We start from the raw sequence: 288,358 nt of genomic DNA, 5'->3' as shown, positions 1-288,358 counted from the left end.
GGAGTAACGTTAAGAGACAGGAAGAGAGCGGTGTGGATCAGAGAACAAACGGGGGTTGACGATATTCTAGTTGACATTAAGCGGAAGAAATGGAGCTGGGCAGGCCATGTAATGCGTAGGATGGATAACCGGTGGACCATTAGGGTTACAGAATGGATACCAAGAGAAGGGAAGCGCAGTCGAGGACGGCAGAAAGTCAGGTGGGATGATGAGGTTATGAAATTCGCAGGCGCAAGTTGGAATACGCTAGCGCAAGACAGGGGTAATTGGAGATCGCAGGGAGAGGCCTTCGTCCTGCAGTGGACATAAATATAGGCTGATGATGATGATGATGATGATGATGCACGAGAAATATGCGCCAGACACACGCAACCGTAGCGTGCCTATACATGTGCGCCTACTCCAGGCAAAAGCTTTCCTACGTCCGAGGCAACTGTTCCAAATTGGCTGAAATTCTGTGTTTCGTATACTATCGCCCGCGAATTTTCGGGTGCTGCCATTCGGCCGTCTCCGATTGCCAATTGGCGGATTGTGGCGCTGAGTCAGTGCTGTTCATATCATTTGCTATAACCGAACCATCATGACCTATATGACATTTAAAGGGGCAGATTTATGAGGATGCTTTGCAAGAATTACTGAATTATATCAAGTGACCGCAGTAAACAAGAGTTAACTTGCAAGAGTAAGCAAGTGCAGCCCTTGCAATTGATCTGGACTGTATACGGTAACAACACAGCAGAGAGGTAAATAAATCCTAGGAAATAAACCTTAGATAAATCTTCAATGTCACCATTCTCTCAAGCCATTCCCTTTGTTGCTTCTGGGTTCTCATCTGCCACGGATGCCAAATACGCAGTGGTTATATGTATTATGAACACGAATCTATTATTTGCCGGAGGCCTTATCATATGAACATATTCAGCTTGTCACGCTATCATACGCATGGTGTTGCTCCCTGGTTACTCTTTCCTGTTTAAATGCTTTATGTTATTTTCCTAGGGCAGGAAGATTGGGGATCGCCGCGGTGGTAGCTATATATATTGTCATGCTACATTTAATGTATTGTTTGCTTCAATCATGCAGTTTCTGGCAGGTAGTTATCTAGCATTACACTGTCTTTGCAATCAGCTCAATTTACCCATGGAACAATCCTGCAGGATCAACTTAAGCTGTAATGAAACATGTTGTAACATTTCTTTTTCTGAGCTCGATCAATTACCCGAGTACTACGATTTAAATGGGGTACGCCGTACAATTCACGCACAACGTCGCGCAAGGTAACCAACATGTGAAATTGGGAAGTGATGTATTATACTTTAGCAAACATAGTCTGCTATTCTTAGTTAGTAGTAGATTTTTATGGCGCAAGGGCAACTGCTGGCCAAAGAGCGCCAATAGTCTCCTATTCAATGTCGTCGATACTAAGGCATCTACGGAGCGAGGTATTCTATGCATCGATACTGCACTTTGCGGGCAGCCGTCTCGCTTTCCTCTATTCCTAGAGCACCACTTTTTGATTTGGCGACCGTCACGCTGCTGTCATCATGCCGTACGTAGTATTGTCGTTGCTTTTGTCATCAAAGTCGTCATCCAGGTTTCATCACTGTCGTGAGTTCGCTGTCATGTGGTCGTCAGCGTGCCGTCTTCTTGTCGTAAAACACACGCTCGTGTCATACACGCACAATTGATTGCCTTACGCGGACAAGATGCGCCCCCTAGCAGCACTTTGCGGAACCCCAAACGAGGCTAGATATATGGCTACCCGCAAAATGCTTCGCATAACATTGATTTCGCAGTGCACGAGATCTGCATTAATTTTTGCGCACGTGGCATCCGTCGAAAATGGCCGTGCATGTTTCTACGTTAAATCCGTTATAACCGGGTATCCGTCAACCTGGCTACCCGGTTCAATCGGAGGGAACTTAATCTGACCTTCAGATCAGGTTATGTTGTTATCCGGATTTATAGAAATGAATGCACAGGATATCCGGTTTAAGTAACCGGATAGCCAGATAATCGGATATTTGAACGTGAACGGTACCAGTAACATTTCATTCGAATATTCGGTTCCGTCGCACGTATTCTGATATCGCATGTATTCCGATGCAAAGCGCTGTAATTCACAGCGTGTAGAATACGTTGTTTCATAGACGGCTTAAAATATGGCGCTGATGTTATTTAGGCTTCAGTTAATGCTTTATGGATCCCTTAGTATCGAGAAAAGGGCTACTATTATTAATGCGTTAACATCCTTAAGGTAAATCGCAGAATTTCTGGGGGCTACCTATTTACCTATCTATGTATGTTTGTTTCTCTGCATCTAACCGTTTTCCCGCCTACCTGGCTCACTGGGTAGTCTATGGTCGAATGCTGGCGTATCGGACTACTGTTCTGAGGGAACAGGGGTTCGAAACCAACTACTGGATCTACTTGTGTGGCTGAGTATGTCTTAATGAGTACATATGTGATGCTCTTCAACAAACCTCTTTCAAGCCGACATGGGTCACTGTAGATGCGGAACTGGGTGTGTACCCCCTCTGTCAAAAGTTTTGGGAACACGGGATCCGAGTAAAATCGAAATTTCATGGCAGCCTAGGCACAGGTCCTTCAACCGAATACTAGGGTTGATACTTCTCCAACACTCGTCACATTTCTTACATACATTTCACACTCTGTGGTGAAGTCGCGAGAAAATTTACCTTATTCTCAATTTCCGTGCTCCGAAATATTCTGAAGGAGGCTTACCACTGTCGAATGAATCTCTTTGATGCCGACTGGGAGCACTGGGTAAATGCGACTCGGTCGGTGCGGGTCTTCAATGAACCTCTTTAATGCAAACTTGGATCACTGGGAATGCACTCGTAGGTGAGTGCCACTGTACAGTGACGATAAGGATACCTTAAATTTCTCCGAGGCTGAGTGGAATTTCAGCAACGTCACATGGGTTCCTCAAGGACAGCGATCAGACACCTTAGCAGGCTGCGCCATAAATGTCCTGGGTATGTGCCACTTCTCAATGAACGTCTTTCACGCCAACGCGGCGCTGTCTATAGTCTATGTCTCTATACCCAGTGCATTCATTGCGAGCTACACAATGAATGCACTGGGTATGTGCCGCTCTTCATTGAAGTGCACTCCGCAGCCATCTACCCCACATAACATCAGGCTATGCCCTTCCATATGACCCCGTCAAACCACCGTGGGCGATGATTCAACATTCGGTATGCGTGAAGGTACCCGACATACTAAAGAAATGATTGGTTTCCGTTAGCGGACTACAACAACTTGCTTTGGCATACATCTGGTCAGAATACCAGACCTATGTTCATGTTTACACAGACGGGTCCGCGTCACCAACGGCATCGACAGCAGCTGTGGTGATACCAGCCCAGCAGATGACTCGAGGTTTATTCTAGATCATAATTCAACTTCAACCACTGCAGAGCTTGTGGCTATACGGGAAGCGATTCGCCACACCGGGGGGGAAAGACCTCAAGAGTGGTGCATTTTCACGGACTCAAAACCCGCGCTGCAAATTTTGAGATGCTTCCTGCACCACACCGCATATCAGGTTCTGGCACTGCAGATGGCCGAGCTACTTTCGTGCGCTCAAGAAAAACACCACCGCATAGTGTTCCAATGGATCCCGGGACACTGTGGGCTCAATGGTATTGAGACGGCCGATGCTGAAGCAAAGCGCGCCCTCAGCAACGGCCTATGAACTGTAGTACCGTTCTCTAGACCAGACATCACATGCCTCCTGTCGAAATTAATGAGGACTACGACGAAAACATACTGGGCCCAGCCAGACGCTCGTCACGTCCGCCTTAAAAGGCTGGATCCCGATATGCAATTTCCTGTTCTGCGTGGAATTCCACGCCCTCATAAATGCTTGATACACAGACTGCGACTAGGCGTCCCTTTCACGCGCAAATATTGGCACATCATTGTACGGACTGACTCCCCGGAATGTTCAGTGTGTGGTGTTATAGAGACTATAGACCATGTGCTCGTGGTGTGCCCTGAGTATGCACGCGAAAGACTCACACTGGCAGCCACCTTGAGACATTTATATAATAGACCACTGTCGGAGGACCTCTTGCTAGGCGCAGGGCCACAGAGTTGTCAGACAACAGAGGCAATGCGTGCTTTTTCACGTTTCTGAGGCGACACAGGCCTGGACTCACGCTTGTGATAATCATTTATGCAATGTGTCATTTCACGTAGTTCCTCTCATTATCATCCCCCATTGTGACCCTCTTTCTTCCCCTCTTCCCCTTCCCTTACGTAGAGTAGCAGGTCAGATGCTCCATATTCCGGCCGACCTCTCTACATTTTCACATGAATAAACTACTTCTTCTCTTCATTGAACCTATCGCCAACTTAGCTTGCTGTGTATGTCCCACTGGGTGTGCGGCATGCGCGGGAAAAATTCTCAGCGTTCGCAAGCGCCGCCGCGCCATACTTATCGTCTAGGAGGCCACGCGTTAAATTCTCGGCAGTGCTACTAGATGGCGCAGCGTGTCCAGAAAAAAGCGGGCGAGAGGTGCCCGGTTACTGCGTTACGCATTTCTCAGCGTTCGCACGCACCGGCGCGCCGTGCATATCGGAGGCCATGCGCAGGCTTTGCGTTGGCGCCGCTAGTAGACGCCGACTGCTCTTCGGGAAGCGCGAAAGAGAAGTGCCGCTGCAGTACAGACCTCATACATAACTCGTTTCGACGGTGACAATACGTTGTGCCGTTGCATTGATTCAAGCTAAACGCATTACCGTCGACAGTCATCGGGGGATGGGTTCTGGCGAATTTCTTTTCTGTGTGGACGTCTGCGTCATTTGGCGTCCAATAGGTATGTGGAGCAAGAAATCTGAGTACTTTCCCATGAAGGTCGTAGGACATAGTAAGAACAACATATCAAAGTTGAAGAGCTTAAAGGATTTATCTCATGTTTCCACTTAACCACTAAGGTTAAGCGGAAATGTTTAAAGTTGTCTTTAAATTCATTGGTGACCTCTTCTGTAGAAAGACTATGCAGATGTCTATGAGAATGATTGTGGCAGCAGTCACGCATATTAAAGGGCGTTCAGTAATTCACGGAAAAGATTAGAGGGCCACATTAGTGCGAGTAGAGTTCTAAGGATACTCTACGCACTTTTCGGGTACCTATCTATCGGTATCTCTACCTGTTTTCCCGCCAACTTGGGTCATTGCGTAATGGTACAATGCGTCTATGGTGTAATGGGTAGACTATCGGGCTACTGTGCCGAGGAAACCGGGTTCGAAAGCAACCGTTGCACCAGCTTTGGTCACTAGGCATGTTACAATGGGTATCTGCCGCTCTTTAATGTACTTCTTTTACAGAATTCACATGTGAGCGAGTTCGAGTAACTATCTTAAAAGGACTGACAAACCAAGTTTTATGGTACCCATTTCTTTAGTGCAACAGAAAACTTACGAGTCACAGTGTCTAGTCATGAAGTGATAACGTGGAAAATGCCGTGGAAGATTTTTACAGCGAAGCTTTATATGGCTAGCTTCCCGCGAATCGATGTCCGTAGACCAAAAATCCCGGCGATAGTGCAGTACCGGGCCTATTCGCAGTGGTGGAGAAGCAGGCTTCAAGCACTCCACCAACTTGCAAAAGTAAGTTTAATATCTTGGGTCCAAATACAACCAGTATCAGATATTAAGCTGATAAGAACAAATACTACACTTTGACTCGCGTCGGCCATGGCTACGTTCGCACCATACACGTGTACGCCATCTCGTGTATTCAAACTAGTACCTACTAATCTGAGTGTCTCCTGTCTCCTGACGTCATCCTCTATGTAGGCTCCTTTCCTCAGTTCTGCTCTAACAGAGAAATGGAAGGGCGCGTGTTGTACGGTCTGAAGAAGAACAGCGTGTTTACCAAGAACAGCGGCGTGAACATAAAATGGAATGGGCGCGACGGTGGCAGAAGGAGACCACCGGCGATAAGCGGGCCGCGCACGCCAAGCGTAAGGGCCTATGCTCGCTCAATCCGCCCGTCCACTCCACACGCGTCCGCCCTCATGCGGACCGGGGCGGACGCCCAAAAGCAGGATGGTGTTGCAAAACTCGGTGTACACTGAATCCGCACGAGCGGATTGCGCGCGCACTCCGATTGGACGACGCAGTCTGTTGAAAGCTGGCAACCATTCGGCGGAGCAAAGTGTTCAAGGTTGCCGACTACCTTTGACAGCAGGCGATGCTGGCATATTTTTGCAGATGCGACTACAAGTTGTTGCGTCACGGCGAAAATGCGACTCTAGGCTGTCACATTCTGTTCTGCAGCCGCATGTGTTGCATTGGTGCCGTCATCCTTGTTCTAAACACCGCACAGTCATCTTATCTGCGCCACCTTTTAAAAATGTATTGCAATCGCACCATGTCGCACCAGTCCGCTGTAGACTTTTCAGCGCACTATCAACAAGGTCACGCGAGGTCTCGACTTCGTGTTCGCCTACCTTGGTGATCTCCCCGTCGCAAGCTCATCCGGCGCCGAGCATGAAGCTCACTGTCGTGCCCTTTTCCATCGATTTGATGATTAAAGCCTCGTCATTAATTCGAACAAGTGGCTCTTCAGCGTCGCTACAATCGAGTTCTTAGGCCACCTTATCCTGCCTCATGGTATTCTGCCTCTGGCCAGCAAAGTGAAGGCAATTCAAGACTTTGCACTCCAGACTTCACTAAAAAGATTCAGAGAATTCCCGGGCCTACTGAACTTTCATCGCCGCTTTCTTCCGAAGTTTGCCACTTTCCTGAAGCCTCTGACCGACCTATAGGCTATCAAAAAAGATCCGGCTACGCCACTTGAGTGGACTGAGGACGCTGCAGTAGCCTTCGCTACTGCCAAGAAGGCGCTGGCAGACGCCACCATGCTCATACACCCCGTTGCTGATGGCCCAATTCAACTGATCACCGATGCATCTAGCGTGGCCGTCTGGGCAGTTCTCGAGCAGCAGGTATCTGGTTGGCAGCCTCTTTGTTTTTTCTCGCAAAAGCTTAAGCCACCTGAAGCTATATACAACGCATTCGGTCGAGGTCTCCTTGCGGTGTACCTCACCATCAAACACCTTTGCCACTTTCTGGAGGGCCGGGACTTTCAGTTCGTCACAAACCATAAGTACCTGACATTTGCCTTCCATCAGAATCACATGCAGCAATTCCACTACACGGGAGATCCGCGAACTGTGCTTTATCTCCGAGTTCACAGTGAATTTCCGTCACGTGCATGGGCCGAAAAATACTGCCGCTGATGCAGTCTTCCGCCTCGATGGCTGGCGGCCGAACCACCAGTAGACATGAATGAGCTAGGAGCCGCCCAGCGCAATGACCCATAGCTGCATCGCCTTCGTTCCTCATCCACGTCCCTGTCCTTCACTGAGTGTCCGCTTCCGTTTTCTTCCTCGTTGATAGCGTGCGAGACATCCACTGGTATTCCTTGGCCCTTCATGCCTTTGGCTTTTCGTCGCGCAATTTTTGATTAACTGCACAACATGAGGCACCCTGGTATTCGTGCGTCCCAGAAGCTAGTCACCGCTTGCTTTGTTTCGTCAAGCGTCAATGCAGACATCCATCACTGGGCGCGAACATGCCTTCAATGCCAGCGTGTTGAAGTTCACCGCCGTACCGTCACGTCCAACTCCGCATTTCGGCTGCAGACGCGAGGTTTTCCCACGTCCACCTCGACATTGTCGGCCCTCTTCCGTCATCACGTGGGGCTTGTTACCTGCTCACATGTGTGGATCAATCGGTTCACCCGTTGACCTGAGGCGTTTCCCCATTACTGACCCTACGGCAGAGACAGTGGCTACGGCTTTCATGAGCGGCTGGGTGTCGCGTTTCGGATGCCCTTCTGTCTTCACCACCGCCCGAGGCCTCCACTTTCAATCTTCCCTATTCACCACGCTTGCCAACATCCTGGGCGTTCCACACATCCATACGACCGCCTACCACCCGTCCGCTAATGGCATGGTGGAACGACTTCATCGACAACTGAAGGCAGCCCTCACCACTTATCAGCCAAGCGAACGTTGGATCGTCCACCTTCCCTTCGTCCTTCTGGGCATCCGATCAGCACTGAAGGCTGACCGAGGTTGCTCTTCAGGTGAACTCGTCTACTGCGTTCCTCTGCGCCTTCCCAGAGAATGCTCTTGGCCGTCGTCGCCACCTTGCACCCATGAGGTTTCCACCTACATCCGGGAGCTCCGCACCACGTTTCGTGACCTTGTTCCTGTAATTCCTGCTGAGCGACAACGCCGGTCTGTATTTGTCAGCTAGGATATGGATTCCTGCAGCCATGTCTTGGTCCAGCGTGACCACGTGCGTGCACCCATCACTCCGGCCTGCGATGGACCATTCCGCGTACTCCATCGCACGCCTAAGACGGTCATGCTGGACATTAACGGCCGCGAAGACGTCGTGGCTGCCAATCGACTCAAAGCGGCCTATATACCAGACGCAACCCGGCCTAAAGGCGCCCGCGGGAACTCCACTTAACATGGCATCCTTCCCTTCATCACTCTGGGCGGTCAGTGAACGTGCATCTAAGCACGGGGGTTGGAGGGGGAGCCCTGTAGCACCCCTTGCCTCGGGCACAGGCCGCAGGCCACAACTCGGTCCGCGTGCAGCGCCCGTCAAGGAAGAGGAAGTTAGCTGCCGGCCGCGTAGTGTCTGCAGCGTGATATTAAACAAAAGGAAGAGTTAGAAACCCAACGATGTCGGAGCTGGGTCGTCCTCGCATTAGCTCCGACACACCCATGTCACTCGATGACCTCACATACTCGCTGTCAGAACGCTGGCATGATGAAGAGCGGGAGCAGCGGCGAGCGGGTTCCCGCTCGTGCTGTCTCGCTTCAACACGTGTGTTATGAGGCTTGACGACTCTGCTGTGGTTTATTCTCTGGCTACGATTTGCAGGGAAGTGGGCGTATTTTCCCATTTTTATCTTCAATATAGCCTTTGAAGTGTCTGAAAAAAAAATCTTAAGTCTGGCTTTTTTCCTTCGGGTATCCAGTAACTCAAGCCTACACGAACGCAGAATTGTTGTTACCGAGTCCGTCCTTCGGTACCTTGAAGCAATGAAACGAGCAGCCATTCCCTGAATTCTTTCTAGTTTGTCTATTAAAACTTTTTAGTGGGGGATCCAGACAACACAAGCGTATTCTAAAGATGGACGTATGAGAGTTTTATAAGCAATATTTTGGCATCCTTCGTTGTATCTTCCAGTTTTTTCTTCAGTGAATACAGTTTTTGTGAAGCCGTCGAACACAGGTTATCGATATGTTTACGCCAGTCTAAATTATGTGAAATTGTGACCCCTAAATACTTGAATGTATCGACCTTTCTTAATGTGTTACTTTCAATGTTATAAAAGAATGGCGCCACACTTTTTTTGTTAGTAACATGAGTAAAAGTCGATTTGTTGTAATTGATTTCCATGTCCCATTTTTCACGCCAAAGTTGAAGGGAATGATGGACCCGGTTTATTCTAATTTGGTCGTCAATGTGTGTTACCGTAGAATAAATTGAACAATCGTCAGCAAAAAGCTTCAATTCCACAGGAAACTGGACAATCTGTTTTTTTCGGTGGCATTCGGGATAGTTATGGCGTGGTCGAATGTGACTGCAGCCGGCGGTGGCGGGCACAGTTCGTAACATTGATCCAAAGCTCATTGTCTTCTTCGGTCTTCTCAGCGGCCGGAGGAAGTCCTTGCGATTCACGAATTTCCGTGTCCTCGTCGGCCGAGGCCCCCGTGGACGATAGGTTGGCTTCGTCGGCGGCGTCATTGAGCGCCGCGTTCACCATCTGCAGCGTCGCGGCGGCCGGAGTCCTTGCTAGGTCTCGCCGCTAGCTTGATGTGTTTATCGGGGTGGCCCGCTTCGAAACTTGATGTGGCTGTAAAATGCTAAATATAGAACTAGGTGATTTCGCCGAAAACTAGCCTTATGTGCGGAGCAGATGTGGAGTCTACACGACCTGTCACCGCACTTCGTGGTCTTCTTTACAGCACAAATAGGCGATTAGGTGGATAACAAACCGGTGCATTTTTATTGTTGTACTACTTTTCTAGGTTATATTTAAAAAAAAATTAAGTAAGGGTAAGGGCATAAGACATTGTCTTTGTTGCATAGCCCTTTATAAATTCCAGAAAATGTCCGGCAACGCCTAAGATCACTCAAAGAGAGTGCAGATCAAAGGGCTTGTCAAGGCTCTTGATACGCTGAACACTTTCTTCTTTAGCACTCTGTCTTCCCATCGAATACCCGCCGAGAAAAACCACCTTCTGACAGAAGAATTGCCTCTTTCTGATGTTGTTCTTAAGTTGTGCCTTGCTCAATTCACCATGAACCACTGATAGATGACTAATGCGGTCATCTCTTGGTCATGAATAGACGTCTATATCGTTCACATACACACAACAAAATTTGCCAATAAATTTTTTGAGCGCGGAGTTCATCATTTTCTTGGAGCATGTGCCTGAGCTTTCCCATGCAGATAACAGCCCTTTATATTCCTAAATGCGAAAGCTGTAATAAACGCAATGAACATCTTGGTTTCCTCTTTGAGTGGTACTTGCCGAGGTCTATCCTGGAAAACCATTGGCAGCCACAGGACTCGTGAAATATTTCGTCAAATCAAGGCATCGGGTAAGGGCACAACTCTGTTTGACGGTTGATAAGTCGGTAATCTGTGCACAGGCGATAGGATCTGTCTTTCAGCACTATGGTATTAGGTTAATCAAATGGAGAAGTCGAAGGTCTGATACCAGAATCCAACATTGCCTGTAGCTCCTGTTTAAGCCATACTTTCTATTCATGGTTTAGTCCATAGGCTTTCTTTCTCACGACACTTTTGTCTCGAAGTTCAAAAGGCACTTCCATTGCAGTGATTGCTGGGGATAGGTGCCGACACACAAGAGTTCAGGAAATTTCAACAAAACCTGGTCGGAGCATGTGATTACCCTATCTTCGGATTGAATGAGTTTGGAATGCTCGGTGGTGATAATGTCGTTCCAAATAATGTTCATCTTGAATTGTTTCATTTCAGGCCGGGATAAAGGAAAATCGAACTCCACTCTTGACATGACAAGGCTCCTCACGGTGAGTTCTAGATATCTGAATTTCACTTTTGCATCAGTCCATTTTGCTAGCTCTCGACAGTTTCCGTGGTGACCTTGAACTTGGACAGCTTTTCCGGCAAAGATGTCATCTTTGTCAACTCTTTTCTCATTAATTAGACTGACCAATGCACCTGTATCTATGACCGCGGGCATCTCAATATTATTCACGATCATTGGGACAAACAAAATGTTTGATTTCACAAGTAATATTTTCTCCTGCATCTCAGATGTCCTGACGTTCGCGGATTTTCCGAACATGTTTTTAGCAGATTCTCCTTGACTAGTGATGTGACAAATAATTTTGGAAGAGTAATCTTCTCTTCTGTGTCCATTCCCTTTTTGTTTTGTGTTGCGCCGCGTGTTATGGATGTTGAGGCCACCACTGAGGCTACAAAACCTTTAACTTCAGTTCATACCAACTCTGGCAAACAAACAACCTACTTCGCCGGAATCCGTCTCTGGAATACCATACCGTGCACCATCAATCAAAATCTCTCAATCAATAGGCAAATTGAAAAAAGAACTGAAAACTTTCCTAACATCCATGTCATATTCTGCGTAATTGTGATTACTTCTTTTTACTTCCTTTCGTTGTCCCGCTCCCAATCGTACCAACCTGTTCACAACCTTTTGTTGATGAAACATCTCAACAGGGGTTGTTTTACATTGCTGAAAATAGATCTGACTTCTTTTTGTTTTCTTTTTTTGTTTATTTTTGCTACTTTTCACCCTGTAACCCCCGACAACTATTTAGATGTGTTGAATTACTTTTTTTTTCTTATCCTGTCTTATTATTGCGTTTGTTTTGTTTTCTTTTTTTGCTGATCTTTTTTTTGTCGAATTCTTTGTTTTGCCTGCGATGTATATTATTGCTTGTTTCCGCTACTGCTGCTTGCTGCCTTAATTAATTTTTCTACATTAACTACTGTAGGAGGTCCAGATTCAGTCTCTGACTATGGGACGTACATCCTTCTGTATACACAAATTTTGTAATTCATTTAATGCCCAAATAAAACGACTTTTGACTTCTGACTTCTAAGCATACAGAAGCTTCCCGGAAGTGGACAGTGCTTTAACCTGGACTTTTCTCTGGCAATCACTAGTGGCATGACACATGAATAGCGAAGCGTCGGATCTGCCAAACGCAGTAGGCGCTTCTTCTCAAAGTAATAGTCCAGGAAATTGCTGTCTCTGCTTCTAAAAAAATGCTTTGTGCCACAACTCGACTAGGTTCAAGTGAAATGCCTGAATAAAACTTTTTTTCACGTTTCCCATGATTCTTTCATATGGAGGTAAGGTCGCCGGGCAGTCTGTGTCTCTGCGAAATACTCCTCTGCCTATTATGATGGTGAAGTAAAGATGGCGTCCAGAAGCTGCGCCAGCTAACGTCTTTGTCCTCTTCTCCTTGCTCGGCTCATGCCGTAGCAATCCCCGGTTGCCAGACGAATCCCGCTGGACAAGTCCAAATCACTCGGAAAGCGTAGGGTGAAACAGCTTAAGACGAGCAACATGTACTAACTAGGTCCGACTATACCGACGACCGGCTGACGTGAAGCGTCCCAACACGTACGTCAAGTCACTTAAGCGATCTACAATGACGAATGGGCCCGTGTACTGGGGTAAAAATTTTCGCAGACGCCATGTCTACGTTGCGGGGTCCACAACCACACAAAGTCTCCTTTAGCGTACGAGACAGACTGCTGTAGGCGGTCATAGCGCTCTTTCGATCAGTGTAGCGATGCCACAGCACAAAGACGAGCCATACGCTGGGCTTCTTCGGCAAGACAAAGCGTCTTCGCAACAGAGTATTCGCTGTGAAAGTCAAACGGTAGTATACTGTCAATGCAGCTTAGCTGTGGACGTGCGTAAAGGAGATAAAAAGGACTGTAATTGGCAATATCATGCTTTGCAGTATTATAAGCATAGGTTATGAAGGGGAGTACTTCATCCCAATCTCTGTGATCGGAAGATACGTACATAGCCAGCATGTTAGTTAGAGTTCTGTTCGTAAGTTCTACAAGCCCAATTTGTCTGAGGGTGATAAGGCGTTGAATGGCGGAACTGCGAACTGCAGAGACGAAACAGTTCTACGGCGTCCGCAACGAACTGACGACCGCGATCGCTAATGATGACACGAAGCGACGAAAATACGAACACAGACCCAAGAAACTCCTGAACTCCCGCACTGGCTTCGGTGCTTCGAAGGAGCTGACTGCCTTAATCTTCCGTGGTTCTGGCCTCACACCGTTTTTGTCGACCAGATGCCCGAGTACTAACGTCTCGGTTTCCCCGAAACGACATTTCTTGGAATTTAGGATCAAGACGGCTTTTTCGACACAATCCAGAACAAGACTGAGACGGCTGTTATGCTCACTCAATGTGCTACCAAAAATCACCACATCATCGAGGTAGCACAAACAAATTTCCCATTTAAGTCCTCGGAAGATAGTGTCCATAAATCGTTCGAATACTGCTGGCGCGATACAAAGGCCGAACGGCATAACGATTAATTCATAAAGACCGTCTGGTGTCACGAAGGCCGTTTTCTCCTTATCGTTTAGGTGCATGATCGCAAATCCAGTGCTGAAAAGTAGGCAGCGGAATGTAGACAATCGATGACATCGTCAATTCTAGGAAGCGGATACACATCCTTTTTGGTGACCGCGTTCAATATGTTCTGTGAAGCTCAGATCATACCACTTTTTAGCATCGCTGCATTGGTACGGGCGCAAGTTAAGTATGTGATCGGAGTCACTTAATTGACCAGTGGTTATGCTCGCAGGCGTACTTGAACAAATCCATCCAGAGAGCAGCACCAGCTGTGATACCATCAAGCACCAGCGGCATGTATACTCAAAATTTCTTGCTGTTGTTGCATGTGCGGCATTTGCGTTTGCGTTTATTGTGCTATCGCATTTACATGTAATATGCCTTGCAGAGGTGGCAGTGCGTTCCGATCTCCCCCCCCTTTGAGCGTCACACTTATTTTCTATTTCTTTCCTTATAAATTTAAGTTCTGCCAGTTTCATGTCGATTTTCACAATACCTATTTCGGTGACGTCGCTAGTCGGTTCCTTGGCTCTGTTGGTGATGGTTTCGGGTCGTCCCGTCTTGCGAGATAAAATGTCACCCACATCCGGCTGCTGTGATTGACTGCGCCAAATACAAATTCCAACGCGCGGTAAAAGCCTTAAGGACTTTAATTATACAAATCAGTTACCGTTACGGTAATCCATGTCTTCATTCTTCTCTTCTTTTCCATCGTTGTCTTCTTCGTTATCTGTCCATCCAGGATCACCGCAATCATTTTTTATCCGAAGAACGTTAGAAATGTTCAAATGTTGTGTTTTGACAGAGTGGTTCATAGTGCGGAAATGAGCATTTCTTGCGAAAACATAATACAAGGACACGTTTACTTCTTTCCTGAGCCTTGCTCCATGGCAAGAATGGGGTATCTGTGGTCGGTGGAAAATGTTGTCGAAAAGAAAAAACAAAACGTTTGAACAAAACGCACTCGCGTAGTTCGTGACATCAGTTCAGCGGCCGATATTCCTCGTCAACAGGCAACGAGCACATTTGCAGCCTTCCATTGTTTTTCTTTTTTTTTCAGCAAAGTGCCAAAATGAAAATAGGCAGTGGGCTAAGGATGTTTTCCTTCTGCAGTGTGTCTGTGTGCCCGTTCAGACGGCTTCGGCACGTAAGCATTTCAATGTCGTCTGCGCTTCGACGTCGTCTGAACGGGCACCCAGACAGACTGCACAAGGCAAACATCGTTAGCCCACTGCCTATTTTCATAGCTTTCATTTTGGCACCTTGCTGAAAAAATGAATGGAGGGCTGTAAATGCGCTCGTTGCCTGTTGGCGAGGAATATCGGCCTCTGTACTGAAGTGACGAACTACGCGAGTGCATTTCGTTCAAACATTTCTTTCTTACCGAAAAAATTTTGCGCCAACTGAAATACTTTATTCTTGCAGTTGAGCAGGACTCAGAAGAGGAGGCGTGTCCGTGTATTACGTTTTCGCGAGAAATTCTCATTTCCGCACTATGGGCCACTCTCTCAAAACATAGTATTCGGGCATTTGTAACATTGGTTCAATAAAAATGCTGCAACATGTTTTTCATAATATTATTCCGAAGTAGTGAAAGAACAAATTGGGTAACACTGAAAGAGATTGAGAGGGGGGGGGGGGGGTTATATACATTTTCACTAAAGTAACACTTTTCGAATCTTGGTGTTTTGATTAACAAACTATTATTTAAAAATTGGTAGAAAACTAACAATGCACAGGATTGTTATCCACCTAAAGGATTATGTCTGCTGTCAATCACTAAAAGCTGGGATATACAGAGAAGTAGGAACAGAGTCCTAAAAATGAGCAAGTTTGAAAGATGTTGCGTTTTGGAGAGCTTTTTTATATTTATTTATTTATTTATTTATTGAAAATACTTTCAGGGCCCGAAGGCACTACAGAAAGGAGTGGGGAGAAAATGACAAGACGTGCAACTAACAAAAATAATACAAGGCATTTTGTAAAGCGATCTTGAACTCGTGATCATCAGTTATGCTTGCGATTGTGAAGGGAAGGTGGTTCCATGCGACGCTTGTCCTAGGAACAAAAGAGTCATTACACAATTTTATGCGACAAGACGGTAGACGAACCTTGAAGCGATGATCGGTCCTTGAAGAAATATAAGGAGGTGGATGAAACAGGATGTCCTTTAAATCGTTGTTATAATAATAGGTTTTGTGAAAAAGATTAAGGCGAGATGACTTTCGACGCAACGAAAGGTCAGGCAAGTTTATGGTTTTCTTCATAGACGTGACACTGGAATGACGTGAATAATTCGATAAGATGAAACGTGCTGCGCGATTCTGAATAGCTTCAAGAGTTTGAATGAGGGTGGTCTGAGTAGGATCCCATATGGCGCATGCGTACTCTAACTTAGAACGTACCAGGGTTTTGTAAAGTGTTAACTTTAAAGTGTTATATGGGTACTTTGTTCAGAAATCCAGGAAATGTCGGGAACTACTACCTTTTTACTTATATTTGCACTGAAAATAAAGATATTTGCTCTAATATACTTGCGTGGCATTATGCATTGTCCCGAATTTAAGAAAAAACATTTGATAAAATTGTCGTCGTCGCCCAACCACCTTTGATAATTCTTTTTTTCCGTTGACTAATAGCTTTATTTAAAAACAAGCAGCAGTTTATCGCCATTCAGTCACGTGTGCATAATGCGTAAACTTATCAGAAAAATAAAAAAATGTAAAATATACCACCCGTTTCGATCTCTTGTGGAATTGACCTCCTAAATTTTTTCCACTGAATAATTCTTGGTCATTTGGCATTTAGCTACAGAGTTCATTAAAACTTAGGTGCAAACTTATTAACAAAATGTTAAGGAGTTAACGCTATACGGTAAATGTCGGTATGTACAGTCAACCACAAAAGTTTGCGGACCACGCGAGCGCGTGGCCAAGAGCCTCTTCGCGACACTTCCGCTACGTCACCAGCGATCGACAGCAGCGCTACGTTGAAGACGCATCCCTCCTTAAATCTATGGCCTGTCTATTTTTGCACTGTGCGCAAATATTTTCTACCTATCTCTTTCAACGTGACGCGCTCTTTGTTAGCCAGGGCTACTTGCTTATAATTTGAGAGCAGAATATCAGTACAAGTAATCAGACAGCGTATTCTTCGGCTGTTATCAGTTCTATTTTCGCGTAGCCACGCTGTTTTTTTTTTCGTGAGTGCGTGAGTGAGCGGTGAGGCAGCCATGGGACACAGATGCTTAGTCAGTAGGCAGAATTTTTTCGTTCCTCCCCCATCGCTAAGTGACAGTAGCGGCCGGGATTTGATCGCCTGCGCCCAGGTTTTGCTGCGCAAAGCCCGAACCACCGCGCTGCTATAGTGGTTACATTTAGAAAAATAAGAAATAATCGGGTGCGATGACTCTTTTTATAACCCTTTGCGACACGGCGTCCTCGTTTGGGGACTCGAACTTCGGAGGCGCGTCCCACGCCACGTGTTTCTTCAAATGACCTAAAACTCAGTGTGCACATGCGTGTCCGCTTCCTGATGGGACAACTAGCGGTCAGTTAACTTCATTGTCCTGCGTATTGCTGCAGATGATCACTTTGCTAGAGACACTACCATGTTAGACAATCGTTCGACGTGCCGCGTTCCAAGACCAACGTCAAGAGTATTTTTTTTCTCCGGTCGACACGAATACAACCGAAAAAGCAAGTGTGCATGCGTTTCGGGCCTAATAGTTGATTCTTTTTATGCAAGCATTGAAGCTGACGGATTTCAGAATAATTAGATAATGAGTTATACGCTAATTAATTTTTTTACTGAAACTCGCACAAAACAGCACATTGCTTCGTCTTCTTTCTTGGAATGTAATAGTGAGCGTCTTGAAATGATGCCATGCGCATTTGACGCATTTGCAGACAGTGCATCATAATTCGTGTCTGAAGGGGATGAATTTATTCACAAGACATTTACAGAAGTGTCATGAAACATAGGTCTCTCAATGATCTAGTAGGAAGTGAAATGTCCGCCGTTTTCTAGCACCTTATTGATGCGTGTGGGCATCGACTCGTACAAAGATTCAGTAATCTCCGGTCGACCGCGCAGGCTTTCCCATTCTTGTGCGATCGCTTGCCACAGCGTATCGGCCGTGCGGCCGCGGTTGGCTCGTGTGGACAGCCGTTTCTTCAACATGCCCCAGACATTTTCTACGGGATTCAAGTCGGCGCCACATGGAGGCCACTCAAGCTGGCAAACAGCATGTTCTTCTAGCAATGACTGGACGATACGTGCTTTATGGATCGGGCTGCGGTCGTGTTGAAAAAAATAGCAGCCGTCGCTGAAGGGACCGTCCAGCGCATACGGAACGAGGTGTCTAGTGATGACGTCGCAGTACCGTGACGCAGTGAAGGGCCCTTCCAGACGCACAAGGGGACCAAGGCCATCTTTGCTGATTGCTCCCCACACGCTCACGGAACACCGTCCACTGGATAGAACACTCTGTGTGTAATTAGGCAGATATTTGCAAGAAATAGCATACAATTGGGTTCCAGCGGCGCGTCTAAAAATGTTGTGATTCCTCTTGCGTATGAACTTTATAATGCTGTTATAGAGTTGCAATAGAAAACGTGCAAACATCATTAGATAGTACTGAAAGACCCACTGGCAGCTTTTAATTAGCTTCAGAGTAAGTAGTACTATGAAACAATCGTTAATGTTTTCAACATAATACCACTACAGAAAAATCTCGTAATGTCCAAAAGCTCATTTTACGTGAAACATGTTGTGATGCAGAATTAGCTTCGTGAATTAACTGCCAATACACTGTAAACACACCTGCAGTTTAGTGGACGCCAAACCCGCTTCCGTTGGTCCCAGCGCGTGGAAAAAGTTGACTCGTCGCTAAAGATGACATCGCCCCATTTCTCTGTTGTCCAATCTTTCATTGCTGTAGCGAACATGAGTCGTTCTTGTAGCTGGCTGTCTGAGAGGCAGGGCTTCTGTGCTGCTACGAAAGACTGCAGGCCAAGCTCACTCAGCCTTCTTCTTACTGTCTCAGACGATACCGTGAGCGAGAGCGCTTCTCGGATATCCTCTGCACTTTGAAAAGGATCAGCCACGATGGCGGCCGTAATCACGCGGTCCTCTTCCTCAGTCGTGGCCCTAGGACGCCCACTGCGCTCCATATCTGTGAATCTGTCATCGTCGCGGAAAGCTTGAATAATCCTATTCACGGCAGTCCGGCTCCTGTTGGTTCGGCGGCAGATTTCGCGCTGAGGTATTCCCTCTATAAATAAACGCACAATGTGCCTTCTTTCGTCAAGTGGAACACGCAGCGGCATCTTTCCAAATAGGCAATCACCACGTGGCCTGAAGCAAGTCTACTACGTTTTCAGCGACTCATGCGAAGATGCGCCTATGTGTGAAAGAAAATTTTCTATGCATCCGCGTTTTCTTTATTTTTGATGACAGTGAAACACCTCCCTACCCTTTCTCTCAAGACGCAGAAGCAGCAACACTCATTGGACCAAGATGCTGCCAACCAAAGTGCGCCAGTAAACGTCGCGTAAAAAAATCGTCGCAGCGCTTCGTGAAACTTATCTACCCACTGGCACACCAGTCGACAAAGGTTGCAGTGATTGCTCCGATACTGCTATCAAGCCAGATATGTGGCGGTCTTATCGCAGACAGCGCTCTGCGTCAACACAACGAACTAACAATGTCATGCACGGGAATAAAAAATTAACAGGCAGGCGAGTACCAAGAGGGCTCATATCCGGGAGAGCGCCCCTGTCGCCGCTAGGTGGCGTACCGCTAGGTGGCGCGGATAGGCAGTCTGGCACGCGCTCGCGTGGTCCGCAAACTTTTGTGGTTGACTGTACGGTAAATGTCGAAATATCACACTATTTCTCTACCATTTAGTAGCATGCAGCGCTTCCAGAGGGAATTTTAAACGCTTCTACGAGGCATCTGTAAGGTTCGAAAAGGAAGGTGCCACTTGGACTCTATAGGCTGCCTATCGTGCGATTGAACGAGTAACGCCGCCTGCGTTCAGTTTTGTCTCACGCATTGCGTCTTCGGCCCGGTTGGTCGTTTGCCTCGCAGCTCTTCTCTCGCTTAGTGTGACATCTTCAAGCATTGTGCCTCTCGTTCCACGCATCATCATTCACAGGCACATCACTTTTCACGCTTCACTATGGCGACGCTTTGGTTCCCTCGTCCTGCCTTCACTGCATGCGCCTTATGCAATCACTTTAGTGGCATGACTTTGCCGTGACTGTCGTTTATTGATTACTGTACCGACGCTGCTTTTCAGATAATGCGTTCGTCGTCGTTTGTAACGTACAAGATATTAAACGACAGAGAGAGAGGCAGAAGAAAGGGGAAAGGCATGCAGGGAGGTTTACCAGGGGGGAAGGTCCGGTTTGCTACCCTGTGCTGGGGAGAGAGGGGAGGTAAAGGGACAGGAAAGTAGACACAGTGATTAAAACGAAAGGCGTTAAAGTAAATATGGCTTCTATTCCCAAGTTTTGCTACACACGTACCGTATATTAATATTTCTTGCACTGAAAAACAATTTGCAGAAATGTGAATAAATACCAGTCACTTCTCGCACTATGTTTTAAAACACCTGCGGCTTTTATGAACGCTTGATGGCACTTGAATCACGTCTTCACAGGAGTGAATATCGAAAATATACATTTTCTAAAGCTGATCGAAAGCTGTGACACGCTTTCTTTTGCTTACGATTACAAATTTGCTCGGTAAGCAACGCGTTCTGCCTTAATTTCTTGAACTCCCTGGTGTAATGAAATAACGGGGAGATGCTTAAGGAAAGACGTAGTAACGCCTACCAAATTGACTTAAGGAAAGACTTAGTAACGCCTAGCTACCAAACTGACTTAGTTGTCGTGAATATTTGTGGGCGTCGCTAGAGTCCAGGAGAGTTTCCCCAAACTCTAAGCTTACTATTTTGCCGTGGCCAAGCACCAACTGCCAATGACTGGGGTACGCAGCTATTCAGATAGACACCCGACGCGCACCACGGGCACGTACCCGGGAGAGGCCGATCGCCATGACTACTGTGCTCCCAGCCACCCTCTCGCATGCTAGATATTCAGGTACCGGGAACGCAATTCTCGCTACCTGAACAAGGGCACCGTATCACATGTACCGTAAAGTAATCCAGTAGGGAGTTGAAGTCCGCTGCGCTGATTTGGACACACCAGTCTGGTCTATTCCGCGTAGAGATATTAACGCAACAAGCATTTTCGATCTGCCAGCGGAACAGGAGGTTGTTGCTTCCGATATGCCAATGCTACATGTCTTTCCAGACTAAAATCCTGTCGCGTTGACAGCAGGGTTGATCATAACGAAACTATCGTAGCCGCAAATAGCTGGTAAACTGATTGCGTAATTTCCAAGAACTGTCTGTGGGGAAGCTTAACGATCGCTAATTAATATTTCTACGCAACAATATTTAATTCCTTGGATGCGATCAGAAGTTCTAGGCAGCGATGCTTCAATATACGCCGTATATACGGTAATCTGCGAGTTGAAACATCGTCCACATTATTTTCCTATTCGCCTGCACGATCGCCAAGCCTCTCTTGCGCCTTTATTATTATTTTTTTTGTCTTAGAATCTGGATTCGTGAAAATGAACTGCGGTGACGAAAATTACATGAATGTATGTGACTAGAACATATATAGGCACTCCACCTGAGGTTTCCAGCTTCAACAGACGTGCTAACATATGCATGTACACATCCCTCCGCTTTTAGACTTAAGCGCTTCAAAAGATGTTCGGTTTAGCACAATTGTCGTAATACATTACAATGGCAATGAAAACGTTGAAAAAATAAACAGAAACACAACTATACTAAATATGGAGCCTCTGCCTTCGCTTTATTGTTCGTGTACCTCTGCAAAGTGGGTGTCTTGTTCGAGTCTACAATAATTTTATGCTCAGATGATCATCCGCCTCAATACCTTAGTTCAAGAGACGTGTAAGGGCGCCTTAGCAGCTCTGTATTCGCCAGATTGTTTGCATGTGCGTCTTGAGCTCTATAGAACGGTGCTCGAAAATTCTGCTTCAATTGGTGTGATGCTGTTGCGACTTTTCAATAAAGACACTCAAACGTACAATACCAAAAGCGAATGGTATGCGCAAGCGAAATCTGGCTAATAGACAGTCGTTTGTTCCGCAATTGCATTTTTTTTGTCCGCGGTAAACTGCAGCGATATAAAGCTCTTGGAAATTCTGACCCTGATGTTTCCTAGTCGGTCGTAGGGCTTATCGACATTAGTACTTCTTAGCTGAGCGATGTCTGGTAGCGCTTTTTCAAGCGAATCTTGTTATAAGGCACATATTTCGGTGGCGTCCGTGTACGCAAAAAGCTATCATCATTAGTATTTGCTCGAGCGTCGTCGCCTTCCTCCGCAGCTGGCTCGTGGGATCCCCTCGGTTTGCGCTCGTGCTCGGCACGCGCTCATGCCACTGCTCCCGCGTTTGTTGTTGTCGTCGTCTGCTTCCACAGCTGGCTGCGTTGCCCCTAATCATTCTAGCTTAACATTTCACTTCTCTTCTGTCGTCGTTGCCATACCTCCTTGAGCCATTACTTAAGAGGGTATGAACGTTTTTTGTCTTACCGTAACTGACATATTAAATTTTGAAGCAATTTAATTTCAAATAATCACAAGCGCCAATAGTGGGCGAATGCTGCTAACCACGCCGCCGAGCAAACTTGGGACATCGAATGCAAGCGACAACGGCGGACTGGGGGCATACCGTCAGTGACGTCGTTCTCTCCGTCGCAGACATCGCGTCATGGTTAGTTCAGGTGCACCCCGGACAAGCTTCACTAACCCGCATTTTCCGGTAGGGGAAGGGTTGGTTTTTTGGATAGATAAGTCGGGCATGCCATTGAGAACATTCTGTTTTATTTTTCTCTATCGCTAGAGACATGAATAACATTACACAAGGGAATGTTACGCATAAAAAAATCGCAGTGTCTCCAAGCTTTTCCAGGCAATCTTTCCAAGTGTACAACACACAAGAAGGACTAAAGAATGAACGGGCACAGCTCTCCAATTTGGACGTAGGAATAAAAGTCGCACGAATTAAGAGCCCAACAGGAAGCAGACATTCGATTCCTAGCTGGTTTCTCTGCTGATGACATCCTCTTTTTTCGCCCTTGAAATTGGTTTTGGGGAAGAAAACGAAGATAAAGACTGCATACGGACGACGATATGAAAGACGGCGACGTGATGAAACTTCCTCTATAGACGGAATGAAAGGACGCAACACAGTCTGTCACCGTCGTTACAGCAGAGAACGCTGATAATCCTCTGTTGTCATGATTGCACACACAGGCGGCCCCTTCAGAGGGTTCCGGTAATTGCTTCCAACAAACCAGAAGTTTTTGCGCAAGACAAGGTTTTGGCATTTCTGCTCTATGCTGGAGTTCACAGAGCGAAATTGTTCGTTCATAAAGAACTTAGCTGGTATAGCCATCCGGTGGCAGTCGGTTACACAATATAAGAACGTCTATGCTGTGCTTTTATCAAACTCCCTGCTGCTGTTGACATCTTTGCATTAATCGCAATAAATATTTCGTCGATCTCGCGGTTTTATTATTCTAAAACATTTCGCACCCTTTGGGGCTTATCTTGCCACCCTTATAATATTCATCTTCAATCTTGCGTACACTGCCGTTATTTAACTTTCCACTCGCTACCCTCCTATCAGGAACGTATTGTCAAGCTGACACGCGCATTCCGTTCGTGACATGCAATGACGGGGTGCGCAGTGTTAAAAAATGAATGCACGCGATATAGATGAGATTTATTATTGGAGAACAAGATAAACACAAACGTGTGTAACTTTTTTTTATTAAAAGCATGAATGAGGCCGAAGAATTGAATTTGTCCTCGCGCCAATCTGCCTAAGTGTTTCGACTTTATTAATTTGTTTCAGGTGACAACTTTATTCTGACCACTTGGTAAACATAATTAACGTCAATCATTAGGAGGAGCAATGGCAGTGACTTGGCTCTGAAGTGATATGCGATAGCTATGCTCGTACTTTATGCCGAGTGGTCCGGTCCGTTACCTATGCGTGATAGAATGTCGGAGCCGAGAGGTGGTGGAGACCGCAGAGAACGGCGCTATGTAAAACAGTCACAGCGCCACAGTATTCATACTCTTCTTTTCCAAGACGCGTCACGAGGCGCTTTTTGCCCGCTTCTTTCAAGGCAGAAATTTTTCTCTGACGTCGACTACCGCTCCGCCGCTTTCTTCCTGGGCGCTGCTTCGACGTTGATCTTACACCAGATCTGTACGAAGGCAATTCTCCACTTCTGAAGGCTGCCGTGGGCATCCATTAACGTATTTCTTCATTATCTGATATCTGATATGGCCGCGCAGTGAAAACGTACAAATGCGCATTCGTGATCGTAGTGCTACGGCTAAAATCTAGCTGTTTAGAAATACGTAAATATTTTATTGTGCACAACGACCCACTTCTCACATTTAATGAAAGTACTAAACATTACCAACTTAGCAGGAGAGTTTATCCTCTTCCTCAACCGAAGCTCAGCAAAGGTCAGTCAACTACTCTTAGAATGTTGCAGACGGGATCTTGCCCGTCGCGGGGCTTCCTTAGTAGGATATACTCAGACGTAGACCCTGGTTGTCCCCACTGTAATGAAACCTTTTGCTCTATGGCTCACATGCTCTGGCGATGTCCCGCGTTACCTAACGACCTACTCTTCAGCGAAGCCGAATGGGAGGAGGCCATCAGAAGCACGGTACTCCGAAAGCAAGTCCTGGCTATCCAGAGGGCCCAGGAAAGGGCGCAGCGTCACGGCGTTCTGTCCTCTATACGTGGGCGCGGCCAGCGGTTACAATGGCCTCCCGTTAGGGGGTCCTGACAGTAGCTCCTCAGCATCAAATAAAGTTGGTTGTCTGTCTGTCTTCACGTCTGAAAGGGTGCCAACTCTAACTAATACATGCATGCTTGTGGAGAGCGGGCGTTCAAGGCAAGGTATCATGGTGATATATCAGCCTGTTTATACGGCGGTGACACTACCATCTCCTCTTCAGTGTGCGCAATCTATCGAAGTAGCTTCCGCTGGCTTATTAAACGAGGTGAAAACGTGGCATAAGCAAATAAGAAGTGTCACAACAGAAGAACATTGGCGCAACATCTTGTATCTTCTATTTTGTCGCTGCGATCGCAACTGTGCCCAAAAGCGGTATACTATGGACTTCTTCCATCCCCGTCTGCAGAGTCATTGGAAATGAAAGGAGCGTGTAATCACTCGCCCGTTCGGCTCGTTCACTGCGACAAGAGAATGCGGAGTTCGGCAATCGATAGTGTCGTTCCGAAGTGATCAGTAGTCGGGGCCTCGAATCTTTTGTAACACAACGCGCGTACGTCGATGTGTACGTCTTAAGGCATGAGCAGTGGGCAGCCGGGGCGCAGTCAGAATTTTTTTTCGGGGGCAGGGCACGCACTCCATGGGTGACGGGGTGGACGTGGGTGGAACGGGGGCTGACTACCATATAAATTGGGGGAATGGGGGACGTGTCCGATGTGCCACACCCTGTTTACACCCCTGGTGGACAGGACTTGCACATAGAGAGAGGCTCGCGCAGAGCATTCTGCGTGTGGCGTGATGACACGTCGCGGAAAGTATGAAGGCAGGCTGAGGCGCATGCGTGGTGCATTTCCACCGATGGCTCCTCTAGCAGTTTGAAAGCGATGAGACTGAGGCCCATCATGGAAACCGAGATCGAGCAAGACATTTGCAGACGTTACCAGAAGACTGGGTGCGTTTGGCAGCGGCGAGAAAAGCCCAGCTGTCCCAGGGGAGCGACGAGCAAAAGGCCCGAGATCTTACAGCGAGACGGCTGAAGGGTTCATCATGAAATTAAAAGTGGCGGCGTAGTCATCTGCTCACATTGGGCGGAACCGCCGGGTTTTCGTTCGTTCGCTTCAGCGCTGAATTCGTGAACGCGTAACATGGTGCTCTTATACCGTCTATTCTTTTTGTATGTTAGTTTTAGTAAAGCAAGCGTAATTATTAGCCAAGTGAACATTATTACTACTATTATTATCATGCCTATGATATTAAAGTGGGAATCAATGATAAGCAAAGCTGTGATGCTTACGAAAATTAGATGGAAAGATAAAGCTAATGACGCAAATGCAGTGCAATGCTTAGGCCAATGTACCGCAGAGAGCCTAGAAAAAGACCCTATATATGTATATATATATATATATATATATATATATATATATATAAAGCACTTACACATTCCCGATTTCTTCCCTGCAAAAATCTTTAAAAGATGACCGATACCTGTCAACAGCTTTTCCACGATACATGCGGGCTCCACGAGAGGTCTCTATGCATAATGATGCCTAAAATTGGCGGATCCACGCGTACGTGTGCATCTGTGATAAGCGAGCCTTTTTCTTGATATTTGCAGATATGTCTTCAATTCTCCTTCCCTTCTATGTAGCTCAATGCTCCTCGCCTAATGCCCGCTCTGGTCCCATTTCCTCTCTGGTGCCGACTTCTTCGTTTCCTTGCAGACGACCTCTTCAATTTTTCGTTGCTGACTTATTCACTTCGTGGCTCTTGTTCTGATTGCCTATATTCTTTGGTTTCTCATTTAATAGGAGAAGAGCAAGCAGCGGCGTTTATGTTTCACGCTGTTTCTGCACTTACTAACCCTTCGTTTTATAATTTTTCACCAAAGCGCGGTGTGGCTGCAAAAGGACAAAAGCTTACTCTTGGTTCGAGTTAAACATCCAATGGGCCGGAGATAAATCCATCGAGTGTGGGCTCAGTGCTCTCAGATATACTGTCTGAAGCTTCTTTACTCGGCATGCTACATGGCGTCCTTTATGCTAGCACTACTCATTTATGTGATGCGCAGAAGTAGACTGGTTCATCCCTATTTGCCTCGAGTGCGATTCTGAGGCAGAATGTCTGTTATATGCCATAAAACGCTATTTAGCGGCTAATACACACTCCTAATACACCACTAAAATCGTTATTATGCTCTCAAAAGACTGAGCTTTTTAAAATCGAATTGCTTTATTTGACAATTTCGATCGTTTTCGTAGTAGGTCAGTGGTAAGTACGTCGGTGGACGGTGGCTGAACTCCGCAAGGAAAGCATTCGTTCACTCTCTGGCTCTAGCTCACTCGCTCACGCTCTATCATTCTCTCTCTACCGCTCTTTCGTTCGCTTGCTCGTGCGTTAGTTCGTTCGTGCTATACGCTTACATTGGGAATCATTGTCGATTACTTCCGCACATTTTTTTTTTTCATTTTGGAGCGCAGTTCTTAGGCGCCTGTTCCTGCGGCGAGAGTCGGCGTAACTGAGCGAACGAGCACAGCGAAAGATGAGAGCGGACGCGAAGCGCAGCGAGGGATGAAAAAAGCAGAAACCGCGAACAGAGCGCGAAGAGGAGGAGGGTGCAGCTGAACCATGAGGCGGAAAGCGCGTGAGAGTATGGCGAAAGCGTGAGAAGAAAAGCGTATTGCCACGCAAGACGGGCTCGGCGGCGACGATCGCTACGAGATGGCGCCAGAGTAGCGCGCGTCGTCTGTATGGAAACAAAGAGCTGCATGAGCGGAGGCTGTCGGCGGCGGCTGCTGTGAATCGCGCCCGCGCGTCACGCACGCACTTCCTCTCGCGATTTACCGATTAGCGAGGCAGTCGCCGCGCACTTCGCTCCGTTTGCAATGTGCTGCACGAGACAGATTGCCCGCGCCAGCCAATATATCGCGATATTGAAAACATGTACAGATCTGCCCTCAAATTTCGTATTAGGGAGTATCGTAATTGTCGGTGACTTTTTAATGCGACAGCGTTAAGGGCCCGTGTCGCAGAAAATCCGGCGTCGACGTCGGTGCCGGCTTGCATGTCGGCGTCCGTGGCGGAGAAAATCATCCGCAAGCACCCCGACCGCGCATGCCCTTCGTTGTGGTGCAAGGTGTTAGTGAACAAAATTGAATTTCTCACCGTAAAATCCGCCAGAAAAATAGTAAAGTACAATTTAACCACAACCTACAGACATGGTGGCGTCGAACTGTTACTTGAATGTACAAAACGTAACTCTGTTACGAGGAAACTTAAACAGAAATCTTTTTGCCAGCATTTCTACCATAACAACACTGGCTCATTTGGGGAGCCTACTTGCGAAAATCTTATCCAGATGGCGCTGGCATCTTCGGCAAGTCTAATTGGGACTTGGCCTGAGAAAAGCGTTCCGTACACGCGCGCACGTCAGAGCAATAGCAAACAATAAAAAAAATCCACGCATCTCCACGAAGTGAATCATGACGAGTGGGAGAAGCTTACCGTTCTTACCGTAAATCACTCGTGACATTGGCCTCTCGCGCATGTAAATGAGTGAAAACGCGTGTGTACAGTATATACAATGTTTTATTTGTCATAACTCGTATGTCGTGCTGAGTTCTGGATTCCGTTTTCTCTTCATTATCACAGCTTTGTGGTCCGTGAAATGTAGAGCCAAGGGTTCTTCGATCGGATCTAGCCTGAAGTTGGTGAAGACAAGGTCTATGCACGTTCCCCTGGTAGTTGTTGGTTGTTTCCAGTTATACGAAATGCATCGTAGAGCGTATCGAGACGTCATATACTGCACAAGCGAGTTGCTGTCCGTGATGTATACGTTGAAGTCTCCGACAAGTACGAAGGGGTTGTTCTTGTACTTTGTTTCATATTCGCGCATGGCTTGATCGATGTACTTTTCTACGTTGCCTTGGGAGAGATTCGGGGCCAAGTACACTGTCATGATGATGGTTCCGTCGGATAGTTTTATTGCAGCGTGTTCGCCGTTGTGAGATTGGCTCGTTATTGGTAGGTCGAGATCCACCGCGGTCTCTGGCAATTCCACGTACATCCCAACATCACCCGCCGAACGCTCTGCTTCTTCTGTGCAGACGACGGGGAAGAATCCATTGATGTGCGGTCTCGCGTTCCACGTTTCGGTAAAGCAAAAGACGTCTGCTTTCGTTAGTATGGGATCTCGTTCGACGTGTTTTGCGTGGGCATTGAGGAAGCGCGCCGCGGAGAGAAGAGAAGCGGGGGTCGGGAAGTGACCTAGGAGCTCGCGAGGAGGAGACCGCGTGCGCATGCGCCGCGCCGCCCTCCTCCGCCCTCCTGGTTGCTATGGCTACGGCGCGGCCAACGTTGGCCGTGAGCACGGACAACGTGGACGGACGGACAAGCCTCGACTCTAAGGTGCTTCGCCCCTAAAATAATGGAAAAAGGTCCTAGGGCCTTTACATTTTAATATAAGACGACTTATCTTGCCCCTGGAAAAATGTCTTCCCAGCAATGCATTTCTGTTTAAAAGTGAAACCGACTTTAAGGGGATCGGTGTAAGCTTGCTCTTTGTAAGCTGGCTTTCCCACGTTCTGTGTTGCAGTTAATGAAGCCTACTTGCCGGATGCGAACGATGCGATGCGAACGGGTCCCGATAGCGCTATCGCGTTCTACTCTTGAAGGCGAAGCTTAAGCGTCCTCAATTTTTTTCAAATTCACGAATACAAAGAACCTTGGGGTTTGGTACAGGAAAAAACTATGTTTGAGTAAAATTTACTAAGCTGCATTATTACCAAAATTTACTGTCTCCACATTAAAAACAACTTTCGCGATCACAAACAAGAATACTAGTCTATAGAAATATTCGGGGAGCTTGCTTTGCATATTCGCTTTAAAATTATAACAAATCTCAGGGTAGCAAGAATTCCTTAATGCAAATATTTCTTCAGGTTACTCTTTTTCGCGTTGAGGCGTCGTTTTGTTCCTCTTCTTAGTCGGTGAAACACGTGATATGCTTAAATCACGGCTCTGCGTAACTGTGTAACTGTGTTAATTATTGTTCCCGACAAACATGCGGGATCCACTTCTATACTACTTTTTTGCATACTTGCGCTGAAGGTCACCATGTGATAATCATTCGTCCGTTCCTCCTTTATTGCTTTGAATATTATAAAACATAACACAACTTTGGCAGGTAGCATCTTGCTTGTGTCGAAACCGCTTATACCCCTACATGTCAACGTCCTCTCCTCTACAGATTTCCGTGCGCTCGAGTGTGACCGCGCCTGCTCTTCATTCAACGCTCCGGTACATCGCGAGATGAAACCGTGAAGCGCGTACTCTGCGCTGTATTTTTTTTCTCACGATGCTAGCAGAAAATTACGTGTAAACACGCCAGCTTCATTACTGGCGGGTTCATCATGGCATGTTGCTTCTTTGGATATGAGCCTCCTGTATTACGTGCTCGTACCAGAAGCCAGGGATCTCAAGCGTATAAAACCCGTCACCCCCCGCCCTCCACCCTCCTTACCCCAAGCTTTAATGAAGCCAAATATTGGCCTTCACATCGACATGCTTAGGCTGTGTGAGAGCTCTTTTATAGCCACCTCTACACGATGTGTTTTATCGAACGTTAGCTGATCTTTACGAAATACTGATGCTATTCCACGCGGATAAAACAATAACGGTGTTGTTCCGAGTCACCTTGAAAAACTAAGCGTAATTTCTGCATTCTCCGTCATTCGTTAATTACCTAAGAGTAGTGAACCTTCTACTATTGATGTTCTGCATAAGCTTACATAAGGCTTTAGACCATCTTAGCGCCGAGCGCGGCCTATAGTGGCACTGCGATCCCCTGATGCTAGAGAAACGGTGGAACATGTTTTATTAGAATGCGAAGAAATCTACCCAATCTACCCAGCTGCAAGTCTAGGCTCCTCTGACCAAACCCTTGGGTTTAGGAATAGCAGGGGCAAAGTAAACATGTCCGCTATAGAGATTAGTAAGAGGCGGTTGGAGGTTTGGTGGCAGAAAAGTAGGGAGACCATAAACAACGGAGACGTACAGAAACAGAGGTCCGAGTAATGGTTCAAAAAGGTTGATGCCTGGAATTCATTGTATTTGTGTGTTTCTCAAAAATAAAATTAGGACATTAGGCAAAATAATAAGAGCTTGGTGGCGCAATCCACCACCCCGTTTCAAAGGGGACGCTCATAGCATCCATCAATCCATCCGTGAGGGTTGGTGCTGGCATCTGTTGGCTACTCCAGTACAGGCGCCGCCCCCAGCGGTTTGGTTCATTCGCTCTTGTTATCTAGGCTATTGCACTTATCACGCCCTCGTATTCTTTAGTTTTCACTTCTTTTGAGCATACAAATTGATACGAAGGGTTTATTTCGGTAGAATATTGTATATCTGAAATATAACGTCAGCTGTGCCGACTGATAAAGCTCAATCCAAAGCAATATGGGGGGTTGAGATGGAGGTCTACACGCTGCAACAGTTGTTCACATGAATAAAGAAGGCGTAATAAGTGATACTTAATAAATCATCCGAATGAGGCCAATGCAATTTTTGTTATGCTGGAACAAGCATGTAACTTGGGTTGATATGCGCTCCTGTATCAGCAATGGAACCCGGACCAGCGACTACACGTGCTGAATCTTATGTCACCGCATGATGGCGCCTCGACTGCATCGACCGTTGCTATAAAAAGACTGTTACACCAGCATCCGCTCAGTGGGCACGTCTGCTGGCATCAGAACGGCATCGTGACAAACCCATTACCATTCTTTGTACAGGTTGGTGACGATTATTCTACAGTTAAAACAAGTGATCGTTGTTTTATTCAGCTGGCGTGCCCAAACTGCCTGCATGCACTCTTGATTAATGCGCGGCTTCTTGTTTTGTCTTTGTTGATGCTGTGCGGGGACATTGAGCCCAATCCCGGACCAAGTACCCAAGAACTTCTCAAGCAGTTACTTGACGGCCAAAAATGCATACAAGAAAGGCTAGACGCTATTGAATCTAAGTGGAAGAAAGTAGACAGCATAGAAAAAAGCGTACAGTGCCTCGAAAGAAGGCTTGTGGATTTAGAAGATCGAAGCCTACGCAATAACCTTTTTGTTTTCCGTATTCCAGAAAACGAGAACGAAACAATCGAGGCTCTTAATGGCAAGGTCGTCATTGAACTTTTTCAAAACACCTTGGGCGTTAATGTGGGCTCAGTCGAAAGATTACAAAGAATGGGGCGTCGCCAGCCGAAAAAACCGCGCCCTGTGATACTAAAATTGTTGGGCCATCGTGAAAAAAATAAGCCTACTTAAAAACTGCTTCAAATTAAAAGGAAAGCGCATATCTGTGCCTGAAGACTTTTCCGCTGCCACTAGGCAACTAAGAAAACAGCTCTGGGAGAGTACAGCTAAAGCTACGCGAATCAGGAAGGAAAGTCAGGCTCGTGTACGATTAAATTAGGGTTGATAACGAATTGTTCGAATGGGATGACGCACAAATGGCAAGAGTTCCAGTCTCGAGGAACCACGGTAAGACGAGGCGGAGAGATGAATGACCAAACAGAAGCACAGGAAGTTTCACTTGCCTAAATATAAACTGTGGCAGCATTGTTAAAAAAACCACTGACTTAGAGAGTATAGTCATCGCGCATAATCCAGAAATTATAGTGCTCACCGAAACATGGTTAAATAGTGACATTAATGACTTTGAAATTGTGCACCCGGGTTACAGCATCCACAGAAATGACAGATTCGCGCGGTGCTGGAGTTGCGATTATGTTCAAAGACTCGTTACAGGTATTGAGACTGCCTGACATTGTAGGAATAGAATGTGTGGTCGTCAAAATCATCTTGAAAGAATGTGTCTTGATAACTGGATGTTTCTATAGGCCTCCGAGTCCCGACAAAAGCTTCTACAAAGAACTTAATAACTTCTTATTGTCTTATAGAAATCACTCCTGTAATTTAATGCTTGTCGGAGACTTTAATGTTCCCCATGTTGCCTGGGACAACGATTTTCCTTATGCGCTCTCAAGTGATGCTGTACCTCTTCTAGACGTTGTGCTGTTTCATGATTTAACGCAACTGGTTAAAGTACCCACTCGTGTTCAAAGTACTAAACAATCGATCCTAGATCTTTTATTAGTCAACCACAAGGTGTTACAGCGTAATCCTACTATCCATATCCTCGAGGGCATATCGGACCATAAGATTGTATGCCTCAGAATGCAATTAAATTATGTCTTTAAAATCATAAAACGGGAATCATATGTGCCTGTATTTTTTAGTGCAAGCGATGTTGACGTACTAGATGTACTAGACAGTTCATTCTTGCACTTTGTCTCCCTCTATGAGTCAGATAGGCATTCAGTTGATCACTTGTGGAATTTTTTTAGAACCTTGTGATAAAATGTATTGAAGACTTTGTGCCACATAAGTGGAAAGTAACTCGGAACATAAACCCCTGGATGACCAAAGAAATATTACGCATGGGACGAAGACTAACAAAAAAGCAAAACAAAAATTCAAGTGACTTAAAGTAGCATCCACAAGCAGTCAGATTTGCGCACTGAGATTACAGGCGAAAAATTGTATGGCTGGCGCCAAAGCTTACTACCAAAATGTGCAACTAAAGAATTTTCTTTCTTCATACCCGGCGAAATTTTGGAGGTATCTTTCAACAAACAAAGAAAAAATCAGTACCTAACCTTGCTATAAACAATACTGCTGTGACTGACAGCTCTGAAATTGCATGCGTACTTAATGAATACTTCCACTCGGTGTTTACTAGCGATAATGGTTCAGACCCTGAGTTTTTTTCATTCAGTGAATTGCCGCCAATTGACGATATACACATAGAAGAGGAGGGCGTGTTTTCCCTTTTGCTTAAGTTAGATGATAAGAAATCCTGTGGAATCGACAACATACCAACCGCCTTTTTAGTAAGATACGCAGAATGGTGTTCTAAGTACCTGAATCTAATATCTCATAAATCCCTTGCTGAAGCAGAACTCCCCCATGACTGGCGTCACGCCAAAATAATTCCCATACCAAAAAAGGCAAACCAGTCTATGCCATCCGCGTACAGACCTATATCGCTGGTATACGCATGTGTTGAAGTACTGGGACACATAATATTCAAGCACATTTCTGTGTTTATAGAAAGCAATGGCTTAATGGATAGTCGACGCGGTTTGTCGACAGTCACGCAACTGCTCGAAATGGTCCACGACCTTGCCATCAGTTTAGACAATCAGCACCAAATTTATATCTTATTCTTAGATTTCGAAAAAGCATTTGACCGCGTTTCACACCGTAAGCTACTTATCAAACTAAAACCAATTCTGAAAAACGACTCTTTATTAGCCTGGGTCGAAGCATATCTAAACTGCAGGTATCAGTGCGTCACGGTTAATGGCAGCAGTTCACCGTCTGCGCCGGTTGAATCCGGCATACCACAGGGATCTATCCTCGGGCCTCTCTTTTTCTTGGTCTTTATTAACGATATCGTTCGTGATATCCCGGTGAAGATATGGCTTTTCGCCGACGACTGCGTACTTTATGTGGAAGTTAACGCCTACAGTAACCAAGTTCTTCTAAATAACTCTGTCTAAAATTCAGAATTGGTGCTCTACATGGAAAATGTAGAGCACCAATTCTGTAGAATGTAGAAAAACTGTGGCTATGACTATAACCCGCAAGAAGGACCCTTTAAAATTCCAATACAGTCTGGGAAACCATTGCTTGTCTTTTGTTTCAACATATACGTACCTTGGCCTTGTCATTACATCTGATTTAAGATGGAATGAACATGTATCATACATTGAAAAAAAAAGGCTTTGAGAAAACTGGGATACTTAAGACGGGCACTAGCTCAGCCCACTCACGAAATTAAACTACTTTCCCATAAAACATACGTGATACCAGTACTAGAGTATGCGTCGGCTGTCTGGGACCCGCACACACAAGTTAACATAGATAAACTAGAATCAGTACAGAGGAAAGCTGTAAGATTTATATTTAATGCCTAGCAATGCGAAACATCTCCAACAGCTCTCTTGGAAAGCGCAAGATTAGACACTTTAGAATTGAGACGGTATCGTGAAAGAATGAGGCTATTTTATCTTATATATAATGAAAAGTTAGCATTTGAGAAAAGTAAATACGTCCAACCAATCTTGCGCCGCGAAACGCGCTCATCTCACCCTAAAAAGTTACTGAACACCTCTGCCATACCAATATCTACAGGTACTCTTTTTTTCCTCGTTCGATTAACGACTGGAATAATTTGCCAACCCAGGTTCTCGATAGCGCCGATCTGAAATCGTTCGTTCGCGCGTTGTCTGCACTGTCTTACTGACAATTTTATTTGAATTATTTTTACAGTGTACTTTGTTCTGACCCCCCCATGCAGTCAGAGTGACTACTTTATTGCTATTTAACTTGTTCACCTGTTTTATTTAAACATGTTCGTCTTTACTTATATCATTGCTGCCGGCATTATTTGTATTGTGTGTGACATCTCTCTTTGTTTTGTTTGCGAGCATAACTGCCGAAGTTGTTTACTTGTTGTTAGATATTAGGTTCTTGAGCGGCGTACGTATCTGCTCCAGCCATTTTCACTGCGTTATATAAGTGGTAATTGCTACTGCTTTGGCGCTAATGTGGTGTTAGTTGATGTTGTGATATTACATAACTGTTTTGATTTGTGTGAGCTTTCATTCTATAGGATTTATACTTTTTATTTTACTGCAGTAGGATGGGCTCTGCATTTCACTTTGTTGCTTTTCAGTTTTGTATTTTCTGTGTCGTGATATTCTCAATGTATTGCTCACCCCTGCCTAATGTCTGGCATTCAGACTGGAAGTATTTTCTTAAGTAAATAAATAAAATAAATAACTGTTAAAGCCCTAAGCATGTAACTGTTCTTGCATGAGTCGTGTTCTTTGCCTGTGTCCTTGTCTATCCAGCACTTTTATTTTCCTAAGCATGAATTCCCACCAATTTGCCCAAGTTCCCCTTCTAGTACTAATAAAGCCCTGCTTTATTCCATTATGAAACAAACACTATCCAGATGAGGCGAACCATCCGCAGGAAATCTTGCTGTCGTTACGTTTTCATAACCCCTTTGTGTGGTGCTGGTACACCACAATCCCCCTCTAGTGAGAACGATAGAACGAAGTCATTTAGCATGTTTTGGCACTTGCAGTCTGCCTTGTAGTTCAAGGCCGAGCCGACTGTGGTTTCAATCATCGGTTTCTTCATGAATGCACTGGTCTGTCACCAACACTGATCTTATACTTTAGGTGCTGGATAGCGCATCGAGCGCCCTCTACTGAATTCACATGAAGTAAGCTGTTGTCCCGGAAGTCAGCGCTATGTTATATTGCAGCGACAATTCGCCAGCACGGGAGCTCGGCATTTCTTTTTTATTTCCCCTAAAATAGTTGCCTGTGATGCTGTAAACTACCCAAGCAGGCTGAAGAAGTATTTTGGGTAGGCATCACCGCACCGATAGTGTCGCTAACCCGAGTGGCGGTGCTGTCGAAACACTAGCGATTTAGAAAACGCTTTATGTAATAAAAACTATTACATACATGTTTAGATTATTTAAAAGCACTTGGAAGACAGGAAGAGCCAACAACACCCTCGAAGAAGCGGAAAAAGCGCGAATAAATATAGTTACGCCCTCAATGTTATCCGACCAGGCTCACTAGTGAGTGGAACATACGCCCTACTCCCAGGACAAGCCACCAAACGATGCCGCGCTTCCACTGGCTTCACCTAGGTCGGGCTCGGCGAGCGGCGAATCAGCATCCACCAAAACATAATAAAGGGCAGTGGTGATCAATGCAGGAGCTTGCACAGAATGTGGTGGTCGGTCCATTGGAGGCTGTGCCGTAGCTGAACTAGAAGTAGCAGACTCTTGTTGTCTCGTGTCACTTTGAAAAGCCGGCAGTTATGTCGATTGACTTCCTGTGAGACTGTAAGAAAGGTTTCCAGCAGAAAACACTAACACGGGAAGAAAGGAAGAAGACGCATGACACAGCGCTTCTGTCCACGTACGTGTTTTTTGCTGGAAACCTTTCTTGCAACGTGCATCCAATGATCTAGCTCAGGGAAACACTATTCCTGCGGTACTTCTTTCAGCTCAAATGAACTACAATTCGTAAATTACAATATGAGATGAAAAACAATTATTTAAAGAGTGAATTTTTATGAATTAGTGGGTTATGCATTCAAGTTTCTCGTGCAAGTAATGTCCCCTCTTTGAGTAATCTAGCTCAATGACTAGAATTGGGCTATCGGCCATGGGCCATATTTTAAAATTCTCTATGGTCTAAAAAACAAAGAAACACCTGGTATATCATTGTCAGTTTAAGTCATTTCGGGACGCATATCATTCGTTCTGTCCGAAATTATTAACCCAATATCCAAAAGGCGCTTTTCGTCCAGAACACAAACGAGGCAGGACTACATCAGTATTTAAGAAATAAGACCCTTCCTTACTAGCCAACTACAGGCCGATTCCAGTAATGTTCAGTAAGACAATCTAGAAACTAATAGAAATACGATTAACAAAATATCTTAATAAATCTGAAATGTTTTCTTCGAGACAATTTCGATTCAGACCAGGACACTCAACTGATCCTGCACTGTAACTCTCACTGACCAACTTTTAAGGAGGTTATTGAGGACGGCAGATTTGAAGGATCAATTTTTGTAGATCTCTCAAAGGGGTTTCCACAGCATTAACCACAATTTCTTTTTACAGTAGGCTAGATCCGATGGGCATAACAGGTCCACCTTCACTACTCCTTCACAGTTAATTAAAAGATAGGTGTCAATTTAGCATTTCAGGCGCTTACTCTAAATTCAGAATGACTAACATATGAGTGGCACATGAATCCATCTTGGGCCCATCACTATCCCTAATCTATGTTAGTGACTTGCCCAATAGCCTTACCACATTCAAATGTATACAGTATGCGAACGATACAATAAAATTTAATTATGGTAGCCGCTTACAACACTAGTAAATGAATCGTAATTATGATCTTCGTAATTTATTAGATTAGTGTGGAATAAATAAACTAATCATTATACTATTAAAACAAAATTTATTGTATTTTTTCTCAACAAAAGTCAACTTGGCATCCCGCTCATTTCGATCGATCATTTTTCAATCTCGACAAGAGAGGAATGCCCAATTTTAGGTGTAATTATAGATAGTATTGAAAATTTAACAGCCATTTCGCTAACACTAAAATTTATTGATGTATGGCATTCCAAATCAGGCGATCAGAATGATAACGTTAAGCCCGCTTACTGACAAGGCTAAAGAACTGCTACAAACCAATAACATTCATGTAGTGACAGATCTCGTAAAATACAATTTTGGAATTTTTTGTTCAAACTGATTAACAATCAAATGTCACTGCCCTTTTTCCTAAATTATCGTTAGCAAATACTAACTTAACAAGGTTCACACTGAACAATAACCTAATTTTACCAAAAGCTCACACAGACTTCGGTAAAAATACCTTCCACTTTTCAGCCATTTCATTCTGGAGCACCCGACGTTTCATGATTAAACTTCAAAAAGCATACATATATAATCATGAACTAAAATAATTTCCGTTATGAGCATCGAAATAGGATTAATAATGTGATCCACTACCTTTTTTTAACTACATGTACCAGGAATGTAAATATGCGTCTAAATTCCTTACTTATGCGAACTTCTTTTTGTGTATGGAGGCTCCTGCGTGTATGTCATTGTTAAACGTGTTGTATTTTCATTTTATTTCTGGTGTTCTTTATTCATAATTTTCCTAATGTTGCATTCAAGTTTAGTATTGTATAGCATACATTTTTGTGTTTTGATGGCAATGTATATCTTTTCCATTTCCAAACATGCCTAGTTTTTTGCTCTATTTCTGCTACTAAAAACATGAGAACTGCTTTAAGGTTTACAATCTACGTTTCGGTCCCGATTCAGGCTATGACTGTGGGACCTCCTTCTGTATTTACCAACTTGTAATAGCAATATCTGACAAATATAAAATTTGATTCTGATTCTGATTTTGTGCCAGTAAAGATGGAGGGGTCTCATTGACGCAAGGCACGGGTACATAGAAAAGTGAGCGACGCCATTGCAGGAGTGGTATTTGTGCTGTCGGGCATGGTGGGGGAAAGCGTGCGACACCGGAGTTCCAGAGTGGACGACGACCGGCAGCTCCACCAAATGTAATGAGGTTTAATGCAGTGGAACACGGGCGAGCGGTTAGCGCTCACAGAGGAACGCCTAATCACAGTAACCACAAGCTCATACTGCAGTAGCAACGCTACTCAGCTACAGGCCCCTCTTCGTGCTACATTGTATATGTAGTGAGGAACAGAGGACCACAACTGAAAACCAATGCGAGAATGCTTTGTTCATTACTCGTCCATGCAACACTGCGGAAACTAGATGGCCATAGCCACCGCTGTCCAATCACTAATTAATGCCACTTTGCTAACTTTTTAACTACTCGTATAGAAGATTTGCATAAAGGGTGTTGAGGGGAAGTGCCGCAGGAAGCTAGAACAATTTACGCAACTTGAAAAGCACCGCCCGCTGTTTTGATTTGAGGTCTGACCCTTAAGTTCATGCAGTGATTCAGCAAAAAAGTTAAAAAGGGGTAGCAGAGCTGAGCTCTCGCTCTCTCCGCTCAAAAGGACACGGTACGAGCCGGGTGGATTTATGACAAGGCAGAATTTTAAGCCTGCAAATTTTGTGCAACCTATTTTAGCATTTTTCGATATGGAAATCGACGAAGGGACGGAGCAAAGGATCAATATCAAATGTCTTATAAAATTTGGCAAGACTAGTGCAAAAGTTCATCAAATGTTTTAAAAAGCCTATGGAAAGCATGCCCTAAAGGAAAGAACTGAGTTCAGGTGGGTCCAGCGTTTTCGGGAAGGCCATGAAGACACCAACAACCATGCAAGATCAGGACGCCCCTCCATCTGGTCAGATGAAAAGATCGACTGTGTGCGTTCTCTTGTGCTTAGTGACTACCGAGTGCCTGTTAGAATGATATCAGAAGCACTTGGTTTTGGAAAAAAACTTTGTTCACCAGATGTTTACGGAAATTTTGGAAATTAAAAAGGTTTGTGCAAAGGTGTTGATGACAATGCTGATTCTTGCGTAAAACTTGCGATGGAATGAATATTGCATTGATTGGAAAACTACACATGACAGCGATGACTTCTTGCAAAGGGCGACTAAATTTGGACCAGCCATGACGGCGGTCATCGCACAACGGAACAAAATGGACAAAAAACTTAGCGCCTTCCCACTCTGGGAAGAAGGACGACAAGCGAAGCTGTTGTGTTCTTTTAAAATCAGAAAATTATATATATTGTAATGCGGCGTAAAAGGGATTTGGAAGAAGACTCTGGACGACGACGGTCTTTGCAGCGAGCAGCAGCAGTTACACGCCTGTCTTCTCGATCGATCATCTCTACCAGCCTTCATCTGTAAATAAACGCACCAGCATCCGTAATAGTTTTGGTGGAGGTGCTGGTATGACTATATAATGTTACGGGAAGGAAGGAGCGTACTGGTATTTACAGATGGGTTTTAATGGCTGCGTAGAGAAGCGAAACCCAGAATCTGCTTTTTCGTCTCTCAGGGCACCAACCATGTCCTCTTCTTTCCACATTACATACTGTGACATTACCCCCATCGGAAGAAGCACCTTAATGGTGCGACTCACTGGTTCCAGAAAGGAACGTTTTGAGGCGCCTGACGTGAATGATGTCAGATAGAGGTGAAGGCACGGTAGCATCCAGTGGAGACACTTCATATGTGACAGGCGTCACCTGGCGGAGGATGCGATAAGGGCCGTAGTATCGCGAAAGGAGTTTCTACGAAAGGCCGACACGTCGAGATGGAGACCAAACTAGCACAAGAGCACCTGGTTCGTATTCGACGTCGTGGTGGCGCTGATCGTAACGGCACTTCTGACGTGTCTGTGACGTAGGGAGACGAAGACGGGCAATCTGGCGTGCCTAGGTCACTGTGGTTATGACATCACGAGCGTACTCTGTCGGCGAGTCGAGTGTGGTCGAAGGAAGAGTCTCGAAAGGCAAGGTCGGTTCACGGCCATATAGAAGGTAGAAGGGCGAAAAGCCAGCTGTGTCGTGGCGAGAGGAATTGTACGCAAACGTGAGAAATGGTAAAGCACTGTCTCAGTCGCGATGATCGCAGGAAACATACATCGCGAGCATGTCAGTTACTGTCCGACTCAGGCGTTCAGTAAGACCGTTAGTTTGAGGATGGTAGGCTGTAGTAAGCTTGTGTTTAGTAGCACAAGATCGAAGTAAGTCGTCGATGACTTTGGCAAGAAAGTATCGTCCGCGATCGGTGAGATTTGACGAGGTGCGCCGTGGTGTAAGATAGCGTCGTGAAACAAGAAGTCAGCGACGTCTATAGCGCAACTGGTGGGAAGGGCTCTTGTAATGGCATAACGGGTCGTATAGTCCGTTGCGACGGCAATCCACTTATTTCCGTCGTTCATTATAGGGAATGGTCCGAGAAGATCAACGCCAAGGCGAACAAAAAGGGTCTGTCGGTATATCCAGAGGCCGCAGCAGACCAGCAGGATGTACAGCTGGTCGTTTTCGGCGTTGACACGACTCACACGCGGCGACATAGCGATGGACGGAGCGGTTGAGACGTGGCCAGAAAAATCGTCGCCGAATTCGGTCATAGGTCCGAGAGATGCCAAGGTGTCCAGCATTGGGAACGTCGTGCAGTTGCTGGAGTACAGTCTGCTGAAGAGCAGGCGTTCGATAAGCTGCCGTAACGATTCATCGCGTTGTTGTTCAGCCCCAATGTCTTTCAAGGCGGAAAGCGAGAAAACGCAGATTGGTGCGGCATGCACTAAATAGTTCGGTGCATCGACGGGGTGACGAGACAGGCAATTGGCGTCCTGATGTAAACGAACCGACTTGTAGACTACGGTGTATGTGTATTCCTAAAGGCGTAGGGCCCAGCGACCGAGGCGTCCGATGGGATCCTTGAGGGAAGAAAGCCAAGAAAGGGCGTGGTGATCGGTTGTAACCGTAAATGGTCGACCCTATATGTAAGGTCGGAAGTTGCCCAGAGCCCAAATGAGGGCGAGATATTCCCGCTCAGTAATCGAATAATTGCGCTCGGACGGGGAGAGGAGACGGCTGGCGTAGGCGATAACGCGGTTGCGGCCACGTTGGCGTTGGGCTAAAATTGCGCCGATGCCATATCCACTGGCATTAGGGCGAATTTCTGTCGGAGCGGAGGCGTCAAAATGGGCGAGAACAGGAGGTGTGGTGAGGAGCGTGATGAGGCGCGAGAAAGAAGTCGCTTGTTCAGAGCCCCAGCAGAAAGGAACGTCTTTCTTGAGGAGGTCAGTCAGGGGACGAGCAACATTCGCGAAATTTTTCACAAACCGGCGGAAGTAAGAACAAAGGCCGATAAAGCTGCGAACATCTTTGGCAGAGGGTGGTACAGGAAAATTCTGCACTGCACGAACTTTAGCGGGGTCGGGGCGAATGCCTGACGAATGGACGAGATGTCCGAGCATGGTTATTTGTCGGTGGCCGAAGTGGCACTTGGACGAGTTGAGCTGCAGGCCAGAGGCGCGAAAAACAGAAAGCACAGATGAAAGTCGTTCAAGATGGGCCGCAAAAGTTGGAGAGAATACGATGACATCATCCAAGTAACAAAGGCAGATGGACCATTTCAATCCACGCAAGAGCATGTCCATCTTACGTTCAAATATCGTTGGGGCATTGCACAAGCCGAAAGGCATTACCCTAAACTGATAGAGGCCATCAGGTGTAACGAATGCGGTCTTCTCACGGTCCATTTCATCCACGGCAATTTGCCAATATCCGGAGCGAAGGTATATTGATGAAAAATAAGTGGCACCATGAAGACAATCCAGAGCGTCGTCGATCCGTGGAAGCGGGTAAACATCTTTCATGGTGATCTGGTTTAGAGGACGATAGTCCACGCAGAATCGCCAACTGTTGTCCTTCTTTTTGACGAGAACAACAGGGGAAGCCCACGGGCTGGAAGAGTGTTCAATAATCCCTTTGGCAAGCATTTTGTCAACTTCGCTCTGGATAACTTGTCTCTCACAGGGCGACACCCGGTATGGGCGACGGCGAACAGGTGCCGCATCGCCGGTATTTATACGATGCTTCACAACCGTTGTTTTACCCAAAGAGCGATCGTTCAGGTCGAAAATGTCGGCGTAGGACTCGAGGAGGTCACGGAGCTCTGCGGCGGATTGGGGGTCGAGATGCGGTGCAATCATCTTTGCAATGTCGTAGGCCGGGGCAGATGCAGAAGGCACAGAACGAGCAGTGGTCGAAGATGTCGCAACCGATAGAGCTGAAATATGGCACTCGCGGGACGGTGACAACGTGGCAAGCGACATCCCTCGAGGGATGTCGCTCGAGGGATGTCTGAGGGCACTGGCCGAAATTTAGGATGGGAAGAGAGGTCTGATTGGCCGCTACAGAAATGACGGTGTGTGGGAAGGAGACATTGTGGGAAAGCAGGACTGAATTCGTGGGAGTGAGGACATAGTCTCCGTCAGGAACAGGTGGAGAGGCGAAAACGTGATGCAGGTTGCTGCTTGGGGAAGAAGACGAATGAAATCCGCAGAACAAAGCTGAGTTGGGGCTTGAGCAGGAAGGTCAATGGAAAGGAGTACGTCAAGTTCGACAACGCCGGCTGAACAGTCAATCACAGCAGAATAGGTGGTCAAAAAGTCGAGGCCGAGGATCACATCGTGGGGGCAGCGTTCGAGCACACTAAACAAAACGGACGTGTGGCGACCGGCGACACTGACACGTGCAGCACACATTCCGAGCACAGCCGGAGTTCCACCGTCGGTAACCTGTAGCAGTCGAGTCGGAGCAGGAGTAAGGACTTTCTTCAGGAGCGTTCGCAGGTCAGCACTCATGATGGAAACTTGCGCCCCAGTGTCAATGAGTGCTGTAACAGGCAAACCATCCACATCCACGTCCAGAAGGTTCCGATCAGTAGGCAGGGTCAACAGAGGAATTTCAGGCTGGGGTTCTAGAGCAGCGTCACCTCCCGGAGCTGCCCCAGTCAGTTTCCCGTCGGAGATCGGCGATGGTAAGCAGGGGATGGGGAACGACGCAGCTGAGGTGAACGGGAGCGGCTACGGTGCGGTGATGGTGAGCGGTTAGTCGCAGTGACTGGAGCGTTGTAAGGTGCATCTTCGAACTCGGTGGAGGGCGCCGGCGGGCGAGGATTCAGTGGAGAGCGGAGGTAGGCGGGAAAGCTTGGTCGAGAGAGGGCCGGTCAGGAACTTCGGCAGTGGCGAGAGATGTGGCCCACACGTCCACAATAGAAGCAGATGGGTTGATCATCGTGTGTGCGCCATTCGGCCGGGCTGCGATAGCTCGGGTAAGCACCGCACTGGTTCCGGTGAACAGGGGCAGAGGCAGCAGACGAAGCGAAGTCAGGACGGTTGGCGGAGAAGATGGATTGCAGACCCACATCAGAAATTCTTGGCGAACGACCGATTGATTGAGGGACACGAGCGGCCGGGAATCGTCAAAGCACTGCGTCACTTGTGTGGCAGGAGACGCTGCTTCAATTTCTCGCCGGACTATACGTACGACGTTCTCGGAGGAAGTGGGCTCACGCGGAAGACAAAGGTCTTCACACGTCGATGAAGCAGCGGTGTTGGTAGACGCGTGAAATGCTGAACTATGCGGCGGCTTTTCGCTTCTTCAAAGCGGCGACATTCGTTAATGGTCCCATTGACTGTTGTGATGTTCTTATACACGAGAAGGTTAAACGCGTCGTCCGCTATGCCTTTTAAAACGTGACTGACCTTGCCTGCCTCTGTCATGTTTTTATCCACCTGGCGGCAAAGAGCCAAGACGTCCTGGATGTACGCCACGTAAGATTCAGTGGACGTCTGTGCGCGGGTCCCAAGGTGCTTCTGAGCAGCCCGTTGGCGGCCGATGGGCTTGCCGAACAAATCACGAAGCTTCTGTTTGCATTGCTCCCAACTTGTAATATCTTCTTCATGTGTCTCGAACCGGACCCGTGCCGTTTTTTGAGGTAGTATATTACGTTGACCAGCATAAGCGTGTTATCCCACCTGTTGTTTGCGCAGACCCGTTCGTAATTTACCAACCAGTCATCGACGTCAACGTTGTCAATCTGAGAAAACATGCCAGGGTCGCGGAGATTGGTTAGGATGACCGTCGGTGGCGTCGACGGGGCCGCGGTTGAAGACTCCCCTTCGGATGACATGGCGGCCAGGTTACGTTCGCTGCGGAGCTCCGTCTTGCGCAAGTGACTACCCCGCACCTCCACCAATAATGTTACGGGAAAGAAGAAGCGTACTGGTATTCACAGATGGGTTTTAATGGCTGCGTAGACAAGCGAAACCCAGAATCTTCTTTTTCGTCTCTCAGGGCACCAACCATGTTCTCTTATTTCCACATTACATACTATGACATTATTGTGATATTTCGGTTGGGACGACGTTTATTAGCTCCGGGAGCTCCGTCAGCGAACCAGCGCAGCACATAGGCGATGATGATAATCACATATACAGGCGACGAGGAGGATAAGTACAAGTGTGAGGATGATGATAACATACAGATGAGGCAGATGTGCGTAATAAACGCCCACGCTAATCCCCCCCCCCCCCCCTCACGTGAAAGCGGCCATCCTGGCCGGCCGTCAAGGTGTCGAGGCACGCCGGGCGAAGGGCTTCATGCGGGAAACGCGGACAACCTTGGTGTTGCGGCAACGCCGGTCTGTGGGGGCGTCAAGAGGAGTTACACAATAGTTGACAGGCGAAGTCTGTCCAAGGACTATGTACGGCCCGATGAACCGTGGCTGGAATTTTTCACACAAACCAGGGGTGCGAACAGGAGTCAGGAGCAGGACCTCGTCACCAGGTCGAAAAGATACAACGCGATGGCATCCATTGTAAATCATTTTCTGGTCTTGTTGTCTGGCCTCTCTGTTCAGGCGAGCACGCTGGCGACAGTGGTCGAGTCGAGAAACGTACTCTTCCCACGATGATAGAGATGAATTAGCCTTGGAGTTGAATGAAACGCCCAGAAAGAAAGTTGGGGAGCGTCCATAAACTAGGTAAAATGGCGAGTAGCCAGTTGTGCGTTGCACGGCCGTGTTATAGGCGAAAGTGACGAATGGTAAAAGGACATCCCAGTTTTTGTGGCCTGGTTGAATATAATCGGTGATCATGTCGGCAAGTGTGCGGTCAGGCCGTTAGTCAGGGGGTGATAGCTAGAAGCTGTCTTGTGGGCCGTGCCGGAGGCTCGAATACCTTCGTTTAGCAGTTGTGAAAGGAATGCCTTTCCACGGTCACTGAGCAGTTCACGAGGAGCACCATGGCGTAGAATAATGGCGTCAAGAACGAAGTGCGCAACTTCCGAAGCAGAGCCAGTAAGCACAGAAGCTGTCTCAGCGTAGCGCGTCAGATGGTCGACGGCAGTCACTATCCATCGATTGCCAGCAGTAGTGACCGGAAGGGGCCCGTAAGGGTTGATCTCAACCTCAAACGCGGCTGCGGGGCACGGAATGGGCTGTAATTGGGAGTTTGCGATGTTGGGAGTTTGCGACGTTGGCAGGGAGAGCAGGAACCGACGTATCTGGCGACGCTAGCAAAAAGGCCAGGCCAATAGAAATGACTTTGAATGCGGTCATAGGTTTTATGGAACCCAAGGTGGCCAGCTGTCAAATCATCGTGAAAGGCGTTGAGGACACGAAGTCGAAGAGAGCGTGCTAGAACTGGCACCCAGCGTTGCCTGTCAGGATGGTAAATATGGCGATGCAGCACGCCATCGTCCAGCTTAACGTGCGCGAGTTGGCGACGGAGGCGCGCGTTAGGTGGACGAGAAGCCCCAGAGAGGTGATTTATGAAGCGTTGACAGTACGGGTCAGCCAGCTGACGAGAGGCGAGTGGCTGATCATCGTCGAAAGGCAGTTGGTAGCAGTGTCAGTCGAACTGGTGACGTGCGAAGCGATTGCAGAGGCGTCGAGCGTGGCCGTAGGAAGCGGGCAGCGAGAAAGAGCGTCGACGACTTGGTGTTTCTTTGCAGACTTGTAAATGATTTCGAAATAATACTCAGGAGGTGTAAAATCCAGCGACCCAGGTGTCCAGACAAGTTCTTGAGCGTGGAAAGCCTGAATAAGGCGTGGTGGTCCGTAACGATGGTGAAATGACGGCCCTGGAGATAAGGGCGAAACTTTTGTATCGACCAAACAACAGCCAGGCACTCTTCCTCAGTGATCGTGTAGCTCTTTTCGGAAGCGCTGAGTACACGACTGGCGTATGCAATGACTCTCTCTCGCGAACAGTTGTCGCGTTGCAGAAGAACAGCACCTATACCACGGCCGCTATTGTCTGTGTGTAGGAGAGTCGGTGCGGTCTCATCAAAATGGCAAAGCACAGGTGCGCACGTGAGGGCGTCCTTCAAGCGTGCAAACGCCAATTCGCATTCCTGGGACCACAGAAAGGGTACACCGGAAGCTAGTAGCTTGTGTAATGGAGCTGCGGTGGAGCCAGAGTTCTGGATAAAGCGACGGAAATAAGACGCGAGGCCAAGGAAACTGCGCAAGTCTTTTGCTCTGTCAGGACGAGGAAAGCGAAGGACTGCAGCAGTCTTGTCAGCGTCCGGCTGAATGCCATCCCTGCTCACGACATGACCCAGGATCTTAATGGCTTTGCTGGCGAAACGGCATTTCTTGGTGTTCAGCTGAAGACCAGCGTGGGCGAGGCACGTCAGAACTTCATCCAAGCGTTGCAGGTGCTGAGGAAATGTGGATGAAAAAAATGAAAATATCGTCCAGATAACAAAGGCAGGTCTTCCATTTCAGACCATGCAGCACGGTGTCAATCATGCGCTTAAAAGTCGCGGGCGCGCTGCAGAGCGCGAAAGGCATTACATTGAACTCCTACAGTCCATCGGGGGTTGCGAACGCCGTTTTTTATTTATCGTCTTCGTGCGTGGGGATTGGCCAATAGCCGGAACGCAGATCCAGGCTGGAAAAGTATTCCGCACCTGGGAGGGAATCAAGGGCGTCGTCAATGCATAGGGTAGACGTCTTTTCGAGTTATCTTATTGAGCGCCCGGTAATCGACGCAAAAGCGCATGGAGCCAACTTTTTTGCGAACCAAGAAAACAGGAGACGACCAAGAACTAGCCGAGGGGCGAATTACCTTGCGTTCCAGCATGTCGGCGACGTTGTATTCGATGATTTTCCGCCCGGCTAGAGACACACGGTATGGGCGGCGCCGCACGATAGATGTGTCGTCTATCAGAATGCGATGCTCTGTAACGGTTGTTTGGCCCAACGTCGACGAATAGACGTCGAAATAATTACCGTGCTTTTTTAACAAAGTCAGAAGCTGTTGTGTCTGCGCGGGCTTCAAGTCAGTGCTGATGACTGCTGTAAGGGCGGCGGCCGAAGAAGACTCACCAGAAGACGGGTCCTCAGAAGAGACTGGTGTAAGTGGCAAGAGGCCGACAGGCTCCAGATCGGCGACATATGCAACGGTTGTGCTTTGCGGAAGTAGGATTTCTTTCTGGTGTTTCGTTCGTGGCAGTGACCAGTGCAGATCCATGGTGGAATCGACCAACTCCTGATGTAGATGCTATGCCTTTAGTAAGGCAACGGGAAGAAGGGAACACCAAGACGTCACCATGATCAATGTCGTTGGATAGCAGGGTAACAACTTGGTTTTGTCCTGGGAGTAGTTCCGTATCTCCGTATCTTCCGCAGCGGTCAGGTGAAATGGCGTGTGGGTTTCTTCACCAAGCAAGTGTTCAGTGTCGGTAAGGTGTACCACACGCTGCCCACAACAAATAGCAGCAGACGCAGAAGATAGAAAATCCCATCCCAAAATCATCTGGTGAGAGCACGGGTATAGCACAGCAAACTGTATGTAATAGAGAATGTCATTGATAAGTACATGCGCAGTACAGAATGCAGAAGGTCAAATAGTATTCCTTTCGGCTGCAACCAACGTGGGACCATCGTAAGGCGTCATAACTTTCTTTAGCCGGGAACACAAATGAGCATTCATAACAGACAAAACCGCACCATTATCCACTAAAGCATCCACGCGCACCCCTAAGACAATACACACGAATCATATTGGATGGGAGCGCTGGAGGAATTTCAGTCTTGTTTGAGTATGCAATTTTTCCTCCGGCAACTGCATCACTTAGTTTTACGCGCGAACGGTAGAGGTAAGTGAGGCAGGCCGAAGTCGTGACGATGAGCGGCGGAAGGGCGATGGGGAACGGCGTCTGGCTGAACGGTAAGGGCCTCGTGCTTCAGGTGATGCAGGCGGAGATGGAGAGCGCTGCGAAGGTGAAGAGTAACGCCGCCCTTGGTAAGAGGCCTCACTATAAAAATCGCACTCACACATATCGTAGCCCCGACGCTCGTCTTGCTGGCGCTTGCGGCAAAAACGTAATACAATTAAAGTATCAAGACAAAGACACCCTAATCCACCTTAATACACATTCATACATCTTAATCCACCTTAATCAACTCTAATCCTCCTTAATACACCCCTTGATTGACCTTAATCCAATCTAATCCATCTTATTCTACACTAATGTACCTTAATCAACCTTAGTTGGCCTTAATCCACCCTAGCCTTTCTTAATCCACCTTAGTCGACCTTAATCCACCTTATTATCTTTAATTCATCTTCATCGTCGTCATCATCATCAGCCTATATTTATGTCCACTGTAGGTTGAAGGCCTCTCCCTGTGATCATTAATTACACTTGTCTTGCGCTAGCTGATTCCCACTTGCGCCTGCAAACTTCCGAACCCCACCTAGTTTTCTGCCGCCCTCGACTGCGCTTCCCTTCCACATTAGTCTACCTTAATCCTCCTTCAACCACCTTAAGGAACCTTAATTCACCTCAATTCGCCTTAGTCCTTCCTAATCCACCTTAGTGCACCCTAAACCGCCTTAATCAACCCCAATCCACCTTAATCAACCCCAATCCAAATTAATCAACCTTAATCAAATCTAATCTACCGTAATCCACCTTAATCCTCCTTCATCCACCTTATTTGGTGGATTGGTGGGTAGACTGTGACGTAATGGTTATCCATCACTGGTTTTGACACTTATCTTAAGGAACCTACATGCATGCTACTGTGGATTCAATTTTGTCGATGCGACTTTTTACAGCGAAGCTGTATATGCCTATAGCCGAAGGAACCACAGTAACCCTCCTGCGGAAATAAACCTATCGAAAACGCGCGTCTCGTTCACTTGGTATATACCAAAACTGGTATGGAAGGATACGAATGTATGACTAACATGACTGATAGGTCATGACATCAATAACATCCCATGCTTGCCTGTTACGTCAAGATTAAGGATAATAAAATCACGTGTCGCGCATACCGCATTGGACATTCGGGAATGAGTCAGGGACAATAAATAAATAAATAAATAAATAAATAAATAAATAAATAAATAAATAAATAAATAAATAAATAAATAAATAAACAAATAAATAATTCATCTGTGGCTCATACCCGCATTGGATGTGTGGGTATGAGCTGCCGAGAGCAGGAGCGGGAGAGATCTCGTCGGCGTCGCGCCAGCGCCTCGGCAATAGATCAAGCCCGCCATGCGGAGCGCAAGCGGCAGTGGCGGGCCGATCCAGCGGCTATTGCGGCCGAGCTAGACAAAGACGTAACCAAAAATTGAGAAAGACTTTAAGGAACCTTCGGGATTAACCCAGTCATAAACACCGGGGCTGCACATTTCAATTTCGCTGATTTACCATGTTTAGGGGGTGCATGGGCGGTGTAATTTTTGTCTACGCACCCTGTAGACGCACGCACTTTTGGTCAGAGCCTAGCTATATACATTTTCGCTGTGAAATCCAAGATTGTAAGGAGTACACAGCGCGGTCTAGAGAGGAAAGTGTTCACATGTTTGCCTGGGTGACGCCACCTTTTTTGGATTTTCTTCCCACACATGTTTCTCATCACCTTGTCACGATTTAAGAGCTGTGTCGTTTTTTTTTTGTTTTTTTTGTTCTCGTTTTCACCTACGGTTACCTACGGTAGTCCAATCAAATTTGGTTGGACGACAGCGCTGTGTCCTCGTTACGTTCTTGGTTTTTTTTTTTTTTTCTCAGTTCTTCTGCGCCTGTACGCTGACTGCCATCGCGACTTAACTCTTCCAACTCACCCAGCTCACCACTCTGTGAAACTTCGTTCTACGAATACGAGATCTAACCGAAGTCGCAGAGCAACGACTCGCAAGAGAAAGATGAGCCAAAGTAAAAAAATAGCGCGGAAGATAGACGCCAAGATCAGTCGTGTTGATCGTGTTTCTGACTTCCATAGAATTGTGGGTTAATAATTTGTACCTGAAGGTCTAACTGTCAATGTTGCGTTTTATGTGGAGGTCCTTAAGCCTCTGCGAGATCGTGTGTGCCACGTGCGACCAAATTTGTCGAAAGAGGAGCGCTGGATTTGGTGCCACGATAATGCCCCTGCGTACTCTGCATTCAGTGCGTGAGTTTTTGGCACGCAATTCCATCACGGTGTTTGCAGCGTGATGGAATTGCATGCCAAAAACTCTCTCCATGCTCTGCACTCGCCGGATTTAGCTCCGTGCGACTGCATTGTGTTCTCGGAAAGGGGGGGGGGGGGGGGGGCAAACTAGTGCTCCTGCTGTGGCACTCCGGGGACGTGATAATTCGAAGGTAAACGACATCGCTGCTAAAGCGCTTATCAGAAGATGACTTCGAAGGATGCTTCCAGCAACGGAAGCAGAGTTGGAACCTGTGTATTGTCTCTATAATGAGTATTTTGAAGGTGGCCGATAAGTTCGTGAAGTTATTTTTTTAAACATACCACACGATCTTTTGGGACAGGGCTCGCATATGTAAAAAAAATTTCGCCTGTGATACTCCGATTCCAAAGCTGAGTGCCAAAATGGCCACATACCTTTTTCTTTAAAGTTCTGTCCACTACCTTTTCCGTATGTAATGTCGGGGGCGAAACAACAGAGACAGCCAGAAGTCCACGTCTTCACCGGAACTAGAGGTAGAGGTAGAGCCTTGGAGTTACTGGAACTAGACCAAAAGAAAAACGTTCTCTTCTTCTTCCAACCGCCAAGCGTGTACGTGCCACAGCAGATGGCTCATGGCTCACATGTGCCCGCATGTGCCATTACCCCCTCTCCTAAAGAAGCATTGTCTCGATGCTGTAATGAGGGTAAAAAATATATAAAAAATGAGGTTACAATATAAACAAAAGAAAAGTGCCGTAACTGGCACTTTTTATATGCTGTTGTGAAAGAAGGAACAAAAGTAAAAAAAAACACAGGACACAACGAAAACGAACAAAAAACAAAAACAAAAAGAACGACTTACCCCTACATGTATCTTGCAAGATACGAATTTTCGCTGATGACTGTGTGATTTACCATCCAGTTTCTAATGCTACCGACGAAAACACCTTACAACAAAGTCTTATCAACGTGCAGTCTTAGAGTGAACAATGGCTAATGACAATTAATCACAACAAATGTAAACATATATCTTTTACCCGCCGCCGTAACCCTTTCCTGTCCTCTTATACAATGGTAAACGTTCCCATAGAATCAGTAGAATCATTTAAGTACTTGGGCGTAACACTTTCTCATGATCTCAGTTGAGGTACGCATATTTCCAACATACTTTCATCAGCTAACAGAACTTTTGGCTTCTTGAGATCACACTTGCGTGACGCCCCGCTGAACGTAAAACTCCTAGCTTTCTAATCCCTTATCAGACCGAAAGCTGAATACGCATCACCCATCTGGAATCTATATCAAGTCTATCTTGTTAACGCGCTCGAGTCCTTTCAAAACCACGTCGTCAGATAAACCCATTCATCATACTCATATGACGTAAGCGTATCATCCTTAAGAGCAAAATCAAAGAGCAAACAGCCCCTTGCACGTCGTCGCGCTACAGCCAGCCTTTGCCTTTTTGATAAATTCTTTTACAGTTCCCTAATTCACGAGCGATATATCACACCACCCGCACGCATATCGTTACGAACTGGGCACCCATTACAAGTCTTCCGGCAACGCTCCCATACAACTACTTTTTCTTCTTTTTTTTCCCCGCACAGCATCAGACTAGAACGCCCTTCCCCCCCACGTTGCTGAAATCACTTGCCTGACATCGTTCTTCAAAAATGTGTGTTTATTGGCGGAAAAACAATCAGCTTTTTTCACGCGTCATTTATTTCCCTTCTTTCTGTTTTTATGAACTTGCGAAATGTAGCTTTCTTGTAGTTTTCTGAATACCTGTGTTTCTGTTGCATTATCAACTGTACCCACCCCTTATGTAATACCTCTAGCAAATGGGTCTTTAAGGAAATAAAACTGAACTGAACTGAACGACGCTAAGTCCTCAATGTAGTATAGTAACTCGACGGTCCAGTCACGACGCGAAAAATATATCGTTTTAGTCTCGAAACATGAACAACTTCAGTTTGAGGAAGCCGACGAGTTTCTTGGGTGCCTTCTGGGAGAACCGCGTAGGTAACGTCACTGAGTCGCCGTACAATCTTGTAGGGACCAAAGTAGCGACGCAGCAACTTTTCTCACCGGCCACGCTGTCGGATGGGGTTCCATGTGCACGCCCACACTTCATCGCCAGGATTGTAGGCAACCTCTCGGTGGCGAAGGTTGTAGCGGCGTGCGTCTGCGGTTTGGCGACACTGAATACGGCATCGCGCGAGTTGACGGGCCTCCTCAGCGCGCTGGGCGAACATGGCCGCATCCGTGTGAAACATTCCCAAGTTGTTGGGAACGAGCATGGCGTCGAGCATCCTGGTGACCTCTCGACCGTACACTAAGCGAAAAGGTGTGAAGCCTGTACTTTCTTGAATTGCGGTATTGTACGCAAAAGTGGCGTAAGGAAGGATATCGTCCCAGTTCTTGTGGTCAATGGCCACATACTTTGACAGCATATCCACGATTGTCTTGTTCAAGCGTTCAGTCAGTCCATTTGTTTGGGGGTGATAAGCCGTCGGTTTGCGATGTGCAGTACGACTTAGCCTCAAGACTTCCTGTAGCATCTCGGCGGTGAAAGCTGTCCCACGATCAGTAATGACGACCGCTGGCGCTCTGTGACGGAGGACAATGCTGTGCACGAAAAAAATGGGCGATGTCTGCTACGGTAGCTTTTTGGGAGTGCCTTTGTTTCGCAGTACCATGTTAGGTAATCAGTAGCGACCAGAATCCACCGATTACCGGACGAAGACGTGGGGAATGATCCCAGCAAGTCCATACCAATCTGATGAAATGGCCTCTGCGGTATTGCTCTTGGTTGTAGCAGTCCTGCTGGTCGCACAGGTGGAGTCTTACGTCGTTGGCAGTCGCGACATGTGTGAACGTACTGCTTCACAGTATTTGCGAGACGTGGTCAGTAGTAAAAGCGGCGAATTCGTTCCAACATGCGTGTGTACCCCAGGGGTCCGGACGATGGTTCGTCGTGACAGGCACGTAAAATATCGTCACGAAGCGAGGTCGGCGCAACTAGCGGGTATGTAGCTTGCGTATCGTCAAAGTTCTTGTAAAGGGCGCGCCATCCCGGAAACAAAAGGAGGCTAGCGCGCGTGGGAATCTTCGAGGAAGACTTGACGTGCGCCCTTCCAGGTAGTCAATGAGAGGGCTGAGCTCCAAGTCGTCGCGCTGTTGTTGAGCCATGTCTGTTACTGATACGGCAGAAAGAAAACTGTCGTCCTTTTCAAGGTCAGCGGGGGCACTTCCGACTGGTGCACGTGAGAGACAGTCAGTGTCGGTGTGTTTGCGTCCTGACTTGTGAACGATGGTGACGTCAAATTCTTGCTTTCGAAGGCTTCGTCGCGCCAGGCGACCTGAGGGATCTTTGAGATTCGCGAGCCAGCAAAGCGAATTGGTGGTCGCTGACTACTCTGAAAGGGTGACCGTACAAGTATGGCCGAAACTTTGTTATGGCCCAGACAACGGCTAAGCATTCTTTTTCTGTGGCAGAGTAGTTTTTCTCGGCAGCGGATAACGTTCGTCTCGCATAGGCAATCACACGCTCTACGTCATTTTGCCACTGAAGCAAGACAGCTCCAAGGACGACGTTGCTGGCGTCTGTGTGCAACTCCGTGTCAGCGTTTTCGTCAAAGTGACCGAGTACAGGTGGGCATAGTGGCATCGTGGGTTTGGGTCACCTGGTTTGTAGTGGTCGTTGACATTGTGATTTCCAGTCTCGATGACAAGGGAACGAATTCGGGTGGCAGTCCTTGCAGGCGGCGGCTGCTTCTTGCTGTGGGAGCTGTGGCTGTCTGTAAGGTACTAGCAGTGACGGCGGAAACTTGGGAGCGAATGTGCATTTACCCAGCACATCCACCAGTAATGTCGCGGGTGAAACAACAGAGACAGCCAGAAGTCCCCGTCTTTACCGGAACCAGATGATGATGATGATGATGACCTCAAGCACATGGCTCGTACCCACTTCGGGGGATTGGCCAAGAATTGAGCACCTGAACTTCCAGATATGGATTCTGAAACTACATGTTAATGTGCAATTTAGTAATCATAACAGACAGATTAATTTTCCTGAACTGCATAATTTATAATAATAATGCCATGAATTGAAACTGAAATATCTCTGAGAGAATATTAAAAGTAGGGGTTTAAAAAGTTATTCGTTTTGTTTATTGAATGAAAGCACAAACGGCATCAAACACGTCCCTGTGGCTAAAGCCAAATACCGAGGCACCGAAAGTGAGTACTGTTTCTAATGTTAAATTTACCCCTAATTTAATCAAATCAAATCAAATTTATTTCACATCCGATACATGATGTAGGCGGCACAGACAAAAGCCAAAATCAATTCGGCTTGACAGGGGTCTGCGTCCCTTTCGAAATTGCGTAAAAAACAATAATTAGCAACAGCAATCGGACATTGTTAGGTAGCATTGTACAGTGGCAGGAGAGTGGCATTGTACAGTGGCAGAAGCAATGCAATACAGGGAAAATCATCGTTGTCGCATAACTGTACGGAATTAAGTAATCAGAAACCAAGTGAATTTAACAAGGACGGTAATGAGTAGGGAGAGTAACTGTGTTCCATAATTTGTGCGTGCGCGGGGTATGAACCAGGTCGCATTATGACGAGTGTTGTACTTTTTAATGTTCTGGCGTAGGCTAGATAGGTGCTCAATAAAGTGACTCCCTTGCTTTCTTTCTGTGAGGTACCGTTGCAAGAGCAGCTCACTGAATAGCAAATTTACAGGACAAACTTGAAGTTTCTTAAAAAGGGGTTCAGTGTGTGCGTCATAAGCCGAGTTGGTAATGGCACGCACAGCTTTTTTCTGTAGTAGAGAAAGTTTAGTAATGTTTGACTCTGTTGTGTTTCTCCAGACAAGGTGACAGTATTTAAGGTGTGAAAAAAGAGAGAGTTATACACTAATAGTTTGACGGAAGTGGGCAGAAAAGAGCGTACCTTTGCAAGGGCACCCACGACGCCTGCAAGTTTACCGCTGAGCGAATCGACATGTTTATTCCAGGTTAAATGTTCATCAAAAATGACGCCAAGGCATTTAACTGAGGAGGTTACATCCACAGTTGAGTTTCCAATAAATATACGGCAAGCGGTATTTCAAGAAGTCTTTTTCTTTGTAATTTATACCGACGACATATTAAGAAATAGTGTTCTACGGTTTCTATTTCTAGGCAGAATTGACACAGTGGCGATATGGGCAGACCAGCCCTGTGTAAATATAGGTTTAATGGTGGGACACGGCAACGTAATTTTGTTAGGATGACTTCCGATTGTCTTGATCATCATGATGGTGAACAAATTGGTTAGCGAAGTGGGCCGGCCTATAAGAAACACTATTTACGAGCCAAGAGCCGTGCGGCTTCACTGTGAGTATCATTCGCAAAGAATCACCCAGCAAAGCAACAGGTATCGCTTATGTAAGGATGAGTGTGCAGTGCATGACCTGCAGTTCATATCTGTACATCTTCCTAACAGAAATAAATATGGCTCGCATTTTGTCTAGGCCCTTTTGTGTAATATATTGCTTTTATTATTTTCTTATGGAAGCTTTACGTGCGGTGTTTCTGGACTATATCAACTGCTCTTCTCATTTCTCCACCGGAAGTACTTCGAGCCTCACAAGTTGTTGCGATTCGGTGATGTACCCTACTCTCGGCCGTAAATGACACCGACTGCCGGCTTCCATGGTATTCAGAGCAGACCTTACAGCCCAACGAGGACCATGGACGGGCTAACGAAATCGGAATGATCTTGCTCTGTCGGAACTGCCTGATATATGCTTGTCCTTTCTACCAAGGAAGTGCGAGCCGGTCGCATTCATTATTGATGTGGCGCACTTGGCTGCTGCCGGATCCGATTACTTCTGCGATAGCCGGTGAAGGAAATGTGGTTGTTCTGTCCCGAGGTAAGCGCAAGAGTGAATTCAATTGATTGCATGTGGGTTGTAACCAAAGCTAGCGAGAGGGAAAGGGAAAGGGAAAGCTAGCGAAACAATTTCGAAAGGGGAAGAATAATACTTTCATTAAGTCTGATATTATCATAAGAACAAGTATAGCAATGTTTAGTAAGAGTGATGCTTCCGACAATAAACAGAAAAACAGGAGGAAGCACAAACGAAGTACTAGGCGGGTAACAGGTCGGCTGATGTAATGGCACTTGTGCCTACTTATTTTATCCACTTTTCTAATTCACTGTTCAAAATAAACGTTTCGGAGCTATTCCCTGTTTCTCTGCAACGTAAAATATTTGTTGCACAAGACAATGCAAATCTGACGGCTCAAAAGGCCGAGAATTTACGTAGGTAAGTTACGCGAAGCAAGACCACTGCCAATGGGCGCTGGCATTTGTCTATCTTTCGTTGTGCTGACCCACCACGGTGGCTCTGTCAGCTAAGGTGTTGCACTGCTGAGAACGAGATCGCGGGATCAAATCCCGGCCGCAGTGGCCGCATGTCGATGGAGGCGAAATGCAAAAACGGCTGTGTGCTTGCGTTGTAGTGCCCGTTAAAGAACCCCAGGTGGTCAAAATTAATTCGAAGCCCTCCACTACGGCGTGCCTCACAATCAGAGCTGTTATTGGCACGTAAAACTCCAGAAAGAAGAACAAGTAACTCGAGAGCTACTTATTCACCCGGCTCATACCGAAAAGTGTAGTATACGTTCGTAAGGCACTGGGTGACCCAAGCCAAATCTTGTTTACGTTGAGACGGCACAAGGGTTTACTTTTCTTTAAGAAGAATTTGCGCAGAAAAATGCAATTATAAGCGTTGTTCAAACCCTCAAACTGGCGAAACATTGTCGGGGAAAGATCCAACTTATTTTATACAGCACTATTTCTTCTATCCTTACTGATATCTCAATTCACGAGTGTTTTATCGGCGATAGCGAGTTAAAGAGAATAATTTGGACCACTTGGGGTGCTTTAACGTGCATCTAAATCTAAGTACACGGGCGTTTTCGCATTTCGCCCCCATTGAAATGCCCCCACCGGGGCCGGGATTTGATCCCGCGATTATGTGGTTAGCAACCCAACACCATAGCCACCAAGCAACCACGGCGGGTCAGATATATTATCATGCAAAGAATAAATAGCTAAATAAAATATTAAACAATAAAAACCCCTGTATCTGGAATCGAACCAGCTTCCTACTTTCGAAACTTGCCGAGTTCGCACCAAGGACATTGAAAAAGCGCACGCACGAAGATGAGCGATGTTTCGTGAGGAAATCGTCGAGGCGCACGCTATGTTGCACGAAGCAGACATACATCAGCGCTAATGTTCAAGACGAGAAGTCGAAGGCGCACATCGGAGGACAAAATGAGAAGAAAAAAAACTTGCAGCTCAGCGGCGGTAAAAGACTGGAGCAAGCAAACACGCTAGAACATTGAAAGGGGATGTTTCACTTTTAACAGTGAAGCTGTTGTTGGTCGAGGCTGCGCCGTGCGTCCGTCCGTCCGCCACTGTCACGCAGGTCACGTTACCAGCAGAGGAGGACATGCGCGCTGGGATAAGAGGCGATCAATGAGAGGGCGCGCGGTGCGGGGAGGAGGTGACCGATGAGAGGCTGCACTGGGCGCGAGGAGGAGAGGCGATGGGTATAAGAGAAGGTGTTTCTGTGCAGCGTGCCCTTTCGGATAACGCAAAGAGCGGCTGCCGACGCCATCCGCGTTTCACCGCGTTCGCCCCGAACGTGCGCGGTGTCCGTGACTGCAGCCGATGCCTCTGCCGGTGGCTAGGCAGGTTTCGACCAGAGAACGGGACACTCGTTCAGTAGCGTCAGAAGTCGCGGCCTCTTCTCGTCTCGCAACGTTTCAATAAATTATAAGGTCGTGTTGTAGATCTGTGTTTACTTGTGTTTAAGCAATTGCATCCCGTGCAACACATGCACATGTAATACTCAGTGTAACTAACACAGCTTCGCTGTTTGACCATCTTCACGGAGTGGAAGGGAGGTGTAATTTTTTCGTTCTGATTTGCACACATCACGAACAGGCTCTGAATGACCCGAAAGGCAATACGCGACTTGACCAATGGTCTGGGTGCTTACTACACGATTCTCCTTTCTCTAGAAACTGGTCGTGAACAAGGCACCGATGCATCACACGGGCGGGCAGCACGCAATGGTAGGATTCATGCGGCAAGTGATGGACAGATTACGTTTACTGCAGCTTTTCTTGCGCGAGACACAGGGCCCCTTTCTGCGCCATAATGTTGCGCGAGATATCTCTGTCACTGCTTAGCATTTTGCAAGAAACAGCGAATTTGAATTACTCCACCTGGTGGTGTATAGTAGACTCCTTAGCATTATTAGAGTAATACAGCCCCAGCCTATGCAGAGATGGCACTACAGGTGCCATGCTTAGCACTTCTGAAAGCGAGGCAGTAGAGGGTCAAGGCTCTCGTAAAGTAGCGAAGGGATGAGTTGGAAGACAGCACATAGCCATCCGTAGAATTAGGACAATGGCTTCTGTAATTCAGCAGTTCGGGCAAGTAGTGATTGTGAACGAGCTCTAGGTAAAGGTCCCCCCGACTCGAACGACGGACCGAATATACCTGCTTGGATTCAAGTGGATCAGCCAGAAACGTTACAGGAGCAATAAAAACGAACATGGACAAGTGCTTGTCCTCATGTGTTTGTAGGATGCTACTAAATATAAAGATTCCTGAATGCGTCGTACACCAGTTAAGAGCTGAGACAACAAAAAACGTCGTAACAATCAACTGTTAGCGGCAAATCACCCAGTTGGCGAAGCACGATACCATTTGGGGAGGCGTCATGCAATCAGCCAAGTTCTAAACCGAAGACTTTGCCTCTTCCGCTCACTTTGTGCAAGCTAGCCGCTATCTTGCACGATGAGTCATGAAGCGTAAGGGTTCGAACTATTCTCATTGGCAACGTGGTATAGTGTTAGTCGATTGTAGGAGCTCCGTTCAATAGAATCCTATATTTTAAAGCGATACACTAACTTCATAAAATACTTAGTGGAAGAAGGCTTTCATTCGATGTACCAGGTGTGTGCGATAGACTGTGGTTTGAGCCGGACGTGTCTGCGGTGTTGTAACGCCACAAGTTTATGTCGAGCGAGGCGTTTCCCGGTATAAACGAGTCCAGTCTTCGTAATGGGCTTTAAAACTTTAAATGTTCGCTATACAGGAACAACATTTCTCATAAACACCAAACAAATATATGTAGGGCTTTCGGGCTAATGGGCCAATAGCCCTACAATATACGGGGTCAATGATAAACACCACAAGAAGTCTCGCATGCGCATACCCGGACTGACTCGCAGAGTCATTGTCTCGTCATCGCATGTGTTTCAAGGCACCAAGTTCTAACACCAAAGTTGTAACCCTTTTCTATTTAAAAGAAGTAATCTCTGAAGAAAATGAAAATTTCGAATAAATTTATGAACCAACTGGATATTTGTACATGCTTCGTTTGCGGAAGGGGACGGAAATTACAGGCATGATGTGTCTCATAAACTGGACGTTTTAGCTTTATTTCTACTAAACTTTAAAAATGGTGTGCTACACCTTAGGCGATTGAGAGTAATGACATTGTTTGTAGTCATCTAGATTTGCCGAGTGTTTTATTGCGATAGCAATTACATGGATACTCCAGGCACATTTCCGTCATCGGTATCGCCGATGCGCGCTCACGATGTTATCGCACTTGAACGTAATAAGAAATATTTCCGCCATCGGCGCTGCCGATAGCGGAAATGTTTCTTATCAAGTTCAAGTGCGATAACATCGTGACCACGCCCCGTATGCTGTGTGTGCGAGTGAAAGCGTGCGAGTGTGAGTCGAGGATGGTGGCTTGATCTCGCGCGCGCATGGGTGGAAGACGGGGAGGACGCGTGCCGTCTTCCTTCGCGCAAGGCACCGGGGGTGGGCGTTCTACACTGGCGGCAGATGGGTATGGCCCTAGCGCGCGGACCTATCTTGAAAGCGATCTGCAATGGGGACAGAGTGCGCCGAGGGCTCATAGCTTCATGTGTGCTGCGTTCTCACTGCTTAGTTAGCCTTGAAGCGACAGGCAGCACGTAGGTCGATTCGGTCGCGGCTCCTTCGTGCTTCCTGACGCCAGCATTTTGACACCGAGTGTCCGCGGTCACCGAGTGAGATGTGTTCATGTTTGCCTATGCGCGTGACACTATGCTTGTTAATGTAGTTGGTAAGCGAATGTTTACAAGTTTATACGGCCGATAAAACGACTATCCTTACTTCGTATAGCTGGCTAATAATTTGTTACGGCAAACGATGTTGCGTCTTTTGGGCCAAACTGCGACTTTTTAAGTGTCATTATTTAGATAATTAGTCAAGTTTCATCATTCAAAACAGTAAATATTCATTTTAGGGCAAAATTATTTATAAAGCTCTAAAGCGGGTTCACAATGACCCAATAAAGTTCTTTCCATGACGATACTATTTAATTTTTAAAATAAAATTATGGGAGTTTACGTGCCAAACCACTATCTGATTATGACGCACGCCATAGTGGGGGACTCCGCAATTATTCGGACCACCTGGGGTTCTTTAACGTGCCCCTAAATCTGTACATGGGTGTTTCCGCATTTCGCGCCCATAGAAATGCGGCCACTGTGGCCGGGATTTGATCCCGCGACCTCGTGCTTAGCAGCCCGACACCATAGCCACTTAGCAACCAGCGCGGGTCACGTTAGTATTTACGTTGATCTTTTTCGCGAGTTTTTTTTTTCATATTTTGGGGGCTGTCAACAGAGCCTGGAAAAAGGACCCACGTAAAAGCTAACGTCATGGAAACAGCTTTATTGGCTGTTTTTAGCACGCTCTGCAAATTTTCATGTAGCATGCTGCTTCCCTAAAGCAAATATTTAAAATTTAGCAAAAGTAAACGTATCTGATAGCTAATTAATTGCACTTAAATATAGTCTGAGTAACTCGAGAGGACCACGAACAATTTTCCGTTGGGCTTTTTTGTCTAAGGTATACCACTCTACTTTTAAAGTTTCGTTCACGTTAAAGTAAACACCCGCTATAATAAAGGAGCCGATAATGGATCAAAATGTATTGTTTTATTGTTGTTTTTGTTGAAAATGTCTGTGGAAATGAAAATTGAATACGCACGTGTTGAATCTTGGTTAGCTTTGTCACCTGCCGGTATTAGGGCTCCATGACGCAACTGAAAAGAATGTATTTTATACTGACGACGTCGAAAAAGCTGCTATCAGTTTGGGCACCGAGAACAGACTGTCTGTTATGACCGATTAGCTATTGCATGTCTCGTCGCACTGCCACCCACCTGATGCGCGAAGTGGTGACCACATATATAGCAAAGGCGTATGATAATGTTTTAACGGAAGACAATGCCTCGAAAAATGGAATATATCGGTATCTCTATTCACATATACGAGCTCTAGAACATTTTCAGTACTGGTTGACTGACATCAAGCTTTATGGCTCACGTCAAAGAACGGAGTCCCACAATATTTTGTCTTTGCGTCCTAGGTTATTTAGCGTTTCGTCTATGCAACTCGGAGACGGGAAAAGAGTCCAAACAACCGCTTTCTTAATTTATCGGCGCGAGGGTACACTCTGGTCACCACACAAAGACTACAATACACAACAGCAGCAGCTACAAAAACATTCTGATATCTTTACACTTATGCACTGAACATCGCATTCGAATTTTAATCGCCAATGTCCTGTTAAATACACGTGGTAAACAAGCATAGAAAAAGTTAGCCGCTTAAGGCAAACGTTCAAATTTACATACGCGTATCACAGACCGAAAGGCTGCGAATAAACCGGGGCCTTTCTCATTTATACGGCCCACGCTCTAACGGCATCAAAAGACAGCGAAAAAGTCGACTATAATCATGCATTTATGGCATATATGGGTAGACGTTTCAGAGCGCTCTGTCAGCGCTGCAAAGTTCACGAAAAAGAGCGAATAAGCGTTACTGTTAGCATACGTACGTTCAACTGATGAAAAGGAAGCAGGATCATCACTTCTTTGCTCGACTGTTTTCGTTACACAGCTGTAACGCTGTTTTTCACCGCTTTCGTAGCGCGGCCAGCGCTGTCTCAAATGACTACCAGAATTGCCACCATTAGAATGCAGAATTGCGTCAAGGCCTGATAAATATCTTAAGTTGCTCGCCGACTTGTGCGCTCTGTCATTCAATCATGTCTTATATACCAAGCATAGTTTGACAGCACAGCAGTAAGCACCACGCGAAGCTGCGAACAGAGTTGCCATGAAACCAATTACTGCAGTGCCTTATCCCCCCCCCCCCCCCCCCCCCAATTTCTGCATTACAAGAGCGCGCGCCCAGCTTAGTATAATCTGGAAACTTGTCTATTAGCGTACGTGAACAAACCAGGCAACTGAAAAGAGAACATATTCTGTCAGTGGCTCCTTTTGATTCCTGTTCTACGGCGACCTTCTCCTGGCTGCCACGTTAGATTAGCTCCCGCTCTTGTTGCTGCACTTTATAACCACTGATAAAACAATCAAGCTTCGCCGACGGGATGAGCCACTCGAAGCAACAGCTGTCCTTTGACAACTCCGCGTGGTGTGCATAGATGCAGGCTGACTCACGGGAAGGTTGAGTTTTTTTTTTTTAAATTTATTTCGTGATACTGTCAATTCCATCAGGGATTTTTACAGGAGGAAGTTAGAAGGGTCTGTAGACATAGTGGTACATACATACGTGTCATCATCATTATCATCCTCATCATCAGCCTATATTTATGTACAGCGATCTGCAATTACCCCTGTGTTGCGCTAGCTGATTCCAACTGGCGCCTGCGAATTTCCTAACTTCATCACTCCACCTAGTTTTCTGCCGTTCTCGACTGCGCTTCCCTTCTCTTGGTATCCATTCTGTAACTCTAATGTTCCATCGGTTATCCATCCCACGCATTACATGGCCTGCCTAGCTCCACTTTTTCCACTTAATGTCAACTAGAACATAGGGGTAAGAAACTTGGAGGTTAACAAAGAAGTTCGAGAACAAGTGCCGCAGAAAGAGCAATGGAACGAAAAATGTTAGGCCTAACGTTAAGGGACTGGAAGAGAGCATTGTGGATCACATAAGTGTATAACAGGATAACTAGAAAATGTTAAACATAATGAACCTATGTTAACAGCATTGAGTAAGGCAAAAATATAACGCATAATCAACTTGTTTCAGTTACATACTATGTACTACAACAGAAAAAAAAAGAAAGGCAAGCACATGAGATATAAAACTGATAACATCATCTACAATTTCACATCACAGATTTACAATTAACCTGGTAAGTAAAACAGTGATAAACACAATAATGATTGCATCACTTACTCGTTGCTGACAGCACAGTTTGCCTAGCAAGTTCAACGAATCTGTCAACAGTAGGCTGTGCGACCGCCATCTGCGCTAAAGCATTCCAGTGACGAACAGCTCGCTGGAAGAGCAAATAACTAAATCTATTGTCAGTGCAGAAATATTCTTGGAGTATAAGGTGATGCTTATGACGGGTTTCACTGGACGTGTTATAGGAAATGTAAGTGTCAGGGTCCACCAAGGTAGGTATACCTGGTAGCGCGAAGCTTCTATAGAAGCCCATACGTTCAAAACATGGCGGTTCATTGGCTGTTCATGGGGCTTAGTGCCATCTGTGTGAGGAGGGAACACTTCCGGTGGAAAAAATATAATGTGACGTGATATCCGTTGAAACGGAAGTGACGTCATTTTGTTCTCAAAGGCGCGAAATTTTCTGTCGGAGGCCTGCGAAAACAGCTGTATATTCAAATGCCCCGTCATACGACTTGATGGGCGTTCCGAGCTTTCAGCACAGAAAGCGATGCAGGAAAAGGTCAGCGGGTATCGAAATCGCATCCCTGCACCGAACATACTTGACTTGGAGGCTGACGAACGCTTTGGGCGTAGAGTGCTCGTCCTTTCGTCGGATGCCAAGCCTGTCGACCAGCGCTGTCGCACGAGAACAACTAAATTAAACAATTATCTGGCGGTCGCAACTTACTGCTTTTGACTGAACAGGTTAAGAAACAATGAAACTACCCGCGTCACCAAATTTAGACAAGCGTCGGCAAGCAAAACAACACATGTGTGAGGGGCGTACTGTAACAGATGAACTTTGCGAGCGCGCCTTCCTACACACTTCAAGAGCTGCATTGCGGCATCTCCTCAAGTGATAGCGGCGTGAACGCGCGCCGCTATCGATGGGAGCTTTTATGGTGGGCGCTGAAAAAAGCTATTTATTGATATTAATAAAGTAAAACAGAATTATTTCTTCTTTTGATTGAATAAAATTGATTAGGAACATTATTTTCGTTTAATGAATCTAAATGTGTCTCTCTTTAATTTTAAAACGCTTTTTTATTTCCCAATGTTTGTTCCCTCTAAACATAGTCACGGTTCAATCGCTGCTCCCATAACCACCCTTGCTGATGCCGGTGACAATTCGTTCTCAACAGCTTTTCGCCCGAAGCTTCACGACCTATGTGAATCGACCTTGGATCCACTTTAACCTTATTATGCAGGAAGAGATACAAAATTTTGAGTCGGCACAGCACCACACGACTGCTTAGTGTATGGAGGCCGATCTGGGAGAGCATCTGCGTATTCGAGTCGGTGCGTCTATATGTGTTGCTGATAAAATGCGCGGCTTTTCGCTGGACAGTCTGAAGCGTAGCTGTTTGATTTTGCCCTAACGGAAACCATGCCACGTTCGCATATTCTCAGATAGGACGTATGGACGTCACATAGTCCAAGAGCTTGGTTTCTTTCGTAGAGTATCGCAGGGCCCGCTTTAAAAACATTAGCTTTCGCATCGCTTTGCTTGCCCCGTGCTTACATGAGCCGACCATCCTAGATCTCGTGATATCATGACGCCCAAGTATTTACACTGAGTGACATTGTTAAGGATGGTAGAATCATAGCCGTACGGAAAACTAAGTTTGGATTTCTTTTTGGTTACCGATATTGAAACTGTTTTATCGAAGTTGTTAGCCATTTGCCAGTTTTCACACCATTGGGCTATCAAAGCAAAACCCCTGCTAAGATTAATTTGATCGTGTTGGTTTAGTACTTCTGCGTACAGGACGCAGTCATTTGCAAATTACCTAATCTTGGAATAAACCTGACTAGGGGGTTATGACGTTTATGAACAAAAGGAACAGGATAGGGGCCGAAACGGAACCCGGGGTACACCAGAAAGGACTGGCATAATTTCATAAGTGTGGGTGCCTAACTGAACGAACTGGTGGCGGTTAGATAAGTAACAGCTAATCCAACGAAAAATTGGCCTATCTCCTAGTATATGTTTAAGCTTTAGAAGTAGCTTAGCATGGCAGACACTTTCAAAGGTCTTTGAAAAGTCTAAGTAAATTACAGCTATATGTGTTTGGTCGTTAATTGCTTTGGCGAAATCGTGTAAGATCTCAACAAGTTGGGTAACTGTAGACAGACCAGTCCTGAAGCCATGCTGTTAGGGATGGAGAACATTATTTGCCTCAACGAACTCTGTAACGCATCGTAAGATAATATGTTCCAAGGTTTTAGAGCAAGTAAATGTCAGAGAATTAGGCCTATAATTCGACTGACAAGAGTTATCACCCGATTTGAAGACTGGCACTATTTTGGCAATCTTCCATTCTGCTGGAAGGCATTGTTCGGAGATTGATTTAATGTACACGAGGCATAAGTATTTGCTTACAGGCTCGGCATAGCGTTTCAGGAAGCAGTTCAGTATTCCGTCTTAACCGTTGTGCTTTTTATCGTCTTAATTTAATAATAGTGAGAGCACGCCTGCTTCCGTTACGACTCGTGCGCTCAGCGCCTCGTTTTGCTTTTATTTTCTGGCCTGTAAGCATGCGTAATACCATTGTCAGGGGCAAATACGGAATGAAAAAATGCGTTAAACTTTTCAGCTTGTTTCTTTTCTTCGGTTGGCGACGGCGGTTTGAGAGGGTTATTTTTGTGCCTGACATAACGCCAGAATTTCTGGGGTGAGTCTTTGATAAAATTGCTCAGCGTTGTACTGCAGAAGCACTGTTCTTCTACTTTTTTTAGCAGTCTGCTTAATGAATTTGTTTTTGGCAGAAGTCTGAAACTGGGAATAATTTGTTAGATTTCCTCAACCGTTTTATTCTGCATTTTAAATTAAACACATCACGTGTTATCCAAGGGTTGCGCTTATTAGTGTTCTTTTGTATTTGTGGGACAAATTGCCTGAAACATTGCATAACATATGCCTTGAACAGCTACCAAATTTCATCAATGCCGGCCGATCCCTCAGTGACTAGCTCGTGGAAGTCGTAGTACTCGTGGGCAAGGTAGGTCATAATAGCGTCATGGTTTGCTTTATTAAATGCATACACGTGCTTTCTAGTACTACTTTGGCGGATTCGATTTGGAACAGTTAGCGTGCAAAGAACCATGTCATGATCAGACTATCCTTCAAGAATATCGACGTTATCCTTTCCTTTCAAAAAGAAACCATTTAAAAAATTAGGTCTAAGATAGAGTTTGAAGCGACCTGCACATGGGTAGACTTGAAAACAATTAGAGTCAGGTTGAAGGTAAACAGAAACTCAGCAAGATATTGCTTGTTACATTGGATGGGCTCAAAGAGCTCCAGTTAATATCTGGTAGATTAAAGTCCCTCCCATTATTATGGCGTTCCCCACCATGTGTTCATGCATGTACTCTAGAAGCTGCTCAAGATACGACACTTCGGCTTGAGGGGGTCTGTACACTGCGCCAACACAGACGTGGCTCTGGCCTAACTGAATCCTACACCAGACCGCCTCCACACCTGGGACATCTGGTAGCACTGAGTAATGTATGCCTTGGCTTAGGACCAAAGCAACACCACAACCTCTAGTTGTCGTATCTTTTCGGACGATGGAGTAGTAGAGCACTGCACGGGCCGATTTTTTTAAGCCCGGGCCCGGCCGGGGCCCGTTTTTAAGTTGGGCTGCCCACCCGAGCCTGATCAAAACTGTTATGGCGAGACCCGGGCCCGGCCCGGGGCCGGAAATAATCTACGTTAACCGCCCGGCCCGGCTCGCCAACCCTTTACTTTAGGCCCGAGCCCGGCCCGAGCCCGGCTCGAAACCGGCCACAACCCGGCCCGAGACCGAAAAATATGTTTTTCAGAGTTGAGACGCCCGAGAATAACTCGCTGCACGTTACATGCAAACCACCAGAAAGCCCGAGCCCGGCCCGGGCCCGGGTCAAAAAGCACACGTCGTGCCCGAGCCCGGCCAAAGCCCGAGAAAAAAACTGCTCTACCCGGCCCGGGCTTTCGGGTAAGCCCGAGCCCGTGCAGTGCTCTATGGAGTAGCCCGGTGGAGCCGCTTCATGTTTCCAATGTCAGCATGTAGCCGTGTCTCGGTCACGCAGATAATGTCAGGTTCAAGAGCGATCAGAATCGCCTCCAGCTGTTCGATTTTGTTCTAAAGGCTGCGTGCATTAACATTGAGAACAACTAGGGCCGCCGGCGGTTTCGTGTTCGCTTCGCTGGTCCATTATCCATGCTTTCGTTTTTTGAAACTCCCACTATGTCTTCTGTTTGATCATCCCAGGTGTACAGGCGGTTATTTATTTTGACTGTATCGTAAGACAGAAAAACTTTGTCTTTATGGTCTCGATGCACTTTCGTTCTTTCCTATAGCTTCTTTCTAACTTCTCTTACTGTGTATGAAAGGTCCTCTCTAATTGAGTATTCCGTTCCCTTTAGCTTTTTGCAGTTACTAAGTATCTTGGCTTTATACCGGTAGTGAAATAACTTAAAATGACAGGCCTGTGCTTGGTACCGTTAGTCGCTTGCTTTCGCCCAAGCCGGTGGATTCTTTCGAATCCAGCCGTTTTTATTCCTATCTTATCTTCAATGATTGCTTTCTCAACAGCATCGAGCAGATCTTGGTGCCTCTCATTTTCGAGTTCCTTAACACCGTACACGACAAAATTACACCTGCGGCCTCTGTTATCTAATTCATCGATTTTTTTGTCAAGGACAGAACCAGGTGATCGAGTTTGTCAACCCTTTCCACGCATTAGAAGACCTGCTTTTCCATTTTGCCTATTTTTTCCAGCTTTTTATCTATGGCGCCTAGCTTTTGGTTGGTCACTATTTTTTCATTCTTTATCTCCTGAATGTCTTTTGCAATCATTTTGAGCTGCTCTTCAATCGTAACGTCGCCTAGCCATGGATTAGTCTCGACATCCCCTGCTAGCAGCAACAGGAACCGCAAGGAAGCCGAGAGATCACAGAACCATTCAAGCAAGGACGTGAGCACGGCAGCAAAACCAGGCAGACATTACTGCTACGAAAGGTTTTGCCGAAGCGCTTCCTCACGTGGATGGCGAATAAGAACGGGTTTGAGCGATGCATCTTGGCATTGCTGCCGTGCCCACTGAAGGGTCCCTCGCCGAAACAGTTGCTTAAATAGCAGTTCCATGATGTCATGGTCCATACCATGTCATGGTCTGATAGAGTTGGACTGGTTTGGGGAAAGTAGGCGCTGGCATCATGTGGTGCCCGATGATAAGGCCGGTCTTGTCCCGGGATTGCAGGTACGTAGGCTGAACAATTCCGTCGATGAATTCCCTGAGGAAGGCCCAGTTGAAGTCAGCTGCGAACCAAGCGTAACCTGGATGGCGAAGAAGAACGGGTTTGAGCGATGTATCTTGGCATTGCTGCTGCGTTTACTCAGTCCTTGCCTTTATGCCGAAAGCATATGTGCTGATCCTCCTTCGTGTCTCCATAGCCCTTTCCAACTCGTTTGTGTTACTGTGTTGTATGTCCTGCTTATTAGGTAAATTTTGTCCGCTTGATATGGTTCATTCTTCAGCACCATATTAAGCGACCACCGATTGTAGCACATGCCACCTGCTCAAGCGCCACATCTATCACGTCCCAGTAAACACAGAGACATTCTTCTGTGGTATTCTCTATGTTTCATTTACTGTGCTTTAAGCTCACTAAAATGCCACGCGTTCTTCGGGAGTCTCGTTTTCTATGTGCTTACGATTCGCTTTCCTTCGGGCGCTTTTGAATGAGCAGTGCTTCACTGGGGAATTTCGGCAGCGCGGCATCTTCGTGCCCCTTCGGCCGTGCGACGACGTCTATCGGCTTCATTGGTATAGCGGCACAAAACATGTGCGAATCGTAGTCAAACACACCACCCACTACTTGCGAGTTCCAGCCACGCGATGAGCCCCATCGGCCCTACAGCGGCGTCCTACGGTGACCCCCACGTCGGTCACATTCTTCGTAGGATGGGTCATTCCGGTATTAGATTTTGTTTTGCAGAGGCCGAGAGAGAGAAATAACATCTATGGGTACCATAGGAACTAAGAGGGTCGATGACCGCACCCTCCACAACGAACGAAGGTAACACGGGCATTACAGTGGTGCCAGCATCCTGTACCAAGATATCCCTAGAAAAACCCCTAAAAATCCCTAGTTTGCAAGACAAATATCTAGATTGTATATTTATGGGTATTCTTCCTTAGTCCACAGACCGCTGTATTACAGCGCGCTTAATAATGGTGGCGCAAGCACGAAAAACAATGAGAAATGCCCCAGCACTCGAGGTACGAACTAATAATTTGTACCTTAACTCTTTCACAACGAATACATCACGTCTTGAACGCGAAAGAAGTGATGTGCATATACCCACGTCTAGTACAGGTGGTTAGTACCATATAGGCACTAAATGGTAAAAAGCGTGCGCTTAAATTACCACACGCAGTCGTTAAGACACACCTTGCCTTCACATTTATATAAGTGCGAGAAAGAAAATGTTATTACAAGTACCTTAACCTGAAAACAAATTAGAGCGCATTTGTTTCAACAAGAATATGTAGACATTCCATATGGGGAAAAACTTATTTTTTTCATTCCACATTTATTACTGTGTGTCACATCCATTTGCACTCAGTGTTCTTCTGATCTCATAGAACATGATAATATGCTTCTTAGGTATGTTGAAGCAAGTGTTAATTTTTTAATTATATATACATTGTAGGATGTGCGCTGTTATATCCACAGTAGCTGTGTTGTCTCTTTTATTGCAATAGCAATTATATGGACACTTCAACCGGATTTCTGCTGTCGGCGTCGCCATCGCCTTGAGGTTCCGTATAAAGTCCAAGGGCGATAAAACCGTCGCCGCGCTCCGTATGCGCGAGCGAAAGCGCGCGGGGGACGCGCGCTATCACGCAGAGTGAACGCACGGCGGAAAGCAAACGCGACCGTCGCGCGAAAAGCCGTGGGGGTATGGGAGGGAGGGAAGCGGGGCGACGCTGTGCTCCGGCACCAAAAGCGTATCCTGCAACCGGGCGTAAGGGGAACTTGCCACTCAATCTCCCACGCGAAAGCAAGAAAGCGGGAAGGCAGCGCGGGAGGGAGGGGGGGGGGCGGTGCCAACAACTGCGCTCGTACTTTTCCCGCGGCTGTGGCGGTCGCCCGCACCGTCTGTTATCTCCACACTGCTCTGACCTTTGTATGCGCTGTGCATTCGCCGCTCAGTTTCCGTTGAAGCAATAGACCGCACGAACCTTCGCCCGCTGCGGCGGCTGCGCTTACTGCCAGCGTTTTGACAGTCGTTGTCTGCGGTCATTCAGTGTGTTCTATTCATGTTTGCTTGTGCGCGCTGACACCACGCTTGGTAATTCAGTTAGTAAGCGAATGTGTCCAAGTTTATGCCGCCGATAAAACTACTATCCCTACTCCAAATAGCTCTCTACTAATTTGTTATCGCAATTGATGCTTCGCTATTCGAGCGAAGCTGCGACATTTTTTTATAACTGCATTGTAATTATATGTCTCAAAACAAGAGTGTTTTTAGGCTGTATGCCGATAGCTGACGTACGGCTGCCATGTGAGGGCCTTCAGTCGCAATTAAGTTGCATGTCCAAGCTCTTCGCCTGAATGACCTCCAACAAGCCTGTTGGAAAAGAAAAAAAATTTTTTTAATTATTCGGTATTTTGTATTCTCATTGTGCAAAAGCCATTTGGAAGCGAGTTCGGTTTTAATGCGACAGCGTTTAGGGCCCCGTGTCGCAGAAAATCCGGCGTCGGCGTCAGCATTGGAGCACGTGGCCAAGAAAATCATCCCCAACCACGTTTAGGTATGCCACACCATTCTATCATTAATGATGCTCATACCTTGTCTTGCATTCTTGGCAAAGCTATTCCTCGGAATTTGGAGAATGACAATCCACAAACAAATGTCATGAAACAAAACACCCACAGCGCATGCCTTTTTTGTTAAATCTTCTCAGACTAATATATTAAAAGTGCGAAACAAATACGGAAACCTGAAGATGATGCAATTTCTTTGGCGCGGTTGTGCACTGTCTCCTGGATCGCCCCACGCAAGAGGTCATGTTTCCACCAGAAATCTCGCCTACGTGCATAGTGTTCGCCGCCAGTGTGTGCCAGTAACCATTACGGTTCCATAAGCTGCAGTCGTCGGGAACCATTAGTAGCAGTCAGGGATCTTTAAATGCTATCGCGTTCCACTCTTAAAAGCGAAGCTTAAGCGTCCTCCCAATTTTTCAAACTTTCGACTGACGTTTCACTTCTCACGTGCTTTAAGTGGCTTTGGCATGTTATTACGTTCAGTTTTCAGAAAGGGCAATAATTATTATTATTGGCATCACCATTTCATATCAAGGCCAGTGAAAAGTACTGCACGCACACTGAGTTTTTCCTTTCTAAAATATTCTGATACAGAAGCCTAGATCTTAAGGTCATGTACCTCCATGTACAAGACTTGTATGAATTTTCTTCCTGAGTGGTAAATTAACGGTTGTGGAGCACCTCTCCATAGCCTACATTTTTTGCACTAATTTCCACTAGACAGAACATGACGGAAAAACCCTTACGTTTCTGACAGGCTACGACACGTATTCCGGTTCACTAGCTGACACCGTTTATTGTTTATTCTGAAATGTTGCGGAGTGTATGTACAGCAGCTGACTTAAAACTAGTTTCGATACTCCCTTCGCGCAAGGAACAAAATATATGTATGTAGATTACCGAAACGACAGTATTCGACAAGATAAAGAAGCAAAATGGGAAACAGTGACCAACTATTCTTGCTTCGTGTAGCTGGTATTGTCATCTGCCGAATTGCAAAGCCCATATTTTGCAACAATTCATGCTTCAATTTTTATCATCCGTGGCGCCAACTGGTGATCTGGATCAACTACGGCACCCCAGCCCTTGATGAAGTCCAACATAGTGGTAATTGAAATGTGTAACGACAAAATACGGTCCCGCGTGTATCACTTCATTGCTGAAAAGTATGCGAACAGCACTTAGCATCCCTTCAAAATCACTAGATATCGCCACAAGTTCACAAGCTCTTCATTACACTAACATTTGGTATAAAGGTTGGACGCCATAACTCTTTTAGGCGATGTAAATAGGTCCCTAGACTAAATGCTTATATGTAAACGTAATGAGCCTGTGAATGAAGAAGCAAAACATAAAACAGAATCTTTAATACGGTACAAAGATATTACGTTTTTATTGATTCAGTGATTGAATATAGAGCACCAAGTGTATGTATGTAATGGAAATACATGGCATAACTTATAAATTTTGGGGATTTTCTTGTAGACAGTGAGTAGTTTCGTGGATGTGTTTATGCCATTTTAGTTGGTTGTCAAGATAAATTCCTAAAATTACATGTCGTTAATGCTTTGCAAATGATAGTTATTAAATGTGCAAATATTTAGGGTTCGTTAACGGGGTTGTTTTTAGTGGTGAAGGGTATATATTCGCTGTTAGCTATGTTTGCCCGAAGGTAATGACAGTTTTCGTAGAATATCATTGGCGCTTGTGTAAAGTTGTTTTCGTTTCGACTAGTCAAAAATATTACTACTGCCTGCGTTTAAGATGCAACTTTCTCAGAGATACTCGGGAAAATCATTGATATATGCCAGAAAGAAAAAAGGGCCTGACATTAATCGCTGCGGTATTCCGCTGTTAGTCATTAGTCGTGAAGGCGCTATATTATTAATTACTACATACTGCTGTCACTTTCTGAAATATGTAGTAAAGAGGCATAAGGGTGCGCCACGAATATTATATTTCTCAAGTTTCTTCATCAATATATTGTGATTCACCGGATAAAAAGCCTCAGTCAGGCCCTTGAAAAATGCATAGTTAATAATTTTCTTGCAACATTTCCTTTAGCTTTTTCTAGAATATGGAGTAGTGCAGTCTGTGTAGGCTTTTCTTTTGTATACGCGTATTGTTCTTTTTATAAATTTTGTGTATTGCAACGACCTTGTCCAAATTAGCTAGCAGTACCTTTTAAACAATTCTGGAAAACAGATAAAATATAGATATCAGATGGTAATTGTGTATCTCTGTCTTATCTCCTGAAATGAATTGAATTCAGGGGTTTTACGTGCCAAAACCACGATTTTACTGGGAGCACGCCACAGTGGGAGACTCCGGATTCATTTTGACCACCAGGGGATCTTTAACGTGCCCCAATGCACGGGACACGGGCGTTCTTGCATATCGCCTCCATTGAAGTGCTGCCGCCGCATCCGAGATTTGATCCCGCTGCCTTGTGTTTAGCAGCTCAACATCATAGCAGCTAAGTCACCGCAGCGGGTCCATCTTATCTTTTTTTAACATTTGTACAACCATAAAAATTCTATTTCGCGTGGGAAATGTGCGGGAAAAGAACATGGGGTTAAAGGCGTCCTCAACCACCCCTCGGGCTTGGCGAAAAAACACACCGCGGATAGCATACGCTGCTGTGAACATCTCAGCCAAATTATGTAGTAGTGTGCGGCGCGTGGAGATTTCAAGCGGAGCGCTAAGTCACCTTTTTCCCAAGCACTCTCTTTTGAAACAGAAGCCTGCTCCACCCGCTACTCTGGATGGTTGATTTCGTCATGCAGCAGATTCCCATATTTGGCTGAGATGTTCACAGCAGCGTATCCTATCTGCGGACTGTGTTTTTTCACCAAGCCCGAAGGGTGGTTCAGTGCCCCTTTAAGATCAGACCACATGCATGCTTGCCAGCGAGCGCACGCTCCAGGCCGCTCCTGGGCCGCGATTTTGTAGCGATGCCTTCCGCTCAATTATATGCCACTCTTATCATCTACACTTCACAGTCAGCTGATCGCTTTGATAACACGGGCGGGACGTCGCTCTGACCACTGACAAAGCGCGAAAAGTGCGAAAAGGAATATCACCGGAGAAGGAATCGCTACAAAATCGCGTCCCTGGTTAGACACCTTGGGAGACTGCCCTTCGTATTGAGCAATTGATAGCGCTTGAAAATGCGCACGTTGGATGTGGCTACTATCCGTCAGTCAACCTTGGGCAGGACAATGCTGGTCCGCACCTGCGAACCAGACTGGAGCCTATGAGCGCGAGCGCGCACTCAAGCCCTGTCGTGCAGAAATCAAAATCTGCGCGTGCACACTACAATTTCCAGTATAGCTGCGGTCCGCTACGTCGCAGAGATACCGCGTCCACCGCATGTTGCCGCGGTGAGTCCGCTGACTGTAGCTGACTGAGGGCACTGCCGCTCGTTGAGGGCAACCGCGTTTCGCTTTACGTTTGGAGCAAGTGCGGGCGCCTGCGTGAACAACCAAAGTCAAATTTCAACTGCGCACCATGTTCAGTGGGCGGAGCGTTGTGGGCACGCCCAGCTCCACCATAGCCTTCGCAGTTCAAGTCATTGAAGAAGGAGTGCAAGCACCATGCAGGGGACGTTTGATTGCCCATAACTCCGCTTCTGTTGAACGCATTGAAGTACTTTCTGTGGTAAAGTATGCCTGAAATAGTCTATTTTAACTTCAAATGTATTTCTACACTCTGTGTGCTTGCACTCTCTTTTGAAACAGAAGCCTGCTCCACCCGCTTCTCTGGATGGTTGATTTCGTCATGCGTCCACGTTATGTTTGTCGGGTGTAGAACGTTTTTCTGTGGGACTTTAGGCTACGCCGGCCCTGACAATTTCCGTCACCTGTGCTGGGGTTCAACACCTGAAGACCCCGTGAGTTGTCCATTGTTTTCTGCGCCTGCATCTATGGTGGACGTTCACCACATCCCGTGGCTCTTCCCAGGAACGAGAAGTACGCGAGAGAAGATTCCCTAGGAACCTATGGTCAGATCAAACTGAAAGTTATACGCGTTGACTCATGGAAGATAAGTTCTGTAAGCCACTGTGACACATTTTACATGGGGAGAGCCCGCACTCTTTCAATTAGACATCCTCATACGCCTAACGGCAACCTGTTAAAATTTTCTAAGACAAGTTCATGCAACTATAATAAAGACGAGGTGAAGCTGTACAAAATATATGTGAAAGGAAAACTTATCGACAGTTATCCCTGCTACAACAAATGGTAATGTTTCAATTGCGCTCATAAGGTTTCTTGATCGACCTTTCCCTTCCCGATAGCTTTCATGAACACTATTGCGAGTTCCCGCCTTGTCGATTGAGTGGAGCTATTTTTTGAAAGCTATCTTTGGGCTGCTGCGCACGAGGTCGCGGGATCGAATCATGGCCACGGTGGCCGCATTTCGATGGGGCGAAAATGCGAAAACACCCATGTACTTAGATTTAGGCAGGGGCCGGAAAATCCCTATGGCTCCCTTGGGACGCACGGTCCCATGCCGATACGCGGTGGCCGCGACGCCTTCACCACTGGCGGTTGCCGGATATCCTACTGGAAATAATTGACAAACAAAACAATGCCTCCATGACGTCACCGATGAGGTCAGAAGGTAGAGGGAAAGGGCGCGTAGCTGGGAGGAGGAGGGTTGCCGCTGAAGCCCTCCTTTCCCATTTCGCATGCCAGCGGGCTGTGTTCGTGCTCTTGGCAGGTCCGCTGGCCGGGCGGCGACATTGGCCAAATTGCGATGCAGAACCCGCTGAAGTGTTTCGTGTTTAGGAAGCGCTTTCTTTCTGCCACATTTACCTTGCAAGCAGCTTTTCATTGTTTAAACCACTGGGACATCGCTCGTACGCACCTGTGCCAAGCACTTATAATGAAGAATATTTATATAGCGCACCCTTGAGAATTACCAATATTCCTGGTTAATACATTGCGTTTCGCCATTTCGTGAAAGTAGTCGCTTTGAAATTCCTAACTTGCGGTTACGTTTAGGGCTACACTTCAACTAGTCCAAGGATATAGTGGGGGGTAGCATAAAGAAAATGACTTCCTGGCACCATCAATCGTTAATTTTGTTCGTGTGTTGTGAAGTGGATCAACTAAAGCTAGTCGATTTTTTCGGCCAGCCAAAACTCAAGACAAGTAAAAGTTGAACGTTTTTGTTTTTATTCACACATTCCGTACAGGAAAAAGACTGACCTCCACGAAGTGCGAAAGTGTCAGTCTGCAGAAGCAGTTTTCATTCACAACTGAAATTTGTACATGAGCGAACATATATTCTAGAAGATCTAAACCAATCTGAAAATTGCTAACCATCCCGGGCTGGTCACACGGAAATTAAATATCACGTATATTATGACGGCGCACACATTCTGTGGCTTACAAAAAGAAGGTATAGTACAATACATGTATTTCATTGACAGTATGAGAAGACCCACATAATTTTAAGATGGCTACATGCATCTGCATGTATAGTAAAGCGTTAACAAAATGTATAGTCCAACAAACACGCACTCAGCCCTTCATAACAAGTATTTCACCGACAGCAGATGGACTGCCGTCATGACGAATGGGTCGAGCGACACTGTGCCTATGTCAGTCTACTCAGGCTTGTACAGAACTGGTTTACTCACGCAAAATGAATAGCTGCTTGTGCTTACCTGCTGTCACTAGAAACCTGAAAAACTTGGCAGAACTGGAATTCCCGGTGTTCGAACACCACAGAGCTGCACAACACATGTGATGCCCCGATTTAGCCATCTTCGTCCAATGCTTGGTTGACCTGGTTTCCCGCGCCTTGCGCTCGTTGCATGCCTGATCAAGCCTCTCTGTATTATCTTCCCCATGTTCATGCTTGGGACGACAACCGAAGCAGACGACCAAGTGCGATCTGGCTACTGATATCGCTGACCGAGTGGCAAGAGTGAGCGGAGGAAAGGTCGACGGATGCACGAAAACGACCAATTGCCGCGCTTCGTCCGATTTAAAATTCACAAAAAGAGAAATAAAAAAATAATTTAGGATGCCCAGCAACCGCTATGAGCGCGCATGTTCCTTGAAACCGAAACTAGCCTTGCCTCCCGGGGGCTGATTTAGGTGCACATTAAAGAACCCCAGGTGGTCCAAATTTCCGGAGTCCCCCACTACGGCATGCCTCATAATCAGGTCGTAGTTTTGGCACGTAAAACCCCATAACTTAATTTTTTTTAAATTTGTTTTCACGGGAGGAGTGATACGATACAGTGCCGTGCGCAGTGACTCTCCTTCAGAACGCGGAGAAGCGCTACCTCGCACTCGCGTCGGAGAAATTTCAGTCGATCGGGGAAGCGGCACGGAATTAAACTAGCACTCGCTACTCCCCTTCGTATTGCTATACCGCGCCCGGAGAAATTGCTGACCGAAGCAGACTTTAAAGAGCGGAAGATGAAACGTGGAGAGGGTGCAAGACAAAGCTGGCAATGCATGCACTCAAAAAAGTTGGAAGGTGATTCAACCTCTAGCTGACGTCAATGAAACGTTGGTGCTCCTGCGTGGCTCTCAGAATAAATTACGCGCTTCATACACCCCATTCTTGTTCCCAACTCGCCCCGTAAGACATTGCTATAATCAACTTCGAGTGGAGGTTGAATCGCCCTCCTACTTTTTTAATCGTTGAAGCCTGCATTCGCACCATTCTTTCACACTGCGGCACCCTTCGCTTTGCAGCCATCCATGTGAATTTCCGCCTGCCTTTGCTTGAAAATAAGTATCTCTTGCCAATAATTTTGCGATAAATGTTCTTTCAGGGTCTGACGAACTAGCGCCTTTGTCTTCCTCGCGAAACTAAAGTGCCACACGGCTGTTATCGAATTCGTCAGATTCTTTAATCGTTTAGGCCATTGGTGCCATGCAGTGGCAACAATAGAGACAAGTGTTCCACGCTGGCGCGCAAAGGAGACGAGGGGAAAAGGAAGAGCAATGGTGCAGGTGAAAGTAGCTGAGTGGCATGGTCAAAGGGGCTTCTCCTGAAAGCCTAAGTGTACTAAGAAACGAAGACAAAGTGCTGTCTATTGAGTGGTGAAATTTAATTGAATACGCCCTTAATGGCGTAATCGCCCTCGCTTAATCTTATGCGCGCTCTTAAGGGTCTAGTTGAACAATCCTAGTAATTAGACCTAGACTCCTGCGCAGCAACACACCAAATGAAATTCAAGTCTTGCAGTTGCACTGGGCATCTTTAGGTCTTATGTCTACACTGCTTGATATCTTTTATTTGTGTTCTTAGCAACAAACTTCAACATTCACTTGTTACAGGCAGCAAAGCCCTCTTTGGCAATTCTGAGCCGGAATAAAGTGTTTTGTAGTAATATTGGGTGTGTCGTCTGTCAGATTGTTTAGAATCTTGTTTTTTTTTTCGTTTTAGGTTGTTGGCGTGAAAGACGTTCATTTAAAAGCGGCACATACCCAGTGCATTTGTGGCGCAGCCTGCTAAAGCGTCAGGTTACTGTCCTTGGGGAACCTTGAGAAACCTTGAGGATCGACATTAGAAACCGTTGTGACAAGGGTTCGACTCTGCTCAGAATCGGAGAAACTTAAGGTATATTTTTCATCATTATCGAGTATGAGGGGTTTCGAGCGCTCGCAACACTTGTACGGCGCAATGCCACTGCGTTGCGTTTTCGAGAGCTCCGTGTCCCTCACTTCCCTGCCTGGACATGGCAGCGGCTCATAAAACACTCTCACTCGGCTGTCATCCCGCCCATGGGTAGATCAATGGGCTTCCCCCATTGGCCGCCTATCTGGCGGGATTCGGGCCTCGCTTGGCGCGCTCTGCGTGCGCGCGTGCAAGACGCGGCCTGAGGAGAGCAAATCCAGGCGTCGGAAGGTGCGCACGTGTTCCTCTCTGCCGGCGGCGGCCCCTTTGTCCGCCGCCCCGGCCGATGGTTACTTAGGCTCGTTGAGGTCCCGACCCCGGCGGGCGTGCACACTGTTCCGTCGTCTCGTGTTCCGCACAATGTTCCACACACTGTTTCATCCTGAGGCAACACCTTCCGATCGTGCCTCCGTCTGTTCACGTATTTGTTCCCTTTTCTATTTTTCTCTGTTGTGGGGTGCGCGATGGCAGACGCTAGCTGAAGGATTGGTGGCCGCTCTACAGACTGGGTTCTTTGTTCTCTTCGTCACGGTTCGCCGTTAGCGGCCACCGGCGACGTTTGGCCCTGTGTTGTTTGGTAATTAGGTTCAGATTCGGTTGTATTGTTAAACATGTGTTGTATCGAAACCCAGCTTAATAAATATCACGTTGTCCTTTCCGGAGAGCTTCGCCTAGGGTCTCCCTTGCTGCATGCGTGGTCCTGCCTTTCCCAATAGCTGGGACCAGCTTGTCTTGCGCGTATAGCGGAGCGTCGGTACGCGGAGCAGGCAGGAGCAAGCACGCAAGCGGCGCCTGTACGCATGGAGGCTTGTGGTGCTCGAACCCACGGTGGTCGTTCGGCGCGTGCGACTGGAGCGTGCGAGCCGTGAGTGTAGTGAGACCACAAGTGGCACATACCTAGTTACCCAAGTTCGCGTCAAAGACATTCATTGAACAGCGGCGCACACCTATATACTGGTAATCAAAGAGGTTCATTGAAGACCAGCACAGTCCGAGTGGCACATACCCAGTTCTCCAAGTCAGCGTCAAATTGTTTATTGCAGTGGTACCTACCCAGTCCCGCAGATACAGTGACCCATGTCCGTGAAAAAGAGGTTCGTTGTAGAGTGGCAGATATGTACACACTTCCACATACTCATCCACCCAAGTTGGTCGATGGTTGGATTCGAACCCTGTTGTCTCAGTACAGCAGCCCGATGCGCTACCCATTCTACCATGGACTGCGCAGGGACCCAGGTAGGCTGGAAAACGGTTACATACAAACAAACATACATATAAACACAGATAGTTGGCCTCCGGACAGTGCGTGAAGTATCCTAAGAATGCTAACACATTAAAATTCCCCATGCACTCACGATTGGGTCATTCCGGAAGAGTAAAAAGATGTTCGAACAAAGATGCTCGATTACAAAGTGAGACTTTGGTGGTGGTTGCCGAAGGTTCATTTCCGATGGCACCTTTCATCTGCGGTGAAATAGCATCGCCTAGACGTTTTAGCACGATTAGCATTCTTTGGTAACTTCATCCAGTTTGTGGTATGCATTTCACCTCTTTTACATAGCCAATGACTCAAGTTGTATGCTAACTTAGGCAGCAAGGTATGTGCTGGCTCATGTGTGGCTGCGTAGACAACATGGGCCCTTGTGTATGTGCCCGAATAGACAACTTGCTGCGGGCTGCTGCCAGGCCTAGTGGACAACTTGGGTCATTGGGTATATGTTCCCAAACATACAACTTCGACATTGCGTAAGTGATATTGGTATGTACAGTCGACTGCATCTTTGACAGTACCGCGCGAGCGTCGACTAGCCGGTCGGTCCGCGCCTACCAACGGTGCGAAGCGACGAGATCAGCAAGGACTTGTTGATCTTTTGCTGATCTCTATTGCCCTTGCTTATTTCATCGCTTCTTCGTGCTGTTAGAAGGTGTTCCCTGGCCGGCCACTTGACGCTCGACCGGTACTGTTACAGAATCGGTCGACTGTATTCGTTCATGGCCAATCCCCCAGAATTTGTGCCAAGGTGGCACAAGGGGTATGTAGCCTTAAATATATTAAATCGATAGCTCCCCTTTCATAACAGACGCCTCCACGTCGAGCGCGGCCACTTGATGGATAGCCATTGCAACGAAGTTGCAGCCTGGATATAGGGATACGGGGAGGGGGGCTGCTACTTTTATTCAACTGAGGTGCAGTGATTACAGCCATATATACCATGCCTTGGTATCAATCGATGTTGTGGTTGGCATTAAGATTGCCAATTAATGTGTCTGTTAACGTACGCTTAAGGTTTCGTGATTCCCGGATGACATGATGATACAATAATCATCATACTAATCATCATAATAAATAAAACTTATCCCTCCATTACAAATTACACACCCATCACAAGAAAGACTGCTAATCGCATTAACGTCGCCAATCATCTCCAAAACATGGATGCGCCACCATTTTTTTATTCCACGCCAACTTGAGCCCCTGTGCAAACCATATCGGCCTAATCCGATGCTTCGTGAATGCTGTAGCAATGTGTTCGCCTGGACGTTATGTCGGCACAAATAAAAAAAATGCAAAAAATGTGGGGCAAAGATGAATATGATGGAACCCTAAAACTAGGGAAATATGCATTGACAACGACAGGCGCAGCGGCTCGTTAAATCAGCAGACAGTTCGCAGCCGCAGACGAAGAAGCAGGTTATGTGGTCGACGGCCACCGTGAGTGATGAACCGGGTGAAGAGTAGATGTTGTATAATAAGTGAACATACTGGTGGAGATGCTAACTGACACGAATCCAAGACAGCCTGCAAACTCTGTTAATGATTTCGCACTCTATTGCAACCTATCGCACTCTAGTGCAACAATAGATGCCTTGCTACAGCCACACCGCTTATAATATCAATTTTTTCTCTCTTCGTCTGGTCGTGTGCCGTATCTGTAGCGCAGACAAAGTGCACATGAATAAAAATTGCACCTGGGAACAAGACTAAAAGCTGTAAAGACCTCAAATAGGAATTGAAAACCACATACGACCTCAAGCTCAAAAGACGACTGACGGAATCATGACAGAGGTGAACTTCATCAATCACTCCAAAGGCTCAATAACACGGTAATTCATCACCGTATAATTACGCTTTGTTATGAATTGTGCCCACAAATTTGGTAAGGGCAGGCTCTGGGTAAAAAAAAAGTGACAAAAATCCAATGCGCCTATAAGTATTAGGCCACAATGCCACAATGATCCGACTCCTTCGGCGATTATCAATAACGGGAAACGCTGTGACATATTTAACATTAAAAAAAATTGTCGTTCTCCATCATGTATGGGAACTAAGCGTTAGTCCTTGGCCTCTTTGTCTTCAGGTTAAGTAGGTCATGCTCAGGATTGCCTGCACTTATTTAATAAAATCTGTAGAACAATCCTTTTGCACTAAATTCTGCTCCATATTCTGGGCATTTACCGTCATGCAAAGCCTACCCATCTCGTATACCTTATACAGGTACGTGAAAATTGACACTTTATTTTGTCCACTTGGTTTCCTGATGCTCAAACAATTTTATCTTACCGAACCTTGAACGTGTTTTGGTGGTTATATGATTTACTTGTTTCCTGTCGCAGAAACTGCCGAACATGATGTTTTGTTGCTGCGTTTTCGTTTCTCAAATTTAGTTAAAACTCATCAACGTCATTTAATAAAGAAACAATTTGTAGTTAGTGTTGAAGCTGGAAGCAAACATATTCAATCATTTCAAAAATCGATCATCCATAGATTAAAAACATTTTACTGAAATGTTGCTCGATATCTCGCAAAGCGCTGCAAATATCTACCCGCATATTGCATATGCGGCAACAGTACTCAACCTACAATTAGCTATCAAAAAGGTAAGTACATGGTCGTCAGATTCTTTTTTCTAATGAGATTTTTATCAACATCCTAAACTTGGCAATAACACCACGTGTTCACTTGTGAAATACAGATTCTTCAGGGCACTTCAGCGTTTTCTCTAGCCCTGAACTCATTTACTCCGCCAGCAGCAGGCTCTCAAAACGGACACGTCCTTGCAATGCGCTTCTTTGCGATGCGGTAAACATCGCCTTCGTCCGCTACAGGGAAGTTCGCCTCTGAATATGCCATCCTGTATACATCCGTGCGAGGGAATGGATTTGATCCACAGTGAAGATGGTGCATGGGTGAAATTTTGTTCTACTTTGCTGCATGGGGCGCGATACGCCGAGGATGAGAATACATGTGCTGACGACGACGACTGCGTAACCTAAAGGATGAAACCGACGGACTGTTAGGCTGAAAACGTGAGACTAAAGAGTGGCGTTTCATATCATTTATTACCAGCACTATGGCGTCGCATACAAAGCTGACAGGTAATTTATTCTGTGGGCTCTGTCATGGCGAAAAAAGTTATACATAGTTTTCATGTTTTGTATGCCTATATTACTGTCATGTTTGCCTGCGTGCAATTGTATTGAAGTGAGGCTAGAACATTTCAGATATTTCAGTTTTGGCAGATGAACTACATATATCCTAGAGGAGGATGTTGTTGGCTATACAGGTGGATCTACCCTCGCAAGATATGCCGGCAATTGCTCCGTCAGAGCGCCTGCTTTCAAGAAAGTTCGTCACTGTTGAGAAGCGCAGCACGAGACGGGTGAACAAGACGACGTGCACAGCGAGGCGAAACAGGACACGAGCCCGCAGCATGTGATTCATCCCGCGCGCATAGTGCCACGCCCGCTGCAGTGTGCCCGTGCTGCTTTTCCGTAACATGTGTGACACATGCTCATATGCCTATATAGGGTGCACCTGCTAACGCTAGCCAAGCTGTTCAACTAAAGAAAATACTAAAAAAAGAAAACACGGCATAAGATTAGACCTGAAGTCCTACGGTGATAGCTTGACAGACCTCTGATGACCGAACACCTTAGGTATTATAACTGTATCTTTCACTGGGTTTTTTTAATTTTCTTTTTCACTGAACAGCTTGCCTGCCGCTAGCTGGGACGCACGATATGTACAGCTTGTGTACCTAACCCTCGTCTCACCTATTATATGTACAATGTGATCAGTGTACTTTATATGTAGGTGCTTCGGGTAGGAACATATGGAAGACGCATGGGTATAGTACATGGATTTGCCGAAACTTCGTCCTTCTGGGTTCAAACGAATTTATGATACAAATTGACCCTTTTCAACAAGAACTTGCGTTATAAACACCACATTTCGCAATGATTACGCATGTGCTGAGAGAATATTTTCCTTGCAGTGTTTAGAAAACTAGAAGGGCTTGGAAATTCAGAAAGCTAAAGCGAATAATAAATAACGCCACAAGAACGTTTGAAGCCACAATCAGGAAAATTATACCAATCCCTATGTGCTAACCACCTTTCTGATGATAGTTGAACGATCGCAGGACCATGACTTTCTCGAGTAATTTTAATATGAAACTATGTTTTAGACTGTGAAATCATCTGATGCGCCACGCGTGGTGATCAAACGGCGCGATGCATGCAATAACGTGTTCAGCTAGCCACTGTGGCACCGAGCGTTAGAGGAGAATTCGCGGATCTTGCGTAAGAACACGTTGATGCTCCAATTGTACCCAAGTACAGCTCCATGAACAGCTCAATTTTGTCCATCGTTACGTCGCCATACAGTCTCTCTGCCAGAGCTTGAAAAAGCCGTCCATCTAACATGATTGTCTTCATCAGTCTCTTGATATACCATACGACTGCTGACATCAGGTTATTTTTCAACTCACTCAGCCCTTTTTCCCTATGTTTATTTCCGCAAAGTGTGTGTCTATCGCTTACCAAATACGCCCAATGGTAAGCTACCAATCAAGCCTTTCTGGCCACCTGAGCAACTGAAGTCGCAGGCTTTCTTCAACATGGCGTTACGTTCAATATGGCTATCCTCGAGTACTTTTCACGCTCTTAGCTCACCGCTTTCTCTCCAGTGCCACCACTTACATCACTCACTCGTGCTAGACACAACACAAACGTGCAACGAGCTTAATGAAGTATCAATTACACGCTTGCCGACATGCTGTCGATGTACATTTCCGATAATCACCGGGATAGGAACGGGGCCCTGTCATGGGGGACATTCGCGTGTAACTCACCTTTCTGTAACACCGCTTGTTATTCATCACGTGTTTTCTTCTGTTTTTTTTTTTCGTTGACAGGAGAATACTGTATTATCTCTGAATATAATTTCGGCTTTAGATGTGAGCTCTGAGAAGACTTTAGATGCTGGTGATGATGTGCCCTGTCTGATCACACAAACCAACTCGCTCGTACCCACTTAACCTCTTAACAGCCGGACCAAACATTTTTACGTGGCAGCCTCACCTGGATCGTCTGCTCATCACGAAAACCGCTTGTGCTTGTTAGTTGGCCTAGTTGCACCCTGCAACTACGTCCGTATTGTGAACCTAGGACCTCACTATACGTACTTGACCCCTACATCGATTCAATACTGTAAATGACTTCAGCACATGAAATTCGTCTAAGTGAATGTTTGTTGTAAAATCACTGGCTTTAATTAGTACATTGCAATACGTGAGCTAAAGTAATTAGTTAAAAAGTTGAGTAGTGAAATTTTGTTAGACAATTATGCATTTTGATTTACACAGTAATAATGTTCACATTTTCGAGTAAACCATCTCACTCAATAGTTCACTCAGTAGCCTAAGCATATTTAGAAAAATTTGTGTACACTAAAAAAACGGAATAATACGGCCAGTCGACCATAACAGCGTTTCCCGATTCGAAAACGAAGCCCATCACAAACAAGCGCAGCGAAAAGCCACAAAGTAAGCAGGTCGTGACGTTTTCCCAGCCTGCGATGAGCTTTGCTGAACCGTCGGCGTTATCTACAAGTGGTATGCTGAGCACGAGGGGTATCTTCATTCCGTGGCTGGCATTGCGCGGAAAAATAAAAACGAAAAAAAAAACGAACACTTGACAAACCTTGCAGCATTAGAAGGAAAATTTTAGTCTGGCTGTTATTACGCGTGAGCGTATATGCCCCCCCTTTGAAGATTCGCAATGCCGGTGTATGAAGCTGGGCGATAAAAGTTGGCAGCTCCAAGAATGAGGTCGGCGGCACAGCCAAGGTAAATATACCTGGTAGCGAAGCTTCCATAGAAGCCCATACGTTCAAAACATGGCGGCTTATCGGCGGTTCATGGGGCTTAGCGCCATCTGTGTGCGGAGGGAACACTTCCGGCGGAAGAAAAAATAATTTGACGTCATATTCGTTAAAAACAGAAGTGACGTCATTTTGTTACATGGGCGCGAAATTTGTTTTCGGAGCCCTGTCATTAGAGCTGTATATTCAGATGCCCCGCCATTCGACTTGGTGGGCGTTCCGAGCTTACTGCACGGAAAGCGATGCAGGAAAAGGTCAGCCGTAGGGGTGTCGAAGTCGTATCGCTCCACAGAACATACTTTCTTTGAAGGCCGACGAACGCTTTGGGCGTAGATTACGTAGAGTGCTCGTCCTTTCGTCGGACGCCAAGCCCGTCGGCCAGTGCTGTCGCACGAAAACAACTGAAGTAAACGGTCGCAATTCACTACTTTTGACTGCACAGGTTAAGAAACAATAAAACTACCCGCGTCACCTAATTCAGACAAACGTCAACATACAAAACAACACAACATGTGAGGGGGGCGTATTGTAACAGGTAAACTTTACGAGCGTGCCTTTCCACGCACTCCAAGAGCTGAATTGCATTGCAAGTGATAGCGGCGTCAACGCCCGCCGCTATCGATGTGCGCTGTCACGGTGGGCGCTGAAAAAAAAGTATTTATTGATAATGATCAAGTAAAATAGAGTTGTATCTTCTTTTTTTCTCGCCATGCGTGTGCAAAATGGATTAGAAATTTTATTTTCGTTGAATCAGTCTAACTGCGTGCCGCTTTAATTAAAAAACGATTTTTTCTTTCCCAGTGTTTATTCCCTCCAAACATAGTCGCGCTTCAATCGCTGCTCCCATAACCACCCTTGCTGATGTCGGTGACAATTGGTTCTGAACCGCTTTTCGCCCGAAGCTTCGCGACCTATGTGGATCGACCTTGGCACAGCTGTAACGGCGGATGATGGATGATCTAGATATGAATAGGCGAGCGGCGCTGCAGACGTCCTCAAATGTCGTCCTCCCCTGACTTCCTTTCATAATTTTTGGTTTCATTTGATGTATTGACTTCAGTACAATAACTAATAAACAATGACAACAGAAATGAGAGAAGGTACTCTCATGCGAAATACAGATTCAATTCGGGGAACGATGGTCGTGTGTTTTCGTTTTTTATGTGTTGCATTAGCACTTTCTTAAACTATGCAATGATCCACGCATTTCAAAAATTCGCCTGCATATGGCACACCTGTCTCTCTTTTTGTGCATATTTAAACTTGCTGTCACATTTGGTTCCTAAATAAAAGAGGGAAAACATGCGCAAGACGCTTGTATCCCACTGAACACAAGACGTTTTGTAGCCGTCTTGGACCAGCCAAAATTAACTAGAACGTCTACAACTATTCAACACGGCTACAAAACGTCTTTATATGTACGTCTTGAAGACGTGTTGCGAAGGATGGCTGGGAGGCGTTTTGTTAAGCAGTTTTAAGCTATCATCTTGCTAAGACGGCTAGAAAACGTTTTGTAAAAACGTCCCGAAGATATCTGTGCGGATCTTTATCCAAATATATGTATAAAATATGCATTTCAGTTCTTTCCGCTGTTTTATACGGTTGTTAGATAGCTAGCACTCATACTGGCCACACCCTGTACTTAAAAACATGTCCATGCACTGCCTTTCCTTTGGTCTGTCATTTTACCATCCTGTAAGGTGTACATTTCCATTAGCTGCACATGTGTCGTTGCGCTGTACGTCCAGTCGTAGCGTCTATACCTATTTCACGAAGAAAAAAACATGAAGCAAACGTAAAAAATGTGCTAGATTGAAGGCAGAATACATGCAAGACCTAAGGCCTTTAACCACGTTAATTGAGAAAACAGAAAAATTGAAAAATAAATACAAGGGTTGTACGTTTCTTAACTATGAAGCAGACCGTAGGTGGAGACTCCGGATTAATTCTGACCACCTGAGACCTTTAAGATACACATCAATCTAAGTACACGATCGTTGTTGCGTTTCGATCCTATCGTATCCCCAATCTCGAGCTCAGCAGCGCGATGATATAGCCACTTAGCTACCATGGCGGGTAACAGAAAAACGTGTGCCTACATTGAGCAGCTGAGCAAATTTAGTGTGAGCGTTAGTTTCAGATAGATGAATACCTGAGCCCGAGGATATATTTTTGTGGCAGAAGATCGCTCGGGTTCTTACCTGTTCGGTTTTCTGCAGGCTGTCACAATCGGCGTTTTTCGCACGATGCTAGTTCAACCTCCACGCCAGCGCGTTATTTGACAGTTTTTCGTTCCTACCGAAATCTGTACATTGAGCTGCATCACAATTCCGCTGTCAGCTGGTTATTCAAGTAGTAAAAAACTATAGTATCGTAAGTTCATCAATTTCTTATAACGCTTTTCACCGTCGTGTACTCCGAAGTTGTGAGACTGAATCGTTCATTTCTTCGCTCTTTCAAATTAAATACCTATATACGCTCAAAAGCTATAGCTAAAATTGGCGCTATAAATATTGATGTGCACTGTGGGGGGAGAGCAGCGTATCATGGCATTTCATCTAGACGTGTTCGTTTTGCCCAATTATTTGCAACCACAGCACGGCAATTTTAGAAGTGCACCACATGTTATAGCAAGTGCTGGCAGAAATTTTAATACTGCAACGTTTATTTGCGACATATTTGAAATGTTTTGAATGACCTTGCTTTGTGCATTTACTTGGAATATTTTTCACAATAGAAGCGCGAACTTAACAAACTCTTAGCACTGCACCAAAATTGATATTGCAGTCACCAGGACTGAGCACGGTCGGTCAGCAGCTCAGTACAGCCATCTACAGCATATGAATGGCGGGGAGGGGAGGGGGGGGGGGGGTATTATGCCAGCGTCTACCTTGATTGGAGTGCTAAGGCGGGCAAATTTGCTTTAGAAGTAAGTTTGCAGTCCACTTCTCACAACGTTTACAAGGGCTTTGCAAAAAAAAATACTTTCCAATTTTCGAGAATCTTTCGAAAGACAGCGCCGACAATAAATTAACATCTGCTTCCAGCCAAAACTTGATTTTATATTTTATTTTAAATACAAGAAACGTCATCGAAATCGGTGTAGCAATTGCCGAGAATGTCGATTTCACCATTCCTAAGTAGCCGGAGCTAACGCTGCAAGCATTGCGCATTTCAGTGCGGGTGCTCTACACGAACGCGTTTACGGAGTTTCCTTTCTCCGTGCTAACGAAAGGTTAACGGTGCCACGACTGGCAGGCATGGAAGGAGGATGAGATAGGAAGTTTCTACCTCCCCCCATGCCCGGCGGTCCTGGCTGCATAGCGCCTCTTCCTCTTCACAACCACTCTCTCTCTCTCGACGACTCCAACTATCACGTGACGAAAGGCATGAGAGAGGGCGTTGCGTTGGTCGCGTGAGCTCAACCTCCCTTTGCCGCTCTCTCTCCCGACCTGCCCTTCCAATTTTTCCCCCTTTCAAATCTTTCACGGCGGGAAGCGGTGCCGGTTGCTCGGGCAAGTCGGTTCGCGCCTTTGTTTTCGACTTTGAAAACTGGCAGTGCGTGCTCTTCATCTTGTGTCTTCGATGCGTTAACCAAGGACCCTTGCTGACCCTCGGAGTACGCGGCGTCGCTTCTTTGACTCGGAAAGCGGATCCTGCCTCGTCGATACGGACAAAAAAAAGTGAGTACCACACGAAAGTGCCTTATTTCTGAGAACTGTTACCCCCAAATGCCCTTGGTTTGGGCATGTCACGTTTGCGCGACCCGCTCGAAAAGTATACTGTGAGCTTGCCGTCGTCTTAAATTAAACGCTGATACATGTTTGTCACAGATAAAATAATGCTTGCTTTTTCGAGATTGTGAATAACTATTTCATGACGCGTTTTCGTGTTTTTCTCGATTATCCCGACAGCGTGCGAGATATAGCGCTGCACTGACAAATTTAATTCCTAATTATATTGCAGTCAGCCATGGTCCGTGGAATGCGTTCGGGACAGTTAGTGTCCCTGCAGTGTGGGGGCGAAACGCTAAAACACTTGTGTACTTAGATTTAGGTGCGCACTAAGGAATCCCGGGGGGTCCAAGTTATTCCGGAATCCCTCACGCGTGCCTCATAATGCAGATCATGGTTTTGACGCGTAAAACCCCATAATTTTTTAACGTTAAGGAGAGGTAATTACTCATGACAGGCTTATCACAGCTGCTGCTAGTACGCATGCCGAAACTTTAGGGCTTCAACTAGTGTAGCTCGTTTGGCGATACAGAACTACGCTGCTTGCTCTTCCAGTGGCCCACCATTCCCGCATTGTTGGCGATGAAGAAAGGGGTCAGGCAAACTTGCGTAGCCGACATAATTTGTTTGTCATGTTTACTGTTATACAATTCCTGGCTGGCCCTGTAACACCGTTCGAAAATATTCCCGCCTCGAATCTTGATCCCCATTGTTCTCGCGTAAAATCGCGCGCTTGATGTTGCGTGGTATACTGCGCTTGCTTGCAACGTGTTACGTTTCAACTCGTATTGTACTGGTTGCGTGTGACCTACCTGTTTTATTATTTTCGTTTGCTTTTAGTGACGGTGATGTAACTGTGTACAGCGCATTCGGTCGAGCTACAGTCCCCCACGCTTCGAATCTATTGATTGCTGGTTGGCACTTCTAAAATATTGCGATCTTTGTGGGTGCCTGCTCATGGACGCGGACTCGCGAACACGCTGCTTTGCGCATAATTTTCTTTGGCGCTATCCATTTGACCCAGAAATTCTGGATGGCTTACTTTAATTCGCATCGGCGTTAGCACCGCAAGTCATGAATATGCTAACTCTCGCGGGCTGAAAACGAAACTTTAGGTAACTCGTTTTCCAAATTAATAAAGATCTGGGGCTTTACGTGCCAGAAGCGCGATATGATTATGAGGTACGCCTTAGGAGGGGACTTCGGATCAATGTTGACAACCTGTGGCCCTCTAACGTGCACCCAATGCACAGCACACGGACATTTTTGCATTTCGCCCCCATTCTAATGCGGCCGCCGCAGACGGGATTTGCGCACCTACAGCACGCCCCATATCTTGTTTCCTTGATTGTTTCTGTGGTTAAAGAAATATCGCCAGGCCATCTACGCGTTTCCACGCTGTTGTGTTCTTCTTCTTCGGGGGTTTTACGAGCCAAAACCACTTCTAATTATGAGGCACGCCGTAGTGGAGGGCTCCGGATTAATTTTGACCACCTGGGGTTCTATAACGTACAATAAAACGCAAGCACACGGGCGTTTTTGCATTTCGCCTCCATCGAAATGATCTCGTGCTCGCTCGGCAGCGCAATGCTAGCCGACTGAGCCACCGCGGCGGGTCACGCTGTTGTGAACTGATGATTTGTTTCTTGTTTATCGGTTATTTTATCGGAGCTTTATGGGATCGCTAGTAGCGATTTCCTCCAACTCACTTTTCTGGAAGGGGAGGGAAATTGAAATTTTAGGGTTGTTACGAACGTATAGCATAGCGCTATATATCGCTTTATACCGTTGCCGCGACGGTCTCAGGCACAAGTCTGGTTGGCGCGTGCTCGCTAAGCTGCGCCAGTTGTACGCGTGGCGTGTTTAGGCAATGCAAGCAAACCAACCGGTAGCTGGTGGTTACGATAGCGGCAATGGTAGAGCGGCATATGGTAAATGCTTGTTCATTTAATGTTCTAGTGGGAACCCGTGAGGTACCTGGATAATTAAATAAATTGAGGTATGTGTACTTACTCGAGCGTAGCGTCAAGCGTTGAGCAAAATCGGACACTTGCAGCGTTCTATCAGCAAGCTGAAGCGCTGGTAAACAGAACGATGCATGAGAGAGTGATTTCCTGTGATCCACATAACGATGGGCCTTTGTTATATCAAGACTAATTATTTGCAACGCTGGAAAGGTCATTTCTTATTCATCTTGTGCCATAGACATGCGGAAATATAGTTGACAAGTCAGGCCACATTATTGTTCCATAGTGGATTATGTGTCCATACACGTGGTGTCTCTTTTTAGCTGCACCACTTTTTTATAAATTGCCTGTGGCCGATAGCACAATTATAAACCTTGATCAAAATTACTCGATAAGGCGGCCATTACGTTACGAGAAACCAATATGCTTTTCGAATAATTTACTTAATTGCGCTAATAAACACTAACTGCTTTGCAGCACATATTTTAATCTACGAATTGTAGCCAGTGCGTATGCAATGCATATCGACTTAGAACGAGATTTGAGGACTACGCTAGTTTCGATATAATAATTTTGAATGTGTCCACCGAAATGCATTGGCGTTCCAGTTAGTGTGTGCTTCAATGTATGAAACAGCGTTTTCTTAAAAATTAAGTTAAAAATGTGCATTTTTACTGTAAGTTTGATACCGCATATCTCGAAACCGTTGCCATCCTCAGAATTTGTTTCAAGTCGATATGCTAGGCATAATCACTAGCTACAATTAAAATATGTGCAGTGAGGTAATTATTAAAACGTTAATTAGGTCAACTGTCAATTGTTCAATTAAACGTTTTCATTTTTCGTAGAAGTAATAGACCACCTCATCGAGTAATTTAGAACAATTTGGAGAGCACAATTGTGCTGTCTAGCACATGTTCTTAAAATTTATTTCAGTTGAAATTAAAAAAAAGACTATGTAGATCCTTCCTTCCTTCTGGGGTTTTACGTGCCAAAACCAGTTCTGATTATGAGGCACGCCGTAGTGGAGGGCTCCGGATTAATTTTGACCACCTGGGGTTCTTTAACGTGCACTACAACGCAAGCACACGGGCGTTTTTGCATTTCGCCTCCATCGCAATGCGGCCGCCGCGGCCGGGATTCGATCCCGCGATCTCGTGCTCAGCAGCGCAACGCCTTAGCTGACTGAGCCACCACGGCGGGTAAGACTATGTAGAATGAGAACATACCGTATGTTCTCATTCTACAAGGTTTTATTTTTTTTTAAACTGAACCAAACTAAAAAAAAAAAAAAAAACATTCATGCGGCAGATAGCACTTGGGCAAGCGTAATGGTCCAGTCATAGCACATGCTTCAAACCATTACGTTATTAAGCTGCTTTCTGTGTCACATAGAGAGAGAGAAAGAAACATTCTTTAATGAGATGCTGGAGATGTTAGCCTGGATATTCGCCTGACATGCTATTCCAGGTCCTTAATAACGTAATGGTTTGAAGTAGTGATATGACTAGCCCATGACGCCTGTCATGTAATTGTCACTTTAATTGAGTATGCTGTTACCGGTAAGCTGAACCAACCGCTGAGTAGGTTGAGCTTACCACTGTGGCGAGGATGACAGAAGAAGGTGAATGCGTCAACTGCGGCCTCAGTAATGACAGAACAAGATGTTGGCCTTCAGTATAACACACGGATGTAATGTCCTATCGTTTGCGCCTTTAAATAAATTAATTCTAAGTGTGGCCTGTATGTGCGGCATATGTATTTTTGTGTCCTCATTAACTGCTAGTTTGGACCGAATTTTTCTTTATGCTGCTTCACTTGGTTCTTGACAAATCTATCTGTCCTAATTTAAACCACAAGAATGATTAATACGTAGAATTTTGCAGTCTTCAGCTTTTTTTTTTTTTTTTTGCTCACATTGACCTCCATACTTTGCAACAGATAGGATAATAAATTCAAATTCAATGCTGCATCTGGCTTATGCATTCTCTTGGTTCTGGAGTTCATGTTATAAACAAAAAGAAAAAAAAACAAAGGACGCCGATCAAAAAGTGTTAATAAGCATTGGACGTACGGAAGCCTTGTTCACAACACGAACTGCTCGAAACGACGGCATTCTGCATATGCAGGCGGGATATTTCCATGGTTGCGATGGAGCGTTTTTTCTGTAGTTTTTTTTTTTTGTAGTCTGGATATATAGCAAGGGATTCGAGAAACTCCCTTCAAATCCAGTTTCCTTAGCAATGATCGAAGCCTCGTCTCGTCGGTCGCATATTCAGCTTGCCACGTGCTCCGCAAGTGCAATGGAAACGACATTGTTTCTTCATTTCTGATTCATTTCTAATTCATATCTTTGACATAGATTTCTTGCTTCAAGCGCTTTCAGAATGACTGCTTTCGCTGATGTAAAGATAGTCGCGATTCGCGCAGGCTGTTCTGTATGCAATGCTTGCAACATATCTTCTGCATCGTCACCTCTGCCTGTTCATGCTGCAACTAATGGGCCTAAGCGTGGGACATTGACTTCATAGGCGTCCTTAACACACCACTTCTTAGCATCTGACACGACTGCCTTTACGATAGTGGCCTTCTGTTTCAATGTGATCTTCCGTTACCGCTTTTAGTTGGGTCGTCTCTAGCATCGCGAAACCGGCGAAACGGCGACGCGGTCGAGTAGGTTACACGCTGCGACACCAACAATGTTCGTCGTGTGCGAGTAGCACGTGGTACACACAGGGAGGCATGGCCTCTGAAATTGCACGGGCGCAATCTCCGAGGCCACGCCTATAGCTGCACTAACTAGCCTGCGTGGTGCCGCAATGAGAGGAATTGCGATGGCGATCTAGAGTCTGCTTATGCGCAACTACGCGTAGTGGTGTCAAGGACCAGTGTTCGACGGTGGATTCAACGCAAATACTTAAACGTTTGAAACATCGGCAACGAATGTGTGCTTTACCCTGCGAAAAGCAGAAGCGAGCCTGCAAGGGTCGGGCATTTCTTTTTTCGGAGAAAACTGAAGTTTGGTGTATCTATTGGCAGGATAATTTTACTTCGTCGAAACGAGGTTATAAAAACATGGATATCTTCGGGGATTTAAGCGGGAATGTCATTTTGTTGTATACAATAATTTGTTATATCCCGTTTAGTTATAACGAAGTTTCACTGTAACATATTTGTTAATCTGTTGTCTTACCTTCTAATGCGAAATCTGAGGTGAAGCATCATTGGAACACGCTGAATTTTCTGCGCGTGCATCAGCCTGTGGAAATGCCTAAGCCAATTTGTTATAACAGACAGCAAGAATGCAAAACTCTAGGAGGTGCATTAGAAACATTTTGCTTATGTAGTGGCGTGTTACTGATTTATTAAAAATTATTTGAAACCTTTGACCACTTTAGCTCTTCATTTGTGTGAACCATCATGCTTTATGTTAAGCGTACGTGACTTTGACACGTGTTTATCGCTTTTGTGGCTTTGCCAATATTTCAGTGTTGCTATGGCGGGTTGCAAGAAATGGGCCATATGGATTGGTGCTGTCGCTAAAGCCAACCTTTTTTCAATATTGCGAGGAATACGAACATCCTCATTGATTTCTCTATGTAGCAGATAACAGGGAGACACTCAATTACTTTATAATTAATGCTATAATGGAAGGGTGCTTTGTGTATCTAAATTCTTGTGCGTGCCAAGCATGCATGCAAGGAAAACTTCTGTAATATTGTTGCAGGAGTCTTTGATATTATTCCATCTGCAAATCTAGATCAGTCTTGACAAAGTAAGTAAAATGATATTGGGTCTTCCCGGACTATAATGGGCAGTGTATGCCGTTTCTGGCAAGATCACTGAAGCTGAGCAACATTTCGTTGGATAGTTGACATCGGAAGGAGACAGACCATCTGGATTGTAATATGACGTAATTTTAGCTTCTAGAGACTATTTAAAATGTGCTAGTGCTTCCCCTAGCTCACAATAGATTATGTGTTGAACTAAAGTTTAGAGAGGTCAAGTCCGTTGTACTTTATCTAGTATGTATATATTCCCAGACACCATGTCTATTGCTTACTTGTTTCTTCACTTTTTTTTCCACAAAGTGAAGACTTGGTAACTTTATGGAATACATTCTGTGTTGAAATAACCTACGTCGTGTTCAGATTTCACATCCTCTGCACTTTAGCCTAAGTATATTTACACTCACTATCTTTTGTAAATACTGTAAAATAGGGCTTAATTAGCTAAGTACGAGCGGCTAGAAAAGGTCATGCCTTAGTTGGCCAGTAGATGTTTAAAGCATTTAAAAACGTTTTCAAGACATCCTCAAAACGTCCCGCACAACGTTTTGTAGCTGTTTTCAAAACGCTCCCAAGATGTCTTGCAAGACGTCTACCAGACTCTTGCAAATCGTCTGATATCCCAAATTTGGCGGTGCTTTAGATTGTCTTAGAGACGGCTACAAGACGTTTTAAGACGTCCGACAAAATCTTGGTAAGATGTCTTGAAGAAGTTCTTAATATCTTGCCAAAACGTCTCCAAGACGTCTTGTAAACTTTAAAAGGGTTTTCAAGACTTATTGCTTATCTTTTCAAGACGTCTTGAAGACTGTTTATAGACTAATGTGTGTTCAGTGGGTATAGTGTTTTCCAGCGGTAGAATAATCAACTGCAAACACTGCAATTAAACGACACAGTTTAGAAATTTTTTCATATGTCCTACAACTTGGACCATATTTTAGAAAAGTACAAGTTTGCTGCTACCTTATGTTCGTCTTTAACACGGAAAAAGCACGCGTATAACGATTTGAAGTGCTTATACAAAGCTTTTCAGTATATAAAAAGTATCCATAGCAGTGCGAGACCCATATTCAGAACTTTGATATTGCAAGCCAGAAGGACGTGTTTTGTTTGCAGGTGTGTTCGTGCCAAAAATGTATTCGTGCCAGCTTATGCGAAACGTTTGATTTTTCCATATAAATAAATAGCCTTACTATATAAATAGCCTGAAATATAAAAAATGTAGCCTCACTCCAGCATCAGCTAGCTCCGGTCGTATTCGATTTTACACAAATACATTTTCCTGCTAGAAAACACCAGCCGTCATTCACCACAGTTATTTCCCTTTTCCGACAATTATGGTTTCGTTTCTTCGGGACCATGGTGTATGTGGCGGCGGACATCACAGGAAGCATAAAGCGTGGTAATTATAGGGCTAATAAACCAAAGCCACGCGATTAACTTGGAAAGATGTGGATGACAATGAATAATTTGAAGTGACCGGCTTATACAGGGTGCATCAGCGTGTAAATTACCAAAAAAGTTGCGATTCCCCGCACTTATTTAGCGCGACGAATCTCTATAACCGTGCGAAACCGAAACTCGGGCGGTAATGGGCGCATGCAGCCACGCCTTCAAAAAGACGTCACTGGTTCTGAACACAGGTAGCATTCTAATAACGCTATACGTACAGCGTCACACACTAGACTGATAAATTAGGATAACGGAGAATTAATAAAATACTAGAAGTAATAAAACATATTTGTTCCAAGGGAAACGCACCCATTTCTCCTTTTATAAGCTGGATAGCAGAGATCAAGGAGAAAACGTCATTAGTGAGCGTGTTTTCGGAGAATACGATGACGTCCTGGAACGCTGAAGGCGGGGTTGCCTAAACGCCTGACGGAATTATTTCGACTGCTCAGAGTTTTGTTATATGGTGGTACGTAATCAATAAGAACAAAGGAATGCGCTTATAAATAAAATAAGAGTGTTCCATCAAGAACTGCGTCGAATAAACTAGAAGCTCTGAATATACGCACGGAAACGCAAACCTACAATAAAAGTGCGAAGGGAAAAACTCAAAGAATGAGATTATGACTGCGAATATTAGATTGTACTTCTGGGCGCAATCATGTTCGATTGACTTGTGTTAGCGAATGCACTAGTCATAGTCAATTCTCATGGCACTCGTGTAGGGAGGTTCCGCTGCAATATCTGGGATGCCGCCAAACTTTAGCTTCGAGCAAACACCGCTGATGGTGCTCATATTAACTTGAAAAATAATGGCTCGAGAATAGTATAGGGGCTGACGGGCAGCATTTAGTGAACCCTTCACTGTATCATAGTTTCTACGAATTGAATAATAGGCGTTACATTGAAAACGAGAGAAACAATTTTGCAGATTCTTCTCACAAAGGGCATCAGTGCTGCGCAAAGCATAACATTTACAATTATTGGCTCTAGGTATGTCTGCGTATACGACTCTATCAGTAGAACATCCGGCTATGAGCTCAAAGATCATGGTTCTCATTTCACCTCTGTAAACATTCGTTTATTGAAGAGGCCCCAAACCAGACTACACGGGAACCTACCTATACTGCAGTGTTTCGCAATGACGCGAAAAATGTGTTGCATTAAAACACACGTGCCTATAACCACCCCGTCGCTGATTGGTGTTCGCGCAACCGACAAAAAAATACGATGGTGTTAGCGAGTACCATGATACAGCGTGCGAGCGTTAGTGTAGCTATATCGGTACCGCTCGTGATCTCCACGCAGAACGACACTCACAGCCGCACAATATTTATAGCAATGCCGTCCACTCGATTCTGTACCATTCTTGTCCTCCACCGTTCACGGCCGGCTGGTCGGCGGGCGGAGCGTCGCTTCCACGCGAAACGCACGAAAAGGTATGTCACCGGAAAAGGCACGGATACAACCTTTTTACACGACCTGCCAATTCCTGTGGGCGATCACCATATTTGCTACCACCGCCGACCTCAATTTGTTACTTGGTCTTCAGCTGCAGCAAACGCGCCCGGCATCCCCAAGAAGGATGACCTCTCGCAGACCTTTCCCCGGCTACGAGCCTTGTCAGCAGAACCAGTGGTCTACGTTATGCGTTTGTGCCACGCAACAGCTTATATACATAGTGACTGCCCACCGTCATGTTCTGCTGCCTCCAAAATAGAAAAAGCCACAGGCCTGCGCGGCACACGCAGCACAGTCACAGCGTAAGCTGGTGGAGCGGCTCAAGAGTATATAGTATCCAATTTCGACACCACGCACAACAGGGTCTTCGCGGCAAAGTCTCTTCACCTCGTTTTGACGAGAACGATGTGAACTGTCTGCCCGGCGTCGGTGGCGAGCTGCGGCTTATAATGCTCTCTGCACAGCAGTGTGCAGAGCCCGATCAGGCCTGGGGCGCTATAACGTAGAATGATTACAAACTGTTTTGATTCCAAACTCCTGACGTCAAATTTACGTAACCACCGACGCAAGCATCGGGCGGGGACCCGCAGCGTTCTCTGAACAACCCAATCAAACACTCTCCTCCTTTATAGGAGGTCACCTTTGTTCGCTTTCAAAACGAATAACATTGCCTGCACTGAGAGGTGTTTGTTATCTAATTGGCTGACAAGAGGCGAGGAGCACGCTCTAGTGGAGAGGGTTTCAATGGGGCCGAGCCAGCACAGTGAAAATAGATAACTGCATGAAGAGGGTGCTGCCGGCTTCTCCGATTGGTCCGCTTCGCCTTAATTAGCTTGCGGTGGCTGGTCGAAAATCGCGGCGGCGTGCAACGGAAGGATAAGAATGCCACTAAAACGGATCCTCCGCAAGGAAGAGTTGGCAGAGCGATGTCGTATGCATGCCGAAAGGGTTCGATAACGTTTTACTGCCACGCAAAAAGATTAATCATGTGCAAATAAATACATGCTCACCGGCAGGTGCGAGTAGCGAGGGCCTGAGCGATCGACGGGTAGCCATCTTCTATTCCTTTCGGAACGGGGCAGTCTGTGGCTATTCAGAAAAAAAATCAGTTTTCTTCGGTATATAATGCATTTTTTTTCGCGTACACGTCACTTCGACGTCGTGAGTTTTCGCGGTTTTGTGACGTCGCGTGACAGACAGGCGAAGTGGGCGTAGCCAGAAAACATTGGACCAATAACAGAGGGCTAATGGTGAAAAAGCGTCGAATCAGGAATGATTTTTTTCTTTTGTGCATTTTAATCATGCCTAATCAGTGTGTACACGTTATATCAAATGGGGATCTATCGCTGTTTTCGTGACGTCGCGTGACAGACAGGCGAATTTGGGAGTGGCCCGAAAATGTGTTGACAAATCGTGGAGGCTGATTGCAGAATTGGAATCAAAACAGTTTGTAATCATTGTACGTTATAGCGTCCCTGGTTGTAGCCGCGCAAGTAGCTCTACGATTCGCTGTACCCAAGAGGTACCGCTGTACCTCTTCGTCCACTGGAGGACCATGCTGTCCTGCCCTGAATATCTGGCCCGAACCTTAATTCTTTCTGAGGTTCAGATTCATCCAAATAATGAATCCACCCACTAGGCGAAGCGGTACAGCGTCTGCATTGCCGCTGTTAACGTATTGCCTGCAGTCGCGTGCTATGCATGCGTTTGAATAAATGTCCCGTACTGCGTTTGCCCCGGTCGATGTATATAGAAGCATGTTTCGGCTCGCCGTTGCCATACGGGTCAACATATGGTGTCCCTGGTACGGTGAATTGTTTTTTACAGCGTAAGCTGTTATTGGCTCATTCCAATAGCCGTTTTGTTTCGCGATGGTGTCCGCCGCTGCCGCCACTGGTGACCGTAACCGCTATCGCCGGAAATGCGAAAAAAAGTATCCGGTCCCCGCCCGGATCGAACCCAGGCCCGCAGCGCGGGAGTCGAATACTTCACCACTGAGCCACGAAAGTGCTTACCATCCGGCAGCAGAAAAATGCCCTATAAACGCACCCTAGGCAGGCGCGCAAGCGCAGACTACCCGAGCCCCCGCTAGTATGGTGGCGCCATCTAGGTTAGTCGCCTGCAAACGCCACGTGCGCAGGCGCACACGACGAGATGCGATTCAGATGAGGAGCGCCATCAACGCGATCCCGAGCTGCCCGAGCCTCTGCCAGTATGATGGCGCCATCTAGTTAAGGTGCCTGCAAACGCAGCGAGTGCGACATGTAAGTTGCATATAGCAATTGCATGATGCATGAAACTGGACTTGGTTCACTGAAGCAGGCTAGGTGACTATTTGTCACCAGCCCGTTTTGAAGATTCTAATAAACAATCATGATCATCATCATCAACAACGTACGGTGCCACGGGTCAAAGGGTGTGAGATGTGCGCCACTTATTATGGATACCTCTTCGGTACAGCGGTACACTTTCCTTAGCTTTCACTCATTCATTTCGTACTTTTATTTATATATTTTGCCCCCCCCCCTTTTTTTTCCCATGAGCACTATTTTTCTGCCGCTACCTTTATTCTCTCTGTCAAACACAATAGTTCACTGACCTCCAGCGGAGCAGATAATTCCCCCCCCCCCCGCCCCCCTTCTCCGTCGTCCAGGCCCGTTCCACGAAAGAGGAACCTGCAATTACAGGTCAACCGGCTAACACACGGCGCAGCTTAAAATTCTTCACCGACTATCAGTAGCGCATTATCTTTCTTCTTTTTTTGAGATTCTCCGCCCTCGCCGCCAATACACTCTTGCTCGTTACCTCACCTACCGGCCTTACCTTCTCTCCCCTTCAGTAGAACCCTATACCTATATATACTGTGCAGAGGAGAGCATATGTCGCCTTGAAGAAAAGTCCTTTTGTCGAAACGTTGGCTCCTGCTCTCACCTTGTTCTCTTGTTGCTCATCGCCTTGAATTTCCATCTCCCTCATTCCCCGTGTTTTCCCTTGAATGATGACGATGATTCTACATTATTGTTGGCTGAATAAAGTATTATTCTTCCCTTTGGTTATTTTTGGGTATACATTTACTTCTAGCAATCGGCTGGGAACCATGAATTCTACATGTATATCCACAGCAAACATATACCTAATAAATGTTTGCAGCAACTTGCTTTAAGACGCGATTTTATTTGTACTATCGCACTTTAATGAAATCGTTACCCTGGCACTTTTGCTGCAGTGTAGTCCGATCTTGACGCCCATCAACGCGCTTCACGCACTGTTCGTGTTCTCTAGCAGTCTATCCCAGCTTGTGTTTCCCTATGACAGCGGCACGTATATGCTCGTTAAGTCTAGGTTCGTAACCAAAACGTCGCTGTGTTAGGTCTAAGCATGCCTAAGTAACGGTAATAGGCCCAGAATTAAAAGCATAAAGTTCTGTCGCAGACAAACTGAATATTTATAGCACCGTAACATAATAACATACATTAGGCTTGAGCTCAGAAATACCCAGTCCTGGCTACCTAGAACGATCTTGTAATATTTCTAACCCATCGTATGCTCTATCAATTGCGTAACAGCTATTCCACGGGAGTGAACGGTAATTACGGATAGTACCGCTTGCAACATGCTTATATCAACTAAAAGAACCCCCCCCCCCCCCAAAAAAAAAAATGTACTACGCGTACAAAGTGGCATTTCTTTTTCATTCTTGATGCTGTGAGTCTGCAGCTTGTCCCCTATAACTCATGAGTAGCTACGAAAAGTGAGAAAAAGATAGATATATATATATATATATATATATATATATATATATATATATATATAACAAGCATTCCTTTCTTCCCATAGAATAGCGGTCGTTATCTTGACTACAGAATCTTCTTCGGTATATAGTAAACATCAAAATGTCAGCTATGTTTTCTGCAGCAAAAGTAATGTGGAGGATATAGGACGGTATAGGAGGATATCAAGTGCGAGAAAACGATTTATCACTTCCACGTCTTGCCTCTTACGAAAACTCGACTGCGCCCTGTGTTGAGCAGCAGCCCTCAAATGGCTGACGGTACACCCAAGGCTGCCGTCGTTTCACAACGCATCTCTTGGGCGCAGGAGAGCCGGGCCTTTTCTATCTGTCGCACCCGCGGCACTCTGTGACGACGCAACGCACACCTGCGAGCGCAGCAGCCGTCGCCCCGTGTTTGACGTTTCATGCATCATCGTAGACAGAAACCATCAGTCCGCTGTTTGGGCATTGCTATGTTTTCTTACTTCTTTGAGCAACAGTCAGAAGTGATCGTTGAGTATCCGTTGCGTTATATTAAAGGTGTATAAATATTGCAAAAATGAAAGATTCTTTCTTAAAGAAAAATGGCTGAACGTGAAACTTTCTCCCATGCAAACTGAATCAGAGACAAATTCCAAAGCCAACGACCACGCACCGAACCCAAGAAATGCTGAGTGACCCGGTGAGATGCATATGTGATTTGACTGCTTGTTTAGGATTGTATTTTTTAACGTTGAAGTTGAATGAAGACACATTTCGTTAAGGTGCATAGACTTTATTTTAGATCATGTAGCCATTGATAACACGCAGGCACTCACACTTTCGCGGACGACTCTACGCTTGCACAGTATTGCCTTGCGATCGCTATGGTAGACGGTCAGAGGCTTTGCCGTTGCCGATACACGCACTACAGTTTGCATTCGCCGTTGTACCGATAAGAACAATAGGAACTGCAACGCCACGCTACCAATACGAACTGTATATATGTGCATTGCATTACGTGCGTCACGCAATGCATTCCCGGCCGTCACCATGGGTAGGCCGCGGGTGCAGCGCACGGCAGAAGAGGCTGCCGTACGCGAACGTAGGCGCGAGCGTGTTGGTGCCCGTAAGGCCGATCCCGTGTATCGGCAACGGCAGATATAGTCCGCCTGGGTAGCGTGGCGTTGGAGTTCCCATTGTTCTTATCGGTACAACTGCGAATGTAAACTGTGGTGTTCTAGGATACGTATGTCATGCGCCGTTGTTCTACTGTGTGTGCAGATGTGCAGATAGTTCCATTGTGTAAGCTGGTTTTCCTGCAGTGCGTTTTCGGCGCTCATGAATGGATCAGTGAGACATACAATGTTTCGCTTTAATAAAATTCTGTTTTCTACCACAAAGGCGGTAGGCTGACGTTACAAATGGACACTGTGGCGTACGATCCCCAGAACTGATCGTCACAGTATGTAATGCGGAAAGAAGAGGATATGGTTGGTGCCTTGGGAGACGACAAAGAAGATTCTGGGTTTCGCTTCTCTACGCAGCCATTAAAACCCATCTGTAAATACCAGTACGCTTCTTCCTTCCCGTAACATTGTTGGTGGAGGTGCGGGGTAGTCACTTGCGCCAGACGGAGCTCCGCAGCGGACGTAACCTGGCCGCCATGTCATCCGAAGGGGAGTCTTCAACCGCGGCCCCGTCGACGCCACCGACGGTCATCCTATCCCAGCCCCGCGAACCTGGCATGTTTTCTGGGATTGACAACGTTGACGTCAATGACTGGCTGGTAGATTACGAACGGGTCTGCGCCAACAACAGGTGGGATAGCACGCTTATGCTGGCCAACGTAATTTACTACCTCAAAAAAAAAAAAAACGGCACGGGTCTGGTTCGAGACACATGAAGAGATTACAAGTTGGGAGCAATGCAAACAGAAGTTTTGTGATTTGTTCGGCAGCCCATCGGCCGCCAACGTGCTGCTCAGAAGGACCTTGGGACCCGTGCACAGACGTCCACTGAATCTTACGTGGCGTACATCCAGTACGTCTTGGCTCTTTGCCGCAAGGTGGATAAAAACTTGACAGAGGCAGACAAGGTCAGTCACGTTTTAAAAGGCATAGCGGACGACGCCTTTAACCTTCTCGTGTATAAGAACATCACAACAGTCAATGAGATCATTAACGAATGTCACCGCTTTGAAGAAGCGAAAAGCCGCCGCATAGTTCAGCAGGTCACGCGTCTACCCAACACCGCTGCTTCATCGACGTGTGAAGACCTTTGTCTTCCGCGTGAGCCCACTCCCTCCGAGAACGTCGTATGCAAATAAAGAACGGAGAAGGAGGGAAGAAGGTAGTATCAGTGCGAACACGTGCGGTTGTCCTCCACTTCACGCCTACAATCGATCACTTAGGCCAGTCGATTTCATGAACCCTAGCAATGCCCACGTCGCTTTGTAAGCCTGTGACGCATGGGGCCATAGTCCAAGAATATGTCTCTCTGAAAAGGATCTGCTGTCTAATAAATTTTACGCACTCCCAAGAACGTCGCGTTCAATGTCATTAAGATTACAAAAAACAAGTCACAGATAGGTGTGTTGGACGTTACAATAAGAAATGAGTAAGCTTTCGTAAAAGCCACCCTTTTAACTGCATGTGGCACAGTAAGTTGCATCATCGCGGGAGAAGTGCAAATCAATCTGCAGCTTCAATATATTATCAAGCCGGTGCAGGCGACAGTTTGAGACAATCGGGGTGTTGCACAAAGTTTGAGTCTTTGGTTTGAGCAAGTAAACGAAGCAGCCTCGCAGTGTCTGTCCTCCACAAGGGTATAGGAATTGTGAGGGTTTCTGATGGAGAAGTTCTCTAGTCTCAAACACCAGTTGTTCATGGGTCTTGCGTCATAAGGCTGACTACAGACTCTGAAGGGCTGCCTTGGAGTCACAAAAAACAAACTACTTTCGAGGTTTTGCTTGGTTGGAGTAATTAACAGCAGTATGCAGGGCGACAAATTCTGTTTTCGTAGAGGTCGTTATGTGGAATACTTTGCACTTGATTAGTCATAACCACATAAAGCCAACAGACAACGAAGCCAAGGAAAGCATCGGGGAAATTAAGTGTAGTTGAAATTCCTGTAGCTTTCTTTGGCTTCGTTGTCTGTTGGCTTTATGTGGTTATGACTAATAAAATCGAGCCCTTCGGTTCCCATTCTTGTTTTGCACTTGATTGTGACTTGTAGATGACAACAACACCGGTGGAGCTGGTGGATGAGACAGATCCATTGGTGTAAATGTGCGTTTTTTGGTCATATGCATCGTTCAGTAATGACAATGTCTACTAGCTGTCGTAGAGACATGGTGGAATGACGGGTCCTTTTGGTAATTCCCGGAATCCTGAGGTGTACCTGTGGCAGTCGTAGACACCACGGGGTAACAGTGGTCTTGCTGCTGGTGTAAAGCCCGACGGAAGGCAGCCTTGATGCGTCGCAACGAATTTCGAAATCGTGGCTTGAGGTGTTTGCGTCGGCAAAGTAAGAATATAGGGACAGGGGACGTGACAGAGATGTCGAATGTGTGCTCTCACGTTGTCAACTGTGATGTATGTTGACATCAAGTAGTCTCTGGAAATCACCACTGTTGTATGAGTCGAGGCGCATCGTTGTAGTCCAAGGCACCTGCGTAGAGCCTGGCCTTGCATTCTTTCGAGGGAGCGAATATTTGTTCTGCATGAGTTCGCCCAAAACCAGCAAGCTGTACCATAAAACGCCCAGAAACACTGTTCTATACAACTGCAGTATGAACCGTACCGACGTGCCCCGGGTTTTTCCGCACAGGAAATTCATGATATGTACAAGCTAAATTAGTGTCCACTACAGGTAGATGCCGGGGGTGGGGGGGGGGAGGGCTCCGTGAAAAGCCCCTGTCAGCAATCACACCTAATCACATCTGGTATGCGATAGCCTGGCCATTGAGGAGGAGGAGGAGGAGGAGGAGGAATACCTTTATTGAAAAGGGGTTGGGGTGAAAGGTTGTGAGCTCGATGGGTGGGGCCCCAAGTCCAGGGCTCCACTGGCCTCTGCCGCCTGCCTTACGTGACCCAGAAGTGCTAGCTGCACCTCGGGGTCAGAGCTGGCGAGTTGTGCCTCCCATTGCTATTGAGAGAAACAGGGTACGGTGTCATGGGTTTGCGCGTAAACGCAATTAACGCGCATTTTTCGATGGACATCCTAAGACCTTGTTTGCGGTGATATGAAAAAGTAAGAGTAGCTGCCCGCTGAATCTTTGCGCGCACTTGAAGACGAGTCACCGCAGAAGACCAAATACAAATATCGTCAGCATACATTGATAGGTGAATGGTCTTGGGTAAACTTTTAGCAAGGCCGACCAGTGTTAGGTTAGATAATAGATCTCAATACCCGGCCCTGTGTGACGCCGCCATATGTATAATAGTTGGCAATGGGGTCATCCTCTGTCTGCAGAAAGAAGGACCTTCTCGAGAAATAGTGGCGGATCCACGGAACTATTCGGCCACCGATCCCAACAGCCTTCAATGACTCGAAAATTGCTTCATGTGTGACATTATTGCGCGCCCCTTTCACATCAAGAAAGAGCGCCACCTATATGCGCTTGAGGCATTTCTGTTGCTGGATGAATGTTGTGAGGTCAGTAACATATTCTATTCATGACCTGCCTCGTCGAAAGCGTGTCATGTGTTATCCTTACACGTCATTGTGACGTGTAAGGATAATATTTTCGATTATTTTCCCTATCCAACTTGCCAGGGCAATAGGGCGATATGAGGCCAGGTCAAATGGCGACTTTCCTGGTTTAAGTAGCGGTACAAGCCGACTTACTTTCAAATACGGAGGAACAATGGCTTCAGGCCATGAGCGGTTGCAGTAATACAACAGCTTTTGTCTGGCCTCTTGTTTACCATGGGCGGCAGCAGAATAGGTGATTAAAACCCACCTGTAAATACCAGTACGCTTCTTCCTTCCCGTAACATTGTTGGTGGAGGTGCGGGGTAGTCACTTGCGCAAGACGGAGCTCCGCAGCGGACGTAACCTGGCCGCCATGTCATCCGAAGGGGAGTCTTCAACCGCGGCCCCGTCGACGCCACCGACGGTCATCCTATCCCAGCCCCGCGAACCTGGCATGTTTTCTGGGATTGACAACGTTGACGTCAATGACTGGCTGGTAGATTACGAACGGGTCTGCGCCAACAACAGGTGGGATAGCACGCTTATGCTGGCCAACGTAATTTACTACCTCAAAAAAAAACGGCACGGGTCTGGTTCGAGACACATGAAGAGATTACAAGTTGGGAGCAATGCAAACAGAAGTTTTGTGATTTGTTCGGCAAGCCCATCGGCCGCCAACGTGCTGCTCAGAAGGACCTTGGGACCCGTGCACAGACGTCCACTGAATCTTACGTGGCGTACATCCAGTACGTCTTGGCTCTTTGCCGCAAGGTGGATAAAAACTTGACAGAGGCAGACAAGGTCAGTCACGTTTTAAAAGGCATAGCGGACGACGCCTTTAACCTTCTCGTGTATAAGAACATCACAACAGTCAATGAGATCATTAACGAATGTCACCGCTTTGAAGAAGCGAAAAGCCGCCGCATAGTTCAGCAGGTCACGCGTCTACCCAACACCGCTGCTTCATCGACGTGTGAAGACCTTTGTCTTCCGCGTGAGCCCACTCCCTCCGAGAACGTCGTATGTATAGTCCGGAGAGAAATTGAAGCAGCGTCTCCTGCCACACAAGTGACGCAGTGCTTTGACGATTGTGGGCCGCTCGTGTCCCTCATTCAATCGGTCGTTCGCCAAGAACTTTCCAATGTGAGTCTGCAATCCATCTGCTCCGCCAACCGTCCTGACTTCGCTTCGTCTGCTGCCTCTGCCCCTGTTCACCGGAACCAGTGCGGTCCTTACCCGAGCTGTCGCAACCCGGCCGAATGGCGCACACATGATGATCGACCCATCTGCTTGTATTGTGGACGTGTGGGTCACATCTCTCGCCACTGCCAAAGTTCCTGGCCGGCCCTCTCTCGACCAAGCTTTCCCGCCAACCGCCGCTCCCCACTGAATCCTCGCCCGCCCGGCGCCCTCTATCGAGTTCGAAGATGCACCTGGCAACGCTCGATTGACTGCGACTAACCGCTCACCATCACCGCACAGTAGCCGCTCCCGTTCACCCTAGCTGCGTCGTTCCCCATCCTCTGCTTACCGTCGCCACTCTCCGACGGGAAACTGACTGGGGCAGCTCCGGGATGTGACACTGCTCTAGCACCCCGGCCTGAAATTCCTCTGTTGACCCTACCTACTGATCGGAACCTTCTGGACGTGGATGTGGATGGTGTGCCTGCTACAGCACTCATCGACACTGGGGCGCAAGTTTCCATCATGAGTTCATCATGACGCGCCTCAAGAAAGTCCTTACTCCTGCTCCGGCTCGACTGCTAGAGGTCGCCGACGGTGGAACCCCTTCTGTGCTCGGAATGTGTGCTGCGCGTGTCAGTGTCAGCAGCCGCCACACGTCCGTTTTGTTTAGTATGCTCGAACGCTGCCCCCACGATTGGATCCTCGGTCTCGACTTTTTGACAACCCATTCTGCTCTGATTGACTGTTCAGCTGGCGTTGTCCAACTTGACCTACCCCTTACCATTGACCTTCCTGCTCAAGCCCCAACTCAACTTTGTTCTGCGGATTTTATTCGTCTTCTTCCCCAAGCAGCAACCTGCATCACCGTTTTCGCCTCTCCACCTGTTCCTGACGGAGACTATGTCCTCACTCCCGCGACTTCAGTACTGCTTTCCCGCAATGTCTCCTTCCCACACACCGTCATTTCTGTAGCGGCCAATCAGACCTGCCTTCCCATTCTAAATTTCGGCCAGTGCCATCAGGTACTTCCTCGAGGGATGTCGCTTGCCACGTTGTCACCTACATCTGCATGTGGCATCTGCAAGGGCCATACTTCAGCTCTATCTGTTGCGACATCTTCGACCAGTGCTCGTTCTGCGCCTTCTGCACATTGCAAAGATGATTGCGCCGGACCTCGACCCCCAATCCACCGCAGAGCTCCGTGACCTCCTCGAGTCCTACGCTGACATTTTCGACCTGAACGATGGCTCTTTGGGTCAAACTACGGTTGTGAAGCATCGTATCGCGGTTGTGAAGCATCGTACCGGCGATGCGGCACCTGTGAGCGACAAGTTATCCAGAGCGAAGTTGACAAAATGCTTTCCAAACGGATTATTGAACACTCTTCCAGTCCATGGCCTTCCCCTGTTGTGCTCGTCAAAAAGAATTACAACAGCTGGCGATTCTGCGTGGACTATCGTCATCTAAATCAGATCACCAAGAAAGATGCCTACCCGCTTCCACGGATCGACGATGCTCTGCACTGTCTTCACGGTGCCACTTATTTTTCATCAATAGACCTTCGCTCCGGATATTGGCAAATTGCCGTGGATGAAATGGACCGTGAGAAGACCGCATTCCTTACACCTGACGTCCTCTATCAGTTTAGGGTAATGCCTTTCGGCGTGTGCAATGCCCCGGCGACCTTTGAACGTATGATGGACATGCTCTTGCGTGGATTGAAATGGTCCATCTGCTTGTGTTACTTGGATGACGTCATAGTATTCTATCCAACTTTTGCGGCCCATCTTGAACGACTTCCACGTCTGCTCTCTGACCCGTCTGACCCATCCCTTCACATGTTCGTACTACAAAATGGCACCCTGTATCGCCGCAACATGCACCCAAATGGGCCCCAGCTGGTAATCTTCATTACGTCTCATCTTCAGCAGACTGTACTCGAGCAACTACACGACGTTCCCACTGCTGGACACCTTGGCATCTCTCGGACATATGACCGAAGTCGGCGGCGATTTTTCTGGCCCCGTCTCAACCACTCCGTCCGTCGCTATGTCGCCACGTGTGAGTCGTGTCAACGCCGAAAACGACCAGCTGTACATCCTGCTGGTCTGCTGCAGCCTCTGGATATACCGACCGACCCTTTTTTTTACGTTGGCGTTGATCTTCTCGGTACATTCCTTATATCAAACGACGGAAATAAGTGGATTGCCGTCGCTACGGGCTATACCACCCGCTATGCCATAACAAGAGCCCTTCCCACCAGTTGCGCTACAGACGTCGCTGACTTCTTGCTTCACGACGTTATCTTACACCACGGCGCCCCTCGTCAACTTCTCACCGATCGCGGGCGATACTTTCTTGCCAAAGTAATCGGCGACTTACTTCGATCCTGTGCTACTGAACACAAGCTTACAGCCTACCATCCTCAAACTAACGGTCTTACTGAACGCCTGAACTGGACAATAACTGACATGCTCCCGATGTATGTTTCCTCCGATCATCGTGACTGGGACACTGCTTTACCATTTGTCACGTTTGCGTACAATTCCTCGCGCCACGACACAGCTGGCTTTTCGCCCTTCTACCTTCTATATGGCCGTGAACCGACCTTGCCTTTCGAGACTCTTCCTTCGACCACACTCGACTCGCCGACAGAGTACGCTCGTGATGTCATAACCACAGTGACCTAGGCACGCCAGATTGCCCGTCTTCGTCTCCCTACGTCACAGACACGTCAGAAGTGCCGTTACGATCAGCGCCACCACGACGTCGAATACGAACCAGGTGCTCTTGTGCTAGTTTGGTCTCCATCTCGACGTGTCGGTCTTTCGGAGGAACTCCTTTCGCGATACTACGGCCCTTATCGCATCCTCCGCCAGGTGACGCCTGTCACATATGAAGTGTCTCCACTGGATGCTACCGTGCCTTCACCCCTATCTGACATCATCCACGTCAGCCGCCTCAAACCGTTCCTTTCTGGAACCAGTGAACCAGTGAACCAGAGTTTCTTCCTTCCCGTAACAATATTATTACGTAAAGCTTCCCAAGCGCCAACAAAATGAAATAACTTGAGTGTCTGTTTCCGCACTTCACCTCATTTCGAGGGCTGTGGCCGCAACGAGCATTGACCCGTCTTCTCGGCGCTTAGCGCTCCTTCCGTTTGTCTCTTCTCATGCGCCACTATCCTATAGATACGCAACTCTTCGCTTTTTTAAACGTCAATCAATGATTGCCGTCGTCGTGCCGTCGTCATGTCGTCGTCACCATTGTCATTATACTGGAGCAGTTGTTGTCTTGCCCGGCCGTCGTCATACCACAGTCCTCGTCGGGGAATTTTACAGGAATAACTGTCCGCAGCCCCCATGAATTGTGCATGTGCTGTTTTGTTTACATTTGAAATAAACAAGTAAAAGCTGACCTAGATCCCCGCTTAGAGAGCTGAATCTAATACTTCTTTTCTATACAGAATGACTCTATTTGTAATAAAAATATTGAGTAATCGGACAGTCCTAACAAGCATTGGAGACAGGAACTTCGCAACTGCCACTTGGAAAGGAAAAAGAGGGAACTTCAAGAAGTGAACGAAGACGAACAAAGAAGTATAACACATACAACGAGGACTTCTGGTGTTAATTGTTACGGCGTCTTCGTTTGCTTAGGGCAGTTTAGTTCTTTTCAGTAATGAACCCACTAGCCCGCAAGAAAATCTGATTGCCGTCTGAAATGTCCGCAAATAATCCAAATCAGCCGTGAGAACTCGGCTGTTCTGCATCCATAGCTCCGAAGCACTGTGGCTCAAGACGAATTGTTTCTGGGCAGAGGAAGCGGTTCTTGGGCCTAATGCGCTGATCAAAATATATGTCTCGCATTGTGTAATCACGCCTGTTTCCTTCTCAGATTACCTACAGGTTCGTTACCCTAATTTATCCAAAATATTGTTTTCTGAATGCGTTTTAGCGTGGGGGCGTTGCTTAAGTGACACTTCTATTACCCACTCCACATTTTTTTAGACGTGGGAAAACATTCGTATAATGATTCCGGGTTCGAGACCAGTCTTTATAGAATGTTTGTACTCATTCAAATTTGACAATCTTTCTCTTCGAACAACCGTAGACGTCACACGATGTTCTGCACCACCGTGGCTGATAGCAATTCAGTTTTGTTTCTTGGTTTCTTTACGCCTTCGTTATATACAGTCCAACATGAAACAACATGTCCTTGACGTAAAGCCCCGCAGCCTTGCAGGAAACGATCAAGCCACCAATACTTGAAATGCGACGCTGCGGACTCTATACTTTAGTGCAACCCTCGACAGGGCAAGGAAATGAAGGCAGTATTGTGTTTTTGATAATGACTCCGCATCTTTCCTTCGTCTGTCTCTGCCACTTTTCTATTCACCCTTTCCCCTCCCCCAACCTGTGATTGTCAACAGACACTTTTGTGCTAAACATCCCTTCTTTCGCTATGTTTTTTTTTTCTCTCTATCTCTTGCGTAGCAAGTTGTCCCTATTTTTCTGTTTCTGTAGACTTTGTTAATTTTCTTTGTACGCTAATAGAGTAGCGATGTTCTTTTGCGGGTTTTTTACATGTCTTCATTCCCCTTCTGCCTTATGTAGATCCTCTTGTCGCTGTACACCAAGCTCCAGCACACGATGCACCCATTCGGGTGGAAGTTTCCAGCTTGCTCATTTTGTGCTCCCGGATGCGTCACCGTCTTTGGCATTAATAATAATAATAATAATAATAATAATAATAATAATAATAATAATAATAATAGTAAGATGAAGTAGAAGAAGAAGCAAAATCAGCTAGAGACATGACACCTATTTAGAGCCACGAATACACGAATTTTATTGTATGTATGTGCACAACAATACGTTCACACAAAGCAAGTACCCGAAGGCTAAGATGTAATCTTTAGGTATTTAATTAAGTTCAATGTATAAAAATCCGCATGACAAACATTTTTTAAGAGAAGGGCTGCCCTGTATGAGCTATTCAGCAAACGTGTGTAAATAAATCTAAGTTGAATATCCGCCACATGGGGGAATTGCTAATCCCAATTATGCGTGTTTTCATATAGAATGCGTGGCTTCTTTAGAAAAACTAAGCATATAATAGGTCCGGTTTTCTTCACGACATTCTCCATAGTCTAATTTACAAGAACATATAGGTGCTACTGCAACATGCCAAAAAATAGGAATGCTCAAAGCTTCAAACAAGCTTCTACATGCCAGTCAAAACGCTGCAAGCCTGCCATGGTGCTGCTGATGTTGGATGAAAGATAAGCAACACAGACGACGAGGAGACACGCAATTATACCCAGGAATGTGGCACAACGAGTTTACTTCCCCTATTGCACCCCACGTCTTAATGAACATTTTATGGCGATAGCAATTATATGGACACTCCAGGCGCATTTCTGCCGTGGCCGTCACCATGAGGTTCCGTATAAAGTCCAAGGGCAAGTGAAAGCGTGCGATGGTATGCCGGTGATCGCGGCTCAATCTCGCGCACGCAAGGGAGGAAAGCGGGAAGGAAGCGCTACGTCTTCCAGTCACGCACAACGCTCTGGAGGGAGGGTAGGGAGGGGGTGGGGCGCGTTCTACTCCGGGGGGACGGTAGGGAGGGAGGGGGGGGGGGCGTTCTACAGCGCGCACGACCACCCAGGCCGCTGTCCGCCCTGCGCTGTTCTCGCGGCTTTGTTCGCTTTCATGCGAGTGGCAGCACGAAGGTCCATTCGCTCGCTGTCGCTGCCATGCTCACTCACTCCAGCGTTTTGACACCGAGTTTCGGCGGTCATCGAGTAAGATGCGGTCATGTTTGGTCGCACGCGCGTGACAAAATGCTTGTTAATTTAGTTAGCATGCCTATGTGTGCAAGTTTACATGGCCGATAAAACTATTATCCGTACTTCGTATAGCTGTAGCTCGGGTCCAACTAGCTCGGTAGCTGTAGCTTAGGTCCAACTTCAATTTCACTTGTTAAGGCGAAAGCCTTAAATGCCTCACCAGAAGCTTGCCTTGAAAGCGGCATGCGGTATTAAAAGTCGTGTGAGCTAGCCTCACTGCAGAGACGCGCTCGGGCCCCTGCTCGCGCGTTCGTCATCGTCTTCCACAGCTAGCTCCGATGCCGCTCATCATGCGAGCGTTCCCATACTACTAAGTACAAGTACGCAGTTCCTGGCAGAATAGAAGCGGCGCACCGTCCCCTCCCGCGCTGCCTTCCCGCCTTCCTCTTTTCACTTGGGACATTGAGTTGCCAGTTCTCCTTGCGCCCGGTCGCAAGATACGCATTTAGTGCTGCAGCTAAATGTCGCCTCCCTTCCCTGCCTCCCTCCCTCCCATCCCCCCACGGCCTTTCGCACGACCGGAGACGTCCTGCTCCGTGCTTTCACTCGCACATACACTTATGGCGCGCGGCGAAGAGTTTATCGCCGTTGGACTTTATATGGAACCTCACGGCGACGACGACGGCAGGAATGCGCTTGGAGTGTCCCTATAATAGCTATCGCAATAAAATGCAAAGTTAATTAGGGTAGAGTTAATTCAGGCACTCGAACCCATGACCTTCGGTGGGAGTTGCACCCTCCAGCGTATGTGGGAGTCAAGCCCACGTCCTTTGGTGTTAAGACGAAGACAATTTAAGGTACAGTAAATAATTTAGAGTGAATTAAGGCACTCGAACCCACGACCTTTCGTGGGAGTCGCACTCTCGATCTTTGGTGTTAAGTAGGGCGAAGTTAATTAAGGCATAGTTAATCAAAGTAGCGTCCATTAGGGCACTGTAAGAAGTAGCAAGTAAGAAGTAGCTACGCATTCGACTGAGAATGTCAAGTAATTTGATTAAAGTCTCTTGAGCGCGCAGGCTTTCGTTACTTTGTTTACACGTGTTTGCAAAAATTATAGTCACATAACAGTGGTGTAATTAAGAACCATATATACCATATCAAGTTTGTCAGCTTTAGACTACATTACATGCAAAATGCTGAATAGCGAAATCATTTTTCATTGCTGAGTTACAGTAAAAACTTGGAATTTTGTTTTCTGAAAATTTGCGATTTTCCACAATTTTGACAAAAAATCGACAACCTAAATAAAAAACCTGCTACCAGCCGCCACTTGAATTTAACATTTCCTTTTAAATTCAGTAAACTAATCAAATTTGTTGCAGTGGTGTCCGAGAAAAACAACTTTTCATTTCCCGTGTATTTAGATAGGAGCCCCCGAGCTAAAGGAAGCTTTAACGCGGGGAGAACTCTGATGCTGCCTCTTCAAATACATATAAAACGCAGACACGCTTTTCTGAGATAACTGGGCCGATTTTAGTGAACTTTGTTCAATTTGAGAGAAAAAGTTCATTTCTGATGACTGTTGCGATCGGAACTTTGACTTAATGTCTGAATTTTTAATGAATTTTCAAGAATTTATGTTTGAAAAATAGAAGCACGAAGTTTAGAAATTTGTAGCTCTCCACGAAGAGCAGATATCGCAGTGCTGTAAGCTGCAACTGTTAGGGCATACAAAGGGGGCAAACTTTTTAAGTCAACTTATATCTTACGTGAACTTGTTACGTTGTTTACAGTGGTTTTGCAAAACTCTTACTCATCCATTACTGGTTGACTTGAGAGCCACGCATAATACATCAACTTTGTCCGCATTAGACGTACTATTACATGCAATTTACAGAACTGTGATATAATTTTTGATGAGTTACAGAGTTGCAAAAGTGATTTTCTGAAAATGTGCAATTTTTCACAATTTTTAATAAGACATTGACAGCTTAAATCTAAAATTTGTTACCAGAACTAGATTTTAACTTAATCTTTTAAATGCAAAAAACCTAATCTAATTTGGTGCAGTGGTTGCCAAGAAAAAAAAATCAATTTATCAATTACTATGTATTTAGATAGATGCCCTCGAGGAGGAGGAGGAGGAAATGAAGGAAGGAATGGTACGGAGTTCAACCAGACGCACGTCCGGTTGGCTACCCTACATGAGGAGAAGGGGTTTAAGGGATGCAAATAAAGAACGGAGAAGGAGGGAAGAAGGTAGTATCAGTGCGAACACGTGCGGTTGTCCTCCACTTCACGCCTACAATCGATCACTTAGGCCAGTCGATTTCATGAACCCTAGCAATGCCCACGTCGCTTTGTAAGCCTGTGACGCATGGGGCCATAGTCCAAGAATATTTCTCTCTGAAAAGGATCTGCTGTCTAATAAATTTTACGCACTCCCAAGAACGTCACGTTCAATGTCATTAAGATTACAAAAAACAAGTCACAGATAGGTGTGTTGGACGTTACAATAAGAAATGAGTAAGCTTTCGTAAAAGCCACCCTTTTAACTGCATGTGGCACAGTAAGTTGCATCATCGCGGGAGAAGTGCAAATCAATCTGCAGCTTCAATATATTATCAAGCCGGTGCAGGCGACAGTTTGAGACAATCGGGGTGTTGCACAAAGTTTGAGTCTTTGGTTTGAGCAAGTAAACGAAGCAGCCTCGCAGTGTCTGTCCTCCACAAGGGTATAGGAATTGTGAGGGTTTCTGATGGAGAAGTTCTCTAGTCTCAAACACCAGTTGTTCATGGGTCTTGCGTCATAAGGCTGACTACAGACTCTGAAGGGCTGCCTTGGAGTCACAAAAAACAAACTACTTTCGAGGTTTTGCTTGGTTGGTGTAATTAACAGCAGTATGCAGGGCGACAAATTCTGTTTTCGTAGAGGTCGTTATGTGGAATACTTTGCACTTGATTAGTCATAACCACATAAAGCCAACAGACAACGAAGCCAAGGAAAGCATCGGGGAAATTAAGTGTAGTTGAAATTCCTGTAGCTTTCTTTGGCTTCGTTGTCTGTTGGCTTTATGTGGTTATGACTAATAAAATCGAGCCCTTCGGTTCCCATTCTTGTTTTGCACTTGATTGTGACTTGTAGATGACAACAACACCGGTGGAGCTGGTGGATGAGACAGATCCATTGGTGTAAATGTGCGTTTTTTGGTCATATGCATCGTTCAGTAATGACAATGTCTACTAGCTGTCGTAGAGACATGGTGGAATGACGAGTCCTTTTGGTAATTCCCGGAATCCTGAGGTGTACCTGTGGCAGTCGTAGACACCACGGGGTAACAGTGGTCTTGCTGCTGGTGTAAAGCCCGACGGAAGGCAGCCTTGATGCGTCGCAACGAATTTCGAAATCGTGGCTTGAGGTGTTTGCGTCGGCAAAGTAAGAATATAGGGACAGGGGACGTGACAGAGATGTCGAATGTGTGCTCTCACGTTGTCAACTGTGATGTATGTTGACATCAAGTAGTCTCTGGAAATCACCACTGTTGTATGAGTCGAGGCGCATCGTTGTAGTCCAAGGCACCTGCGTAGAGCCTGGCCTTGCATTCTTTCGAGGGAGCGAATATTTGTTCTGCATGAGTTCGCCCAAAACCAGCAAGCTGTACCATAAAACGCCCAGAAACACTGTTCTATACAGCTGCAGTATGAACCGTACCGACGTGCCCCGGGTTTTTCCGCACAGGAAATTCACGATATGTACAAGCTAAATTACTGTCCACTACAGGTAGATGCCGGGGGTGGGGGGGGGGGGGGGGAGGGCTCCGTGAAAAGCCCCTGTCAGCAATCACACCTAATCACATCTGGTATGCGATAGCCTGGCCATTGAGGAGGAGGAGGAGGAGGAATACCTTTATTGAAAAGGGGTTGGGGTGAAAGGTTGTGAGCTCGATGGGTGGGGCCCCAAGTCCAGGGCTCCACTGGCCTCTGCCGCCTGCCTTACGTGACCCAGAAGTGCTAGCTGCACCTCGGGGTCAGAGCTGGCGAGTTGTGCCTCCCATTGCTATTGAGAGAAACAGGGTACGGTGTCATGGGTTTGCGCGTAAACGCAATTAACGCGCATTTTTCGATGGACATCCTAAGACCTTGTTTGCGGTGATATGAAAAAGTAAGAGTAGCTGCCCGCTGAATCTTTGCGCGCACTTGAAGACGAGTCACCGCAGAAGACCAAATACAAATATCGTCAGCATACATTGATAGGTGAATGGTCTTGGGTAAACTTTTAGCAAGGCCGACCAGTGTTAGGTTAGATAATAGATCTCAATACCCGGCCCTGTGTGACGCCGCCATATGTATAATAGTTGGCAATGGGGTCATCCTCAGTCTGCAGAAAGAAGGACCTTCTCGAGAAATAGTGGCGGATCCACGGAACTATTCGGCCACCGATCCCAACAGCCTTCAATGACTCGAAAATTGCTTCATGTGTGACATTATTGCGCGCCCCTTTCACATCAAGAAAGAGCGCCACCTATATGCGCTTGAGGCATTTCTGTTGCTGGATGAATGTTGTGAGGTCAGTAACATATTCTATTCATGACCTGCCTCGTCGAAAGCGTGTCATGTGTTATCCTTACACGTCATTGTGACGTGTAAGGATAATATTTTCCATTATTTTCCCTATCCAACTTGCCAGGGCAATAGGGCGATATGAGGCCAGGTCAAATGGCGACTTTCCTGGTTTAAGTAGCGGTACAAGCCGACTTACTTTCAATTACGGAGGAACAATGCCTTCAGGCCATGAGCGGTTGCAGTAATACAACAGCTTTTGTCTGGCCTCTTGTTTACCATGGGCGGCAGCAGAATAGGTGATGCCTTTGGGCCCTGGTAAAGATTAACGTCGAGACGCAGCAAAAGAGGCCTCAAATTCTTCCATAGTTGTTGCAGTTCCATTTCTGGGACGCGAGACACAGGGACGACGATCATCAGCAACGTCGCCCTGCGAAAACCAGGGTTTTTATTACTGAACTGGCGCAACAATCCCATTGCACGTTCTCCTTGACTTGCATTAGCTCCAATTTTCTGCTACCAGTTTAGCTTACCATCATATGTTATCCCCTAAGTACTTCAAGACAGCAACTTGCAGTATCGGGTCATTTCGATAATGAAGAGAAATAAAAACGGGTTTTTACAATGGAAATACAAGTAACGAGCATTTTTTGACGTTAAGGGAAAAAGAGTCCAGCCAGGACTCAAGTTCAGACAAATATGATTGTAAAATTTGGTATAACGTATTGATATCCCGTGATGAGAAAAGTGCAGTGTCATCAGCATAGAGAGACTTGAACTATGATGAAGTGGGACAGATCGCAAAATATTAAACAAAAGCGGAGAAAGAACTGACTCCCGCGGTATGCCTCTGGTCTGTTTATATGTACCAGATATCACCCCCTCCTTGAAACAAAAGAATTGTCTACCAGAAAAGAACTCTTTTATCCAGGCCACTATATAGTCTGGAACAGCATATTTTGCTAATCTAGAAATAAAAATTCCAGGTTCGACACTGTCATAAGCTTTTGCAATTTCTAGTTACCAATGCTGATACCATCTCCTGATATTTCTGCAAGTCCAATGCGGCTTTCTAAATCAACGTGAACAGACCATATGGAATATTGAGGCATAAATCCTATTTATCTCGAGCACATTTTACCCCGAGAAGAAGTAAATTCATTGAGCCGAGCATGGATTACCTTTACGATTATTTTGACTAGATTCGATGTAAGGGTAATTGGCCGAATGTTGTCTAAGACATATCGGAGGTTTTGATTTTTAAGTAAAAGCAGAATTTCTGCAATTTTCCAAGAGTTCGGAATCCATGTATATCGTAATGAACACCTAAATATATTCAAAATCTCAATTAGGGAAAGAGTTAAGCACTAGTCTATTCACAGCAATTGGGATATGGCCTGGTCCAGGAGCCAACTGATGTGCAGTGAAGATGACATCGGATAATTCCGTCATGGTAACTACTACCAACTCCGATGCCGAACTTTTAAGCATCCTAGGTAACATTGCGAAAAAAAGCGTGCTTCGAGCCCTTTCGCGAGATCATCTAGGGAGTCCGCCGCGTCTCTGGGGGATAGAACAGCAGAATGTGACCATACGGACTGCTGAGAAGATTTATTGCTCCGTAAAAACCTAAAAAGTGCCGATCTTCTTTCTCGTTTTCACAAAAACGAATGCATTTCATTTTTTTGTTCATCTTTAGCTATTGCCATAGTTCATTTAAACACAGCTGCATAGAATTTAGAGTCCATCCAATTTTCGGTGAATGATTATGTTGGAGACTTACTTTTCCACGCTGCTTTTCTTCGCCTATAATCACGTGTACAAGCTTCATTCCACCAGAATGAGTTTGACGGCGAGCTGCCAGACATAACCGTAAACTCAGTGGGCTGAATAGTAGAATTTAAAAGCGATACCTCTGAGTCACCCTTCTGTTGTTCATCACAAGTGGTCACCGATGATAACCCTGAATTTATAGCATATTCATAAGTTTTATAATTAATGAGCCGTCTTTTCTGTAGAATAGGAGCATGGCGTGAAAGCATAATTTCAAATTTAATGGGTAAGTGACCGCTACTTCTGGAATTGTCAAAGGTTTCCCAAGATGAAATAGACATCTGAGCAGAAGAGAAAGTCAGGTCTAATGCCGATAAGAATCGCCCACGTAGAAAAGTAATTCGACCTAAATTCTGACATTAAAAATTATTATCATGCACACAATTACACAACCCCTTTCCACAAACATCTGTTTTCATTCCCCAAGAAATGTGATGAGAATTTAAATCTTCTGACAGGACCATTAAATTTGAGGAATTTCGGGATAGTGAGTCCAGGTGATCGGTGCACTTGACTCCGTTCGGGAAGTACGCATTAACCACTGTAAACGCATTTGAGGGGGTAATAGTGCTAGAAGACACGGAAACGAGACAACAGGACGAGCGCTCATCCTGTTGTCTTGTTCTTGTCCGTGTCTTCTAGCGCTATGACACTTTCTGATGTATCTAACCAACTAGCTCAAAAAGCCATGCTTTTACACTGTAAATGCAGCGCAGCCAGGGAGTAAATAATCTAATCCTAAAATCGCGCAGTCTCAACACACATGTTTAAAAGTGAGAGTTATATTATGATATATTTTTGACTAAACTAATGCTAGGAGCCCACCGTCTCTACCTGGGCGATCTGGTAGAGGCGAAAATTGTTTGAAAATGTTCGAAAATTATTCATAGTAAATCTTTGATGTGACGAAAGCCATGATTCTTGAAGTAAAATACCATCTGGAATTAGTTTGTGTACTAGATAAAGGTCAACGTAACCGGATGAAATAGAGTGGCAATTCCATTGAGAACCTCTTACTGATGCTGTGGCGATCCTAGTATGGATGACTCCACAGCAGAACACAACGCATCCTGCTCGTGGTGTTCACTATTCTTTTTTCTTTTTTCCCGCCTAGATTTAGGAGAATCAGTGGGAGAAAATGGGGAACACGTAGGTCTATTGCAGATGGTCCCAAGCCTCATGTGTCCAAATGAGTGGCTAGGTCCCGCAGTTGCTGATAGAGGAGAACACATGTATATATCAGACTCAACCTCGGCCAGACTCAAAGTAGATTCATTCGAATGTAGCGCAGAAATACTAGTTGAAGTAGGGGCAGCAGCAGCAGAGTATGATTGGAGGAAGCTGTTGAATTAGGCAGTTCGAATATTGGTTATACCTTCGGCAAGCGTGTTAAAAAGTTGCTCCATAACTATTGGGATTGCGTTATCAATAGAAGCGGCTACTGCGGCCGAAACTGCTGCTGCTAGAGATGTAGTCTGACGGGACGCAGCGGCTGCGTAACCAACATCACGCTCTTTAGTTGATGTTATTGCTTCCGCACAAAAATAATGGCGTTTCTCCGCAATCTCAAGCGTCAGCATCCCACGGCCTCGCGCGGGGCATTCACTATCTGTGGCACTATGTGTTCCATCGGACAAGCAACACCTTGGTGTATCTACGTCGCAGGTTGATGTGCAGTGAGAGCCGCCACATTTAGAACACCTCACTGAATGTCTGCAGGCATGAGCACTGTGGCCATATTTCCCGCAGTTTCGGCACTGCAGTGGTCTAGGTGTTTAGGTGTCAATGCAAGAGATGCTTTGTATTGCGTTGCTTTGCTTTTTGCTTTGCTTTTTGCTTTGCTCTGCTCTGCTCTGATCGGCTTTGCTCCTTCACTTGTGGCGCTCACATGCTATGGGGGATTAATTGGCCAAGAAGCGGGCGGTTAAAGGGTAAAGGGAAGGGCGGAGAGAAAAACTTGAACGAAACGATAAGTCAGGGTGAGGTAGAAGGTTTATGGTAATTAGGAAATAGATTTACCTGGCAGATATTGAAATAGAATAACTGTAATTACATATAAACAGCGAATTGTGTGGTATTCTTGATGGTAATACAATAATTTCAAGCACACAATCAGTGATTTAATGAGCTATCCAATTATTGATTTCAAGAATTAAAATGGTAGCTTTCTTGTGTCACAGAGGTGGGCGCAAATGGCCATGCAGATGTTCCTGTGGCTAAAGCCCAATGGAGAAGCCCCGAAGGAGAGGATATTTTGAGCATTTAAAGACATACCTAACTTATTTAATGAAAATTCGAATTTCTTTCTGTGATTTCCAAATCAACTGCATGGTAGTAGGAAGTGGTCGCTATTTTCAACTTCCGGGCAGGCATGACACACAGGGGATGGTGCCAGACCAAAACCTGTCCAGGTAAAAATTTAATCGTGAGATGCGGCAGCGTAATTTCCTACCTTTTAAAAATTCATGTATCCAATTTATAATATACCGAGGAAATGGCATGTCATTTGAAACGTTGAAGAGTACGACATGTAGTATGCTTTACCTTAATCAAGGGTCAGTAAAGCTGCATGGTGCCACCTGTGTCGAGCGAGCTTAATGGGTCATCGATAGGTGCGCACCATATCGAGCATCCGGGTATAAATCTGATCTGACATGGGTCCAATAATGTCTTACCCATTAAATATTTCATGACAGGAATGTGCAATATCCTTTCTAATAATTTCATAGCATTCGAAGTTAGTGCGATTGGCCTTATTTATATGCATTCCCGATCCTTGTTTTTTAAGCAGGGTGATTATTTTTGCAAGTTTCCAGTCTGGAGGAATCCATGCGTTCATGAGGGAGTAGTTAACTATATGAGAGAGGTCTTGTGGGAGAGGTAAAACAATATTTTCAACCTGCCTGATGTGATGCCATCTGGAACCGGAGCTGTGCCAGGGAGCAGCCGAACAACCTGCTCATGCTCTTGCATTGTTACCTCTTTAAAGTCATCCCTGGACATAGCCCCCACGAAGTTTACCTGAAGCAGAGTTGCAAAGCGCTTTTCTAAACCTTTAGCCATTTTATCTAATAATTCTAACTATTCTTTTGGTGACAGAACAACTGGGTCAAAATATTTAAGGGCGCTGTAAGAGCCTTGCGAAAGCGAAGAAGCCTAAAAACGCTTTTTATTACCATTTTTGGATAAGAAGTACATTTTTCATGATAATTATCCTTCGCTAATGAAATTACTCTTTTAAAGGTAGAATCAGCATACAAATAATTACTCCAATTAGTAGGGCAATGATTCAAAAACAGTTTTTTCCATGCAGCTTTTCGGCGTGTAGAATCTCGTGCGCAATCACTATTGCACCATGAATAATCAGCACCGACCTTTGTTGATGATACTACAAATTCAGATTTTTTTAATGGTACCTTTCAAAGTTGCACGAACGCTCATTGCTTTTGTATCTTTGCATACCTGTCATAGATGACAAATTTCAATGTAAATTATTTAAACATTTTATAGTCAACAAAAGTCTGTGTATGTTTATTTAAAGAAATTGGAGGTTGTTAATATGAATGACAATCGGACGTTGGTCCCTACTAGTGGCGCCATCGACCACAGCCCAAGAATAAATGGAAACGCCTGAGCTAGCAAATGTCAAATCTAGGACAGATCGTGCCTGCGAACGCTTTAAAGTGGCAAATTTAGCACTTACACATGTACAAGTGTTTACATTAGCCCAATTCCACGAAAGCTTTCCAGGGGTGTCAGTGCAGAAAGTTAACACCACGACACATGATGTGAATTGAAGTCACCCGCAAACAATATGTTCTTTTTGCAATAGGCCACTGCGACATTAAGTGAGCGCACGTCTTGTACACCAGTGGGAAAGTAGGAGTTAATTATAGAGAGCATGGCGCAACCTGGAATAGTTATTCTTAATATTAAAATTTCACATTAGGTAGATAGATTATGATGTAAACGTTTTTCTTTATGACAGAATTTTGACGCTCAAACAACCTTCTGCCAAGCAGGCGCTTCGTCGTCTTCGCCCCCGAGCTAAAGCTTCTGCTTAATAAGATTGCTCTCACTATTTGTTGATCAATTATCTTTACAACGAATATCATTTTATCATAAAGGCAGCCTTTCTGTAGCATTTTTACATTTCACATTCATCACCACCATATTTCTCATTAGAACCTACACGGATTTCTAAGCGTCTCTTTATTATGGCCTTTTTCACTATAGTTCTTCCGCTCTGTGACGGTCTGTAAATTTGCTTATTTTTGTTTATTTAATTTGTGTACAGTACCTTTCATACCCCAATCAATGGGGTTTTACATGAGGGGCCGTCGTGTCTCTCTCACAGTCTACTGTAGATGCTCTGCGTTTTTCTTGTTTAGCTGAAAAATGACCACTTAGTGTGCCTTTTTTGATATCTTATTGCATCTTATTCACGCTTATACACGCAGCTGACGCGACGTTTTAAAGAAAACAATTTCTGTACAAACACTATAGGGCGACTTTGATGTTAAATCTCGTTCTAAGTTGTTTTCTCCGCAATGTTTTGGAACATGGGCTCCCAGCTTTTTCCCATTGCAAAGAAAGGCTGGTACATCTGTTTTCCGGCAACCGACAATCGCATAAAAGAAACATGTTCCTGTAATACTGCTCCGCCAGATAACCACTTGCAGATGTTTCTCTCGAACGTCTTTGACTTTCGCGAATGAAACGAAACTACGCGTGTAACAAGAGTTCGTCTTTGTGGCTGCGTCAGTAGAATTATTTGAGTGTAGGAATCCGCGGTACAATGAATTCAACTTTTCAACTGTGGTTTCAACGGCCCATAAAAGTGGCCTTAGAACCCAAAAACGATTTCCGCCATAAAGCCAGACTTGTTGCTTGGTGAGAGAATGTGTTATAAATTACGTCGATGAAGAGCATGAGGAAGCGTCGTGCCATAGACAATTTTTAAAAGAAGTTTCCCATTGAGTGCCACGACTACTTCGCACCCACTCCAGACCGGTGGCGCTAGCAGTTGATATAACCGCAGCGTAACGATATAGATGAGCATGTATGTATTACCTCATTAGCTCAAGCAGGCTAGATGACTATTGGTCACTGCCTTGTTTCAAAGACAATGTCAATCATCATCGTCATCATCATTCCCATTCATGGACGCGCAGATTTCATTTGCACATGTAAAACTAACTACAACATCTTATAACGATGCAATTCCCACAAAAAGACCAACAGCGTTTTTGTTGTGCGAAATTCATGCGCGGACATTTGTCGTGGGCTGAGAACACCCCATCGCTCGAAGGTCACGGCGAATGCCTATGCGAGTGTTGCAGCCTAAGTGACTACAATGACACCCCCCAATGTACTTTTTTCTGTATGTGCGACAGGACTGGAGCGGCGCGTTGTGTAGTTAACTGAGTGAGAGTAGTCTTGCTTCGTTCATTACAAGCAGCCTTGTGGAACTTAATAAATGAGACGAATTCACTTGGTTCTATTCGTACCAATTCCTCGTATATGCGTAGCCTCTTAAGTAGAGCCGATGCTTTCTTATGGCAAAAATATTGTGATGCAGGCGATATGTCGTTCGGATGTTTAAATATATTTGGATTAACTCGATTGTCCCATTGCTCGACTGCAACCGTTCAAGTGTAAGTTAAGAATAACGCTAATGTTGCTGTTTCCTATGGTTTACTCGTGGCAAAATATGCCTAATTCTAGCCCTTTTTTGATGTTCCCCCAACTATTACGAGTGGTTGGAATCCTGAAAGTCGTCTCAGAATCCGAAGTTTCGCATAATTGATCGATCAGAATCTTTTGAACGATCGCACCAAATGCCCGAACGTCAGTTAAAAATTGCAAAAAAAAGTTGAATTTGTCTCACTTTGCCAAAAAAAAAGATGAGAAGAAAAATAAACCGCATTAAGTATTCGTGCAGGGATATGCTGTATTGTTTTCCAATCCACATAGTTTTCTGTTCGAATAACAATAATAAGAAGAAGTAAAAGAAAGCGATGATCACGGTTATGTACATATGTATATATTTTTCAATATATAACATGGTAACACATAATGCTGACCGACATCAATTTCGTCCTTGACGCACGCATAAAATGCGCAATTCTAGCCTAGTCAGTAAACACAGAAACATGAAGCGCGTCAAACTTGCAACGATGAAAGAGCGTCTGCCTTTTGTCCTCTTTTTGTGTCGTCTGTTCGCGTCACAAGTCACTTAATTAGTATAATTTCCTGCCACTCTATTTGCATGCTTCAGGGTACTCATTGCACAAGCTTAGCGGTTACAGGAAGGCTTGCAACAACCATGGTCGTTGAGACTTCCTTCGTAAAAGTTAGGACTGAACTTAAACAATTGCACCGGTGCTCCGACGTCGATGTTGAAATAGAATAGCGAGACGGTAACAATAGCGTGCGACATCGCTCGGAGACACACTAGGGATGTTTACCTGCCATCTGGGCGAAAATAAACCGGGAAACAATGGAAAACCGTATGGGTCCATCTGACCGATTGAGTGTCTAGCGCAGGTGGGACGAGAGGTTTGCATTTCGAAATCAAATGCGTTCAAGTCTGACTGCGACAACCTGCGTTTCTATACAGGAGCTGTTTGCAAAGATCGCTCAAAATATTTACATTTCAAAACGATGACCTTCAGGTTTTCAAGGTGAACGGATTCCCACAAGGCGCTGAATATGATTATACTAGGAGAATGCCAGCAAACTTGAAAATACAACATATAGAAAGAATCGAGAAGCAGACATAGACATAGCGACAGGAAGGTGGCTGCCACCATCCTGTCGCTTTGTCTATGTCTGCTTCTTGATTTTTTCTATTTTTTCTATTTCTCAGGTTTGCTGGCATCCTCCTAGTATAACCATGTACCAACTAGCCCAACAAGCCACTCTCATTAACATTAAATATGACTTTACATCTCTTAGCAAATCAGTCACATCATGGTAACATGCACTATAGTACCTGCGGCTCATCTCAAAACCTGATCCACGGGCAGTTGTATGAAATAAGGATATAAAAGGAGTTCCCGAATCCAGCGGCATTTTCGCGAGCGAAGCGTCGAGCCTGCAGGCCACCATGCTCTGTCCGAGCCACCCCGCCAGTCTGCTGCTAACACATGCATGCACGCTTGCTAGCTCACTCGGTGAGGATAACATAACAAGGTATCGTAATATTTGTACCTGCCCGGAACCACCATACCCAAGTACGGAGATAATTAGCGTTCCAGCGTCATGTCAGTAGAACGTTGCATGCCAGAATGATAGCAAGGAGCTCACGACGAGAATGGATACTCGTTCGTAGCTAATGCAGCATTCAATGTTACTTTGTTGCTTGCGCCTCACATGGTTCCAACGTCTTTTTTGTAGGTCTGCTTTTTATTCGCACGCAAATAAATAATGACTGACAGCCATAAAACATGATAGGAGAAAGTCATATAATATAGGAAAAAGTTACAAAGAAAACTTCACTAATATCTTTCCACCACAGGCCACATTACCAGCCAGTACAATATATCATTTTCGACTCCGCAATATCATCTACTGAATCTCACAAATATCTTGGCGTAACATCTTCAAACAATCTCGCCTGGTCAACCCACGTAGCTAACTTAGCTAACTCCGCGAATGGCACTTTGGGTTTTCTTCGTAGGAACTTTAGACTCGCTCCCTCATCGGTGAAGCAAATAGCTTATCTCACATTTGTTGGCCCTAAGTTAGAATACGCATGCTCTATTTGGGACCCTCATCAATCTAACCTATCTACTACTCTCGAATCAGTCCAAAATTATGCAGCTCGTTTTATTTAATCTGTGTATTCTTACCATCCCAGCCTCTCCAAGCTTAAGGCTCGTGGTCACCTTACCAACCTTGAATTGCGACGTCACATATCTAGGCGATGCCTTTACCAGAAATTTTGTAATGCTCCCTTCGAAGTTCCAGCTATCTTACCAGTCCATCGCTTATCCACCTTGCACAAACCACCCAGAGCGGTTTACCCTCCCCGAGCGCAATCTACCACTCACCTCCACTGATTTTTTGTGAAGACAGCATGGGACTGGAACCATCTACCAACAACTGCCGTGCACCACTCCGATCCACATCAATTCAAGGCAACACTGGAGTCACTTTTTCACTGCAATTAAAACCCATCCCTCATGTAATACCCCAACTGGGGTCTTTGAGGTATAAATGAAAAAAAAAATGAAATGAAAACAATACCATGATAAACAATAAGAAGACTTGTTCAACGCACTTTACAGAAGGGAGATGCACCGCAAATGCAGCAGAAGACAAGCGTTTTCTGAAGCAAGATCTTCTCCCCTCTGTTTGCACGTTCTCGAAACCAAAGCCGGCACCCAAAACAAATCCCCGAGAATTGTAGTATATTGCAGCTTAAAGGCATTATCGGTCTCCATCACCATCTTACCTTTCACTAGAAGAGTCAGCAGCCAGCACTAAACTTGTCACGGGCACATCTGAAGACATGATGATGAATGTTGCGTTTTCGAGGTTTAAAGAGATGTCTCAACAAAGCAGTGTTGCCACATCGAGTGCAGTGAGTCTCCTCGATGACGTGATAGTGTTCGCATGTATGCGCTCACGTAAGCTGACCGATCTCATTGAGGAGCTCACAGTAGTAAGTGTGCGCATTGAAGTACTAGATAAATTATCCGGTTTATTTAAGTGAAAATCTAAGTGCATCCAATGGGGTTCGCTCCTTGCTGGGTGGTGATGGAAGTGGACCACCCCGGACGTCTGCCGGCGACGGTGGCATCAACGGCGGCCGCCTCCAGGAAGCGGATCAGTCAACGGAGCAACAGCGAGGACATCCATGTCTACTCTTTGCAGTGAGGACCCTTCCGATGACGACTTCCAACTTGTGCAGAGCCGTAAAGCGAAGCGAAGGAACACCAGGGCGTCTTCATCGTTAAGTAAGCAAACAGTAAGACACACGCAGAGGCCAGACGCCAATACCGTCATATTTGTGTCGGTGCTTTCTACCGTAAACATGAAGCTACTGAACAGGCAATCTGTGTCGGTGTCACTAGAAGCCCTGGTGCCAAACGAAATATCGGACATTAGAGTGAACACATGAAAAAATATACTGGCGGGGGATGTCCAGCATGCGGGTGCTCTGACCACTCTACGCGGTGTAACAGACCCTAAAGGCATTCAGGTGCGCTCCTACATCCCTCTGGGACCTGATGTACTCATCGGGGTTATCTACTACGTAGACGTGGCCATCCTTAATTATGACTTGCCGATTCTTGTCAAGGCAGCAAATGACGAGGTCATTGTTGATGTTACTCGGCTAGGTAGTTGACGCTGCGTGAAGATTGTATTCAAGGGTAAATATCTACCCTAACATGGTAAGGAGGGACACTTCAGACATGCTGTGCGGTCTTTCATCCCGAAGCCTCCTCAATGCCGCTAATGCATGAAACTGGGACTCGTGAGCAGCGTCTGCGAAAACCAGGCAGCATGCCCCGCTGCGCCGAGCCGCACGCTGCAGATAAATGTGGCGCCACTGTAATGAAGTGTTCGAACTGGAACGGGTTGCCTGAAGCTTCATTGAAGAATTGCCCACATATTAAGAAGGAAATGGCCATCTTAAAAGAAATGGTAAGAGATCATTCATCTCATCGAGAAGCCGCCGCTAAAGTTAGGAAGCGACGTTCCCATCGCTGACGCTCTTCAAGGAAGGCTGTTGCCTCTGCGACGCGCTTGCCACTTCCTAAAACATGACCTCCTCCTCTGCCGCCCAGGCCATGCACTGCGGAAAGGACCACGAAGGACAAGGCCACTGAGACGACCACATCTTCCGAGGCTTGGCCGGCCCTACCAAAACGACAGCATTCACAAACAGAATCCCAGCAACCTTATGATGGACAACCCGCGGCGTCTACTGTCAGTGATTTGTACGACCAGGACAGGCAAGTGGCTGTTATGCTGCGATCGGTAAATAACACAATCCGCATGATACTAACAATCTGTAAACACCAGCAACTCGAAGTGCTCTGCACATATTGGATGCACTAAATCCACTGCTTGCAAGCATCGTTTAAGCGCCATGGCTCAACCAACAATCGCCTTTCGCATCGAAGTTAATGGTGCGTTGATCTTCCAATGGAATGCCAGAGGTCTCAGGACCGGTATAGGAGACTTTCGCCAATTCGTTTTTAGAAATCGTTTCCCCATACTGGTCATCTGCGCACCAAATACATCGACGCCACTGAGACTGTCTGGTTACGAATCTTCCGTCTCGTCCACATGCGGTGCACGCCGCAAAGTAATCATCTACATTCGCATGGATTTTACGTATGTCGCTCACCCGGTAGAGCCCCATGATGACAGCCAATATGTCTGCCTGCATGTCAAAAAGAAGACTGTGTCATATACACTTATTGGCTGTATAAACGTACACTCACCAACTGAAGAACACAAAAACAACAGATTGACGTTTAGACGCCCAGTACGGGTGCCTTGTTCACAATGAACGAATGCATGGTGATCTTTATTATATATGCGGCGGTAGACGTAAGGCGCTTGCATACAACTCAGGGAGGGGGCCCCGTGTCCAGTTTATTGTATTAGTTGTAGATTGTATGCAAAATGATTCGAGAAGCAATCGCGATGATAATTTCTTCTCTATTTCGATGATGGAAGCCGGATGCCAGTTAATACTGTGACCAGTCTTCTCGTGATGCTCTGCTAGGGCGCTGGAAACCGTGTGTCCTTTGGCTACATCATTGCGGTGCTGCTGTAGCCTTCTTTTAAAGTTTCCCGTCTCGCCTACCTAGCACACCTGCAGTCCTGGCAAGGAATTTTGTAGATGACGCCGGGATATTTTTCTTTTTAGAGGCTGTCTTTGACTCGGACGAGTTGTTGTTTTAGTTTGCTTGAAGGGACGTGGCAGATTTGTACATCATAATCTTTGAAAATTCTTGATATTGACTCGCTCACGCCTCGTGCATAGGGGAGAGACGCCCGTTTCCTTGTTCTCATCGGCCTGATAGGGGGTTCAGCAGCACGCTTTTCTTCAGTCTTTATAAACTGGTAGGGGTAGCCATTGCTGACCAAATCCTGCGTCACCTTCTTCAACTCAGCTCTGCGTGCGTCAGTAGTCGAACACAATCGGAATGCACGGGTGAACAGTGTAGAGGCAACAGATCGTTTGTGTCCAACGGGATGGGCCGAATCAAAGTGCAGATATTTCCCTGTGTGGGTAGGCTTCCGATAAACGCTTGTTGAAAGGCCTGATGCAGTACGCCTGACTTGAACATCAAGGAAAGCCAGGCGACCATTAACTTCTTCTTCAACGGTGAATTCTATTGTGCTTTGGAAAGAGTTCAGGTGCCGCAGAAAAGGTGCGATGTCTTCGCGGCGGGTTGTGGAAAAACAATCGTCGTCATACCGCAGGAACAATTTTGCTCCTGCGTCGAAGTTGGCATCTTTTCAATGCCACCTACAATTCAACCTGCGATGTAAAGCCCACAGCATCATCCCGAAGTCACTTCACGTACCCTTCTTGGTTCGTACGCCGTTTGGGAAGCATGTCATATCACGCTGCGAGAAGCTCCTTTTACAAGCCCGCATTCTTGAAACGAAGACTACCATAAAGCACTTGGAGATCGATGTTTTCTTTAGCCAACGCACACTTGAGCGCATCGCCCCCACGGAATTCTACGAGATTTTACTCTACTCTAATGGAACAGCTACGGCGACTCGACAGAAAAGAGAAAGGTGCCAGGAAAAGAAGTTTTCGTCTCTGCTGAACAAATGTCAGCCTCCTGACAACCAAGCTGGTGTTTGCAACTTGTCGTCACAGCACCTTGATACCGCCGAGCTTCATCTGCTAAGCCACGGCCTGAACTTCAACATTGGTACCACGCCAAGTATGCGGAAGATGGCTTGTGCAGTTGAAGAGGCAGTACGTCAAGTCGAGCCCTCTCTGCAAAGTGAAGCACGCACCCGCGCTATTGGGGCTCTTTCAAATCTTGGAGGTGCTAGTTCAAATCTGGTGGAGGTGCTAGTTCGTTCATGCACCGAACGCCCCCGCAAAGCCGCGATCCAATTCCGAAATCAGAGGACAACGCCAACATCGCCAAGGACCAGCGAGCTAGCCGTAGGCAGCAAGGACCTAAACCGGAGTACGGACTTCTTCCCGAGAAGACCACAGCGATCAAGGTAAAGCCAACGACCCCAATGGCAGCCCCAGCGTCCCCCATCCTGCTGCAACAACCTTGGGAGCCACCGACCTTCCGTGGATCATCGACTGAAGACCCTGAAACCTGGCTGGAGACATACGGGCCGCTATTTTGTAGCGATGCCTTTAAAGTAATAATGCCTTTTCGCGCTTATCGCGCTTTGTCAGTGGTCAGAGCGACGGTCCGCTCACGATATAACGTTGATAACGCGAGCGGACCGTCGCTCTGACCACTTACAAAGCGCGATAAGCGCGAAAAGGCATTATGACATTAAAGGCATCGCTACAAAATAGCGGACACGATGTCACGTAGATGTCACGTAGTAGTGACAGTGAACAAAACAGTCGTAAAACTGTGTATGACGAAACTGATTCTTTATTGGGCGAACCTGTGCCCACAAAAGCAAGCTACACTCAAAGCACAACGATAGCGCCGAACACAGTCGGCGAGCGTCGAAATCTGATCAGCAGCGAAGCGCGTCGGCTTTCATACCTGAGTCATCGAAGGTTCCAAATTAATCCCTGATGCCTGCGTGTCTTCCAGAAAGTTCTAGACAATTCGCGTCGGTCATACAATCAGATAACATAAGCGTCCGTGAAAACAGGCAACGGGAAGAAGCATCGATAACGTTCTAGAAACTTCCGATACAGGCGCGTCCTGCGCCGAGCGATAACGTTTAACATTTGTTAGCCGGTGGAAAGCGGCCACCGGTGAAAGATAAACATGTATACGTGTCAATACCCTCCCCTTAAAAAGCATCGTCCCGATGCTACAAACACGAAAGCGAAAACAAAACCACGCGTAATAAATAAAAAAAACAATAACAATGTAACAAAGTACCTAACATCGTCAACGGGCGTAGAAAGGCTTAAGACGCACCACATGGATGACTTCAGCTCGTGCCCGGCGCCGCTGTGATTGCGAAATGCCGTCTGGAACGACCTCATAGCCCAGTGCGCCAATACGTCGGATTATCTTAGATGGTCCGAAATAGCGATGCAACAGTTTCTCGCTAAGTCCTCGTCGGCGTATCGGAGTCCAGACCCAAACACGGTCTCCGGGCTGGTACTCGACGTAGCGTCGTCGAAGCTTGTAGTGGCAGACTTGCCTCGTCTATTTGGACGACGTCGTTGTGTTTGCCTCAAGCTTCGAAGAACACCTGCGGCGCCTTGAGACAGTTCTTCAAGCAATCAAAACCTCCGGACTCACGTTAAAGCCCGAAAAGTGCCGCTTCGCATATGAGGAGCTCTTGTTTTTGGGCCACGTCATCAACAAGTCTGGAGGGCGCCCCGACCCTCAGAAAACTGCGGCCATCTCCAACTTTCCTCCGCCCGCTCACAAGAAGGCAGTGCGTAGATTTCTTGGACTGTGCGCCTATTACAGGCGCTTCGTGAAGAATTTTTCACGGATCGCTGAGCCACTGACGTATCTCACGAAGGCCGACGTCGAGTTCAAGTGGGAGACGCCGCAAGTCGAAGCATTCGAAGAACTGAAGCGACGCCTGCAATCGCCGCCAATACTTGCGCATTTCGACGAAAACGCCGATACCGAAGTCCACACCGACGCAAGCAGCGTAGGACTCGGCGCCGTGCTTGTGCAGAGGACTGACGGGCTAGAAAGGGTTGTAAGTTACGCTAGCCGGTCGCTATCGAAGGCGGAAACAAATTATTCCACAACAGAAAAGGAGTGCCTCGCCATCATCTGGGCTACATCAAAGTTTTGCCCCTACCTCTATGGCAGGCCCTTTAAAGTTGTGAGCGACCACCACGCCTTGTGTTGGCTAGCTAACTTGAAGGATCCTTCAGGTCGCCTCGCACGATGGAGCCTGAGACTTCAAGCATTCGACATCACCGTCGTTTACAAGTCCGGGCGAAAGCACTCTGACGCCGATTGTTTGTCTCGCGCCCCCGTCGAACCGCCACCACAATCCGACCAGGATGACGACACTTTCTTGGGACCGATCAGTGCCGACGAATTCGGTGAACAACAGCGAGCCGACCCGGAACTAAGGAGCCTTGTAGACTACCTGGAAGGCAAGACCGTCATTGTGCCGAAGGTGTTCAGGCGAGGATTGGCGTCGTTTTTCTTGCAAAACGACATTCTCCTAAAGAAGAACTTCTCGCCTCTCCGAGCCAACTACCTCCTCGTGGTACCCTCAGCACTGCGTCCAGAGGTTCTGCAAGCTCTCCGTGACGACCCAACGGCTGGACACCTCGGTTTTTCCCGCACGCTCGCGAGGATACAAGAAAAATACTACTGGCCTCGCCTCTCTGCCGACGTCGCTCATTACGTAAGGACATGCCGAGACTGTCAGCGACGCAAAACACCGCCGACAAGGCCAGCTGGACTTCTACAGCCGATCGAGCCACCTCGCCGACCGTTCCAGCAGATCGGGATGGACTTGCTGGGGCCTTTTCCGACGTCTGCGTGCGGGAATAAATGGATCGTCGTCGCTACGGACTACCTCACCCGCTACGCCGAAACAAAAGCCTTGCCCAAAGGCAGTGCCGCCAAGGTAGCCCGATTCTTCGTTGAGAACATCATCCTGCGTCACGGTGCCCCAGAGGTCCTCATCACCGACAGAGGCACGGCCTTTACGGCAGAACTCAAGCCATCCTGCGGTACAGCCAGACAAGCCATCGCCGCAACACCGCCTATCACCCGCAGACGAATGGCCTCACCGAGCGCCTAAATAAGACCATCGCCGACATGCTGGCAAGGTACGTCGACGTCGAACACAAGACGAGGGACAACATCCTTCCGTACGTGACCTTCGCATACAACACGGCCGTGCAAGAAACGACGCACATGGCGCTGTTCAACCTGGTCTACGGAAGGAACCCGGCAACGACGCTTGACGTCATGCTACCGGACGTCGCTGACGAAGAAAATCTCGACTTTGCCACTTATTTGCAGCGTGCCGAAGAAGGTCGACAGCTCGCCCGCCTGCGCATCAAGAACCAGCAGAGGACCGACAGCCGCCACTACAATCTTCGACGACGCTACGTCGAGTACCAGCCCGGAGACCGTGTTTGGGTCTGGACTCCGATACGCCGACGATGACTTAGCGAGAAACTGTTGCGTCGCTATTTCGGACCATATAAGATAATCCGACGTATTGGCGCACTGGACTATGAGGTCGTGCCAGACGGCATTTCGCAATCACAGCGGCACCGGGCACGAGCTGAAGTCATCCATGGGGTGCGTCTTAAGCCTTTCTACGCCCGCTGACGATGTGAGGTACTTTGTTACTTTGTTATTGTTTTTTTATTTATTACGCGTGGTTTTGTTTTCGCTTTCGTGTTTGTAGCATCGGGACGATGCTTTTTAAGGGGAGGGTATTGACACGTGTACATGTTTATCTTTCACCGGTGGCCGCTTTCCACCGGCTAACAAATGTTAAACGTTATCGCTCGGCGCAGGACGCGCCTGTATCTGATGTTTCTAGAACGCTATCGATGCTTCTTTCCGTTGCCTGTTTTCACCGACGCTTGTGTTATCTGATTGTATGACCGACGCGAATTGTCTAGAACTTTCTGGAAGACATGCAGGCATCAGGGATTAATTTGGAACCTTCGATGACTCAGGTATAAAAGCCGACGCGCTTCGCCGCTGATCAGATTTCGACGCTCGCCGACTGTGTTCACCGCTATCGTTGTGCTTTGAGTGTAGCTTGCTTTTGTGGGCACAGGTTCGCCCAATAAAGAATCAGTTTCGTCATACACAGTTTTACGACTGTTTTGTTCACTGTCACTACTACGTGACAATATATATATACCGACGGTTCGACCTCATCTACCAGCTCAACAGCCGCATTCGTCGTTCCAGCTAAGCAGGTTACAGTTCAATTCAAATTGTCACACATGACTACATCTAGGTCGGCAGAACTTGAAGCCCTCCATGTCGCTATTACATGCATCACAGAAGAGCCGGCACAGAAATGGGTCATATTTTGTAACTCTAAGGCCGCTCTTCACAGTATGAAGTCTGCCTTACATCGCAGAACTTACGAGCAGATGATATCCGACATCAGGGAAGTACACCACCATGCTCTGGAAGCAGGGCACAACAATCTTTCAGTGGATTCCTGCTCACTGCGGCATCGTCGGAAATGGCTGTGCTGACAAGGCAGCCCGGTCTGCCCATGACGACACCCAGACGCGTCCAATACATTTGGCCAGTACGGACACTGCCAGGGAACTTCGTCTGCTTGCACGCAAAAATTCACAAGCTTTTCGGAGTTCAAGTGCCTTCAATAGCCGATTACATAAGCTGGACCCTTTGCTACGGCTACAACTGCCCTCTAGCCTTTCCCGTGGCAAAGCAACCTTGCTGTGTCGCTTGTGGCTGGGAGTGGCGGTTACGAACGCTTACTCCTGTCGTATGGAAATGGCCTAGAGCCCGACGTGCGACTCCTGCAGGTGCGAGGTGGCTGTGTCACCTATTGTGTACATGTCCTCCCTACGACGCACAACGCCTCTCTCTCAGGACAACTTTAAATCGACTGTACTCGACACCATTCTCTGAGTCGAAGATACTCAGAACGTGGCTACACCCGTCACTGGCACAAAAGGCGATTCGTACACTAGTACAGTACTTGAAGTGCAGCGGTTTAAGAGACCGCTTATACTATCCCTTTACATCATACCACGTGCACTGAATACTCACTCTTTCCGTCTTTTCCTCTTTCTAGTCCCCATTTACCTTACCCCCAGTGTAGGGTAGCAAACCGAACGCTCGTCTGGTTGACTTCCCTGCCTTTCCTCTCCTTACTCTCTCCCTCCCTCCTCCTTGAAAGGACAAAACAGAGTAGCTCAAGACAGCAAAACCGAATTTGTACCACACAAACAGTGGCAAACTAAGCTGTCTGCATTGAAGAATGATCAACATTAAAAACTGCAAGATCGACGGATTTCAGTCGAATGCTTCAAGGAGAGCCCACGGGACATGAGCTTCTACAGCGACTTTCTGGACTACGATGCTTTCATGAGTCTTTATAATGCCCTTGACCTAGAGGAAAACTGACAAAGCTGCGAAAATGTTCAGGCGTGATCAAGGAACCACATACCGTTAGAGCAAATCTGCATGGGAGGCGCCAGCTGTTGCCTCCACAGAACATCGATTTGTAATCTTTGTTAAGCTGCGACTATAGGTTTGTTTGACAAATAATTTGCTTATGCATGTTTAAAATTTGGTAGTAACTTCGTCTAAGCTTCGTACAACTTGGACAAGTTTTACGTACATGCAGCCACGATACATAGACCTGTAGAGGTCTAGCAAATGAAGACGTGCCCACTCAATTTGATTACAGCGTGGAACTCGAGCACTCAAACTATCACATACGCACTGGAAGTTATAGGCCTGAGCTGTCGATCTCCTTTGACATGCAGTCGTAAACATACTCGACCTATGGATCCGCGGAAGAAGTGAAAGCTTTGATTGCTATATTTCTAATTGAAACAATCACTTCCTTGCCAAATTGTTTGCTGAGTTCGTAGCTGCTTCGACTGCAACTCGCCCAATTTTCTCTCTTGTTGTCTACTGCGTCAAAATCAAACAAATAATTGCTTGAGAGAAGCGGGTTCCAGAAGCTTTAATTTCAGCATAGCGACTCTGTCACGACCGATAAAGGTTTCTAAATAAAGGAACTTCTCGCTCCATTGGTGGGAAACTCAACTGAACTCCATAATTATAGGAAATATGTTTTAATGAAGAACAGGTAACAGATACACAAGAGAATGTCGCGCTCATATATAAATAAGGTTGAGAGATGCAATCCAGCGTCTTTTGTAGTTTTTTAAGGGCAGTGCCCCTTACATAATGCCTGTTAACAATCAGGTTTGGCAATCAGTAAACTTTTCTCCCAATCCTTGAAAACTGTCTCATAGCTCACAGTGCTTATAGACAAAGCGTACAAGCTCTCGTGAACTCCGTGCACTCGTATGTTTTTGGCCATTGAATGATATGCACAAATCGTGATGACACCTGGCCATCCATGGACGTCAATACATGGAACGTAGTCACGTGCGCACTTAATCAAGTCCTGGTTAACGCATGTCCTATAGGCGGGACGCTTCAATATTCAGAAGAAGTCACGCCTATAGGAGGCCATGGGAAAGTAGTTAGCCGTGACATGCCTGAAGAAAAAACACGCACGTTTCACCACCGTCTATATAGACGGCCTGAAGCATCGGTGCTCGCCGGCGCGGGCTGCGAAAACCCAATTCTCGCTACAGCCCAGCGTATGGTCCCGCGTGTGGCCTGCGGAAGCGTCGGCGTATACGCATGCGCAGGCAGCGTCAGCCGTACAGGCGAGCAATGTTGCGAGGAGATATGCATGGAGCTAAGCATTTACCCTTTCCTGCGTGTTTGTAAAGAGAATAGCGTGACCGTCGGAAGCAACTTGACCGCGAGGGCATCGCTGTGCTCGAGGGAATCGCTCTGCCTTGCACTCCGTTGCCCTGCTCTTTTTCTCGCGCGAGGATAAAAAAAAAAGCAAAGGAGTGAAAACGAAAGTTTGGAGACATTGTGGGCAGGGAAGGAGGGTGCGCTTTTGGCGCGAATTGATGGACTATTTTCAGCGCATTCCGCGTGAGCAGCGGACATTTGGTTGCGAGTGTGACGAAGTGTCAGTGCGCTTTTGTGAGCGTGCGGTGCGAGCGCTCGTTGCCGGTGTTCGGCAATAGTTATGGAAAAGTTTACTTGACTGTATATAATGGCGGTGCTGCAAGGACACTGCAGTTTTGAGAATGAGTGCGGGTGCGGTGGCTACACACGAGCTGTTGACGCGGGACTAAAGGATGCATCCGCGCCATTTCAGTCCAGCTGGTGCGCTTATTTTGGTGCACAGCCCGGCACATCATGCAACGTCTGGATAAGTAGTGGGTTTTTCTTCACATATGTTCGTGCTCTTCGCGTTCGCAGTCTCGAATTCTTACGATGTTATAGTACGACATCCAAATGTCATGATATTATTTAGGCGACTGAAGAGATAACATATGCGCAACGATTTTCGTTCTGATTGTCATCTGCTGTATAGTCACGCACATGTTGCTATGCTCAACTCAGTGTGTACTCAAATATTCAGGCGCTTTTATCGCGCTTGACAGGTGTCATCGAGACGATACGATCGGTTCGTGTTGTTTCTCAGCAGTGTAATTTGCGCTCGCGCGCACCATCTTCTCTTGTGGCTCATAACTACGTTTTCTGCACTTCTGGTAAATCATAGTGGGAGGATATTCTTGCCAAGAGCTAACAGCTGAATAACTTTAATATATGTGTGCCTGGTAAACCCTTATGCTCCAAATGGGGATTTTTCCACCTTTAAAAGGAAGCGGGAAAATGTTTCCAAGGCCAAAAAGTAAAGAAATCTGCCCTGATGAGTTGTGAAGACGTTAGTACCGGTTGATTGCATCGGCAGCTCATAGATATGACTCCTCGGCTGCTTCGTTACTCTTTATTTTGTTCTGAAATGCTGCAGTCGCAGGGGTTGACAAGAAATTGGGATCCTGACGCCGCCGCGTTTGCGCATTGGCAATTGCATTCTGTTGTTGAAGATGAGACTTCGGAATCAACTCTGGGCCTCGGCACGCCGTGTGTGTGTGTGTGTGCCTCCTTCTGGTCCGGCGTCTTGGTTTTCGCTTGTTCCTTTTTCGCTTAAAACATGAACCAAGTAACACAGAAATCAACGCTTTTAAAGAATTCCTGGCGGTCAAATAATTCGGGGCCCATCAGTGTGGCGTGGTTGATGTCCTGTGTATTGATTTAGGACGCAAAACTCCGCAATTTGACTTGTTAATGGCGGCAGCTTTTAAAACAAGCTTTGTCGCCTAATTTTAAGCACGTTGTCTAGGCAGCCTCATGCTCATGAATAAATGTGGGAATTTATTGTGCCACATATTGAGTACTCTGGTAAATGCTTCTGGTGTCATTTGCATTTTAGGATCACGCAGTGCCGAGTAAATTGTGCGCAAGCGCATTAATGGGTCTGGTACCAGCTGTGGCGCCTGCAGGAAGTGAAGGAAGTGAAGTAAAATTATTATGCGAATGGTACTTGATGCGTGATATTGGCGCTGTTGCCTGCGGCAATAGCGCGATATATCCGTGGCAGTATAAAAGTACATTTGTTCCCGTTGATACTTTATTATTATTAGTAGGAGTAGCCTTAGTCAGGGAAAGGGAAATACATACGGCAGTTCTGATAAAACATGCATTTGTCGTTCATAACTGTGATAGTACACGAAGTATTTCAATTCGTTTGCAGAGGACTAAACGTCGATTGGGACACGAGAGGCAGGTGCACTTTTACAGAGCAACTCTCTAGGAGTTCATGGCTTGCAGGATCTGCAGTAGCAGCAGAAGGCATTGCAAGATATGGAAAGGCTGGACGGTATGTTTCGGCTAAAAAAAAGTGTGATAGCTTATTATTTACGCCCGAAAATGTTTGCAAATGGGTTCTTAATGGGGTTTGTTGCTATTACGATATAATGCGACAAACAGCGCAATAAGTAAATAAATAAAGCAAGTATAATAAAATGGGACGAAAGGTTAAGAGAATCTGCCAGCTTTCCTTATTTTGCCGTATTTCTTGTATTATGTAGAGATACAATGGCTGCAGCTGGCTCCTTGCAGCTGAGCGGTTTTTAGGTTCGCGTAGCCACGCCACACATGCCAAAGTGAAGGGCCTTATTAGTCAGATGTGTAATGACAACATGGATTTCCTGGACATCAATAAGTATTTGAGAGGAAACCATGCGAAGTTTTCTCTCATAACTGGGGTAAGTTGTTTAGCGTTGAAATATTGTTTGGGAAGTATTCCCGGTTTTTAAGAACACTCCCATTTCTAACTTCTGTCATGCTTTCTTTTTACACAAACTTTAAGGTATGTGAACAGAAAAACGACCATTTACCAGGGGCAGGTTTATGAGTGATGGGTGAAAATAACACGTCATACAAGAAAATGTTGAAACAGCCCTCTTGCTTTTCTTTTTCTTTCCTTAGGATGACACGCCAGCACCCAGCCCATTGCCTGGGCCAAGAATTGTGTGGACCAATGCAAAGAAGGCAGTCTACTGTGGAAAAGAAGAAGGCAATTTGACGCTTTCGGCTAATATAACTCTTGAGAAAACCCTCGTTTTATGCCTAATGACATACTACATAAAGAGCCTCACGTACCCAAGTGGATATGCCCAAGCACTTCTGATTTTGAAAAGTATAGGGGAAAATACCTAATTGTTTCCCAGGTGTATTGCAGGAAGCAAGTTGCTGAAGATCATTGAAAAAATAAGGACATTAGTTAAATAGAATAAATTAAGTTTGTCCGAAAGAGAGCGAATGACAAACGTTGGTTTCTTGTTGCCCTCACTACAGGGCATTGCTTTTGGTGTTTGTGTAATTTTACAATAAACATTCATTTGTACACGTGTGCATTGGTTCCCGCATGCTTATTCACATCGGACATAGCAGGATCTGTTGAACCATGCAGCTGCTATATTCCGTCAATTAATTCTTAACCAACATGCTACTGCTAGGACAGTACATTATAAAGAAACGCGGTGCCACCAGCGAACTGCCGTTAATTAAAACAAGTCACAATTTTTAACCGCATGTGCAGTCACTTACTGTGCTCTTTTCAGTGCCGAATCCATGTAAGCAGTCGAGAGAGGGCATGTCAGCAAAAACGCTGTAAATCCTTGTGTGCGATATAACAGGTTCACTTTAAAGAAAATCGAGTGGTCAAAATTTTTTAGCGGTTAAGCGCTATACAGCGGCGCTGAGTCCCACATTAGGGAGGGTACCACAGCAGGCCCTTGCTCCCCCCCCCCCCCACCGCCCCTGCCGCCCATCACACACACACACACACACAAAAAAAAGATAATGAAGACCAAAGGCTCGCTTGGACGAACTTCATTTTTTATTTCGAGTTAAATATTTTAAGAATGTTGTACGAGCCGCTGCAAATAGGTGGCATGGTGCTGACTTCTGAAGGCAAATGCGGGCAAGGAGAGCTTCTGCAAGTACTAGTAATCCATCTCCTCGAAATCCACGACATGCAAAGTTCAAGTGTGGAGGCACAAGGTTTTCGTGGCTCTCGGATGAAAAAGCTGGGATAAAAAAAATCACAGCTCATACCAAAATTTACATAGGCTTCCTCCACCATACGGTGTCCTTAGCACCTACATGTAGCTCTATAACGTTAGACAGTAATAATCGATGCTGTCAAATCCATGTCTATTTAACACGTCACTATACCACGTTCTGAAGGCGCAGTGCATTTCAGAACCTCTTAGTTATACAAAAATAAATAAATAAATAAATAAGTGCACGTAATACGCAAACAAAGACGATAACTAGATGGCAATCCCAGGTACTCTTCTTCTTTCGGGGGTTTTACCTGCCAAAACCAGTTGTGATTATGAGGCATGCCGTAGTGGAGGGCTCCGGATTAATCCTGACCACCTGGGTACAAAAATAAAACAAACATTCTCCTGCCGCCTGTGTATACAAATGCAGCTGTATCTGCATGTATAGTTCTTAAATGTTTGCGTGCACTCCTGTCTTACTGCTGCTGCTTGTACCAGAAATTTATCAAATGATAAAACACGTACACGCTTTGTCACTGTGTGAAGGGGCCTATCGCACGTGCATTACTTTGTATATTGCATGGAATGCCGCTTCCGAGGAAATGTTCCAATAAAGTTGGGTGAAAACAATGCTTCATCCAGTGGTGCAGCAGAACGGAATTTTTTTTAATTGTGCAATCGTAAACGGTCTGATTTCCGCGCAGTCTCAGCTTTGAGATGAGTATGAGGCGCTTTATATAGAGAAGGGGGATCACTAAACCAGCGTGCTTTCGAGATGATCTGAAAAATATTATGGCAACTGAAAAAGCCTGTAGCAGATTGTCGCAAATTTTTCTGCGATGAGTACTGTCTGAACCTATAACGACACCCGTGTGCTTAGATTTAGGTGTAGGTTAAAGAACCCCAGGTGGTCCAAATTTCCGGAGTCCCCCACTACGGCGTGCCTCATAATCAGATGGTGGTGTTGGCACGTAAAACCCTATAATTTTTTTTGAACCTACAACGCCCCGTCCGCGTTAGCTGTAAGCCTTTCATACCAGTGCGACGGCTTTCTGAGCCACGGCTACCGCGGGAGAGGTATCCAAAGTATACAGAGCAGATTTGCCAGGACACCGGCCGCCGTGCAACGAACGAGTTAACAGGCGACCACGAAGCACGCATACAGTCAGCGCCAACACACCGCTGCACCGGCGTCGCAAACATAGGCTACGCTTTCTATGCAAGGCAAACTAATGCATTCTAGAATAAAGTTATCCACAAATTATTCATTTGTGGAGAAGCGATGTCTCCTGTCAAACGTTTAGCGTGCACCGACGAGAGCTCCCACACAAACGAAGTTCAGCTGCAGTGCTCGGCGAACGGCTCATCTGCTTGGCCGTGCTCGCATCGTAGCCGACAACACTTTACGAATATAAGCGTATTTTCTTCTTACTTTGAAATGATTGCGATGAGAGGGTCAAGGCGCCAACAACGGTAACAAAACACTGCGGTTTGTGAGCATCGGTGGTTAGTTCAGAAGCGCCATCGGATACGGCTTCGAAATGAACCGAAAAGGGTCTAGTGAGGATATTGACGCCCGGCCCGGCGACCATCGCCGGTAAAGCTGCCAGCGATGCTATATAGAACGTGGCCACTTCGTTGTAGGTAATTAGATTCGTTCCTGTGCGGCTGGCGCAGAAATGAGTCCCGAGCCTATGCTATACGGCGAGCGAATCTTGCCGTTCGCGATCAAAACTGTCGTTGCACGGCGGCCCACGAACGGCAAATGGCCCACGGCTAACGTGGATAGAACTGTGGCACTATGTGAGTAATTTTCGTTAACTCCTCCGATAAAAGTCAAATCTGATGCCTTCCTATAAATATTTCAGTCTCTATATAAATACTACATGGCCGGCAACATGTAGCTCGAGATGAGTCAACATCAGACTAGCCAAACACCCAAAATACCGACGTAAAGATTGTTGAAATGTCACCATGTGCGCCAATTCGCTCGAAGCACGCTCTGAGTAATAACTTGACAGGTCTCCTACACATTTTCACGAAGGTCACGAAAGATGCTAAATGTTGGCTGGCGTATCAGTAAAGGCTGGAGATATAAGGATTCCTTCTACACTATATAATGTTGGAGAACTTGCAGCGTCCCAACGGTGCCTATATAACCCCGTTCCTTTTCGCTCGCGGCCGTAGTGTGGCGTGGTGTAGTGGTTAGCGTATGTGGCTATTGATTCAATGTACGCGAGTTGCAATCCTGTGTGTTTGCGGTGAATTTTCTGTGGTTTACTTCTCGCTGTAATAAGTGTATACGTGATAACACGTGTGTACAAGGTCCAAATGACCAGTGGAGAACCAGGAGCTGTAACAAAAAAAAAGGAAAATATGTACATTTTTTCCGCTTTTAGACACCGCCTTATAGCCAGGACGTAGGGAGGCCGCTCATTTCGGAAGCCGCCTATTGTCAAGACAATTCGGGCCTGGAGTCACGCAGAATCAGGAGATCGCTATAGCCGGCCTAATAACTAGCCGGGACGCCTGACTAAATATCTCCGGGCTGAATCGAGTCCCGCCTATGAGATTGGGCCGCTGACAAAACGTGCTGCCTAAGGTGTGGGTCGCTTACGCAGCAGGAGGGCTACGGATGGCACCGCACATGGGTGGGGAGGAAGGGAGGGAGAGGAGGTGACGTTTAGCGGCGGCACTAAATGCGTATTCTGCGACCGGGCGCAAGGAGAACTAGCGACTCACTCTCCCATGCGAAAGGAGGAAAGCGGGAAGGCAGCGCGGGATGGAGGTGGCGCGGCTTCTACTCTGCCAGCAACTGCCTACTTATATTTTGCGCGGCTGAGGGCTGTCGCTCGCACCATATTTTGAAAGCGATCTCCACACGGCTCCGACCTTTGTATGCGCTGTGCTTTCGCCGCTGAGTTTCCGTTGAAGCTATAGACCACACGAACCTTCGCTCGCAGCGGGCCACGCTTGCTCATGCCAGCGTTTTGACAGTGGTTGTCTGTGGTCATCCCGTGGGATCAGTTCAAGTTTGCTTGTGCACGCTGACACCGCGCTTGTTAATTCAGTTAGTAGCCTGTTGCATTTATCACGCCGTGTGGCCAGATTACGCCGATCAAAATGCTCCGGTGACTTAACAAAGCTCATGCAATTAGCGCCAAAAATGAGCTTTCTGATGAAATGAATGCCGCAAAAGAATTTTATTACAAAATTACCGTGCCGAAGCTAATTAAAGCTAATCCCAGCTAATTCCGGAAGGCTATCCTACCATCTGGGTCATCATCGCACACGTTGACAATTAACAATGTTCCAATTTCTGATCCACATACAATTGCTTCTGCCTTTAACGCCTACTTCCACTCTGTCTTTACGAGTGTCAATTCAGTAATCCCTCCTTTTGATTCAGAGCATCACCCCCGAATCGACAATGTGTCAGTGTCATCAGAGAGTGTACTTAATCTAATTTATAAACTTAGACATCAAGAAATCATGTGGCCCCGACGGCATCCCGACCACTCTTCTAGTTAGATAGTCTCTTTGGTGTAGCATATACCTCACAATTATTTTTAGAAAATCTCTCTCATCAGCCACGTTCCCTTCCTCGTGGAAACTTGCTTCAATTCTCCCCTTATTCAAGTCAGGTAATGCTCAATTATTATCTAACTATAGACCCATTCCTTAACAGCGCATTCATGTAAATTGTTAAAACACATTATCTTTAAACAAATCATGGAACTCCTTGAAACGAAGAAAAATATTTTAAGCACTTTCCAGCATGGTTTTAGACGTGGTCTTAGCACTGTAACTCAACTGATAGAATTCGTTCACGACATCAGCAGCTCTTTAGACATACGTGATCAGGTTGATGGCATTTACATACATTTTGCTAAGGCCTTGGACACTGTATCACATCCTAAACTATTGCAGAAGTTGTTCGCTACACTAAAGAAGTCACAGGCCTGCGCGGCACACGCAGCACAGTCACAGCGTAAGCTGGTGGAGCGACTCAAGAGTAGCTCCAATTTGGGCACCACGCACAACATGGTCTTCGCGGCAGTCTGTTCACCTCGTTTTGACGAGAATGATCTGAACTGTCCGCCTGGCGTCGACGGCGAGCTGAGGCTTGTAATGCTCTCTGCACAGCAGTCGGCTGAGCCCGATAAAGCCTTACAACTGCAACTTACATGTCGGACACATTAACTAGACGGCGCCACCATACTGGCGGAAGCTCGGCATCTCGGGAGCACCTTGATTGCACGCCTCGTCTGAATCGCACATAGTCGTCTGCGCCTGCGCGCGCTGCGTTTGCAGGCACCTTACCTAGATGGTGCCACCATACTGGCAGAGGCTCGGGTCGTCTGCCCCTGCGCGCTTGCCTTATAGGGCATTTCCGCTGGCTGATAGCAAGCGCTGCGTGGCTCAGTGGTAGAGTATCTGGCTCCCACGCAGCGAGCGCGTGTTCGATCCCGGCGGGAAACGCGCACTTTTTTCGCATTTCCGGGTTACGCGCCGCATACGCCGCCGCCGCCAGCGGCGGCAGGATCGCGAACCGACACGGCTATTGAAATGAACCCATAACAGCTTACGCTGTAAAAACTCATCCTTCGTTGGTGGGATATCAGACCTTCTTTCCCAGCGTTTACAATATGTGTGTTTCAACTCTACTGACTCACCTTTGATGTCTGTTTCATCAGGGGTTCCCCGAAGTTCAGTGCTAGGTCCCCTTTCGTTTCTGTTTTCTATTAACGATCTCCCCTTACACACCTCTGTTAAGATACGCCTCTTTGCAGATGATTGTGTCTTATATCATACTATAAATCTCCGATTGATCGTGCCACCCTTAACGATTCCTTCTCTGACTTCTGTAACTGGTCCAAATCATGGCAAATGAATATCAACTTTTGCAAGATCATCATCATGTTATTTTCCCGACGTCCATGCCCCTTGTCCTTTGACTATGCTTTTAACGATCTTACGTTACACCAAGTGCGCGAATTCAAATAGCTCGGTATTCTTGTAACACACAATTTGTCATGGACCAAACACACTGATCTCACTTGCAACAAGGCCCTTAAAACAGTAGGTTATTTACATTGTACGCTCCGTCCTACTCCTTAAGAAACCAAACTTCTTGTTTATAAAACTCTCATTCGTCCTATTCTCGAATACGGTTGCGTTGTATTTAAGCCCAATAGAAAATGTGATATCAAAAAACTAGAATTTGTTCAAAAAAGGGCAGTGCGCTTTGTCTGCACTAGATATGACAACGATTTTTCACCGTCCACTTTCCTTCCCCAGCTTGGTCTCACTACACTTGCAATCCATCGCCATCTTGAGTACCTGAAATTACTTTACACTTTAATCAATTCTCCTCGCTTCGATACTCTAGAGAAGTATCTTACTTATTTTCGAGACGTTTATCTACGAGGAGCAACCACGCACTTAACATTTCAACCTTTTTCGCTCGCATCGACATCTTCAAAAATAGCTTTTTTCGGTTAACACTTCATGCCTGGAACTCGTTGCCGGGAAGGAACCGTTCACTACCATTGAAAAAATTCTTGGAAGCCAGTTCATGTTCATGAATGTTCATATGTTGTTCATCCCACCCCTGCAATAGCCTCATTAAGGCTATTCGGTCGCTGCTCCAGACACGCTTGCTCACGCCAGCGTTTTGACAGTGCTTGTCTGTGGTCATCGAGTGTGATCTATTTATGTTTGCTTGTGCGCACTGACAGCGTGCTTCTTAATTCAGTTAGTAAGCGAATGTGTCCAAGTTTATGCAGCCGATAAAACTACTATCCTTACTCTATGTACTCTACTAGTGAATTTGGTATCGCAATTGATGCTTCACCTTTCGGGCAAAACTGCGATTTTTTTATCTGGCTTCCTGGCTATACGCTAGCACTTCAGCCAGGACATGATTAAGAATGTGTATCAAGACGTGTGCATTTATTCAATTTACAGTCATGATCAGTGCATCTCACTTTAATTCATAACAAAAATGAAACATATTTTTCATAGTTTATTTTTTTGATGTAGCTGCTTTAACATTTTGTTGCTTTTCCATTCAGTTAGAGTGAATTTGGACATGTAAGAGGTGGTAGTAGGCATTACAGAATAAAATGAAATCACAAGAGCCGTTTCAGCACATCAAGGGTACTTTTGCTTAACTGCACAGCCATGAACGAGGTGTGTCTTCCCAATATGGCAAAACAAAACTGAAGTAAAGTTTATCTAGCTTGGCTTCCCGTTGCTGTCATTCCGCTTCGTCAAACTTTATCATTTCAGTAACGATATACTAAATAAACAGGCTGCAATGTCCGTCCAGGTTAGTCATGTGAAAAGAGAGCTTCGCTTCAATGACGCAACGAGGATCCTCCTCTTTGTATTTGCATATAATTCGGTCAAGTGAAGCGCCTGGTATTTGGCAAGATGGGCTGAGGGCGAGACCACAGTGGTAAGTTTTCAAATCACGATGCACCGTCATGAAGGCTGTTTTACGCCTTTTTATTGCATTATTCTCTTTTGACATGCTGTACCTGAAATAAAACAATCAAAACATTACATTTTCCGCCTGGGAAAAGTTGTACACTCCAAGTTAAGCCAGCTAAGCTTGACAAAACTGCCTCCTTAGCGATAAAGGGTATGCGCAGCCTCATCGAAATGTTGTGCTGTTTCAAGTAGAATCTGAAGTTCTAAGCGAACCGTAAGCATGTAATTGAAATTCTCCAGAAGTAATCGCGAGAATGTCACCATGTAAAATTATACTACTTTAGCAGTCATTTTCACGTGTTAGTTATGCTTAGTTTGAAAAACGTTCACCATGTCCCAAAGCTGCTATTAGCTGATGGGTGTTGCCGAAGCTGCAAGGATTGTGCGAGGCAAGGGAGAGAATAGCGGCCAGGAAGAGAGGCCCAAAGCACCACAACTGGAGAGTCGGCTGTCTGGAACAGTCAGTTCTAGACAGCACTGTGGCATTAATCTGTGCGTCCCTTGAATAAATGCAAAGTGAATGCGTCATACGTGTGTTCTGAATTTTTTTGTTTCTCAGTGTTGTCTGCTGCTCAATTACGAATATTCCATAAACAGAGCTAATAAGGATGCTCATGGCTGTAACTAAGGGATTCCCTTTCCTGCGGCCAAGTTATTTAGGTATTATAATGTGAATTCTTCGTGGTGATAATTTTTCCTAAGTTGGAAGTAATCGGAAGATGGCTGTGGGCCGCCTATCATGCAACACTTTTCATGTCAGCCGCTACGCTCAAGGTGGCACGCATCGTCGACGGAGAGTGCCTCGGTGTATAATCGTGGAAATAATATTCAACTCAGGAAAAATAATTTTGCAAGGCCGATCACTTGAGCAGTTGTATCTCAATTTACACTTCGTGGCTGCGCCAAGTACATTTATCTGTGCTGCTGGCAGGTAAACAGATGAAGCTGCAAATAAAGGACGTCAGAAGGCGGTCGTTGACTCCAGAGGAATGCACCTTTGGGTTTGTGGCGTGGCACCCCACTGAATGTTGGGGTCTCATATACGTATAGAGAAAAAGCGTCAAACGAGCAGTCTCTCGGCTCGCAGACAGCTTCCTTTCGTATATTTCCCCGTTTGCCGAGTTTACTAGCTTCGATATGACCTGCAGATGCTCTACCAATAGCCTTGACAATAGACAAAGTGCTCTCCACACTTCCATGCGGCACTTTTTAGGGGCGAAGCTCCTTAGGGCGTGGGTCTGTCCTTCCTCCTATGTAGTATGTCGCCACCTGTAGTTTTATGAAGTGTCCACTAGATGTCGATCCTTCTATATATAGGTGTATATAATGTCACTAGTTGGCGCTAGTTTTTCGTATAGTTGATGAGAAAACCTACAATGTTGTGCGACGGATTACCGCTAGGGGTGTTATAATAAAAGGTGCTCGCTATTGGCGCGCTTTCTCTTTCGCTCGAAGTCGCCGGATGGAAGACAAAGCTGCGGAGCGGAGAGCGCGGAAGGCGGCGGCGGCGCGCTACAATGCAGTGCGACGGATTACCGCTAGGGGGTGTTATAATAAAAGGTGCTCGCTCTTGGCGCGCTTTCTCTTTCGCTCGGAGTCGCCGGATGGAAGACAAGGCTGTGGAGCGGAGAGCACGGAAGGCGGCGGTGAGTTGAATTTTATGTGAAGTTTTGGAGACTGTTAGGGAAGCCTTTCACATCATTGGTGAACAGGCTGCTCAGTGAAGGGACTTTGTCAGCGTCTCAAAGAGAGGGGCTAATCACTCTCCTGTGCAAGGATGAGTCGAGAAGCACCGATCTAAGAGCCTGGCGGCCCATCACACTTCTGAACTGCGATTACAAGCTCATAGCAAAGTGTCTGTGTATGCGACTCACTCCAGTTCTCAACACTGTTTTGGGCCCATACCAGGCATGCTGCGTTCAGGGATGTTCCACTCAGCTTCACGGTTTAGCAGTTAGAGACCTTCTCCTGTGGGCAAATGCCAGGAAACTTCCCGGTATTTTCTGCTCCTTTGATCAGGAGAAGGCTTTCGATATCATTAGCCACAGGTACCTTTTTCGGGTTTTGAAGGAGGCCGGCTTTAGCGTGGGTTTTCAGCGTATGGTCCAAGCTTTGTACTCTCGACCGACTTCTGCTGTTCTCATACAGGATCGCGTCTCGGAGGCTTTCGTTGTGGGTCGTGGTGTACGGCAGGGAGATCCGCTCTCACCTGCTCTCTACGTACTCGCATTCGAACCCCTTCTGCAGAGGCTATCCTGTGACAGTAGAATTGGCAAGTTCCTACTTCCACCAGGTTCCCCTCCAGTTGCACTTTTCGCCTATGCAGACGACTTGTCTATTGTCGTCCCGGACGAGGCATCAGCATGCACCGTGCTGGACGTCATGGACAGTTACTGCAGGGCGAGCGGTGCGAGGTTGAATAGGTCGAAAAGTGCAGCCATGTACTTGAACTCCACTCCGTCCAGCCCGCAGCCCGTTCATGGTCTACCCGTGAAAACGCGGTTGCGAATTCTCGGTTTCCAATTCGATCCAGACGGCCTGTCTTCTGAAAACTGGCAGCAAGCTAAAGAGAAGCTTGAAACCAGGATTCAGGAGTTCAGCGCGTTGTCGTGTCCATTGACAGCTAGAGCGAACATTCTTAGGTCTCTTCTTTTTTCTTTTCTCACGTATGTAGCATGTGTGTCCCCTGTTCCAACCCGAACCAAGCTTATCTTGGAGAGGGTTCTCTTTCGGTTTCTCTGGAAAGGGACAACTGGCTGTGTAGCTAGGCAGGTACTTAAGCTGCCCAAGGATAAGGGAGGACTCGGAATTCCCGACTTGGGCATCGTAGCTGCTGCACTGCACGTCAGGTGGACCCAGGTTGCCCTTAGCTCAGATATGCTCCTGACTCGAAGCTTTACTTCCTTCTTCCTTAGCACTAGACTCCGTTTGTTTTCCCAGAGCACATTTTCTCACTGTGTGCCTCGCTCAGGAACCCCGTCCCCATTCTATGCGATGGCTGCCAATTCGTTGGCACGCCTTCGCAAGGTCCACTCCGACATCGATGTAATTTCTACTCCGCTCCAAGAATTAGTTGACATCCTTACCCCCGGTCTTCCCCCGCATTGTCAAAGGTATGACCTGTCTTTTCACAGACCAAGTTGGAAGCTCATTACGGCAAGCTTCCTTGACGCCAGGCGAGCTACATTCATGTACCGCCTGGCGCGAGGCTGTTTGCCGATTAGCTTCCGACCCTTCACAGCCATCCCGGCTCGTGGAGTGTGCCCCTTTTGTCGCGGTCGAGAAGATACAGTTCACATCTTTTCGCAGTGTTTACTTTCTGCTGCTCTCCTCCAACGGATAGCTAGTTTGTTTAGTCTCCCAGGCGTTCCATTTCAGACAGTCCGTTTCTTGCACCCTTTGCCCAGCCATGCGATCAACCAGTTCGTGCTTCTTCTTGTCGAGTGCTCATACCAAGTTTGGTTAGCACGCTGTGATGCGGTTTTCGGGGGAGCGGCGCCGGGTCTTCACGAAGTGCTTGGAAAAGCACGGAAGGAAGTCTGGTTTCATCTCACCCGGGAGCGGCATCACCTAGGCGAGAAGAAGTTTCTCGAAGTGTGGGCTCGCCCAGCTGTGATTTTTGAAGAGTCAGGTGGAAAGCTTTCCATTAAGTTATGATGCATGCTTCTAAGGTCACTTGACTGGACAGCATGCGCCAGTCGATCCACGTATTTCCGTTCGCCTCAGTGGAACACAGAGTTGGAACCGGTGCTGGCGCAACAGAGTGCGCTGCGCCGCGGACGGCTTCTGTTGTCTCCATGGTTGTTTGCCTTGACACCTTTTCCGTCGAGGCAATCCAGGGATCTGATGGGCTTGTGTCCCTGACGACCGACATGGCTGTTTGTGTGAAGCGTGAAATAGCACGGTGTGCGCCGCTCCACAGCGGCCCCCTTGTCCGGGAAGGACCGTTGGCCCGAATCAAAGCCCCCCACCCAGTGAGCCCGGGTAGGGGGGGGTGCCGGGGTCAATGTACCGAATGATGCTGGGTTGTTGAGTACATGAACGCTCTGGGGCGCGGTACCTACGGGTGCCAAGTCCTCTTCCCATCTGACAACGGCACGTGGACGACGACGACATCGAGCCGGCGCCGGAGATTACCGCCCTGGACGATCCGAGCACGGAAGGATCTTCCGTGCTCGGATATAAAATAAAACGTATTGTATATATACACACACTGTTTCTCACGTGTTTACTTTATCATATACTGGGCGAATTACTTGGAGTATTCACGGTTTACCGATGATCCCTCCGGAGCTTCGCCCCATCATCATCATTCACCTCGTGGATATGCTGTGATTTTTTGTTTATTCCACAAGCCTGCAACTTTTACACTTTTCTATCTTCATGCAACCAGGAAGCGTTTATTCAGCACTTGCAGAAGCGTTTACTAACAGAAAAAAGGATTGTCATTTTATAGCTGATTTAATAAATGCGCCTTAGGAGGCTCCCATTTTTTACGCACAAAACAGTCCATTGTAATGCCAGTTCTAATATTCCCCTCCTGAACGTGGCCTTCTGACGCAAAATATTTGTAAACTCGTGCGACAAATTTCTTTGAAATGAACCGCAAGAGGAGTACTAAAGAGCACAATTTTTTACTCACATTTATATGAAGTCAACAAACAATGATACCATTGAGTGGATTAGCTAACTTTTTTTAATTGCAATATAGCATAAAGTAGGCTGAAATGAAAGTGGACAAAAAAAAACAACTTGCCGCAGGTGGGAACTAAACCATCATCCTCCGCGTTACTCGTTCGATGCTCTTACCAACTGAGTAACGGCGACGGTTGTTCTCACGTCAACATTCTTGAGCATTTGTGTATTTCTACACAATCTCATTCTGGTAATGTTAGGCAGTGCCCCTCATGGCAATGGCGGCGGATGTGGCAAATTCTTTTGACCACTGGTGTCTTGTAGTACATGAACTTTAGGAACAAACGGCTGTCCACTAAACTTTCCTAGGCTACCTGAAGGCACCAAACCTGCCGGAGTCGAGAACCTGGCTATGCAATGAACGAGAAAAAAAAGTCGCAGATTCGCCCGAAAGGCGAAGCATCGATAGCGATAGCAAATTAGTAGAGAGCTATACGGAGTAAGGATAGTCGCTTTATCCGGTGTATAAACTTGGACACATTCGTTAACTGAAATAACAAGCATGGTGTCAACGCGCACAAGCAAACATGAATGTATCACACTCGATGACCGCAGACAACAGCTGTCAAAATGCTAACGTGAGCAAGCGCGGCGGCAACAGCGAGCGAAGGTTCGTGCGGTCTATCACTTCCACGCAAACTGAGCGGCGAAAGCCGCTGAGCCCTCAGCCGCGAAAGGTACAAGTAGGCAGTTGCTGGCAGAGTAGAAGCCACACCCCCTCCCTCCCGCGCTGCCTTCCTGCTTTCCTCCTTTCGCGTGTGAGATTGAGTCTCCAGTTCCCCTTGCGCTCGGTCGCTAGTTACGCAGTTGGTCACTATGTCGCCCCCCCTCCCTCCCTCCCTCCCTCCCATCTCCCCACGGCCTTTCGCGCGACGGAAGGCATCGCCTTTGCTCTCCGCCGTGCGTTCGCTCTCCGTGAAAGCACGTGTCCCTCGCACGCTTTCATTCGCACATACAGCATATACGGCGCACGGCGGCACTTTTACCCCCCTTGGACATTATAGGGGACCTCACGGCGACGGCGTCAGCGACGGCAAATATCCGTTTCAAGTGTCCATATAATTGCTATCGCAATGAAAGGTGCACCGATTGACCCGCCTTTTGTTATGTTCACAATCATGTGAAGCCAACAGTCAGTGAACCCAAAGATAAGGTTCTGTCAATAACGATAAATCGGGCCCCTTAGTTCCCTTTCTTCTGAACGAACTAAATGCAAGCCTGCAGGGCTGAATTCACAAAGCCTTTTGTTCTGAAGTTATCTTAGCCGCTGGCCGGCCGCCTTCGCCAATCATATGTCCAGCATCGGGATTGGCTCGCATTTGCTCTTTTGAACAATTCTAACGTAAAAGCGCTTTTGAATAAGGGTGGAGATTTTCAAGTGAACATTCTAGCATCCCAGTATCAGTCTTGCTGCCACTGTCCTTCCTCATTATGGAGGGATGCGATGTATAGAACTATATATAACCGGGGAGAATATCGTACCCTCACTTTTCTCCCTCACAATTTAATAATCCGGCAGAGCAGCATAACGTCATTCTAAGAAACAATTAAATTTGCCAGTTACAACTATGGCTCATAATTGTTTGTTTATTTGTTTGTTTGTTTGTTTGTTTGCTTGCTTCGTTATTTAAGTATTTGTCTGTTTGTTTGTTGGCCTACAAGTGTGGCTCATACGCACTATGGGGGATTTTTCAAGACTCCTACTCATCGCCTTTTCTTTTGAGCGCGTGGGCCAGTCTTGTCCACAGTGATTTCAGCATTTCCTAGAAACCAATGTAACACTTACCAAAATTGAATTAATCTTTTCCGTGTCAGGTTTAAATCCCTCGTCAAGCAGGAACTATTGTTCTCGTGCTAACTAGTCTTCGTACTTCGTTCTTAGCTAAATAGTTATAGTAACGCAGCCAGATGCTTTGCAAGTGTATGACAGATGATCCACTTTGTTAGCGTTAAAGTTACTAGCGCCTGCGCTCCTACAGGCTATGCGAATTAAAATAAATTATGGATGTTGTGCGCCCGTCATCAGACTAGAGGTCTTCTATCACCCCCAAACATTGTAAGAGCAGCCGATTAAACGTTCGCCTTTACAAAAGACGGATTATAATTTAAGATATAGCGCACTGTTCATTACTTTTCTCTAATTTATTCATTTCTTTATTTAATATTTATTTATTGCTCTTTAGCGTCGCAGGTACATTTTGGCTTGCATCGGAAACCTTAGAAATGAAAGTAAACAGGAAAAACATGCGCTAACATCAGTGAAGCTCGTCGAAACTAAGCGCTTGTGCTAGGGTACTTCCCGACAACGAGGCGTCCGTGCTTAAGGATTCTATTTGCTTATTACACACTGTCGACGTAGCACATTATAAGTAAGCCCGAATCACGCGATACCAGAGGCGGTCTGAAATTGGGCTGGCAAAGTGCCCACACACTGTCGCACCGTTTTCATTGTGCTTGATTTCATACACTGAAAGTACACGCATATAAGGGTGCTAAGCATGCGCGTTCGCTTTGTCAAATTTTCCTCGCTTTGCAGTTTCTACATACAAACTTCTAGAAGCTGCCAAGCGTGCTCGGATTGCTACGCGGTCTCCCTTTTATTTTTGTTAGTTCACATACGCGTGTGGGGAATCTGTAGGAGGCAAGCAGCTGTTGGGCTCACTTCGCCTTCCGTTTGTGCGCGAATATTCGAAGCGACCACTACCTTCTTTCTTCCAAAATAACCCAAAGCGAAGAATCCTCTCCGCTGCTAAAGGTGCTCATTTGCAGCTCTGCGGTTTCACGCAGACGCCCCTTTTGTGGCGGAAATATCCATCGGCACAAAAGCAACCATCGCGGCAGTCTGCGCGCCAAATAGGCCCGAAGATCATCGTGGCGCGCCTCCTCTCGGCACATATGCTACTCACGCAAATTTTCCATTCTTCATGCGGACCACGCATCCAGGTTCCAGGGACTCGCCATCTAGGAGTGAGAAGCGTTTATGTATTCAGACTCTGGAGTTTGCAACCACCGTTTTGAATTCGTTGCAAAGTGAACAAAGGCTATTGCTGCGGAGTTCTTTCGCTTGACTGCAAAGCGTTTTATTTTTTTTTTATCCCCGTTCCTTCTTTCATGTCCTATTTTTCTTTAGCGTATGTAGGTTTTTATGTTAGTCTTTTCTTCTTTTTTTGTTTTTTTTTTCTGAAAGAGTGCTTCAATTTCTCGAGCTTATGAGCTCTACGTGTCACTTTTCCCGCACTTGTCATCTGATTTAATAAAAAGGGTGCGCAGAGTAGTCATCGTGGCAGCAACATTCTATATTTTCATTCATATAGCAACAGCTTCAAAGAAAGACGCGCACATTTGCGAAGTTTTGACATGCGCTAACCTGACATTTCTATATCTATAGTGTTCTTACGTCGCTGTCACGAGTGAATCATACTGGACTGCAGGGACGTCTTTGAGGGCTGCTCCTTTGTAAGAGACAGAAAAAAATAGGAAAAGAAAGAAGAGGACTTGACTTTCACGAGCAAATCTAATGGAGCCGTCGAAATTGCATGGAGTGCAAATGTTACGTCCGCCCTTGTCGATAGACCAACGTTGATTATTTTAAACCAACTTGCCTCACAATTATCGTAACTCCTTCAAGACCCGTATGAAAGTGGCCATGAGCTTTATATTTCCTTTATGTTTCCGTGACTTCTATGTGAACTTGAGAAAACATACTTCGTGTGTACCGCCTCTTTACTCATCCTTTCGTACTACTCGAGGAAGCAAACTTAATCTTTCCCGTAGGATGTGTCCTTTGCGTTTACGGCAGGATGGTAGCTTTGTGTGCACTCTATGTGACCTGGCTGTGCACTCCCTCGAGTGCCCATCCAGGTAACATAGAGTGCACACAGTAATTATCTGTTAACACATGCCACAGCTCGAGTGCCCATCCAGGTAACATAGAGTGCACACAGTAATTATTTGTTAACACATGCCACAGATAGATCATCCACCTGGTATATCTAGGTAAAAGGAATGGGGGGGGGGGAGGGGTCGGCCTTCTCGGACCTCGACCTTGTTAAGGTACCTTTCGTCTACACTCTATGCAAATTACACGTTGAAATTCGCTCACTAACAAATTAAGAACCTGCGGTCGCTGCTGACAATGCCTTTCTTTTCAAAATTGCATGTGATTGCTGTGTTTACATTCGACAGTTTTAGTCTAACGGTAGCGTAATAGCGGGGTTAAGGGACATAGCGATACAGTTCCGCAAGCGAGCTTTGCAGAAAGAGAGTTTTAGTATGGCGTGATAGCGTAGTTTACGTGCGGGACACTATTCCATTACGCTCTGAATTTCGCATACGTAGGGCACCTAATAATTTTATCTTTGTGTGAGCCCGTGTATGCCCATTATCGGTATACCTGTCCCACACGAACCACTTCGTGTAGATTTACGCTTACCGACACGAAACCATTGCCATTCATTGACGTCGGTTCTGCATGAGTGGCCGGACAACAGTTTCACAAGTGCACTCCCCTGCCATCTACCCCACATAACATAAGGCTATGCCCTTCAATATCACCCCGCCAACCACCGTGGGTGATGGATCAACCTTCTGTATGCGTGCATGTCCCCGGCATACTAAAAAAATCATTGGTTCCCGTTAGCGGACTACAAGAACTTGCTTTGGCATACATCTAGTCAGAATACTAGACCTGTGTTCATGTTTACACAGATGGATCCGTGTCGCCAAAAGCATCGACAGCAGCTGTGGTGATACCAGCCCAGCAGATGAGTCGAGGTTTCATTCTAGATCATAATTCTACATCAACCGCTGCAGAGCTTGTGGCTATTCGGGAAGCGATTCGCCACATCTACGGGGAACGATCTGCGGTGCATTTTCACGAACTCAAAACCCGCGCTGCAAATTTTGGGATGCTTCCTGCGCCACACCGCATATCAGGTTCTGGCACTGCAGATCACCGAGGTACTTTCATGCGCTCAAGAAAAACACCATCGCATAGTGTTCCAATGAAACCCGGCACACTGTGGACTGAATGGTAATGAGATGACCGATGCTGAAGCAAGGCGCGCCCTCAGCAATGGCCTGCGAACTGTAGCACCGTCCTCTAGACCAGACATTACATGCCTCCTGTCGGAATTAATGAGGAGTGTGACGAGAAGATACTGGGCCCAGCCAGACGCTCGTCACGTCCGCCTTAAAAGGCTGGATTCCTATATGCAATTTTCTGTTCTGCGTGGAATTCCACGCCCTCATACATGCCTGATACACAGACTGTGATTACGCGTCGCTTTCACGCGCAAATACTTGCATATCATTGGACGGGCAGACTCCCCAGAGTGTTCAGTATGTGGCGTTGTAGAGACTATAGAACATGTGCTCGTGGTGTGCCCGGAGTATGCGCGCGAAAGACTGACACTGACGGCTACCTTGAGGCATTTATACAATAGACCACTGTCGGAGGACCTCTTGCTAGGTGCATGGCCGCAGAGTTGGCAGACGATAGAGGCAATGCGTGCTCTTTCACGTTTCTTAGGCGGCACGGGCCTGAACTCTTTGTTGCGATAAAAATTATGCAATGTGTCCTTTCACCTCGTTTCTCCCATTATCATCCCACATTGTGACCCTCTTTCTTCCCCTCTTCCCCTTCCGTTAAATGGAGTAGCCGGCCAGATGCTCCATTTTCCGGCCGACCTCTCTACATTTCCCAATCAATAAACTACTTCTTCTTCTATCTGTGTGTGCGTCCGTAAAGTACGAGAGGCCGCATAGTGGAAGCCTGGAGCGCATTTTATTTGTATTTCCCATGTACGCCAATCTGCAGCGAAACATAGAAGCAGTACAAGCTATCTACCATAGCCTCCGAAATCTTCTAATCTCAGAGGGCATATACCATCGTCGCGCCTATCTCCCGACTTCACCGATAGGTGGAGCTCGCATCTCGGAGATTTCTTTCGTTAGGCTTAAGCGCGTTCGAAACGAGAAACGATCTCGAAAATTCCTCAAGGTTATATCCATAATACACTGTCGTCGAAGCGGCCTGAGACTAAGCGAAAGCCGTTTACATAGTCATTTGCAACGAAGGAAGTGTGTTCTACAAAACCAACGCCCATTTCAGTTCAAAGCGGGCGGACGGGACCACCGCCATGTTTTACGTAAACTACGTATACCACGCAAAGACGGTGACGTTAAATCGGAGAAATAGCGTGCGTACGCTAAACGGTATGGGTAATTTAGCATTCTGCGCATGCGCATTTCGATCCCGCTATTCCGGTAAGGGTAAACACGCAAAGCTAAAACGGTCTATTTGCAGGGGTAGAAGTACGGCAGCGCAGACCCCGTAAATGCTTGGTTGGGCGCGCAACTGAATAATGTATAATTGTCAGTTGGCTGAGAAGTGAAATAAAAGACAACAGTGAGAGGCGAGAGGAAAGGAAAGACGTCGCTACGACCTTTGCTCTCTCCTCTCACTGTTGTCTTTTATTTCGAATTTTGCGCTACTAAGTATCATGTTCAGTAAACACCAACTCGCCCAAGAAGTTATTCTGAGAAGTGAAAGCTCTGTACGGAGCATGGCCGTATTTGTTTGTTTACACGTGCATGCAAGCAGTACGCTTGTATCACTTCGGCCGAAGCTCCACCTACCGTTGCACGCCAGCCATCACCACGTTTTGTCGGCGTTATTCCTTACGCTACGAGGAAATATGGTTCCACCGATTCAAGATGAGATCACATATTCTCTAAAACATGACAGAATTGGCGCCATAAGAAGCGTGTATATGGGCGGTAATCACGAATTTGTGCTCGGTGGGTCTCGCAGCAACCCACAGGCCGTCCGCCATTGCAAGCAGACGGAGCAGAGCTGCACGGATAGCTCGCTGATTGGCTCGGGTCCGGCTGCAAGAGTTCGCGCATGGTTCGCCTAAAATCCCTTTATATGCTTTATAAAAAGACAGCACACCCAGGCACTTTGAACTGAATAAATGGTGTTTAAATGTCAGCCTTCCTTCCAGCTACGACTTCCTCTGTGTAACAAAATTAAATCGCGAAGGCCGTGCTTTTGCAAGCTGCATTTTCTAGAAGCGAATGTAGATCTTGGAGGCTACGTTCACTTGTTTACCGCGATGTGGCGCTGCCGCAGTGTGACGTCTGTACATAAATAGTATATATGATTTAATCAAGCAGGCTAGGGGACTATTTGTCACCGCCCTGTTTCAAAGGGGTTGCCATTAAATCATCATCCTCATCATCGTCTATTCCCGGTAAATTACTGGATGTTATATTGGGCTCAGCCACGTTGTCTGGGCATGAGTGCTCGTTGCAGTAAGACGGTAATAGAATTATATTTTGGAAGTGCCTAGACAAAGTGTGGTCCCTGTCGTGTGCATTAATCATCACGAAACCTCTGGACGCCTGTAATGCTATTATTTCGCCGTATGTTTCGCGTGATACGCCGGTGTATAGAGTGTACTTCAGCGCTCATCCGAGCTATACCTTTGTTCTCGCTTGTACGGGTTCTCTCGTGAAAAACGTGGCACTGTGGCTTCAAATCATGGTATGTGGAGGAATTTGTTGAAAGCTGTGCTTTCGTGTCCTGGAGTTTATCGGCCATTCGACAGTGTTTGCGCCAGAAGGAGCGTCGGTGCCGCGGTACCTGCGAAACAAGGAGCATTTGATGACTTCACATCTTGAAAGGTAAGCAAGTCTTGCGCCTGCGCGCATACTTGTAGCTTATAGTTCATAGAATAAGCTTTGTGCAACGAGAACAGAACGCTTTCGGAGGGTAAGTTGTCCATGTTGCTGTGCACATTCAACAAACAGTTTCACGATAGTTTCCATGAAATGTATTACTTATCGCTTACTTGCTTTATGCAGTGAAGCAAGTGTTACCACCGCTGATTCTTAGGACTGAATGGACAAACATTTATGTAGACGCGGAAAGTTACTGTTTGTTCGGTAGTTTCCTGCAAAGAACTTGTTCGGTATCTATGCATTTATGCAGGTTACGTGTGTACTGTATGTTGATTTGTGTTGGGCATGCAGCGAGATTGGGCACGCAACCGCTGTGTTAGATATTAGCTTGGGTGAAGATATTTTTATAGATACAGTTCATTTTTAAGTCCTTCTTTGTGAGAACCTGTATGCATTGTTTGCGTTCTTGGACGTACTAGCGTAGTTGTCTTCCACATTGCACGGCCAATAGCACCTTTTCACGCTTGTGAAGCAGACGCTTATATCAGTTTGTTGTAGGCACCCATACTCAGCATGCTTGCCTGCCACGTTTTGTGGCATGCTGAAGGTAGTAGAATGTTTTGCTAAAGGATCAGTAGTATGCACACCTGCAGCCTGCAACTGACAACAAAAAAATATGTAAGGACTACAACAACTTTGAGAAAAGATGAAAAGTGCACGGGATATTATAACACATCCATTTGATATTAAAATGTACACACGACTAACTTCTAAGCGCAAGACCTTATGGCGTAGACAGCAGTGTGGTGTGATGTTAGGCCTATGATATAAGCAAGCCTTCATGGTAAATACTGACCAGTTCTTGCTATTGGCATAGCGAGGGCTTCAACTTTGGTAACCTTGATGCCATGAGGTAGCACACGAAGGTTTATTGACCCGCTGCCTGCTGCTAAAGTTCATGTACTGTTTAGCAGCTGCTGCAATAATGTTTAAAATAATTTGTGAGCGGTTTCGTACCTGACTGGACGGGCATTTAACAACAGCGAAGTCTGTTTCAAACAACAATTAGTTTAAGGCTTCAGTGTTGCCCTGATGTTTTTTTTTATGAACTATCCTTTTGATTTCTGTACGTTTCTTAGCTGTGCGTATACAGGCCAAACTGTTCTTGCCTATATGAAATTTATTGCATAAGTGAAAACGTTTTGCCTTTGTTTTGTTTTTCAGGTGCCCTGGGAGCTCTCATTCAAGCACCCCATTCCATAGGTCTGCTGTGAGTCTATGTGGCATATCCAAGTAACATGCTGATAGTCCAATAAACTACCTGTAGTTTCGAGAAACCTTTGCAAAGTATAGTCAACACTTTCTTTTAAAAGTGCAAGCACTGATCCCACCTGTCATCTTTCCATCCAAACTTACACTTTATATTTGTGACAAAAACATATCTAGAACAACAGCAACACTGCAGTGAGGACGGTACAAGATGTACTGCAAGTGTTATATTATACTAAAATTATTACTATACAACAATGTTGCGTGAATTTAAGTGCCCTAGCAGAGTTACAATCAGTCTGCTGCATCGTGTAGGGAACAGTAACCTTCTAATAAAAACCAATGCAAAACATTAAAACTCACAAAATGTGCATAAATATAAAATGGGCACAGAGAATTCTTCCTTTATGCATGTCTACATAAAATGCCGGTGACAGTATCTTACCAATAGGGCCACATAAAGCTTAGGTGCATAAAGGTGGACTCATGAAGGAAACATAAAAGCAGTGGCCAAATTTCAACGTCTAGGATGCATAAAGGACGGTAACATGAATAATACATAAAGGACGGACACATGCAGGAAACATAAAAGCAGTGGCCAAATTTCAACATCTAGGATACATAAAGTACGGTAACATGAATAATACATAAAGGACGGACACATGCAGGAAACATAAAAGCAGTGGCCAAATATCAACATCTAGTAAACATGAAGGATGTTTCCTCGTGTGACCTCAAGGAACCATACTAAAAACATAAAGGACATAAGCATTTTCATTAAGGGAATTTCGGTCAACTTGACCAGTGGAGATATTACGAGCACTTCAATACTCGAAAAAGGTGTGTGATAACGTGCGTCGTCGCAAAAGTAAACGCAGGAAGGCCGATCATTCACTTGCTGAGACACAAATCGAAAGTTCGTGTACAACTAACGCAAGGGGGGGAAAAATATTCTTTCGGATATCTCGCTCCATGAGCTTCATTATTTTCGCTCGCGAGAGCTTTAAGTGATGGTGATAAGAAAAGCAACAAGAGTCCCGCCGGGGTTTTTTTTTTTTTGCGTCGCTGACAAACACAAAACAAGCAAGGCGGTGACTAATCGCATCGATCGCGCGTTCTTCATTTCGCGACTGATCGGTACTCTTATCGGTTATCCCAGGTGTAAGAAGAAAACATTCGGCAGAGACGTTTAGGACTGCTTACTTGTGGGAATGTGAAAGCATTACACTGTTTGTCGACATCGGAACGTCATGAACGCGTTCATTTTATACACTCATGACGTGGCGCCACCTCCTCCCAATTGGCTGCCCCGTCACGTGCCCAATGACGCACGCACTAGGTCACACGTTCATTCAGCCAGATGGCTGCGAAGAGACGTGTGCAATGACGCACGCACTAGGCACACATTTAGTGATCCAGAAGCGTGGAGCGGGCGTGGCGTGGCGTCGGGGAAGCGCACGTGCTCGACTCGCACCCAGGAGGCCCGGGTTTGATTCCCGCCCAGACCGAAATATACCAAGTGTTCTTTTCAAATCCATTCATTTACATTGTTTACAGGAAGCCTTCTGAGAAATGTGATGCCAATCCGAGCATTTTTGACGTGTTTTTACTGTTTTCGCTGTCGATCATTTGTGGTACCATATTTCGGTCACACTGACTACGACGGATTTTCGCGTAATGGCCATATAATGATTTCGCATTAAAACAGATCCGAATTACACTGTACAAGAAATACGAGGTCCTGTGAAGACGCGAGAAACACTTGCAATCAGCCTTGAAAATAATCAAAGCACATCGCGTTGTTTCGCGCGCGCACTTTCGTTAATCAAGAAAGTTTAATAAAAAAATCTGGTGCGATTCAACGCTACCTTTGCTCTTGTGCTCCTATGGAACGAGCTCTTGAATAAAAAATGTATTTTTTTATTGAATACGAGTGTGTTTTAATGGATAAGGTTGTACAAACGTGGGGCTGCAAATAGCGTGCGATGGCGAATAATTATGATAATATACGGACAGATTTCCTTAGCACGCATCAGTAACACCGAACGATCTCGCATAAAGTGGGGTTGAAGCATAAAAGACCGGAATCTACAAAGCATGATGCCTATTTGGTGAGCGCACCTATACAGCGTCTTTCTGGTGGAACTGTACTGTGAGCCGCACGGGTACAGTTTCAAGATATTTCACAAACCTTTGGATGTCTGGCTTTCCCATACAACCTGGTTTTCTTCTTATAGCAACAAAACAAGCGTTTTTACGGTGGGTGCGCAGGACAAGCATCGGCTCTTTTGAAGCTGGAATCGCGGTCGTAATTTCTATCAAAAGCAAACAGCATATATTTGTATGTTCGGGCTGATCATAACACTAGTGGGCCTGTTCAAGCTGCCACGACCAACTTTTTTCCCCCCACTTTCCCCACTCTACACTGCATTTTTGTTTTGTGGAAATAAACCATACCATGTCAGACTCGCTTTAAATAAAGCTAAACTAGAGCAAGTAATCGTATAGTCTACCTACATTGGAGCACCGTAATGCACTTTTTATTGGAATTACTGCAGTGCGGTTTCCTCGTGCTTTGCGAAACACATAACAGATACGCCACGCCATTGCAATGTGCCGGTAAATTTAACTCCGATTCGCATTCTAGACTTCGCCTTTCTAGCTTCAGACCGTCTTGCTCTTCCTACCTTCAGCTTCATGGGATAGCGTTATCTCATAAGCTTTCTGCCAACCGCACGTTATTTTTTTCTTCTTCTGAGCGCAATGCTGGCAGCGAGACCACGGTTCCATTCTGCTGCTTGCCTGTTCTTCAAGGGCGCCCTAATCACTCCTGGCGTCGGTCAACTCTAAAGATTACAACGCTACTACGCAATGAGCACAATGATCATCTACACTTCTGTAGAACTTCCTAGAATATTGTTCGTTAATGCGCATTAAGTTTCCAAAGAATAAACTGATGGGCTAGTTCATATTGTATCATGTGATGTCTAGCGCAAAAGGGGCAGGCCTCTGTCGTCTTTTCTGTCGTCTTGCGTGTCCCGTTTGCACTATAATTTTGGCAAAGTTCAATAACTTGAGTAACGCTCTGTGGGTTTTTGCCCACGAGCATATGAAAGGTTCTGTAAGGTTCCGACATGGACGCATTCACCCGCCTACAGAGGCCAATGATGTCCTCAATGTAGCTTGTGACGGTATCACCAATTTGTTGAGATCGTCCGCGGAGGCTGTGCTCAGCGCGAAGCTTGCGCACCGCTGGCCGGCTGAAAAATGAAACGAGGGTCTCTTTGAAAGCTGACCAGGTGATAAAATCAGTTTCGTGATTCTTGAACCACAGGTTGGCCACGTCGGATCTTTAAGATAAAAGATGACGTGAGTCAGCTTGACGCCATCATCCCACTTGTTGTGTATATATATGCATCACGTAATAAAGTTTCCCCCTGGATTGTATGTGCACGTTTTATTGCAGATTTTAGGGGGAAATTTATTTGTAAAACACACATCGTTGTACCGTGCCACTAGTAACACGGTGCTACTAATTGTTTTCTTACCAGCTGCATACCACCAAATAGCGGTAGGTGGCATGCCACATATAGATGGAAATACAATTTTAAAGCCTAATACAAAAATTTCTATAGTATGAAAGCCACCGGAAAACATTCGAAGATGGGCTATCGGCGTCAACGTAGCGGCAAGAGGTTGTTCGGCTTGTGATCTCATAGTGGTAACTGTGGTATGAATAAGCCTGGCAAAACTTCGGATTTCAGAAGTACGCGAACTGTTCTGCGAACTTTCAAGCCAGTCTTACCGTATACTGTATCGAAAATTCTTCTCCCGTCGTACTTCCTGGCCCCCTCCCCATTTTTCTTCTCCTTCTTGCACATGTCGGGATCGTTTCACGCCTTGATATGAATTTCGAAAGACACTTATGACTGCAGCCTGCATAAAATGCCGCATAATACCTCGAAACTGCACTTTGTTGTGTCTGCCCTTCCGGAAATACGTTCGTTCAATTATGACACCGCCGTTGTCGCGCCGTCAACGGGCAAGCTCTTCCTTGTCGCGACCGCGTCTCCCTCCAGTCTCACCGTAGGGCGCAGAAATACTTTTGTCCACCGTCCCTACGAACGAAGCCATGCCACTGCGGCTATATGCAGTCGGGAACCGAAAATCCTAGCCACATAGCTATCGTGCAACTCCCACGTATGAGAGTTTGTTGGAGGTTCTGTGCAGGGCGACGACACTGAGAGTGTGGCGTCTCTGCACGTATTTAGTAGCCAACAGCAGGCAGTAAGCTCACGCATCATAGCTCCTGCGCCGATTCAGCTGTCATTCAGAACATTTATTCGCAGCCATTCGCAGCACAGCACGGACTCTAAGAAGGGTTGGTAATATCGATGAAGGATTAATCGATTAATACATTAAATGTATCCCGCAAAACGATTAATCTTCATCGATGGCCACCTTTCATTTAATCGACCTAATCGATTCAATGTAGGCCCAATTAATAATTTTCGAGAGTTTGACGGGAGTGGCGCGAAAAGTTTGAAATCCTACTGGAATGGCGGCGCACAAGCAGTGACTGTGCGGCTGTGGTTGAGCGACTGTCGACTATTTTTCCGTGTGCCGAGAGATGCCAATTCGAGCGCTATTCCTCTCTTCCCCCACACCACGCGCGCCACCACACCGCCCGAAGCTTGAAATGCCCCCGCAATTCAAGGCATACTACAGTAACCCAGCTGTTGATCGTCGTGCCACTCTCAGTCTATGAAAAACGCTGGTTCGGAACATGTATTTGACATAACGATGGAATTGATATCGATTACAGCAAATTTATAGCTTCTGGGCATCTATTCTCCCATGCTGGTTGTGTGTTCATACGAAGCAGGGGTCGGTTTCACCCAGACACCCCAGCCTATTGATATTCCTTCGCTCCTTCGCTCTGTAAAAAACAACGCGTAGTTTAAACTCCTAAACCAGTAATTTTCTTTTCCCCTGTGCATATTGCAATTTCTTGCACATTTCAGTTGGACTGCACCTTTCATCTTTCACGTTTGCCATTTCTTTTTCTTGTTTAACTTTACTGTACAGGTATTCACTAGTGCCATGTATCCTATTTCTTTCTGAAATAAGTGTAATTTAATAACATATATTGGTTTATCTTTTTCAAAAGTCACTAGTGCCAACTATATTTAGTCTTTAACAAGTTAAAGATTATACTTTATCAAACCTTTATAGAAATGTGTTTCAAACATGGTTCCACCTCCCAAAGAATAAAATAAGATGATATAGATGTAGATAACTGTGTTTCAACCTGTTTTAATGTGTCCGGCAAAAATTTCGATTAGTCAAGTAGTCAATCAAAAACCCTGCATCGATAGCTATTCATCGCTTAAAGAATAAAATGATGAATGATTGATCGCTAATCGAATAAAACATTACGTGCCCATCCCTAACTTTGAGCTTTCCTCTCGCAAAGACGCCTTCTCTCTGCCTTGAATGCCACTGAAAGAAGTGTCATCGTCATGCTGCCACCGCGCCGTCGTCATTACCTGATTATACGGAAAACATTGCAACAAACACTTCGTGGTCATGATAATCAGGAAAAGATTATGAAGAAAAAGAAAGACATAACACTTGGTACAAGAGATTTTAGACGCTTATATAACTGCGCGAAAAAACGAGGACACACAAAGGAACACACACGACACCACGAGCGCGGACTGCCAACTGCTTATTTCTGGAAAAGCAAGCAGCACATATTTCATTCAGGACCATGAACACGTGCCCGCATTGTCACTGTCACATGTGCCGATAAACATAAAAAAATATATCTGCTGGGTAACAATGTAAAACAGGATTGCGACAGGCGATCACCAAACTAACCAAGAACCGTTCTTGCTGCGTCATCAAACGAGGGAGAGAAAACCGTGAGCATGTGAACGAAACGAAAATGGCAGATGTCACTTAACAAATAACCATGGTAAAGGCGTAGGATGAGGTGATAAATACGTTTGATTAAAAAAAAGAAATAACATCAACAAATAATACACCAAACAAATCTAGAGCCGATGATGTCATAAAAAGGCATGAAGGATAAAGATATGGCTTAATGAAAAAAACACCAGAAGTAAAGATGAAGTCTACGAAAATTATAAACGTGGCTATGAAAAGAGTAAAACCTGGTGAAAAACTAACGCTGAGGCGTTTTCGGTATTTTTCCCCCTTTTTCTTTTCTTTGGTTTTTTCCTTTCTTCCATTACTTTCTGTGTCCTCGTTTTTTCGCGCAGGTACATAAACGTCTAAAAGCTATGAACCAACTAGGCCGCCGGAACGTCCTACTAATGTACAAGAGAAAACGAGCAATATTTAGTGACGCAATATATACACTATTAAATTATTAAACAATCGTTTTCTTAGTCTCATTTTCCTTTGTGCAGACTAAAGATAATAAGGTAATTATATTGTTTTAATTCGGGTTGGACGGCGTTTCATAAAGAAATGGCAAAAAAGGGAATATTTTCTTTGTCATAGTAAGGAAGCAGTTTCGCAATCGATAATAAACTTCGCCGAAGTGCCTATAGTGTCCTCCGTGGAGTCAGTGGATTGCTTCGCACAAAATGTATCTTTGTGGATGAAGTACCTCTTTGAAGAGGGCTTCATGGTGGTGCGCTAAATGCTAGCTGAAAAGAAATATCGCCACCTTTACGTCTCACAGGACAACGGTTTCAGCAGCAATATACCACAAGGAAAGCCTTGACCATCGCGGGCTTCCTTTGCGAGTGCCTGGCTTCGTAAAACCTGCCAACAACAAAATTGGTGCGTTTAGGATTCGCTGCATTACGCAAAACAATCCTTGCACGTTTTTCTTTCTTTTGACCACATTTTATTATCGTGCTCGCAATGAACGCCCTTCCGGTAAGCAATAAAGCGTAGCCCGTGTCGTTCTACAGCGGTAGTAAATGTCTGAGTGAACTTTGAATGAGTCCTTACGTTATTTGCGCGATGGTTATACCACCCCTATCAAACACAATCCGCGGGCCATTACTATAACAACAACCGGCCGACACTCCACCGTTATGGCCTTGGTGGTTATTACGGCGCGTGAAAGGCGCATTGAAAGGCACAACAACGCCTCTGGAAGAGCCACTGAGAACTTTAGTATAAATAAGTCCATTCGGGAACGCAGAATGGTCAGTTCGAATATCTTGGCATCCAGGATATACTCACCGGTGCATTAGAGAACCCTAAAAAATTGCCAATTGTGCCGGAAGCTATGGCTGGTAAGAGCTTACAGATCTCAATCCTATCTCTTTTCAACGACCCTAAAGTGGTCCACCCAAAGGTTCGAACGATCAGTTCAACAATGGAAGAAAGACGGTCCATTCTACCGCGCAGTAGCCAGAAGCATGGCAGGAAGAGGGTTTTTCTGCTTTGAGAGACCTGTCCCTGAGCTTATAGAAACTATCGTTTTTATGTCATGCACCAACTGCGCCACGGTTTACACTAGCAAACCTGAAGTCGCTGAACAAGTTGGCATTGCATTGACATTAACAGACGATAGATACACAGAAATATATAGTGACTCAAAAACGGCTATCAGAGCTTTCAGCAGGGGCAAGATTGCCCCACAGGCTGCGAGGATAATTAACGCAAGACAAACAAATGATACACATTACATTTATTAGTTCCCGGCGCATCTTGGTTCACTTGACCTTCCCCTCAATTCAAATGGTTCGACCAACAGCATCGCCCACGAACTTAAAGACCAGGCCGCTTTTACATATGGCTTTGATTCTTCTGGATTGGAGAATCTACAGAGAGGTATACGCTCATGACATACAATGAAATTACAAAACATTACTACATGGGGAGGAGGGAGTTTGCACCCCTCACATTAGACTAAATAGAGCACAAGCAGTTACACTTAGGCATTTACAAACAGTCATATTATCACCTGCAATAATGAAGGTATGGTATAACATTGAAGACATGAATATTTTATGGAAAGCATGCAAAAAGGAGATATGCACACAGTATGGGTCACTCGGCCCTGGCATTTCCCAGGATCCGTTTTCAGGAATGATTAAATCCCACGATCATATCCCTCAAGTCCTGGCTGTCCAGTACGCCCGTGATAGGGCTAGGAGGCTTGACTTCCCGGTCCCAACATGGGACTAGCCAGGCAGGTGGCAACACCCTGTACGGGACCTGAATAAAGTTTTTCCCATCCAATATGACTATCGTACTGCAGTGTTTGTGGCGAGGGTACTAATGGTGCTGGCAGATCTAGCCTGGCAGAAGTTTTCCGGCATTTGCAAAGCCTCGTAATTCTGTGGTGACTGTAGCATCGAACCGTTTTCGTCTATAGGGTCTCGTCGACAAAGTCTGCCGTGATGTCCCTTGTGCGCCACGAAGTGAAAGGCTCTAGCTCGTTGCAACAGCACACCATAGTTGTAATCTAAAGTCGGCCAAAGCATACATGAAAGATAAAGACTCATACTAAAGATGTTGAACAGCCTTCGTCGACAGCCGATCTTCCGACAAGGTGACATGTCATTGTCAAGGTAAGATCGATCATGACTGGCGGGGTTCATGTAGGCTCCCCTCTTAGGAAGGTGGTAACCAGAGAACTTTGCAGATGATGCATTCTGCTATGTGCAGAGGACAGGGCAAGCTAGGTGCTATAAAGGGATATACAGGACTCATCACTTTGTTCGAGTAACACAAAGAACATATTTTTAGTCCAGCCGCGACTATTCGCGCTGCAGTATTAACAGCGAAGCTGTTCTATCCAACGATAAAAAGTGCCGCCTGCTGCCGCAAAAGCTCGCCGAGCTATGACGTCACTGCGTTGCCTAGCAACCACCTCGCGGAGCGGCGTGTGCCTCGCCTCCTCTCCGTGCCGTGCACATGTTGCCTTGACATGAGACGTTAAGGAGAGGGAAGGAAATCCTGCGCGCGTCACGCGCTATGCTCGGGAGAGAGAACGAGAAAATGAGAGCGAGAGAGAGAAAAAAATTACAGCAGATCCACGAGGTGAATGATGATGAGATTGGGCGAAGCTCCTGGAAGTAAACGACGGGGACGAACGGGTGCCGCTATAAGGAGCTTCGCCCCTAAAACAAGTTGTATCAGCACCAACGAGGCAACGCGCTGAGCTGCTGCCGACGCCATCCGCGCTTCCCCGCATTAGCGCCGAAAGCGCAACGCGTTGTTCGTGATTGCAGCAGACAAAGCGACTGCGGGTCAACGGCGAGCCGCTCATCTTGAAGCGCGCTGCGAGGCCAAGCGAAAATCTGCGCGTCGGCGGCGAGCCGATTCGGAATACCGTGCCTAGCAGCACTTCGCATTTCCTAGCAAAACCTAGCCAAGCCTAGTAAAACCGGGAAGAAGCTAGGTCGATCACCAGCTTCACTGATTACTCAGCCTTGCACCACTAGTGCAAGCAGCCCACGTTTTTTTTTTTTTTTTTTTGTTCACTGGTACCATACTTCACGAATAACTAGAAGTCGTCAAATATTTAAAATAACTGTCTTCTTCATTAAATATAAGTAAACTGCAGCTAAACACCAGCAAAACAAAATATATGATTTTCACACTTTTAAATACACCAATGAATTTCGACGTAACCCTTTTCTTCCGTAGCACTAAGTTAGAGTAAGTGAAAAAAAAAAACATTTTTGGGTGTATGTTTCAAAGAAAGCCTCTCTTGGAATGCGCACGTTGACAAGTTGACAAGAAATCTAAGCAGAGAGAGAGAAAAGGTAAAGGAAAGACAGGGAGGTTAACCAGAGGTTATCTCCGGTTGGCTACCCTGTACCGGGGGAGGGGTAAATGTATGTGAAAGGACAGAGAGAAAAAAATAAGTAAAAGTAAAAAAAAAGGAAATAAAGAAAAGAAAATCACACACACACAAAACAGAACCGTTTCTGTGGGCACTGTAAAGCAGTCTGCGAAGGCGTTCTCGTGTTGCATAGTGTCAGAGTTCCATCCTAGGTAACACAGTGCAGAGTCACAATTTGTCACTGAGTCCGGTGTCTTTTCAATAACGCAGCAGTGCCTTCAGGGCGGCTCGTGCCGTTTTGTGTAGGCTAGTTAACAAGGATGTTCTTTTCTGTTATTGGGCGTTTGTCCAATTGATCAATCGTCGCTGAGAGTGCTGCTCTCTGCGGGTTGAAACGAGGGCATAGTGGTCGGGTGCTTGTACAAGCTCACTAAAGTGGTACCTTGGTGTTTAAAAACTATTTACTACACACTCTTTTATTCCACATTATTTAATGAGATTTATTATGCGGAACAACTTCCGACAAAAGCTATCAAAGGCTGCTTATACGTATTGCAAACAATGTCATGCGCATATTTGAAGCATACACCGGACACCCGGAAGGTTTAGCTCTCAGCCCTTGTACAAGAAACATGCACTGCTCAAAGCCAATCAGATTTATTATTTTAAGTTATTAGAACGTATACAAAAAACGAAAAGTATCTCAGGCTCAATTCTAGCAAACGTTGCCCGTATATGTTTAGAAAGATAGCTTATAGAGTACCTTGGACCATAACATGCTCTGGTAGACAACATTCCGATTGCCAGGTGCTCTCTCTTACCGTCGGCCAGTTACCGTCGGCCACAAGAATACCGAAGAAAGTGTCCATAAATTTGCCAATTTAAATTTATATTTTTTACAGTTGATTTCATCTTGGTTGTATCGGTGCTTTGGATCCTGTTTTTACTTCGATTTTATCGTACGCATTTTTGTTATTGTTTATCATTTTACATGCATCATAATAGTCTAGTGTAATACTGACACACATGTTTTATAAATTTCGGTATCACACATGACGAAGAGTAAGTGATTATCACCTTTTTCAATGCAAACACAAGACATATGCTTCTGTTTGAAACGTAGCTTGGAGAAGGTGACTGCGATTTTCGTTCCTTTCTTTGTATATACATTCGCTTTTTTCATACTTGTTTGAAACCGCTTACACGATACTTTGTTTTTTTAATTATTATTGCTGGTTTGCAGCATCTCTTGCTCAAATAATGTGATGTTTTCCATCTGTCAAAGTGTGTCCTGAGGAGAAGCCCCTGTCAGCCTAATACAGCCTGTAGCTTTCCTTTCGGTTTTCTGTATTCAGACCTTTGTCTGTTGACAGCATGAAAAGCTCAATAAAGTTAAACGGAATGTTTTCTACCACCTCTAACAAACTAAATTAAAAATAATTTCAGCAATACGCTCTATAGACGGCGCTGCACCATTTCCAGTGACATTAGTAAGAGATATAAATGCGCACATGAAGTATTTATACTGATATTCTCATTACAACGCTTCTCTAGTGCTGCATGTGCGTAATGAAAAAAAAACATTGTACTAGTTACCAGAGAAAAGAAGTGTCATGGACGGGTAACGTGGCAATGCGAAAATACGCAGTCATGTTTCCGAACGACTGGACCTCATAACGATGAGGTCCAGACCTGATAAAAACTCAGAAACGGTTTACGAACGACTGGACCAAATAACGATACATTAACAAAGATAGCTTGGGAAATGATAATAAACGCATAACCTTAAAATTTGGGAGAGATATCGACGCAAGACTGGAAGAAACAGCAGCAAAATACTTTAAAACGAATGAAAACAAATAGCAGATATATCAAAAAGAACAGAGAAGAAAATTGAGACCCATTCTGCAGCAGTTTGGGATACGAGGGAGCTAGTAGGCTTCATGCAGCAGGAGATAAGAGAAACTAGGCTAAGAAATTGTTGGAGAGGAAAGAGGAAACCACGTGAGTGGTGGACCAAGGAAATGCAGCAAGCTATAGAAGAACGTAAGCAGGCGTCTAGCGATCACAGAGAAGCCAAAAAGTTGGGATTACACGAAGAAAAGGTACTGATTAGATGGAACAAGTACCCGGAACAGAAAAGGTTCGCGAGTGAACTAGTGCAAGAAAAAATTCAAAGTACAAGTGAACATTGGGTGTCTGGCATTAACAAACGAGATACCAGCGCCGCAAACGATTCTGGAACCATGTAAAGGCACTAGGAGCACAAAGTAAAATTCGCGAACGTTTTATAATGGATGAAGACGGTAACATCGTCGAAGGAGAATCCGTGCTGCGGTACATGAGGGACGTTCTTGGTGATAACTTCAGCAAGAAAGAAAGCGTAGTTCATATTTAACCAGGTCTAGCAACAGAGTAGCATAGGATTTTAAAAAAATTATTGTAGAAAGCTTTTACTAGAAAAAAGCCCAAGAAAATGTCCCCAATACCCCAGTAGGACCATATGAAATCCCAAAACGGCTAATCTAACAGCTGGATCTAAAGATCAAGCCACAGCTGACTAGTGTGATAGAGCAAGCGGTTAAAACAAAGAAAGATTTTACTGGCTGGCGTGAAAGCTGGATGAACCTTATCTATAATTACAAAAGTGATAAGGATAAGACGAGCTCGTACAGACAAGTCGGTACGACGGTGATATACAGAATGGCAATGCAAGCCATAAAATTAGAGCTGTTGAAGTGGATGAAGAAAAGTGATACATTGGGGTAACAACAGGATGGGTTCACACCAGGCAGACGTATAGCGGATGATATCTTTGTACTAAGTGCATACACATTTCAATAGCTGATAATATGAGAGAGAGAGAGAGAATATGCGTTTATGGACATTAAGGGAGCTTACGACAACGTAGACAGGAAATTGCTATGGAATATTTACTAGCACGTTGGCATCCATGACAATGTCGTGGACCTATACTGGGGGAGGTATATTATACAGACAACCGAGCACTAATTGCATGCGAAGTTAGGAAATGCAAAGAAATAAATGAAATTCAACGGGGACTTTGCCTCGATTGTTCACGCTTTATGTTAAGGGCAAAGAAAGACGAATTAAAACAAGTAAATTCGAGTATGATTTACCGCACTGCCGTAATGTGCAAAGGGTGCAACAGAAGGCCCCTGGGCTGATGTATACCGACGACATGATGCTTCTAGTAGACAATGCAAGGGATTTACACAGACCCGCGAATGCGTGTGGCAATGAAGCGACAAATCTAGGCTTTTATTTTAGCAGAGAAAAATTGGGCATTTTGATATTTAATGAAGAGACGAATAAGAGCGTCACATAAATTCAACAGCAAGTCAAGGAATATAAACTCTTGGGTGTATACATAAACAATGAAAAGGCGTACTCATACATCCACCAAGATAATCTGACGATGAAGGAGAAGCGGAAAGCAGCAATAATGAAACATTGGGCTCTTTGGGGCTACAATAAATATGAGGTGGTAGGAAGAATTTCAAAGGAGTAATAATACCAGCGCTAACCTTCTCAAATGCAATTCTGTGCTTAAAATTGGAGATCATCTCGGAGTTGGAAGTTGACGAATAATCGGTAGGCCGTTTGTCATGGGGGGCCCACGGTTAAACGACAAATGAGGCAGTGCAGATGGCATATAAGTTGGGCTACCTTTGAAGTCAGAAAAAAAGAGTGAGGTACATAGATGAAAAGAAATGGGCAGCTAAAATGCACAAATATCTGTACATAAAAAGCGTAGACAAAAAAAGGAAGAGGTGCAGAAATGGGCAACTAAGTGCACGGTAATTGAACATGTAAATAGACAACAAGGAATCGTCAAAAAGATACTGAAAGAAAAGAGACTGTATATTTATTGTAAAGGACGTAAATAGAAAAAGACCTGAGAGGTTTACAAATGCGGCAAAAAAAATCAGGAAGGAAAATCTGTACAATAACACAAAGGCAGTAAGCGCAATTATCCGCATCGCATTTAGTTTCAGGAATTCTTATTTTACATAAATACCAACATGTTCGTTAGATCTGCATTTCTTCTTTTTCTTTTTTGAAAGGACATTCACACAATGGGTTGTTACACAGTTATTTCTGCTTAAATTGGGCTTTACATTTATTTTATCTGTAAGGGTAAAGCGGCAGCGACTCAGATTATGCGCCAATACCTTGCAAAAACGCTCATGTATCAAGCTTTGTTTAATAACCCCAGGTGTATTATTTCAAAGAACTCCAACAGCATCTCAGCGTCTGCGCAATACCTCTCGCATGTTAAATTAAGTCAATTCAATCAACCAATCATCAAGAAACTGCTTATGGCAGAATGAACATTCAAGCATGCATAAGTCTGAATGCGTACAAGTTGTTACAATTTGGTGCACGTGGCTGCTAGCTCTGCTTTAAATCCAAAGGTGCCTGCAGAACTTAGAACTGGCACAGAAGCAGGTTGTTGTGTTGGGGACTTGATGAGCCCTGATTTTCTACGGTTCTAACACATGTATAATTCATGCTTGCGCTGGGCCTATAGTTTCACCGGCCATTCTGCCCACACGACATGAGCAACTGGTTTGTGCACAAAGAATTTGTACGGATGAGAAAGAAAACTTTAATGAGATACAACACAGAGAGATTGACCTGAGGCACATACCTCTTGCCAGCTACTCTGCGCTGGGGCAAGGGAAAGAGGGAAAGAAAGATGATCATGACGGGTGACGATGACGACTGAAGGACGACGCAAAATACATAACAAACAAGTCTACTGTAAGCGTAGAGTCCGGACCCGTACTTTTTAAAAAGTCATGTAAAGCCTGGATGCGTGACTGTAAAGAATTTGCAAGTGTTGTTCCATGAAGGTCGCTACTAATTCAACACAGGTCTTATTTGAAGCTGGAACACTGTTGGGTCCACTCCTTTGAAATGTTTATGAAGTTTATCTGGTGAGCACTCATATGGATTACATGTGAAGAAAAACTGAGACAAACTTAAACTAAGCAGTCCCTATAGGGAAGCTTCTTCCCTATGCTTCTTCCCTATGCAGCCCTGAGATGAGACCCATGGCCACATTGGCAAGGCTACATGACAGGCCAGTCTACTATAAGCCTGGAGTGTAGGCCCGTACTTTTCAAAAAGTCAAGTATACCCTGGATGCCTGACTGTAGAGAATTTACGAGTGTTGTTCAGTGAAGGTCACTACTATTTTAACAATGACCTTATTTGAAGCTTAGACACTGTTGGTCCCTCTCCTTTGGGAGTTTTATTTATTTCTTAAATACTGTGGACACGTGGTCCAAGCAGGGAGGGCGACATATGGTACATACAATGAAAATCAGATTGCCAAAGCAAACAGAACGATGAAATTCCAAGATTAGGAAGTGGATTCAATCATACGATTCCATTCGGTTACAGTTCGAAGAAAAAATGAAAACTTACATGCGTTTCTTCTTGCAAAGTAAGGGGTTAATGTATCATGTCTGCGGTGGAGTGTAGTTCTGGTCGATGACTGCGATAAATGTTCAGATGGGTGAAGGAATAAATTGTTGGTGTGAAGTTTTTTAAGGAATTCAATTCTCTGTTTCTTTCTTCTAAGTTCGAGTGGTTTAATGTTGTTAATTTCCATAAGTTCGGTGGGCGAATCACGTCTCGAAAATTTGTTAAATATAAATCTGACCGCTGTTTTCTGAATTCTCCCAAGACCATTGATATTAGTTTTAATAATAATAATAAAAATAATAATAATAATAATAATAATAATAATAAGAAGAAGAAGAAGAAGAAGAAGAAGAAGAAGAATAACCTTTATTTTTTCCATCAACGTGATGGGGGAGGTTTGGAAAAAAATGCTGAAACAGACAGCTTGACTAGTTCCCGCCCCCCCCCCCCCCCCCAAAGAAAAAAAGCATTTTGTGTACGGATCCCAAACTATGCAAGCATATACCAGCTTAGGTCTAATTAGGAAGATGTAGCATAGCATTTTAACGTTAGATGGGGTTTCCTTAAGTTTCTGTCTCAACAGGCATAGTTTTCTGAAGGCTGAAGCACAAGTGTTAGTTATGTGATAATTCCATGATAGTGTATTGTGAAGGGTCACCCCTAGGTATTTATAGCTAGTGACTTCATGAAGAGGTTATGAACTTAACTTATATGTATAAGGCAGGCAGGGGTGATTTCTTATGTGTCATTCGCAGTAGTACGCTTTTATCTGTGTTTTGTGTCATTCCCCAGCACCTGCACCATGCAAGAATATTATTTAAACTACAACATAAACTAGTTTGATCTGAGGTACATGATGAAGTTCAACTGGCGAGCATTCATATGGATTTTATGTAACAAAAAGCTGAAAGACAAACCTAAACTAAACATCCCCTAGAGAAGCTTATTCCTAGTACACCCCGTAGGTGGGACCCATAGCCACATTGCCTAGGAAGTAAAGATAAGCAGGTGGGAAAGCTCGAGTTGCTTTGATAGTGCCAATATTTCACCTATAGTCGCAGTCTAGCAGCTTAGAGTGGCCAATAAATAACAATGCCGCAATATTTTACCTCAATTGTTAGACCGCTGCTCGGAGACACAGTACTGATATTGCGAAAACCCCTACGAATAATTTATCGACCTAAAGCACAAAGTTCAGCCCTGGCTCGGTGAATGCTTTTTACCTTGTTAGCGGGGCACATTGTGTGACATATTTTGTCGTAAATGCATAACCTGAACCCTGCATGAGAAAATCAAAGGCACTGGACTGTCATATAGAGCTGGATATACGCAAGTAGTATTCCTTTTCTTCGTTAAGAGGCTCTCAGTTTTCCAGACAACGGCGTATGTTATCGTTATTTTTTCACCGTGAGCTGCATCCGAAACGGGTCGTAGCATTGTCGGGTTAGGTTTACGTTCTAATAACGTTAGTTGCTCCTTTACAAAGAACCCGTAGTGTTCCTTTACTTTAATTGTATTATTGAAAAGAACATGGTGCTATACGACGTTTTCTATTCAGCATGAAGTCATAATTTTGATATCAAACAAATCGGCTGTTCTCACGCATATTCTGGAATTCGTCATAAGGGAATCTTTGGTTGATGATTACGCGCAACGTATTGGGCTTCGTGTCAACTTCTTTTTGATGCCCGGTGTTGTTAGCTGGACTGCGAGGTGGCGTTCAGGCGGAGAAATTTCCGGCAACTTGTGCAAGGCTGTAGGTCCGCCTGCAACAAGGAACTCCTCCTCCTACTTTATGTTAACGGAAATGCTAAAGCAGTGTTAAAGCGAATGTTATCTAAACGTAACACTAATGGCATGAATGCGATAAAATCTAGTGCAAATGTAATGCCAATGGCGGACATGCCGTGCAATGTTTGCGCAACTATAATGCAGTCACTCAAATGTTTGGATGTAGTGCATGCGCGCCAGTATACCAATGCCACACGTTTGCACATTAGATTTATTAGATGCGACACACGTGTCTGTTGCTTTTATTGAACTGCACACAACTTCCACCACACATATAAGACACAGTTTATTGCATTATAAGCAATGTCAGTAGTGTAAGTGTTTGCAATTGGCGATGCAATTTCAATTAGGCCTATTTCATTCCATTGCACGGTTGCGTGTCATGACTGCATCGAACGAACTCTACCGGAGTTTATACTTTCTGATGGTTTGCTTGGCGCACAATGAGAAGCGTGCATCGAAACGTAACGAGAAATCTTCAATGTCTCGAACCCTCCTGCTTTTGACTGATCGTCACGTTCCTCAGTGCCGTCACGCTTCATTGTTTCACTCTCCCGCTTGTGGGTGCAATGCTCGCCATCCTCAGAGCTGCTCGTGGCCGCCAAGGGTCATTCTTGCGCTTCGCTTTTACGAGCCAGCAAATGCTCACGTTCTGCACCATCCTTCGCAGTGTAACAACGACGTTCTTGTTACGCTCGACGCTTCTTTCGGGCATCCATCTCTTCCACACTCAGTGGAAGAAATGGACCAACTATTTTTCGAGTAGGGGGGCAAGCCTCCCTTTTCTCTTCCTCTTTCTCTCTCACTTTAATATTATTTTATATATTGACACGTTTATTTATTTACCCTTTTTCCGAGGACTTAATTTCACCCGCTAACAATTTAATGTTATCGCTCAGAGCAAGACGCGCCTGCATGATTAAGAACTTACTCGAATGCTATCGTTCATTCTATCTGTTGTGTATGTTCTCGCGGAACTTCGTGTAATCAGATTGTGTGCGTGACACGAATTGTGTAGTAGTTTCTGGAACGCACGCGAGCACCAGCGATTACGTTGGAACGTTCGACGAGCTATGTAAAAAAGCCGACGCGCTTCACCACTTGACCCGCAGATCACAGATTTCGACGCTCGCCGACCGTGCTCGCCACTGCCGTTGTGCTTCGAATCTCACTTGCTTTTGGGGGCACAAGTTCGTGCAATAAAAAGTTAGTTTCGTGATTCACAGTTTTGCTGCAGTGTTCTTCAGCGTCACTACAACATGACAATACATAGAAAAAGAGAGAGAGATTTTCTTGACGAAGGCTGGAGCATGGCCGAAGCGTTTGTAGAAAATAAATGCTTGGCGCATTCGTCTGTTCCTTGCAAACTAGATGGTTCTAGAGAAACATGGACATATGTACAGGGTGCCCCAGCTATCACGCAGTACGATTTAAAAAAAGAGGAACGGCGCTACGCGAAGCAAACCTAGTGCGTATTGTTTCCAGTACAGTGGAGTAGCCGCCAGTAATTTTTTCGTTACTGAGATTTACTTAGCTAATTGTAATTAATTATTTAACTCGCGAAGCACTGTCCTAATTATCAAAGTGCCAATGAGAAAATTGTAGAGCAACATGAAAAACTCCCGATACAGTTTTCTGTTGCTGAGTACGTGCTACATAAAAGTGTTTTTCCGAGCGTGAAAGAAGCCCGCGAATACACGCAAAGTTCCTCGAGCGGCCAGTCGTGCGGCAATTCTGCGTGTATTTCCGGGGTTCTTTCACACTCAGAAAAACACATTTCTGTAGCACGTATTGAGCAACAGAAAGCTGTATCGGGAGTTTTTCATGATGCTCTACAACCTTCTCATTGGCACTTCGATAATTAGGACAGTACTTCTAGAGTTAGTTAATTAATTACAAATAAATAATTAAATCTCAGCAACGAAAAAATTACTGGCGGCTACTCCACTGTACTGGAAATAATACGCACTTTGTTTGCTTCGCGTAATGCAATTCAACTTTTTTTTAATCGTGCTGCGTGATAGCTGGGACACCCTGTATATGATTGAGTAATCGGCACCCGTGTCTAATAACGCATTAACGGGGTGGCCGTCGATCAAAACAGGTATGTCTAACGAGAATCGGTCACTGAGTTCAGCTGCTGTCGTCATTGAATCGTGTTGAACAGACCGTGCTCGCGTCAATGGGAGGTCTTCGGAAGGGCGATTATCAGCGGCCTCGCCCCCGATGGTCGCTGTTTTTAGTTTTCCCGTCTAGTGCTTGCGACCGTCCCTCCGCTGCCATTGGAGGGCTTCTAGAAGCTGGGGAAGATTACCTGTGAGACGGCGAGCGCGACTGCCGCCACGGGAACAGTGGCATCCCCCGTATTCTTAAGCACGCCTTCACTCAACGCGTCCCCTCGACTCAGCCAAGTCGAGGCGACGAGCGTTCCTTCACTAAAGGTGCCATTGCATTTCATGAACACTACTTCACTTTTCCTCCGCCAAGGAACGCCTTGAAAATGCGCCCTTGACTCGAGTGAAGTGCACCGACCGAGAAAAGCGTCTGATATCGAGGCTATTCTTAAATGCGCTAAGCAAAAGCCCAATTATTTAAGAGATATATGTGTTTCCGTTAATTTGGCTTCGTTATAAAATGACAACACGGCGCAATGCACAAATTTAGATCGGCAGCGCTGCCACTGTTAGCGTTCGACTGATAGATCAAGCGGGAGCTATGTTTGAGGTCTGGCAACGATCGCACCCCAGCAGCTGAGCATGGCGCATGGCTGAGAAATAAAAAAATTTGCGCCCGCATTTGTCTGCTGCTCATTGTTTCCTTGTGCTTAATTTGCGGTTCACGTTGCAGTTGTTAATCGTGGTTATTATGGATGATATTGTCCGTGTGTGTGCTGTGATCGAGCCGGATTGACTTCGACGGAGGCAACGCATGGAACGGCCGATGGGCAGCGTTGGATAACTTCAAGACCTGTGCTGCTGAAAGCTTTCTGAAAGCAACAGGACAAAAAATAAGGGTGAGTGAGCAGTTTATGCATGGAAGCACATTACGCTGTTGCGGTTCTCGTGAAGTTGCCGCCGCGCAATCACTAAAACGTGTCCGATGTATCCAAGCATGACTGGCTCCAGTTGCTCATGCTGCGGGCATTAGCACCGAAGCATACTATTCGAGGCAGCATGTTATTTCGCGAGACGTTCCTTTTGTTTCTTTTTTTTTGCATTGGAGCTTGTGGGAGATTCGGCGCGACAATCTGTTATCGGTTCAGTTTAAACATAAATGCACAAGACACCGCTCCGCGACTGTGTCCGATGATCATTCCACTATCGCGTAAGAAATCTTTCAGTAGAGAAGAAGCAGTTCTTGTATACATGTGCCAGAATGCATATGGTTGAGTGCGTAGCTCCGGCAGTTTTAAGGAAACAAACGTTTTTCAGTCCTGTATTATTTTAGGAGCCGTGGTGGTTAGTCGGTTTGTTCAAATTGTAGCACATATCGTCAGTGAACCAGCTCTGGTGCCTGCATTTCCAGTGCTGCTTCACTTCACGTATATACGCTACGCAATATTTTATTTTTCCGAAAATTCACTTCTCAGTAGTTCATTACCAGCATTGGTGTTTTTTCGTCTTACCTTTTTCAATGTGCTATATCTTACCATCTCCTGCACTTGCCATAAACTGTGCTTTCAAGTGCACGCAACGCCCAGATTTTTTTTTTTTAGTTGTGTTTTGTCTTTTCATTTCAGTTGCTTAGCTGCACTGAACTTAGCGTGCGAACGCTCTATGTACATACCATTTTTGGCATTCTGCTGCAGGATGTAGGCCTTGGAAAGACCAGCTGATGGAAAAAAATCAACGTCTGTGTTGCACTGTAAGACATGTGACTGACGGGAAAGCATCGATAGATACGGTGTCTGCCTGTTGGAAATGCACCATCTCGCTTCCCTGAAAGAACTTAGGTGCTGCGGAAGTACTTGATTGATCAGCCAGGTAGTTAGTCTGTGCTTATTTTTTATACTTATCATTAATAATATTGATGTTATGTCTGGCCACATTGACAAAATGGTGAAATGCACGCCGTGTTATTTAAAACCGCAAACATGGAACAGCTATGCCGTAATGAAATCAAACTCATATTTCATTTCTCTTTAACAGTCATATATAATTGTTTTGAAAAGCATAGTCATGATTATGATCTGCGAAGTCATGAGTTGCCCATAATGTGTTACGGTTGAGACGTGAGCTTTTTACTGCCCACAATTTGTAATGCAGCACTTAAGTATTTAGTGGTATGTTGAAGCTACTTTTGCGTGAGCAAGTGTACATCAAGAAATATACCATAATTTTAATGGTTGATCTCAGCTTTGCTGAACTCATGGTAGTAATGCGCTCTATACTGTATTTTTCAGCAGCCTGTTGTGGGATCCCACAAGACACGCTCTGTACCTCGGTCAATTAGTTAACTTCTGCAAGCCCCATGGAAGCCAACTGTGATCCGCATCGAATGGAACAAATTCTTTTTTCCGGCCTTCATAATTAATCTTAAGCTGAAGTTAGAAACGGAGCTGAAACAGCGTATATTCTGTAAAGATTTACCACTGCATACCGTCGGGTGGCCACACGCGATGGTATGCTATGGTCTAGAACACTGCTAGTCTGCTGTCTAGAACACTGATGGTGTTTTTATTATAGAATAGCTTTGTCAGTAGTACTACTGCTTGTGTTTGTAGGATCAGAGTCCACGCTCTTTTTGCAATCCTATCAGAACACGAAAAGGCGAGGATAATGTTAATTTATTGTTTCAGAAATTGACACTTGGACTGACAAGAAATAATTCAGTGACACTGACTGCTTTATTAAATCTGGCTTAAGAAAAGAAACCTGGATGAAAAATAGAGCCTTAAGCTGCTAGGTGCCTATGAAGGCAGATGTATGCAAAATGCCTTTAGTGGTGATGTTTGAGCTGTTAGGATGTCAGAAAGAAGATAGAGGTTTTAGCCAAAATAGTGCGACAACGACTACAGTGCAGCAGGACACATTAACTGGAGCTCCACTCTTCTCCGCTTGCACACCAACGCAAGCGCAGCACCCTTGAAAAGGCAGTTGCTCTGCGTGGTTACGTTGGCAGCCCTGTTCCTGCATAAGAGAAGGGGTTGGTTATAAACATACATTGATGTTAACGCACATAAAAAGTAGCTTAGGTACAGTATTCGTTTTCATCAGTTTACTTTTCGAAGTAAATACATTCGTTAAAGATTTTCATTGTGTTCAGGAAGCCAATTTTTTTTACATTGATAAGCTCGGACTGTTTTCATTCATATTTGCAAAGATACAGTTTTAAGCTGGTCTGGCGTTTGCACAGCCAGACCGACATGCAGCAATCTAACACTTACATAATGCACTCACTAATAGCTGGAATGTGCGCAACAAATATATGTGACATATATCTGCTACCACTTGCTAGCGTTTTCTGTATTAGGAGCTGGGTCAACTGCTACAGCTTTTTTTTATCACAATAAAGATAATGTGATGTACAAAAACTATCCTCTCTTGTGTTGTTATTCAATGTTTTGTATTGGAATAAAACATTACATTCCCTCTGTAACGTGCAGGTATAATTATGAAAACCATTTCATGGTTGCTCACTTCCTCGTTGGGCTTGGATGTTCATAAGCATAAGCTAATTAAACTGAATATTTTGAAGCAAGGCTCAGGTAATTATTGCTAACGACTGTAAATAGCAGCTACTGACACACGTCCCACGCAGAATTACAGTATACTTTTTGTTTTCCCTAGAGCAACTAACTGCATGAAATTATAGAGAAACAGAAAAGTGAGCGCACCTGGTCGTTTTTAGAGAAGCTCGCCTTGCTGTGGTGCGCTTCGCCGTCCTTGGAATAGCGTAGTAAGTGATGCACCCGAGTAGAAAACGCTCAGGCGGAGCGAATTCCGGCGCTCGCGCAGCCAGACCTGCATCCAGCAATCGAGTACACAGGCAATACACCCACTAATGGCAGGAATCTTCGCAGTTGTTTTCGTTTCATAGGTTCGAAGTCCGCCGCAGTTATGTATCGTGCCGCGTTTCAAATGATGCTGCTTTGTATGATCACCCGCGATAAACAGGGCACTGGCGCTGATAGTAGTTTCGGAGCACTCGCACGAAGAATACACGTATGCAGGTCATCAACTGGCTGGCTCATGCACGGAATAAGACGACAGGTCACTGCACTTGCTGGCAGTATTCTTGACAGGACGGCCGATCTGTGTCGGTGCCACAGTAGAATTACTCCATTGCCGAAGCGCTTCAGAGGATTGCACCGATCCGTAAAACGATGCCCTTGAAGATGCGCAGCATCGTTAGCGAAAGAAAAGCTGCGGAGGCAACTGGCGTCCATCTGAAAAAGCCGACGAGGCGAGTGACAGATCACAACGCAGCCATGTTTGCGCACTAACTTCACTCAAGGAGCGATTCAAGGTAGCTGCGGGGCTACCTTGAGATTCTCGAGTAAAACGCTCGAGCTTTCCTTCACTCAAGGCGCGTTTCGAGTGGAAGGCGATTTGTGAAATGAAAAGCCGCCCTCAAGGAGCATTTCGAGTGGAGGGTCGAGTCGAGGTGCGTTTGTGAATACGGGGGATACTCTGCTGGTTTAAGTATTCCTCAATCGCCCTGGGCCTTTCGCCATATTGGGTCTTGGTGAATCCGCGGCAAAACCTTGTAGTCCGAGGCGGCGGTACGGGCACTCACGGTATACATAATCGGCTTCTCCACAATGATACCAGAGAGACCTTCTGTCTGGTCTACGCCAGACATCAGACTTCCTGTGGAGCGGGAGCCGATCCTTCATACGTTGGATCAGTTGCAGTGAAGGGAGCGGGACATATGACGTGGCATAAGACGTGGCGGGGAACAAATGCGTCGGAGCGGGAACAGGGACTTGACCCATAACTTCCGCATACGATTCACGCTGCAGCTTTGCTGTCAAAGGCAGCGTATTGCTGCTTGGAACGGGACCTTGGATCACTTGCTGAACTTCGTTTCTCACGAGAGCAGAAATGGAACCCAGCGTGGGCGGAGGCTGGCAGCCATAGAGTTTCTCACAATATTACCTAGAGGGAAAACTGGCGCTGCTGCGCTGTCGTATCCATGGGAATGCCCGTATATTGTGACTTCGGATTGGCATCGTTCTCGGAGAGCCAAGAAAGCCTTGAAGACGCACCTGGCTAGCGCCGTTCCATCTGTCACAATGACTCATTTCCTGTTAAAACAACACGTAAAAAACTGCTTTAGCTTTATTATTACACAAAAACATGTTTTGTTTAATTTTGAGGACTTACTATTGGATGCACAATTATATGAGACGTAAACAGTATCAGCTGGCTGCTAAAGTTGGAGGGCAGACGACAAGATTATCGCTCGCTTTGGAACAACTTGTCGTCTGTTCTTGCTTTTATTTGCTTGTTCCTGTATTGTAGGTGAGAAAACTTTATTGAGAGATGTAATATGAGTGAATGAAAGCCGTTTATGTAGATTTTATTTTAAGAACGCAGTATTTGTGTAGCCATATCCACGTTTCAGACGAAGCCTCGTTCAACACCAGCCAACACAAGCCTCGCAGACACATATCCCGTCATTCTCATGAGGGCACGGCGCCCTTTAAGAAGCTCGCATGGACTGTGGCGCCAGATTACCCTCTAGGTGTTGTAGTGAGAAACTCTATGCTGGCAGCAGAGCCGTTGAAAGCTCATCGCGCACCACAGAGGGGATAAGGCCCCGAAGAAAGTCGACTAAGTTATTGCATTAAAGGAGGCTGAATAATGCCTCACTGAGAGTTATCTTTGTCATTGACAGGCCTTATTATCAATCACACATAATGAACTATAACAATCTGGAGTTGTAAAAATGCCTTGAAGCGTGTCACTGAAATGAGACAAAGAAGTCAATAAAATTCCCACTAAAACTGTAAAGTGAATTTTAATTATTGCAGGTATTTGTGAGCACTATAATATAACTTAAAATGAAATACATCATATAAGTCGTACCTGGACATTTCACGTTTGTCAAATGTCCGTGCAGACTACAGATAAACAGAGAAATTACTAACAGGGTGTAGAGGAAATTTATTTATTTATTTATTTATTTATTTATTTATTTATTTATTTATTCATTCATTCATTCATTCATTCATTCATTCATTCATTCATTCATTCATTCATTCATTCATTCATTTATACTGCAATCCACTATGGGGATTTTGGCAGGGCGGGTTATGAAAAAAATTGATTACAAATTTGCAAAAGTGTAACAAATACCAGACCTGACAACCTTAAAGTTTAAATAATAGTATCGCAGAAGCCAAGAAATACCAAAGCTTTGCGCAAAATACTCAAAGTTGTTTCATTAGTCAAGACCACGCAGGTTATTAAAAAATTACGTGAGATTCTTCTGTAGGGGCGCTTTGAAAATGCATCAAAAATTATTTGCGTCACAGAAAAACAAAAACGTTCGTGATGTTTATTCGTGAAATATCCATGTAATGGCAGCCAAAATTTCACCTGTCATATTAGTGGTGACGCTGCCACCGGAAAGTCATAATAATCTTGCTGCTCCAAAAAGTAAGGCTCCGAAAAATCGGTCGACCACTATATATTTTCATTCTTTGGAGATCAGTTCAACCATAAATAAGATGAAAATGAAAAGTCGTAAAATTATTGGCGTTAATACGATAATTGTAAAGAAGCTTAAGAAATATGAATTTTACGATAAAATCATATAATTGGGCAAATATTAAATACAAACACGTATCACAGTATCTAAAAAAAAGCGCCAATTTCACCACACTTGTTTTGAAACAAAACAGTCAACACTTGGTTGAAGAACTTCCTCATTAAGTAGACTGTACCACTCGTTAACCACTCTTCGAAAGAAGTAGTACTTTAAGCAATTAACGCATGTGCGAAAGGGAGTAAGTCTTAAATTATTCCTCTGTCTGATGGCATATCCGGATGACAAATATGTTACTTTTGATGTATCAATGTTGTAGCGCTCATTAATTAGCTAGTAACAATAATTAAGACGGGAAAAGACATTCCTCTGGGGCATGGTAGGTAAATTAGCCTTAGTCAAAAGAGCGGTTATTGAATAGCGTCCAAAACTGTTCTATGTAAAGCAGTCAGCATTTTTTATTTTCTGTATTTTGTCAATATCAGGTTTAGTAGAAGGGTCCCAGCTTATAGAAGCATGGTCTACTTGTGGGGAGACCATCATAGGCTAGCAACCGAACAGCAGGGGTTGATAATTTTAAAGCACTTCGAAGAAAGAACAGTTTCTTGTTTGGGTTCACTGTAATGTGGTCAATGTGCTATGACCGATGAACGGTGTTATTGATCAAATGCTGTAATCATTTAAAGTTAGTTGTTTCAGCAAGAAACCGATTATTTGGACAACAGCTAAATTTTAACGGTTTTTGCTTGAGAGAAATAGTCATAAAAAGTCCTTTCGAAATTTCTTTCCATTTGCCAGAATTGACACTATTCAATAACTTTCTGGAAGCCCTGATTCATCTTGCGTCGTTCATAAGTACTTTTGATCTACGAGTGTTATGTAAATAACACAGTCACCAGCCTACACTTTATTTTAACATAAATATCTGTTATTATGTCATTATTGAATATCAGAAACAAAGCGGCCCGGGCCTATCACGGATCCTTGTTGGACGCCATAGTCGTTCTGAAGAGTGGCATTTGTAAGCAACATATTGCTACCAGTTTCTTGGGTAGGCTGACAACCAGGTTATCAAGTGTGTGTTTTTTTAAGACTTCATTTAATTTATAAAGTAGCACTTTGTGTCAAAATTTGTCAAATGCTTCGTTGAAATTTATAAAGATTACTTCAGTTTCGTTACCGTTATTAATTGGTATTGCCAAATCATGAACGGTCTCAATTAGCTCAATAGTTTTAGAATAACCTTTTCTAAACCTGTGTTCGTATCTTACTAATATATGACGGATGATGACAGCTTTATTCTATGTTTACTTTCAGATTGTAAGATTTCACATACAGCACGATTCAAAAGAACAAAAACAACCTAGTTTTCCTAATAGGAAAACGCATTTAGTGTATTATCCCTAAATTTTTCTGGTTCTCGACGTTCGTGATACGAGACCTAATTTCTTCGCCAGATATTGCTAACACGGCAAATGACAATTACCAGAGCTTCTTGCAGGTTCATTACTACGCTTCCACCCTTGATCTACGTGAAAGCCGCCGTGAAGTATTGGTTGGTCTGAAAGCAAGCCGTGAGAAAAGGAAGCAATTTTTCAGACACGCGTGAACGAGCTCAGCCGCTCCGAGATCTACGCCTTTACGTACAGTCTAGCCGATCATAAGATTGATTCCAATTGGTTTTGCCAAATTATTTAATGCTACGCTTGCGAATGTCCTCCAGTCTAATGCATTTAATGATACCGCAGAACCAGCAGCGCTTGAACCCATTTAAATCGGTTTTGTAGAGAATAAAAAAAAACACATCAATTTTGTGAGCACAATGTTTAGTCTGTGACTGACCACTGTGCTGTGCAGAACAATGACAATGAGAAGGCTACCAATGTGAAGGCAACCGTTGCTTCATCATAGTCATAGGGCCTTGCGTAGTAAAGTGAGTTTTGGCCACGAACATATAGCTTCTGAATAGCAAACTGCGATCTATAAGATTATTTCTGAAGCGACTTTTCTAGCTTCCAAGTGGCTAAAATGCCGCCAATTGGTCTTTCAAGTCGCCATAAAAGTCACCGGTTGCTAAATAGAAACCTTAGTCGCTAAACAGACCACAAAATCAATATAATCACATGACTAATTACGGACCATTAAATTATTAAAAGCAAAGCTGATTTCGTGTGTTCAAAGATGATTAGGCTAGACGGCCCCAAGAAACGCGGGATGATACAAGCGGCTGAAGATGAAACTTGTCTTCGACAGCCTGGCTACAGTCCTCCTCAGGAATGCAGGTGTGGAAGGCGCGTCCCGCCGGCAGCTCGCACTGCGAATAATTACCGTACCCTGCTTATAGCGGCCTGCTGAGTGTCTTCTGCAAGGCCAAAAAGACAATGCTCGCTGCCTAAGCAGAGAATAAGTAGTAAAGAAAGCATACTTGTGGGGGCGCTATTCTGAAGGACAACTTGGTCATCGGGTTGTTTTGTGGGATTTTCCAGTGTGCAGCTAACAATGACCTTTTTCAAAAGTGGATGCGTGTGGAGCGGGGGGGGGGGGGGGGGACAAATGGCATACTTGCCCCCCCCCCCACTTCCCCCCCCCCCGGTAGATAAGCATATGTCCACACTCAATTCGTTTCGCTGTCGTTGTCGTTGTTCTTTCCTTTTCCATGTGGCACGTACCCACGAAGGAGCGCTGCGATTGACGCCCTGCACAGTGTTTATCCACTCAAAAATTATTAATTGGTGGCCTTTCTCTGAGACGTTATAATCTTGTGTGCTTACAAATGAAACATACATTTGTTACTTATTAAACGGCTGTACAGCGATGTAATAATACTTCACATCTTTCTGACACAAGAAAAATGCCGGTGTGCTATCTTCTTCTTTTTAATATAACGAGCTTTCTTTGTTCGACGCTTTCATACTTGTGGCTGCGACCTCTAATAATAAGATCACCACGATCGTCTAAAAGCACAAGGAAAGTATCCTCTGCGGAAGCTCCAAAAGCACTCAGTAACGATTGCAATAGCTGGTATAATTAAGGCGAAAGCCTTAGATGGCTCATGGGTCGAAAAATCCGACAACCATCCGGTGTTCTGGCACCAAAATTCAAGTGACCTTTCAGGTGACGCCTTAGACGCAATAAAGACAGTGTTATCGTGAGTATATAAAAGCAACTTCAAAAAGACGATGGAAGCTACGAACATAGCCAGATTTGGTGACGCATGTGCCAGTAAGCCATCAATAGAGATCGATAACATCTGTTCGCGCTGAACGGACACCCTTCTAAAAAATCAGTGTGGCCATAAAAGTGTCTGCGTGTGGTTTTCCCGGTTTTGTTCATATTTGCTGAGCAATGCACACGTGTCTTATGACGTTTTGAGGAGCATAAGTACGCCGGTTAGAGCTGGAAATAAACCTGTGGCTGAAAGTTAGCACTGTGTGTTTCTCTAATGTGCGTTTCCCTGTCCCTCTCATTCTGACTGCGCTACAAGAAAGTACACGACCGAAAAAGAAAGAGAACGCAACGACCGTTCTAACGTGCCATTAACCACGCAGAACCAGTGGCGATGTCTAGGCGACCAAAAAAGAGAACAAGTAAAGAGCAAACAAGTAACAGGAACTACCAACGCATTCGAATCAGAATATCAAAGTAATTTAATGAGTGTCTCGTGAGTGCGCAGGCTTTCGCCTCCATCCTCTTTAGGGTATGCTAAAGTGACTGTCAACGTTTTTGATACGAAGTTTAACGCAACTTTAAGCGATCCATTGTGTCCGTCTTTGATTTGTTTTTTCTATGCTCAACGTCCTCCGTTATTAAGTTTAGCGTTTATAGGGTGTCGTAACGTAAAAAATGGAAAGTCTAGCTCTTTGCGTTGCAAGACGATCTGTCTGTGTCTTCATGTAATGCAGATTCAGATTTAATTACTTGCGTGCCTTTCACCGGACTCGTTTCTGCATCTGTGTGTTGGCCAGCGCAATGTGACCGCCTTTCATTCATTCCATGAGCCTCGACCTGTCGCATCCTATTGTTAAACTACCTGTGACTCCACATCAATTTTGTGTGCTTGAATTATTCCGTTTCCTTGTTCAAGAGAAAGAGCAGAATGAACGGCGGACAAACGTAACAAAGTTCTTGTCTGTATGGTTGCCCTAAAACGTATGCAGTGGGTGAGGAGGAACGGAAATGTTTTATGTTTCGCTGTCATTTGGCAAATCGTAGGCTTGTGTTCGACTTTAAGCAATTTTTTTTAATTCAAAAGAATGTAGCTGGACGTGCTTTCGCTGCATTTCGGATTCCCCATGCGAAACCACAAACAGGGGAGCAAATAACTTTCGTGTCCAACAAATTGCAGATTGCAGTTAGCATGCACACTCTGTGTCATGTTATTTGATTAACTCATTCATTTAAAAACCATACCAGGCATCCACTTACATTTGGTCTCAACATGAGCGGACAGAAGAGATGTAGCGTATGTCCCCTGTGTTGTATATCTGCTTTCGTGCGTGTCTGTATCACGGCAAAGCATCTACTGTTAACGCTAAGTAACTCGCGTAGTCATGTCCTGCTGAGAAGAATGGCTGTATTCGATGCAGGTACATGAACTTTAAGTACTGTGCAAATGCACTCGCTGAAAATTCTGAAGGCAACTAGTCGGCCACCTTTCCGAAAGACTGGGCGTCTAGTAAATAAATGGCGAAAACCTAGATGAGGACAGATAATATAAAGTAGACATTTGTGAGTCGTGAGATTTGTATCTGGATATTACAAAAGTACCATCTCTCCTTTCCTTTTCTTTTTCAAATTTGTATATTTACACCAACCTCATGGTCTTTACAGACCAATTAATAGTTATATATGGTTGTACTAACTATTTGAAATATTAGCACTGAATCAAGCACTAGCTCATTATGCAAAAAAAAAAACTTTTATTGTGGAGCCTCTTCTTGTTCTTGTTATTCTTCTTGTCGTGTACGGGGCTACGGTGAAAGGATTTGCTCGCTCGGGCAAACATAATGATGCAATGAGAGCAGGAACATGTTGCCGGATGGCCAGTTCAGTTCATCTTGGTGGCAAACGTTCCTCCGAAAAGGGGCAAGCGCTGTGCACTGTACTCGCCGGAAGCGTTTCTTCTTTTTCACGAAGTATTTCCTTCCTTTGTAGGACACGCAGGACCCCGTGTTACTAGTAAGGGTAGAGCTACCAAGCTAAGTACTAAGACCATTCAGGCGTACCTCTACGGCCGCATTGTGATCCGCACTGAGCGGGAAACCCCGGGATGCCTTTCTCAAAGCAGCACAAGTTCGCTACCGTCCGGTGAGCGACATCGAACAAGTTAACTGGAATGCACGGAGAGCGCAGCGGTTCGCTTCCGCCATCCTTAGAGCGATCGTTTTATCAGAAACGGTACGTCGCCGCTCTCCCTAATCAAAGACTACGTTAACGCTCTGCTGCGGATGCAGTGCTCACGCAACCGGCGACGATAGTGAGCGCTCTGCTCATAAGGCTCGCTGCTTGTGGCTCAGGCGGCGGGCAGACTGACAGCACCCTCCACTCTCGCGCTCCTGGGAAGATTCGCCTGGGTGCCCCCGGAGACTAATTTTTTTCCTGGCTCCTCTCTCCGCCATTGCGCTCCTTTCCGGCGGACCTTCGTGCAGGCCTCACGACTACATTCGTCTGTGGCCATTGTCGCTGTCTATGTCGTGCACTGCAGCTCGCTTATGTACAGTCGCGAGCAAAAGTTTGGAGACCACGGCATCATCAAAAAATATAAATATATCCAAGCACAGCTCTGCGGCCTCGAATTGGCTTAATACGTTGTATTGGTCAAACACGTGCACGTAGGCGTGCGCTCTTCATTTCAACAGGAATGCCCAGGCTGCGAAGAAAAAAAAATAAAATCGTAGCACCTTTGGTCCACAAACTTTTGCTCGTGACTGTGCACTTGCTCGATGGCCGCAAATGACAATATTTAGAATCGTGTCATTTATTTGCTTACCTCTTTGCTCTGAACAACAGCTGAAGCGGAAACAAGATATTTTTTTTTCTTAGAAAAGGAAGTGGCCTTCCGTACAGGGTAACAAAAAGCCGCTAATACCTGCCGGAAAATCATAAAAAGCTATCATGGGCAGTGATAAAAATTCCAAGAACTTTACGTGGTGTCTTTTATGTATGGCTGTTGTCGAAATCGGACAAGGGAAATAAGCGATACTGCCGCGAACAGTAGTCCTCGGTGCTTTCCATTGTATTCGTTTTCTTCTGCGACCAGCAGCGTTTATTGAGCCTCACCTTTTTCTAGATCCTGCCCCCGCAAGCAACACGTGCAATCTCCAATCGATGAAATCGATTGAGCATTGTATCACTTTGGGTCTCGATGCGATGAGCTCGAGGCAAATCATCACAGGCAGGAAAAATTTTTGTCACTCGTGCTGGTGGCCACTTGCAAATATTGCTTCGTTCCTGAGAATACGGATGATGCGACCTCCGCTCAATAAATCGTTTCTTCCTCTACCACGGCCACAGGCGACTGAGGAATTTCTTATGGTAGACGTGCTTCCTGATAATTTGGGGAACGGTGTTTTTCTTTTTCGGCAATCTTGCGGTGTCGCCATCCGAATGGGATGGCGACACCGCAAGCCCAATATTCTATTGGACTCCGAATGCCCAATATTCTATTGGGCATTTGGGGTGTAGGGACTCGGGGTAGCGTTTGGGCCAGTGATCCTTCAGCCAGAGGGATGAGTACGTCCGGGAGCAAAGCGAGAGAAAAAATGATTTATATCACATATTTACAGTGGCTCCAAATGGAAGCGCTCTCCATGGGGGAGCACTTTGAATGTCTCAGCTCACTACATGTCTGAGCACATATCAGAACACGTCAGGATTCCCTGCACCCAACGTGTCCGCTTATAAAACAGTCGTCTTCCCTAGTTGACCCGACTACGGAATCTGATGACCTTGGTGCGGCCTATCACAGGACCCCTCTGATAGGCCGCACCAATCTCGTATTGTTCACAGGTCGTATTGTTCACAGAGCTCCGCCTCTAATGTTGAACCCTCGGAAGCAAGAAAGAGGCAATCTGGAAACAGGGATTCACACTCCTTCCAAGAAAGTCGGCGACTTGGTTTCTTGCTCTCCGGGACGGTCATCTTGCCAGGGTCGGGAGAGTGACCTTCATGCTGGTCCCCGCTTCCACGAAGCGTGGCGGTTGAGGTCGCTTCAGTGAGCTTTTTTTTTCTCGCTCTTACTCTTGGACGTACTCATCCTATGGCTGAAGGATCACCAGCCCAAACGCTACCCCGAGTCCCAACAGGGGAACCACCATCGAGCAAGTGTGCTAGGCCGCTGGCGTTTTTGATAATTCTGGATTTCTATGCCTCATGTAGAGTGGGCACGAGGTTTCTTCAAACTGCAAAATGGAGAAGCCTTGGCGTTGCAGCAAGATTACTGTGTGCGTTTTTTTTTATAAATAATGCTTGTTGTATGAATACATCCTCCAGGACAAAGGTGTTTGTTGTCATCCAAGAATTAAGGAACGCCTCGCAAGATGCACTTTGTTGTGAGAGCTTTGCTCAGGCTCAGCTGTACTGCGATGATGGGCCCATAGGCATGTTGCGATTACGACGAGCCCTCTTCGTAAGCTTAAATACCAGTACTGTGATCTGTAACCATTTAAATACGTCAAGAATCTTGGGTCTGTGTTGTTCTCTTGATCTCTTGTTTGAAAGAATATTCTCTGGTCCAGGCGATAAAGCTGTCTTGTAATCTACTTTTGAGGCACCAGCTGATTCCACTGGCCGCGCTACTTTATGCTGAAGCAAACAGTCTGGGCAGCTCCATCTACTGCGGCTCTGGCGTAAAAGCTTTGTAGATAGTCCTCTAGACAACAGGTCAGCCCAGGTTTGCTCTCCTTGACAGTAACGCGATATGCGTAGTTCAGTTGTTCTCACGTTTTTAGCCACTGTATTTTATTGCGATAGCAATTATATGGACACTCCAAAGCATATTTCTGCCGTCGGCGTCGCCGTCGCTGTCGCCGTCGCCGTGAGGTTCCGTATGACGTCAACGGCGATGAAATCGTCGCCGTGCTCCGGACGCTGAATGTGCTAGTGAAAGGGCGCGAGGGACGCGCGCTTTCACGGGGAGCGAACGCACGTCGGAGAGCAAACGCGCGTTCTGCGCCGGGCTCCCTGAAGGCCCGCAGAATTACGCGTCTCTTTCCTCCTTTCCATATATAGAGAGCAAACGCAACTTTCTCCGTCGCGCGAATGGCTGTGGGGGACGGGAGGGAGGGAGGGGAGGCGATGTTTAGCTGCGGCACCAAATAAAAATATAAAAACTCCGCGCGCGTTTGGTGCGAACGCGGGCAAAACGCCGACGGCGTCGACAGCAGTTCTGCGCGTTACTGGTGATGCTGCATGTCCAAGTTTATACAGCTGATAAAACTACTATCCTTACTCCGTATAGCTCTAATAATTTGCTATCGCAATTGGTGCTTCGCCTTTCGGGTGAAACTGCGACAACTTTTTTAACGAATAGAGGGATATTCTCGTGGTTACATCGAAGATTTGCTGCTGACTTTCCGAAATGTACACGCACAAGACACGGATCACAACTGGAGTGTCAGAGCTTAGAAGCCCTCCTTGATGAACTGGTTGCCCACCTGAACTTTGTGTCCACTGCGACGAGACCGGAGGCGTCTTGGCAGCGAATACTTTGCATATGAGCACTTTCCAGTTGATCAGCGCCAATAGGAAGACTCACTAAAGATTCCGGATAAACTTTCAAAGCCACTTGATTGTCTGCCACATTCTTGCTTTCATCCCGTAGTTGCTGAACGAAGACGTTGTCCAGTGATGACAAGGTGACGTCATGGCAAATGGCAGTTATGGTGACGGCTTCAATGGTGAACGTATCTGTGCCGTACTGACTCCTTAGTGGAGCCTTCACAACCTTGCGCTTTTCTGATCGAGTGGGGCGCGCACTTCCGAAAGCGTTCACCGCCAGTTGCGCTTCCTGTACAACTTTATAGGTTGAAGTTTGCAAGCCAAGTTTTAAATAATAAAATACATTAAGCTTCCGCTGTCTAGGATCCCACGGATGCATATTCTGCGATTGGCGTTGACAATCCATGCGCGAATGGTTTCGATACACCGAGTTTTCTTTTGTTTGATGACTGGACAAGTCCTATTACTTATTCACCTTTGCAAGTTATTTAATCACCTTTGCTAGTGTATGCTTGTCGTTCAGTAGCAATATTTATTATAACCTTTTGCATAACTTGTTCATTTCTTTCAATATGTTCTCTTTTTGCCCCTCCTGCTTGGTCTTCGGACTGCAGTATGTAATAAATAATTAATAATAAATAAATAATAAATAAGTCAATGTCAGAATATTTAGGACCCTTCGACAGCGGATATTCAGCTGTGCGGAGTCGTAGAGCTTGCGCTGACCTTGTACTACCTTGTACATCACTTGCCTAGTTCACGTTGGGAAGGTTGCGAAGTGCTGTCAAATGGTACTGCACAGTTCTTGTGCGGTTCCTGTATCTTATTTTTTAGTAATGCCACGCCGTCCGCGTAGCAAGGCTCTGATTTTGGCAACACCACGATAACTGCCACGGCTTCTCCAGCCAGGGAAGTTCGCAGATCTTAGGGGAAGTTAGAGCGCCGTTTAAGTAGACAGTTCGTTCGAAGATGCTCCCCAAATCATGTCCAGAGGGTGAGGTCACCCTTAAAAATAGATAATCCCAATGTTAGTATTCCGGGTCCTGCAAACTTGGTTGAGGTCTCGCTTCTATCTGCAACGCGTTCGTGCCCTTGCGTAGAGTTGCTTCGTTCTCTCTCAATGTCGGCGATTGGGCCACGTATTTCAGCCAGCCATGCTTATGGTTTGATCGGTGTATTCGGCAGGTATTGCATACTCCGCTGCGAGCTCTTCAGTTGTAACGTGCTCCTTGAGTAGTTCATTCAACTTCGAAAGATCGCTGCCTGCAGCGGTACGACGATATTGCATACTTGAAAGCTTGGCGACGCCTATGATTGTCGCGCCCCGCAACGATCGCGCTTCCTGGAGGATGTTCGTGTTCTACGCCCGCCGTACCTCACGTCGTCTTGAGTCAGTCCATGGTAGAGTCATTTCCTTCGGTCCACGTTGATTCGAGTCCTCACCGCACGCGGAGCGAAGTAGCAGAGTAGAGGGCCAGTTCGGCGTGCGGAAGAGTAGGACAAGCCCGCACATGGGTTTTCGGCACCAAACTTTTGAAAATCGGACGACACGAGAAATAAACAATACGGACGCGAATACTAGCTTAGTTCAGCGGCCTTCCATCGTATTGTTTTCTTTCTGTTCTTGTTATTGCCTCAAACAATCTCTAGCTGGTGGTGGTTATTGAACCTCATCTTTTTGTACAGCAATAATAGGGTACTCAGAGGAGCTATAAATTGATGTCTACAGACCAAACAAAGTACGATGAGGCAACACAAATGATCGCTGACTGTCAACAGAAAAGTTTAATCAGAACGCAAGGCGCACCCTGTGCTTATTTGTCGGGACATTGTCCTGACTGTAAGTGCATATAAGTGATTGAGAACGCTACGATTATGCCGAATAAACGCCAACAGAGTGTAAAAGAAGCTACCGAGGCCTTTCATTAGTTCACGGTGCTGCGAGTAGTACGGCACCGACGACAGGTCATTGTAAGGAAGAAGACGGGGAACTTTGACGACATATTTTTCTCTACTCTGTAAATTATTTTTAATACATTTTCATTTATGCCTATACCCGTCACCTTATGAAAACGTTTTCAGATGACGGAGTTAGTCAACCATCACTTTCATTGAGGAGTGACACTTCGGTAACCTGTCTGCCCAGTGATACGTATGTGTATTTTGTGCATTTTTGTTTGCTTTTCGCATTCGCAATCTTCTTGTTATTATCGCTATATGTTATTACCTGATACAATATTCAGTTGACAGTCAATAAGCGCTTCTCTGTGTCGCCTCTTCTATCTGTGTATGGATTCCTTTGCGCGGAAAAAGTGTAGCAATAGAGTATCAAGTTCTGTTAATCTACGATTAATTCATTTATTAACCCCCTTGTCTTACCTCCTCAGAATCATTAACAAAGGTATATTGTGACCCAGCACTTTTAAAGAATGTGCCATTCCTCAGGCAGAAGGAGCCGTATCCGTGCTATGGTGCGGCTCCTCTCAAAGCAGCTGTGCCGTGTTATTCAAAGTGGATAATGGACTAGCCGAGCTACCTTTATAACCGCTTCAGACGCCAAATAATTGCATGTACTGAAAATTTGGTTTCACGGCATTGCTTGCATATTCGGAATTACGAGAAAAAAAAAACGGCTGCAGAGTTAACATATTAAGAAACTAATTCTTTGGTGAGTTTTGTCAGTAGTGCAGAAAGTGGATTCCATACGAGAACTCTGTAGTGGAACGTCAAACATGAGAACATCAACATCCCCCATTTCAAGTGCAGTATGCTTGGAAAGCACTTATCGAACCACTTCAAGAATACGCCTGATGTAAAGCATTGCAAAAAACAATGAAAGAAGTGGACCCGCTACATGATGGCATGCTGACAGCGAGAGCAAACGCTTTGAGAACTGAAATGCGGTCCTATAGGTAAAGAGCGTGTCATAGGCTATACGAAGAAGAGTAGGCGACTGCACAGGCCAGCAACGAAAAGCCACTGATGTATTCGCGAGAGCGCGTGGCTCGAGGAGCCAGCGCGTGGCGCGGAAGCACGTCAAAAATGAAGATGGATGACGAAGACGAGGGCGCCAATAGGGGGCTCCCCGCTGTAGATAGTAGCGGAGTAAACCCCAGATCCACCACTTAGGACACTGATAGGGTACCCAGGTATACGCGTTGTCTAGCATGTGGCCCTAGCACCGGAATTGAGGTAAAGGCAGATGTGTAAGGGGGCGTTGATGAGACGACTGTGTCCAATGTGAACGCGGATTTGACGCGATCGAGTGCAACTTCATCACCGTTACCGCAGATTACCAGCGTTTTCTCAGCTCGGTGGATGACTGTAAAAGAGCCGTTGTAGTAAGAGGCGGTCGAATGCATTCGCGACAGCTGAAGATGCGGATCGACGAGCTTTTGTGCTTCAGCTGTGCTACGTCTTTGTGCTTTTACGCACAAAGACGTAGTGAGTAGAAGGCACCCACCCAGTAGAGGGGTGAGTCGTATACTCGCAGGAAAAGCAACCCGAGTGGTGAGTTGTTCCGCACACTACTGCAGTCTGGGTGGTGCAGAATACAGCGGGACAAAAAAGTTCACCTGGCAACCATATCTCAGTTGGCGTAGCCTCCGAGGTTGTACCCCCGCGCAGAGCCGATGCCAAGGAGGACGAGAGGAAATCTGTCGACCAAGCAGACACTAGCATCACGGGTGATGAGTGCAGCCTTGTTCTTACCATGCAGTCGCTCCACTATACTATTCGTCTACGGGTGATAGGCCATCGTGTGGACGTGGTGGACTCCAAGAAAGCTTGTCAGCGCGTGGAACATCTCGCATTCGAATAGGTGTCCACGGTCAGTGGTGACGACAGCTGGGCAGCCGAAAGGGGAAATCCAGCCGCTCACAAATGGGAATTCCACGGTACAGTTATGGTGAAGTTCGGTAACGGGAATGCTTTGGTCTAGCGCGTGTACCGGTCCACACAAGTCAAGATGTATCGGGCACTGCACGACGGGGGAAGGGGACCAGTAATGTCAATGTGCACGGATGTGCCATCGACATGGATGTAAACGACTAACCAAATGTGCACATCCGGAAGGCGAAAAGGTTGTATATCGGTGACTTCGTGTGTCGGGTGATCCCGTGCTGGCACTGGAGACACTCACGTGCACAGCGGCGGACGTCGCAGTTAACGATTGGCCACATGAAATTCGAGGTTACGAGGCGCAGTTGAGCACGAACTCCAGGATGGCTGGCGCTGTGCAATTTATTGCCTACCTTCTAACACATTTTAGTAAAACACTCTAAATATATTATTAACACTTGTGGTAAAGGGCCGATTAGATATATTTCAAGATGTATGCGAAACGTTGTAAATATAAGCATTTTCAAGAGTGCTTTTACTTTTGATGCAATATCTTGGCTTGCACAATTCTATGCACAGCCCCTGACGGGGATATTGACCACTCACCTTACCATTAAGTACGGTTAACTTGCGTAAATAGTAATAACTAAGGTGGCACAAGAGAATAATTTTTTTTCGTCTTAGAATAAATAATGCATTATTTAAGAAAGATGCAGTGACTAGCGTGCGTTACCTATCTTCCTTACTGTTACCACGCATGAGCTGTTATATTATTCCAACAATGCATGCGACACAAAGTGAAGACCACATCGTGTAAAAGCGTACTGTTTTAGATGTACTTGTGCACTACAACGGATAAAAATTAAGTGGAAATGTTATATTTTCTGTAAATGGCAAATGCTGGCCATTCTCGCATACAACGGCGGCATTCCAGTGTGGAGGAATGGAAAAACACTCCTGTACTTAGGCTTTGCGTGCGCGTTAAAAATTTAAGTTGGTAAAAATGTATTTACATACCCCGACGCAGGCGTTACTCGTAGCCAGACCCTGGCTTTTCGGCGGATGAACTCCGCAACCTATTTTTAAGGCGAAAGCCTTAGATGGCTCATGGGTCGAAAACTCCGACGACAGTCCGGCGTTATGGCACCAAAATTCAAATGACGTGTCAGACACATTAAATGGCATGATAAGTGATTAAAGTTAAAACGTTTAAATGTGAATTAAAGGTTTTAAGCGTTAAATGTGAAGCTAAGGTGAATTACGTAAATCAAAAGGTCAATTAAGTGAAGTAATGCAGTTAATGGCATGTAAGTGATTAGAGGTGATACGTTTAAATGTTAATTGACCGTTTTAGGGTTTAAATCTGAATCTAAGATAAATTACCCGAATAAAAAGGTGAATTAAGTGAATAAAGGTGAATCAACTGTGAATTAATACCCGCCGTGGTTGCTTATTGGCTACGGTGTTGGGCTGCTGAGCACGAGGTCGCAGGATCGAATCCCGGCCACGGCGGCCGCATTTCGATGGGGGCGAAATGCGAAAACACCCGTGTACTTAGATTTAGGTCCACGTTAAAGAACCCCAGGTGGTCCAAATTTCCGGAGTCCCCTACTGCGGCGTGCCTCATAATCAGATCGTGGTTGTGGCACGTAAAACCGCATAATTAATTTTTTTAAATTTGAATTAATGCGAATCTAAGGCGAAAAATTTGAATCAAATGTGAATTATGTGTCTACTATATCTACCGCGACTAATCGTACGATGTCTACGTGTACAACCGGTTAGGCGCGTCATGTAAAAAAAATTACTCCATCTCCCGCTAAAGGGAACCATGTGTGGATGCGAAGCAGAGGCCGGGGAGATGGTTAGCTTGAGCGGGAGATGGTTTCGCGGCAGCGGTCCGAGCACTCATCGCGGCGCTGCACAGGAGAGAGAATGAGGCGCGCGCGCTCCGTAATTTTCATACCGCGAACTACTGTGGTATGAAAGCGGAGTATGCGCTAGCGGAGTATGCGCAGCGGAGTATGCAGCTTGAGCGGGAGATGGTTTCGCGACCGAGCGCTCATCGCGGCGCTGCACAGGAGAAAGAATGAGGCGCGCGCGCTCCGTAATTTTCATGCCGCGGAACTACCGTGGCGCCCCCAGCGGAGTATGCAGCTGTCGCACCACCTGTCAAGCGCGCCGCTCCGAATTCCTAGAGGAGAGAAAGGGGGGAGCGTAGGAGAGGAGAGAGAGGGGGAGGGGACACGCATGCGCTGTGGCGGTGTGGGACGCGGGACAACAAACAGAGCCGCCGGCAAGCAATGCTTCGCATTTAAAAAAGTCACAGGCCTGCGCGGCACACGCAGCACAGTCACAGCGTAAGCTGGTGGAGCGGCTCAAGAGTAGTTCCAATTTGAGCACCACGCACAACAGGGTCTTCGCGGCAGTCTGTTCGCCTCGTTTTGACGACAACGATCTGAACTGTCCGCCCGGCGCCGACGGCGAGCTTCGGCTTGTAATGCTCTCTGCACAGCAGTCTGCTGAGTCCGACCAAGCCTTAGAACTGCAACTTACATGTCGGGCGTGCCACCTTTGCAGGCACCTTAACTATATGGCGCAACCATACTGGCGGAGGTTCGGCAGCTCGGGGGCGCGTTGATTGCGCGCCTCGTGTGAGTCGCATATCGTCGCTTGCGCCGGCAGACGTTGCGTTTGCACGCATCTTACCTAGATAGCGCCACCATACTGGCAGAGGCTCGAGTCGTCTCCCCCTGCGTGCTTGCCTTATATATGGCTATTTTCCACGGCTCAGTGGTAGAGTATCCGGCTTCCACGCAGCGTGCGCGGGTTCGATCCCGGCAGGAATCGGGTAATTTTTGCGCGTTTCCGGCGATAGCGGTTACGCGGCGGCGGCATCATCGCGACCCGAAACGGCTATTGGCATGAGGCCATAAAAGCTTACGCTGTAAAACGTGCGACGACGTGGCGCCTTGCATAAAACGAGGCGTGGAGGGGGCGCTCTTCATTCTGCCTCGTCCTACTGAACGCGCTGTGTTGCGTGATGGAAAATACGTCGTCGGAAGACGAACTACCTTAACCTACAGCGAAAAAAGACAAGCAAATAGAAAACAAGCAATAGAAAGTAACAACGCAATTGAATGAGAATGTCAAAGTCTTTTAATGAATGTCTTGTGAGCACGGATGCTTTCGCTTTCATCCTCTTTAGCGTAAAAAAATTAAATCAGGAGGATTTTACGTGTCAAAACCACGATCTGATTATGAGGCACGCCGTAGTGGCAGACTCCGGAAAATTTGGACCACCTCGGTTTCTTTAACGTGCACCTAAATCTAAGTACACGGGTGTTTTCGCATTTCGCCCTCATCGAAATGTGGCCGCCGTGGCCGGGATTCGATCCCGCGACCTCCTACTTAGCAGCCCAACACCACTTTAGCGTATGCTAAAGTGACTGTCACCTTTTTTTTCAACCAGCGGGCGCTTATTAGAATATAAGTTCGTTATAGCAAATATTAATGTTTATATTTTCAAATAAGATATTTAGTCGTGAGTTTTTAGGTCCTGATATCTGAGACACATTTACAACTATCACGTTGCTAGCACATATCAGATTAACGAGACATCAATTGACATTTAAATTTTACAGCGAAGCTGTTAAGGGCTCACTCTTCGATGGTCGCGTCCGGATGTAGAAAAAAAAACTCTCATTGGCCAAATGCTGTATGTGCGAGTGAAAGCGCGCAAGGGCGAGGGACGCGAACGCACGGCGGAGAGCAAACGCGACTTCCCACTGGAAGGGCAGCGGTGGCCGAGGAGGCCATCGAGGCACCCTAGACTGTGCGTGTGTGTGCCCGCTCTCCCAAAGCGGCGCATGCGCGCAGCCCTGTCGGCCTCTGCCGCCTGTGCCGCTGACTCCCTCTGGGCACTCGCCCGCCTCTCCCCTAACAGTGTCGACAATGGCGTTTAGCCGTTCCGTCACGTAGACATCGTGCTAGCGCTCTTATCAGTTGCCCTTACGACACGCCATGGCCCGGCCGCGTGCTGTTTGTTCAGAGCAAAAACGCAACGAGCGACGGGGAACTGGCGACTCAATCTCCCACGCGAAAGGAGGACAGGGCGGGACGGAGGGGTTGCGGCTTCTGCTCTGCGAGCAACTTGTACTTTGCGCCGCGCCGGGCGGTCACGCGCACCGTATCTTGAAAGCGATCTGCAACACGGCTCCTATCTTTGTATGCGCTGCGCTTTCGCCGCTCAGTTTCCGTTGAAGCGATCGACCGCATAAACCTTCGCCCGCTGCTGATGGCGGGCTTGCTCACGCCAGAGTTTTGACAGTGGTTGTGTGCGGTCACACAAACACGCAGAACTGTTGTAGACGGCGGCGGTGTTTTGCCCGCGTTCGCACCGAACGCGCGCGGCGTTGGTGACGTGTTCATGATATGGCAGTGTACCGTACCATAAGGCCATCCATGTGGTCAATAAATAAATGAAAACCACCGGATCATATATATTTCTCATTTTTTAATAGTTGAAATAACCAATTACACCATCACATCTTAAAAGTCGTAATTGGAAATACATAATTCGAACCATAGTACAGCTTCACTGGTCTTCCATCTCTACCCCAGTGGAATGGCTGACATTTTTTTTTCAAGGTTCCTTATTGTTTCGATTCGAATCTGCAGGGTGATCATTTCGAATTTTTGTTGCATTTTTTAAGGTCTCCTGTTGGAGATACCATAATTCTAATCCTCAAGCTGGATTATTCAAAGCGGCGGTCATTACTTGCGCGAAAAATGAAAAGACATATTACACTCATTAAAGAATTCACTAATTACATTCCTAATTAATTACTTTACGGCGCGTAATGTACTTTACAAATTGAATCCGGTGAGTTTGCAAAGTGTATCCACTTGGAATGCATTTCAAGAATGACACCAGTTTGGAGATATTCACCATCAAACTCACCGTAAATATTGCCCATATGTTCAACTTACTTTTACGAAACACTTTTTTATGCATTGAAGCACGAAAATAACTGCAATGCCCATGCATTCCGTTCTACACTTCTAACTCACCGGCTACAATTACTAAATTGCACCATGGGCCGTAATTCAAATAATTAAGAAGATAATTAGGAAATTTGTGGTAATTAGTTGAATGTGTTCCAATTTCTCGTGCTAGTAATGTCCGCCTCTGCGAATAATCCAACTCAAGGATAAGAATTATATCTGCCGGACCCGATTTTTAAAAATTCTGTGAAAGTTCAAAATGATCACCCCGTATTCTACAATAACAGATTGCAATGAACGAATACAAGCATGTGAGCACGCCATCTGTCACCTTAACAATAATAATAATAACAATAATAATAATAATAATAATAAAGTTGCAGTGGCTTAGCTCGGCTATGCCAGGATATACGTAGCGTTAGCAAAGGTTCAGCTGATTATTCTTAGCTTATTCTTAAGATAAGATTATTCTTATGAGTCAAGCTTCTCCGTTCTTCTGCGCTGTTGAGCAGCATTTGCGCTCTCCTTATCCATGGCTATACCACACTGGCAAACGCCAGTCAGAAGCGCAGCGGCTCCAGCGCAGTGTAAGACAGCGACTGCACAGCGAGCGCGCGCCGGCGCCAGTGCGTCTACCACGGCTACGACGTCACTCCTCTGGAATGCGCAGACCAGCGGCGGTGAGTCGCGCGCGGCGACGGCGGAGTGCGCGAGAGGTGCCGGCTCCGGTGGCTCCGGTGCGCAAGCCGTGTGACATCACTGATCATTGCGCATGCGCAGCACGGCTCTTGATGTGCCGCGCGAAACGGGCTTGGCTAGGCCAGTGTAGCTAACGCTACAATACTTTATTCGTACTCAGAGAGGGTGAGTCCAGGCATACAGGGTCCAAGGCAGAACTGCCCATACCGGAGTGGTTTGCGTGCCCAACCTGGGGCTAAAATCCCTCTATATAAAAAGTAGCGACACTCCCCTTCTCCGCCTTCCCTCCTCCTCGTTTCTCCTCTCTTGCGCGCTCCTTCCTCGAATGTGGCGCCACCTACACTGCTTGAGCGTAACAGACGCCCTTTCGCAGAGTGAATGCACGCATAGCAATGCCGTGCGTTTTAAGCGTTCGCGTTGGCGTTCTAGCTCCGAGTAACTTCGTGTATAGCATAGAATTTCTATGCGGAGGGTTATATATATATATATATATATATATATATATATATATTGACACGTGCACTTTTTTCTCTTTCACCGGTGACTGCTTTTCACCGGCTAACAAATGTTAACCGTTAGCGCTCGGCGCAGGCCGCGCCTGCATGTACCGGAAGTTTCCCGAACGCTGTCGATGCTTCTAACCGTTGTCTGTTGTCACCGACGCTTACGTAATCTGACTGTATGAGCGACGCGAACTGTCTAATACTTTCTGGAAGACACGAGGGCACCAGGGATTACTCTGGAACCTTCGATGACTCATGTAGAAAAGCCGACGCATTTCTCCGCTGATCAGATTTTGACGATCGCCGACTGTGTTCGCCGATATCGCTGTGCTTCGAGTGCAACTTGCTTTTGTGGCACAGGTTCACCCAATAAAATGTCCGTTTCGTCATTCACAGTTTTGCGACTGTTTTCTTCACCGCAACTACTACGTGACAATATATACAAGTTCAGTGACAGCAGATTCTTCTTCCTGCTTTGATAACTATTTTTATAAGTATCTAAACGAGCGCTAATGCAGTGCCATGACGATTCTGAATGTATCGCGTGCGCTACATTTGTCAAGGGCGTGTCGCAAGATCTTGTGGTGAATGGTTGTAAATAACACATTTACGATCAAATGCCAACATCCTGGCCTCCAGCAAACCCCCAGTAAGCTAAATAATCCGCTCCGTCCTTGCCACTTGAATTCCCGGCGCGTATAAGCTACGACGATCGAAGGCCGGCGGAGGGCACGGACGCACCAGCCTTAGTGTCCTACAGCAAGTGAGTCTTAGAGACATAGTGGCCGTACGAACTAATAGTTGAACGAACAAGCAAACGAACGACTAAACGAACGAGCAAACGACTAAATTGACGACGACTAAACCAGCCAGTGAATGAGCAGGCGACCGCATGTTTTCTTTGCGAGTGCTCCACCCCCGCATCGTAACCTTCACAAACTTTAAAGCTCACGTGAATTAGCACGTGCGTCTCATAGACCTATGATGCTGTCATTCGGCGACGAACGCACCCCGTAACTCGGTTTCGGGAGAGGACGCACACTTTTCATCGGTGCCTTTGTATCGCAATGCCACCGGGCGGCCGCCAACGACGAACAAGAACAAAAGATGCAAACAAAGCTATTCACTCTAAAGAAAGCTAGTAAGTAACCACAAAAAGGCAGAGCTGCTTTCCTAAGATGAGTTTTCATGTTCGAGCCTCAAATGTCAAGAGGATTGAGCTAAATCGTAAAAGTTTTGTAATCACGTTTTCACACGCAGTTTCGCGTGCCCGCGAATTCAAGCCTGTTGGCGTACAAAACGATTAAGCTTATTGCCTTTGCTGAAACTAATTTGGCATCCAAAGGCGCAGTAGGTCATGGTGATGGAAATTGCCGTGAAGGGACGTCGCACTTGCCGCAAAACATAGTTCCAGGCGTTCGCAAACCAAAGCAAGACGGAAGAGCAACGGCGCCAACATGTGCTCCGCGCCAGTCGGTAGACGCTTATCAGGCGAAAATGGCGATGGAGCGCGATCGCAAACAAACGCAGCCAGCGCCCGGCCACGCGACGGTCCACGTGATGCCATTAGGCCAATGCCGACGCTGCGAGGCCTCCGACAGTGCGTGCGAGGAGAGGGCGACATTCTTCGAAGCGTGACGGAACTTTTTACATTGAGGGGCGTTACCTAGGGCGCTATAACGTAAAATGATTCCAAACTGTTTTGATTCCAAACTCCTGACGTCAAATTTACGTAACCACCTAAGCAAGCATCGGGCGGTGACCCAAAGCATTGTCTGAACAACCCAATCCAACACTTTCCTCGTTTATAGGAGGTCACCTTTGTTCGCTTTCAAAACCAAATTACATTGTCTACACTCAGCGGTTTTTCTTATCCAATTGGCTGACAAGAGACGAGGAGCACGCTCTAGTGGAGAGGGTATCGATGGGGCCGAGCCAGCACAGTGAAAATAGACAACCGCATGAAGGGGGTGGTGCCGGGTTCTCCAATTGGTCCGCTTCGCCTTACTTAGCTTGCGGTGGCTGGTCGAAAATCGCGGCGGCGTGTAACGGAAGGATAAGAATGCCGCGAAAACGCATCCTCAGCAAAGACGAGTTGGCTGAGCGATGTCGCATGCACACCGAAAGGGCTCGATAATGTTTTACTGCCACGAAAAAAGGTTTATCATGCGCAAATCAATACATGCTCACCGGCAGGTGTGAGTAGCGAGGGCCTGAGCGATCGGCGGGCAGCCATCTTCTATTCCTTTCGGAACGGAGCAGTCTGTGGCTATTCAGATAAATTTTCGGTTTTGTTCGGCATATTAATGCTTTTTTTTTTCGCGTACGCGTCACTTTGACATGGTGAGTTCTCGCGGTTAGGTGAGGTCGCGTGACAGACTGGTGAAGTGGGCGTAGCCAGAAAACATTGGACCAAAAGGAAAGGGCTAATGGTGAAAAGGCGTCGAAACAGGAATAATTATTTCTTTTGTGCGGTTTAATCATGCATAATCAGTTTGTACGCGTGATGTCAGATGGGGAGCTATAGTGTTTTTCGTGACTTCGCGTGACAGACAGGCGAAGTTGGGAGTGGCCCGAAAATGTTCTGACCAATCGTGGAGGCTGATTGCAGAAATTCGAATCAAAACAGTTTGGAATTATTTTACGTCATAGCGCCGCTGGGACCTGTGGGGGGAGCACAAAACGTGCTGACGGCCGCCGATCGGGGTGAATTGTTCATAGTCCCAGCAATCGCTGCGCGGCCTTCATTACAGGCCAAAAATCTTCAAGTTCGGGAGGGAATGTGCTAGTTCGGGGAAGCCGTCGCCACAACACAACAGCACGCGGCATCCAAGAGGAACTGTGCCTCCCCGTTCGGGGGAGAAAGGGCTCAAGGCAATGTGTTCGATGGTTCAGGCGCGGCACGCCCACTAATGTTTGCTCAAGAGCGAGAAGTCGGTAGCAGCCTGAACTCTAGATGCTGGAGGTTGCCAGGAAGGAAACCTATGCTGCGTGTCAGTCGATACTTGTGTGTAGGAGAGGCGCTGGTTCCTTGGTGTGCTGCGCCTATACAATATATAGGCGGCACGACGCTGCACACTAGCAAGGTGGCCCTGAAGCGCCACAGAACAGTGCAGTCAGATGGGGGAGCAATATTCAAAGATGGGCAGCACCAGGGCAGTGTACAGCAGCCGGAAAGCAGTGGGCGGCATGCCAACAGTACTGCGCTGACACAGAATGTACGGCAAAAAGCTTGGGCGGTTGTCAGCGAGTCAACTGCAGTATAGTGACGGACACCTTCTCATAAGATCTTTTAGTGGACAGGATTGCATAAGCCTTTGTGAGAAATGAACTATAAGGATAAATGCAATGGTGCTTCGTCTGTTTTGTACAGTGAACTGAGCTTGAGGTCAACTGTTGCTCGTAAACTGTTTGTTAGTTATGTTCTGCTATTTTATAAATGCTATGGTGCTTCGTCTGTTTTGTACTGTGAACTGAGCTTGAGGTCAACTGTTGCTCATAAACTGTTTGTTAGTTATGTTCTGCTATTTTAACGTCTAGTATTTGTTTTAATGGGCGCTGCAATTATCCTTGATTTCTTGTAATACCCCTATTTAATGCCCGCATGGGCCTTTAGGGCACTTGAACAAAAAAAAAGTTTTCCTTCACCAAAGGAAACTGCCTTCTCATATTTCTGCATCTAGCCCGTTACATTACTCAATACCCTGGTCCCTCAGTGACCGAATTTTTCGTTCTGGTTTACGTTCCTGGCTTTCTCCTTGCATTCGTCTCTTTATCGAAACTTCACCAAAGGTTACAAAGCGTATAATGGGTCTTGCATTAAAGGCATCCCAAACATTCGGTTATTTAGGTCGCAACCTAAGTCACTCACCTGCTAGCACACGCAAATTACCTTATGTAACCTTCGTTCGTCCGCAGCTTGAATTCGCCTCGTCAATCTGGTCACCTCATCAAGCTTACATAATTTCAATGTTAGAAGCACTACAAAACAGAGCCGCCAGATTCATCTCATCCAACTACGAGCGGCATTCCAGTGTCACTCGAATTAAAGTAGTCTATTCCCTTCAAGCATTATGTACCCGTAGAAAAATCGCTCTATTATGTCTGATACACAAATACATTCATGGCACAACACAACAAAAATTGCCCCTTGTAACCCCACTACGTACATACTTCTAGGCGTCTTCATAATCACCTCAGCCTCACGCGAATATTTGGTAGAACCAAGGCTTTTAATTCCTCAGCGTTGCCACAAGCCAGAGCACTCTGGAATGATCTTCCTGGTAGCCTTGCTTCCATCACTAACCGTGAGACGTCCAGCGAGAATTTGCACTCTCACTTCTTGTAAAAGTGGTGTTCAGTATTGTATGAAATTTTCGTAGTCATTAATAACGTTCTCTGGTTCCTGTTTATGCTTTATGTAATTTTGTTGTACTTCTTCCCCATCACTCAAGGTTCCAATTGGAACCTGTGGTGTATTTATAAATGAATAAATACATAAATATTAATTGTACGTTCCGTCGTGATAGCCTTATCCTTATTTCATAAAATTTGTTATCCATTTATCAATTATTTTTCTTGTAGAATAGATATAAATGGAGTAACCGAATCATGTTCTATCTCAATCTCACCAAAGTAGCCTACATATCACAGAGTATAAAAACGCCGATACAAAGTAAGTAATCATTATCGTTATCGCCGATCCCGGCGATAACGAGAGCGGAGTTGTGGTCAGATCACTAAAGACGCGCGAAAAGGCAGATGATTGGTGTAGACTGCTTCAATTATCCCAGACCAGTATACGTTACAGTATACTTAATTAACAAGGCGTTGTATAGGCAGGCAGAGCGTTAACTGTACAGTAATACAGTAATACGTTATACGCTAACACCGAGGCTCCGCGTGCGATACAGCATTCTCCCCGGGCAAATCCTTCCTCAGTCCAGAGAAGGCTATTTACATTCAGCACGAAAAAAAAAAGTTACCGGGAGCGCACACGTCTAAGTCCATTCAGAGACATCCGGAGACGCGCACAGCCGTGCCTCCCCAAATCAGCAGCGAAACAAGTGTTTCCGTGGACCCACGTGTCTGACCTCGTTCCTGCGCTCCCTAATGTGCTAGCTTTGTGTCCGCCGGTCACTGGCAGCGAGCAGCGATTCCTTACGAGCACCATTACAAGTGCACGTCTCTAAGGCCTGTCTTTATCACTATAGCGCTCGGGTGTTACGGCGCAAATGACGTACCCTCTGGGCGCACTATTACATGTGCTCATATACGTGGCTGGGTTCGTTACCACCGCTCCGCAATCATACGTAGGATCCCTGACTAATAGGAAAATGGTCCATTTCAGAAGCGAAACAGAAGCTTTATTTACTAAAACTGCAGCCTTGAATATATTGGGAGCTTCAAAAAGGGCATACCCTTGTATTACTTGTTTATTACGATGTCTGCAACGCCCCATTAACGAGCGCGGAATGCAGTAAGGAAAACTAGCTTAGATCTTCAGGCGGAAATGGCGCGGCGTAGTCTCACTCAGGAAAAAAAGAAAGACATCTGAAGGTAAAAACAAAAAGGTCCTGAAAACGTGACAGGCAAGCGGTATGTTCTTTCTAGGCGCCTCAAACGCTACATCTACCGCGCGAATAGTGCGCCACATGGCTTCATCGGCGTCGTTCGCTTGACCGTTGACTTGATTGCCGGATCGGCGAGATTGAGTGACATGACACTTGACGCGCGGAACCGATCGTTTGATGCTTCATGCCCAGCGTTCTGATCGCCCTATCAGGGAAGGACGGCTGGACCAAGGTCGAGAACACCGCGCGAAATAAGAGCGACACGCGAATTCTCATTGTAGGCGGCCAGGAAGCCGTGCAGAGAGTCGACCTCCCATGGATGAAATTTATAGCAGGAGCGTAACAGCACCCAAGCAGTATCTCGCAAGCATGTGCGTAGCCTTTTCTGCCGCGCTTTCACCGGTGGTCAAACTCCGCGCGTGGAACGCACCAGCCGGTCCAGAAAGGAAAGAAAAAATAAAAAACAACAAGCGTCAATCGGTGTTGGCGTGCAAATGTTCTCTGGATGACCTCATGCAACTGATTCTCTCTATTTTTGTTAACCTCCATCAAATAAAGCATTAGGGCGGTGAATAGAAAATGCTCGCCTCTAGCCCGGGGTGTTTCCTCTCAGCGAATTATATTGTCGGCAACAGGCCTACTGAATTTCCGTACACATGACTTCACATCGTGAAAGCGAAAACAAACAGTAAGAAAATTTGAGCAATTTGTTAAAGCGCCCCTAAAAAGTTCACTTAACTCAATGCCCGTATATGTTGCCACATACAAGGCCGAAAGTTGGCGTCAAGTCGTCGGCAGATGACATGCTGCTGCACGTGCATCATTTCCTGTGCTATCGTTTCCTCTTGATCCACGCGGTGACAATACGCGCGTCACTTGAACGTGGCGTATACCGGCTGTTGATATATTGCGCCAAAATCAAAGCGCAATACCTTGTTCTTGATTATTGATAAGATAACCCATTGCCTAATTGTGGATTGCGTGGCGAAAAAGCGATAAAAAAAGTATGACTGCGCAATTGATTTAAGAAATACCTTAGCGAGTTTCGGCAGTGTACGCGAAAGGAGCCTTTTTTTTTTTCCTTGCGTGCCCTCTAGATTGAATAGCTGCTATATAGAAATTCCTAGAAAGTTTTCCTAGACTCGCTGGCCCATGAGTCTCAAGGGCTTGGAAGCCAAGCGTAAGGCAGTAATAGAGACGCCATATTAGTATACAATTAGCCTAACTCTGAAGTGCAGCGTACTAAGTACGAATTGCGAGAGAATCGTAGGAGCGAGGCTGAATTTGTTCGGCGCCCAGTTGCGACACCTGGGCAGAAACCGCAGTATGTGGAACTTTGCGGTCGGGTAAATGTAGCGGCGTTATGGTGGAGTTGCAGCGAAATTGCCCTTGCGTATCGCGAACGTCGGTACACGAGGGTATTCGAAGTCGCCCTGGCGAGTAACCCCCGGTTTCGACCGTCTCAATGTTAATATTTGGTACAGTTATTCTTGCGTGGCTAATTAGCTACGATAGTCTATGTTACCCCAGACCCACGCCCTTTGAAAAAGCGAACTCTACGCCGATTTGTGGTATCGTACCGATGACTTTCAAGTTTTGCATACCCGACCAAGTAGATATAGTTACAATTAATCAAAGTTAACGGGCTTATTGACATTCTGCTACCTCTTTCTGTGAAACCTAGACTGTTCTTTTTTTTCCCCTTCATTGGTCGTTATCCTAATACCTAAGTGCCAGCCACCAGAATACGAAATCACTGGAGCGACAAGCGACAAATAAAAGAAAACAGATATATGCAAACTATTAGAGGTATACATCAAAACAGCGCCTCCAGAGAGGGCGCCCGCCCACTTTATCAAATTTAATTTCACATTTGGTGTACTTATAGGCTGCACCACTTATATACCAGGCCCTCTTTAATGAGTTCCGTGGTATCTGTACACAGGATACCCTCACGCTAGCTCTATGCGCTTAGCTGCCTTTTGCAATTCTTTCAAGATCACCCACCGGGTAGAGGGTGAACGTGGAAAATCGTGTAAACGCTTTTCAAACCTGACAGTGCGACAAAAAAAATAGTAGAATACACCTTATGTCTGAATCTATTTTTCAATTGCAAGGAAATTATAATGAGAACTTTAAACTACGTGACGGTATTATCCGACTTGTTCCTATGCGACTTCAGACAGTAGCTTAAATGCAACAGATCGCTTATGCGAGCTGTACAGCGCGATGATTTCTTTCGGTGACCTGCAGGCGTGAAATGCAATAGAAAATTGCGAAATGGTAAGTGGTCTATAAAACTACCGTGTGTTGAAACATCTAGACGTGGCTTGTAAACCTCGCCAGTAGTGCAAGCTTTGAAACTTAATTATGTGTGTTTCAGAAAATACCTCATTTTGAAACATGGTCGAAGGCTCCAACATATATGCGTGAAAACAGAACCACGCGCCGGAATAATCTGACATCCACGGGCATTAGCAGTGAATAAAAAGAAAGGTCTCGCTGCCTGACGCTAAGCGTAAATTCGGCGTGCAAGGACAAGCGTAATTATGTTGTACGTACATTTTCTTGTTCTTTCTCAGGTACGGATGAAAGAGACAGGTCGAATTAAGAAACGAACATACTTTTGAAATGTTTGTGGCGTTAGTGAAGCGGAAAGCACGTGGAACTACATCTGAGAACCGTTAAGGTAATTGTTTATAACATTCAGGCAATTCTCTATCTGCCTGCGCGTGTGCTTGCTTGCGTGTATGCGCGTGTCCGTGCGTTCGTGTCCACGTGTTCGATGCGCCCGAAGAAAAATGTTCCGACGTAAACAGCGCAATTCACCTGCTCTTCGCATAACTAATGCTGAAACTTGGGCAACTTGGTTACGGCCATCGTAAAATATGTTAACGGACTCCATAAGCAAGACAAGATGCAAAACAAAAAAGTGCAAAGTACGCGCTGGACAGCAACTCTATTTATATTCTAAGAAAAGTGACTTATGTATAGCAAGCTCACATTCGTGGCAAAACTCACTTTCAGGCCATTACAATTTTTTTGTTCAACATCGATCCAGAACTGCAATCAAGGCTACCACAATGTCTACCACGGTAGCTGGAGGCCCTCTATCACCGGCTAAGACTAAACGTTTCATGCAAGAAGTCTTCCGTTTCGCAATGGTCATGTTGTGACAACTGCGGCGTCGTGGAATATCCAAGTACATTTTTCTTGAGTGCCCAGTTTACAAAGACGAGCGACGTCAGTATAAAATGAACATGGCAAAGATCGAACAAATTCCCTTGAGACTGACATGGATGCTGGGTCCCTGGCCTTGTCCATCAAAAGAGCGCAAAACCCTGAATTTCTTGTTTTTATATATTCGAGTCAATAGGCTTGCTCTCTAAACGACTGACCCACGCAGGTCGTCTCATTAAGACTGCGATTCTACTTTTTTTAATTAACAGTCTAGTTTTAGTAAGATCTTCGCTGCCTCGGACACTTATTCTACTGTCGATAACATCAGAAGACCTGCACCTTTGTTTATTTGTTTTTTCTTAGCCCACCTTCTTCTAGGGCCTTACTTCTCCTTCGTCTCATTCCCTGCAGAGTAGCATGTAGGCGAGAATACGTTGGCTAAACACTCTGCTTTTTCAATAAAGCGCTTTCTCTGTCGCTCTGTTCCGAATACATCATGATCAAGCATCAAAAAATAACCTTGCACTCGGCCGCGCAACGCTTGAAACAGCGAAGCTGGGCGATCGTAGCCCAGCATTTTCCGGAAGTGCTCGCGAACTTTTCATCTTATAACTCATGATGATGATAATTTCTTTTCGCGCGTCTCGCACTTACGGCCGTCACTGCGCATTGCATAGCGCAGCTTGCAACACCGACACCGCGTTCCAATGCCGACACCGCGTTCCAGGAGACCCTCTCCGTGAATGCATCTCTCTCTGGCTCTCATAGACCGCAAAACCTCCTCACCTTGCAGAGCACGAGCGTACGAACGCGCCAGCTGTGGACGAAGATGATGACACTCGAACGCAATCATATCGTTCGCATAAATGCACGTTCTGCAAGCGTGGCTCTATAGCCTAGTGGTTACGACGCTCGCTTTGGGACCGGGGGTACGCGGGCTCGAATCCCGCCTCGGCAAGAAAATTTCTTTTCTTTCTTGGTAGTGTCTTGCTACGCACCACAATTTACGGCTGGCTTAAACAGCTTCGCTGTTAAAGATCGACGATTATGATACTCTCTAATGCGAAATTTGAGCGCAGCTCTATATGTATTTTCATTTGGCAATATATTGGCTGACGCGGCACAATCTGTATCGTGCGGCACGTTCTAAACGGAGCGAACGGAGCACAGCCCATGGATAGATAACAGGCGATGTAATTCATTTCAAACGAAGAATAAAAAGGTTGACGAAATCTAACAAATTATGCCGTTTCATACTTCTGCCAAAAAATAAATTCGTTAAACAGACTGATAAACAAAACTAGAAACACAGCGCCTCTACAGTACAACGCTTAGCAATTTTATCAAATATTCACCCCACAAACTGTGACGTTATGTCAGGCACAAAGATAACCCTCGAAAACCATTGTCGCCGACCGAAGAAAAAAATCTAGCATGAAGCGTTTAACGCACTCTTCTATTCCGTATTTGCCCCTGGCAATGGTATTACGCATGATTATAGGACAGAAAATATAAAGCAAAACGAGGCGCTGAGCGCACCAGTCGTAACCGAAGCAGGCGTGCTCTCACTATTACCAAATATAGACAATAAAAAGTACAACGGCTCAGACGGACTCCCGAACTGCTTCCTGAAACGCTATGCCGAACCTGTAAGCAAATACTTATGCCTTGTATACAATATATCAATCTCCAAACAATGCCTTCCAGCAGAATGGAAGATTGCAAAAATAGTGCCAGTCTACAAATCTGGGGATATATCGTCTTGTCAGTCGAATTATAGGCCTATTTCTCTCTCATGTACTTGCTGTAAAATCTTGGAAAATATTATGTTATAATCCGCTAAAGAATTCGTTCAGGCAAATAGTGTTCTCCATCCCTACCTAGGACTGGTCTGCCTAAAGTTACCCAACTTGTTAAGATCCTACACGATTTCGCCAAAGCATTTAACGACCAAACACAAATAGATGTCATTTACCTAGACTTGTCAAAGGCATTTGACTGTGTCTACCATGCTAAACTACTATTAAAGCTTAAACATATACTAGGAGATGGGCCAATATTTTGTTGGACTAACGGTTATTTATCTGACCGCCTCCAATTTGTTTAGTTAGGCACCCACACTTCTGAAATTATGCCAGTCCTTTCTGGTGTACCCTAGGGTTCTGTTTCGGCCCCTAACCTATTCCTTTTGTTCATAACCGACATAATAGTCAGGTTTAATCCAACATTAGGTTATTTGCAGTGGACGGCATCCTGTATAGAAAAGTACTTAATTGACAAGATCAAATTAGTCTTAACAGGGATTTTGCTTTGATAGCCCAATGGTCTGAGAACGGGCCAATGGCCCTCAACTTTGATTAAACTGTTTCAATATCGCTAACAAAAAAGAAATTCAAACTTAGTTTTCCGTATGGCTATGATAGTACCATCCTTAACACTGTCCCTCAATAAAAGCACTTGGCCTCGTCATATCAGCAGATCTAGGATGGTCGGCTCATGTAGAGCAAGTGTCAAGCAAAACTATGCGAAAGGTAATGTTTTTTTTTTTAAGCGGGCCGGCGACACTCTACGAAGGAAGCCAAGCTCTTGGCCTATTTGCGTTCATACGTCCTATCTTACTATATGCGAAAGTGGCGTGGTTTCCGTTCGCGCAAAGTAAAAAAAAAAACTCCGGCAGATGCCACGCCCTGTGGGAATCGATGTTATACGAAGCAGAGTGCGGGGAGCCGACCAAGTTAATGGAAAGGCCATGAGAGCACCAAGACGTAGGCGGCTTTTTATGACCTACATGACACGCATGTAATGAACTATCATTTATGTCCGAACCCATTTCAGTGGTTTTTGCGTGTTAATCTCTTTTCGGTGAGTCATTGTCATTTTTGCTGAGTCATGCTCATGACTGACTTCTACCGTCATCCTTTAGTGTTTCCTTCACTTAGTGCCCACGTCCGAACCATTTTCAGTGGTTTCTGAGTGTTAATCATTTTTCGCTGAGTCATTGTCATTTTTGCTGAGTCATGCTCATGACCATGACTTCTACCATCATCCTTTAGTGTTTCCTTCACTTGGTACCCATGTCCGAACTCATTCCAGTTACATACCAAGTGCACGAAACAACCATCAGAGCACCAAGACGTAAGTGGATGTTTCATGACCTACATGACACACATGTCATGATATTCATGTCATGACCTATCATTCGTGTTCGTCATACACTCTGGTCATACTATGCCAATTTTGGTACCTATCAAGTTAACGAAACAACCATGAGAGCACCAAGACGTAGGCGCCAAGATAGATAGATAGATAGATAGATAGATAGATAGATAGATAGATAGATAGATAGATAGATAGATAGATAGATAGATACTGTCAAAGTGGCAAATGTTCGCCAAGAAATGCTTCGCATTTAATAGCTACGCTTGAGGCTGTCCAGAGAAAAGCCGCACATTTTATCAAAAACAGATATGGACGCACCGACTGGCCTACGCAGATGCTGTCCGAGATCGGCCTTCATACACTAACCAGTCGTGCGATGCTGTACCGACTCAAATATTTGTATCTCATTCTGCATAATGAGATTAAAGTGGGTCCTGACACCTAAATTTCCTATAACACGTCCAGAGAAACACGCCATAAGCATCACCTTATACTCCAAGGTAATATTTGTGCTAACAATACATTTAGCTATTCGTTCTTCCCGCGAGCTGTTCGTGACTGGAATGCTTCAGCCCCGACGGTGGTCGCACAGCCCACTGTTGACAAATTTGTTAAATTTGCTGGCCAAACGGTGCTGTCAGCAACGAGTAAGTGATGCTATCATTATTGTGTTTATCATTGTTATACTTATCAGTCATATAGAGAATCTGATGTGAAATTGTGGATGATTTTACGAATTTTGTATCTCATGTGCTTGTCTCTCTTTTTTTTCTCTTGCAGTACATAGTATGTAACTGAAATAAGGTGCTTATGCGTTATCTTTTTGGCCTACTCAATTCGGTTAACATAGGCTCATTATCTTTAACATTTTCTAATTACCCTATTGTATACTTGTGGTTGTCCTCAAGAAAAGTAGAAAATTACCTATCAAGAAAGGCGTCAGGCAAGGAGACAATCTCTCCAATGTACAGTACATACATTGTACTGTACAATGTATGTAGTGTACATACAATGTACATACATTGTACATTGGCTATCGTAGCGGGCCTTCTGGGACAGCTGGGAGCCATAACAGACGCACTGCATGCCTGGATGACGTATTCAGGCTCTTGGACTGGGAAGGCTTAGCAGGGAGGATCAACGACGAATATCTCAGCAACCTTCAATTTCCAGGTGACAGTGTACAATTCAAAAACAATGGGGACGAATTACAACAAATTATTGAGGACCTTAACCGAGAAAGAGTAAGAGTGGGGTTGAAGATTAATATACAGAAAATAAAGGTAATGTTCAGTAGCCTGGCAAGGGAACCAGAATTCAGGATTCGCCAGTGAGCCTCTAGAGTCTGTAAAGGAGTAAATTTTTATAGGTCCATTACTCAGAGGGGACCCTGATCATGAGAAGGAAATTTACAGAAGAATAAAATTGTGTTGGAGTGCATACGGCAGACATTAACGAATCCTGACTAGGAGCTTACCACTGTCGTTGAAAAGACAAGTGTACTATCATTGCATTCTACCTGTGCTAATGGGGCCGAAACTTGGAGGTTAACAAACAAGCTTGAGAACAAGTTAAGAATCAACAAAGAGCGATGGAACGAAAAATGGTAGGCCTAACGTTAAGGGAAAGGAAGAGAGCGCTGTGGATGAGAGAGCAAACGGGAATAGCCGAAAAAAAATTCAGCTGGGCAGGCCATATAATGCGTAGGATGGATAACCGGTGGACCATTAGAGTTACACAATGGATACCAAGAGAGGAGAAGCGCAGTCGAGGACGTCAGCAAACTAGGTGGGGTGATGAAGTTAGGAAATTTGCACGCGCAAGTTGGAATCAGCTAGCGCAAGACAGTCGTAACTGGAGATTGTAGGGAGAGGCCTTCGTCCTACAGTGGACATAAATATAGGCTGATGATGATGATACTTATGTGAATGCCTGTATCACAATTTCTACAGACCCTTCTAACCCACTCCTTTAAAAATCACTGATGGTATTGACAGTATCACGAAATAAATGAGTAAATAAATAAAGTGTGGGGCGACTGACGCGTGGCCTAGAGCACTGCACGGGCCGATTTTTGCGGCCCGGGCCCGGCCCGGGCCCGTTTTTACATTGGGCGGCCCGCCCAAGCCCGATCAAAACTTTTATGGCGAGACCCGAGCCCGGCCCGGGCCCGGAAATAATCTACGTTACCCGCCCGGCCCGGCCCGCCACCCCTTTACCTTAAGGCCGAGCCCGGCCCGAGCCCGACTCGAAACCGGCCCGAACCCGGCCCGAGACCGAAAAATGCATGTTTTTCAGAGTTAAAAAGCCCGGGCCCGTGCAGTGCTCTAGCGTGGCCGCGGTTCACAGCAGCCGCCAGAGACGGACCTCCGCTCATGCAGCGCTTTGTTTTCATATATAGTATCGTTGGCCGCGCTTGCCGCATGTGATCGGGGATCAGACGACGGCGCGCTACTCTGGCGCCAGCTCGTAGCGGTCGTCGCCCATCTTGCGCGGCACTACGTTTTTCTTCTCATGTTTTCGCCATGCCCTCCTCCTCCGCTTTTTTCCTCGCGATCTCTTCGCCGTCTTTCATCTCCCGCTGCGCTCCGCGTTCGCTTTCATTCTTTGCTGCGATTGTTCGCTCGGTTACGCCGAGGGACGAAGCCAACGCTAAACGCAGGAACGGGTGCTTAAAAGCAGAGCTCTAAAAGTGGGCCACACATCTTCGTACTCAAGTAATTCGTTAAGCGAGCGTGTATACAAATAAAGTCAGATTGTCTTTCCGTTTGTCCATCGTAGAATGTTATTTTTCTCAAGCCACTTGCAGTGCGATTTAATGCGTGTGGCGCACGCGCGCGTGTGCGTGTGCGCGTGCGTGCGTGTGGTTCATGTCCGCAGTAATATTACGAAACATTCAACCGAAGTAGAGGAGCTGACTACCTCTGGTAGGTTGTTCCAGTAGACTATTGCGTCTGGAAGGAAATAATACATGTGAGAATTAATATGACTAGTGGTTTGTTAGACTATTTTAATGTGAACCGTGCGGAGTGAATGCCTCGTCTGGTCTTGTAAGCAGAGCTATTTATTTGGAAATGACCATGACAGAGCTCATACATACATTTCAACAATATTGTCAACAATTTCAAAATTAGTTTTTAAACATAACTTTCAACCTGAACATAATTCTACAATGAGCTAGTGTCGGAAGTTTAGGTTTTGTAGTTAACTGGCTATGTACTGCACTAGCCCAGCCCCAGTGAAACCATCTCCACTTGTGCATGCTTCTCGCCTCTGGTCAGCCAATTGGATAAGAAAAACCTGTCAAAAAGGCAATGTTATTCGTTCTGAAAGCAAACAAAGGTGATCTTCTATAAAAGAGGAGGGCGTTTCATTCATTCAAACAACGCTGCGCGTCACCACCTGATGGCGTCGGCGATTACGTATGTTTGACGTCAGGAGATTAGAGTAAAAACAGAATAGAATAGTTTTATGCTATAGGGCCCATGGTCAGGGCCAGCACACTTTTTGAGGTCGAGTTTGCGCAAACGGCGTAGAATGCCATCTTTGCTTAGATTGATTTCCTACATTGCGTCGTTGAAATCGAGTGTTGGTAAGGAAGCGAAAGATGCACTCCTAGTGAATACTGTCTGAAAAAATCTCTGAAAGATTTCGCTATTAACATATGCTAAGTGATGGTTCAAAAAGCAAAGCCCATTGGGCTTTGCTTTTTTAAAGAAATGAACTAACTTTCGCAGATACTCATAATCTCCTTAAAGTTTTCTCAAAGGTTCTCCACGTTATCAACTTCATTGATCTCTGATTAGCGAGATTCTAGGTAAGCGAGAATGGCTGAATCGCTTGCGCGCGCAGTCTTTTACAAGAATTGGAGCTGGCTTAATGTAATTTTTGTGCATGAAACTGGGAATGTGCTTGCCTTTAATCTGTGATCAGAAATTTTATTGGAAATGCTGAGTGTGCAGTTTTCACGTAAAGTGCTAAATAGCATGAGGACAAGCAATTAATTTCGACAGCAAGCTGTTGAATCGCATATCTCTAGTGGCTACCCGATTTAAGGAAAAGCTGAAAGTAGTGAAAAGCAAAGATTCAGCACTTGCGGATTCGCCGCCATCATGAAACTTGGCAGCTTAATTTATATCGGGCAAGTTGAAATCGTCTGTTAAAGTAAAGCATATTGGGTATTGGTATGTAAAGCAAGGTAGTCATTAAGCATATCCAGATACTTTGGTTTAGAGTTTAAAGGCTGATAAATTTCACCTATGGTGATGCGTTTACGACGAAATGATAGTTTGCATCATGTACTTTCTTGATCAGGAATCATATTGTCTAGGATTTTGTGAGATACCTATATTGCTTTTTATGGCTATGGCTACTCCACTGCCACGAGATCTCCGGTATTTTGTTTATATGCCGGAAGAATTTTTTTTTCAGAATGCTGAACACTAAAATGTAACCAGGCTTCTGTTATAACTACGACGTCAGGGTTGACAGGAAAAATCGCTTCAAAAAGGTGAAGTTAATACTACACTAAGCGCATTCAGTCGATGGACACGAAATGAAAAAAAAACGCCCGTCTGCTTGCGTTGTAATGCACGTTGAAGAACTCCAGGTGGTCAAAATTAATCCAGAGCCCTCCACTACGGCGTGCCTCATAATCAGATCTTGTTTTGGCACGTGAAACCCCAGAAAGAAGTCAGCGCATTCAGGGATACAAATTTCGATTATTTAAAAAATTGTGTCAGCCTTGGTTAAATGTATCAGACTTATTGTGTGGGTTGGGCGGTGACCAATTTAATTCTACCCTACGATCCAGTACCAAGATGCCAAAGGAAAGTTTTGCAATCGATTTTTAAGTTATCGTACACAAGTGACACTTTACAGCTGGTCTCACCTTGTCATTTGTGGCGGAGCACCATAGCTTATACTGCAAGGCTCTGATACTCTGTGAAAAATCTTCTGATATAGAAATGCGTGATCTTTTCAGTTAATTGAGAGATAAAATTTAAGATTTTTCAGTGAAGTCGATACAACCTGAGTATCGCTGGCGGGGGCGCACTGTGACTACGTCTGGTACCAATGCTGTAAATGCTTTCCAGTGTACTCACATTCCACTTCGACCAATTTTTTAATGTACTTTTCTTGACCATTTGCAGAGACTAACTGTCTTTATTAGGGCTTCGCTTACACCTTTTATTGTTAAGTTGTTTCGTCGGCTCGTATTTTTTCAATCGTCAGCGTTTGCTTCTCGACTAAAAAAAAGTTTCTATCAGTTGCACTCAGTGAGCTTTTTTCGTAGCGTTACAGGTACTCCAATTCGTTTTCTATCGCCCCAACCTTCCGGTTAACCTCCCTGCCTTTCGCATCTCATTTATCTCTCTCTCTCTATTGCCCCAATTCTTTGGTTAATAACATAATAACACAATAAAATATTAACAGCTAGCGCAAGACAGGGGTAATTGGAGATCACAGGGAGAGGCATTCGTCCTGCAGTGGACATAAAATATAGGCTGGTGATGATGATGAACATCAACAGTTTCTTCAACTTGTTAAAATATTTTAGTGTTTAATTAGTTTTAGTCAGTCCTTAAAGCTTCTTTACCAGTTGGTCATATGACTCAACTCTACATCGCCAGACGTCAATAGCAATAAGCGGATAACTCACACCATCTCACAGCATGACAGCATAAGAATGTGGACTTGGCAGCTCCGTCAAAGTTAGAGGATCATCCCTCACGGAAGAGTGTTTAGCAACAACCGGAAAGACGGAGATGGAAAGCTTAAGTACGCGTCCAGGATCAGCTCCGCTACGTCCACTGAAGGGTTCCGCAGCAACCCTAGCTCCTGTTTATGTAGTCCTTGCGATGCTTGTGCGTCGACGTCACCGGGCCTACAGGTAACACCGCTGCAGTACACGTGGCATGATGTCGATAACTTGATGCGCATCCTGGCCCTTGCACAGGTGGTCAGTAGTTTGGCGCCAATTTCTTCGATGCAGTATCTGGTCATCTTTACCAACGGCAAGTCCAGCCACCCAAAGGGCCACCTGAACGCCAAAGACGAGAAGGTTAAGCATTCGTCCACAACGGGGCTGCCAATTCGGCATTGTCAATCCGCATTGCGATTTTATTTGCGTATACGTATTTGCGTATTTTCAACTCAGAAATTATTTTCTTTTAAGGAATTTCATATCAGGCATGTTTTCACGAGGTACACTGGGTACGACACACGGCTAATGTCACTCAGACATTTAATCCCACAGTATTCTTACCGTCTGTTCCTATCGTGAGGGCCTACGCCAACCCTATGTACATGTCGCAAGAACAACGTAATATTTGCAAAGGATCAGCTTTCTACCACTGACATTGTCGGTAATCTAATGGCAGCCATAAACAAATACAAGCGACAGTGAGAAGCAAAGAACACCTAGGGGTATGTGCCATGTGCGGATATTTATATGGGAATGGGAGTACAATGCGCGGAACGTGTCGGACATTTTTTATGCGAAAGCTTCAAACGGCCCATTGAGCGAAAAAGCTGGCGTCTGTAGGAGCGAAACACTTAAACTCGCATTGCCATTGGCTGCGACGTCGCGTCACAAGCGCGAATTGACGGAGCTCCCCTCGACTGCGACGCCACGTCACGAGCTGCGCCTCGACGGAGCCGGGTGGGCGAAAGGGAACACCTGCTGCCGCATTAGCGCGCCAAATGTTGTGTGAGGGGAAAGGGCATCACCGAGACAACGTCACCCTCGTTCTCGCTCTCGGCACGAGCGCTACTTTCCGGAGCCGAGAGCGGGAGAAAGGGGACACCTGCTGCCACGCTGGCGCACCAGGTGTTGAGTGAGGGGAGAGGGCATGGCGTGCCGCGTCATCCGATGGGCATCGCCGCGTCGGTGGCACGCGGCGTTGGCAACGCAGGCTGCTGCTGCTTGCTGGCTCGAGCAGCACGTACCACTATGGTACATTACTCGCCGCGCAAAACTCGAAGGACCGCTCAGATCAATTCATGTTCAATTGGACGTGAATGCTTTTGTATTCACAACTCAGTGCTTATTGTCCTCGAATTTTTAAGCGAAGCTTTATAGGCTCAAATGTTTCGGCGGTGGTGGTGGCCGTGGTGGTGGTGTCGCGCTGAAAAGTGGGCCGATCCTGGCGTTAGTTCAGGAAGGGTCCAAGCTCAATGGCACATACCAGGGACAAAAAGAAAGAGAGAGAGAAAAAGAAAGAAAGAGAGAAGAGAGAGAAAGGAAGAAACAGAAAGAGAGAAAGAAGGAGAGAGAGAAAGAAAGAAAGATAGAGAGAGAAAGAAAGATAGAGAGACAGAGAAAGAAAGAAAATCACCACGAAGGTCAGATACAGACACAAGCTTCGCTTACCCCCATTTTCTCGACAGGGGAAGGGCTGGTGATTTTTTATGCTCCTCAATACGTCGCTAATTAATCCACTCATTCTTTTTGTCTTGCCTTAATGCTAGAGCATTACTCACTGTAGGAAGTGAAGAGCCAAACGTATGCACCTAGTTGCGCTATGGAGCTGCAGCGTCATCAAGCGCACCGCAGCATGAGAGCTGCGTGCTTCTTGCTCTGTGAAAGTAGGGCTCCAAAATTTATCACCTCTTTTGGGAACCCCATTATAGTAGAAGTAAGTGAACACTGGTCCCTTCTTTCTCACGGTATGTAGTACAGTGAAATTTTCGCGTGGCATATTCCTCTTGCCTCCCTACTTTCTGCCGCATAATCTAGCGCACTGCCACCTTTCCTATCTGTTCTTCATGGCCAGTTTATGCATGCTTGAATTGCTGCAGACCTGTTAAGCTGCTTCCCTCCCATGAGGAAGCTGTGTTTGCACCACGGGTATTCGATAACTTCCATACACTAACATTGTGATAGCAATTATATGGGCACTCGAGGCGAATTTTGGGGGCAACCTGCGCTGGGGGTTAGAACGCTAGCCGGCTGGATACAGTTGATTGCTTCATGTGTGCTGTGTTCTTTCGCGCCTAGTTCGCGTTGAAGCGAGATGCAGCACTAAGGGGAATACGCTCGCGGCTGTGGTCGCTCTTCATCACGCCAGCGTTCTGACAGCGAGTGCCCGCGGTCATCGAGTGAGTTGTATTTGCTTGTACGCGCGGGACAACGTGCTTGTTAATTCAGTTTGTAAGCGAATGTTTACAGCACTTTAGGCAGCTGGTAAAACGACTAACCTTACTTCGTATAGCTGTCTAATAATTTGCTGTCGCAATCAGGACTTCGCCTGTCGGACGAAACTTATTTTTTTCTTTAATATTCGCAGTTGGCAAAGCAAACACAACACCACCGCGCTAACACCGTCACAGATTTGTCGGTGATAAAATGCAAGCGCCATGCTTAAATTTCGAGGCTGCTGAAGGCATGATAAAGTGTTCATTTTGGAGGTATGCATACTACGTACAAAAAAAAATGTAATGCTATATTGCCACAGTTGAGGAATCTCTACGTAATTACTCATAAGCAATTACTTGCCAAAATGAACTACGATCACCATTTATTTTGAAAAAATCAATTGTGATACATAATGAAAGGTAAATAAATGGGCGACGGCTGTCCCTCCAGTCTCTGTATTTTAATTACGAGGGTACGGCTCTCCCCGACGGCAAGGTCTTTTATTTACCTTTTTCCTCATTAAAAATATTTAACGTTTTCTGTCTTATTGTTAATTGCTTCGCAGATTCAAAAAAAGGGGACTCACATCATCTGTAGCATTGCTTGTTCGCCTAGCTATAGTTGTTTACTTCATTAAAAATGGAGCCCCCTAGCTCCGGTTGCCTTAATACTTCTGCCTTCGGATATGGAGTGTTCCAGATATCATGCACGAAGCTTTAAAAAGCGGCAGATCATTCTACGAGAACAAGATCAAGTGCATGTTGTTCCGAGACCGGTTGAGAAACCGCCAGTATTTTTTTAATACCTTACATCCAATTTGTTAACTAAGAGTACTCAGCTAACTTTTTAAATTTTTGTTCCAATTGTCGGGATGTCAATTAGGGAGTTCTAGAGAATCGTAAGAGACGTCAAAATCAGATTCGCAGCAAGGTAGACATCGCGCGTTTATTTTTTTTTTCTGGCGAAGAGAGAAAGCCCTCGAAATATGAAAAATACCATGTTCCTACGCACGCGAACTTACGGCCAATTATTCCATTACCCATTTAGTTCGACAAATAGAATGTAAGCATTTCCTTTGAAACAGAAAACATGCGGAGGACTTAACATGTAGCGTTCACTGCCATAAATTTAATTTCATCTTCATAAGCCTATTTTATGTCCACTGCAGGACGAAGGCCTCTCCCAGCGATCTCCAATTGCCCCAGTCTTGCGCTAGCCGATTCCAACTTGCGCCTGAAAATTTCCTAATTTCATCACCCCACCTAATTTTCTGCCATCCTCGAATCTGAGCTTCCCTTCGCTTGGCGCCCATTATGTAGCTGATATGGTCCACCGATTATCAGCCCTACGCATTACATTGTAGCACCCACCGACGCTGCTAATCGGGGACGCTAAGGTCGGCGCTCTCGGCCGGCGCCTTGGGGCCGGCTGCGAATGACGACGAGAATATAGTTGTGCGGCGCGTGCTAGCGGCCCAATCACGGCACGCGCTATTCGGTTGTGAAAGCCTGCTGAGCTGGCCCTCTTGTTCTGGCGTTCCGCTGCGACCCCTCGGCTCCCGACAACATGACCTACCCAGCTCCATTTTTTACTCTGGTTGTACACTAGAATATAGGATATCTCTGTCTCTTAACGTTACGCCTAAAATGTTTCGTTCCATCGCTCTTTGCGCGGTCCTTTCTCGAGCATTTTTTGTTAACCTCCAAGCGTCGGCCCCATATGTTAGTATCGGTATAATGCAATGATTAATTTATTGTGAATATATTGAATGAATGAAATATATTATTATGAACAAGCTTATGTTGAGTCTGTGTGTTTGAATACTTACGAGCCGCTTTTCATCAGAGTGTACGACCCTGTACACGGGCCATTCTCTGGTTACATGGTAGCTACAGGAGCAACATCCACCAACTAAGGGAATAGAAGAGAACATAAAACGCCGTATTTCGCCGTATTGTGACCCCTTCTCTTGCTGTTGCCCGCGTCCATCGCGCTGTAGCTACCACGAATCTTCACCAATTCGCCCAATTTTCCATCTCTGGTTACAATTGAAGTGGTCTCTAAAAAACAGTGTGCGTATTCATGAGAAATTTCTTACACTGGAACTGCTGGTAAAAGTAGGCGCCATTTAATGGTGATGTCGTCAAATGGCAAGCGCACGCGACCGGCAAATGGCAAGCAGCAGTTACAAACGAACGGAAACCTTTGTGAATTTGGCTCAGGGTACTGGGCAGTGCGTCTGGCCTCCTACAGGGAACGCTTTACATAGTTCACGCATATCTGTCACGAAGTCATTGATGTGGAATCTCCGAAGTATTGCGACTGTGATTACGCAATAATATGACCGAAATTAAAGGAAAGCTAAAGAGAATGCGAAAGATATGATCATGTTATCCGTCCACAAGGATCGTTGACCAGGGCCGGGATGATGCAGCAATTCTATTCTAATTATTTTCCTTTTCACGCTTCGTCAGTGGTCCGAGAGGCTTTCCCCGCACTTTATCACCCAGATCGGCGGGCCGTGATCGATCGATGCTAAAAAAGGAATAGAATCAAGTAGAGAGAATCCTGCCATTAAACCAACCCAAAGCCTGTGTTCACAAAAAAAAAAAAATCTCACCGAAGAACTGTTTGTAAGAGCTGCTGCCAGGCCAAACGTTATGTTGAACATCTGTATGATTAGTGAATGCGGCCGACCAATGGCAAAGAGCACTTACGAAAAAAATAATTTGTGAATTGGGCCCCTTATCGGTATAACTAGCTAATTATTCAAGAATTGTGCAAAATTACGAAGAACTCTGCGTATAGAGAGTACATGTGTATAAATATCATATTCCTATGTTTCCATAGTATTTGTCATTCTACGCAATTATTTACCTTTCCTATACGAGTACCATGTGGGCAAGGGAGTTCTCAGACTTCGCATACGGCGTCCCGTTCGAGGTTCCCCGTAATAACTGCTCTGAATCTTCCTAGTTTGCGAACTGCGGAAATGGTGGATTGATTCTGGGTGGTGAAGCGCCAACAAACTAATTAGGGAAACTATATGATTTAATTTACATTGTGTTACGTTTGCATTTAAATTCGACGTATGAAGCGAAGGGATATCGAAGAAAAGACGTGATGTCTATTGGCGGCTATCGAACGATTTGAATGCCGCTACTGTTTGCACCACTTTGCTGGGCCGACGAAGGAAAACTCTCTGTAGCTGACATCAGTGAGAGCCTTCTTATAATATTTTTCATGATATCGGCACGTTATCCATAACCGATCTCCGCTCGTCCAGCAAGGCGCCCACACGGCCCGCAACGCATTTCTCGTTATTTTTCCCAGGCGCAGTATACACGTAGATGTCATTTGCCGCTGGTCGACTCCCTACCCACAAGTGCTGGTGGTACTTTTTTCTTCAAGTGACCTGAGACTAAATCTCCAGCGTGGTTTTTGATTTCATCCGAGCGCACCTTCATAACCTTTGTACCTCCAAGAACTGAAATTTGGGCAAGTTTGGAAGAATTCATACTTGACTTAAAACGCAAAAAACGAGGACACAAGAATGAAGAACAGACAAGACGAGCGCAAAACATAACCTTTGCACCTTTCCTTTTCTCTCTCTCTCTGTCTTTCTGTGGCATTTTTTTTTTGTTGCTGGTTTCCAATTTTTTACGTGATACCACAAGCGCCATGACTTGTAAAGAACGCGCAAATTTTCATGCTGCCCCGGGAATGTGATAGCAAGAATGCTGCGTGGAAAGAACTGACCAGACTAAGTTTGCAATCATCTGTATTTTTATGCCATGGTTATTGGTACGGTTTATTTTATGCCACTTGTTTGCTTTGACTCCTGAGGTAGCACAGAGCCGCATCGCAGAAAGCTTGACAAATCACAGAGGTGCACAGCGAGGCAGATGTCTTGCGCTTGTGTAAGAAAATTAGGTGGCACGTGGAGAAAGAGTAGCAACAAGAAACCACGAAAACACACTGTACCCGAGACACGTGCCTGGATAATACACTTCGCAACCTCTCTCTCTTTTATTCCCGCAGGCTTCACTACTCAGCGTGGTGGATCAGGGGCCAGTGAAATCTGCCGCTGAACACGAGACCAAGGGTATGGTTCAATTGGGGAGAAATTCTCCAGCGCTCGTGTACTTTGACAAGGCGCACATCAAAGCATCCGAGCTGGCCAAAGTTAATCCAGGGGCCTCCATCATACAGCGTCTCTCATAGTTACAGTGTTTATTTGGGAGCTTAAACCTCATTAAAAAAATACTTTCCAAATTTCTGAATAATCTGCATCGTGGTGAAAAAAATCGCCAAATTGCATTTTCTTTTTTTTATATAAAAAGGCTGCTCGTGGCTGCGTAAGTATACGCAATAGGCCACTCAGGGAACAGTTTAGAGCTGTGACCGTAACGAATGGAGGCCATTTATTGGCAACCGTTCCAGTGGTGCGTTATCGACAGTGGTTTCGCCGCAGAATACGCTCGATCGTTTCGCAGAGTCCACCCTTATCGTGTCTCTGAAGCTGGCGTTGACTGAGAACGCTTGAAATTTATGGCAGGGCATGTATAGTGGGGAACCTGGCAATGCATCCGGCATATTTCTTGCATTCTATACAGTTTGTTTTCTTTGTTGAATTCCTAGGTGCAAAATCAACAATTAAACTTTGCAGTAAAGAAACTCGGCTATATAACAGGAATGGTAAACCGAAATATATGTGTGTTTTTTTTTTACCGACGAGTGTAAATGTATTAATTTATCATACTCGGTTCGCTTTGCACATCAGTTATGCACACCTCGTGTGGGGAACCACAACACAAAAAGTTTGGAAACAAATTTTTTATTGCAAGAAAATAATGCGCATAATGCATAATAGTAACCGTCTCATATGAGCACCACACTGATAATCTTTTCGTGATTTATAGTATAACAACAATACACGGTCTATACAATCGAATTCTACGAACATGGTACTCTAGCACACATTACCATTAACAAAGTACATTTGGATATGTTGCCAGTTTGACTATGAATACACGATCTACAATACCCGAAATGCAGAATTATGGAACAACCGTCATTCGAGCTCAAAATATGGTGAACAAATGATTGTAAACGCTTTATCCCGACTTCTCAACTCTCACAATGCATCCCGTAATAACCTCGAACACTTCACAAAATGCCAGCTCACAGATTTTCTGCGATCTTTAATTCGATGTTTCATCTCACCCCTTTGTCTACTCTCACATCTTTCAGTCAAGAGTATCCTGTCTGTCAAAACCATGTTTTGTTATTATGTAATACTTGTTCCTGTATTGCGTGAGAAGGTGCTATTGCCATCTGGAAGACGAGGGCACCGCAAGCTGCGTTTATGCAGCTTTTACCTCTTCCTCCTACTTTTTGTAGAGAATAGAAATAAATAATAGAAAGAAATAAAGAAAGAAAGGGAAGAATTCAAAGAGTTCTAAATTTCACCGACGGTGCATGATGTGATTCCGTCTTTCGCAGCTGGGTTAGATGAAGAGTAGATGTGTGAAAATACTGTAAATGATTGATTCAAATTTTGTTTCTTTTTTTGTTCAGCCGAGCGGTTGTATTCGATAATCTGATACCTCCGCCTGCCATGAAAAAGTCCATCTCGCTTACATGCTCGTTGTAAGCCAACAAGCAGCTGTGGGGACCTTTCACATATTCCTTATTCGCTATCTCTCTAATTGGAAGAAATTAGTAATAGCTTTGCGTGTAATAAAATAATAATAATAAGCTAGTTCCATGTTCACCCATTGTCCTTTCTATTTTTTTTTTCTATTTGTAGAACTGAAAAAAAAACGATATTCGATATTCGATTCAGTATCCGCTGTCTCTATCTATAGAACATTGTTATCCTAAAAATAAATGCTAAAGATAGATCTAACGAGGTGGTGCTCTGCCGCCCACGAATCGGTTACCGCACGGTTAACGTACACCTATCTATTTCTTAAGCTACAGTGGTCTACTTGCACACTGTGTGGTGTTATTTTTAAGTGTCAAACGTATTTTGATACGTTGTGCTCCGTATGAAAAACAAAGGAAGGAGTTATTTTACAAATTTTATAAGCATCCCGTTCCACTTCATCGCAGGCGCCTGAATAAATTGTTTTCCTTATTGAGCAAGTGTTGGTCTCATAAAAGCAATTCATGTCTTAAACAAGTTATGAACACAACAATGAAAGGATTGAGCATCTGCGTAATCAAAATAGTCATCGTCGAACACCCCTATGTGAAGACATAATATCTATGCATGTACAACAGGTCATTAAGTTCATTCACAAGATTTAGCCGCTAACATAATCGCCAGAAACTTCCGGAGATGTGATTGTATACACACAAAGCGGGAAGTGCCGCTCTTCGAGAGCGTACCGCGTTGCAAAATTTCTCGAGCGCTATAGTGCGTCCAGATATCTGTCGCCAAAGGCTGCCGCTCATCAGCTTTATTTGGATAAACGGCCTGCGCAGCGTTGCCGAATGGGTTACGTACATTCGGAAGATATGGTAATGCCCGACGTGCGCTCGACCGAGTATATATAGTCGCACTCCGGAGCTGACAGTGGCTTAGCGACCGTAGGAAAATCGCGGCCAGCCCGAGCGAGAAGCGGGGCATTGAGGCGCGCTTCGCTCTCTCAAAACGCCTCAGTGGACCAACTTGAATCGCAATTTTAAAAGGGACTCGGAAAAGCTCCTGTTCGCGCCTTTCTGCGTTTCGGTTCTTAAAAAGTCGGCGTCTTAGCGTGCAGTGTTAGGAAGCGTATTATCGTGTCAACGAATACGAAAGCCACCACTGGCGGATTCGTTTCAACGACAGAGCCCACCACTGTGAATTAAAGGCCGATCGCGAAGTGAATAAATGAAAAGTAATGATAAAGGTGCGGTATTTTTTTTGCATGACCGGCCAAATAGTGAGAAGAAATAGATGGAGCAAATGTTTATTGATGGAAACAGGCTCGTTGAATGTTGAATGTGCTGCACACGCCTTAGAAGTGTAAAAGAAAAGGCGGGTGTAGGGAATGGTGAAGCGGAACCAAATAAATGTCTGCGTCTGCGAGAAGCGTTGCAGAAGCCCTTCAGGACACCGCGGATCCCTTGAACATTAGCAAATATTTCCCAACTTGGAAAGAAACCATAGAATCACACGCTTTATTATCCCAAAATTTTGAACAAGCGACCAATAGCCCCCAGGGTACCGTAAGGAACTTGAACCGAAAACCCTAGTCGAACCGAAATATTGACCGGGACTGAACCCGAACTCATATTCGTAGAACGTGCCTAAGCCCCCCCTCTCTTGGGGTGAGCTATGGACAACAAGAAAATGCCCCTAAAGGAGCAAGTTTCTTTGGTGCGTAGAGCTCCGATGGCATTGCACGCGCATGCCCAAACTTATGTTCCATATTGAGTGACCGCCGCGCCAACGAGGTGACCCACGGTGGGCATCACCTTCGAAAAAGTGCCAGAAACAAAACAAAAGTGCCACCTGTGTCCTCTCATAAGATTAAATCAGAATGAGTTTCATTACAGCACACCTTTTAGAATAGTGGCACCATCTTCCGCGACAATTCCAACTAGAGATAGTGTTTTTTTTTTTCTGTTTCACTCTGTCATCACCACAGACGACATGCATGTCTGGTTGCGACGGTATATACACATATATTAATTGGCTCAGATGGTTACCCTTATGAAGTTTATACCAATGTATTACCGCGTATTCTCATAAGACCTCTGAGCTTGTAAACAATCTACTTTGTTCCTAATACTTGCTTTGTGCTTTTGATAAAGCATGTATTTTTTCTTTGTTGCTTAGCCGCTGGCTGATCAATGTATTACCCGGGATGTTGACCTTTTTGAGGAGGCATATATTGCTTGCCACCTATTGTAGCATCTTGAGGGCATGTTGGGAACAGAGGTGAATAAATTGACATTGAAATCAAAGTTATAATGTGTAGTGTAACGACATAAAATTTCTATTGTTGTGAATACCAGGATGGTAAAATAGTTTGATTTTATTGGCGGAACGGCTGTGTATTGAGAAACTATTGATCATTTATATTGTTCATTTGTCAATATCAGAAACTATTGATCATTGATATTGATCATTTCGATTCTTCGCTTCTGGCACTATTCGATTCGTATTCGATTCGGTCTCAAAAACTTACGCGCACGTCCCTAGAAATAAGTACTGAAAAGCCGGCAGCGAACCTAATTGCTCTTCAACTCGATATGTTTCCGCACTGTGGAAAAATGCAGTACGGAAAACTTCATATTGGAATAGCAATGCATATCACAGTAACTTTTGAGTCCACATTTATTGAAACCTCGAATGCGAGCCTCTTAGTGAACGCTTTGAGTACTTGCTGACTTGAATTCCGCAATTACAACATGCTCTTCTAAGTCGTTCCCAAAACATTATAGCGAGATAATGTTAATTAGTAGTCCTATTGGCAATTAGTGCACCAGTTTTGATATCAGTCGCAAGTATCAAGCTTGGCCCGTAAGCGTTATCATTTTGTCTCGAATGTCAAAGTTTAATAATCTGAGAGAGCTGACTAGCCGCACAGCACATCCTGCGGGGTTAAGTGTCCCTAAAATGCACAGTGGGTCAAGAGGGACGCTGTAGTGCAGGGCTTCGGATAAGTTCTGACCACCTAGGGTTCTTTAACGTGGACCCAAAATCACGGTGCACGAGCGTTTATGCATTCCACCCCCATAGGATTACGGCCACCACGGCCACGATTCGAACCCGCGACCTCGTGCTCAGCAGCGTAATGCCATAGCCACTGGGTCACCGCGGTGGGTGGCTCGTCGTAGAACCAGGCGGTATACAGCGTGTTTCTACGAAGACATTAAGGAACATTTAAAGATAGCCGTTTTGAAATACGCGGTACTTAGTCGCTAATTAACAAAAATCATTAATTAACATTTAAGCTTTGAGTTTCAGCGGGCTCATTGTAATTGGGAAATTGAAGCGAGCTTTCCGTAGAAGCCGTATAAACTTGTGGATCTAGAAAAATTAGATTACTCACTCAATTCCGGCACGACGAAATTCGGCTACCAGAGCGCGCGAAGCCGAAACTGGGGGGCTGCAGCCAGTGCAACGCCGCGCCCCTCGAGCCAACGTTCTGATTAAGTCACCCAGCAGTGGGCAGCCAAGAGCGAGGAGCAAGGAGCGCAGCCTTTTGCGGGCTCCTTTTGGTCTTTTGTGCATCAACTGCACACTGAAGCTGCATCGCAAAGGTACGTGACTGGATTGCGTGTCTTCATTTTACACCTGAGAGCTCAGAAAATATGGGGAACTGTTATGCAAATAGCCTTTCCGGAAGACAGCAAAGAGCAGGCAGACTGCGGAGTTAACAAATGCTTTTTAAGCAAAATACACGATCAAAGCATCCCACGTTGTGTTTGCACAGAAATTACAATCCTCGAAACTTACGTCTGCGGTGATAACCTAAGTAAATACTATGATTATAAGTATACGAAGGAATCACGGCCTGAAAATAACCTAAATATGCAGAATCAAATGTTTTCGTTTTTTTTTTCAGTTAAACGAGAAAATTGCTCTCTTTGAGGCAGACTGTGGAGAACACCGTGACATATTTATCCAGCGTCACACAGCTCAAAGAGGATCATAGGCTTAGAAATCAACAAGACTCTCTAAGCGCAAATGAGAAAAAGTACCCACTAAAAGCCCTATTTTTTCGAAAGAATGTAAAGATACCGCAGAAGCGACGCTCTTTTTATTAAGCGCCACTCGCTCGCTATAGTATTATTAATTTACATACACCAGGAGCTGCCTGTAAATAAACGTTATACTATTAAATATTTTGCACTAAGAACGATGCACTCATTGTGCCCATGTAAACTTCCCATCATTAAATGGGAATTTTGAAGCTGATAATGAAAAAAAAACTGGAACCCCGACCAGAGCACAGGGTTGCCACCGAAACGTTTAAAGTACTTGCGCAAAGCCGTGGAAGCAGCACATTTTATCCAATGTAAGTACGCCGGTGTTTCTCAAACAAGGAACAGCCTAGTTCGCGACGGTTGTGCTTTGCTAGAATGTAACAATGAAAATGAGCGGTGAGTAATTGCTCTTCTCTTAACAAAATGCTTGGAAACTTGTTGACGGGTACACAGCAAAGAAATATATACCGAGTCGAGAGGAAGTAAACGTGTTTTTGCGTTTGCTTTATAGGTGTTTTTCACTAATCAGCGTACGCCTTCTTTTGCGTATTTGCAGTGTTAATTACGTGAAGTTTATCTGTCTCTCTCTCTTTCTTTTTTTGTTACGTTGCTCTTGAGTAGGCTGGCACATTGTAAAACAGCAATTAAGTACATGGAGAACTTTTCTACCAAGTGTTAAAAACTGCAGAGTGTGCTTGTATCTGAGTAGCAAAAATGAGTGTTCCTACCGTCGTTTACTGAGCTGCCAGTTGTGGCAGCTAGCTGTTGCAGTTGGCGTTTTACTTCGCTATTTTTCTTTATATTTGCTTTCAGAAGAATACGCTGTCGAGCTTTGGTCCATCATGAATAATTTGCAGCGCACAATAACCAGACAACGTGAGACACACACACTCATACAGCACTGCATCTGTGTTTGTGTCTCACGTTCTCTTGTTATCGTGCGCTGCAAGTTATTACTTATTTTTCTTTCTCTTTACTCAAGATAGCGAGAATGGAGCAGCCGAGGCATTTGCTACGTTAGCCTATCCAGAGCTGCCCTCTTTACCTCAAAGGTATGGACTGTTGTAAGCAATTTAATATATTTGAGAATATCGAGTTCCGCACAGAATTGTGCGAATAATTTGATGCATTGTTCACATCTGATGAAAATGGCGTAACGTTAGCGTAATGTGTGATGAAAGTAGAACGTTTATAGCGTAATTATGAGCTTTCCAATTATACTTACTGAATACTCGTTTGCTCCATAAGAGTTATACGAAGCGGGTAATAGCTTTCGCCAGTGTCCCCGGAGAACTGGACTAGGCCTTTTATTTATATTTTGTGGAAATAAATGGCATGTTATAGGCGTTGTCTAGGCAGAGCATAAAATGTGTGGGTCAATTACGGCGTCTGCAACAAGTTACTTATGCAAGTGCTCCAGAGCGTTAGAAGTGTACGCTTTCGCCCGCAGGGAAGCCTCGCGCCTTCTTACATTTCAAAAGACACTGATTATCTGCACGTGTGGTAAATACCACAGTGACACTGCAAGAGATCCACATGCAGCGAAATCGCCGGTTTCGATCACCAGGCTAAAGCATCCTGCAGCTACAACACACCCCTACCACCACCAGAGCTTTATAGGGGTGTTTTACGAACGGCGTAGAATTTAATCCACTTTATTAGAAGTACAATACCTTCTACCTAGGTCCAATCTGGTGAACACAGGGGGTGGGCGGGGAGGGGTCAAAATGGCTGATGCACATTCAAAATTAAATTTGTGTGCATGATGAACGGACGTTGCGTGGAAAACTAAAAAAAAACGTTATAAGGCCCTTATCCGCAACGTTTCCCAGTGCCCTGAGAACACTATAAGTACGGGATACTAAGTTCCCATTTGGTGGAAATGGAGGAGGCTATGCGTATGATGTGGCGAATATTCAGCATTTCTGGCCGAATTATGAGCTTTATACAGAAAACAATGCTTGCTTTCTCCGTATTTTTAGGCGTGATATACGTGCGAAAAAGAGTGAAAGATGAAAGAAAGAAGAAAGGCATAGTGGTTATAACCAGATCAAAAAACAGGTATCCTACCATACATTAGCAGGCGGAGTAAGGGGACATATAAATATAAGAATAAAATATGGAGAGAAAGAGCACGTGTACACGATTACAGCTCACAGCACGTCATAATATAGCCACTATAGTCAGTGATAAATTCGCTTGGGCAGGTTTGTTGTTCATAAGCATTCTAACAACGCGTTCATGGCATTGTGTTGCGGTGGCTTATGAGGTGGGTATGCAAAAATGATTACTTCGGACAGTGGTCTGTTATCAATGAGAGTTAGCACAGCTCCGAGCAATCGTCTTTGTACACTGTATCGAGGACAGTCACACAAAATGTGTACAAGGGTCTGCTCGCGACCATATGATCCCAAGCAGCATTGTCAGCCAGTGTAATGCGGAAGGCAAAATATTTTCTAAATGCTAATCCTCGCCATAGCCGACAAAGTAGGGCAGCTTCACGTCTTTTGAGTCGAGATGGGGTGCGAAGGCTGAGCAAAGAGCCTAAGCGGTGCAGTTGGTTGTTTTGAAAACTTCATGTGCCGTACATGGAGAACGTGATTTCTCGTGCCGGCACGCGATGTATTCCTATAGCTGCCTTTGACCATGACAACGGTATATGCATCGCGTGTGCTGTCTCCTAGAGCTGACCGAGCTGTGTTATGAGCGTGCTGTTTACCTATCATGCTGCAGTGACTTGGAAGCTACTGAAATATGATGTTGTGCCCTTTCTCGCTTAAGGTGTAAATGAGCTCTGTGATCTCGCACACCAATTCCTGTTGCGCTCCACGCCACAGGGATGATAGAATGAATATAGCGATGCCTTTGAATCATGAAATATCGACAAGTTTGAGCTTGTTATTACCAGACTAGACGCGATCCAGCCCGAAGTTCTCGAATATCAATTCTGCGGAAGCCCGCAAGATGTAGGAAAGCATTGAAAGAGAAAATTGTCATCTACCGAACTTCTAGCAGGAAGCTACAAAAGAAACCCATACCGGTTTCTCTGAAAGAAAACTTTCAGTTGAAGCAGTTGAAGAACAATTTGTCGTGGTCTGGGATTCAAACCCGGGACCAGGACCCGTGACTTTTGTCGCTTCGTGCTACAAGTCTGGTGGATGACAATTTTATCTTTCATGAACTTCAAGTTTTTCAGCCATCGACGTCGTCAGGTGGCACGTCTTGGCACTGAATGTAGTGACTCTCGCTGCAAGACGACGGTTCCGCCAGCCCTTGAGAGTGACTGAACCATCATTGTAAATGTGGACATGGTCGGTTTACCTCTCATGGAAAAGGAGCAGAGATAGTTGTATAAGAGCAGGAGATCACAGCTTAGATTAGTTTCTGATTCCTGGTATGGTGAGTGGCACTCCGGGTCGAATTGAATACCCAGGAGGAATTGATAGCTTAGATGCCGGAGTGAAGCTTGATGGAAAAGAGGTCATTTCGTTTGCAAGGACTCGCACATTTCTTGGTATTATCATTGATAGAGACCTTTCCTGGAAACCTCATGTGGCCTACATGACACAGCGTCTGACAGAAATTTCCCAGCTGTTCATTTCTTTAGGTGCAAAAATTTGGGGAATGTCAGTACATGCAATGTTAGAATTAGACAGGGCACTCTTTCTGGACCTTTTGAGACACAACTAGCCCGCGCTGGCCAACACTTGCAGGACGAATATTCGCATACTGCAGGCTATTTAATGTCGGGATTTGAGGGTTTCTCTCGGTTTGCCAAGATGCGCATCAAATTAGAATTTATTACTCTCTTCCAGAACCACCCAATACAAACACAGTTGGACGTGGAAGCTCTGAGAGTGCACATTAGGTGCCCTGACCGAACCCGTTCTCACCACCTTGACTCACTATCTTGAAAGAGGCCACATACATCGTCCTGTGCTACAAGCGTAACGCAAAGCACGTAGAGCGTTTGTTCGCTGTCCTCGGAGTACTGAGAGTGGCACAAACTTTATCATTAGTAGAATGGGAGGTCATGTTATGTCGATGTGCTTGGAGACTAATTTGTGCACGGGGGTTAATAACGACGTTTTATAATTGTTGTAGGCGTGTTCCCCGTCTCGACCGAAAGACATGCGACATCAAGGTCAAAGTTGCACGGAATCATTTCCATCTGATAAGTTATATGCGGGCAATGTGTTAAAGTGTGTGGTTTAATTGCAGACAGTTGCAATTTTTACTGCATCTGCTCAAAAAAAAAAAAAAAAAAACAGCTACGCTAGAATTTGGGCTACGATTCTGCAAGGTTGCACAAGTTTGCTGTGTTTTCTTTTTTATCTTGTACGTTTAAACATGAGCAACAGTTATGGAGTGCATTAATTTGCGCGAGCACGATTACTTGCGTATTGTGCGACAAATTTGTTTTATCCAAGAATTGTCTGGTTGAATGGCCTCTCCGGCAACGAACGACGACGTGTTACGAAGGAAGCAGCACAGTGCAGCGGCACGGAAAGTCACGGGATTGATCTATAATCAAACGAATGTCACCCTGCACACTAGCAGCAATCACGCTGCTGTTATTGTTCGCCTTCTTGAGACATACATAAAGCACTGCCCGCTTCAGATAAGGTTAAGTGTGCATTTCGTTCGCCACTAATCCACGATGGCTCGAGTGCCATACGCTGAAAGGCAGCGTATTGTTGGACTGCGGCAAGGGAAATACCGACAAAGCGCTATTGCAAAACTAACGTAGAGGCCGCTCAATACAGTTAATAGAATAGACAGTCGTCAGCGTGTGGGGCTGCATGACAAAGGATGGCCTCGGGCCTCTCGTCAGCTTAGAAGGAAAACTCACGGCCGACAAATACTGTGACGTCATCGAATAAGTTGCGCTCCCTCATGCTGCAAATGGTGCTTTCCAGCCGCATGACTTCCTGTTCCAGCATGACATCGGCCCTGTGCACACCACAAAAAAGCTCGGTCACTTCTGCAGCGTCACCAAGTGGAAGTTCTGGGCTGGCCACCGCAGTCTCCCGGCTTGAACCCCATAGAAAACGTTTGGGGTACCATGAAGAAGGCCTTAGCAAGTCAATGCCTGCACGGGCTCTCCGCGGACAGCCTTTGGAGCGCGGTGAAGGCCGAATGTTTGAAGCAAAATGCCTACATTCCGTGGCCTTGTATGCAAGTCTTCCTTCTAGAATGAGGCAGTGCTGAAGGCAAACGGCGACGCAACCAGCAAGCACGGGTTTTCGTTATTTGTCACGCATGGTTTTCACAAGAAGATGACGGCAGTTGCTGTGTTTATAGCGCTTTTTTGAAGGCGTTCCCAAAAAATCGTAATCAGAAAGGCACGATTTGTGTACGTTTAAACATGAGCAACAGTTATGGAGTGCATTAATTTGCGCATATATACCGAGTGACTCCAATATGCACGATTGGCCACTATGAAATACGTCTACTATTGTGTCCCAAGAGACAAAAATTGTCATCCTTGTTTCAAACGGCAGAAATATCCAAGATAATATTTTTGCCCCGTCTAATTCTCGTTCAGCCTTGAATGGCGAGTGTGACCTCTCCGGCAACTTTCAGAACGACGTGAACGGGTTGCTTTGCGACGATACGAAGCGCGGCGAAGGAAGCAGCAACAGCTTGCAAGCGGCAACAGGTTGCACGTACATTGCTTTTAGATCAGCACACATGTCTAGTGGCAGAAAAAAGGTAAAGTGACAAACAGAACAATCTTAGAAGAAATTTGACGCACACCAGCGGCGGTGTTACCTGCAAATGTCACCAGCGTGCGACACGGGGCCCTTAACGCTTTCGCGTTAAAACCTATCAAATCCCAGTTTATTCAACGCGTTCCCCAAAACGTGCACTGCATTCCTAAGAATATTTTACTGCAAAGGCTAAGCAGTTAGCAAACAGAAATGGTTGTATTCCCACAGTAAGCATCAAGAACATCACTTAGATAGTTGTGAAATGACTAAACATTAATCACCACATTAGCTACAAAGCATAATTGGGAGAATCTAGGTAAATTTCCGAAACCCGCCTAACTACCCCTCACACTTCTATTTTTTCTCCATATCTCACTTGTTCACTCAAACCAACATTTCTTCTATATTTTGTTTTGTAAGCTTTAATGATTCGCCTTGTAAAATTTCTGCGTGCATCAATGACTACGTGTGCAGACACCGTATGGTCTCGGGCAATGGCAATCGTTGACTGTGGAAGACCATCGGGCGAGGCCGACACAAACCCGGAGTGCTTGGTCTTGTACGACTTGTATTCCGTGTAGGTTAGTCTTGCATATGCTCTACAACACCGGGAGCATGTAGCAGAGAAATCTCCCCAAAGGTGCTATGTACAGCCCCAGCTCGAAAGTATCTGACGGTTCCTATCTTTTCCCAGCAGTGAACTTCAAGAGCTGCACGATTGAAATCAGCTTTGTCGTCAGTAAGTGATGTGAGGGCTCAGGTCGCGATTTACGTTGACGCCCAAGAATCAGTGAGTTGTATAGGCGATAGGATGGCCATAAATAGACGAGCTGTAGGGCGCCATTGGTTTGCGTGTGAATGCGACTAGTACGCATTTTTTCAGCTGAGACGTCTAGTCCTTGTCACGCATGGTATGCACCGTCAACCTATTCTTTAGCAGTACCGCGCGAGCGTCGCCTGGCCTAAAGTCCCTATATAAGAAAAGTACCGCCATCTACTATTTCCTCCGCCGCCTCCTCTCCAAAAGCGCTTGCTTTTTTCTTTACTTTTTGCTTGCGAAAGCCAAGTCGACGGTTCACCTAGAAAGTCCACGTTGAAGCTTTCAGGCCGGGCGCGCGCCGCCGCCGCCGCCGGCGACTGCGGCTGCGCAGAGGACTTTCAACATGGCTCTGAGGCGGAAAAGAAGAAAATATCAAGAAGTGAAAAGCGCGCGCTATCATCGTCCAATCGAAGATACAAGAGAGAGAGAAGCGGCGTTTATCAAAGGGTGGCGGTACTTTTCTTATATAGGGACTTTAGCCTGGCCAACCGGCCAGCGCCTTCAAACGGCGCGAAGTGACGAAATCATCACGAGTAGCGCATGCGCACCAAGTTCTCTCGAAGCGCAAGTTTCGCCTGCTAGGCTCTTCCTACCAGCACGACACAGCGCCTGGCACGAATAATGCGGCGCAAATTTTCCGGCTTATTGGAGATAGCAGGAGCGTGTGTCCTTGGCTTGCATGCGTTATTTTTTTTCCTTTTTTAGCGTATGCTGCTCTAGTGTGCATGCACAGGAAAATAATGAACAAAACATGCAAAGCTGCAATGCAACTGTATCTTGTGGGCAAGAAAGAGCAGCACAAGAGCGGATTACCAATTTTTCGATCTAGATTCAAACGTGGCGCATCAACTATTTCTCCGTTTTTTTTTTTTTTTGCACGCTTTGTTCTTTATCTTCCGGTGCATGTGGACTTCAGCGACATATGTTATGTCTCCCGGTTAACGCCAGCTTGCTGTCTCCGACATGCAGGGAAGTTTCCACTGAGTTTATCGCGACAAGGGCGGTGTCATGCCTGTGGGATGAGCCTAACAGACGAAACTTGCGCTTGCAGCGAACTTTGTGCGCACGCGCTACTCTTGCTGATCTCGTCGCCTCGCGCCGTTTGAAAGCGCTGACCAGCCAGCCAGTCGACGCTCGCGCGGTACTGTTAAAGAATCAGTCTACTCTACAGTGCTCAGTGAATGAAACGCGATACTCAGACAGCATGGTGGCCGGCGCTTTTTGCGCCACCGGTGATCGCTGGGGGATCGCTGAGGGTACCGAATGCAGTTGCAATGCACCAAAAAGATTCCCGCTTTCATGTGACACAAAAATGCATCATCTCAGTGTCGCCAGCACTTACCGGTGGCGCAATGAAGTGCCGGCCGCCATGTTGTCCGAGAATCACGTTTCAATCACTGAGCACTGTACATACCTTGCGTATGTATGTACATAGGGTAAGGTATGTAAAGTATGTATAAAGTATACATGTCAGTGATGCCGCCTTCTGTAGTCTTGCACGTAGAGATGTGTGCACGCCTGATGCCCAAATGCAGACATCATCTGCGTAAATTGAGATGTTAATCGTTTGTGATAGTGATTGCACTGGACTTGAAGGGCAAAGTTGAATAGAGTGTGACTCAAAACCTTACCCTGTGGGACGCCACTATAAGCATGATGCCCATTGGTCGGGGCATCTTTGGTTTGAACAAAGAAATGCCTTCTTGTGATCGAGGCAGCTTTGCACCCATTGAAAGAGACAGCCACCAAGCTATGCGGCATCCAGTGCATAAATAATTCCGTCATGAGTGACCTTGTCATAAGCACCTTTCACGCCAAGAAAAAGCGCCACAGAGAGACGCTTCATCGATTTATAGCTTGCTAAACAGGGAACACCATGTCAGTGACATTGTCGATTGACGATCGTCTAAAACCGACCATGGTGTCACGTTACATTTTGTGGTGTTCGAGGCACCATTCTACCCATGTGAGCACCATCCTTTACGCAACCTTACCGACATAGATCGTGAGTTCGATAGGTCGATATGATGACAGGTCAAGCGGAGACTTCCCGGGCCTCAGTAAAGAAACCGGGCAGTGACACCTTCATTCGTGTGGAAAGATACCATAATGCCAGGACTCATCCCGCGTCCAGTCTATTTAATCGGCTCCATTTTTAGATCATTTATATCCTCACTCTTACTAATCTTAAAGTTTTTAAATACTCTTAATACTTCATTTTCATCAGTTGGGCAAAAAAATATTAATTCCTTGAACGGCATGGGTAAATAATCAAAGGCGCTATCTTGATGTGAGCTCTCAGTTACAGATGTAAAGTATTCATTGAATTTGTCGGCTAACTCCTTGCCTTTAATTGATAACTTCATTGTCAACTACAAGTTCTTCTAAACTATTCTACCTGAAGATATGATGGAGTGTAATTTGTTCCACATTTGTATGATATCTGTGACCCCCTGGAACATGGTATATTAGTAATTTAGTTTTGCTTGCAGTTGTAACTTCGTGATCAAATTTCTATATTTTTAAATATCCTTAAAGCATCTGGATCTCGGTTAACTAGGAATGCACGAAATAGCCTATCCTTTTCCTTCATCGTATTGAGGAACTCTGTAGTCATCCAAGGTTTGCGGGCATGCTTTGATTTTTAAAAACCTTAAGTGGGAAATGTTTATTATAAACTGACCTGATCGTGCGGATAAAATAGTCATAAGCTAAATCAGCACAGGAGAATGAAAATAAGTCATCCCATTGCGTTAGCTCAATTTCATCGCGAAAGTGCGAAAGAGAGTTTAAATTACAGCTCAATAATATATACCAGAAGCAGCCTGTCTAGGTGTCTAGCGGGATTGGGGTACAATAAAATATATAGGTAGGTGATCATTGATAGCGGTACAAATAGTGCCAGAAAGTACGGAATCGAAGGGAAAGTTTGTTATGAACAGATCTATTAATGTTGCACTCGATCGAGTGCAACACTCGTATTACTGACTCGAGTCAGTAATACGAGTAGGAGTGACAAGAACCTTCGACACAAAGTGGAAATTAAGAAGTGCGGAAAGATCCTTTTGCTTATTAGTGCTTGCTATCATATTAATATTCAAGTCACCTCCCAACACGAGTCTATATCCATGGTCATTAACAAAGGAAAACATGTTATCTAAACACAGCATAAAATTGTTAATGCTGCCATCGGGTGGTCTGTATGCTGCTACAAACACACAGTTTTCCGCTTTAAGAGATGCAATTTCAATATAATCCGTGCATTGAGACCACTCGTTAAGCCATTCGTATCTCATCTCATGTTTAACATACATGCATATGCCACCACCTGTCCTTATTTTCCCAGTTAAATAAACTGGATTATAACCTGCGATATTAATAACGTCCGAGTTATCACAGTACCATGTTTCTGTAAGCATAACCATGAAGAAACCAAATTTAAACTTATCAAGAACAACAAACAGGTTGTCCTCTTTGGAACGAGCAGACTGAATATTAATGTGAAGCACAGATAGGGGTGATATGCGCTAGTATACAATGAGTGAATTTAGTTCAGATGCACTAGAACCCATCGTATTACAGTACATTAGAAGGCAGTGGTAATAATATATGTATACAGAAATTAACTATAGCAAGTAAGACAAAACAGCAGCTCTTGAATAGGGTAAGCGTACTCACTAAGAAATGTTGCCGAATCGTAACGAAGTCATACTTTGGTTGTGCAACGTTATAAAACCTAGCATAGACAACAGAGAAGTGATATATGACACTAATTTAATACACAGCAATATTAAACGCATTATAGAAATGTTCAGTTGCATAGCAAAGATGAAGAGTAGGGGCATTGGTTACACAAAGTGCTGTGTAGTATGAAGACATAGGTTTAGACTCATATAACACTCTGCAAAAAGTCAGGAATATGTTTTCCTGTTTAACAAAGTGATCAAAAAATAAAGAAAAATCACATGCAGGATCACAACTAACACAACCATTTTTCCACCGTGACGACCTGCTAAACAACTTGCGCCAAATCCTCCTCGCATGTTGTGCGCAAAACTGGTGTCTTTTCCAATTTCCGCATGAGAACTTTGCCTTCAGACACCCAGATAAAGTTGCATTTTTTTTTCTCTTTCCCTGTCTGTCTCGCTATTTCTAGCAAAATGTTGTTTTCGCGACAGAAATGCTCATTTACGTAGATCGAGGCATCTTTGTCATACCCTAAATCCCTTGCATTCAGTTTTCTTTTCTGCCGAAAGCATTCTGTCACGGGCGGCTCTCAAACGAAACTTGACGACTACATATGGCCTACTCTTATCTCTAGATGGCACACGATGCACAACGTCTATGTCATTCTCAGTCATGTTGGCCTTCAGACACCCCGCAAGTTTTTCAGCTTCTTTCAGAAGGTCCTCATCTGGCACAACCGGAAACCCTTGAATTTCAACACTCAAATTTCTGGAGTACTGTTTCAACACAGTTATCTCACTCCTAGCCTGCTTCAGTTCTATTTTGAGTTCACTTTCAATGCGGCACTGCTCATTGTCAGCCCTAACAGCAGAAAGCTCACCCCGGAAGGCCGCAACATCAAGTTTGAATTTTTCGAAACCACCACTCAATAATTGTACCGATTGCTGAAGACCAGTGATTTCCGATCGAATTTCACCGTTTGAGGTACTGATCCGCGCAACGTCACTTTTAATGTCTGAAGCGAATGAATCTAGGGGCGCTATAACGTAAAATGATTCCAAACTCTTTTGATTCCAATTTCTGCAATCAGCCTCCGCGATTGGTCAAAACATTTTCGGGCCACTCCCAACTTCGCCCGTCTGTCACGCGACGTCACGAAAACCGCGATGGCTCCCCATCTGATATAACGTGTACACACTGGTTATGCATGATTAAACCGCACAAAAGAAAAATAATAATTCCTGATTCAACGCCTTTTCACCATTAGCCCTCTGCTATTGGTCCAATGTTTTCTGGCTACGGCCACTTCGCCTGTCTGTCACGCAACCTCACAAAACGGCGAAAACTCACCACGTCAAAGTGACGTGTACGCGAAAAAAATGTATTAAAATGCTGAACAAAACTGAATTTTTTTTCTAAATAGCCAGAGACTGCCCCGTTCCGAAAGCAACAGAAGATGACTGCCCGCCGATCGCTCAGGCTTTCGCTACTCGGACCTGTCGGTGAGCATGTATTTATTTGCGCATGATAAACCTTTTTGCGTGGCAGTAAAACGTTATCGAGCCCTTTCGGCATGCATACGACATCTTTCTGCCAACTCTTCCTTGCTGAGGATCCATTTTAACGGCATTCTTATCTTTCCGTTGCACGCCGCCGCGATTTTCGACCAGCCACCGCAAGCTAAGTAAGGCGAAGCGGACCAATCGGAGAAGCCAGCACCACCCCCTTCATGCTGTTGTCTATTTTCACTGTGCTGGCTCGGCCCCATCGAAACCTTCTCCACTAGAGCCTGCTCCTCGCCTCTTGTCAGCCAATTGGATAAGAAAAAGCGCTCAGTGTAGACAATGTAATTTGGTTTTGAAAGCGAACAAAGGTGACCTCCTATAAACGAGGAAAGTGTTTGATTGGGTTGTTCAGACAACGCTGCAGGTCACCGCCCGATGCTTGCGTCGGTGGTTAAGTAAATTTGACGTCAGGAGTTTGGAATCAAAACAGTTTGGAATCATTTTACGTTATAGCGCCCTAGCTTAGTCACCAACTCAGTTAATGCCTTAACGACCTCTTTTATGCTTCCCGGCTGCTTTTCAGCCATAGCTTTAGCAAGTTAGTTCAGGCAACCAGAATGCATTTCCCTGCTAGACTCAAGGTTGGCAATAGAAGACACCAACACAGCAGAAAATAGAAGGCAGTCACAAAAAAAATGAACTCAGCGCAAGTGACCAGGTACGGCTCTACATTAGATTAAAGTACTGCACTATTCATGGTAACACTCATGGCAGCAACAGCGACGGGAGAGCAGTGTGCGCAAGAGCGCGATAGAAAGATTACACCAACCTGCAATGTTGTAGAAGAGTAGAATTGGTTTGCGCCCGCACACCATCGCCGTCACTGCCACAGGGAAAAGAATGCATTCCCGAGAACACCGGCTCCAAGATGAGAGCGATAATCCAAGGTTGCGGCAGCCTCAAACAGGTGGCAGTTCTGGCAAAGAATCCGGCCAGTCAGATTGGGCAGGCACAGGCAACTGCAATGTTGTAGAAAAGTCGATTAGTTTGCGCCCGCACACCGTCGCCGTCGCTTTCAGACATATGTCGGCAAACACACTCATGAGTCGACGCAATCAGACTCAGACCAACCGGTGAATCGGAGTCCGAACGAGCCCGGCTGAGTAGAATTTTGGTGAACTTGAGTAAAAGGGAGCACGGCTGAGTATTATTTTGCTGAATATGAAAGTGAGTGAGGCCCTAACCAAACATTATATATTACGAGTGAGCCTGTGTGAGCCCCCCCCTCCCCCTTTTTTTTTTTTGCTGACATATATACATGCGGCCATCCTCGCACCATCTTCGTCACGATGTCGTAATTCCATTGTCACACCGCCTTGGTCATGCTGCCGTCGTCGTCGTCCCACCGTCGTCTTTACGCTGGCATACCATCTTCCAAAACATGCTGACGATAATTTGTGCCGCCATCATCACCATTATCAAGGTTAGCAGTATACTTCCAAACGTTTGCTAGTGTGTGCATGTGATTTCTGCTGTCCGAATAAGAATATTCGCGCGGACACGTGAAGTGTGTTTGCGCATAACAGTGTTGAATAATACCTTCACCTTCTCTGTATTTATCAACATGGTCCTTGTGCAACAGAATTCCTTTTGGTAGTGAGCGCTTCAGTCTAAAAGGTATCATTTGACCTTATACTTTATCTTCACAGACTATGTGCTTTGTGCTGCCTTTCATCATGCATAAATAATAGCATATATTAACAAGAGCTCAAGAGCGTGTTCTCTTCACCTTTCAGCTTATGACAGCACTATATGCGTCAAAGATTCAAGCGGGTTTCCTTTCAGCGCTCATTTCAATGGCCATAACACTGGGCTTGGCGCCTCCCGTGACCCCCACCCCCTAACTTATGCAGATCCAACGGACATCTTGAAATATATGTAAAGCGAAGCTTTCATGAAGCGGTTAACCAATCGCTACAATTTATTTTATTCCTGCGTCGTTGGCATAAAGTAAACTGGCACGTGCGCATGCACTCTCGCACACTCGTGCTTCGCAATAAAAAAACAGGCGGCGAACATATCAAAGAGCCTGTTGGAGATGGCACGGTGGAAGCATACGTGCATTTGTGGCCTATTCACTAAAATGTCTCTTGAACGTAACCAGGTCCTGACAGGCAAGGTTGAAGAATGTCGTTTAGAAAGGAGCGTTTTTGTAGGGGGAGGCAGAGGCATTTTACGCAGACGAGCGTAAAATGCGTAGTGCATCCTGTCCTGGCAGGCCAGAGTACCTTGCGCGGTAAAGGGGTGGCGGGAACATCAATATTGTTACGCGAAGGACGAGTCACTTAAATGAGAAACGATGCACAGATTATATCTACAGCAACGGTTGCAGCGCTGACCGGATGGATTCATAGCGCGAGTCCAGTTCGTTCTTCCTCCTCTTTGCTCGAGTGATGGCGCCCGGGCGCCTCGTTCAAACCACCAAATACAACACGCGTGTAGCATAAACCTGAGGTGCTATGCAGGATGCGCCGAGTTTCTCGTTCGCACGAGTTTTACCCGAGTTTGCTCGATGGCAGTCAGTGAACGGAGATAGCTAGGAACGTGCAATAACAGCAGGCAAAAAGAAATGTCGAGATAAAGCCCCGTATGACAACATGAGCGCACCCTGCGCGGCACAGTGCTTCCGCGCTTCAAGCAAAGAGGACTGCGCAACAAAACGCGCCAGCGCCGCGTATTGTTATCAACGTATTATCGCAATTTAGAAATACCTCCACTGTCCCGCTGTCTATCTGCACACTTGCCGTGAGCCGCTTGCCACACCTTTCTCGGGCGCGTCAAGGGCGTTCCTCCTCTTTGGGCATTATCTTTCTATCCTCCGTCGAATGCGAACAGGGCACATGCGGTGCATTCTTGCACCTACACTTTCCCTCAATCGAATACATTGAAATACAACAAATAAAAATAACAAACATTTTATTTCTTAATGTATCGGTTTTTCGTTTTGAATGCTATAAATTCGTGATGACAAACGGACATCCAGTGAATTATTAAATTTTGCAATTTTGTTCCGCTAGAGGTGATAGTGACGCGAAAGCTTATACAAGCGAATACATTCTAGAGGGTCGCACGCACGAGGGAGTTCATACGGTGAGCAGTCGCCAGGGGCGCTGCAGTGCTATTCTCGATAAAGTGGATGCGATAATGACGCATAAAGTTCCTCAATGACACTGACATGTCTATTCCCTGTCTTTTAGGGGAATGGCAGCGCAGCGCTGCGGCATGGCTGTTCACCGCAGGTGCTTTCACTGAGGCGGCTATTAAGGCCGCCGCTTTACCAACTGAAACGACATTCTAGCCATAGAGATGGGAGCAACGGCTGTCGCCGCAAAATTGCTGTGCGGTATTCTAGGGTCCGTACTGACGGAGCACAGTGAAAATTCACCAGTTTATCTGCGTGCGCGAAGTCTCCGCGATGCATTGCGAAGAAGAGCAGTGCTGCCCAGCGAAGGTACCTCCGTGCGCATGTACGCATAATTTGAGTGTGTTGTTCACTCCAATGTTCTTGCCGATTGCCTCTGCTGCTGAGCTAACAGCGATCGCAGATGGCTATCGTAACGACAGCGCAGCAATGGCATTTTGGCGGGTGAGGGCTCTTGTGTGCAGTTAGGAAATTAGACTTCGAACGCTGGAAGGTGTTGCAATTGTTTAGTGTGCCGTGCTTGTGATGAAGAAATGCCATCGCACTGGGTGTGTTTGCGCTGACTGCTAACCGTGTTTGCGACACTGCGGCTCCGATACATCCGTATCATAGCCGTCTAAAATGACAGCTGCGATACGTTGTCGTTGGAAAACACTACGCACTGCTCAGGATCGTCGTCCACCACGGCGCATCGACGCCTTGCAAGCAGCTACAGTGACGTGCCGATCATTATTGGCTCTGCGCTACGTCGCCACAATGCAGGCAATGAACCGTGTTGTGAGGCAATCGCAAGCCCAAGAAGATATATGCATAAGCCAGCGAGTTGTGCGTGTTTTATTTCGCCGGTCACGATCTTTAATGCCTCTCAGTTCCGCACCACGTCGCTGTTGCCGAAAAATAAGTTGGGCGTGGCCCAACCTTGGTGGGCGCGCACAAGAGATACATGCCTTGCGCGGGGCCTGTCAATCAAAACCTATGGTTTTGATTGACAGGCGAACTCGTGCCAAACTCGTACATCGCAAAACCCCCCTCGAGTTGAACTCGTGAACATGGCGGCGGCAGAAGCAGCCTGTGTCATCGCATCCAGCAGCAGTAAGCGTCAATATGACCGTCTGGACCCGTTAACCTAGATGACCGACGTAGAGTTTCACCGTCATTTTTGCCTTTCCGAAACGTAAGTGTGCTGGCTGTGTCACGAGTTAGGCGAAGGCCCTTGTCTGCGGAGACAGCGTGGCGGGCAAATTATGCTTTCCGAGCACAGAGGGGTGTGACTAGGCTGCGGAGGAAAAGTTTGTGCGATCGCTTCGGCTCTCTCCCGTTTCAAGCGCTGCTCGTACATCGCGCCCCAGCCCCAGGCCAGGTCCGGCGTCGTCATCGGAGTAGTGGGGCACCTGCGAGCACCTGGGATTCAACCCGGACCAACCAACCTGCGCAGGCGAAGTAGTCACATTATATTGGAAGACTCAGAATGGACGCCGGGCTGCCTTCCGGTGCTACAGGTGCCGAAATCAGTTTTCGCAGTTACACGGAACCGCTGCACTGCACGGGCGCCGAGGCGAAGGAAGTTACTTCGCCAACACAGACCGCCTCAGCCGTCCGAACGACCACCTCTCCAGGCTGCAAATGATTTGGCTCACGTACTGCGCGAGCAAAAGCGTAGACATATGGCTGTTGAAGGAGATGACCGGCGACTTGTTTCCTCTATCGGAGCACGCCATCGCCGACTGGAGGAACTACCCCGTAAGGTCGCGAGGGTCGAGCTGCTGGCGCGACCTCCACTCGGTGGCCCCGGGTAGATAGCGCAAATTGACGAGTGCCTTCTTCACGCCGACCAAAAGTACAATAGAGGCCGCCTGATGACGGGCGACAACGTTTCGCGGAGCCGCCAAAATAACGCCGGTGTTAAAGATGGTAGCCAATGGATCTTCGGCATGTTCTACCAGAGGGGTGCTCTGACTTTCAAGGTCGACCGACGAAAGGCGGTGACACTAGGCACCATTATTGCAACCAATGTTCAACTGGGGACCATTATTCATAGTGACGAATTGGCCGCATACAAATGTATCCCAAATTTAGTGGATGCTAACGGGTCTATTCCTCAATATACATTGGGAGATAGTCAACCACAGCATGAACTTTGTGGACCCCATCACGGGCGTTCACACGCAAAAAATAGACAGTTATTGTCAAAAAGTGAAGCGCCACCTCGTCAGTGATAGGTACAGGGTAACTGCACCGATGCTGGAGTCGCACCTGGAATGGATGTGGTGGCACTCAACGACCACGTGCGCTGCAAAGACCCCCTCTTGCGTTTGTTAGAAGCCACGGATCGCTCGGGCTACCCAGTATAAAGACTCTTTCCTGCGGTTTTTAGAAGCCACCGCTCCACGCTTGCCAGTATGAAGGTGCATCGCAAGCTAAAAGAAAAAGCGTAGTTTTCTGACCCTTGTATGAGTGCTTTTCGGCATTCCCGAGTGCTTACAGGGTAAGCGCGCGGCAAACCACTTATGCGCTAGCCGACGCTCACTTCGTCTCGCCGCTGGGGTGCCTCGAGTCACCCTACTTGCAGCCTTTCTTAAGCGAAAGCAACGAGCGATCTGTTAAAATCCCAGTGTGAAAACCGGCGCACACCAATCTGTGCTCGGAAATGGGAGCGCAAGCACGTAGCGAGCCGCACCAATCCAATAAAGAGAAAAGAGAAAGAGCAACGAGCGATCTTTTGAAAGCCAAGTGAGAAAACGAAGCGCACACCAATCGGTGCTCGGAAATGCTAGCGCAAGCACGTAGCGAGCCGCGCCAATTGAATCCAGAGTAAAAAAGAGGAGGGCGAGCATTCCCTCGTGATGCCCTCGTGGTAACGATACGCATGGCGTTCTCTTGAAATGCTCGAGTGGCGGCAAGATCGGGGCAGAGGACGTGGCAGGTGTGTTTGGGAGCCGTGAAAACTGTGGGACGACGCGGCGGCTTTTGGCTACCTCGAAGCGGCGGCATTCTTTGACGATGGCTTCGATAATATAGAAACGGTGTTATAGACGACCGTCTCAAGGTGTCGTCCGTGATACCTTTTAGTATATGGCCCACCTTGTCAACCTCGGTCATGCGCTCGTCGACTTTCCGGCAAAGCGCGAGCACTTCCTGAATGCAGGAGATATACGACTCGGTCGACGACAGGACACGGGTGGCAATCTCCTTTCGCGCAGCCTGTAGGCGACCTGATGGGTTGCCAGATAGGTCTAGAAGACGCTCTTTGAAACTGTCCCAGCTGGAGAGCTCGGCCTCATGGGTGTGAAACTGGACACACGGTGTCCCGTCCAGATAAAAGATCACATTGGCAAGCATGATGGTACAAGGTCCCAGCGATGGCTTCGGCTAACATGCTCATACACGCTGAGCCAGTCGTCAACGTCAACGCCAATTTGGGCGGAGAATGTCCCAGGATCACGGAGACAGGGACCCGTAACGTACATTGAGGTTGGCGCCGCATGTTTAGGTGGCGACGGGGTGGTTCCATCGGAAGCCATGGCGGAGAAGACAATGGTGCGGCCGCTTCGGAGCTCCGTGGCGAGGACGGGGAATGTTCCACCTCCACAACAATGTTACGCGAAAGACGAGTCATTTAAACGAGAATCGATGCACAGATTAAATTTACAGCAGCGGTTGCAGCGCTGCCCGGTTGGATTCACAGCGCGAGCCCAGTTCGGCGCCCGCGCGCCTCGTTCAAACGACCAAATACAACACGTGTGTGGTAATATTAAATTTCTGTAACGGTTTTTTCGTTATACACAGTAAAAATATTCATTTGATAACCTCACTGTTACAAAATGAACCGCGAGACTTCAGGCATAAACAATCAAACCCATGGTCGAAAAGAAAAATTTCATGAAACCACTGGTTAGGTAAAACATTCCTCAGTTTGACCTGTAAGAAAGCTTGAACTGTAGGGTGACACCGTAGAGGCTTGGGCTAGTCGGGTGACAACTGTCACGAAAAAAGAAGTAACGAGATACTAGGTGCCTCACATTCAGATGTACTAAACCCAACCCACCTACACTAACCAGGCTGCAAAGAATATCTCGTCTCAGCTTCAAAACCTGAAGAGCATATTAAAGTCGCAAATACCGGATGAAAACGTTCAATGTATGATCTGGCAGAGTGGAGCATTTCTCTTTCAAATAGTGTGCACTTGTGTGCATTTCATAGAACACCCAGGTATTTTCGGGGCATCACAGACCACCCAATTTAAGTCCATGAATTGTCGCTTGTGTAATGTACCCGAAACAATTGAACATTGTTTTATAGGCTGCAGGGATGTGATTTCATTTGGGATGTGCTTAAACGAACTCTTCCAAAATACTTTGATTTAAATTCTCATTCCGTGCGATATGTGATGCCAGCTGGTTGTGACGATGTACCCTTCGACATGTTCTCCCCATTTAAATGCTTAACCTGTGGAAAACACGCATATTGGATAGAAATGGCGAACCCATTTATTCAATAGCAACTCCATTTATTTAAATGATCGTCCAAATGAAATATCTATACGAAGAAATAGAATATCGTAATGATTGGTGTTCTGTATTGTTAAGGTGCTTATTCTTGCCATCATTTTACTGTTTCTTGTGATGATTGGCCGCAATCTGAGCAGCGCGTTTCAACAATGAAGCGGAATTCTCAGGTGCTCCGTGTAGGTGTCTTCGTCACCGTGCAACTCGAAGAGACTTCTTAGGTCATTAACTGTTGTTTCACGCAGGAGTCACGCATGCCTGAAATAAATACAATATAAAAAAGAATTGGGGCCTAATCGTTAGAACGTCGGACTGCTGTGCTGGGGGTCCGAGGTTCGATCCTACCATCAAGCACGTAATTCAATTTCTGTTTTAGGTGTGAGCTATTCGACAAGACAGCTGCAGCCACAGCCGGTAAAGTCCGGGAGGGCTAGCTTTGCTTTAAAATAAGACTGAGAATAGCAGGGACTGATGAATATGTTATCTACGAATAACCACTGCGTTTCTGTCGTGATTCATTCACTCATCATTCATCATCAGCCTATATTTATGGCCACTGCAGGACGAAGACCTCTCCCTGCGATCTCCAATTACCCCTGTCTTGCGCTAGCTGATTCCAACTTGCGCCTGCGAATTTCCCAACTTCATCACTCCGCCTAGTTTTCTGCTTCCTCGACTGCGCTTCCCTTCTCTTGGTATCCATTCTGTAACCCTAATGGTCCACCGGTTATCCATCCTACGCATTACCTGGCCTGCCCAGCTCCACTTTTTCCGCTTAATGTCAACTAGAATATCGGCAATCCCCGTTTGTTCTCTGATCCACACCGCTCACTTCCTGTCTCTTAACACTAGGCCTAACATTTTTTCGTTCTAACGCTCTTTGTGTGGTCCTTAACTTGTTCTCGAGCTTGTTAACCTCCAAGATTCTTCCCCATATGTTAGCACCGGTAGAATGCAATGATTGTACACTTTTCAACGACAGTGGCAATCCCCCAGTCAGGATTTGGTAATGCCTGCCGTATGCACTCCAGCCCAATTTTATTCTGTACATTTTTTTCTCACGATCAGGGTCCCCTGTGAGTAATTGACCTAGATAAACGTACTCCTTTACAGACTCTAGAGGCTGGCTGGCGATCCTAAATTCTTGTTCCCTTGCCAGGCTATTGAACATTATCTTTGTCTTCTGCATATTAATCTTTAACCCCCTCTTACACTTTCTCGGTTAAGGTCTTCGATCAGTTGCTGTAATTCGTTTCCATTATTGCTGAATAGGACAATGTCATCTGCAAACCGAAGGTTGCTGAGATATTCGCCATTGATTCTCACTCCTAAGCCTTCCCAGTCTAAGAGCTTGAATACTTATTCTAATCATGCAGTGAATAGCATTGGAGAGGTTGTGTCTCTTGCCTGACCCCTTGATAGGTAACTTTCTACTTTTCTCACTCCTAAGCCTTCCCAGTCTAAGAGCTTGAATACTTATTCTAATCATGCAGTGAATAGCATTGGAGAGATTGTGTCTCCTTGCCTGACCCCTTTCTTGATAGGTAACTTTCTACTTTTCTTGTGGAGAACCAAGGTTGCTGTGCAATTCTTGTAGATATTTGCCAATATATTCTAGTATGCATCCGGTACTCCTTGGTAACGTAATGCTACTATGACTGCTGGTATCTCTACTGAATGAAATGATTTTTCATAATCTATGAAAGCCATATAGAGAGGTTGATTATACTCTGCAGATTTCTCTATTACCTGGTTGATGACATGGATATGGTACATCGTAGAATACCCCTTCCTAAAGCTCTTGGTTGGCTGAAGTCAAGTGTTGCCCGGGTTTTAATCGAAATTACCTTGTTGAATATTTTATACAATACTGAGAGCAAGCTAATGGGTCTATAATTCTTCAATTCCTTAACGTCTCCCTTCTCATGGATGAGTGTAATGTTGGCGTTCTTCCAGCTTTCTGGTACACTTGAAGTCGTGAGGCATTGCGTGAGGCAGGCGTTAAAGTCGTGAGGCAAGCTTTTGAAGTATGATATCTCCTCCATCTTTGATTAAATCGACTGTTATTCCATCTTCTCCAGCAGGCCTTGTTGTTGTCTCTATCTTCCTGTTTTAAAACTGCATATTTGTTTGCGAGCACCAGCCTGAATTCGTCTGCTTTTACCCTTACTGCGAATAGGTTGGCCTGTTTCTTCATGACTAACTTTATTCTTTCTCTCTTCAATTGAGAGAAATCCTAGACCTCACTAACCTATGGTCACTGCACTTTACCCTACCTAACACTTCTACATCCTGCACTATGCTGGGATCGGCAGAGAATATGAAATCTATTTCATTCCTTGTATCTCCATTAGAGCTTTTACAGGTTCACTTCCTGTTGCTGCGCTTCCTGAAGAAGGTATTCATTATACGGAGATATTTCTTTCCGCGAATTCTACCAACATCTCTCCTCTAGTGTTCCTAGAATCGATGCCGTAGTTGCCAATTGCTTGCTCGCCAGCCTTCTTTTTCCCAGCCTTTTACATTGAAGTCGTCCATGACTACAGTATACTGAGTTTGCACCTTTCTCATTGCTAATTCAACGTCTTCATAAAACAGTTCTATTTCTTCATCATCGTGACTGGAAGTTGGGGCGTAGGCTTGTACAATCTTCATTCTATACCTCCTATTCAGCTTTATTAAAACGACTGCTACCCTCTCATTAATGCTGTAGAATTCATCAATGTTGCCCGCTATGTCCTTATGGACTATAAATCCTACTCCAAATTCTCTCCTATCTGGAAGACCTCTGTAGCAGAGGACGTGGCCGTTAGTCGGCACTGTATAAGCCTCACCAGTCCTTCTCACCTCATTAAGGCCAATAATATCCCAGGCAATACCTGATAAGTCTTGAAATTGCCCTGCTAAGCTAGCCTCACTCGATAGGGTGCGCGTGTTGAACGTTGCCAGGTTCAGTTTCCATTGGCGTCCTGTCCGGACTCAGAGGTTCTTAGCACCCTCTACCGCGTAGCAGGTCTGACCGCCGCCTTGTTCAGGTGCTCCGCCGCCGCTGGGGACTGAGGGCCATGGGTAAATTTTAGGAGTCATTTGGGAGGTAGCGGCCAAATACTGCACCAGGGAGGCCAATTCCTGTTCATCTGAATGGAGTGACTTTGTTGAAGTTTAGCGGGCCTTCCTAATTTGGTTGCACCTTGACTAGTACAGCCCCACTAGCTCTCTGTGATTTTTTTTTGCCGGTGTCAGGTGCCACTCTATGCCTGAAAATGTAGTTGACTGGAGAAGCATTCGGACTTACGACCTTCAGCTTATTATAGTAAAAAAAAAACCGAACAGAACATTACACGTCTAGGTATACAACACCATAATCCTCCAACTTAACTGCAGGATGACCCTAAAGAAATGGTCATTGAAATATACTCTGCGGCACAAAGGCCATGAACTTTCTGTTCGTACTCTACATCCGTTATTAACGCACGTAATAGTGCCATTGAGAGCCTCGTTGACTTCACGGATGTACTATCAGACTCGCTCTCACTTTGCGGTCAAAACTCTTGCATGGGACTCACGCATTAAAAAAGAACTAGCGTAAATTACGCGTTCAAGACTACAAGAAGATTCGCGCTTATTTATAAGTACTTCGACACACTAAATGAAACTCAAATGCTGCCGTCTTCTAAGTACACTTGCGAGACACGCACAGCCTTAGACATACCCTTACATAATACGCCGAAGAGAAAAAAAATTCTGCAGAGTATACCATTACTAAAAGCGATCCGCGCAGCCCGTTCCTAAGCTGCGATACTCTTTACGTGCGTGCGGGAACAACCATCCGGCGATTTCTAAAATCAGCTGAAGCAGACTGCAGAATAACCAGTATCTTGCCTGATACAGCGTTATTTTTTTTTTCAGCAACTCGCGAAATCCGAAAAGAACGTCTTGTTTAACGGAAACTCACGCGAACTATCTACATATCTCTGCGAAGAAAAACCACTGACGCTATCCTTTCTCGAGCGTTCAGCTGTCACGTTTTCCTGAAAGCCAACATCAAATTAACTTGAAAATTTATCTGCCTCTACCACGATCAGAATAGACCAGCACTGCCTCTTCCTAAGAGAACGTTCCTAAAACTCAAAGTTGTTCCAAAGTATCCTCAGAGAAATGAATAACAATGAATGCAACTTACCGAACGTGCCTCGAAAGAAAAGCACTACTGTCAAACAAAACACGACTTGTCACGAACTCGCGCAGAAGCGTCGCTCATCAACTCCTGTCGTGATATGGGTGACAATTTGAAGCGACGATGACGATTCGATTAATCCAGTAAGGTGTTTAGTCTTTTTATTTTATTATGGGCAGATATTTTTAATCGTGAGGAGCATATGATGCATTCGGCCTATTTATGTATTCATTACCTTAAGAGGTGGAGCATTGCTTAACGACAAATCGCAACGTGGAGAAACCTCATTAACTGATTTGTTAATTAATTTTAATCGTTCGCTTTTGAGCACATGTTATAATTGTGAAATTGAAGCCAGCCGAGCAGCTGTGAAGGCATGTTAAGCCACCAGAGCACCTAGGGGTCCCAATTTTGAGATGTCTATACCCAGTATCTGATACAATATGCAATCGCGCTCTAGTTAAGGTCGACCCAAACTGATCGAGGGACGCTTTTTGAAAAGTGTTACCTTGAACGCCAACGTATTCAGTAGCACATTCGAAGACGGATATCTCGAATGTTGTAAAGTTCTTTGGGTTTCTGCTATGTGGACATGATTTCACTATGGCACTGCTGCCATTTCGCAATCTCTACGTCTGCCGGAAAGTGAACAATTAAAACCTAAATTCTGAATGCTTTGATTGGCCACATGGACATTCAAATGGACATGCAGGTAATTTCCGCCTCTTCAAAAAAAAAAAAAAAAACACGTGATGATGATGATGATGATGATTTATGGCATCCCTTATGACGAGGCGGTGACAGAGAGTCACCTAGCCTGCTTGAGCTAATCAGGTAATTTATGCGTTCTTATCAACCTAGCATTTTGCCTACGTCTTCCCAATTTATTGTATCTTCCTTAAAAGCTCTAAATCTACCTTGTACGGTTACCTATGCTATAGTGGATCCGGTCGTATTAATTTTCTACCCTGCTTTTTTTCCCGCCAATATTCTAAAAAATAAATAAATTATGGTGTTTTACGTGCCAAAATCACGATCCGATTATGAGGCACGCCGTAGTGGGGGACTCCGGAAATTTGGACCGCCTGGGGTTCTTTAACGTGCACCTAAGTCTAAGCACACGGGTGTTTTCGCATTTCACCCCCATTGAAATGCGGCCGCCGCGGCCGGGATCCGATCCCGCGACCTCGTCCTCAGCAGCCCAACACCATAGCCACTGAGCAACCACGGCGGGTGCCAATATTCTAAATGAGTCTTGCTGATCTCGAATGCTGACCGGTTAATGCTTCCATCCGCTTTGAATATCAGCACTTCTGGATGATGCATGTTATCTACGGGTCTCGCTTGGTGAAAGCCTTCGCATTCAATTAGGATGTGCTGAGTGGCCTCCAGATTTTTTCTGCAGCAGACACATGTCTCAGCCGGTTGCGAATATTTGCTTCGGTAGGTTTTTCTCCTTAGGCAACCAGCTCGGGCCTCAAATAGCAAGACACTGCCTTGTGTGTTATCGTGCAGATTTTCCTTTTTAATTTATTTCTTGCCATTCTTGTAAATCTCTATGGCCTTTTTTTTGTTTCCATCCTCTGCATCTAATTCACTGTCGCTGTTTCTCTCACCTCCTTTATGATGATTCCTGGTTGTCTATTTACACTTTCAATTACCCTGTATTTGGTTGCTAACTTTCTCTACCTCTTCCTCTATTCGTTGTTCATGCTTTTCAGGTACAGATATTTGTGCACTTTAGTCACCCAGTTATTTTCATCCATGTTCTTCAGTATTTCCTCAAAAGTATTTTTGCTCTGCGCTTCACTGCCTTCAAAAGAGGTGCAACCCATGTAACCCACTGCCTCATTTGTCGCTTTAACATGGGCCCCCAAAAGCCAACCGGCCTACCGATGTTTAGTGAACTTCGAACGCCGAGTAGGTGTCTCATTTTAAGCGCAGAATAGCATTTGCGTATGTTAGCGCTGGCACCATCACTCCTTTGCAGATTCGTCACACCACCTTATATTCATTGTAGTCCCAATGTGTTGTATGTTTCATTACTGCTGCATTGCGCTTCCCCTTCATTTTTAGATTATCTTGGTCGATACTTGAGTAGGTCTTTTCTTTGTTTGTTTTGTGCTCATAAGTATTCATATTGATTGACTATGGATATAACTTGCTGTTGAATATATACCACGTCATTAGCCGTATCTTCCTTAAGGATAATAATTGACGATTTATCTGTGCCACAATTAACCCTTTAACTGGCAGCTCAATAATATTGTTGACCTAACAAAGACATCTGCAAAAGCTAGACAAATCCAAATATCAGTCTGTGCCTTTCAGTTTACCTTTTTTAGGCACCATGCTCAATAGTGGTATTCAATAAAATGTAGAGCGTGAGCATCATCAGATGTTGTTGTTGTTGTTGTTGTTGTTGCCTCAAAACATGATGGATTGGTAACAGAACCCGAAGGCTTCGTCGTTATCTTCTTAGCGCACGTGGGGGCGATATTCTCGCCAATGCGATTTTTTTTCCCTTTTTTAAGCAAGCTCTTATTTCTTAACTTGATAAAGGCATATCTCAAGCACACACATTAACCTTGCCAAAGCAAGTGCCAGAAACCACTTTTGGGCCATACATTTACCTGTCACCACCTGGTCAACAATAATTTTGACCTACTGTATCTCGCTTAGTTTTTATAAAAACCGTTGAATATTTCAATTGATATGTATTTGAGAAAAGTAAAGAAGAACTAAAGCAATGAAACCATTCTAGGTCAAGTCTGTCTTATCTTGACAGTTAAAGAGTTAATGGTTAAGGCCTATATTTATCGCTGCATTGCCACAAATGTTCGTAACTCTCTATAAATCCCGTGCATTAATTGTACGCTTGTGGAACTACCCATCTGCTTATATAAGCCGAGATACCTTCTGTAGCAACGCCATCTGTCGCAAGCAATCCTGAAAAATCTCTTTGAAATAAAGTAATAATAATAATAATAAGAATAACCAGTGGTATTGTGGAGTCGAAACGCTGAGTACTGGGTGCCGTGTTACACGGAAATAGTGGGTTCCTTCGCACCTCCAGTCGAAATATCATATTTCAGTGTTCTTCTCAGAGCTGTAACACGACCAATGCATTCATAACTGAAAGAGTAGTGTTTGGGCACTAGTCTCTTATCACCTTTAACGAGATCACATCCCACTACAGACTGAGCAGAAGGAAATTCCCTCTCCCTCACCCAAAATTAAACAGGGCTCAGTGTGTCACGTTCAGGCTCTTACAGACGAGATCGTATCTCACCCCCAGAGCGCTCAATCGGATAGATTCTAACTTCCCGCAATCGTGCTCCAAATGTGGGCACGACTTCTGCTCTTTCGATCATATGCTCTGGCTGTGCCCGTTAAACGCGGGCTCTGATCTTCACGACAAGTCCAAATGGGACGCCCTACTGCAAAGCGCGGACTTTACGCATCAATGACAGGCCGTCCAGAGGGCTCGTGACGTCGCCGAGAGTCACCAGCTCCCGGTTCCGTCAGGGGCGGAGCCACCAACTTGATTGGGGTGCCTTCGGCTCCCCCAATATTTTTCCTCAGGATCTTTTAATAACTGTCAACTGTTTTAAATGATGCTCTTTGCAATAAATTGCGTCATCAATGTTAGTAAATACGTCAGAAGTCTGTCAATTAATTTAGAATTCAAATTTGCTTGGTGCGATAAGGATAGAGTAGTGTTTGTATAGCCGTTTGCACAACCACAGCACAAATCGGTCACCTCTTTCTCTAAATTTTTTTCTTTCCCTCTGCTATTTAGGTCCTTCTTAATTACTAACCTCTTCTAATAGATGGACTGAAGCGCAAGTCGGCACCACACGCAAACGCAAGTGTTATTTTGTACCCGCGAGGACACTGGATATTTAGGAGAGAGTGTTCCGGCACCTCCTAAAGTTCCTCCATGATACAGCGTTGCAAAGTGATTGGTGAGCCGTGTATTAGGGGCGAGCTCCACCACTTGAAAAGCTGACACCGCCGTCGGCGTGACGTGGTATGAGGGATCACGTGGACACAACGGGCCGCGTCGTCTGCTTCGGAAGCACCGAAGCGAGCTGAAAACGAAAGTTTAGTCCCCCCTGCGCTACGGTTCTGACTAAGTGGGGATGTTTTCCCGCTTCGAGTGTCTGCTTGACCGCACTTGAAAGTACTATAATTGGCAGTGGCTGTCTTTGAAGGCATCCGACATGGTAGGTTATTGCTCGGTGCCGCAGTGCCGGACGCGTACGCAACGGAGCCCGCTGTCAGCCTTCACACGTACCCGCAGGCCAAGAAGCTGCGTGTAGCTTGGATTGCGAAACTTTGAACCGGCAAGCAGCCATCGGCTACAACTCAGGTGTGTAGCAAGCACTTCCGCGAGGAAGATTTCTGCTACGTCATTGGGGCTGCGATGTTCGGTGAGTAGCAGAAAGTGCTCGCCCGCGCGCGCTACCCGGTTAGTATCATGAAGATTTGCCCTATGAGCTTCTTGATGCTAGATACTGTCAAGTTCACCAGAATAGAAAAATCATAAATTATGGGGTTTTACGTGCCAAACCCACGATCTGATTATGATGCACACCGTAGAAAGGGACTCCGGAAAATTTGGGCCACCTGGGGTTCTTTAACGTGCACCTAAATCTATGTACACGGGTGTTTTAGCATTTCGCCCCCATCGAAATGCACCATAATGGAAAGGGAACGGTAGAAAGCACATTAAAAAAAGTGCCATATGCTCATGCTTGTGTTAGCACCAAACAATGAATGTGCTGAATTAACAAAAACAAGCAGCGGGAAATTTCCTCGCTGAGAATACCGATAAACATACAGTGCGACGCAACTTGAGAAATAACGATATTGAAACGTCCAAGAATTTAGAAGAAAATAAAAAAAAAATTAATCGTCGCGATGGCACATCACGAATCGCCGTATAGTTTCGAAGTCCTTAGTTATAACAAAATTACTTTTGAAACGCTCTGATAGCTTCCACGCAACAATGGTTGCTTTTGTACTGTCAAATGTTCATATGATGCGACCTAAAGCTCACGGCACGGTGCGAAAACGCGCTCGCAGAGAAAGCGATACATTGTGCGTGGACATGCATGCAGACGCGCAGTCGGTCGCTGCGAACCCGTGCGATCGCTGCATTGATGCTTCATTCTGTTGTCCCCCATTTGGGTATACAGACAGCACACTATAAGAACGTATTTCACATAGTCAGCTCTGAGCGGCTGCCTACCTTTCACGTAAGAAGCTGGTTCGGGGGATGTGGTTGGCGCGATAGGCGTTCGCTGTACGTATTCGGTAAAGAGATAGCGCCTGTAAACTATTCTGCGCTTTCTGTTGGCCCAAGATTATTATTTTGACAATAAGAAACTTCCCTCGTATGGACAGTACTTACAGAAATGTCCAGGAGGTGGTGTTTTTATTGAGCGGCGACAGCCAAACCTATGAGGAGCGCGCCGCGTTATCCATCATACTACGCAAGCGAGGCGCTTCCGACAGATAGCGACTCCGTAGGTCCTCGTCCCCAATATCATCGTGGTTTGAAAAACGCGCAATGTAGTGGGCTCCGTGTCAACTTGTTTTGGTATTGTTAGCTGGACTGCTGCTTCAGAATATATCCCGTTTGTTAGGAGGCGTTCAGGCGGAGCAATTGCCGGCAACTTTGCCAGGCTAGATCCGCCTGCAGCAAGCAATACCCTTCCTCCTTCTCCTCCGAGGTTATGGAATCGCGAGACAAGTTAAATCACTCGTAATGTTTTTTTTTTGTTTTTTTTTTTTTCAGCGACGCTGTATATGGCTAGGTTCTGAGCAAAAGTGTGTGCGTCGACAGGGTGTGAAGAAAAAAGTCGCGTCGACAAAATTGAATCCACAGTATAGCCTGCTGCATGCCGGCGGTGCTCCATGGCTCCGGTGTGGGTGGCGGAATAATAAAACGTCATTGTGTACCCACCAATGTCTGTGCCTCGTTTTCCTGTGACGTCGACATCGCTCTAGCGACGTTGTCAGCAGTTGTACATAGGTCTTTCTATGGCCAGGACGCGCGTAGTCCGTACTGAAGAAGAAGAACGTGCATGGAAAGAACAGCGTCAATGGGTGCGCAGGCGACGGGAAGCCGCTATAGCCGAACGCGTGACCGATGAAGAACAACAGCGTGCCCGTGAGGATCGCCTTCGTGAACAGAAGCGGGAGTGGGCGCGAAAGCATCGGCAAACAATTGCAGTATATCACAATGACCACAAAGCAATGGTTACCATTGTGACAAAGTAAAGTGAAAATAAAAGACGATAACGACAACGAAGTTATGTGTATGTGTCTTTATTCACTCATTATAGCAATTAACCATATACAACTGAATATAGTTATCAATAAGTACAGCTTCGCTGGTCTTCCATCTTCACATAGTGAAAGGACTCTGATTTTTTTTTGTGCGTGTATTGTTGTGTGTGTGTGTGTGTGTGTGTGCGTGTGCGTGTGCGTGTGCGTGTGCGTGTGTGTGTGTGTGTGTGTGTATTGTGTGTATCCGAGTATTGTTGACGAAGCAGTCCTCGTAATGTTTCACCAACGTTTAGCCCTAAGGTCCGCAGAAATACCCAGAGAACCATCTCTAAACTGACGTTTCGGTATAACATTAAATCGAAAGAAATAATCAAATATGTCATTCCAGGAAACGACCGAGGCCCTCTTTTTTCTTCCGGATGCATCCGGACTACTGCACATGAAAACGTCTGGCCCTCTGGCCATGCTTTCAGAGCCAATAAAAAGTGACGCGCTCCACGTGTACCCGCCACAACTGACCAAATAAAAAAAAATGGCTGCATGCAGTTGGATTTATGGTGCCTGCACAGAAATATTCTGCCCTGAAAAGTGAAGCTTAGCCGGTGGGCACAGGGGGCCAACATACGCTCCTCTCTTTGCGCGTACGTTACAAGGGGGTTAAATGGAGCGGACTGGAGCATTTATGCGGCGCTTTTGTAAGACTGTAGTGCGGCGCATTTTGAAAGAGCACGCCTGGAAATCCTAAAAAATGCGCGTGCGCGGGCCACGGAGCTTTCAGGCCCGAGGCCGGCAGGCTGTGCCTTCTCTTGGCTGGCGATGGACGGCTTATCGCTACTCTGGGATCCGCAGGTCGCGACCGCGTTATGGCCCCTGCCCCTTGGCCAGCGCCGGTGGCACTTCGGAGGGCTCGCATTGTACTGCGGCGTTCTCGCGCGCAGCGCGCACGGTTTCTTGTCTTCTCTTTTTCGTCCCGCGCGCCAGTCGTCAGTGGTGACGAAATTGTGCTCGAGCGCGCGTGCCTGCAAACAAATTCGGTGTTCGAAGAAAAGAAACGGGACGTTGAAAAGGGCGACGGTGGCGCGATCGTTCACCGCCTAATTTTTTTTTTCTTTTTTGCATTTTACTGAATGCCCATAAACTTAGAAGGCGGAATGCTCTCCTTAAAATCGAAATCTTCGCACGATCCTTTTCGTGTCGCAAGCACCTCGATGCTTGTGCGGTTCTGCGGGTCACGTTAAAGCTGGCCCGAAGGTGGCAGCTAAACGGCCGTGCATTGTCGTCGATGGATGTGTACTGGCGTGCTTCAACGTGTAAATGATATTTCACCGAGGCGTATACTATATCCAGTTGGATTTATTTGTCATGCTTACTGCAGCGTTAAGGTCCGCGTAAAAAAAGAAAATTAAGCCGTAAACATAGGTCGCCGCATACGTTACGGAATACTCGGCATCCCGTACATCGGTATTTCAATTCGATCCAAGGACAGGGCCTCGTTGTATCACCAAGGGCAATTGCGGCCCCCACTCTTGCTCCTCGCTCGTTAAACGGGTAAGCAGCCGTACCCATTACCTGGCGTTCCCGGGGCCCTCTCGCGCTCGCCCGTCGTAAATAAGTTGTTCCAAGGCCTGTCTTACTAATTAAGCGAGCGCAATTAATTTCTCGGACAACGTATTATGGTCCTTGTTTTACAGCCACGAACTGTACAGCAACGCGGTGGTCTCAAAGTTCAGAAAGATCTTTTTTCTTGCAGCGAGACAAAGAGGTTTTCATCCAAACAGTGCACGACTAACAAAGGTTGCGTCTTACGAGTTGTAAGAAGCTTCTTTCCTAGAAGGAAGCGTACGCTATCAGCGAGCTCTTTTGTGTCCGCCGCAGGCGCGCAGGACGGGTATGGCAACAATGGGCCAAGGAAAGGGCGGGTTGCAGCGCCGACTGCGCGCAACTAATGAGCAGCGACACAGCCAAGCACTCCTGCCCGCCATCTACGTACGGTCTCAATTAGGCATCGAGGAGCATACGGCTTTACGAGACAGGATGGTGACAATGATAACGTCACGCTCTCTTCCTCTGCACCGCTTTCTGAATTGTACTTCGAGTTCAGCAAACGCAACATCTTGGCGGAATTTTGGCTAAGACGAAGGGAAGTCGACCGCTGGCCTACGAAGGCGTTGCACCCCAAAGTGAGGAAACCAAGATTCAGTAAGCTAAAATGAGTATGGTAACGCAGACACAACGCAAGCTTAAAGAGCAAGGTTTGAACAGCACTGGCACGCTTTTGGTCGTCACAAGGAGATAGAGCGAGAGTGAGTGAGTGAGTGAGTGAGTGAGTGAGTGAGTGAGTGAGTGAGTGAGTGAGTGAGTGAGTGAGTGAGTGAGTGAGTGAGTGAGTGAGTGAGTGAGTGAGTGAGATAGAGAGAGAGAGTGAGAAAGCTGGCAAGATTGTAGGCAATTGCGTACTCATAGAAGGGGACTCACATATGAGTAGGTGCATTGCGGCGAACCTAGAAGCAGTGTATAAATGTCTTTCTTTATTCGTACTTTATGCGGTAGGATAATACCTTATAGATGCATATCTGGAATATATTATTTAACGAAAGTTCAGCAACCCGGTGGTGAGTTGTGTGTATGCTAAGTAAGATAAACTACACAGAACGATCTGTTATGCAGAAGTGAAAACCTTTTCATATTGGATTGTCCGCCGTGGCTTCCACTAGTCTGCAGTATAGTTCAAATGAGAAGTAAATAAATTATGGCCTAAGAGAAAGTCAGACATTTGTTACATAAAATCTGGGAGGTCGGCCTGAATCAAAGTTCTGACATGCTACTCAGCATTGGGGAAGGCAGACGGTAGTAAAAAATAGAGATGGCATAAGGTAACGTTTGTCTTTAATGGTAGAATACATCTCAGGCATGAAATATATCTAATGACTCAGGGGCCTTTGGTCGTGTATAATCTAAGGAGGGCTGCGGGGCCTGTGGATTCGAGGTTGCAGAGTTTGTCACATGAGGCTGCATCCGAACCACAGGGACTGCATTTCGCAGTGCAGGCTATAACTAAATGGCATGCATCTAAAGATGCATTCATGTCCGTCTTTAAAGATTTTATACTTGACATAAACAGCTCTGAATACACGCTCTTCCCGGGCCTGCGAAATGAGGGCTCGTAATTTACTCCTCACGACGTTCGAAATGAAGTTTCTGGCTAAATCGATGGCGCGGAAAGCATAACAGTGATGGGCACATAATTCGAAAAAGTCAATGAGGTGTCACATGTTTGATACAGAAGGATGTAGCGAAGCATGCATGATTCCACTCGCTTTCTGAGGGAGACTTTTTGACATTTTCTGAGCATGCATGAAGATCTAGAAGCCAAAGCGAGCTTGTGGTTCCGATATCGTACACGTACAAAACAAACACTTTGCTATAGGTTGGTAGGCAGGTTCCGTACTCACATCATTTCGATCCGCTTCAATAATAGTTCAATAATAAGACTAATAATAATAATTAAAATAATAATAATGTTTATTCACCAAAACTACAGAGCAACACAAACAGGCCGGTCTAAGCCTCAATTGGCTTGTAGGACCGTGCCATGAACATGATACAAACGGTAATAATAATAATAATAATAATAATAATAATAATAATAATAATAATAATAATAATAATAATAATAATAATAATAATAATAATAATAATAATAATAATAATAATAATAATGAAAAATCCAGTGTCTGAGGGTGAGATCGAGCCATGGTGTCCCAACAAAGCAGTCCGATGCTCTAACCATTAGGACACAATTTTTTTTTTCATGCTATTTATTTCAGGGCACCAACGAGTCTTGCGGGACAGATAAAAAGACAAACCAGTTATTCAGTCTCTTCCACTTGCATGGCGACAATGGTCCTTAAGACACGCCGCTTTGGCAAAAGTTAAGCTCCACAATAATTTCTAAAATGGTATTGAAGATAAACACCTTATCAATACAGAATAAAAATCTCGATTAAATTCAATTTGTTCCCAGAGGTCCTTCAGTTGGCCAATCATTTGACTGAATAGAGTTGCCTAGGAAATCATAGGTTTGGCATTTCGCTCCAGCATGCGCGTCTTCCGCAGGCTGTGCATTCTAGCTATAAGTAAAAACATATCAAACGGCACATCGCCACAACTACTTGGCACCAGATATCACACGTAATGAGGATACAGGTCAAAATCGATTTGAAGAGTTCGTTGAAGCAGATTTCTAAATAACATTGCATTTCAGCAGCCTATAAAACAATGTTCAATGGTTTCGGGCACATCACTTTTCTTTGGTATTTATTAGGAATAGAGAAATAAAAGCACGTGCGCATGAAGCATACATATTTAAAACAGCCGAAATAGCCTTAGCCGCGTCTACATGCACAAAGCGAACACTCCGCCGGGCAAGTAATAAAGCAAACAGTTCTCCCAAACTGAGACAAACAAACACACTTTATCAATAGTAGATACTAGACCGGTGGGAAGTGAATTTGCTCATAGAAGTATTTCAACTGTAAATTATCTGAAAGAAATGTGATTGCGAAAGTAACAATTGGTTCCGCATTCAAATCTTTTTTCTGTAATTTATGCAGCCCCTATAAGTACCCGAATATCAAAAGGCTCATCATCGCTTTTAGACGGCATGCAATCTTGTTCGTGGTATTACAGGCCACAATCGCACAGGCGCTTCTCTCGTGCCAAATACTTGTTTGAGACGATTTGCGCGTGCGTTACATCGCATAAGTTACGTTGCACGACCTATCGTGCTAGTTTGCATTCGGCGACACAGGCAAGAATGAGCTCACACGAATGGGCAACCATAACATCGGCTTCTCAAAACATCGATCCCACAGTGCATGGGTTCTGCAACAAATGGTACATATGATATTTATTGATTTTTTTATTCTCTCTCTAGCTTTTTTTTTTCTTGCGTCCAAGCCTCCACCACCTCTAAACGCCCAAGTGAGCACTGGTCAAATCATGTGAGCATGCATAATCTACCCGTCCTGTTGCAGCGAAAACAAGCGAAACGCCCAAAGGAAATCGATCACAGGACAGAATTGTAAAGGACATAGCAGGTGCTACTATCTCCGATAATGTCATAGCCTTATGTAGATAGCATAAGTTCGTGGAGTCATTGAATTTTCCTCCGCTAGTAAGGCCAAAATGTAAGCGCAGGAGAATGCTGCGAATAATTTAAGGATTATTAGGATTACCATACTGCTTGTAACTATGTGTCCCACGCGACGTTTTCCTGTGCAGCGCTTGACCATTGACGTGAGATATTATGCAAAAACCATATATTGCCTCAGTCGAAAACAACGTTTACTTAGCACCCCTTAATTGCCTGCGGAAATGATTACCGAGCGGCCGATTAACATTCTCTCTTGCCACGAAACAAAATGCCAAGGGCGCGCGTGTGCTGCACGACCCAAAATTTGTCTCACGGAATGCACTCGGAGGCTGTAATCAACTGAGAAGATTGCACGCCATTCGGCGCGCACGGGGGGTACAGCCGCAATCTCTGACGTTAGCGAAAAACTATTACGCTGTTTGTACGAAAGCGTATGCTGATACGCCCACACCTTTTCGTGCTTCGACCCGAGCGCAGGCTTTTTCCTGTGAAGTCCGGCGCAGCGCGGTCATTTATCAAAGCAATTATTTATTGATTCCAGACTACGTGTTGTTCCTTGTTCGTTGCACCAGTCGAAACAGCGGATGCGGAAGGACCGGCGCGCAAGCCTCTTCATCATTGCCGGTCTCTCGTACAACGCAGCATTGTTCTTCCGGGACTTCGGATGTTTCTGACCAAAGCAAACCTGTTTTCAAATTTTTTATTATTCAGAAAGTAAAACTAACGCTTTCAGAATACGCACCACATTTCTTTGCCTGGAAAATAAGCGCCAAGAACACCTTCAAGAATGAGCAGTATTTTTTCGTGAGCGAGCTTTCATTTTCGACGCAGTAGTCCTTTCCATATTTAATGCTAGCTGCTTTGACGACATTTTGCTGTTCACGTACTTAAGCGAGAACTTCTTGAAAGAAGCGGTGGATAAATGAAGTGTACTTGAGGTACAACCTCTACAACACCCATTCTCGAATTAGAACGTTTTCATTTTCTTTCGTTTTTTTTTCTTTTTCGGCCCGTGATTTTACAACAAAGTCTTTCGCAATGCGATGTTAACATCATAGGAAGTTAGCATGTAAAAGCGTGCATTTTTCATCGCCATAAAGGGATGCAAAATAGAAATAATATTCTAGATTGGTTTATGGAGTTTTATGGCCTTGAGGTCTACTCCGAATGACTATATCGTAATGACATTGTTTTGAAAGCGAAATTTTCTTTGCAAGTACTCCCTGACTTTCTCGACCGTGGCTGCTGGGTGCTGCTGCTGTCTTGCGGAATAGCTTACACTTAAATAAAAATTTTAAAAATTAAAATAAAAACGCGACCGTCGCGCGAATAAAGCAAATGCGACCGTCGCGCGAAAGGCCGTGGGGGTATTGGAGGGAGGAAGGCGGGGCGACGCTGTGCTTCGGCACCAAAGGCGTATCTTGCAACCGGGCGCAAGGGGAACTTGCCACTCAATCTGCCACGCGAAAGCAAGAAAGCGGGAAGGCAGCGCGGGAGGGAGGGGGGGGGCGCAGCTTCTACTCTGCTAACAAATGCACTCGTACTTTACCAGACTGTGGTGGTCGCCCGCACCTTCTCTTATCTCCACACGGCTCTGACCTTTGTATGCGCTGTGCATTCGCCGCTCAGTTTCCGTTGAAGCGATAGACCGCACGAACCTTCGCCTGCTGCGGCGGCTGCGCTTGCTGCCAGCGTTTTGACCACGGTGTTACAAGTAGCTGCGGCCATTCAGTGTGATCTATTCATGTTTGCTTACGCACGCTGACACCACGCTTGTTAATTCAGTTAGCAAGAGAATGTGTCCAAGTTTAGGCAGCCGATAAAAGTGCTATCCCTACTCCGAATAGCGCTCAACTAATTTGCTATCGCAATTGATGCTTCGCCTTTCGGGCGAAACTGCGGCATTTTTTACCAAGGGGAACAGTATCTGACCCTCAGGAAGAGAAGGCCCTGCGAAGCGCACTAAACGGGTCCGTACGTTTACATTTTGGGCATCATTGTCAGTCGCGACCTGTCCTGGAATCCTTACGTAGGAAAATATTGGGATCTTCAGTGGCCATATATGTTGAAGCTGTACAGTGCACTATCTTTTTTATATTTCACCGCTACAGCATCCAGTTGTTGCCGAGCAAATGCGTGACTAATCTCCGCAGACTACAAGGAGTACAACCTCAAGCACTTCTTGTTTGTCTCATTCTTTCCTGATGTGCTTCAACAGTCGCAATGATCGCCATTGTCCTAATGTCATCCAGTGTCTACAAATATAACTGTTGAAGAGCATAGAATTCACTTGCGACGCTTCTCTCGCGTCCGATCCCACCACCTGTACACTTTCTGCTAGCGCGAAAACAATCTGCTGCATTTTCCGGTAACCGCTACTCACCGTGCCTGGCTTACGTCAAGCTTCACACCCGCAACTTTGTCCACTCATCACCTTGTGTTACCTGAAGCAAGCCTCGAACGAGTCAGGTCATTGCTGCGCCCCACTTGCGCCAAAATCAACGCAGAGGTTCAACCTTCTAGATCCGGCTGTACATTTAGGCAAAGCTCGGATAATTTGTGCCTACAGCTTAAGTCAAGGGATTGCCTTTGCCATGTTTCACAATTCAAAAGATTGCAAATAGTGAAATTCTTTAATTCAATCTCTGACGGCGTTACTAACGCTTTCTGGGGTCGCCTGAGACGATACGGGCGTGCTCAGGAGCTCAAGAGGTAGCGATGATGTCTTGCCATTGAAACGAACCAGTGGTCTCCAAGTATTGCGGCACGACACGACACCACATGTAAGGTCAACGACACCTTTGAAAGCTGCCACTATCAAGGGTCTGTATATGCGTGGTGTACGCCACAACCTACCAGTCAGCCGTCGTACACACAGTGGAAACGTGTTCAACTTCTGAAGTGTTTTGTAACTATGACTATAAATGGGTGTTTCGACCCGCTAGCGTTAAGCCAAAGGTTTGCGAAAGTTGTTTCATTTCGTCTTTAAAATTTCATCTTTTGTAGCATCGTCTTCTATTCTACTCGTAAGCGCCTACTGCAATGATCAGTCGAAACCGGCGCGGAGCTTTCATGGACACTACGCGCAAGTCATGACGAGCGAGAAGCATAGAACGTACTCGAACTTTTCTTCGAATACACAGGCATACTTAACGTGTACTAAGTGCGGAGCTGGACAGTAACACTATATGTAACCATAATCCGCTTCCATTAATTCTATTTATATGCACGGGTATATTGTGTCTGTCATACTGTTATTTTTTTCCCTCTTGGGCGATGAAGCTCGGTTTTGACGGTCGTATCTATGTGCGTACATTATTTCATATGTGTAATTTTCTTATCTGCGCACCTGCTCATATCAGATTGCATCGCGGCCTCGTGTGTGTTTGGACCTCGCATACGCGTATAATCTATACGGACTCGATGTGGTGCAACTTGTACTCGCCTTTTATCTCTATATGTTATTGTGTGTATAGGACTTACGCTCTAGGTTTTTTAGATACTATGATGTTGTTTCTTCGTAGCTTACAATATTTTCATTGGTATTATTGTTACTAATATGTCAAAAGGAGTAGCCATCACTATTTATATGGGGACTGCATCTCTTTCGTTTTCATTTCAGGAACTACGCCAACAAGAGCTGCAAAGAAAGTGAGTACAGGAGCAACAAACGTTGTGAGCCTACCAACAGCCGTGGTTTTACCTTGAATTAGCGGGTAGACAGAAACATCTGAAAACACTGGACAACGTCATACACAAAAGGCGAGTCCCCCAGGCCAGCGGTGACTTACAGCTTCGAATGTACTGGGGTTGAGAAGGTTAGTCTCCAGAGTGATAACGTTTGGTTAGAACGAAAAGCTGTTTTGTGCCACCCACTAGGGTCTGCTTACGCAAAATGGTCGCGAATTAATAATCTGTCAACAAAAATAATACAATTCTCTCGAAAGAAGATTTTTCAGACGGTATCGTTTTATGAATAAGACGAATAGAATATTGATTAAAACGCATTGGGGATCGTTTTACAGTTTCAAGCCAACGGTGTAACTTAACGTTCTTTTCAGTCCAGTGAGACGCTAATAGTCAAAGTTGCAAATCTACCACGCCAAATGTATTTCATGGCGGTTGCCTGTACCAGCCTAACAAAGAAAGGGGGGGGGGGGGAATTTGGAATATTGCCTAATCATGTCCCGTTTCTTGTCTTTTTTTTCGGTTTTTAATAGATGCGTGAAGCACTAAACGTGATTTAAGCAAGGTCATGCATGAAGGTCATGCATCAATGGCAACCATGTTGTACAAAATTGGGCTCCTGGTAACAACAAAACAGAAAGAAAAAAGAACACTCACAGCAGTCACATATAATGCTGAAACATTGTTGCACACACGTGCACAGCGAATTGTTGATACACTGATAGAAAAAATAACATACAATAATCACATAATCAATAATATAATAATTACAGTACGTAAAATTCCATAACTACATTATACAACAGCTACAGTACAGTAACTATAGTACATCATCAGAAAAGAAATACAACAGAAGAATATATAGTTTTTGTAAAAAAGGCGGAGTTGACAAATTCGCGGAATTCAGAAATATTTACGTAATTATGTATGTGCCAACAATTTATGGCTATACGCTTGTGTAATATGTACCCCGTAGGTTCTCACAGCCCAAGAGTCAGGGACTACTTCGCTTCTGAGCTTTCAGAATCCGTGGCGTACATACTGATACATGCATATTGCGTGTTCCTTCTGGACGATGCGCGCGGGCGCCCAGATGAAGAAGACGAGCTGCTCTATGCTCTCGAGCTCTCGGCTGAACTGGCCAGCACTGCAGCTATCCTTTGTAAATATACTTTGTAAATATCTCCAGTGCTTAATCCTTCGTTCGCGTAACATTTTGGTGGAGGTGCGGGGTAACCATAATGCTGGGACCCTACCATAATGCTAGCGAATGTCCTCTTCTACTTGGGCGGAACATCTCGTGCCTGGTTCCGGACACACGAGGAAGAGATCTCTAGCTGGGACGCTTTCAAGGAGAAGCTCCGTGACCTCTGGAAATCCGACCGGTCGGCAGCGGACTGCAAGAAAAGAGCTTGCTACCCGAGTACAGTCTTCCACTGAATCGTATGTCTCGTACATACAAGACGTGTTCACTCTTTGCTGCCCCGCAGGGGCGTCTGCGTAAGCAGGCGTTTGGTGTGTTGCGACACCACGGACCCGAGCACATGAGGGTTGGCCCCTCGCTCGTGTAGCCCTGCGCGGCTTAGCCGTGTCCGGGGAAAAGAGGATCCCGGAGGTTGAGCCGATGCCGGGTGTTTGGACCTTTACGGCCCCCTGGCGGAGGCAACTCACCTGTTTGGCCTCCGCTTCGCGTAGACGGAACCCCCGGACTGACCCACCCGGGGGAAATTGGTAGTCGCCTTTTCCTGTCCTCTTCCTCCTCGCGCCTTTTTCTTTACTCTCTTCTTTTATACCTGTCCTGTCTTCTTTTATCTTCTATTCACTTCTGATTTTCGTAGGTGGCAAGGGTTAACCTTGTGTGGCTAACCTGTCTTGGTTATGTCGGATTAGGTTATAGTCGCGGTGTACAGCTGGCGAGGGTAGGACTTGCTCGCAAGTTCCTGTCCCGTCCCGTCGTTGGGCTCCATGGTGGGTGGCTGGCACCGTGGCCGAACAACACAACTTTATATGGCTCCTCCTTTCCTCCAAAATGATCGCCCCTCTAACAAAAGAGGGCGGAACGAAGCAGCTGAATTTTTCCAGAAAAGGAAAGTGAACTCCTCAAAATATCACGTAGTGCATAGTAACGCAGAAGAAAAGCCAGCAAGAATTTTGTCACCATTCACAGTATCCAAGTCCTTGACAGAAGCCCTAGGCCCTGGCTACAAGCTTTCCAAAATGTCCAGTGGCGATTTGCTGCTTGAACTCTGAGACAATGTCCAATACTCAAAGCTGTCAAACATTGTGTCCATTGTGGACATTCCTGTCTCCGTCACATCCCACCGATCCCTCAACACTGTCCGCGGTGTAATATCAGAAATCGACTTCGTACACCTAACAGAAAAAGAAATGCTCGAAGGGCTCGCCGACCAAGATGTCATAGACGTTCACCGAATCAAAATCCGGAAGGACAACAAGGAAATAGACACGAAACACCTTATCCTCACGTTCAACAGCAACACACTCCCTGAATCAATAGAAGTCGGCTACTTGAAAATATATGTAAGACCCTACATCCCCAACCCCCGCAGATGCTTCAATTGTCAGAGGTTCGGCCATGGCTCACAGAGTTGCCGGGGCCGCAAAACTTGCACGAAATGCGCTTCGAAGGAACACGTTTCCGAAAACTGTGACGCTGCGCCACATTGTGCAAACTGTGAAGGAGAACATGCCGCATACTCCAGGGCGTGTCCGTCCTGGAAAAAAGAAAAAGAGATCATTACATTGAAAACCAAAGAGAACATTTCATTCAAAGAGGCAAGAAGGCGTATTGCGTTAAGAAACACTTTCTCCTTCGCTGATGCGGTGCGACGGGGCGTAGCACCGCACCAGCTTTCGGCGGCTGCCCAGGCCACGGTCACCAGGCCTCCGGCAGAGCCAGACCCACGCCCCAGGCAGAGACAGCGCAAGCTGCCCTGCCAACTCCCAAACTGGGCCCTCCGGCCCCTCAGTCAGCACCCAAGCTCCCACACGGGAGAGGCCTCCTCCCACACGGGAGAGGCCTGTAACACGCACACCCCGGTTTCGCGGAGCTCCAGCGCCTCAGGAGAGGCAATGGAGACCACTACCATCTCGCCCCCGCTACCGCGGCGGCACAATTCTCTCGAAAAAAAGAAAAAGGAAAAAAACCCTGATAACGGGTCCTCAAAAACTAGGAACATAATTGTTTCTAGCCACATTTCCACAAAATAATTAAACATGGCATTCCTGATACATTGGAACTGCCGTGGACTCATCAAAAACTACAGTGACATAAAAGATATCCTAAACTCATTTTCTCCTGTGTCTTTATGCTTACAAGAGACTAACTTAGGGCCACAACACAAGAACCTTTTAAAAAAATACAAAGTATTTCGTTGTGACAGAGAGCAAGCGAGTAGGCTCTCTGGAGGTGTCGCAATTATTGCACCAAATGGTGTTGCTACTCATGAAATCAGGCTTCAAACCAAATATGAAGCTGTAGCAGTCACTGTTCTTGATTTTAAAACAATTACAATATGCACTGTATATCTCGAACCACATCTAAATGTTACACTTCATGATTTAGAAGCACTTTTTAAACAGTTACCAGAGCCATATTTGGTTGTGGGGGATTTTAATGCGCACTCCTCTTTTTGGGGTGGTGACCAAACAGACACTAGAGGCCGTATCATAGAAGATTTTATCCTATCTAGTAATGTCTGTCTGCTTAATACCGGAAAACGTACATATTTCTCTCCGAGCTCAGGAAAAATGAGCTGCTTAGATTTATCTTTTACCTCTCCATCAGTTTTTAACAATTTTAATTGGGATGTACTTGACAACCCCTACGGTAGCGATCACCTTCCTGTAAACATTAACTTATCATCCTCACCACAGATCATCCCAAGCAAACCACGCCGTTGGAAGCTGCACTTAGCCAACTGGACACTCTTTCGAGAACAGGCCAGACTGGATAAAGTTTTCTCATGTCATCTCAATGTCGACGACCTAAACGAACTGTTTACTACCTGTATCATCACTGCTGCGCAGCTGGCTATTCCTCAGTCTTCAGGAGTGGTACAACATAATCATAAAGCCTGGTATACAAAAGAATGCAGGGAAGCAAAAAAGAAACAAACCAAAACAAAGCTTGGGGGATCTTCCGCAGATACCCAACACAGGAAAATCTTGTAAACTTTAAAAAGGCGAAAGCCAACGCGCGCCGCATTCGTGGCGATGCTGAGAAAACTTCTTGGAAAAACTACGTATCATCCATCAACAGTTCAATCACATCCAAAAAAAATGTGGGAACAAGTTCATAAACTAAATCGCAGCTTTTCCCCCTTCACAATCCCATTTCTAACAGCTCCCGGCACACAAACAAGCATAGGCGAACAGGCAGACATACTAGGGCAACATTTCTCTGAAGTTTCGAGTTCTTCACACTACACAGACTCGTTTTTGAAATACAAACATACAGCAGAAAAAACAACGGCTTCCTACAAGTGGCAGTACAAACGAGTCTTATAATACAGTGATCACGCTTCAGGAAATCCAAAAAGTACCTTCCGCCGGTAAACAGACAGCACCCGGCCCTGATGAAATACATTATGAAATGCTGGCTCACCTCTCAGAAGCTGCTGTAGAAGCACTTCTGCACTTCTTTAACAAAATATGGGTATCAGGCAAAATACCGGAAGCTTGGAAAAAAGCCGTGATTGTACCGTTTCTGAAACCGGCAAAACCACCAACCAATCCTGGCAGTTATAGGCCTATAGCTCTCACAAGTTGTCTCGCAAAATCATTTGAAAGTAGTCTGAATATTAGGCTGATGTTTATTCTCGAATCACGTGAACTCCTTGACAACCACCAATGTGCATTTAAAAAAGCATGTTCAACAACTGACCATCTCGTCCGCCTAGAAAACACAGTTCGAGAAGCATTCGTACACAAACAGCACTGTCTGGCAGTCTTCTTTGATATGGAGAAGGCTTACGATACCACCTGGAGGTTTGGGATTCTCCGCGACCTAGCAGACCTTGGTATCCGCGGTAGGATGCTGAACTGCCTGAAAGATTTCCTGTCCGACCGTTCATTTCATGTACGCCTGGGCTGGGTACAACTCTCTCAAAGAAGTTCATCCAGGAGAATGGAGTGCCGCAGGGTTGCATTTTAAGTACGACCCTCTTCACAGTAAAAATGAACTCCATAACAAAAATCATTCCAAGGTCCATTATGTATTCCGTATATGTCGATGACCTTCAAATAGCATGCACATCCTCCTGCTTGCCAACATGTGAGAGACAGATACAGCTCACATTGAACAAACTCGCGATATGGGCAGACAGAAACGGATTTAAGTTTTCTCCACAAAAAACAGTCGCTGTTCTTTTCTCACTCAAAAGAGGCCTACAGGTTGACCCCACCTTACACCTAAATGAAACCATACTCCCAGTAAAGAAAGAACAAACATTTTTAGGCGTAACGTTTGACAAAAAGCTCACATTCTTACCACATATAAACAACCTCAAAAAGAAAGCTTCGCAATCGCTGAATATAATCAAAGTACTGTCACGAAAGCACTGGGGGTCTGATAGAACATGCCTTCTGCACATTTACCGCTCCTTAGTTCGTTCCTCCTTAGACCATGGCTGTATAGTGTACGGTTGAGCAAGACCGTCATACTTAAAGAAATTAGATCCAGTGCACAACTCAGGCTTGCGTCTCTCATGCGGTGCATACAGAACATCTCCTATAGCCAGCCTTTATGTTGAAACAAATGAACCATCTCTAGAAAGCAGAAGAGCCGCTCTGACCTGTGCATATATTCTGAAGGTACGATCTCTACTAAAACACATTTGCTATCCACTTGTAACAAAATGCCCTTCCAGACGAATATTCAACAACAAACCACAAACTACTAAACCACTGCTCTTGCGATTTGAAGAGATCTGTCAGAATCTGGGCATAGCCGACACATTACCTGACATTGCCCACAGACATGATTCACTACCCCCGTGGTTCAACTTCCCCACAGCTTGCGATCTCACCCTAACACAATTCCGTAACGCACAGACTCCACCCCAGCAGATTATTCAGGAATTCCTCGCACTAGAGGAAAAATACCGCAATTTCACAAGCTTTTATACTGATGGCTCGAAAACGACTGGCCATGTTGGAAGTGCAGTAGTCCAAGGGAACTGGGAAGAAACCGTTAGACTTCCGCAGTGGACATCTATCTTCACTGCTGACTGTTACGCCATTTTCATAGCCGTAGAAAAATTTTTAAAGGAAAACATCACAAATAGTATTATATACACAGACTCCCTAAGTGTACTCAAAGCTCTTCACTCCAGAAATGCAGTCACACCGCTACTAGGGGACATTATACAAAATGTAATAAAAGCCACCACACAAGGACAGAACCTTAAGTTATGCTGGGTTCCAAGCCACATCGGAATTAGCGGCAATGAGAGAGCAGATGTATGCGCAGCACAAGCTCAATACAAACAAATCAAGAAAATAAATATACCTCCTAAAGACTGCATGAAGTTCATACATTGTAAACTAAGGGAAAAATGGCAGTCTGCTTGGAACAATGAACTAAATAACAAACTACACTTGGTAAAGCCCGTGTTAGGCGAATGGCGATCTTGCGCACACAAGGAACGGTTCAAAGAAGTGATTCTATGCCGCCTTCGCATAGGACATACACACCTCACACACAACTTCATACTAACAAAGCAAGACAAGCCCCAATGTGAAACATGTGGTGACGAACTAACAGTGAATCACGTCTTATTTTCATGCAGAAAACTTGAAACACTGAGAAAGAAATATTTTACTCCATTTTACAAGGAACACATTCCTTTTCACCCCGCTATATATATATGTTGTTAGGCGAACATGCGCTTCTTGATATATCATATGTTTTTAACTTTTTAAAGGAAGCAGGTATTCTAGAAAAACTCTGAATTCTCACCGCATGCTTCGCTACACATTATGCTACACCTCACCCACCTTCTCATCCCCGAGAAGAAGGTCGAGGTCTTTCTTTAAATTGTTGGGACCCTAGCGGTCCTTGCCCAGACAAGGACTCGCTGAGGTGACGCAACTTTTCGGAACAATTATATCCTGTGTTTGGCGCATGATAGCCTTAGCTGCTTATGTGCCATTAAACCCAACAACAACAACAACAACAACAACAACTCTTTGCCGAAAAGTCGACGAAAACATAGTCGAAGTTGACAAGGTAGGCCACGTTCTCAAAGGGATCGCGGACGACGCGTTCAACTTGTTGATCTTCAACAATGTGTCCACCATCGACGTCATTGTCAAGGAATGCCGCCGCTTTGAGCTCGCCAAAAGCCGTCGCGTCATTCCACAGTTCTCCCGGCTCCATAACACGGCTGCAACGTCGTCCTGCGTCGCCCTTACCGCTTCACCCCCCTCCAATGAGACCGTCACACCTATTGTTTTCCGCGAGCTCGAGGCTGCAAGTCCTGCCCCGTTCCATCCATGCCCACTTGACCCCACCATTGACCAACCAGCTCCAGCGATCTCCCTCATCCAGGACGTTGTGCGGCAAGAATTTGCCAACCTCGGTTTTCCTGCTGCCTGCTCCGTCCTCCGACCTGACGCCCGACTGGTGCCGACAGCTGCGCCTCACATCGATCTGTATTCCCCTCCCAGATACCGCAACCCTTCGGAGTGGAGAACTCCGGACAACAAGCCCATTTGCTTCCGTTGTCACCGCATTGGCCACGTCGCTCACCACTGCCGCACCTCCTGGACATCGCCGTATTCGAGCTACTTTTCCCCGTCTCCTCGCCCATATGCCGACCCTCGCCGCTACTCGCCTCACCGTATGCCTTCTACCTCTGACGTATCCGTCGATGACAGTCGTCCCGCTCGCTCGCCGTCACCTCAGCGCCAGTCGGTCCCCGTCGCCCCAGCCACACCGCTATTCGTCACCGACCAATTATGGACCCTCCCGAACAGAAAACTAGACCATGCAGCTCCTGGTGGTAGTGCTACATTATCTTCGTCGTGTCAAAATCCTCCATTGACGCTCCCGACGAACCAGAACTTACCTGATGTCCACGTCGACGGTGTCCCTTTGACGGCGTTATTAGATACTGGAGCCCAGATGTCCATAATGAGTAATAACCTCCGCCGTCGACTGAAGAAGGTTCTCACGCCTGCTCCTACACGAGCCGTACGCGTCGCCGATGGCAGGACTGTTATTTGCCGTCACTGGAATGTGTACTTCCCGGATACGTATCGCGGACTCCCACGTTCCAGTTCTTTCGGCAGTGCTGACCGATTGTCCCCATGACCTAATCCTCGGACTAGACTTTCTTACGGCGCATTCAGCTTTGATCGACTGTTCTACCGGTACCCTTAGCCTCGAACGTCCTCTACTCGCGCATATTCGTACTGAACTGACGAACAACTTTAGTACGACTACCTTCGTCCGCCTGCCGCCTAAAACCTTGACTTTCGTCGATTTTCTATCATCTTTCCCTGTGCCCGATGGTGATTGCGTCGCTACACCTGTTCCTGATGTCCTTTTGATGCGCGATATCACTGTGCCCCACTCCGTCGTTATCGTCGCCGATAACTGGACATGGCTCCCCGTCGTCAATTTTGGCCTAACAAAGCAAGTTATACCCCAAGGCTTATCGGTTGCAACGCTGCGTGCTATAGGAGATGACCACGTCACGGCGTTTTCAGTAGACGGCTGCTCCGATGCTTCACCATGTCCACAGGATGCTATTTGCCTTGACGCAACCTTTATTCCCATGATTGCTGCGGACGTATTGCCTGAACAAGCAGCAGCTCTGTGTTGCCTTTTGGTTTCCTACCAATACATCTTCGACCTCAACAATCGACAATTGTGCCAGACTTCAATTGTTAAGCATCACATAAATACTGGTGATGCCAGTCCTATTCATCGCTGGCCATATCGAATTTCTGTTTCAGAGCGTAAAGTTATTCAAGATGAAGTGAACAAGATGCTTGCCAAAGGCATTGTTGAACCCTCGTCGAGCCCTTGGGCGTCGCCCGTTGTGCTTGTTAAAAAGAAAGCTGGCACGTGGCGCTTCTGCGTAGATTATCGTCATCTAAACCGAATTACCAAAAAAAGACGTCTATCTCTTGCCTCGCATTGACGACGCCCTCGATTGTCTCCAGGATGCCAATTACTTCTCATCAAAAGACCTTCGGTCTGGTTAATGGCAAATTTCTGTGGATGAAAGAGACCGAGAGAAGACCGCGTTTGTCACCCCTGATGGTCAATATCAATTAAAAGTTATGCCATTCGGTCTATGCAACGCCCCAGCCACATTCGAGCGTATGATGGACTCTTTGCTTCAAGGGTTCAAATGGTCAACATGCCTTTGCTACCTAGACGACGTTCTCGTATTTTCGCCTACATTTGAAACACACCTTGAGCGCTTATCAGCTGTTCTTCAAGTCTTCCGCGAGGCTGGGCTCCAACTAAATTGCTCGAAGTGTCACTTCGGTCGTCGGCAGATTACAGTGCTGGGCCACCTCGTCGATGCTTCTGGTATTCAACCAGACCGGGAGAAAAGTTGTGCTGTCACGTATTTTCCTGTACCTCAGTGTGTCAAAGACGCCCGAAGTTTTGTAGGACTCTGCTCCTACTTCCGACGGTTCGTTAAAGACTTCGCAGCGATTTCCCGACCACTTACTGATCTTCTGAAGAAGGACGTGCCGTTTACGTGGGGTCCCGCTCAAACTGCCGCGTTTGCCCACCTGACCAACATTCCCACTACGCCACCTATTCTGGCTCACTTTGACCCGTCCTCTCCTACAGAGGTCCATACCGATGCCAGTGATCACGGTATCGGAGCCGTCTTACGCTAACGCCAGAAGGGACGTGATCGTGTTATCGCCTACGCTAGCCGCCTCCTCACAGCAGCGGAGCGCAACTATTCGATTACAGACCGTGAATGCCTGCCTCTCATCTGGGTGGTTTCTAAATTCCGCCGGTACTTGTATGGCACGCATTTCTTTGTAATCACGGACCACCACGCGCTCTGCTGGCTTTCCTCACTCAAGGATCCTACCGGCCAGCTTGGTCGCTGGGCTCTGCGGCTACAATAATATTCCTATGAGGTAGTCTACAAGTCTGGCCACCTACATCAAGACGCAGACTGCTTATCAGGCTATCCAGTGGACGAACCACCCACTTACCCTGACACCGATGACGACGCTTGCGTTTTCTCGGTTTCTCAGTGGCTACACGTCGCCGACGAGCAACGCCGTGATACCACCTTACGCGCCATCATTGATCGTTTGGAATCTTCTCCTTTTTATTCGTCCCTTCATTTGTTTCTTCCCCGGGATGGTGTATTATACCGCCACAACGTCCGCCCCGACGGTCCTGCCCTACTCCTCGTCATTCCTCGGCGCCTCCGGTCAGCTGTTCTCCAAGAAATTCATGACTTACCAACGGCAGGTCACCTCGGCATCTCCCGCACCTACGACCGGATTCGTCGACGCTTCTTTTGGCCAGGCCTTGCCAGCTCAGTCCGGAAATATGTTGCGGTGTGTGATAAATGCCAGCGCCGAAAAACACCATCGATGCTCCCTGCCGGGTGCCTTCAACCGCTCGACATTCCTTCGGAGCGGTTCTTTCGCGTTGGCTTGAACTTACTTTGCCTTGGCCCTGCGCAGTTATAACGAACAAGGGGTTCACATTCCGTATCGTAAGTTACGGCCCGAGCTGATGACTGTGAAGGACCGAGTGAAGAAAGACGACATCCCGGGCATATTGCGCAAGATAACGAAGCGAAGACTGCGATAAAATGTTGATAGGTGAATGTGGCAATTTCGAGAGGCGTCTCAAGAGTGGAGAACATGAAAAACGAAAAAGAAAAAAAAAAGATTGTTTCCAGTGCCCTCGTTGAAAACGCAGAAACCAGGCTGCACGATATGAGTTAGGATCACGCTTCAGTTGTCGCCAGAGAATCAACTGTGTGCAACGGAAATACCTGTAATCCTGTAACCTGAATCTGTATGTCTGAATATCTGGAATCAGGTGACAACAGTTAATAAGTTGAATCAGAACGACGCTAACCTTTCACCTGCCCATGCAAGACGTTCGAAAAGATTGCTGAAACAAGCCTAAGCTCAATTAAGAAATTATGGGGTTTTACGTGCCAAAACCACGATCTGATTATGAGGCACGCCGTAGTGGGGGACTCCGGAAATTTGTACCACCTGAGGTTCTTTAACGTGCACCTAAATCCAAGTACACGGGTGTTTTTGCATTTCGCCCCCATCGAAATGCGGCCACCGTGGCCCTAGCTCGATGTTTCGAGCTCTTTAGTTTTGTGACGAAGGTTTACGTGTGGAAGCCAAAACATATTTTAACCCCTTTAACAACAGGTCTTGGGACAGCGTTGCACTTTATAAATTCATAATACCGCGGTACAGAGT

General features: G+C 45.8%; 1 non-coding gene across 1 annotated transcript; it reads right to left on the bottom strand.

Moving 5' to 3' along the window:
• Positions 1-5,548: 5,548 nt before the first annotated feature.
• Positions 5,549-5,730, bottom strand: LOC119437823 (U2 spliceosomal RNA). The gene has a single exon (XR_005189545.1). It is a non-coding gene; the product is annotated as a U2 spliceosomal RNA (small nuclear RNA).
• Positions 5,731-288,358: the final 282,628 nt, after the last annotated feature.

The sequence above is a fragment of the Dermacentor silvarum genome, chromosome 1, assembly GCF_013339745.2.
Source record: "Dermacentor silvarum isolate Dsil-2018 chromosome 1, BIME_Dsil_1.4, whole genome shotgun sequence".
Classification (NCBI taxonomy): Eukaryota; Metazoa; Arthropoda; class Arachnida; order Ixodida; family Ixodidae; genus Dermacentor; species Dermacentor silvarum.
The sequence above is the reverse complement of the archived record's forward strand: the minus strand, read 5'-3'. Positions and strand labels throughout refer to the sequence as shown.